At 45.3% G+C, this 288358-nt stretch overlaps 2 protein-coding genes across 7 annotated transcripts in view; one reads left to right on the forward strand and one right to left on the reverse strand.

The window, feature by feature from the left end:
* Positions 1–9292: 9292 nt before the first annotated feature.
* Positions 9293–198044, reverse strand: PAX5 (paired box 5). Of its 4 annotated transcripts, XM_070794766.1 has the most exons (12): positions 197262–198044; positions 189317–189540; positions 183417–183582; positions 178148–178345; positions 170124–170188; positions 166455–166583; positions 129985–130160; positions 97035–97091; positions 89647–89776; positions 53376–53477; positions 23403–23489; positions 9293–16440 (listed from the first exon to the last, which is right to left on the reverse strand). In XM_070794766.1, the coding sequence occupies exons 2-12, from the start codon at positions 189357–189359 to the stop codon at positions 16361–16363; spliced, it is 1233 nt and encodes a 410-aa protein (XP_070650867.1). In that variant the 5' UTR covers positions 189360–189540; positions 197262–198044; the 3' UTR covers positions 9293–16360. The 4 variants fall into 4 exon arrangements, with proteins under 4 accessions (XP_070650867.1, XP_070650866.1, XP_070650868.1 ...); XM_070794765.1 differs by lacking the exon at positions 189317–189540 and having other exon boundaries at positions 197262–197922; XM_070794767.1 differs by lacking the exon at positions 97035–97091 and having other exon boundaries at positions 197262–197922.
* A 30832-nt stretch (positions 198045–228876) lies between these two features.
* Positions 228877–288358, forward strand: part of ZCCHC7 (zinc finger CCHC-type containing 7) — a 257902-nt gene continuing 198420 nt past the window's right edge. Inside the window, exons 1-2 of one of the 3 annotated variants that reach the window (XM_070794773.1) lie at positions 228877–229011; positions 234787–235418. In XM_070794773.1, the coding sequence (XP_070650874.1) occupies positions 234809–235418 (610 nt within the window). In that variant the 5' untranslated portion in view covers positions 228877–229011; positions 234787–234808. Of the gene's footprint in view, positions 229016–234786; positions 235419–288358 lie in introns of all 3 variants that reach the window. The other 2 variants (XM_019966215.2, XM_070794774.1) reach the window with 2 other exon arrangements.

Here is a 288358-nt window from a genome sequence, read left to right on the forward strand (position 1 = left end):
GAATTTACATTGAGCTACAAGCTGATTCTAGGATACAGATGAATTTTCTATCGGGAAAAAAAAATATCCACACCAACACCCTGACTCCAAAATTGTAAATCTGCTTTAATAATGAAAAAGGAATTAAACTGTTGGGATTGATGTCATGTTTAACAGCATTTCCTGATGAAGACTCTGTAGCACAAAGTGAAATAGACCTTGATTAATAATCTGGAGTATTTTCTTCACCTGTTTAATTGAAGTACCACATTGGCAAACACACATGTGAAATTAATTGAAAACACTGGAATGTGGGCTCAGCAAACAATCCCTCTCTTCAGCTTCTGGCAGACTCAGTGCACATCAGTGTATGACGCTGTTAGTATAAATGTTTGGTCATTAATGACACTGACTTAGAATAATGTCTTGTTGGCTAATTGTTAGCATTGTAGATACAGACACCCACCATGACCACCACAATCTCAGAAACATATCCAAACACATATGACCACATTTAGCATATAAACCAGAGAAGGCAATGGCAACCCACTCCAGTGTTCTTGCCTGGAGAATCCCAGGGACGGGGGAGCCTGGTGGGCTGCTGTCTATGGGGTCGCACAGAGTCGGACACGACTGAAGCGACTTAGCAGCAGCAGCAGCAGCATATAAACATAAACACACACTGGAGCCTAGAACTCTACACACCCACACTTTGGGCACATACATGCAAGTATTCTCTCAACAAGAGACATATATGCATGGGTTCATAAATGGTACACACACACTCCCAAGCCAGGCTTAGCAGATAAAGGGGAAAAACCTGCCCTCTGCCTCTCCTCAACTTCCCAGAAAGAAAAAAAATATCACTGTCAGAAATGTGATAGGACTGTCGAAGACAAGTAGGAAAAACCTCAAACCAACCATGGAAGTTGTGAAACATAAATCCCAATTCTATTTGTTCTGCGACAGTGTACCCAACACACATTTTTCAAACCACACATTTTCAGATAGAAAATCAAAACCCTCACCAGGCTCGGAATGGCTGAGGAAGTTGGATGGAAATTCTAGTATCCTGGCAGAAGAACTGCTGGCTGGCCGGGACTGAAGGATGCTCCTGGACCACCATCAGCAGGCATTAACTGGCCTCTCATCCTCTCTGTTTTAGAGTTGCTGTGACCGTGTCCGCACACCCCAGGGCTGTGATTAGACAAACATTCCATAGGTATATGTGCGTGCATGTGAAGTCACTTCAGTCATGTCCGACTCTTTGCAACCGATGGACTGTAGCCCTCCAGGCTCCTCTGTCCATGGGATTCTCCAGGCAAGAATACTGGAGTAGGTTGCCATGCCCTCTGCCAAGGGATTTTCCTGACCTAGGGATGGAACCCATTTCTCTTATGTCTCCTGCGTTGGCAGGCAGCTTCTTTACCACTAGCACCACCTGGGAAACCCTCCATAGGTATACTCTCCACTAAAAATTTCTTTCTTCTGGGGAGTCTCCAATAGCTCTGATCACCATGCAGCTCCTGGGGCTGTCTTCTACTCCTCTGAATTGATAGCCAGGTCTGTTTCTCCACTGAAGCTCACATGATTGATTTCAGACCTCCAAGTAGTCTTGGAGCTCTTCCAATGCTTGACTTCTTTCTCTCAAAGACCTCTTCCCAATAAGGATCAAATATTGACTAAAGCAGTTAACTCCCAATCCCCAGAGAAGTAGATACTGTTACTATATATTATTCAGAGTAGTGTCTGTTTATGCCCACATCCGGTTTTTCTTTCCCCAAAGCTATTTTGTTAATCTTGATGAAATGTCCCAAGATTTCTTGAAAAGCTCCATGTTTTTGGTGGATTTGCTGTGCAATGTCCCTAAAACCATTTGAAGACTGAAAAAAAAAAAAATGACATCCTTGGGTGAACTCTCACCCAAGCATCATTCTTCCTCAGAAAAAAGTTTCCTGGATCAGACAGTCGGGCTTCTCTTTGCAGAAGCCTCGCTCTGCCCACCCCAGTTTGTCCCTCATGGACCCTGAAGCCACCATGTTTAATAGTTCCCGCTGGAAACCACCTGCTGACAGGCAGTCTGCTGCCATTGGCAGCCTGGTCCTTCTTTGGCTTGGGGGTAATTTCCAATGACAGATGCCTCATTGTGGCCAGAGTTCTGCAATTTCATCCTCCACTTTCTTCCTAGCCGTGGGGAGGGCACTAGTGCTGACTGAGATCCAGCTGGTTGGCTAAGCAGGATCCAGTGCAAGTGTTAGTCGCTCAGTCGTGTCCGACTCTTTGTGACCCCATGGACTATAGCCCACCAGGCTCCTCTGGACAGGATCCAGTGCCAACGGGCTTTTGAGGGATGAAGATCATCACAGGGAAGGAGCCTTCCATATCTTTGATCTCTTATTGACTCTGAGTCCCTCTGGTCAGTGCTTGGTCTCTTGCCCTTGATTCATTGGGAACTGCAGACTCAGCGAGGTTTTTTAGAGGGAAGGCCTGGAGAGCAGGTGGTTCAGCTATATGTCCCCTACCCCGCTGTGCAGTCGGAGACCCTGAACCCCAGGTGAGGACCTTCTGACACGGGCTCGTGTATGTACGTGTGTGCTAAGTCGCTTCATTTGTGTCTGACTCTGCAACTGTATGGACTGCAGTGGGTTCTTTACTACTAGTGCCATGTGGGAAGCCCTCTGACAAGGAATTAGGCAGGAAGATGACAGTTCTCTCTTGGGAGGAGGGTTCTTAGCTGATCCCTCCTGAATTTCTGAAGTAGGTCTGGGTCCTCTGCCATCTGCACCTAAGTCCACCCTATCTTCCGTCTCCCTGCAATTCAGTTAAACAAACATTTATTCAATAACAATGGGCTGAATAAATAGTAAACGGATGAGTCTCTTCTTTGCACTAAGCAGTGTGGGACGGGCAATGGAGACATGGTGGTGTGGCAGAAACTGCTGCTCATGCTCCAACAGCCACCCTCTTTTTTGCCCATAGTAACAGACTTTGTACCTGGACAAATTTATTTTTTTTTAAGTCGCTCAGTCATGTCTGACTCTTTGTGACCCCATGGACTGTAGCCCACCAGGCTCCTCCGTCCATGGGATTCTCCAGGCAAGAACACTGGAGTGGGTTGCCATTTCCAGGGCCACTCAAATAAAGATCACCCTCTCCAGGCTCCTTTGCAGCTAGATGTTGTCACGTGACTCAGTTCTGGCCAATGGGATTTAAGCAGAAGTGTCAGGTGCCTGCCTCTGAAGAGACAACTGGTTCTCGTTTCTTTGCCTCCTCTGTCCTGCTTCCTGGAATGCTGGTGCTGTCATCTTGGACCTTGGGACTGAGGGACGCAGCCCAGGGAGGGCCAGCAATGTCTGAGTCTTGTCCTTGTGGGCCTGCTGCCGCCAAGTTACCACCTCTACCCTGTACCAACTTTCAGACTCCATTGTGAGACAGAATAAATCTTATGTCTTGTATAAGCTACGGTTCCTCTGGATTTTTCAGTCATTCATAGCTAGTCAATTATAGGCAGTAAAATAAGTACTTAACAAAGTTTAAAAAAAGATCATATTCTTTCTAGCTTTGCCAAGAAAACATTTGACTTTTTCAAGGGGAAATTTTATTTTAAAAAACTAGATCCTCCTGTTGAAAATATTTCAAATGAAGAGATGTACACACGTACAACTCGCTTTCCTCCCGCCCCAAGCAAGCATGGATCAAGGAGCATTGATACTGGCTGAAGGGAGGAGAAAGCACTGGACATTTCACTTTAAAATGCAGATCCTGACAGCAGTTCCCAGTCACCCCAGCTGATTTATGCTTTTCCCTGGAATTTTAGTTTTTCTGGGATTTAACTTTTGGCTGCATCAAGGTGTGGCGAGTTGAGGCATGTACACACAAGGGCAGATGAGCAGATCTGCTGGCTAAGAAGCTACCCACACAGGAAGAGACATCCCAATCTCTCCTGGAAGAAACCTCCAAACTTCTAGGGGATGCTCTTAAAGCCATTTTCCCTCCACTATGGAGAGAGGAAGCAGCGGCTCTGTCCATAGGTCTCCTAAACTTGCATTTTCCCCAAGCTCCCCACTACTTCCTCTCTGTTTTCTTATAGTTATGGTGGTGAATGAGGGGTGGGGGTTACTGAACAGTCAGGTCCATTCTCTGAATTGTCACCTCTCAGCACTGTAGAAGGTGGCTGGACTCCACTCTTAGAAGCTCCATGAACTTTTAGTTTTGACTTTGGGCTTTGATTAGGTAATTTTTGGACAACAGGAAAAAGTCCACTAAGCATCAGTGCCTGGGAGACAGTTAGTGCTCAATAAATGCTAGTAGGTATGATGGTTCACAGCTCAATTCAAAGGGTCTTGTATTTAGAAGCAGGGCAGAAGATCAGAGTGGACCAGAAGCACAGTTACTGATGAGAAGCCATGGGACTCCTTTAGTTCTTCGGGCAGGGAATATGCTTGTTCTTCAAGCCTGGGGTCAGCTTGAGTTCAACTGAGGTTAGGGCAAAGGGTAGGAGCAGGGAGCTGGGTAGGACATTCTCAGCCATTCTTTTACTTCAGCCTCAGCCTCTTCATCCTTCATCTCTCTGGAGTTGGTAGAAAAGAATTGGGTGAAGCTGAGGTTAAAATACTCTGAAATTTATGCATTATATAGATACAGCCTGGCTATCTGTCCCCAGGCCCATTTCCTCTTCTTCAGTGGACAGCAAGACTGCATTTCTCAGCCTCCTTTGCAGCTGGGTGTGGCCACTGGGTTCTGGGAAATTGAATGTCAATGGAAAGGAAAACCTCCCAAGGTATAATCCTCATGATCCTTCCTTCTGTGCAGGCTGGATGCAGATAAATGAGATAACCTTGGAAATCACATGTGGCAGAGCCAAAAGATAAAAGGAGGCTGGATCCCTGAGTCGCCTTGTGGAAGGCTGCCTGCCTATCAGGTATACCCAACCACTGTGTAAGTGAAAAACAGACGGCTGTGTTGTTAAAACATTGAAATTTATGGGATGTTTGTTACATCAGCTAGTGTTGCCTCAACCAGTACACAAGTTTATACAGTAATTGAGGAAATGAGTTTGCATCCCACTGTCCATGCTTTAAGAACTTCTAGGAGTTTCAGAAGTTTATCTGCCATGCTCTATAAAGTATGCACAGTGTTTTAATTCCACTTCCCAGGAAGATTTTCTTTCCAAACCCTCTTCAGGGGCCTTCCCTATTAAAAAGACCCATTTATAGAAACTACTACTTAGCATTTTTGGAACTTGTTATCCTATTCAGCAGAGTCTAAGTCAGGAGGGTTTGAACTCAGACAATTACTGCTCTTGATTAACAACAAGAACTGATGAGTTGGCCTTTCCAGTGTGCTAAGCAAACTCAGCCAAGCAGAAAATATCACTGAAGGGGAAACAACGGGAAGTGATTTTCTTGGTTACATTACTAGCCGTCGCGATATTTACACATGTTTGTGGATAATGTGGGAACCTCTGCTGCCCATGCCCTTCCACATAACACTGTTGGGTTTGAAACACCATGAATCCCACTTGACCTAGGCTTTAAATGTCAGGAAGTGGGAGTGGGCAGGCCCAAGTGCAAGACCACCGCTGTGCTCTTTTAGAGTCCCTGCTCCTCTGGGTGTCCCCAAGGCCAGCACCCAGGCCTAGCCATCAACAGGCAGCTGTGGCCTGGTCCTGTTGGACAGCGCAGCGGCAGCCTGGAGGAATGTCCATTTCCTCATACCCTTGCCCAAATTGGGTATTTAAAAAAGATCTTTGTGAAGTTGAACCATGTTTCTAATCTTGAGTTGGACATTTACTAATATTTAGTATTTCTTCATTTATGAATGATCTCTGCATGTCCTTTTTGACTCAGGCGGTAAAGCATCTGTCTATAATGCAGGAGACCTGGGTTCAATCCCTGGGTTGGGAAGATCCCCTGGAGAAGGAGATGGCGGCTCACTCCTGTACTCTTGCCTGGAAAATCCCATGGATAGAGGAGCCTGGTAGGCTACAGTCCATGGGGTCGCAAAGAGTCAGACACGACTGAGCAACTTCACTTTCACTTACACTTTCATGCATGTCCTTTACCTATTTTTCTTTGTGATAGTAGTATTTTTCATGTGATTGCATACAGCATTTCCATATATTAAGGGTGTTGCACCTATTCACATTTTGTAGGTATTCCCCCACAGGTTATTTGCCTTTTCTGTGGAAAAAAACTGTACATATAAAGGTGAAAAAAGAGAAACAGTCAAACATTTTAAATTAATTTGTGAATTTTATTTTGGCTGCACTGGGTCTTCATTGCTTGGAGTGGACTTCCTCTCACTGCGGTGCTTGGGCTTCTCCCTGAAGTAGCTTCTCTTGTTGGGGAGCACGGGCTCTAGGGCGCTCAGGCTTCAGTATTTAGGGCGCTTGGGCTTAGTTGCTCTGCAGCACGTGGAATCTTCCTGCGGCAGCGAGAAAATCTGTGTCCAGGCAGATTCTTTATCACTGGACCACCAGGGAAGTCTGAGAAGCAGTCAAGTATTTCTATTTTTCCCTTTGAGACTTTACTGTCTTTATAAAGTCGTACTCCATATTCTTACCTCTGGAGCTTTGTTCACTCTTCCCACTGCCTGGGATGCCTTTCCTTCCTACCGTCTCTAAAATTTCTTATTGGGATCCTGACTACCCATCACAGCTCAGCTCAAAAAATCATCTCTTCCAGGAAGCCTTTCCTGATCACTCTTCCCCCAAATGAATGGAATCCCCCCTCTGAGCCTAGATAAATGTTCTGTCTGCCCCACCAGAGGTGACATTGGTTACGTTGCCTGGAATTAAAATGTGCACATCACCTGCCCCAGATGGCAGGCTCCTTGTTGATTCATTTTCACACTTCACCTCTTGGGCTGTTTGGGCTATTGTAACAACAACAACCACAAAGAGTCACAGACCGGGTGGCTTAAATTACAAACATTTATTTCCCAGTTCTGGAGGTTGAGAAGTTCAAAATCAAGGCCTTGGCAGATTCAGTGTTAAGTGAGTACATATTTCCTATGCCCTCATATAGTAGAAGGGAGTCTCCTTTATTAGGGTACTAATCCCATTCACGAGAGCTCCACTCCCATGACCTAAGCACCTCCCAAAAGTCCTACCTCCATACACCATCATATAGGGGAGTAAGTTTCAATATCTGAATTTGGGGGGTAGGGGGAACAAATATTCAATCTGTTAGGGGAGTAAATTTCAATATATGAGTTTGGGGAGTAGGGGGAACAAATATTCAGTCTGCAGCAACCATCCTCCTGCATCTAATACTAAGCCTGGCTCAGAGAAACTTCTAGCTAGAGTTTGACCTTTGCATGGTAAAATTTTGATTTCTTTATGGCAGAGGCAGTATCTTGACAAAACTCACATCCATCATTCAGAAAAAAATCTCACACAATGCATAACCCCTCATAACATCTTCCAAGTAAACATTATCATGTATAATACCCATTATACAGATGAAAAACCGTGGCTTCTAGAAGTTAAGAGACAGCTCACATCACCAAACTGACCCTTAAGAACTGCAGCTGAGACTCCAGGCTGGGCTCTTAGGTGCCTTTATCCTTCCGCCTTTTTCATGGCCCTAGTGTGACCCTATCCCTTGACAGATCACCTCTGTCCCCAGCATCCAGCATGGGGCTTGGCTCCAGTGGAGGTTTGAAGAACAAATGGGTACAAGGCTTGAGCCTCACATGGCAGGTCTCAGGCATCTGCTCTGCCCCTCTTTGTCATGGTTGCTGAGGGCAGAGGAGCTGCTGGACCAGAATGTGTTCAGGGTGGCGTTTCTACCCTCCTTACTGGAAGCTGGTAGGGCTTCCCTATAGCTCAGATGGTAAAGAGTCTGCCTGCAACACAGGAGATCTGGGTTGGGAAGATTCCCTGGAGAAGCAAATGGCTACCCACTCTAATATTCTCACCTGGAGAATTCCATGGACAGAAGAGCCTGGCAGGCTACAGTCCGTGGAATCACAAAAAACTGGACACGACTGAGCAACTAACACTTTCACTCTACAGGAGGTCTGGCCCAAGCCCGCCATCCTGCATTGTATGGGGGCTCCACATGCCCTGGTTACTGCAGATACTGGTGCCCCATGAGGAGGGCAGGCATGAGGACTCTGTCCCCAGAGAGCGGGACAAGGGCTGCAGCCTCAGGGACAGCAGCATGGCTCTGCCTCACTGGTTCCCTTAGGTTTGGAACCCAACCTTCAGTTCCCAAATACCGCTGCTTCCCTTTGAAGTTTGTGCCTCTAAGTCCTGAGTGTTGGGGAGAAAGGAGCTGGGCCAGTTCTCCATGTAGCATCTCTCTCTCCCTCAGGAATCACCTTTGTCACCATCCATTGCCGAAATGAATGGAGGCTGCTCAGCCAGCTTTATTAAATATGAATGAGTCGCAGCCCATGGCCCCCACGCGGTCACTCACCCACTCCATCTCTGGCAATTACCGTGTCGCACACACTGTGCCAAGGGGCGCAGCGGTCCCTGCCTGCCCTTGCAGACTGACACTGCCCAGCAGGGGCAGGGCTCAGGCTGCAGCTGCCCTTCCCCCTGATGGAAAGCCACCCCAGGCTCCCGTGCAGCCAAAGCACTCAACTCTGAAGGCCTAGAGACACGGCACCTTCCCCATGGAAGGACTGTGGATTCTTAGGCCCTGAGCTCTGGCCAGATATGGCCTGTGGCTTTTGAGCCCAAAGACAAAGCCTCCTGGTACGTGCAGCTTCTGAACTCTGTTGCACATTAGCGGGGTGTGGGATGTGCCCAGATTGCTTAGGTTCTAGGCAACTTAAAAATCCAGCCTGGTTCAAGGTTAAGAGTGTGTGTGCATGCACACACCATTACTGAGCATACATGCATGTTCACTTTCACAAGAACCCCTAGATAATAAGCTTCACATTAGCAGGGTCCTTGTTTGCCAAGTTTTCCAGTGCTAGGGACAGAAGAGATGCTCAACCACTCCGCTGAATGAATGAATGAGGCTGGTGTTACTGATCATTTTGGAGCTAAGGAAATTGAGATTACAGAACTCAGCCAATGATCCCCATCACAAGTCAAATCCAGGGGTTTAACCATTACTCCCCACTGGCCCAGGGGCTGGCAGTTTGCCTGGAACCTCTCAAGGGTGGGGACTCTGCCTCTCCCGCCCTTGCCCAGGACCCAGTCCAAAGCGCCAGCACATCATTCAAGTTGCACAGATTTGTTTTGACCCCGAATTTATCAGGAGAGCCAATAAAACTCCCCACAACTCCGATGAGCTTTGTTAAAGCTATCAAAGACCATTTAGGAAGTTGTAAAAATGAATGAGATCAAATGCTTTTTCTGAACTTAAAAAATTACTTTTATTTTAGGAACCAATAAAATTATGGCAAATATTTACAAATAATTATCTCACATAAAGGTTACATAAAATCAATTCTTCACAAGTAACACTCATGAGAAGACACACAGATATTGAAACTACGCCAATCTTATTGCAAGTTTCTCCAACTAATCTAAAATAAAGGTGTTGCGGTCAACCATTTAACTTAGAATAAAACCACAAATTCCAGGTTCAATGAGAAAAAAATGTAAAAAATTAACCAAAATCCCACCCCTCTTTTTTCCCCAGTCCCACCCCCAGCCCCTGCCCTCCTCCCAACAAAAGAAAAATATGTCTGACATCTTTGGCAAATCGGCACTGCTGTAATTACATTCAAATATTATTACACACAAAAGCAACACACATCACTAAGGAAAAAAAAAACACCAATATTTCAAGTCAATTATTTTCTACTAGAAAAAAAGAATACAAAACATACACATTTTTAAGAAGCATTTTTTTTTCAATCTGTTGGAGACATCATCTCCCATTTTCAAAGGCAATTCAATTGTGGTATTTTTTGTTTGTTTTTTGTGGGTTTTTTTTGTTCTTTTTTTGTACTTTTTTTTTTTTTACAAGTAAGCGTCTATGCAGGCATCACAAACTTTGGCAGTAACAGTAGATATGTATTTTTTTGATGCTGGAAGGTCAGTCCCTAAGACAGTCAACTGTCTCAAAGAATGAAAAGCAAAAATCCATGTGTCTGCCTGGCAATGAGTTCCATTTGCAATGTAATCTGCATTTCTACAAATACTCAATGTCCAAGGCCACTAGAGACTGAAAAACCAGGGCAGCGTCTTCCAGCAAGAGTCAGGGCAAAACCCGAGTCAGATTTCCACCCTCGGCCCAAACTTGGAGGCCCAAAGGCTGGGCCCAAGAAGTGGGGTCTCACTGCCCACAACCCCACACTGTGCTGGCAGCTTGGATCCAGGGCTCGGGCCTGCCTCTTCCTGAGCCCCAGGACAGGCTACTGCCAGGTCTGCTCGCCTCCTCTGACCAAAGGCAAGAAGAGCAGGCAAGAACTGGCATGAGAAGACTCAGTGCTTCCTCTGAGTTTCAAGTACGTCTGAGGTGTCTGGGTGCGAGTGCGTGTGTGCGCGTGTGTACACTCACATGGGCACGTATGAAGGGGAAGGCCAGATTTGGAGGCTCTGAGCTTTGCAGGGTGTTGAAAATAGACTCAGGACTTATTTATTTTCTTTTTTAGCTTTATAGCAATTAATTGGCTATTGATTGGTTGGAATGTTCAACTCTCCATTTCCTCAAATACAATAAAATAGTTTCATTAAAATGTATTCATGCTTGAAAATAAGGGAGCCATTAAATGGTTTCCTTTCTGTTCCACTCCAAGGGAAATGCACTGTTTGTAAATCAACAATCCGTCATCCAAAATCACTTGTTGTTTACGGTGCTTTTGGAGAAGTTGAGGGATGTGGCCACGAGCGTGGCGACTGTGGGGTTAAGAGCAGTCCTGTGGCTGCAGGAGTGGGTGGGCCCAGGTTGGGATGAGTGAGGCTGCAGGTGGGCCTCCTACAGCTGGTCCTCAGAGTCAGGGAGGAGGGCACCTAACTCCCAAGTAGTCCCTCCCCGCCATGCTCAGAGTTGTCAAAGCTGAGGGGCAGAATTCCTGCCCTTTCCATCTGGCCCAGAGGCCAAATATACCACCTGAGACCAACCCCCTTTTAGAATTCATCAAGATTCCCTCAATAAATAAACAGCTGCATTTTCTCCTCGTGTGGCTCAGGAGTCTTAAGATGTGGGAAGAACAGACTTACTGAATGGTAGTTCTGTTTACCCTTGGAGGTGAGCTAAACAGAACCCCTGGGAACATGTGGATTGAAACTCTAGAATGGTAGGGATGTCACCCCGAGGTCCCCTTTGATTGGGGGGGGTGGAGTCCAGGAACTGGACCCCGTGTTGAGAAATTACAGCGGGTGAAAGATCAGCTGGTGCCTGCCTGCTCCCGGCAAGAAGCGCCCTGTCAGAGAAGCTGCAGCCCCCTCGTCAGGAGAGCGGGCAGGTACGGGACTCGCTCCCCGTCGGCCCCCTGGGACCTGGCCGCCACTTTGGAGGCACAGCCTTGCTGACAGTGGGGAAGGTGGATCAACACCGCAGCTCCACCATGAATATGCAAGAGGGAATCCTGAGTTTCGGGGACAACAAGGGACAAGGGGCCGAAGGGGCTGCAGGGAGGTGGGGCAGAATGCAGGCTAGGAGTCATGGCCTGACTGTCCAACTTTTCAGTAATGTATTTTGTTATCTCTTACGAAATGCGCTTGCCTTGGACCTCTCCGAGGCCCAAAGAACTAAAGGAATACATTCTTTAGGAGCACCAGTGTGCGTGCCTGGAAACCATCAGTGGTGGGCTCCTGGGTTGGTGAGGCCAAGGCTGCAGGGCCGCCTCTTAGCAGGGACGCCAGGGAGCCGGCCTCGCCTGCAGGGCTGTGGATCCACCCACTCTAGCCTGGCCCGGCCAGTCCAGGGGCCTGGATTCTGCTTCACCCTTGTGGCGGTTGTGTCTCAGACATAGCTCATTTCTAGGGATTTGTCAGGAGTGCCTGGTTTGTTTTCAACATTTGCTCTCCATGACTTGGAGCTAAATTCTAACTGAAATGTCACCCAAAAGAGGGTGGCTGGAGCCAGAGGCCGCCACGGCAGGGCATTAGCTCAGGGATGTAACTTCTCATAAAGAGATTTCATCCTTAGTGCCCCTGTGGCCACATCTGGGGTGCTTCCCTGGACCTGTGAAAGACCCTGGCAGCACTGACCTCCCCTCAAAGCCAACAGTCCCCTATCCCGACCACATCCCATGGTCTACCCCGCCCACCTGCAAAGCCCACACAGCCTTCGAAAGCCGGGAGTGTGGGAAGGAGAGGGTAAGTCTTGGGAGTGCCTGTTCCTGACACTGACTTGCTGAACCTCCTCTCTTGCCTCTCTGAACTCCCATCTCCCTCGATGTCCTTCATCTGCAATGAAGGACAAGGAGGTGAAGAAGAAGGGAGGCATTGATCAAAGACTGGGGGGTCACAAGCTGGTGATCCATGGGTCAAATTTCACCCAGACTTTTTTTTGGCTGACAGAGCATTTTAAAGATCTCACACTTGAATGCCATTGGGTAGGGCAAGCACCCACCACCTAGGATACCTGTGCCCTGGAGAAGTGACATGGTCACCCCACCTGCCCAGCCCTAGCTGCTCTAGGGCCCTTGAGATGGTGATGGTTGCTTCCCAAGGCTGTGGGCACCCCTGATGGCCCAAATCTGGGACTACCGCATATTGTCACAGCCAGGTTTGAAGTCTGTTCCATAAGGAGGACAAAGAAGAGAGGAGTGTGGGGACATCTCTCCTGACACTGGAGCCCAGGACCCTGTGAGTCAGAGCCGGGCCCACGTGCAGGCCCTGTCAGGCCTTGGGTGAGCTCCCACACCTGCTGAGTCTCAGGCACAGCAGGGAAGGAGTAGGGGTAAAACCTCAGAAGTGTTGGTGTGGATCTGGCGAAGACCTTGCATTTTTTCAGTGTTAATGGGAATCAAGTTGGACCAGCAAAGTCACCAACACCCTGGCCCCTCCACCAAACCAGCCTCTGAGTCACTGTTTTTTCTTTCCTCACTGCAGGCCTTGGGGTTTCTAGGAGACTGAAGGGTGTTTCTAAGCCAAACATTCCCATGACAGGAGCACGAACCTGGAGAGAGAATGAAGCCAGGAAATCTGAGCATTCTCTTCACCTCTGTCTTGCCATGTGAGCCTCTCTGTTTTCCCATCTATAAAATGGGCATTGTGATCTTTGCCCCATGGGATGGATGGTCAAGGATTGCAAAGCACCATACAAACATCAGTAATAAAAGGGTGAACCCTAACTAAGGCGCCTTGGGAAAGGGATGTGGATTTGATATGTCATCAGATTTTTCTAGGTTGCAGATAGCTAATGATATGAAAATTTTTTTAAAATCTACAATGTCCTTTTCAAAAAGGGCTGGAACGCAGGGCTGAAGGCCCACGGAACAACACCCCAGGCCTCCTGCCACAATGCTGGTGAAAGCCCTGGCCTTGTGTTTTCCATTCAGAATTCTCTGGCATCTACTCAACGGCGTGTGTCCTTTGGAACCTTCCACTCCAGCTCCTAGGCAGCTCTGCAGGCAGCATAGGAGCTCAGTGGGTGAGATCAGGTACGTGTGCAGGAACATGCGTGTGCTTCCATGTGCGCTTGTGCTTCTGCCTGGCAGCCCAGGAACCAAGTAATGTCTAATCAATACAAATCCAATCTGAGGACTCCAGAGGAGAGAGGAAAGGCATGGAGGGAGCTCATCACAGGCCAGGAGGAGGAACAGGATGGGGAGAGGGGTACACTTGGGGCCAGGTGGGCTTTGATGAGGAAGGATAGTGTGTGCTTAGGTAGCCAGTTCAGGGAAAGGTGGCCTCCTCCCAACAGCCTGAGACCATAGGAGCATCAGAATCCAGGGATGTGGGTGCCAGAGGCCAAGAGGCCTGTGCTGCAGACCCCAGACTCCGCCACTTTCTCTGGAAGGGATGGAAGGCGGGAGAGTCCAGGTGACATACCTGCTTCTACCTTGCCTGGCAGATGGAGGTGCGAGCCGGTTCATCTGGGCTCCTGGAGGTGGGCTCTGGCCCAAGATGCCTCCTTTCTTTGCATAGCAGGTTTCAGGATGGTGGGTGTGCCTGCGGTGAGCCCACTGGGGCCAGCTCTGCCCTGGGGACTGGGCTTCCTTGGCAGTTCTAACCTTGGCGGTTCTTCCTTGGCCCCAGGATACATCGTCTGAGGAGGTGGCCCAGAACCATCTCCTGCTGCCCTCACCATCAACTTCTCGCCCCAGGGAAGGGAGGATCACTACAAGCCAAGAGTCAGGGGGCTGAGCCCAAGCCTCATCTTCAGTAGTCGACTAGACTCCACCTTGTCGAGCCTCAGTTTCCTCTTCTATTCTACCACTTTATAGGGGTATTGTGGTGGTGGGGGGATACTTGGTGGTGGTCAGAGGAGGTCTGCTCTGTCTCCCTGCCTGATCCTAGGTCTCCCCAAGCTAGGCCTCAGTTTCTCCTGAGGGGAGCTGACTTACGTCTTCCTCAAAGCTGATTTTCACCCCTCTAGGTGTTCTTTTTTTTTTTTTTTTTCAATTTGGTCCAAATGTTAGCAGGACTCAGGTGCCCCAGTCTTCTTGCTCAGAAGTGGAAGGCCTGCCCCAGATGCCCCTGTCACAGCCCCAGCAACCGGGGAGAGGAAGTAAGGGAGGGAGAGCTGTCGGGTAGTCCTGCAGGGGACTCCTGCTGTACCAAGGCAGCCAAGGCTCAGAGAGGGGAAGGGTCTTGCCTGAGGACCCATAGCAAGGCAGGCAAAGGTACAGCCAGGACAAGACCTCTTGAGCCTGATGATGTCAAGCATGGGCTCTCTCCACCCCAGCTCCTTGCCAGCTTGGTGACATGCAGACATCAGGCACATTGTCACAGGAGATGGCCAGGTCCACTGTCACGGCTGTCATTCAGTCCAGATTTGGATGACGCCTCTACCTGGCTGTTCTGAGTCGGCAAGAGATAGTATGCAAGGAATTGAGGCCCAAGGCAAAGAGATGGTGGCCCCTGGTACCTCCATTTCAAAAGCACTCCCAGTTCACACACCAGTTCCTCACTGCCTGTCCCATTTTAGGAAGCTTTCCTCTGCTCCCCAGATCTTCCCAGGTCGCTTTTTCTGACCACTTCAGCCCACAGTGAGTTCTCCCAACTCCCACTCCAGGCTCCCAAGGCCCTTGGCCATGGCCTGACCATCACACCCCCTTGTATCAGCAGGTAGGTACCCACTACGCAAAGCAGGCCTTGGCCCCTACCCGAGCACCTTGGTTCCCAGCTGCATAGTAGGCTCCATGAGACGGAGAGGGGCTGCTCAGGAAGTTCTGGCTGACTGCTGTAGGTGTTTGTGGTCCTTGGTCCAGACAAAGTCCTTTTTGTTAATCACTGTCTACGTGGCAGGGACAGGCTTGCCCTGAATCCACTCTCTGGTGTCTTGGAAGGTGGGAGAAGTGTCCATGGTGGGTGTCCAGTGTGATCTGAGCCTGGGCGCACCTTAGTAAACACATCCCAGTTCAGTTCAGCGGTCCAGGGTCAGGGCGCCTGGAGAGCCTTGTGCTCCGCCTTGGACCATCATCTTCTGGGTCTCGTCCGGCCCTAACGCTCCAAGTCCACAATGTAATTGGTATCTTGGATGCCATCTCATTTTAAAACAGTAGCTGAGGAATCTCCTAGACGGTTCTCTTTTGAGTCCTTTGATACAGAAAAGAGCTGCTTGCACTGCATTGGGCCCAGGGAAATGGGGGCAGGAAGCCAGGGAGGGGTCTTGAGGGGAGGGGAGTGCTTAGAGCAAAACCAACCCAATGAGACTCTTAGTCCAGATATTAAAGAAGTAGCATGAGCAGAGGCTGGGGTCAGGAGGTGGGCATCCTTAGTCTCAAGGGCAGCTCCAAACCCACCTTCGGGGGCACTCAGGACAGAAGGGTGGCTCTGTGCACAGGTCCAAGTCCTCCTGTGACACCTCCGGAATGCTGGATGCAAAACGGGTGGGCAGTCTGCTCAGCTGGATCCTCGGGCCCACAAAAAAAGCAAGAAGGTATTTACATGGGTGCTGTTGAAGCAACGAAAGCAAACTTTTCCTTCCAGGCTTGGGGCAGGCAGATGGGCGGATGGTCAGACAGCTCGGGGTGTGGGGGTGGGGTGGGGGTGCTGGCAGGCTGCGCTGGGGCTGTGGTTGTCTGCAGAACAGTCTGTTGGTTTGCACTCACCACCGGGAGAAGCTCATAAGCTGACTCTTAGAAATGGACAGGTGTCTAGAAGTCCAAAAGCTCTATCAGAGACCCCGGAGTCCCTGGCAGGAAATGGGGGAGGGAGTTTCTGGTGAGTAGGGGGTTGCTGGGGGGGGGGTGGTCTCATTGGGCCCCTCTGGCTGTGTTTGGAGGGGGCTGGGAGGCTATGGCCTTCAGTGATATGTGTCAGAAATGCTTGGCGCCTGCCTGGCTCTGGGGGTCAGTGGCGGTCGTAGGCAGTGGCAGCTGTGGGCGGAGCGGCTCCTCTGGCGGCAGCAGCGCTGTAATAGTACGGGGAGCCTGAAAGAGACAGGAGAGGCCACAGAGGTTGGAGGGAGACCTCGTGCCCCGAGCTCCGTACCTGGGGTCCCCTTTCCACCAGCGTCCCCTACCTCTGTCCCTTCCTCTTCCTCTCCCAGTCCAGACCACTGTCCCCTCTCACCAACATCTTGGTCCCTCCTCAAGGCACTGCCTGCTTATAGGTTTCAGGGCCTCCTCACCAGCTAGAGCTGGGGTGGGCAGACTGGGGCCGATCCCCCAGGCCTGATTCAGTAATTCGTGTTTTCCTGGGACCTGGCCTTGCCCTGTTGTGTCTGTGGTGCTCTCACGCTGCTGCTGCAGAGCTGAGTATTACAACAGAGACCACATGGCCTGCGAAGCCTAACATATTCACTAGCAGGTCCTTTACAGGAAAAGTGTGCCAATTTCTGACCAGGAAAATGAAAAGTCATCACTTCTTAGGCCTGTGGAAGCTTGGTGACCTAGCCCTGCCAACCTCTGAACTTTCTTCCACACCACCACCCTCCTGCTCACACTCAGGTACCCCACTCCTGCAGAATCCAATTCCACAACCCTCTCAAATATACCAGAGTGCTGATGGCAGCTACAGCGGGTGGAGCACTTGCATCCCACCCTGCCACGTCCTTTATACCTCTTGTCTCATTTAAACCCACGGGGCAGGTAGAGTTAGCCCATTTTATCATACTCCCACGCCTCTGTGCCTTTTCCATGCTCTGCCTCCTGCCTGGAACATCTTGGCTGCACTTCACACCCGCTTCCCTGTCTGCTGCATAGTGCTGCCTCCTTCAAGTCCCCGAGTCCCTGTCTCCTCCTCTGGGACACCCCCTTTCCTGAGCCTACGCCCTGTTGCAGACTGGACCACATCCTCTGATCACTTCCTTCTCTTCTTCTCCCCCCTTCACCTGGATGGAGAGTCCCACAGAGAGGCTGGGTTCTGCTGTGCTCAGTGTTCACTGTCAGCCCCCAGCCTGCAGCCCAGCGTGTGGTACGTGCTCATCTGGGTTGGCCGAGAAAATGAGCAATGGCACCGAGTGAACCAACAATAGTAAAGACCCTGCCCATTCATTCATTCATTTTTCCGACCCCACTGGCTGCAGTGCTGGGCAATAATGAACAAACGCAGGCCAATGCTCAGAATCAAGAGGGGATCAGAGCTCTGAGAACAGAGCTCTGGGAATGCAAGATTGTTCTGGCAGAGTCAGGCTTTTCCTAGAGGAAGCAGGTTGGGTTGAACTTGGAGGATGTGAAAGTTTGGGTATGTGAATACATGGGAGGAGGGAAGGGTATGGCCCTGCTTCCTGTGACCTCAGGCCAGAGCCAGTGTGGGGCCTCCTGTTTTGATGCTGGGTTCTTCCCACTGTCTCTGGGCTGCTCTCTTTGGATGAGGCCTCCAGGAGCCCTGCCTTGTGCTCAAACTTCTCCCCAGGGATGAAAGAGTCTGGGGATTCTCAGGGGGACAAGCAGATTCTCAGAGCCATGGAAGTTAGAGACACTGGGTCATCCCCTCCTTTTACGGGTGAGGGTGGTGGTGGTGGAGCTGAGGCTCAACAAACAGAAGTCATGTGCCCGAAGCCACAGAGCTTGGCCTGGAATTCTGGTTGTCAGTCCTGGATTAGGACTCTTTCGGCCATGATGCAATTCACTGCATATACAGTCATGTTGGAGAGCCATGTTTATCCAAGTGGCTAGCAGCTGGGGTCCTGCCAGCCACTGTAGACCATGTGTCTGCTGGGGTAGGAACAGTAAGCTTCTTAATTCCTTGGGGGAGGTGGCTCATTCTGAAATCTCACCCAAATCTAAACCAGTCCTGGCAATTCTCCCAGACTCCATGACTGGGCACCAAGGCCTGGAAATTGCCATTCAGGCTCTATCACTCTTGGCTGAGTGACCCTGGACCAGTGGCTTCACTCCTTGAGCCTCAGATTTCTCATTTGTAAAAGGAGGTCACAGGGGGGCTGTATGAGGGCACCCACGAGGTGAAGATGTGAAGGTGCTTTGGAAATTGACACTTTTCTAAGCCCTGTGTATCCTTTAACTCTTTTAATCTCCACAACAGTTCTATCAGGTAGGCAGTAGTATTGCCCCCATTTAGCAGATGAGGAAACTGAGGCACAGAGAGAATAAGAGGTTTGCCCATGGTCACCCTGCTAGTATGGAATCAAGAGGACAGGATTGACCTGTGCTACCAGCCCTAATTAGTGGATATAATTCTCCCTCCTGGCCCCCAGGAAGGCAGTGTGGCTCAGGCAGTAGTGCTAGTGGGGGAGCAGTCAGTGCTGGAAGGCACGGAGTATTCTGGAATATTCCGAAAGATGGGTTTTTCTGCTGCCCCCTGTCACCTCCTTGATTGGACTCTTGCCTCAGATGTCTGTCAGCCTTCTCTGCTCTCTCTTCTGTGCAATGGAGCCAGAAGCATCTGCAATACCAGCCTTGCATCCTCCCTTTAGGGCCCAGGTGAGAGGGGTGTGTGTGTGTGCGTATGTGTGTGTGTGTGTGTGTGTGTGTGTGAGGTAAGGGCCAGTCCCACAAGCCCAGGCATGGCACAGAATCAGGAAAATCACAGGGGCTGCCCACACAAATGAGGGACAGGAAATCCTGGCTCGGTCCTCTGAGTTTCCCTGGAGTCAGCTCTCACCCTGGGCTCTGACTGTCTCCCCTCTCAGAGTCTAATCTCTTGGCCAGGCCGTCCAGCAGCCCCAGTGTGAGGGCCCTCTGGCAAAATCAAAGAACGCCTACATTTACCATGAGAAATGAAAACATCACCTCACAAAGCGCTCTGTCTTCCTGGTGCCCATTAGACCTCCATCTAGAATAAACTTGTCCTTTCTTCTGTCATTTTTCCTCTCTAATTCACATTATCATCAATTTACTTCTTGACACAGTCATTCTGGGCTCCTACTCGTTCTCTAATCCCTTTACAGCAGCCACAGGCGCTCTGGTTCTAATCCTAATTGACCGCAGCGGCCTTTCTTCCTGCCGCCAGCCCGCCACCCCGCCTGCCTGGGGCCCCAACGGGATGCCAGATCCCGGCCTTCCTGGCTGGGCCTGGCGTGCGTAGCCTGCGGGCAGCTCCCAGGAAGGAGCGAGAAGAGAGCCTCAATAGATGGCATCACTTGTCCTCTCTTTGGCGGTGTGTCCCTGAACAAGGCTCCCTTCCACCAGACCGGCTGAGGTGTGGGCAGGGTGTGTGAGAGTCTTTCCTGTTTCCACAGCTCCCGCTGTGGCACAGAAAAGCCTTGGAGCAGATTCCCCCTGATTCCCTGCCTAAGTAGCAGAAATAGTAGCTCTACTTCTCTAGCCCGGTGGGTTTCCTCCAGCTGAAGCCCTGAAGACACTGGGGGCAGGGAAGGCTGGTAGAGGGGAACAGGCCTGGAACTTACTTACAACTTATGGCAGAGCAACATATGGCAGGGTTTCCCAGGTGGCGCTAGTGGTAAAGAACCTGCCAGCCAATGCAGGAGATGTAAGAGGCATGGGTTTGATCCCTGGGTTGGTAAGATCCCCTAGAGGAGGACATGGCAATCTCCTCCAGTATTCTTGCCTGGAGCATTCCATGGACAAAAGAGTCCATGGGGTTGCAAAGAGTCGGATAGCATGCATGCGTGGCAGAACAAACCTGGAGTCTCCCTCGTCTTCAGGAGAGTGCAATCACTGCATTTGGGGCCTCAGGAGAGCATCATGACCTGCTCGCGCTTGAATGATGCTGCTGGTGGCCATTATCTTCACTTTACACCTGAGGCAACTGAGGCCCTGCTTGGTTGATGACCTGACTAAGACTCTCCAGGCTACAGACTTGGGCAGTGCAGGGGCCATTTCTCATGTTTGTAACAGCCCGATATTGTTTAAACGTTTCTTGTGTTTCCAGAATTTTCTGTGGTATGAGCCCCTGCTGGGAGTGGGTGCAGAGGCACCCAGCTCTGGGTGGTGGCAACACAAAGCTCTCAAACACCCTGGTTGAAGCAGCAACACAAAGTGGGCTGCTCGTAGGTGCCAACAGCAGGGGTGTTTATGCTAGAGCAGCCCCGGTGGTGTTCCCAGCTGTCAGTACCATACCTATCTCTTTGATCCTCCTAGAGATTCTGGAAGCCCCCAGTATTCCATAATAAATTCACTTTCTGCTTAAAGTAGTGAGAGTGGAGTCTGTTGTTTGCAACTAAAAGCCTGATAGATTAAGTAACCCAGCTTTCAAAAATAGACCAGCACTGTTCTCATGGCATACAAGGACCGAGTTATTTGGGACTCAGACTTGTTCCTATGGAGAGATAAGCCTCTTTTTCTGGTTGTAGTTCTGTTCAGACTGAATTGGTCAGAAGAGTAAAAGTACCACATCACACACTGATTATTAATACAGGCTCTAGAATCAGGGTGACCTGAGTTTGAGTCCTCATTCTGCTACCTGCATGCTGTGTGACCTCAAGTAAGTTAATTAACCTTTCTGAGCCTCCCTCTCTTCATTGGTAAAGATAATCCTATGTGCTGTCTAGGGGATAGGATATTTGATAGGATAAAATGAGGGTAAGATAAAAACCCACATGAAGGGTTTTGCCCAGTAACAGTTAGCAAGTGCTCATTTGGATGAGCAGAATTTTGATTCCTTTTCTCTTCTCCACACTGGTTCTGGCACCCCTCAAGGCACTAGGCACATCCTAGCACAGGCTTTCTCATCGCGGCACTCCTGCCTAAGGCTCTCTCACCCCCAGCCTATGAGCTCCTTAGGACAGAGGCCAAACTTTTCCATACCAGACATACTGCCCACATGTATAATTGTGCATGTCAACTGGATTTCACTCTATCTTGAGAAGCAAAGGCCTCGGATGCGGTCTAGCCCCACCCTCCCTTTGGCTCAGAGGTGAAAGCGTCTGCCTGGAATGCAGGAGACCTGGGTTTGATCCCTGGGTCAGGAGATCCCCTGGAGAAGGAAATGGCAACCCACTCCAGTACTCTTGCCTGGAGAATCCCATGGAGGGAGGAGCCTGGTAGGCTACAGTCCATGGGGTCGCGAAGAGTTGGACACAACTGAGCGACTTCATCTGGGCTGCTAGCTGCCCACACAATCAGGTGCAGACTTCTCAGTCTGGCATTCAAGGTCCCTCTCCTCCTACTCTATCCCATGGCTTCGCTTGCCCAAGCAGCTCCTTTCTCACTTCTTTCATTCTGGAACTTGCAGGCAAATGAGCCTATTGGACACCTCAAAAAATTAGAAAAAGGCAGTCATATCCCTGTGCTGGGGCTCAGGGCTCTGTCCATGCATGAGCTTGATTTCAGCCTCGACTTGTCCCCTTGGGCAGTGCACGGCCATACATGGAGATCCTAGGTCAACATGGCCTCACTGGTGTCACGTCCCCATCACAAGGAATTCCTCCTACAGTCTGACCCAGGCCTCCTTTGTGCCACATCCCCTGTGGGTCTCTCAGTAGTGCTGGGACCAGAGCCCTGTACAAGGTCGATTTGCAGGGAGCAGCTCCCTAGCTCAGGCTCCAGACCCACCTCCCCGACCCCATCCTTGCTGAAAGACTCTGGTTCAGGGTCAGCGTTTGCCTCCTGAGACTGACAACTGGGCCAACTCAGAACCCAGACCTCTCAGGGGGGCTTGTTTAAGGAAAAGCATAAGGTAGGCAGAGACCTGGTTCAATACTTAGAAGTAATTTTTACCAAACCCAAAAAAGAAGTCTAAGCCATCAGTCCACAGATTCAGCTCCTGCAGGAAGTCATAAAAGGTAAGAGCCTGGTCTTCTATATAATGAAATCTGCAGGCACAGGTCTGGAGCACTAGCTGGCATTGTTCCTTATTTCACCAGAAGTTTTGCATGATAAACTTTCAAAATGCTTTGGGCAGTCCAAAGCTCAAACGCATGGAAGATCGGCAGCCAAGAATGTACAGCGTCTGCCTCATTGTCTGTCCTCATCACCAAAGCAGGTCAGGGAAGGGGCCAAGGCTGTGACTTCATGGCCTCCTTTGCAGACCCATGCCTAGCAACTTGAGTTTGAAGACATTAGGTTCTTGACTTTTTGATGAAGTCTATGGTTCTCAGTCCTTAAATAATTCAGAGGATCCCGGGAATTAACAGGTTCTAACTTAAGTAAGCCTTGCTAAGCTGTGCAGACAAACCTGGATGGTCTCAGAGGCCCTTCCACATCTGACCTTAGTGGAAATTACTCAGCTGATTGCTGGGGAGGGATCCATGTTGCTGCCTGGAGGCTGATGGGCTAGCTCCAACCCCAGGGTGACTGACATCTGTGAGGGGGACCCTTGCCTCATGCTCCAAAACCATCAGCTCCAACTCAGACTCACTCATGTAAGTTCACTGAAACAAAATAACGGGCTCTCCTTGGCCTTCCAAGATAGCCCTGTGGGGTGGCTCAAATATCTTTGATGATGCACACAGATCATGCTGGCCCCAGCCATTGACCATCTGCAGTCTGAGGCCTGGGCAGAGGCTGGGCACCAACTGAGCTCGGCATAGCACAACTTGGCAGACCTTCAGACACAGAGCAACCAGTTTCCAGTGGTATCCACAGCAGACATCACTAATCAATATCCTTGCCTCAGAGTCCTTATCAAGACAGCCACTTCCAAACAACCCAAATTGGTCCCTGGCTGCCCTTATTTAGAGATTTATCACCAACCTATTCAATGATCCTTAAGAAATATGTTACTCGTAGGCAGGCACTTTTCCTACTTTTCTCTTCCTTTCTCAATGGCCTTTTAAAATCTGTTCCCCTTCTGTGCCATCTCCCGTCACCCACTATAACACAGGGGGAGGGCTGATGGCACAAGCAAGGCTGGGGTGGTATTTGCTGTCCTGAAGCTCCAGCACAAACTCCCATGTTGCCAGTGTCTGGGGGGAGCTACCCACCCCCTCAGTGACCAGGCCTAATGATGTTAAGGGACCCTGGTCCAGTGAGGCCCTGATGGGCAGCCGATGGCCCAGGGGCCCCGCAAGGCCTCCGCCAGTACTCACCGAGCAGCCCCGGGTTGGGGAACCTCCAGGAGTCGTTGTACGAGGGATACTGAGGGTGGCTGTAGGGGCTCCCGGAAAAATCACTCCCTGCATGTGGTGGGTGGGAGAGAAATAGGAACCGAATGTCAAGTCAGGTTTGGAAAATGCCACCGGCACTTGTCTCCCTCACAAACTGTGGGTGCTTTGTGTAACCAATAAAGGCAAGTCCGGTCCGCCCCCTCACCAAGTGGACAGCTGTCACTGGCATTGTCCTTAGAACTTTATTCATAGGAGTGGATGCCAGGTGACACTAGTGGTGAAGGATCCACCTCCCAATGCAGGAGAGGCAAGAGACACAGGTTCGATCCCTGGGTCAGGAAGATCCTCTGGAGGAGGGCACGGCAACCCACTCCAGTATTCTTGCCTGGAGAATCCCATGAACAGAGGAGCCTGGTGGGCTACAGTCCATGGGTCGCAAAGAGTCAGACATGACTGAAGCGAATTAGGACCCATGCACACATTTCCCCTTAGAACCTTTTCTTATTCTGGGAGTGAATACCAGTCTCTCACACATGTACCATTGAATTACCATGTGCCAGGTGTTCCCTGGGGTAGCTGGCCCATTTTGCACATGAGAAAACTGAGGCCCAGGGTCTCTCACAATACAGCCTGGAATCACCCAACCCAAGCCCAAAGGCCCAGACTGCTTGTTTCTCAGACCTCAGCCCTGACCGAGGTCACCCCAGGACACAGTGTGGAGGCAGTGCCACTCCCCATGTGTTTTCTGGCTCTGGACTGGAAGGCCAAAGATGACCCAACTCTGGTCTAGCCCTCTGGGCTGTGAATCCGGAGGTGGCTGCTCCCCAGGCCTCTCTCCAACGAGGAAGATGAGACATAAACTCAGACCCTCTGCCAGGAGGAGGTGGATGGCACTTTGCTGACATGAAGGGACTAGCCAAAGGGCTGGAGGAACACAGAAGAGCACGGGGTTGGGGCCTCTGGGCCTGGGGGGAGGAGCAGGAGCTGCAAGCCGCGCCAGGTGGGACAGCACTGGGTGTGGGGGGCAGAATGGAGCTTGAGGACGGTTCACTCCTGCCCAGCGGCTTGTGGAGCCATGATGCTTGCCTTTGGCACTTCCCTCCCTTCCAGCTGCAGGGGGCCTCTTGACCACTGGGCAGTCACAGGAGAGGAGCCCAGAATCCCTGCCTTCAAACCTTGCCCCCTTGGCTCTGTAACAGGACAGGCCCCGCCTGTCGGCTCCCTGCCACTGGGGCTTCTGGGGGCACAGGGGCCCCTGTGCCTGTTAGCAGGTTGTATGGGCAGCTGGCTATTGAGTGGCTTTTTAGGCCACTAGTTACAGAGCATAGGGCCCCTCCCTAGCAGTGGAGACAGGAGTCTCCCAGCCCCATGAGACCACCCTCAGCACCATCCATGCTTCCATGGACTCTTTTTAGATGCCAAAGGGCCGAAAGGCAGGAGCCTCTAGAAGGGCCACCAGCCCCAAGTCAGGACTTGGAGCACTGCTCTTCCCTGGGAGGCCTCAGCCGACATCTTAGGGCCCCTGGGGCTCCACCAGGTGCAGTGGGAACAAAACAGCAGGGCTGAGAGCCAGCCGCTCCCAGCCCTCAGGCCCAGCTGGCCTCCTCCCGGCTTCCACCAGCAACCACAGGCAGAATGTGTGCGTGTGCGCGCACTCACACACACACACACGCACACGTGTGCTCCTCCTTGGGCCTCTCTGGGGGCCACTCCCAGCCTGACAGGCTGAGCTTTCCAATTCTCTGTTTTTTATGCCTCAGTGGTCAGGGTGTCAGGTTCCGGCGAACGAGGGAGAGCATGGTGACAGTGCGGGGCCGCGGCAGCTCAGCCCCCGGCGTATCCATCAGCGCCACGGCACCTCCTCCTCCTCCTGGGGGGTCAGGTGGGGGAGCAGAGAGACCGAGCTGCCTGGAGAAGGGGAACAGCCGCACTTCCCCCGGGGCTCTGGGCACCCTCAGGGCTGCCCCATCAGAGGCGCTTCCTGACAGCACCGCGCCTGGCCCAGGGCATTGGGCTATACCGGCTAAGGCTGTCTCGGCAACTCCATCTAGCAGCACCGGGCCCATCTGAGGCCCAGCTCCAAGGCCACCTCTTCCAGGAAGCCTCCTTGATCTCCAGCCCCTCAAAGTACAAGTCTTGGGCCTGTTCAACTGGAGCTACTTAGTTAGCTGTGTCCGTTATCCATTCTGCACCCTCCCCCCAACTTTGTCCCCAGATTGGCAACAGGCCATAAACAGTTCCAACTCCTCTAGAGGATGTGCCTAAGTCAGTGTTGCTCAGCATCCTGGACCACGTCCCCACCTGCCTGACCTTCTAGAATCTCACTCAGATACCTCTTCCTCTGGGAAGCCCCCCTCGACCCCGTCCTGGGGTGTACTCCATCTCCTGCTGTGCCCAACACCAGATTTGCCCTGTGACATGGGAGTGTCTGTCTTCAGGTCAGTGTGTGACTCCTCTCAGCACCCACATGCCACCCACTCCCCGTGTAACACCCTGTCCACAGCAGACAGTCAGTGCTCTGAGAACCACAAGTAGCTCGCCATCTCCTCTGTAACACCATGCTCTTGTCTGCACAGCTCTCTCCCTCACCTCCTTCCAGGCTCTACTCCAAAGTCACTTCTAAACATTGCAATTCCCATGGAAACACCTTCCACTTTCCCTGCTTAACGTTTCTCCATAGAACTGATCACAAGCTAACATATCTTACTAATTGTGCTCATCTTTCTTGTTAATTCTATGTCCTCCACTAGGAGGTAAGCTCCCTGGGGCCAGGGAGTGTATGCTCGCATCCCCATGTCTAGCAGGCCCTGAAAACCATTTGTTAAATGAACGAAAGTGTGGGAACTCCTCCGTCTACCAGAGATGACTCTCATGGCTTCCATTATTAACACCAATAGCCAGGGGTTTCTTGAGCACCTACTGTGTGCCAAGATTCAAGCCAGTTTATTTGATCCATTGCCCAGGTTCCATCCACCATGCTGTCCTGCTCCCTGGTGGAAGAAATGAACTTCCAGGGACCCACCCCACCTGATGTGTTTAGAGCAGTGGTGTGGTGGTACCCTCAGTGGGCCACTGTCCTGTGAGATGCCCTGTGAGAGTGCACCCTCTGGATAAAGGGAGCTTGACCATCTCCGGGGCAAGAGGTCGACCTCAGGGCTGGTCCAGCCATATGCTGGGGCCTCTGGATGAAGTGCTCCACAGGCAGCTGGCAGGGCGTGGGCAGTCCTCACCCATGAGATGTGGGGGTGGGGTGGGGGGTGGGGCAGGTCCTCAGTTGCCGAGGAAGATGCCTGTCGGTAGACCTGGCCTAGCTCAGCCAGAAAGATGGCTGGGGAGCAGAAGACCACCCAGACTCAAGCCCACATGATGCCACTGAACCCAGTGGGCCTCAGTCAGTCTGGCACAGAAGCTGAGAGCAAGGGTTCTGGAGCCAGACTGCTGCAGCCCAGATCCTGCATCTGCCTATTCCTAGCTCAACAGGTTGACGGTCAGCAGGATGCTCTCTGTGCCTGTTTTCTCCTCAGTAGTCGGGACAATGAATAGATCCCACTGCCCATGGTCATTGCAGAGACTGATGATACACAGTGTCTGGCATGCAGTGACTGCTCAGCAAATGTCAGCCACGAGGACCACGACCTGACATCAGCTACCAAGGCTTCCTCCACATCTAGAATCTCATTTAACTTTCCTGAGAGTCCTGTGACGTTCCCAAGATGGGTGCATCTGTCTGTATTTTATACGAGCAAATGGAGGCTCAGGAAGGTGGGGGGACTTGTCTAGGGTGGGGGGAAAGTCCAAGTCCAGCTTCCTGACTCCCAGCCCAGGGCCCTCTGCCCATGTGACACCATGACACTGCCTTCCCACCCCGGGGCCTCTGTCTTCCATTTGTACAAGGGCAGGTGAGACCCAGTGATGTCCAAAGACCCTTCCTGTCTTCTGAGCCTGAATTTCACTTCTCAGGTGTCATGGTGCTCCCAGCAGGGAGGGAGGCCCCCTCCTTGAGGCTCTGTGGGCTCCACCAGATGATGACTTCCTTTGGGACTAGAGGTTTCAATCTCCTGTTGTGTCTCCCTTGCTTACATTCACCACCATCACAGCACCCGAGGAGCATTCACCTTCTTTCCTTTAAATCTTAGGACTGTAGCTTAGAAAAGCGAGTCTGGTCCAGCCATGAGAAGTTCCAGGAAAACACTAGGGATGCTTTCTGTGGGGAGAGGAGCATATGAGCAGTAGGGGTAGGGGTTTGATGTGTGGAGGGAGACAGGGCATTCCGGGCACAAGCAGAAGTCTGGAGTTGAGGGGTCAGAATGTGCCCCCAGCACAGCCAGGTCTTCACAAGGCCCCAGCAGAGGCAGCCCACGGAGCAGAGCTGAAAAGCAGAAACATCGTGCTTTTCTCCCTTTAGGGTTGGGACTGGAGAGGCCTTCAGACTTGTCAGTACCAGGACCTGGAGGACAGGCTGGAAGAGGTGAGCCCGTGGTCAGGGAGAAGCTGTGGCCGCAACCCACAGGAACAGGAGAGGGGAACGTCCACAGGCACAGAATGATGTTCCTCAACGGCAGGAGTGAGATTGAGAAGGCAGAACGTGAGAGTCCCACTTCTGGCTCATGGTTGGGGTCAGGGAGGAGCGGCCAGATGGCCCAAGACAGAGCTCTCACCATGACACTTCTCTTATGACCAAGGACACCATGGGGCTCTCACCTCCTTTTGCTAACTGATCCATGCTTTGGGCATCTCTCAAAAATACCAGCCCATTTAAACTGGGCAACCTTTTCTTTATGCATTAACAGAAAAGCTCCTGTGATGCCCAATGGGGGTGCTGGCCCCTGCCCAGCAGCTGTCACTCAGCAGGCAGCCAGACCTCCATCTGAGGAATTCACAGCACACAGGCCCTCCTCGGAGATGGCTCCTGGGCCGTCTGCAGGTGCACCCCCAGAAACCCCCAAGAACTCTCAACAACGAAACATGCGTCATGATCTCCTCCATCTCCAGCATCCCCAGGAGTGAGCAGTCCTGAGGGGAAAGCAAGACTGGACCTTCTGAGACAAGGCCTGGGATCTGCCCTGGGAGCTGGGCCCCCACACTGTGCTAGGAAAGTGGGGACGGGCAGGGGAGGGGGCTGCCCAGAGGCTGGGTGTGGGCTTAGTGTGGCAGGGCTCAGAGGGAGCTTGCCTCCATGCTCTATAGTGGCCTTAGGGAAGCAACAGAACCTCTTTGGGTTCTTCTCATCGTGAATATGGGCCTAATAAAAACCTACATCATAGGACTGGTGAGAGGTAAATGAGGTAATATTGTTGGAAGCACAGAATTACCTTTTCCCCTGCCAAGGAGACTGGGGAAGCCGGGGAGAGAGGGGAGAGGAAAAGCCCTCCTCTAAAGACTGAATCAGTCCCTAAAAGGAATTTTATAGCTTTATTTATTTTTATTGCTGAGTTCTTGGATGTGCAAAAGGAGGCCCAGAGCAGGGTTCAGGAGTGAGGCTGGAGAGGGCTCAAGGTCGGTGCGTGAGAGAACGCCAGGACCTGAACTGGGGGAGGTTCTGTTATCAAAAGGGAGCGGGGAGACAAAAGGAGATGCCGTAGGGGTGGAGAACATTCAAGAAGTGAGCGTCTAGGGGACTTCCCTGGTGGTCCACTGGCTGACTCTGCACTCCAGTGAGGGGGCCCGGGTTTGATCCCTGGACAGGGAACTAGATCCCACATACCGCAACTAAGATTTCGCATGCCATAATAAAGCGATCATGCTGCAAGGAGGACTGAAGACTCCGAGTGCCACGACTAAGACCCAGCACAGACAAATAAATAAATAAAATATTGAAAAAAAGAAGTAGACATCTAACTCCCATTTTAAGCCATCCACATCGGGACATAAAGCCTACTACACGCTCAAATGCCTATATGACTGGGCTGGTGTTTTCTCCCCACGTGGAAATCAGAGGAAGCAGCTGAGTGCCACATTTGGGCAGCCGGTGGCGTTGAGGTGAAAGACTGTGGTCCAAGAACAGTATGGATCACAGAGCCCAAGAATTCCGCGACATCAGGAAGCCGGAACCGCAGGTGGGCATGTCTGGGTGAAGTTAGGAAGCGTCCAGAGGGCGTGGTACTCCATCTTAGGATAACCCACCCAAGATGTTAGAGCAGAGAATGCTGGGTGAGGGACTTGGCCTCTCACTGGGTATCCGAGGAACTAGCAATCACTCCCCTCGTTCCCACCCACCCCCCAGCAACCCACTTCTTCCCAGAAGTAATGCAAAGTAAACCTGGCCATCACCCTGTCTCTACACCACAAATTTATCTTACATTAAACCTGCCCAACCTCTGCTGGGACTCATCATTCCAGATCATATGGACCAGACGAACTTGAAAGATAATTTCCTTCAGCCTCCCCTTCCCCAGGGCCACATGGCCAGGCAGGGCCACAGCAGGATCAGGACACTTGCCTATCCCTAGGCCTTGGGCTTCCACCATCCCAGGGAGAGCTTCACTGGGACAGCCAGCCCTCTCCTCCCCATTCCCCCGCTCTGGTATGCCTGAGAATTTTCAAACACAGAGCAAAGTTGAAAGAATTTTATCGTGAACACTGTGTACCCACTACCTAATTCCATCATCAATATTTTCTTACACTTGCCTATCAACTCTGTCTCCCTCCAGCCTTTCATTCATCTTATCTTTTGTGTATTTCAAAGTAAATTGGAAACATCAATACACTTTCCCCTAAGTACTTCAGCATGCATATAATTAACCGAAATTCATTACTTGTTTAAAAGTTTTTTCTTTTGATATAAAGTATACACATAATGAAATGCACAAGTCTTAAATATACTATCACTGTGTTTTGACAAATACATACACGTGTGTCATCCAAACCTCTATCGAGATACAGAACCTTAAACTTCACCCCAGAGAAGGAAAGTTCTCTTCCACCAGAGAAGGGGGTCTTTTGACCGGCTGAGAACCCAGTTACTTGGTGATCTGACTGAGTCATTCCCCCATGAATACGGAGCTCTACGATTAGCATTGACAACCCAAACCCTGATCGCTGAAAGGCCCCTAACCGGCAAATCAAAAGCCCTTGCAAAGCTATTGTACTAAACAGAATCAAGCTGAGGAATGGATGTTCTCCCTTCAAAGACCCAGAAAGAAAGCAGAGGTTTAAGAAATTTAGGATAAATGGCGGATTTTCCCAAAACAGCACTGTCTTCCAAACATAGAAGAGTTGGCTGTTGGAAAAAAAAAAATGAGGTAACTAGAAAGGATTGATTGAAATTAAAAGTTTAGAGGAGGCCACAAGAAAAGGCACGGAATGCAACTGCCCTGAAGATGCCAGGGCCGGGAAAAACCATCAGAATCAGAAATGTTTTCAGTTTACCCTTCGTTAAAAGCTCAGAGATGGCAAGAAAGTCGAAGTTTCCTAAAATTCTCTGAAGTGACAGGTAAACGGGCTCAGTGTAGCTCTTAATTAACCCAGAACGACACCTGCCAGATGATGGGGATTTGCAGAGCGCGCCAGGGGCCGACCCCATCTGCAGATGGTGGGCTCCCACCTCTGCTCCAGACCTTGGCTGCCTGTAATTAACATATGGAAAGTCTTTCAAAGTGACTTCACTGCCAAGTTCTATTTCTGAAGGATTCAGACTGGGCTTTGAAAGAAAATCTTTGCAGAGGAAGAGGAAGGAAGGGTTTGAAAAGGGCCTGTGAGATTTCTCCAGTTGCTCTCTGCGGTTTTGTAGAACTGCGTGATACACTGTGGCTCGGGGTCAGTGGGTACCTGGACATATACAACCCTGTCTATGGCCAGAGTGATCCTGATCATAGCACCCAACATGGCATTGTCAGCCTTGCAAATATACTACATATTATTTATATAATTACATTATATAAAATACCACATATTATTATAACACACACACATATATATTATTACATATACATACGAGTATACATACAATATGTATAACACACACATATCCACATATACACGTATGCCCACACACACACAGGATTCTAGGGCTCTGTCAAGTCTCTGAGTGACCTTGATCAAGTTTTTCTTTTCACCCAGACTCAGTTTTCTCATCTGTATAGGTGGCGTGTATGGGAGAGATTTAAATAGCTGACCTCAAAGGGCTTTCATCACTCAGATCCTCCTCTTTCCCACTTTCACTACACCCGTTCCCACCCTAGTCCCCATGAAGGCCGAGGTTTCTCAACCATCCTCTCTCCAGAGCCAGACCTTCCTGGGCTTCCAACAGAGAAAGGAAAACCCAAGCAAGCTTGGTAAAGGTCAGCCCTGTCAACCCAGACAGCCCAGCACACAGAGCATCGATCCGTCCCTGGAAAAAACCTCTTCTCCCACCAGCAAGGCCAGCCACGAAGGCCTTCAGAAAAACCAAGAGAGGAGAAAAACTGAGGCAGAGGGCAAGAGTGAGGGGGAGAATGTAGAATGTCTCGTTTCCGCTTCTCTAGGGAGCTGTGGACATCATAGCTGGACAGTGGTGCTGGCCAGGGCGCAGTGAGACAGAGCTGCAGGCCAGGGCAGAGGCAGGGTCCTGCCCCCGGCCTTGGTCCCCTGACAGAGGAGGCTGCATGCCTTCAGCCCCCTTCCTGTTATCTACAACCACAGACCCTGAATACTGGAAGCCTTCAGGGAACTCAGGGGAAACAGCACAACAGTCACATTTCAGTGCCTCCAACATGGACCATGGGGCCTGCGCAGACCCCACTAGCTGGCTGCCCATCAGAGGCAAGAAGTGGGCTTCCTGAGCCACGTGGGGCCAGCAGAAACAGCTGCTGCTCTGACCAGTGCTGCTTGGTTTTCATTTGTTTGTTTATTTTCCACGCTGTATTATTTCTTCCCTGGCTGCCCAGTGTTTTGAAGGGGCAAGTGTGTCATCAGCTATAGAACAAGCGATTTACAACTGTCTTATTCCCAAGGCTGACTTCCTCTCTTTCTGTGATGTGCCTGGCCCCTGTAGGTATTTCCATGTGTGACCCATGGCTATGCTATGACTCATATTGAGCAGGTCTGGTTCCATTTTAATCTGTTCTCTTGCTGTGGTATTATTCCAAAATTCTGTCCCAATGTTCTCATTTAAGCCAACAATGCATATGAAAACAGTGTTTCACTAGGGCGTAAGACAACCCCTGATTTGTGAGTATGTGTAAAGAACAGTGGAGTCCTTAGTTTCCAGTGTGCCCTTACCTGGGAGTGCCCACAGCACATGTGTGAGGACCAAGCTGCAAGGTAATGCTCAGGATTCTCAGATGGGATTCAAGGCCCTGCAGGGTCTGTCCCAGAGAGTTTCCCAGCCATATCTCCCACTGCCCCACCGCTCTTCATCTGAAACGCCACCTTCCTCCTGCTTCTCATGTCCAGTCCCCCATCTTATCAAAAGCTGGCTCAAATACCACCTCTTCCAGGTAGCCTTTCTGGATTGATGATCCCCACTTCCCTGGTGGCTCAGAGGTTAAAGCGTCTGCCTGCAATGCAGGAGACGCAGGTTCGATCCCTGGGTTGGGAAGATCCCCTGGAGAAGGAAATGGAAACCCACTCCAGTATTCTTGCCTGGAGAATCCCATGGATGGAGGAGCCTGGTAGGCTACAGCCCACTGGGTTGCAAAGAGTCGGACACAACTGAACGACTTCGACTTCACTTTCACTTTCACTTTCCCCTAAGCCTCCAACCCTGGCTATGGCTGGGTGCACTTCCTGTCTAGACTCAGGATGGTTGTCCAGACTCTGGCTTCTGCTGTTGTTAAGTTTGTGGCTCCTCCTTGAGGACTGACCACGTGTGACTGACAGACCGCAGCCGCCCCTGCTGCCCTCCCCCTGCTCCGGCCCCACCCATAGTACTAATACTCGCTGGATGAGCATTGCGCATGCCCTACAACCGTTCCTTGAGCCAGGTGCTTTCAGTGTCAACAGAAACAGGTCATGAAACACTGGTCTTTGATCTTGGATAGAACCCTGATGCATGACACAGAGACAGAAACAGACAGCAAAACACACAGAAAAGAGCTGTGGGCTATGTCTGCTGCAGGGGCCTGGTGCAGGTCCCACAGGTGGAAAGGAACACTGGATGGGTGCCCTCCTGAAGGGCTAGGACCTCCACCAGGCCTCTCTGGGCCTCTGTGTCACATGATGATAGCACTAAGGTTGGATCACCCCCAAAGAGCAAAGAAAAATTTTTTTAAAAGGAAGGAGTCAAACCCATTGATAGTTACAGTTCAGAAAACAGGACCAGACTGCATTCCAAGCACCGCAGGGCTGGAAAATGGAGGTTTCTTTTCCTTAGTACTTATTTCGCCATCAGAAGATGCTGCATCTAGATTCTACCTGGAGACTTTCTTTGAGTGACCAGGATGTGACTAAAAGCCCCCATGCCAAGCCTAAACTGCCAGACTGCAGGTTCTACAGAATTCAGCTGGAGTAGTATTGAACTGTATTCCTGAGAAAATCCAGCTCACATATCTGTGATGGATGTCTAATAAGTTCATGAGAATTCTGTATATCCATTCCACTCAGCATTCAAACTGTCCCTACCCCATTCAGAGCTCTGTGCTGGACCGCCTCTCCACACTCAGTGCATGGTGCCCAGGCCCCAGTCCTCACGGCACTCCCAGCATCTGAGAGGATTCCTCAGACCCAGAACTAGACATGCAGGCATCAGTTAACAGTGAGGGGGACTTAGAAGCAGAGCAGAAGTTATCATTTATCCTGGCTGGGGCATCCAGGAAAGCTTCTTGTAAGAAGCGGCTGTGATCTGGACTTTAAAGGACATGGAAGCTGCATCATTTAACGGGTTACTGAAATCTGTTCCACTAGCCCTGGCTGCTTTCTGAAGAGTCATAGTATACTGCCCCTGTCCCCATGGAAGGGACCCTGAGGGGCAAGGCAGTCTCCAACTCCTCTCAGATAGAAGGCGGTTCTACAGGATACAATGCGTCCTGGCGTGGAATGGGCCACAGAGACCTGGCTCTTATCTGTTTCAACTCCCCATCAAGGCAACTGCCAAAGAGGCACACTGACTGATAAACCCCGAAACCCCTGAACAACTCCAAACCACATCGCTGCTTTGGTAAATTATTATAAACAGGCAGGCACTGATAATCTGCACAGGTAGTAAGAGCAGCTTTGGCTGCCATTCTGTGTTGGTAACTGAGACAATGGGGAAGACCTCAGGCTAGGAGCTGGTCAGTCCTTGTCAAAGCCCCTCAACTACTTAGGTGAGTGGCCTTGAGAAGTCACTTTACATCTCTGAACCTGAGTTCCTTATTTGCAATGTGGCATTACAACATTACACAGGACTAAATAACAATATGAACACATTTCAAAGTCTTCTGTGAACCAAAAAGTGTTCTACAGACACAGGGTCTATTCTTCGATGTTTAACTCAGGTCTTGGCACATAACACATGCTTGGTGTGACAGATGAAAAAAATGGATACACCGGGACTTGTTTTGAATGAAAATTATATTTCCAGATGATTTTCTCATATTTCAACAAGTGCTCCAAATTTTGGTTGTAGGGAAAGCCTTGAACTAGGAGTCAGGGCCTCAATTTCATTCTGTCCCTACCACTGTGCAACCTTGGACCTGTCCCTTTCAAGTTCACTTAGCCTCAGTTTCCCCAAATGAACCATGGTGGGTGAGAGGTAGACTACATTGGTTTCCATTCTCTCTGCACTAGGGAGCATTTTCTCTCCCCTGACTCCTGCTCAGTTGTCCTTCTGCTTGCTTAAACGATGGGTCCAACCCCATGCCCCTTGAGAGGGTTCTGTGAGGTCTTTTTTTCCCGAGAAAATAGACAATTTCCACCAGGCTGCCTATAAAGCTGAAACAAGCCTCAAGCCTCAATCACCAGCTCCCAGACTCAGAAACCAGCCCCAGCCCCTGGTAGCTCAGAGGCCCTCTCACCTCCCCACACATTCCCAGAGCCTCCTGGGATGCTTCTCTCAGCCCACGTCAGCCCAAAGCTCTGAGTTACTTTCCTGTGGCCGAGACCTTGGCCTGTCCCTCAGAGCAGCCAGGGGTCGTCCTTGGAAGAACCGCCTGCCCCCAGCTGGGCCTGGCTCAGCGCGGAGGCCCGAGCGTCCTGCTGCTGACTAATGAGAGGAGGTGACGGTGTCACACCTTGCCGGGAAGTCACAGTGCTGGTGCCGACCCGCGCTGCCTGCCATCAAATTTTAATGCTTCTGCTGACATATTTATGGAATGCCTCACCAAGTGTTTGCGAGGAGACCAGACAAGATTTACCTCCACAATTACTACCACGATGCGCCGGCTTTGCTGTGCGCGGGGAACTTGCAGCACAGTCACCCGGAGCCCTGGTGCGCCCCGAGGAGGATCGCACTCAATTCCACACACCTTTCGCGCCCCCAGAGCGCAAGACCTGGGGCTGGAGCGGAGATGAATCACACGCGGTCCCTGCCAACTGAGAGCTCGCAGTCCACGGGAAGGGGCAACACACACACATCGATTACTCGAGTCCTGCGTGGCTGGGGACCAGTGCACAGATACAGGGAGAGAGGCAGACTGGGCTAAAGAGGGGACAGGGTATTTTTTCTATCAGAGTCAGGGTCAAGAACAAAGCCAAAATCGGGGCTCCATGGGGCCACTCAGCTGCTTCAGCTCTCATAGGTGTTCCCCTGCCCGTAAGGGCCCTGTGGTCTCCATCTCTCTCCACTGCTGGGCTCAGCGCCTCTCCTTTAATAGCTGTGTCCCCATTCAATCCTCGGGGTGCCCTCTCCTAAGGCCTATGGAGTGGATGTAGCCTCCGGGTTCCTCTCCCTTCCTCACTGTGTCAACAAGTCCCTTCCTCTTTACGCTGTAGGGCTCTCCCTGAGTGGAGAGGTGCCAGAGGGCAGAAGTGATGTACATGATCTGGGTCCATGTTCTCAAACCTTGCTGCCTCTTAGAGTCATCTAGGGAGCTTTAGGGAGAAGGCAATGGCACCCCACTCCAGTATTCTTGCCTGGAAAATCCCATGGATGGAGGAAGGAGCCTGGTAGGCTGCAGTCCATGGGGTTACAAAGAGTTGGACACGACTGAGTGACTTCCCTTTCACTTTTCACTTTCATGCATTGGAGAAGGAAATGGCAACCCACTCCAGTGTTCTTGCCTGGAGAATCCCAGGGATGGGGGAGCCTGGTGGGCTGCCGTCTACGGGGTCGCACAGAGTCAGACACGACTGAAATGACTTAGCAGTAGCAGTAGCAGGGAGCTTTAGGAAAGCCACATGACCAAGACACACCCAAAGTAGTTCAATTAGAGTCTCTGGGTGGGACCAGGTTTCAGGATTGGTCCCAACTCCTGAGGTGAGTCCTCGTACAGTGAGTTTGAGAAGCAGAGGACAGGTACTAGCTCCTCAGCGAATAGTGGATTTTGTTAGAAATGCAGGATCTTGGGCTCCAGTCTAGTGTTACTGAACCAAATCTGCTCTGGAAGATGATGCCCACATGGTTGGTGTGCAGTCAAGTTTGAGAAGCACTCACTCACATTAAGGAGTTTCCCAGGGTCCTCAGAGGCACACTGTGTCTAGTCCCCAGGCCTCTTGAAACTTGGCCCCTAAGAAAGCCGACCTCTAAGAAGGCTAAGTGCCAACAGCTGACCGCTAAGAGGGGCCGGCTGGTGTGGGTGGACTGCAGGCAGGTGGTTGGGCAGCTGCCACCAGTACTTAGCAAGCTTGCTGAAGCACTTGTCCTGTGAAGGGAGCTGAATCAGGACAGCCCTCAGGCGTATTCTCACAACTGTCAAGGCTGGACCAGAGGCAGGAGTCCCAGTGAAGTCCCACCTCTATCACAAACTTAGTCTTCCCCAGTCCAGGCCTGTTTCCTCATGGGTAAGAAAGTCAGCCCTGCAGTTGGCTGTGCGAATGGAGACCTCTTCTTTCCTAAATTTGACTGACACTTTCACCCGTGTCCTCTGTGACCAGCCCACAGACCTAGCTGAGAGGCAGCTTAGTGGGGAGGGACCTACGAGGGGGAAGGAAGATGTCTTTGGGGGCCCAGGAAGGAAGAGTGAAGAAGCTTCCTAAGGGTACAAATGCAGGATGAGCTGCAGGGGGGAACCCCCAGGTGTGCTGGGGAGACCCAGTGTGTATCTATGTTGACGCTGGGCATACAGCAGACAATGTTTCATCTGCCTACTCATTCAACAGGTGTTAGCTGAGTGCTTGCTAAATACCAGGTACTGCTCTAGACACTGAGGATATAGCCATGAACAAAACAAACATTCCTGCCCTCAGGGTACTTATATTCTAGTGACATAGCTGCTACTGCTGCTGCTAAGTCGCTTCAGTCGTGTCTGACTCTGTGCGACCCCATAGACGGCAGCCCACTTGGCTCCCCCGTCCCTGGGATTCTCCAGGCAAGAATACTGGAGTGGGTTGCCATTTCCTTCTCCAATGCATGAAAGCGAAAAGTGAAAATGAAGTCACTCAGTCGTGTCCGACTCTTAGTGACCCCATAGACTGGAGCCTACCAGGCTCCTCCGTCCATGGGATTTTCCAGGCAAGAGTACTGGAGTGGGGTGCCATTGCCTTCTCCGTCTAGTGACATAAACAGACACTAAATAGGAAAAAAAATAAAGCATACATTATGCGTTAAGAAGAAAACATAAGGAGATGATATAGGGGCTGGGGATGGCTTCACCAAGAAGGTGACTTTCAAATAAAGAGGTGAAGGACGTGAGAGTCAGACCCGTGAATATCTATGGGAAGGGCAGTCTGTGCAGAAGGAATGGCAAGTGCGAAGGTCCTGAGGCTGGAGTGTGGGTGGCATGTTGGAGGAGCAGAGAGGAGGTCTGTGAGGCTGGAGAGGAAAAGCGAGGGAGGGGCAGGTAGAGATGAGTTCAAGGAGGGAAGTAGGAAGGGGAAGATCTTGTGAGAATGTCAGCCTCTACTCTGAGACAGCAAAAGAGGGACACGACCAGACTCAGACTGAAATGGCTCACCCTGGCTGTTCTGGTGAAAATGGACTCAAGGGGGTAAGGGTGGCACTGGGGAGACCAGTAAGGAGGATACTGCAACATCTGCTGAAAGACGGGCCCACCCACAGAGTGGGCACCTCTGGCCACATGGAGCTTCAAGCTACGAGGTTGGAAGGGCCAGGCATTGTGGTCATGAAAGCAGATGGTCAGCTGGCTGAGGCCAAGGACATTCATAGGGTGAGGCCAGTATGGACTGCCTGGACTCTAGTCTTGACTCAGCATGGCCCTGGGCCAGCCCATTCCTCTCACCGAACCTAAAACAAAATAGCCAGAAGCGCACCCACAGGGTTGTGGTGAGAATTCAATGAGTGTGTGGATGGGCCAACTGTGGGTAAACGGATGGTCCTGTCCCATCCTGCTCTGTCCTGCCCACACCAGCAATGCCACACACAAGAGGGCGATGTGTCCCAATTCTCCACTAGGGGGAGCCTGGGCAATTCTTCCTCCAGCAGAAATGAAGTTTGCAAGCATCCATCCTGGCTCATCCAGGGAACTGCAGAAGTGCCCAGCATGGCCCTCTGGCGTGGGAATGAAGGCCTGAGCTGCCCTTCTAGCATGGGATTCTGTGGTTGTGGGTGGGGGGAGCTAGTCTTCTCCAAGGTATGTTCTGAGTAGCCCAACAGTAGCTACTGAGAGGTCATTACCTAGAGACCTAAAGCTCCCTCAGGCTCACACCATAGCCCCCAAATAACAAACCAAAGAGTAGGTGGAAAGGAAAACCCACCCGCGACTGAAGGTGTTTGGTCTGAGGTGAGCGGGATAGATGGCTTTTAGTCCACCCCTGCACATGTTTGTGTGTTTACTTCCTCTCTTGGTCCACACATTATTCAGTGTGGCTTCTCAAACCTTCGCTGAGCATCTGCCCATGGCAGGCTCTGTGCTGGGTGGTGCTGTGATGCCACAGACGCTCAGGCTCATGAGCCTCCTTTGGCTGGCTCAGACAGCCAGCTGGGGTTTTGAATTTCTCAAGGTCTCTCTCATCTCTTCGTTTATCTGAAGTCTAAAGAGTTCCACTAAGATTCCCTTAAAATATACAAAGGGGGCAGGGCAGCCATGTAGGGATGAGTAGGTTGCTCACTGCACAAGAACAGCCAGCTGATTGGGCATGTGCAGACTGAGATTCAGCCTGCTCTCCACCTGCCAAAGCCTGAACCTTGGAGTGAGGCTGCCTCCACTCATGGGGAGGAAGGAGGAAGGTCCTGAGACACAAGCTGGGGAAAACCTCAAGGTCAGCTCCGTGGTGTCCCCTCTCTCTCCAGCTGTTGCTTCTTCACTCTGCTCTCACAGGTCAGAAGAGGACCATAAGGATGGATATAGCAAATCCCAAATGACTGTCAAAACTGGGGTTCTCTCCTTTCAGCCCACATTTATCTAGTATTGAGGATGTGCCAAGCACCATAAGAGGCACAGATTGCCTATAAGGGTATCATTATACCTTTCACCGTTGAGACAGAAGTATGGTCTGACTCTCAGGGTCCTGCTTTTTCTCTTGCTAAGAGGATCTGAGCAATCAAGACTGGACTCTATCCTGGCCCTGCCACTTGGGCAAGTTACTCTGTGTAAGCTGAGGTCTCAGCTTCCTCCTCTAGGAAATGCGGTACCATCAACACCAACCTGATGGGGCTGTTGTGAAGGGCCAGCAGGCTGGGAAATGACCTGCTCATAGACATTCTCACTAGATGCTAGTTACTTCTAGAAAGCGGGGCCTTCTCCTCTCATCCTCACCACAGCCCCTGGAGGAAGACTATAAAAGATGCAAAGGCGGGACGGTGACTGGAGGCAGAACCGACTGAGGCCAAGGGAGCCAGTGCCAGGCCAGGGCATCCGGCCTACGCCCCACACCTTCTCGGCCTCCCCCAGGTCTCCCTCGCAGCTGGAGGAGTCGCACACTCAGATGAGGACAGAGTTGTTCCAGGCACGGGGAGGCTGAGAGGGATGTTCAGTCAGGCTCGGGAGACAAAGAAGGGATAGCGAGGCGGGATTTGACTTGCTCCAGTGGGTGTGCAGGTGGAGAGAGTGCCCCAGGGTTCCCGTGGGGCCTGCTCTCAGAAACCACCCACCGTGAGGGTCCCTGGGCCCCAACCTGCCCCGGTCAGGGGGCCCCACTCCACCCTCATGCTGCCCCATCCAGCCAAGGCTGCCACTGGACCTGAGCACCGACCAGCCTCCGCCAGCAGCCCTTCTACCCGCTCCCTCGCTTCCTCCCGCTGGCCGGCATGGTGGCAGCCCTGCCTGCTCCCCGGGGAGCCTGCCGCCAGGCCTGATGGCGCTGACGGAGGGAGGGAGGCCGCCAAGCTGTCAGTCTGGAGGTGCCCCTCGGAGCCCCTCCTGGCTGGAGCGAGGAGGGTGGGCCGGCGCCGGAGCCGGGCTGTCAGGGCCTTCACAGAGACGAGGCCGGAGAGGCGCTGCCTGACAGCTCGCCCACCGAATTAGGACCATTTGCATGCTAATTTCCAGAGCTCTAACGGGCTGGCAGGCTGGCTGGGGGGTGGAGAGTGCACAGAGAGAGGCGCCGCGGCCTCCCTGCCCGCCTGGAACAATGCTTGACTGATCTAGCTGCGTTAACGAGCAAATTATGGTAATTTTGTTATTACAAATGCATAGAAATTTCCAAAGCGGGCAGCCATTCAGGGCAGCTCCCTGCTCCTCCCCACTCCTAAATACCGAACCCCTGTTTGTACACAAGAGCCTGGCACCCGCTTCAGGGACAGAGGTTCTGGGGGACCAGGCTTCCCTCGGAGCCTCTCGGGGGAGGCCCAGAGCGAGCTGGTCTTGGGCCAGGGATCCCTTCCCATCTCTGGTCCAGCCCAGCAGCCCCAAGACCTCACCCTCCTGTCTCCTGGGGGTCCCTGGGCCTGGCAGTCCCACGAACCCACCGCTTTCAAGCTGGTTTCTTTCCATTCTGAGCAGGTAATATGGGTGATTCTCCTCATGGTTGCTCCGAGGTCTTGAGAAATTCAATGATTTCTCTGTTCACTCTGTGAAGTGGGCTCAGCACCCAGGAGGAGATCAGGGACTGTCTGATGAATGAATGAGTGAAGGAAGGAGGAAGGCAAGAAGGAAAGAGAGGGGAGAACAAGGGAAGGGAGAAGGTTAGGGAGGAAGGGAGAGAAGGAAGGAAGGGAGGGAGGAAGACCAGAACTAATTCTAGAAATGAGGACAGTTAAGAAAGACCCCACCGCATCAGCTCACTGGTGGTATAATTAATCCAAGACCTCACCAGAGTTTATTTGCCAACTGGCAACCCCTCCTGGCATTTACAACTGTCCACTGCTAGAATCACAATTTGTCCTAGTTTTTCTGATGATCTTCTTTTTGATTAAAAGTACGTTTTTGGAAGCACGCTCCGGAATGCATCCAGACAGAAGCCTTTTCCAAGAAAGTGAGCTCCCCACTCTCAGCAGCGCAATTTGAGTAGCTCCAGCCACAGGGCAGGGCGGGCACGAAGCTGGATGGTGAGACCCCGTTAAAAACCAGTCCACTCGTGGGAGGGGCCAGCTGGTTCCCTCCCAGGCCTCTGTCTGTGACCTACTCTCAGTCCTCCGATTTTATACAGGGATTTCAGGTTCGGGCTGATGTTACTGAAAGATCAAGAAGCTGCCTCAAGTCCATTTTGGAAGTCAGTGAGGAATAAATTGTCAATTACAGAGGAGAGTGGCACGGAATCTGCTCCAGGTGGCCAAGGAAGCCTGGGCGGTCGGGCTCTCCGAGAGGGTGTTTGGGAGGCAGAGACCTAAATGTGAGCTGAGACTATAAACTCAGCTAGGGTAGTGGCCAGATTTTTCAATTTGTCTAATTTTCTAATTGGGTCACAACTTCCAGAGGGCAGCCAAATGCAGGAAAAAAAAAAAAAAAAAAAACACACAATCATTTCTTTTTGTCCAGGCACCTGACTCTGGGGGAAAGACTGAGGGCAGGAGGAGTGAGGCCTCACCAAGGTCTCAGGCTGAAGCTCTGACCAACTTGGGGACAGCTCGGCCTGCATCCAGGAGATGCTCCTGTAGCTGACCAGGTAGGGCCTGGGGAGGGTCCATGCTCAAGAGGGACAGGACAAGGCTGGGGTGGGTGGATGGGTGGGGGAGCTGTGCTTCAAGTTGTTCTAGAAGCCAGGTCAGCCAGGGACCACCCCAGGAAGGCTGGGCCTGCATGAAGTCGGGACAAAATGCTTCTTTTTTTGTCGCTTTGAAGACGTAGAGGGTGTGGGGGGTTATGTCCCCCTAGCCCAGTGGGGACAAAAGGACAGGCTGTGGCTACAGGAAAAAAAAAAAAAGGCCTCTGACTGGCTGTGTGACCTTGAGTAAGTCCTTTCTTTGACCTCATCTTCATACTCCTGGGCTGGTTTCTAAGGTCAGTCTGGCCAGTCCATCCCTGGCGAAGGGAGAAGTAGCTACAGAGTGTATAAAGGCCACCCCAGCCCTCTGCAAGGCACGTGTTAGAGGAGGCCTCCTCACATCACACAGACACAGCCCACCCTAGATCCCTGCTAGCTGCCTGCAGTGCTGCACGTGCTGGCGGGCCCTCGGCTGGGGCTTCTGCTGAACCAGCACCTCTGTTGCTGCCCCCAGGCACCTGCTCTGGACGCCCCCCAAGGGTCCTGGGTGGTGGGTGGTGGGACACGGCTGCTCTCCAGATTCCAATCCCCCTGCAGCCACTTCTGCAAGTGACTCTGGCTCCTTTCCGGGGAGTTCTCTTTCCAGGAATGCCCCCTCCTCCCGCCCCGAAAAGTACTCAGAAAATCTGCAGAGTCACAAAGTTCTGGGGCCATGGGGCTTTCCTTCAATCCAAGACTTCTCAGTGCAGACCCAGGACCTCCCCTTATCTCAGAGTGGCCCCCTTCTCTTGGGTCCCGCAGAGGGAGCGCTGTGCTTCTAACAGTCAAACTCCAAACTGGCAAAGCCCTTCGCTTGTCATCTGGACCCAACCACTGGCTAGCTGTGTGACCTTAGGCAAATCACCATTACTCAGCCTCAGTTTTCATCTCTGTGAAATGGGGCTAAAAACCGTGCCTTCCTGATGCTATGGAGGGGACCTGCTGAGATCACACACAAGAACTGCACTTTGTAAACATCTGTCCAGATGGTGGTTCATATTCTTTGCATTGTTGTGAACAAGACCTCGAAATGGTCACAACTGTCACGCATCCTGCTTTGGCAGGACAATGCCCAAGGCACGCATGACCCGGGACTGAGCTTCAGACAAAAGGACGTGATAACACAGTCGTCATCTGAACATTCCCTTCCCCTCCTCCTTTATGTCCCTTGCTCTCCTTCCCACTCCTTCCCTCTCTCTTTCTCTCAGCTCTGGATCTAAGTCTTCCTGATTCAGATCCTTTATTTGTGCCGTTGCACATAGACTCCTTATAAAGAAAATTCATTTGTTCAGGGTCACCGCGTGGTTTTTCATTAAAAACAAATTACCCGCATTCAGGGAGGACATCTGGGCTTCTCAGGTCCCATTAATGACTATATTTCCAGCCTCCCCAGCCCGGTTGGGCTCCCCTTGCCTGTCACCCTGCGTTCCTGGCCCCAGGAGGACAATGAGAGTGACAGTCAAGTGAAAGGGAAAACATGAGGGATGAGGGCGAGAGGCGAGTCCCCCGAGAGGGGAAGGAGGGAAAAGTGAAAAAAATAAATAACTCAAACAGAGGGTAACAAGGGCCATTGTCTCAGCGTCTTCCAGCAAGGAGCCAGAGCAAATATTGGAAGAGCAAGCTGGGGCGTGTAAGTTGAGCTGAAGCTCTGTTTAATTACACAGTCGGGCCCCAAGCCCAGGCTGGACAAGATCGGGAGGGGCATGTGCCCGATTCAGACAAATTCTCCACCCCCTCATATCTGTGGGGCACCTACTGTGTGCAGGGACTGGATAGCGGGAGGATTCCAGTGGAGCATCCAGGAGCTGGGTGAGCCCAGTCACTCCAGCCGTGGGCGAGGCAGAAGCTGGGCAGTGCCCTGGCAGTGCTCAGGGGAGAGATGTGCCCCTGGAGCAGGTGGGGTGTAGGCATCCTCTTAGAGAGCGCACCCGACTGGGGCCCAGGAGCATGGGCGGCATGTGGGCAGGTGAAGATAGGAGTAGAAGGAAATGTACCAGAGTCTGAAGTGTGGTTGCCTGGTGTCCCCGCTTGGGAAAGCCTTCTTCAGGCCCGTAAAAGACCTCTGGGTCAGGAAGGCCATCCACACCCCTAAGGGAACACCAAGGAAACCAAAGCCTTTCCCCGGGCCCACTTTCCACGGGCACTAGGGGCTGGGTGAAGTCGGGACCAGAATTCCAGGCGTCAGGCCCAGCTGCTCCCCGTGACTGGCTGTGCAGCCTGGCTGGCCACGGCACCTCTCTGAGCTCAGCTCGCTTACCTCTGAAATGGGGATAAACATTCCAACCTCAAAGGTGCCTTCAAATTGCCACTGGGGGTGACAGGTGTGGCTCTCTTATAGACTGAAGCACCATGCGGCTGGGGGCGAGGTTTGTTGCTGAAATTAACTTAGCGGCAGAGGCAGTTTGGCTTCACTCAAAAGCATTTTCCTTTGAGAGGGCAGAGCCCCACTGCTCTCCCTGCCCCCCAGAAGCTCTGGGCATTGCCAAAAGTTCTCTGGGGAGAAGAGTCCTGGATGGAGTGACCCACAGGCTTAGCGGTGGCGGCCCATCCAGCTGAGGGCCAATAGCTGATGAAGTTTTGGAGACAGGGGCTGTAGATGCCAGTGGATCAAAGGAAGAAATGAAGATGGCCCTGGTCGACTCAGTCTGGATTTTGGAAGGATTCTGATATGTACACAAGTAAAGCGTGTCTCAGAACCTTGATATTCACTCTTCCTGCCCCCAGCGAAGCACTCATTCCAGGTGTGGAGCCCCTGAGGGCCATCCTCGCCTGTCACAGCAGGGTTAGAGGACACAGTGACAGCCATAAGGGATTAGCACAGCTCGAGGCTCCCTTCTCCTTCAACTCCACCCCTTGGAAGTGATTTACCTGATTACACGTGAAAGCCTAAGGCCATTGCCTTAGCATGTCCCAGCCCCAGACCTGAAGGGAAATTGCTGCCCACGTGGAACAGTGGTGGCTGGCTCAGGAGCCCTCCAGTTCAGCAGAGGGGTGATATCAGCAGATTTAGAAGCCCTTGTGTGGCAGGACCAGAAAGCCCCCTATGGAGCATCTAATTCAATCTCCTTGCCCCCTACCTCCTGCTTTGAGAGAGTAGAAAATCCGGAGGCCGCATTCTAAGGTCACACCGTGAGGGTCTGACAGCTAGAATCAAAACCCAGGCCTCCTGGATTCCAGTTGGACCTTCGTGCACCAGCATGCTTTTCATCTCTGAGCCTTTGCTTCTGCAACTCTGTTCTTCCCCAATGTGGCAAAGCACTCACAAACCCACATGGAGTTTCTCCCCAGTCCCAGCATTACTTCTACGCAGGGTTCACATGGGGCTTTAGTCACAGGCACTGCTCAGATCAGGCCACTCCAGACCCCTCATTCTCCATGCCTTGAAGGCACAGGAGCCTCCCCTCCAACTCACATTCAGATCTGCCTGGGACAAGCCTGCCATCTGTCAAGGCTGCTGTTTGCAGCTCTTCACGTCCCAGAGATTTCTAGGAATTGAGGCTCTGGCTCTTCTTACACATAGTCCCTTATGCAGCAATGCCCCTCCAACTTCTCAGACTGGCAAACTACCCTTCAAGGTGAAGCTCAGATGACCTTCTCCAGGAAGCCTTCCCTGATTTCTCCCACCTGCCCCAGCGCCCCCAGCAGACCTAGCAGCCTCTCTCCTGCATTTCCTCAGCACATTCCTAGATTTTAGCTCTAAACATAGCTTGCGGGAATGATCAGTGAGCCTGTTGGGCTGCAGCCCATGGGGTTGCAAAGAGCTGGATACAACTTAGCAACTAAACAACAACAACATCTCACAACTTCATCAGGCTGCCAGAAGTAAAGTCGCTTCTTATATTTTGCTTCCCTGGTGGCTCAGTGGTAAAGAATCGCCTGCCAATGCAGGAGATGCAGGTTCTATCCCTGGGTCAGGAAGATCCCTTGGAGAAGGAATTGGTAACCCACTCTAGTATTCTTGCCTGGGAAATGCCATGGACAGAGAAGCCTGGCAGGCTATGGTCCACGGAGTCACAAAAGAGCTGGACACAATTTAGCAACTAAACAACAACTCACCAACTAGACTGTGAGCTCCCTGAGGGCAGGGGTTGTGTCTGTAACATCACACCTAGCCCAGAGCCAGCACCCGGTGTTTCCCAGGAAATATCTGAGAATGAATGAAAGGACAAATGAAGGGCTACCTGCCATTTCATCCTGGCTGTGTCTGCTGTTCCCCAGGGTCTATGTTCCTGGTGTGGCAGAGTGACTGGAGGCCACTAGAGGGCAGCAAAGAGTCAGGGACAAGCAACAGGTGTGCGTGGAGTTCCAGGACTGCCTTGGAAAGGTAAGGAGGGAGCTTAGAAAGTGCCCAGGCCACAGGACCCACAGGAGCTCTGGTGAAGAGGTCATAAGAGCTAAGAACAAAGGCTATTCATTCCCTAAGCAAACATGCTGATGCTTGGGCCAGGGAGGCGCTTGAGAAGGGAGCACTGATCCAATCTCACAAGATGCTCTAGCCTCTCCACCAAGTCCTCCCTGGCTTCTGCCGGCCCCTCCAAGCCTGCCCATTCTCATGCTTTCAGTTCTGGTTTGGGGGAAAGGTCTCTACACAAGGCCGACAAAGGTGTCCCTCTGACTCCCATCCACAGATCTCGGCCATGCCTATGTAGCTGTGCAGAGTTCCAAAAGCTGACAAGTTCAAATCCTAACCTTGTTGCCCACTGGCCTCTTCCTTAACCAGCTTCTCTTCCTGTCAACTCCACTTACCCAGCTGGGCTGGCTGGGCCATACTCCACCCGATATGAACCCACTCCAGTCGCTGAGCTGGACCCACTCTCAACCCCCTGCCCCACTCCTCTTCAGACGGCCAAGGATATTCTGCTTACAGCCCAGCTTCTGGCCCTCTTTACCAGGACATCTTTCTCATTTGGACCAACCCCAGGTGTCTCTCCATTTTTTCCAGGCATTCAGAGTCTACCCTGCTCCTGCTTAGCAGCACTTTTGCTTGTGACTGGATTCTTTTCTAACTTGGATCTCCCATTGATCCATGGGCTCCAAGGGACGTGGGCTCTGCTGGAGAGCTCTTGACTTGATGCCAGCTGGGCAAGGCCAGCTTTAGGCATGCCTGCTAGGCTTCTCTCCTCACCACCACACCCAGCTCATACCCCAGTATAAGCAACAGCAATTGTAAATAATAATTATAATAATAAATAACACTTACATTGCACTTAATATGTGCCAGGAAAAATTCTAAGAGTTTTTACATATATGACAGTCATCCCTAGGTATCTGCCAGGGTTAGGGACCAGGACTCCCGTGGACATCACAATCCACTGATGTTCAAGTTCCTTATATAATATGATATAATATTTGCATACAACCTACATGAACCTCCTGTATACTTTTAAATCATCTCTTGATAAATTGCAATACCTAATCCAATGCAAGTGCTATGTAAACAGTTGCTAACATTCAAGTTTTGCTTTTTGCAATTTTCTGGACTATTTTCTGACTATTTTCTATCCATGGTTGGTTGAATCCATGGATGCTGAAGCCATAGATCCAGAGGGCCAACTGTACATCATTTAATCCTCATTCTTATTATCATCATCCCCATTTTATAGATGAGGAGGAAACAAGGATCCAGAGAAGTTATATAACTTGCTCCAAGTCACACAGCTGGTGAGAAGCAGGAGGGTGATGCAAAACCAGGCAGCCTGGCTCCAGGCCCATGCTCTCAACCACCAGCATCCTTGCTTCACCACGTGGCTGCCACTGCAGGCCCTCAGGGCAGCTCAGCCTCCGTGGCTGCACTGTTGCAGTACTGAGCTGAGCTCTCCCAGGCAGCCTAGCCCCAACCACCCCCACCCCCACCCCCATCCCCACCGCCTTTTGTATGGCAGCTACTATTGCCTGGGGAGAAGACAATGGCACCCCACTCCAGTACTCTTGCCTGGAAAATCCCATGGGCGGAGGAGCCTGGTAGGCTGCAGTCCATGGGGTCTCGAAGAGTCGGACACGACTGAGCGACTTCACTTTCACGTTTCACTTTCATGCATTGGAGAAGGAAATGGCAACCCACTCCAGTGTTCTTGCCTGGAGAATCCCAGGGGCGGGGGAGCCTGGTAGGCTGCCGTCTATGGGGTCGCACAGAATTGGACACGACTGAAGCGACTTAGCAGCAGCATTGCCTGAGTGCTACTATGAGCCAGGCACTCTGCCAGGAAGCAGGGACACAGAGATGAACAAGATAGACCGAGACTTGTGTGCTGTATAACCCTCGAGTACTGTACAGACCTGGGGAGAACTGGACAAGGAAGGAATAAACTAATTAAATTAAATCCCTCCCAATGTGCTTAAATAATGAATGAAAAGAACAGAATGCCTTGAGAAGGGTGTGATGGGGGTCTTGATTTAGATGGTGTGGTGGGCAGAATAACACTTCCCCCCCCGAATAACACTTCCCTCCACAAAGATATCTGCACCCTAATCCCTGGAACTCATGACCACTCGGGTTGTATGGCAAAGGGGAATGAAGGTTGCTAATTAGCTGACCTGAAGATAAGGAGATTATCCTGGATTAAGCAGGTGAGTCCATTAAAACCACAAGGGTCTTTCTAAGAGGAAGAGGGAGCAGGAGAGAGCAAACCTGGAAGATGTTGCTGCTGCTGCTAAGTCGCTTCAGTCGTGTCTGACTCTGTGCGACCCCATAGACGGCAGCCCACCAGGCTCCCCCGCCCCTGGGATTCTCCAGGCAAGAACACTGGAGTGGGTTGCCATTTCCTCCTCCAATGCATGAAAGTGAAAAGTGAAAGTGAAAGTGAAGTCACTCAGTCGTGTCCGACTCTTAGCGACCGCATGGACTGCAGCCTACCAGGCTCCCCCGTCCATGGGATTTTCCAGGCAAGAGTACTGGAGTGGGGTGCCATCGCCTTCTCTGAACCTGGAAGATGGCGGCACGATAAAGACTCAGGCCAGGGATGTGGAGCATTTACAAGCTGAGGAAGGCAGGAGACGATTCTCCCTGGGTGACCTCCAGAAGGCACCCAGCTCCGCTGACACCTAGACTTCAGCCTAGGGAGACCCAGTTTGGATTCCCAACCTCCAGAACCATAAAATGAGAAATTACTGTTGCTTTAAGTCAGTCGCTAATTTGCAGTGACTTGTCATAGCAGCAAGAGGAAACTAACACATGTTTGGTGAAGCCTTAGGTGAAAACGCGGGAGTGAGAGGGAGCCAGGCAGTCTGGGCCAGTGGCAGTGGGAGTACTAGAGCGGGCTGAGTGCGCTAAGCAGAGGAATCGCCCCTGTGAGGGGAAGTAGGTGCCTCCATCCCTCCCACTGGAGTCCAGGACTCGGTGCCTGCCCACACCACCTCATCGGCCTCAGGGGTCCACTCCAACCTCATCATCACCTCCCACTTCTTCAAGAAAGCCATCAGTTGAGCGATTTCAATGAATGGCATCTAGAGGTGATGCACACTCATCTACAGTGAGCAGACCTTCCAGGACAGAGAGCCCACCAGGCTCCTTCTAGGGCCTTCGTCAAACAGCTGCTTGTCTGCTGCAGCCCAGGGGAGGTAAACACAACATGGTCAGGATTTCCTGGCACTCTGGCCTGAAACCCCCAAAGAGGAGTCCAGTAAGGGGTGTGGGGGCAAGGTGAGTTCATCTCAAAGACAGTTAGTTACCTTGCTTCTTAGATTCACTGAAGCCAAAGGGCAGTGAACGCCCCCATCTTTCCCTCAGCCTAGAATTTTTAAGAGTTTTTCAAATGCCATGTCAATATCCGTTAGGTTGTGCAAATACCTTCAGGCGGGAATCAACTAGTTACACTACTCAAGATACCATGGAATCTTTGGTGCAAAACTTTTGGCATTTGCTGGAACTTGATGAAAATAAAATCTGAAAACTGTTTCCATGCTGAGCTGATGTGATGTGCCGTGTTTGCTTTGTTCAACATAACTAATTAGACAAGGGCTGTGTGGGGTCGGCAGAGCCACAGGAACTGAATCTACAAATGCTCGAGCAGACCAAGTAGCCCTGATCTGCATATGTGAACACATCCTGAAATCAGAGAGGATGGACAACCCCAACAGCAGAACCAAATTCGAAATAAACAGGAGTCTAAGCCACCAAGACCATGGTTCGTATGGAAAAACATACTATTTTTCCAGACCCCAAAATTCAACTGCCCAAGTGTACCCCGGACATAATCCCTTTTCAATGTATTCTAAAAGAAAACTTCACCTATGGAAGTCTCTCTTATAATGGAAGAGATGGCAGTCAAATGTTTCCCAGAACTTGTGCTGTGCTGTGCTAAGTCACTTAGTCGTGTCTGACTCTGCAACCCCACGGACTGTAGCCCGCCAGGCTCCTCTATCCATGGGGATTCTCCAGGCAAGAATACTGGAGTGGGTTGCCATGCCCTCCTCTAGGGGATCGTCCCAACCCAGAGATCAAGCCCAGGTCTCCCACATTACAGGTGGATTCTTTACTATTTGAGCCACCAGGTAAGCCCTTCCCAGAATCTAGGTAGGAAAAACAGCTCAGAAGATTTCAGTTTCCCTTGGGATTCACTTCCAGGTTGGAAGGGAGGACTGTTTCATATAGTGATATTGACTTCAGCCTTCTGGGCTCCAGGACTGTGAGAGAAATTTTCCCACTGTCTTAAGTCACCAAGTTTGTGCTAACTTGTTATAGCAGCCATAAGAAACTCATACGCAGTATTAATTTTCCCTCCCTCCTGCCTTTAGCCAGACACTCACATAAAAGGACCTATTCTGTGTTATGGGCTATGAGGGGTGCGGAAGACGAGTAAGGCAGAGGACCCGCTGTGCTAAAAGGTGGGCTAGATCTGGGCAGTTCCAGCAAAGACCACGAGTGTGGGCCAGCACTGCCCCCATGAAACCATCCAAGAATGCATCTGGAAATCCTGTTGGAGACAGAGTCCCAGAGATGTGATGCTGCTGTGGACAATGGGGAACAGGAGCTAAGGACCTGCTTGTTAAGCGTGGAGTCGCAGCCGTAAAACCAGGTCTGGTGCTGAATGAGTGCTGGGGCTGCGTGAGAAGAGAAAGCAGGAAGAGAAGGAAAACAGAAGGGAGGGAGGGAGGCTGCAGAGAGAGACGTGGGGCTTCCCTGCCCAAAACGCATGTCTTCCTTCCCCCTCTCCATGTGCCCTCCCTCTCTGCAGAGTCCTGGCAGGCTCCGTGGCCGCCCCTGTCCAGTGGCTGCTGGTAGGCTTCGTTAGGCTGCGCTCTTGTGCAGCCCTGTGGCTCCTGCTGCCACCATTAATGGTACCTGCTGGGGGCTCTGCTAAAACCCCCGGCCGTTTGTATCCGAGCCTGGTAATTAGGATTGGAGGAATCCCAGGGGCTGGAAGGCACCTCTGTCTGGATAAACTTGGGCAAGTTCAGCCGCTGCTCTGAACTCGGCCTCTTTGGAGTTGGCAGCAGGGACTGGCAGGGCCACCGTAGTGGCCCTGCTTCGCCCACCCACATGCCCTCAGGACTGGACCTGGGGCTGCCACCTCCCCCTCTGCCATCACTGTGAAGCATGCATCGACAGACTGAGGGTGCACAGGGTGGCAGAGGGCAGGAGTGCTGAACTGGAGGCAGAAGACCTGGATTCAAGACCTCCCACCTCCAAGCTCTGCAGCTGTGGGCAGTTCCCTAACTTTTCTGAGTCTCACTAGCCTCCTTCTGACCCTGGGGACCCTGCCCACCTCACAGGCTGTAACACCAAAGGCTCCTAGGCAAGCACTTTGCACTTGACAAAGTGACCCACAGCCACGAAGTTACTGGACAATCCTAACTTGCTAAAGGCTGGGATACAGTGGGGGTGGAGACAGGCAGGAGGGTGTGTGTCCCGCCGCCTCCCTCTCTTGCCCTGAACAAGGTGGCTCTGCCATGACCCCTCCTGGAGGCAGAAAAGGCAAAGCCTTTGCAGGCATGGATCTGGCAGGCCTCCCCAGTGTTGGCAAGGCCCAAGGCAAGAGTACACACGGAGGCCATTTCCCATATGTCTCATATTTAAAAGTCATAAATCAAGCTAACAAACCGTTAAATGAAATATGCTCTGTCCTCCTACCTTGTTAAATAGTCTCCGTAATAACCTGGAAGGCCAGGAGCGAATTTAGAATTCTGGGTCTCCTCAGAGCCTGTGCCCGGCCCTGACTGCATGGGGAAGGCCCACCTGAGCCCTGATCTGCCCGGCTTCCTTCCCCACGCCCGGCCTGCTTGTCTTCACCAGCCTTGAATGCAGGTGTGGACACCCAGGCTTCACGTCCACACTTTGTTCACATTGCCCACAAAGAATCAACCCTGGACCCCAGGGTGTGCATGTCGGTGATGTGGGCTGGCAAGAAGCCGGAAGGGGTTTAGGGCTGTTTGGGCAGGGGCCCTCCTGCCTGGGCCTCAGGGTGGTTCATGCTGAGTCAGGGCTTCTATTGTGGCTTTGCCTCCTACTTTCTGGGCAGCTTACGACTCTCCAGCTCCTCTTGCATGGCAACCCACTCCAGTATTCTCGCCTGGAGAATGCCATGGACAGAGGAGCATAGCGGGCTACCATCCAGGCAGTCTCGAAGCGTCCGACACGACTGAAGCGACTTAGCACGCACACGGCCCCTCTCCGACCTTCAGCCAGGTCCCACGCCCCTCTGCATTCAGGCTCCCTGTGTAGCCAGAGAGGGGCGTCTGAGGGACAGTCAAGGACCCCCTGACTCTGACATCCTCCCAGGTGCTGCCGCTGGTTGACAAAGAGGCCAAGAAGGCAGAGCTCAGCCTAATTTTTTCAGGTTCACTCCTCAGAAGCAGAGAGGTCACTGGGACCATGTCGGGAGGGATGCCCCCCATGAACCCCAAATGCCTCCTGCTGCAAAGACGCAGACAGAGCAGACTCACCAGGTACCATCCCCGTCAGCGTCGGCGCCGAGTAGCTGCCCTGTCCGGTGGGGGGCACGTGCGGAGGGTACCCAGGGAGGGTCGTGCTCGCCAAGTCGCGGCCTGAGGAGTCAAAGCAACAAATCACAGGGTGAGCATCCCCACGGCCAGCTGCTCCTGTCCACAGTTCCCCCAACATCTGCACAGTTGTCATGTCTGGATGCTTGATGCCAGTGTGCATGTGTGTGCACACACACACACACACACGTACTCGCCCACCCCTCCAGCCAGGCTCCACCAGCAGGAAGCAAGGATGGCTCGGTTGGATCCCTAGGAAACCAGAGCTCTGACCACATCCCTTGCTCTCTGTTCCCCAAGAAGGGCTTGGAACTTCTCCGTTAACACACCGTTGCTTCTGCTGGGCCTTCTGCACATGGCCCAGCAACACCATCTTCCAAGACCAGCTCAGCCATCTCCCAGCCACCCACAGTGGGCAGGGCTCTGCCTGCCTCAGACCCAAGTCTGGTCCTTACTGACTTTTTTCTCTTTGGACCAAGATCTTATCATTCATTCAGTAATGGTGCAGGAAGCACCTCCTGACACCAGACACTGTTCTGGGACATAGAGGTTGAGGCCTCGGCCGTTGGGAGCAGACGTCCAGCATGCACGTGTTCCCCTCATCGCAGGCTGCCAGCTCCTAAGGGCAGGGGTGACACCTCATTCAACACCCAGAAAACCTACCTCCACCACAGGGCTCGGCACCTAGTAGGTCTCCGTGAATAAATGCGAATGGTCTGGGTTCCAGGCCAAGTGGAAGAAAACCCCAAAGCAGTAGAACTCTGAAAGGACCCTGAGGTTCGGCGCTCAGGTAAAGAGTGGGCCTATAGCTCTCCAAACATTGATAATCACACGTATGTACTAAGGTGCTCATGTGTAAGAGCAACAATCCAGACCACGGAAGATGGGACTGTTCAGTGGTTACCTGTTGAGCTCTGAGGATGAGACCCCACCCTTGGGGGAGGAATTGGTAGTTGCCCCTAAAAGAAAGGGATGGCCCTGCTGTCAGACTCTGAGATGTGTAGAGACAGCCCAGGCTGGGGCTGTTCTAACAGGTCAGCTTCCCTACCAGAAAGTGCTCCAGGTGGAGCACCCCCCCAGCCCTGGGCCCAGGCTCACACTCCTGGTGACAACACACCACAAAGGCTTATGTAGGAATTGTAAACACCAGGCTCTGTTTCCAGTCTTTTAAATCATTAACTCATTTAACCCTCAACAACACTATGAGGTAAGGTACTGATACATTCCCCACTTTATAGGATAATGAAACAGAAAGGTCAAGTAATTTGTCCAAGGTTGCACAGTAAGGATTTGAAGCCAAGCAATCCAGTGGCAAAGACCATGGGTTTAGTCACTCTATTCTACTGCCTTGCCCACGTGCCTGGCTGGGCTTCTGTGCCCCCGTTTCTCAGCTGGGACAGTAGGCTGAGCCCTGCCTTTAGGCCACACTGTCACCAGCCTTACTCCATCATGCAGAAAGAAATTCAACTACACAGTTTTCGTAATATATGTGTTGGAATGAAAGCAAGGACCACAGTGGGGGAGGGAGGCCAGATCTGCCTCCTGGAAGATGGAGGCATTACCCTGGTAGGAGGCTACCTGCTGTACTGGGGGTCCTGGAGCCAAGCCCCAGGAGATCCATGCCCCACCCATCTGCCTCAGATGGCTAAGAGGGTCCTGAGAAGGGAAGGGATTTGCCCACGACACTCTCCTCATTTCAGGCAAGGCTGGGACTGGAGTCCAGCTCTCCTAATTCCTGGGCTTTGGTCCTTTTTTCAACAGGGGTTGTCCTTTCGGTCACATCCGAACCTCAACAGTTTCTGCTGCTGTTACATACACTTTAAACCCTGATCCCTAAAACAGAAATGCAGTGCCTCGCCAAGGCACTCAACTCAAGAAGCTAGATAAAAAAGCAATAAAATGAACCTAGGGAAAGGAGGAGGAAGGAATCGATAAAGAAAAGCAGAAAATAATGAATTAGGAACCAGAAGAGTAGACACAATAATAAAAACACACAATAATAAATAATAAATACAACCAAGAGTTGTTATTTGAAAAGACCAATGAGACAGACAAACCAAGGATAAGACTCAAAAAAGAAGGCACAAACATCAAGATAAGGAATGAGAAGATACAGCCAGGGATATGGGAAAGATAACATTTAAAAAACATAGAAACATGCATGGATGCTCTATGCTGCCAAACGTGGAAATCTCGTCAACAGGCACAATTTTCTAGGAAAACATGAATTACCAAAATTAATTTAAGAAGAGGTAGAAAATGTTAACAGCCCAATCATATCAGAAAAGGTTGTTTAAAGTTATTTTTAAAAAATAAGGTACCTTGTCCATGTAGTTTTGGGGGCATTTGTTTTTGTCTTTGGAAAGTTCTTTTAAAATTTCAAGGAACACACACTTCTATTATTAAGCTGATCCAGGATACATAAAGCTAAGAAAATGTTCATTTTGCCAAGGTGGCAAAATCCTGATATAAAAATTTAACAAAGTCACTCAAAAATGAAAACTAATGGCTGGTCTCACAATTTATTAATATGTAGGCAAAAAAAGTCTACTATCTCATTGATGAAGCAATATAGATAAAGAATAGTACACCATGACCAAGTAAGCTTTATTCCAGGGATGCAAGGTTGCTTCAGTATTAAAACTGGTTGGGAATTCACATTAATATGTCAAAAATTCACATTAACATATTTAAATTAACATATTTGATATGATTATATCAAAAGCTATGGAAAAGGCATTGGCTAAAATTAAAGAACACTTATGGCTCAATAATAAAAAGACAAACAACCCAGTGTAAAAATGGGCAAAGGACTTGAAAACACATTTGTCTGAAAAAGATATACAAAAATGGCCAATTCCCTATCAGGGAAATGCAAATCAAAACCACAATGAAATACCACGTCACACCCACTAGGATGTCTCTAATAAAAAAGATAGGTTTTGACAATGTTAGAAAAGATGTGGAAAATTGGAACCCTTATACACTGTGGGTGGGAATATAAAATGGGGCAGCCACTTTAGGAAAGTCTAGAGGTTCCTCAAAAAGTTAAGCATAGCATTACAGCATTTCCCAAGAGAAATGAAAACGTGTCCACTCAAAATGTGTACATGTATGCTTCAATCAACATTATTCATAGGAGGAGCCGAGCGCGAGCGGCAGGCCGGACGAGGCGGGCGCGGAGCGGAGAACCGAGAGCTGGGGGCACCGCCACCACCGTCGCCCTCGGGCCGCACAAAGGGGTTTAAAAAAAAAAAAAGACATTATTCATAATAGCCAAAAGAGTAGAAACAATTCAGATATCCATCAGCTGATGAATGGATACCGAAAACGGTGTATATTCATACAACATAATACTTAGCAATAAAAAGGAATGAAGTACTGATACACGCTACAACATGGGTGAACTTGAAAGAAGCCCATCACAAATGACTACATACTGTATGATTCTATTAATATAAAATGTACAGAATAGGCAAATCTATAAAGAGAAAAAGTAGATTACTGGTTGCCTTAGGCTGGGAGTGGGGAATAGGGGGAAAGAGAGTAACTGCTAATGGATATGAGGTCTTTCTGGGGGGATGATACAATGTTCTAAAATTGGTCGTGGTGATGGTTGCATGACTTTGTGAGTGTGCTAAAAACCATTGAATTGTATACCTTATATGGGTGAATTTTATGGTATGTGAATTATATCTCAATAGTACTGTTATGTTTTATTATTGCCATCTATCATCACCATCATCTTGAAAAAGAAAAAGTCATTTGACACCAAAAATGTAGGAAGGACATAATATTAAACTGTTTCTTAAACCAAATAAATTGGTCTTTATGGAAAAAATATACAACAAAAGAAAAGATTAATAAATTGAATTACTTAATAAAATAGACCAAAAACCTCTTGCCTGGTAAAAAACAGTATGTGTGTGCCAAGTTGCTTCACTCATGTCCAACTCTTTGTGACCCTATGGGCGTGGCCCGCCAGGCTCCTCTGTCCATGGGATTTCCCAGGCAAGAATACTGGAGTGGGTTGCCACGCCCTCCTCCAGGGGATCTTCCCAACCCAGGGATTGAACCCATGTCTCCTGCCGCTACCTGCACTGCAGGCAGAATCTTTACCGCTGAGCCACCAGGGAAGCCCAGAACAATATAAGCAAAGTCAAATGATAAATGGTGGACTGGAGGAAATTATTTGCAGCACATACCATAGATAAATGGCTACTATCCCTATATATTAAAATCTCATAAGAATCAAAATCTCATAAGAATCAAAGGGAAAAGACCAAAAATCTCATAGAAAAATGGGCAAAACTCAGCAACATAAAACTGTTATTTGTTGGGTGACTGGTCAACGAATAGAATAACAGCTTCCTTCAAGGAAAAAGCAAGAGCGTTCCAGAAAAACATCTATTTCTGCTTTATTGACTATGCCAAAGACTTTGACTATGTGGATAACAATAAACTGTGGAAAATTCTGAATGAGATGAGAATTCCAGACCACCTGAGCTGCCTCTTGAGAAATCTGTGCGCAGGTCAGGAAGCAACAGTTATAACTGGACATGGAACAACAGACTGGTTCCAAACAGGAAAAGGAGTACGTCAAGGCTGAATATTGTCACCCTGCTTATTTAACTTATATGCAGAGTACATCATGAGAAACGCTGGACTGGAAGAAACACAAGCTGGAATCTAGATTGCCGGAAGAAATATCAATAACCTCAGACATGCAGATGACACCACCCTTATGGCAGAAAGTGAAGAGGAACTCAAAAGCCTCTTGATGAAAGTGAAAGTGGAGAGTGAAAAAGTTGGCTTAAAGCTCAACATTCAGAAAACGAAGATCATGGCATCCGGTCCCATCACTTCATGGGAAATAGATGGGGAAACAGTGGAAACAGTGTCAGACTTTATTTTTCTGGGCTCCAAAATCACTACAGATGGTGACTGCAGCCATGAAATTAAAAGACGCTTACTCCTTGAAAGGAAAGTTATGACCAACCTAGATAGCATATTCAAAAGCAGAGACATTACTTTTCCGACAAAGGTCCATCTAGTCAAGGCTATGGTTTTTCCTGTCATGTATGGATGTGAGAGTTGGACTGTGAAGAAGGCTGAGCGCCGAAGAATTGATGCTTTTGAACTGTGGTGTTGGAGAAGACACTTGAGAGTCCCTTGGACTGCAAGGAGATCCAACCAGTCCATTCTGAAGGAGATCAGCCCTGGGATTTCTTTGGAAGGAATGATGCTAAAGCTGAAACTCCAGTACTTTGGCCACCTCATGCGAAGAGTTGACTCATTGGAAAAGACTGTGATGCTGGGAGGGATTGGGGGCAAGAGGAGAAGGGGACGACAGAGGATGAGATGGCTGGATGGCATCACTGAACTCCGGGAGTTGGTGATGGACAGGGAGGCCTGGCGTGCTGCAATTCATGGGGTCGCAAAGAGTCGGACACGACTGAGCAACTGATCTGATCTGATCTGATCAAGGTTCCCATGAGCCAGGCTTTGGGCCAGTACTCCACATGGCTTATCTCAGTCAACAACCCCAGAAGGTGGGTGCTGTTATCATCCCCATTCTACAGATGAAGAGATGAAGACTCCAAGCAGCTGATGTATGTGCCCAAGGTCATACAGCTGATGATCATGATCGCTAACATTTTTGCAGCACTTACTGTATTTTAGGCCCTGTTCTAACACTAGGCAGAGTTCTGAACACTGTTCACTGTGTTTTATAGATATTAACTCATTTAATCCTCACTCCATAGGTCCAATAATATTATTCCCATTCTACAGATGTGGCACTAAAACACAAGAGGTTAGGCACCTGCCCGGGGTCTCACAGCTAGTGGGAGAGGCACGGCCACACCCAGGCATTCTGGCGCCAGATCCCCCACACTCCCCCAAGACACAGGGCACTTGTTCTTTCCCCATCCCTAAACTGGGGGTCCCCAGATTGCAAGAGCTGCTCCCACCCTCCCTCCCCTGCACTTGCAGGGCACACAGTAGGTGCTTAGAAAATACCTGGCAAGGTGAAAATTAATCAAAAGACATTGGTTCTACCATCTGAAAGGAACTTTGGTTCCCATCTCACCAACGTCTCAGAAAGCCCTTCACCGTGAAAGCCACAAGATAACCAGGCCTCATTTATCTGTTTTTTGCTTGGATGCAACTTTTTCTTTTTCATATATGGCCCATTTCTATGTAGGCTCTCTCTACGTACACTAATGGGGGGAAATGTGAATCCAATTAACTTCAAATTTAGCTCATAATGAACTTATCTCATTTTGCTACCAGCTCCATTCTCATCGTGTGGCAGTAATTAACCACTGGGGGTTGTCACTCCCAGACACATGACATGGAGATCCTCCCAGCCCCTCACTTCAAACCCTTACAGAATTCATTACCCTGACAGTACGCAAAGCCTTCACTTTGAATACCACAGGGCACCAACCAAACTCCCCCTCTATCTGCCCAAATGTGAGTGTGAGCAAGAAAAAGAAGAAAGTGAGCCACTGAGAAGCCATGAGTTATTGTGAATGAGATGGGAGCAAGAGGCTGGTGAGGGCTCCATGGCCAGAAAGGGTCTGGCTGCCTAGACAGCCCTGGGTTGGAGGTTCTCCCCAGAGGCAGGGAGTCTCCACCACGAAGTCCAAGCTATAAGGAACATAGCAGAGATGACCAGAGAAAGCTAAGTCCTTTGCAAACTGGCAATCATATCCACCAGGGACTGTTAATGCTCAGGAAGTCTGAACACCCCAGGCAGAGGCAATGGTGACTTGTGTGTGTGTGACCTTAGGTAAGTTCGACCACCTCTCTGGGCCTTCGTTTTCCTATCAGAACACTCAAGTAGTGGGAACAGATAGCCTCTGGGGATTTTTTTTCTGTTTTAACATTCTACAGCTCAGAGGCCTCATTTTAGCCCATGTTGATGGAAGTGGAGGCTGGTGCCAGCTGCTATCGAGATGCCCACCTCGCCGCAGCACTCCTGCCCACAGTATCAGGCACCCTGGAGCCCCTGGATTAAATCCTGGTGAAAGGAAGGTAAGCACCAGTCTTGTTTTCCTGTCTTCAGGAAAGGATCTTACGGCAGGAGATGAGGGCTGTCAACCTGCACTTTATTGCCAAGGCCACCTCGTCAAATGTTCCCACGGGCGACTAGGCACCTGGCTTGGAGAACAGCTTCTACTCAGTGGTGGCTAGTTTTCAGAAGTTGGAACTCTGGATTCATTTCATTTGGGAATCTCCTGTCTACGTGAATGTTGACTCAACTCCAGTTTGTAAAATATACACTGAGGGCCAAAGAAAATGTATCCAAAGACCACGTTTTGCCCCCATGGCCAATTTTCAACCTTTCTCATTCTCGAAGCTCTCGAGTTCTATCTGAACCATCCCATACCACCACTCCACCAGTTTCATCACCTGCCAGGCCTTTTAAGGACAAGAGCCCAGCCTGGGTGTCCAGGTAACTACCAAAGAGGTAGCCACCAGGCAGGGCAGAACGGGTCAGGGAATGGAGGGAAAGCCCTGCAGGAGGTGACTCCTGAGACCTGCGGCATGACCACAACCAGCTCCCTGGGGCCGTCGGAACCTCCTGCCATCTTTTTTCATGGGTGACAGCCCCAACCTCCCAGCCACGCTGGCTTCCCAGACACCCTTCCTCCCTTGAGCCCAGTCAGTCCCCAAGCCCCTCCTAACTCTCCATTACCTGGTGCCCTCTCCTCCCTGGCCCGAACTGCCCAGGTCAGACTGTTCTTCCCTTTGCTCTGTTTTCTAGCAATCTCATCTCAGTCCCCTGCCCTGTTCCTGGCACACCCTCTGTGGCCGTTTCTTCCAGAGAAACGGAAGAAACGGCATCCAGCCCCTGATCCTCTAGGCTCACACTGAAGGACAACTTGGAATCACACAGAAACTCAGTGAGGGCTGACCCCGGGGGAGGGCTCTGAAGCTAACACTTCCGATTCTGTCTTGGTTCAATAATTTAACCAGAACTGCAGACACTCTCACTTCTATGACATTTTCTCAGAAAGCTCTTCCTCAGAGTCATAGAACCATGAGAAACCCTTCTGCATGTTAAGAAACATTATTAAAACTTTAAAAGAAAAGGTCATAAAGGTGGGAATCATAGCCTTTTCACGTCATGGGGCACTGTTAACTGTCATACCCAGGGATCATACCTCTAAGAGAATGTACCTGTGTTTGATGATTCTTTACTGCTTGATTAGAGCCCAGAAATGGGGACGTTACACGTGAATGTGCAGATTTCTCTCAAGTAGAAAAGACAACGCCAAAGGTTTGGGCTTATTGCCCCATAGGACATTAACCAATTCTGTATCTAATCTAGCAATTTTATTCCAACATTTTTAAAAAATGCCTTTCTACATGGACGATATAAACCCTGTTCTCAAATGTTCTTGGAACCACTTTTATCTTTTTATAGGTTCACTCATTAATTTACGAGTTGAATAAAATCTTCACATGTGCTCATTCTATATTTGTACATGAGTTATGTTCTTAATTCTTTAAAAATTTACACTTTCTCGCTCGTTACAGGAAAAAGTCAACCAACCCTGAGTGAGATGAATTGAAGGTTTTCAACCAACAACAAAGCCGGTGACAGTAAACAATTGCTACCTTAGGGGAGGGAGAGAGGAGCAAACCGGCAGCCAGGACCTGGAAAGGGGATTAACCCTGCTACACAAACCCTGGTGTGTGCCTACATGTGTGCATACACCACCAGGTATCTTTGTTCCAGCCGGCGTTTGAAACGTGTGACAGTTTGAATGGGGGTTGCTCCCTGCTCTGGAGCCTCCCTTTGTTCGGACCTGCCACAGGCAAAGGATGTTGAGCCGGGAGTGCAGACAGGGAGCATTCAACCTAGAGGGGGAAAGGCTGCCGTGAGGCAGCACACAGCATGTGTCCTAAGTCACTTCAGTCGTGTCCCACACAGAGTGGACAGGCTAATTGCAGATGGGCCCATCCAGTCATTAAGGCAGACCTGGCCATCTCCTAACGACAGGTTTATTAGCCATTAGTTTAGGTGATGCTATTTACTGAGAAATAATAACCCTCAATTTCTTTTCCCCAAATTACTGAATCCCCACTTTTGACAATTTCTGACTGACCCTCCTCTCATTGCCGGGGCTAAAGATCTAATCTGGATTTGTGAGCAGGAAGACAACTCGGAGAATTCATTCATAAGGCTCTGTTTACTTCACAGCTTCAACCCTCCCCCTTCTTTCATTCCAACAGACTCTGTCTACCGCCCTGGAATCACTGGGAACTTTCAGACTCCAAGGACTGTGTTTTAATTGCAAGGGAATGTTTGAATTTCATCTGCCTGGCATTTTAGAGCAGACACTGGGGCTCAGTCAATATTTCCATGTACATTTATGACATGATCTTCCTCCACTAGCAACTGTTGATCCAATGTAATAAACTTACAAAGGCAGGGTTCTAATGAGCAAGGCTGCAGAGCGGCTCTGCCATGCTCATGGCTCTGAGCATCCCTGCCAGGACAGGTGCTGCTCCAGGGACAGATGGAAGCCATTATTTACAGCAAGAGCACGATGAGGGCCACTGTGGGCAAGCTTAGGTCTTCACTCACTCGTTTGTCCACTCATTCATTCATGTATTATCATTCATTCATGTATTGAGTTCTAGCACCAGAGGACCTGGGGGAGACAATAATGATAATAATACCCACAACAATAACAGTGATTGCTTATTCAGCTCTTACCAAGTGCCAGGCACCATTCAAAGTGTTTGTATGCATTATTTCATTTAAGTGTCAAACTTAATGTGTCACACTCCCACTCAGGGAGATACAAACTTTGATAACCCCCAGTTTGAAGATAAGATGGTGGTGTTTGGAGGCAAACCAAGGCCATCTAATGCGAGTCTATGCCTTTACCACCCCTGTCCCTGCACTTGCTTCAGTAGTTGAATTGCAAAATATAAAACACACCTTCTTTTTGACCTGAAATTCTACTTCTAGGACTTTACCTATGAAAATACACAGGAAAGTACACCAAGATTCACATTTAATGGGAAGGGAGGGATGGAGACAATCCAAGGGCTTCCCTTGTAGCTCAGTCACTAAAGAATCTGCCTGCAGTGCAGGAGACCCGGATTCAATCCCTGGGTTGGGAAGATCCCCTGGAGAAGGAAATGGCAACCCACTCCAGTAACCTTGCCTGGAAAATCTCATGGACAGAGGAGCCTGGTAGGCTGCAGTCCATGGGGTCGCAAAGAGTCAGACATGACTGAGTGACTAGCACTTACTTACACTCAGTAAAAAATAGATAAATCTATCTGCTGACGGACACATAAAAATGTTACCAAAAGTATACACAAGACATGGTTAACTTTGCGGTGAGGATTATGGATGGGAGGGCTGAGGTTGGGGAAAGGACAACTATTTTTCATTTTATATTTTTCTGTATGGTTTGAATATTTAACCACATGCATGTATTACTTTTTGTTCAAAATTAACTTTTTGATTTAAAATTAACGTTTTCTTAAGAACCAGACACTGTCTGTGCCCCAAGGGGCCCACTGACAGCCTTGAAGGGGAGGTAATAATGAATCTAAGATGCACGAAATGCATAACTTCCCCCCCCCAACCCCCACACCCCCACCCCACCCCTGCTCACACCTCAGCAGCTCCTGGGCCAGAACTGTCACGGTGGGCACTCCCCGCTTTCAAAGACAGCATTATGATGCCAGGAGCACCTTGTCCAAGCACATGTCCACAGCTTATGATCACACCAGCCCTCCCCCAAGCCAGCACTCAGCCTCGCAGTGATGTCCCACCTACCCGAAACGTGCCATCAGACAAGCTCAGCCCTGACAATCTGGCTGTAAGTTGCCAAAAGGTGGGCCCAAAGGCTGTCCCTAGAGCCCCTGGGGCACCAGGTCTGGCAGGCCAGGTCCTCACTGGCACACAGTTTCAATGAGCTCAGTGGTCTGGCTTCCCAGCTGCCAGCAGATTGAAAACAGCAAAATAAGAAGGGGGAGAGAGACTTCCGGAGCCAGGCAAACTGATGTTAGGAGACGTGACAGGTGACAGGTGAGCAGCAAGGATGGAGACAGGAAAACAATATAATCCGACATAAGAAGCCCAGACTTCAACAGTCTGGGGTGCCTGGTGGAGGGCAAGCCGCCTTCTTATAGACCTCCAGAGGCTTTGGTGCTGCAGCAGGAGAGGTTTAGCGATGCAAGTTCAGAGACGAACCTGGGTGCTGTCACTGGAGGAGGGTGAACTTCTGTCTCTCCAGCATGATTATCTGCATCTCTTATCTGAGAAGCCCATATTACAAACCAGTGCTTTGAAAGTCGGCTTGGGACCTATATAATCATAGGTAGCAGATGGAGAAAAGCCCAATTGTCCATCTCAGTTCAGGATGGGTCCTTGGAGAACACTGGTATGGTGTATGGTAATGGAGAAGACCACCAGGAGACTGGATTGTTGATGGAAACCCGCCACACTTCCACTCCTGGTTATGGTATCCGCCCACCCAAGCTGGCTGGAGAATATTGAAAATGTAATCTTGCCTCCCACTGTGTCAGAACCATGGTGTCCCAAGGCTGGACTGAAACTTGGAAGTTTACCAGTCTCCCCCCAACTCAAGGCTGACAGTATTCTCATCACGTTTGCCCACCTCCAGGCTGCTAAGGCAGAAGATACTTCCCCAACATAATGGTTGGGAATGTCTTCCTTCTCAAGAATTGGTTTACACATAAACTATATGATTCCTAAATAGAAAGTGGAATGGGTTAAGAAACACAGAAAGCATAGAGTTCCCTGGAGGCGACCTTCCAGACTAGGGGACATTGCTAATGCTAATGCTAAGTCGCTTCAGTCGTGTCCGACTCTGTGCGACCCCATAGACAGCAGCCCACCAGGCTCCTCTGTCCCTGGGATTCTCCAGGCAAGGACACTGGAGTGGTTGCCATTTCCTTTCCCAATGCATGAAAGTGAAAAGTGGGTTGCCATTTCCTTCTCCAGTGCATGAAAGTGAAAAGTGAAAGTGAAGTCACTCAGTCGTGTCCGACTCTTCGCGACCCCATGGACTGCAGCCCACCAGGCTCCTCTGTCCCTGGGATTCTCCAGGCAAGAATACTGGAGTGGGTTGCCATTTCCTTCTCCAATGCATGAGAGTGAAAAGTGAAAGTGAAGTCGCTCAGTCGTGTCTGACTCTTCGCGACCCCATGGACTGCAGCCCACCAGGCTCCTCTGTCCATGGGATTTTCCAGGCAAGAGTACTGGAGTGGGGTGCCAGGGGACATTACATCTTTGTAAAAGGGTGCAGCATGGCGTGGTAGTTAGGGGGCACCTCTGGGCATACTCGCCGAGTGGGTAAATTCACATACGATGGTTGGAGCTCTGCTGAGCTCTATTTGCCAGGCACTCTTCTATGTGTTTTATGCCTTGTCTCATTTAATCATCAAAATAATCCTACATTGTAGAAATTAGTATTATTGCTGTTGTTGACATTGAGAGGATGAACCTAGAGGTTAAGTGCACCGGCTCTGGGAGCAGACTACTGGATTCAAACCCCAGCTCTGCTCCTTATTAGTTCTTTTGTAACCTTGGGCAAGATTCCACTTGAGTTTGCTCATCTATAAAATGGGGCTAATGGTAACACCACCTTCTAAGACTGTTTAAAAGAACTAAAGAGTTAGTATAGGTGAGGCCCTTAGAAAGGTGCCCAGCCCATACATGTGTTCCCAGCTATGACTGTTGTTCCCTCCAATATTCAGAGGAGGCTACTGAAGCTGAGAGAGGTTAAGTAACTGGCCCAAGGTTGCACAGGCAGAAAATGGTCCAGGAAGAGGCTGTGGGGGCAGGATTAGAAACCAGGCAACCTGTGCTCTTAACTACCAAGTACCAAATCTAGGATGGGTTTGAAATATAGTCAAGGATGGTGAGAGGCACCTACTGGACCTCTCCAGCTAAAGGGTGAGGTCAGGGCTAAAGGACCGAGTAGGAGGGCCCTGGACTGGATGTCAGACTGCCCTTCCACTTCCTTACAGGGACTTCAGACAGGTCCTCCCCTGTCTGAACATTCTCATTTGTGAGCCCAGAGTTTCCCTCCCAGGTCACCCACCTGGAGGAGCTTAGACAATGGTAGAGAAGTGAGGAAGATGTATTACTGGGTTCTCGGGCTCCTTCCACATCTGGCTGACAGCCCATTTATTTTAAGAAATAGTCAATAGGTGCGTGTTACAGCCAGAAAAGCCTCCAATCAGCTTCTGATCTACTGTGAAGGGATCGAGGCCAGCCACAAACCCTAAAGCAGTGCCTTGGCCCATCGCCTGCTGGCCTAGAAGGTAACAGCCCTGGAGGATGTCATGAGATCCGGGCCCAGAAACAACAGAGCCCATCCAGATGACGCCCCCTCCCTCCAAAACACACAGCGAGGCTGAGATTAGAAATCGCTGCGGATGAAGCCGACACAAGAGGAGGCTGAGCAGGTGCGGTGCTTGCCGAGGAAAACCAAGCCCACCCCACAGAGGCACCTCCCAGGGTGCAAGGCAAATTAATGTGCTGCAGAGAACACGCATTAAATCGCGCTGCTGGGGCCGCGGGCTGCTGACATGCCAGCCCATCCCTGCCCAGCCCTCCCCTCCCACAGAAAGGCCAAGTCAGGTACCAGGGCCTCTGAGAAGCAAAGCATAGCTCCGACTCTTATTCGTAAGCCTCTGCCGGTTCTGGTATCACCCATGCCCTGCCCCTCTCCTGGGCCATCAGGATCACAGAAGGGAGACTGCAACACAGGAGGGGCCCTACAGAGCTGAAGCATCACGAGGGGACAAATGCCAAGAGCCAGCGGAGCCTGGGTTCAGTTTGACAGTTATTCACCATCTCAGTGCCCACAGCTGGCAAACAGGCTCAGAGAGGCTCAGAGTCCTGCCCAAGGTCCCACAGGTAGCAAACGGCAGACCCGAGATTCAGTTCCTGCAGTCACGGTGAAGGCTTCATGGAGGCAGCAGCAGTGGAACTGAGCCTCAGTAGGTAGGGTTCCTCCAGGGACACCGGGAGCAGGGCTCAGGCTGAGCCAGGGCAGGGTGGGCAGTACCGGTGGGTCCTATCACCATGAATGAGCCTCGAGGGGCAACGTGCTTGAGACTGGTATGAGTATCCTCAGGAACTGGCAGAAGTTGGGGTAAGGTGGGTGGGCAGCTGAGGTGTAAGGAGGGAGAGCCAGGGTCCCAGAGGTGGGATTAAGAGCCAGGCTGAGGAGAGAACACACGAGTTCTTGAGTAGCCTTCACACAGTCTTAAAGGCCACTCTGGAACTTTGGGGAGCATCAGCATTGGGGAGCACCAGCATCCAAAGGACATGAAAGGTCCACCAGGAGGGGTTCCAGCCATGTTCCCTGGGGCTCCCTGGGGCACTGGGGGCCTCTAGGATGGCCACCCCTCAACCACTGAACCTCGATTCTGACTATTTACATAAACGCTTCCCAGGAAGATCTTATCTGAACAAAAATTTTCTTGACACAAACTAAAACTTAACAATTGTTGGAAAATCACTATTGGCAGGTAAATGAAAAAGTCCCTTTGAGGGTGAGGCCCAGAGCTCCACGCACAGTCAGGCCTGGGCCCTACAACCCCTCAGCTCCGTGATCCAAACAGGGGTGGGCACTGGTGAACAAGTCCACCTGGATCTAAACTTGCCATGCAAGTGTGCACGTGCATGTATGTGTGTGTGTGTGTGTGTGTGTGTGTGTGATTTTTGTCACATCTTTGTATTTATTGAGCCTGCCAGACAGGACCAGGTAGGGGAACACACACAAGAATCAGAATTCCCAGAATTTGCCACCGGCTTCTCTCTGCACTCCCAACAAATGATTGCACCTCTGTGAGCCTCGCTTTCCAAATCTGGAGAATGGGGATGTTACCCTTTGCCCTGTCCGCCAGGATTCCTAGGCTTTGAGAATGGAGGAAGGAGAGATGGAGGAAACAGGAATGAGAAGGAGGAAAAGTCTAGCTTTCTGGTGAAAAATGGAAACATTCAAGCATGCAACCCGACGTGGCACCAGCTTGAGTTTTAAAATCCTGTGGGTCGGTGCACGCCACCCCTGCCAACCCAGCACTCTTCATGTAGTCTCAGCAGGTTCCCTAATTTCTGCCACTCAGGTTCCTTGTCTACAAAATGGATATAACACCCATTTCACAGAGCTGTTTGAGGTCTCAACCAGGTCATCGGGGAGTCTGGACTCAGAACCAGCATGTGGTCGAAGGCCTCCTCCCTCCCTCCTGCCCAGGCCCCAGGTCCCCAAACTCCCCCTCCCATCACAAGCTCCTTCTGCTCCAGCCATCCCCACCAAAATGAACCTCACTGGGCAGGAGGACTCAGAGAATTAAAACACGCAATCAAACAGCTTCTTGATGGGAAATGCTTTAGAAATTTTCGGCTCCATTTACTTCTCAATCTAATTTTGTCCTCGGATGCACATTATGCGCAAGATGGGATCTCATGTGGTTTGTCTGCGCTCTGCACACCAGCAGGAGGCAGCCCACGTCTCAACTGCTGCACACGTCTTTCCACCATCGTGAGTGGCATAATGAGGGCACCCCTGGGCAAGAAGGCCCATCCTGGGCATCCTGGCACCCACAGCCCAGCCTCTCCCACCAGTGCCCTTGTGTGGGCATTAGGGGAGACATCACCAAGTCACAGCCCCTCCACATTCACAGCCAGCTCAGGCCCCAGTGTGGACTCCAGTCATCACCCACCCCTCAATTGTCTCCCTGCCTGGCTCCACCTCCTTCAGCATCCCAGACCCTCTGCAGACAGACCCTGCACCCCCCATTCCCACCACCTCGGGATCAAGTCCAGACTCCTCACTGCCCTCCATTCCTGCTAAAGTAGTGGCGCCCCCAGCCCCCACTCCAACTCTAGCCCCAAATAGCTTGCTTCCCCCCAATTTGCCTCCAAACCTCAGCACATGTTGCTGCTATGCCTTGGCAGCTCTGGGAAAACTCCACCAACATCACCTCCTGTGGAAAACCTCCTCAGATCCTTGCCTTGCCCACCCGTTAGTCCTCTCAGAACCCCTGTGCCTGCTCCACGTTATAGCTCTCGTCAGGCTGCCCAGGATGGCTGTCTGCAGAAGACACAAGACTGAACCCTTCCAGGGCAGGAACATTGGCCCATTCATTCATGTCTTCCTAGAAAGGTGGCACAGTGCTTAGTGGGGGCCAAAGAAAAGCTTACTGGTCCGTTCATTCATTCATTTATCCAGAAAACCTTTCTGGGGAATTCCCTGGTAGCACAGTGGATAAGAATTCACCTGCTACTGGAGAGGATATGGGTTTGATCCCTGGTCCTGGAAGAAGCCACATGCTGCAGAGCAATGAAGCCCAAGCACCTAGAGCTTGTACTCTGCAACAAGACATGCCACTGCGTAAAGCAATGAAGACTCAAAGTAGCCAAAAATAAATAAATAATAAAATATTTTTTAAAAGAAAACCTTTCCAAGCCTTTCTTCTAGACCCAGCCCTGTGTCAGGTTCTGGGGATCTTGTGCCCTTAAGAAAAGGAGACTTTGAGACCAATGGGTGATAATTTTCCATCATCCTCACTGGAGAAAAGCCACCAGCAAAGCTCAGAGTTACCCAAGTTCTAAGAAAGAGAAGTGCCTCCTGCTACCTCCCAGGACTCCTTAGGGCTGGGACTGGACCACTGGGTCCTCACGTCTTCCCTCCCTGCTACTCTTCAGTCCAGTTACTCAGCAAAAGTCATCAAATCCTGAAGAGACAGCCCAGCCCCAGCCCCAGGCTCCAGGTCCCACTGCTGCCTCTCACTAGGGCGTTTCTGGACTCCATACACCCATTTCCCCCTTTCTTCAGGGGGTTTCTGGCCTGTGTGCGGACGTCCCTGGGTCTGAATTTAATGATGCCTCAAATCCTATGGAAGGGGTTGACTGCAGTCAATAAATGACCCAAAGAACGAGACCCTCCTATCTCCAAAGCCATGGTGCTCTCAGCCCTGCTAGCTTGGGTCTCTTCTCTCAGTTCCTAATTCTTCAAACATCTTTGTCCACCTGACACCATGAACACCCTTCTTTTGTTTTGACAATTTTCCACCTTAAGAGTTTAGTGTCCTCATGGCAGAAGTTAGAAGCTTGATCTCCCAGCCTCCCTTGCAGCTCAAGCGCAGATGCCATCTTGGCTCCATCAAGCAGACACGCATGTGAGTCGTTAATTCAGAGGCAAGTGACACAAAGAAATAGGTGCCTGTGGGGATAAAGGTCCTGTGGTGATGTCTGGTGTCCAGGGACAGCAGCATGAGCTGAGGGTTTTATGTCCACAGGCCAGGAGGTGGTGTTTCCACAGAACCATTTATGAGGCATTTCAAGTGTGGTTCAGCTGCTCAGACGTGGTTCAGATGTGATTCCCAGCTGTGAAGCCTCCAAGCCTGGTTCTGTGGCCTCCTGAGAATCCTAACATCTTCTCTACTTAAGCAGCCAGAGAGAATTCTGTTGTTCCCACCTCAGAGTTATGGTTGTTCCAGGCTCCGAGATGGAGAGCATTCATGCTGTGCTTTGTCCTCCACCAGTCACCTTTTACTAGACTTCTCTGTGACTTCTTCTCCCCAGCCATCCTTGTTCTCCAGTTTCTTCCTAGAGCTCTGCTTCTCTCAAGACTTTGTGTCTATGCATCTTCACCAGGTGGATCCATCTCCACCATGCCCGTTCCAAATTGGTATTCCCAGCCCTGATGCCTCCTCCATCACCTTCTGGATGTTCCCACTTGAGCATTCCTGGGGGACCACAAGGTATCTAAACCAGCTCTTCTTCCTGTCGTCTTCATCTGACTCCATTGCCCCAAACTGCTAATGCTGAGGCTCAGTTCCTTCATCCAGGGAGTTGCCCTCTGCATCTGCCTGCTGTGGCACAACCTTGGCCAAGTTGCTTCACCTTGCTGAGCCTCAGTTTCTTCTTCTGAAAAGTGGGGTTCAAGTCTGTCACAACCCCACCCCCAAAGGATGGAAGGAAAATTGGAAAATAACAGCTGCAAAATCAGTAAGCGAATTGTAAAATGTAGTCCATAAGCAAAAAGATATTAGCATACTTTTAGGATTTGGTTTCATCGAACAATTTCTTGCTCACCTTAGAGTGATGCTCGCCTGCCATTTCCCCTTCCTTTAGAGTGGGGAGGCCTCCCACTTTCTTCCCTGGACCAGATTACCCTTGGGATTTTTAAACTCACCATCCAGCTGTTCCCATCCCCCGACCCTCAAAACACAATTGTGACAGTCAAGCAAAGAAAGGAGAGAGAGGGAAAAAAATCCATAAAGGCTCGGCAAAGCAGCGGCCGGTGGAATTCTCCAGCTCCTGACCACCAGTTAGTGACGTCAGGATTTATAACTGTATTAAATGGTGTGACAGGGAGCCTTGATATATCAGTTCCCCCTTCTTCCCAAATCACAGACAATAAAAGCTTTGGCAGTGAAAGTCATTCATCATCATAAAGACCCGAGACATCCCAGTCATCAATTTCACTCACATCCTTAATACACTGGAGGGAACTCAGGAGTCGAGCACCTCCAAAAGGGGGAGGAAAAAACACGAAGGAAGATTGAACAGGAATAATTACAAAGGTCAAAGAAGGGATTCCTCTGGGGGCGGGGGGCATGGGTAGGGCTGGTCCCTGCCGGAGGCACGCTCAGCCCACAGAGGAGCTGGGCAGCCGCTGGGCAAGCTCCAGGCAGCCCAGAGGCCCAGCCCTTGGATCAGACCCTGGGAGCCCTGCAGTGAGAGACAGCTGACACAGGCTGCAGGACTACAGGAGGAAGGACAAGGAGCCCAACTTTGGGCTCCATGGCTCCAGGCTGAGATCTATGGGAGCATTTGACTCCATCACCCTCATTATACAAGTGAGGTTTAGAGATAATAAAACCACAGTTATCTTTTGTAATCTATACCTATATTGGCACAGATGGCTATTCATGGTAGCTGGGGTCTTGTTTTAGGCAACACCTTTGGAATAACTACCCAGGACTGATGCTACTGATTGTGAAAGATACTGTAACACTCCAGGGCCAGGTGGGAAAGAGACACTGCTCAGAGGCCCTCAGGGCACCCTCTGCCACCCTGCCCTTCCCCGGGACCCTCCAAACACCTCAAATCCAGCATAAGTTTCTGGAGAAGAAGGACTGATAATACCTGCTGTTGTTTCCCCATCCATTCGACAGCCCTTCCCTGAGCACCTACTATGTGCTGAGGCTGCTGAGGTCTGTCTGGGTACAGGCTGCCTTACAAGGTGCCAGTTGGTGGAGGTGAGTCAGCCCAATGCCTTTCATCCAGATAGCATCCAGGATGGAGACCAGCCATGTCAGTCCCAACCCCAGTGCTTGGTCCTGATCGATGCATCAGCCTTGCGGCCTGTTTTCTAAACTGGGTGCCGAATCTGACCTCCTTTGGTCAGGTGGCCTGCCTGCCCCTGACACAGCAGCTTGGTAAGGAGCAGCGTGGCCCAGTGGTCACTGTGACCTCTGGAATCTGACAGTTTGTGTTTGAAATCTGGCTCCATTACTTAGGATATATGTGACCTTGAGTAAACTCCTGTGCTTCTCTATGGCTCAGTTTTTGCATCAGTAAAATAGGGATAACAAAACTTCTCATGGAGTTGTTTTATAGACAAGTCAAGTTAAGGTATGTAAAGTGCTTAGAATAATGCCCATTGCCTAGTGAGTGGGAAGCAAGTACCAGTGGTCATTCCTGCTAGTGACTCTTGACTTAGTGGATCTTATCCAGGATTGAGATCAGCTCTGGAGGAGGAGCTCTTACCTTAGTCTGCACTCCAGATGCCAACCCCTCAAACAGGGCTACAGACCACCCTATCCTTGAAGTGGGCATGTGACAGAAGGAGCCAATGGGTCTGGAAAGGCAAACAGTTCTCCGGATGGGCAAGTTCAGATGGGCAGCAGGTGCCCCTAAGGATTTGTGCCAAAACCAGCCTTACCAAACATTTATAGAAGACATAAGGGTGGGAGTAGAAGTTCCATAGCCTCTCAGGTAATGAAAATAAAAGCTAATAGAGAGAAATTAAGAGATATTTTTTCTGGGCTGTGAACACTGGCAGATAAAAAGGGCTGCAAACCAGCTGAAGCTAATGTATTTGCAGGGAGATAATAATTGTAATAATATCTTGCATTCAGATGCCCCTTTTGCTCCTCAAAGATGTGTGTGTGTGTGTGTGTGTGTGTGTGAATTATGTCAATAACCTTGATAGTAATATAGATGGATAGGGTTTGGGGTGATTGTGTGAGTGCTCAGTTGCTTCAGTCCTGTCCGACTCTTTGCAACCCCATGGTGTAACACACCAGACTCCTCTGTCCATGGGATTTTCCCAGTTAGAATACTGGAGTGGGTTGCCATGCCCTGCTTCAGGGGATCTTCCCAACCCAGGGTTTGAATCAGAGTCTCCTGAGTCTCCTGCATTGCAGGCAGATTCTTTACCACTGAGCCACCGGAGAAGCCCTTGGGGTGATTAGTAACAACTAATCATATTAGACAGCTCATTTGTTCATCCATCCATTTATCCATCTATCCACTCATTCATTCAATAAACACTTCCAGAGTACCTATAATGTTCCATGCTCCACGCTAGACAGAAGACAATCCAGACCCTCACAGTGTAAGGATAAAGTTAGGCTGGATACAAAGAATCATAAGTCAAAGCACAATGGGATAACAGGTGTAATGATCCAGGGCCCACAGAGGGGATTATCACTCTGCCTGTGGGGCAACTGGGGAGGGCTTTCTGAAGGAGGTGGTGCTTGAGGATGGCTCCCTGGGGACATTCCCTGAAGTCACATAGACAGAGACTGGTAGGCCTGCTGGTTCCTCAGTCCCTCAACAGGTGTCATGAGAGCCATTCATAGGCAAAGCTCTGCACCAGCTCACACTCAACCCCTGCTGGGACACAGGGCCTGAGCACCCAGCACAGTCCGGTTAAAAGAAGAGGTATAGCTCCTTACAGCTCACATGTGCTTCATTGAAGTCCTGCAAGGGGAGGAGAAGCCAGGACTATAATTCCCATTGGGCAGATGTGAAAACTGAGGCTCAGAGAGAGAAAGCGTGTCCCAAAGTCACCAAGGAGTTATTTATGGAAGAGCTGGTATGAAGATTTGTGATCTTGATTCAAGGCAGCCCATTGTTCTTCCTTTCACAGAAGACTACTGCCACCTCTGGGCAAATGACAGAAGCATCCTAAGCAGAGGAACCAGCGAAGCAAAGGCTTAGAGTCAGGACTGGGAAGTTGAGTAGGAAGGTGATAAAAAGAAAGGTCTGGATGAAGGGTTCTATCAGGCATGGATGAGGCAGATAGATGGCAGAGGACCAGTCAGATAGAGAAATGAGGATAGGAGAGGCGATACATTCTGTTCTGGAAAGCCGAGCCTGGAACAGAGGGAGGAACCAAGGGATGTTGGTTCTGGAAATGTCTCATGTGGGGAGAACTTGAGTCCTCCGTGTCTCCATCTTCTCCATGAGGGAGTTGTGCTAACGATCTCTAATGACTCACCAGCATCAATATTGCAGTCTCTTGACCCCAGGGCTCTGGGGAAGGCATGCTTGTCACAATACTGGGGCAGATGGTGGAGATACAGTGAGGACCAGCCAGTGCTCACAGAGGTGGTGAGGAGAGGTCAGGCAGAAGCATCAAAAGAGGTGCTGACCCCCCTCCCAGGGGATGGTTCTCCCAGGGTACAAGGGGATGTGGAGTCCTCAAGGAGACCTTGATAGTGGGCACTGGGGAGGTGTGGCAGACAGAATCATGGCCCCCCAGTGCCTGTGCTATGTCACCTTACAGAGAAAATGGGACTTTGCAGGTGTGTAATTAAATCAAGGATTTTGAGATGTGGAGATGATCCTGGATTATTCAGATGAGCTCAGTATAATCACCAAGTCCCTATACGGGAAGGCAGGGGGGTCAGAGTCACAGAGAGATGTGACAACAGAAACAGAGGTAAAGAAGACAAGATGATACCCTGCTTGATTTGAAGACAGAGGAATGGGCCATGAGCCAGACAACATGGGCGGCCTGGAGAAGCTGGAAAGGGCAAGGAAATGGATTCTTCCCTAGAACCTCTGAGGGAATGAGCCCTGCTGACACCTTGATTTTAAGACTTCTGACCCCTAGAGTGTTAAGATAATAAATTTGTGTTGTTTTAAGCTATGATGTTTGTGGTGATTTGTTACAGCAGCAATTGGAAACTAATGCAGGAGGTCAGTGGAGTATCAGTAGAGGGAGCCATCAGGGCTGCTCCATGCTGGACACATCCCACCTCTGGCAAGCTCCTCATCCCCTGGCTGTGGAGGACCCCTAAACCAAGCTCTCTGAACTGAGCTGCTTTCATGAGCTCCAGATGTTTAAAAACAACACTTATTTAGCAGTTATGTTCCAGGCAGAGTTTTAAGTGCTTCTGAAGTATTAACTCATTTAATCCATGTGACAAGTTCCTATTCCAATTTCATAGATGAGCAAACTGAGGCATGCTCAGTTGCAACTGAGGTCACCAACTCATAAGTGAGAGAAGAGCTGATATCCGAAGATAGGTAGTCTAGCTCCAGAGTCTGTACGAGAGATTCTGAGTTTCATCAGCTTCCACAGACCCCAGGGCCGCCAGTCTAACTGTGCTATGGGGGAATGTGAGAGAGCTCTGGTTGGATATCTCTGATGACAAGGAGCTTATTACCAAACAGAGGCAGTACAGTACAGGGGTTAGAGAAAGCCGGCTCTGCTACTTGCTACTGCTAAGTCACTTCAGTCGTGTCCGACTCTGAGCAACCCCATAGACGGCAGCCCACCAGGCTCCCCTGTCCCTGGGATTCTCCAGGCAAGAACACTGGAGTGGGTTGCCATTTCCTTCTCTAATGCATGAAAGTGAAAAGTGAAAGTGAAGTCGCTCAGTCGTGTCTGACCCTCAGTGATCCCATGGACTGCAGCCTTCCAGGCTCCTCCGTCCATGGGATTTTCCAGGCAAGAGTACTGGAATGGGATGCCATTGCCTTCTTACTGCAGTGTGAACTCAGGCAATTTCTTTTAACTGTTAGTAGGGACAAAAATAGTACCTAGTTTCATAGATGAAATGAACCAAAGCACATAACAAATGCTCAATAAACATTAGCTATCACTGTGATTATCTCCGGAGGGAGCCTATTCCATTTTCAGAAAGCTCTGTTAAAAACTTCTTTGCACTCAACTAAAGCTTGCCTCCCCGTGGCTTCCCCTGATGAGCTTCGAGCAGCCACACCTTCTCTCGACCCAGCCCTGGGCATGTGGGAGGCAGCAGCCAGGCCCCCAGTCTGCTGTCTTTTTAAGCTGACAGCCCTGGGCCATCTGTGGATACCTAGGTTCCCTGCCCACTTCCCTTCCTGTACCCCGTCTTACTCTGTCTGCAGCCCAGGTATCAAATACCGAGAGGGATCCAGTCCTGAGCCCTGAGGGAGGAATTCTCGAGCCCATACTGCTAGAGAGAGTTCATGATGGTCCATCTAGAACATTAGAAAGGATGGAAGTTCTGGACCTACTGACGTGTTAGGTGTCCATAAAACAGGAAATCAAAATTTTTAAAAACTGACCAACAGTATGAAGAGTAAAAACCCATTTGGAGGAAATGATCTATATATGTATAACCCGATACAGTTTTTTATGCAAAGAAAAAGTTCTGGAAGGACATCTACCAAACCATCAACTCTGCTGACAGCAGAACAATCTAAGAACTTGGTGAGCTGATATAGTAACATGTCGCTACATACATTTATTTATTTTACAGTGAGCAAGTACTCCTTCCTGTTTTAAAAGGGATTAGGAAAACTGAGGGTGTTGCAAGAGATTAGACCAAGCTTCAGAGCAGAGAAACCAAGAGTTCATGGTTCCTCCAAAGCAGCTTCCACATGGACTCCTCCACAAAATATTCCCAAACCCCACAAAGGAAGCAATAGTTCCCTCCTCCACATCTTCAGACGTGCTGGTTCCTCCCTGGTATTTCTCTTTCCTGTTTGTTTTGTTTTGCCTTGTACATGTATCCACATTTACCTCCCTCATCAGATTATGAGTATGCCGAGAGCAGAGACACTAGAGCTGCAAGACCAAGCCTCGCTAAGGAACCTGAAGGAGCTGGGGTTTGACGGAGAGGTGAGTGAGTGAATGAGAGAATGAATGAATGATAAATGGTAACCGCTCCGCTAATTGTCAGGAGCTACAGTTTGGTGTGTTTTCTCCTGCAGATAATGGTCTGGCGGTGGAGATCTCTGACCAGGAGGACAAGCTAATGAAATCGCTATTTTAAGAAGATGGATCACAGCAGGGTTGGCGGAAAGGCTGGAGGCCCAGAGACTTTCTTGAAGGCTATTTGGAAAGGTCGGCTTCCAAGCTGCCTGCAAGTGCAAAAATCTATGAGTGTATTACCAGGACGGCCATCCAGCTTTGTTTATTTTTATCCTACAAAATACAAGGTCAGAAACAACTGGAGTACTTTCCACTGAAATTATTTTTTTAATTGACACTGCTCTTTACACAAATATTAATTCATTTATTCAACAAACAGTTCTTAGGAACATTGCGCTAACCTGAAAGCAAATCATATTTTCCTTTGATGTGCATTTTAATTACAGAGATTCTTGAATTTCATTTGGACTTTATTAATAAAATGATCAGACCTCTCTGGCTTCTCTGAACCTCTGACTATCCTTCCAAACACCGAGATTCCAAAATTCTAGGTTTCTCTAGAATCTATAACAGTGAATCTATTTAACAAACACTGTAATCTCCAGTTGGATTCATCTTGAATCTTTCTGGAGTGTAAATAGCCTTGTTTTCCTGGGGAAGTTCCAATTTGGGTGCCGAGTTTTCTCTCTGGATTGTCATTCCCTGAAGCAGGTTCACAACATTTAGTCTGGACAGAGTGTGACATCGCTGCACTGGGCTGAAATGCTGAGCTGTCTCACATTCTGGACAACCTTTCCCCCACTAATGGATGGCTTATACACTGAGCTGTTATTTGGGGAAAGCCACTTCAGGCAGGCAGAAGAGCAGCGTGAGCAAAGGCCTGGAGTTTTCAACAGGCAAGGCTGGCTGGACAGCCTGAGGTCAGCCCTTTCTGGCCTACCAAAGGGGTTTTCTGCTGAGCAGGGATAGGTGTCAGAGGAGACAGGAAAGAGGGGCTGGGGCAGGTCTAAAATTCACTGGAGCCAGCAGGCAAGGAGAGCGAGCGAAGTTGACCAGGTAGAGATTGGGACGAACAGGGAAGCGTGGTTCAGGCAGGGGAAAGCCCCTTCTAAACTCTACCCACCTGTGGCCATGGGAATGTGGATTCTGGTGGACAGGCTTCCAGATTTTCAAAAACAAAAAGGAAGTTAAACATTTTAGCCTTTATGCTAAATATCCTAGTTTAAAGGCACTTTTAAATTTAATTTTTTGACAAAGATAAATTAATATATGTGTGCTAAGTCACTTCAGTCGTGGCTGACTCTTTGTGACCCTATGGACTGTAGCCTGCCAGGTTCCTCTATCCAGGGTTCAAAAAATTAAAAACGTAGATAATATTTCAGCCAAAGGTCCACTTCCTACACCCACCTCACAGACTATGCCCAAACAGGGTTATTGAGTATTCTTCCAGAATTTCTGTATGCTATGTACACAAATACAAATACGAATTCCCATGGCCCCTCCCCTTCTTTGCACAAAAGGTAGCATTCCGTATGCACTATTCGTGCTTTTTTTCATAATGTATCTCCAAGGCCTTCTCAATCGGGACATAAAGTGCTTCCTCCTTCCCTGCAGCCGCACAGTACTCCGTACCCATGAGCTCTTCTTTATTGAACAGTCCCCTACTCATGGACACTGGGGCTGTTCTCCTCTGATTTGTAAAATGTGAGCTCTGATGTTTTTTAAGTTTAAAAAACACTATTTGGGCTGGACCACGAGAGCATAGAATGCCGGTCTGCATCTGAGTTCACATAGAATGTCTGCGTCTGAGTTCACAGAACAAACACCAGCCTGTACTTGGCCAGCACCTTGGCTCTGGCTTGCCAACGGGGAAGGGAATGACTTCAATGGACAACAGCCTCAGAGAAGTCCTGTTGAAGATTCTTTGCCTTTGAGGTAGTAAAATCCCTGTCACTAGAGGTAACCAAGTACTGATACACAATAGATCCCAGGGCTGGGTGATGTGTCAGGGTAACCCAACCTCAAAGTTTCCAGAGTCCCTGAAGCCTGATTATGAGTTGGGCCCAACTGGCAGCAGAGAAAGAACTGAGCTATGGCCCCACCCTCTCAGCACCTAATTCACTCAGTCATTTATTGAAAGGCATTTCCCAGGGCTGTATCTTCTATCCAGATGGCTTTTCCACAAACCTTCACAAGGCTTCTCCTGGCTGGGGTCTCAGATCAAAAGCCACCTTTTTAGAGGCTCTACTTCATCTCCCATCCCTCTTGTCACTGCCCCCAACCCCAGTTTCCCTCTCCTCCTGTCTTCTTTCTTCTGTGCTATGAACTCAGACCCAGACACCAGCACTTCTTTCACTGCCAGTATGAAATTACCTTGTATATCTTTTTTCTGTGTTTGCTGTGAATTGTCTGGCTCTCACCGGCAGGTAAGCTCAGCGAGAGGAGGGACTATCCACCAAGGCCTCGATGGTACTACCAGCCAAGCCCCGAGAGATAGCCTGATATACAGTAAGTATTAATATTATGCTGCCCTTCCAAGGCAAACAACTTGGAGGAAAGCTTAATGGCTGAACACCTGGTTACGGAGTATCATGCTGTATTATAGCTTTTATTGTCACTTTTCCAGCACCTTTTGGCAGCCTAGATACATGAGGCATTCTTTGTATTTTTGCTTTTGTTTTTTATTATGATTTCACTTTGAGTGAAGAAATATTTAGTTGGGTCTGATTGAACCACATAAAGGCTCATAAAACACAGGTCAAAGGAGGTGTTCCCCACAGAGAGGTCATTCAGAGCAACGTGGCATCTCGCCAGACTTTTTGGTACAAGAGCCCAGGAACGTATTAATAGCTGCCATTCATTAAGTGTTTACGTAGCCAAGAATCAGGCTAAGACTGCATGGACCATGCTCACAGGCTTCTTGCAGGGAGTACTATCTTGGGCCCCATTTTACAGATGGGACCTTGGACACGGAGGCTAGTAACGTGCCCCAGGTCAGAGAAGCTGGCTTTCAAGAGCAGACAGTCTGGCTTTGCTGCTGACATTCCCAATTAAATGCTAAAAGATATGCCTTCTGGAAATTTAAACTGGGATTTTTTTGGTTTTACTCCATCGAACCACATATTGGCAGCAGGCTGTGGAAGCCATGGCCTTGGATGAACCCCAGTTCCAGCTCTAACTCACTGGATGTGGCCTTGAGCAGGTCACCTCTGCCCTCTGGACCTGGGTCTCTCCAGCCATGAAGTGAGCAGTTGCCCTGCAGGACCCTCCCACCTGCACATCTGTGGTCAGGATGTTTGTTCTGAAGAAGACTAGAAAAAGCCAATATTGGGTCGCAGACCTCCAGATCCCTTGTCCTGCCCACACACACTCATATGGCCCCTTAGTGGCTCTCAAATCTTTTCCATTCACTCTCCTTATATCCTCACAATGGCCTTTGTGGCAGGTGGGCCAGGAATTGTCATCCCCGTTTCACAGATAGGAAAACTGAGGCTCAAAGAGGACAACCTATTTGCTGAAGGATAGGACAGTTAGGTTTGATCCCTGGGTGGCGAAGACCCCGGGAGGGGGAAATGATAACCACTCCAGTATTCTTTCCTGGGAAATCCCATGGACAGAGGAGCCTGGTGGGCTACAGTCTATGGAACTGCAAAAGAATCGGACACAGTTCAGTGACTAAACAATAACAGGACAGTCAGGTAGTAAAGTCCAGGCTTAAACCCAGGCTGACTCCTGGGTCTAAGTGCTCTTTCCTCAGCCCTCAGCTTCTGTTCACATGAGAAAGGCAGAAGATAGACTTACAATCCTTTCTTTCAAGTACCAAGTTTGGGATACTGGGGGTCTAAACATTGAGCCTGGGGGATACCAGCAAATCAGAGCTGGTGGTTTGGTGATTTGGAACATCTGTCTGTCTTTGTGGGTGCTCATCCACTGGTCCCTGTATGGTCTCTGCTACTTAGAGGGGATGCGTCAAGGGAAGCCCCAGACCCTAGGGCCTGGGTCATTCACCAGGCAGGTGTTTCTCAAAGTTGTTTAACCAGAAGACACCTCTCTCAGTCTCATCCTGCCATTCCAACCGCAGATGCAAAGCGATGGTCCTCAGGGGAAGGTGCCAATAAGGACGTAGGCTGGCCCCATTCCTTTGTTCTCTCAGGCAAAGTGAGGAAACACTGCCAGGTCCTTTGCTGGCATCCGCCCGCTGTCCTCCTTGGCAGGTAGGGACAGTGGCTGTTCCATCATCAAGCCTGTGACCCAAGGACACACCTGTAGATAACTAGCCCCAATCAGGACCCAAACTGCTGACGATGCAGGAATGGGCAGGTCATGTCACTGCTTTGCAAATGGTGAGCCGTTTCTGAAACGTGGCCCCAGCTGGTGGAGCAGTTTAACTTAATATTTTATACGGCATAAAATGATGGAGAGACATGGACTCCTTCTCTAATGAGATCTTCCCTGAGTGGCCTGGAGTGTGAGGACTTGAGTGGAGGAGAACAGAGTCCACCCACCTCCTAGGTCCCAGGCTGGCCGTCCAGCTGAGCACCCACTGCACTCTGGGCCTTGTGAGGAGGGGAGAAGGGGAGGGTGAGGCTGGAAGACTCAGCTCTTCCCCGAGGAGCTCAGAACTGTCAACACATCCACGAGGGCAGGTGGAATTAAATTAACACCACGTGGTGACATGGAGTCCCACCCTAACAGCTTTCAGGGGCATTCCTTCCAGGTGTTCTAACAGCTCTCGGTGGGGCGTCAACTTTCCCCTAGAGGATGTTTTGAAAATTTGTGGGGGCTTTTATCCGCTTGACAGGCATGATTGATTTGGTGTGGAACAGTCCCACACAATGAAGAATCTGCCTTTCATTCTGCATGATTGTCCTTCCTGCCCAACATACATGGAGGTGAGAAATCTGCTTATAATTATTTAAATCTAGAATGGAACTTCATTTACATATAAATGTGGACTTGCAGTTTCCATGGTCTTAATATACACTGAATTTTCTAGGAATGCAACTACCGTGTAAATCGAGTAAAGCTCCTACTTTGTTTTACTTGGAACTTTGCCAAGAGTTCCTCACCTATTCGTAAATTCCTGCTCACAGTATGTCAGACACAGTAAATCTGTGTTCAGGTTTGTTGCTGAGTTCACGGTGATTCTGTGCACCGGGCAAGCCCTGGGCTACTCCTTTATGTCTTGCAGTTTAGACATGCAAGAGTATTTACTTATCAAAGTACATAGCAATTAATTAAAAGCAATTTCAGTTGTTTCTCCTTTATCTAATTAGTTCAGTTCAGTCGCTCAGTTGTGTCCAGCTCTTTGCGATCCCATGGACTGCAGCACGCCAGGCTTTCCTGTCCATCACCAACTGCTGGCGCTTGCTCAAACTCATGTCCATTAAGTTGGTGATGCCATCCAATCATCTCATCCTCTATTGTCCCCTCCTCCTCCTGCCTTCAATCTTTCCCGGAATCAGGGTCTTTTCCAATGAGTCAGCTCTTCGCATCTGGTAGCCAAAGTATTGGAGCTTCACCTTCAGCATCTGCCCTTCCAATGAATATTCAGGACTGATTTCCTTTAGGATGGACTGGTTGGATCTCCTTGCAGTCCACAGGACTCTCAAGAGGCTTCTCCAACACCACAGTTCAAAAGCATCAATTCTTTGGCACTCAGACTTCTTATGGTCCAACTCTCATATCCTTTATCTAATAGTTGAGCATTATTTTTATTTTATTTGAAATAAAATAAAGATAGGCTATATTTTTTATGAACTTAATTTCAGGAGAGTAAAGGGGCACCATGAATATTTGCTACTGTCAGGGGACACCGGGTGGGACTGAGCAGAGAACCCCGGTCTCAGCACAGCACCACAGTGCCCACTGAGCAGGAGAAGGGGCCGAGCAGCGCCCCCTCCAATCATCATACATAGGCATCTGCTCTGCATACGTGTGTCCATGCCTTTGTGTGTGTGTCCTTTATATTTTTCCACTAATGGGATCATACTAAACACATTATTCTGCAAAATTGTTTATTTACTTAAACGTATATCTTGAACACATTCATGTCAGCACAGATAGCTCTACTTAATTCTTTTTAATGTTGCAGAGTAGTTTATTGTGTGAAGGAGCCATAATTTATTAAACCACCTCCTAGTGATAAACACTGAGTTTTTTCCATTTGTTTTTCATGATAAATAACTCTGTCATTATTATATAGATTTAGGCATCACTGTGTATCTGTGTGAAAATATCTGTGAAACAAAGTTCTTAAAGTGAATATAAAAGTTCTGGATTAGATGGCAGGTATGTCCACTTAAAATTTTGAAAGTTATTGACAAGTTTCTTTCCAAAAAACACTGCACTGATTTATATGCCTATAACAGTGTATGAAAATATCTATTTCCGAAACCTCTCCAGTTGGGCCTCAAGAAACATTTCAGTCTTTGATAAGCTGATAGGTTTTATTAGAGTCTCATGTTTATTTTAATTTGTAGCTTTAAAGTTATGAATACAGTGCATATCTTCTTATATGCCATGGGACATCTGCATTTTTCCTGTTCATTTGCTTTACCCATTTTTTTCTATTGATTTTTTTCTCTTTTGTTTCTAAAAACCTCTTAATATATATTAAGGAAATTAGCTTTTTGTCACCTGTGTTTCACTTAAAAATTTTTTATTCTTTGTCTTTTGAATGTTTTTACATACATATGAAACATTTATATTTTAAGCAGTAATTTATATGATTTTTCTTTGTCTTTTGTATTTGGAACAAATTTTAAAAGGCCTTTCCCACTCTAAGGTTATTAAAATATTTCCCTTGTGTTTTTTTCCTAGCTTCATTATGGCCTCATTCTTTAAATTTAAAGTTTTGATCAACTTGAAATTTATTTTGATATAGAGAGTGAGGTATGGATCCAACAGGCCAATCGTCCCAACACCGTTAACTGAATGATTTATATTTCCTCTACTGATATGAAATGCTGTATCTATAAACACCCAGAGTTAGACATGACTGAGCACATGGTGCAATGACAAATGATCTGAACTCTGTATGCTTTTCCATTTGTCCATTTGCTTCATTTTCAGTTAGTAGTTTTAATTGTTGTAAATTTATCATAAAATTTTAAAATATGCTGTTTCATTCACTTTATTTCAGAATTTTTCTAGCTACCCTTGAGTGTTTGTTTGTCTAATATTAGTGTCATTTTGGCAAGTCTTAAGTTCTGTTGGCATTTTGATTGAAAATGCTTTGAATTAATAGAATAGGGGAACTGACCTCTTCATGGTGTTGAGTCTTCCTATCTAAGAACAAGCTGTAGCTCTCCATTTATTTATTTTTTTAAATATTTATTTATTCAGGCTGCACTGGGTCTTAGCTGCAGCATGCAGGACCTTCTACCTTTGTTGTGGTAAGTGGGATCTAGTTCCCTGACCAGGGATTGAACCCAAGCTCCCTGTATTGGGAGCAAAGAGTCTTAGTCACTGAACCACCAGGGAAGTCCCTCCATTTACTCTTTTATACCCTTTCAGATCAGATCAGATCAGTCGCTCAGTCGTGTCCGACTCTTTGTGACCCCATGAATCGCAGCACGCCAGGCCTCCCTGTCCATTACCAACTCCCGGAGTTCACTCAGACTCACATCCATCGAGTCAGCGATGCCATCCAGCCATCTCATCCTCTGTCATCCCCCTCTCCTCTTGCCCCCAATCCCTCCCAGCATCAGAGTCTTTTCCAATGAGTCAGCTCTTCGCATGAGGTGGCCAAAGTACTGGAGTTTCAGCTTTAGCATCATTCCTTCCAAAGAAATCCCAGGGCTGATCTCCTTCAGAATGGACTGGTTGGATCTCCTTGCAGTCCAAGGGACTCTCAAGGTCCAACACCACAGTTCAAAAGCATCAATTCTTCGGCGCTCAGCCTTCTTCACAGTCCAACTCTCACATCCATACATGACCACAGGAAAAACCATAGCCTTGACTAGACGGACCTTTGTCGGAAAAGTAATGTCTCTGCTTTTCAATATGCTATCTAGGTTGGTCATAACTTTCCTTCCAAGGAGTAAGTGTCTTTTAATTTCATGGCTGCAGTCATCATCTGTAGTAATTTTGAGCCCAGAAAAATAAAGTCTGACACTGTTTCCACTGTTTCCCCATCTATTTCCCATGAAGTGGTGGGACCGGATGCCATGATCTTCGTTTTCTGAATGTTGAGCTTTAAGCCAACTTTTTCACTCTCCACTTTCACTTTCATCAACAAGCTTTTGAGTTCCTCTTCACTTTCTGCCATGAGGGTGGTGTCATCTGCATATCTGAGGTTATTGATATTTCTCCCGGCAATCTAGATTCCAGCTTGTGTTTCTTCCAGTCCAGCGTTTCTCATGATGTACTCTGTATATAAGTTAAATAAACATGGTGACAATATACAGCCTTGACGAACTCCTTTTCCTATTTGGAACAAGTCTGTTGTTCCATGTTCAATTCTAACTGTTGCTTCCTGACCTGCATACAAATTTCTCAAGAGGCAGATCAGGTGGTCTGGTATTCCCATCTCATTCAGAATTTTCCACAGTTTATTGTGATCCACACAGTCAAAGTCTTTGGCATAGTCAATAAAGCAGAAATAGATGTTTTTCTGGAACTCTCTTGCTTTTTCTATGATCCAGCGGATGTTGGCAATTTGATCTCTGGTTCCTCTGCTTTTTCTAAAACCAGCTTGAACATCAGGAAGTTCATGGTTCACATATTGCTGAAGCCTGGCTTGGAGAATTTTGATCATTACTTTACTAGTGTGTGAGATGAGTGCAATTGTGCGGTAGTTTGAGCATTCTTTGGCATTGCCTTTCTTTGGGATTGGAATGAAAACTGACCTTTTCCAGTCCTGTGGCCACTGCTGAGTTTTCCAAATTTGCTGGCATATTGAGTGCAGCACTTTCACAGCATCATCTTTCAGGATTTGGAATAGCTCAACTGGAATTCCATCACCTCCACTAGCTTTGTTTGTAGTGATGCTTTCTAAGGCCCACTTGACTTCACATTCCAGGATGTCTGGCTCTAGGTCAGTGATCACACCATCGTGATTATCTTGGTCGTGAAGATCTTTTTTGTACAGTTCTTCTGTGTATTCTTGCCATCTCTTCTTAATATCTTCTGCTTCTGTTAGGTCCATACCATTTCTTTTAGTGGAGTTTTAATGTTAAGTTTATTCCTCAGCATTCTCTGTTTTTCTTTTTTTTCTTTTAGTGCTGTTGTTAATGTTTTCCCCTATTTTATTTTTCTAGCTAGCTATTGTTTACTTACAAGAAAGCTAATGGTTATAAATTATAATGGTATAATATAATATATATTATATATAATATATAATATGTAATGGTATAAATATAATGGTATAATTTATAATATTATACTATTGTATATGTGTTATATTTATAATTAGAATAATTTTAATAGTTCAACATTAGGTGACTTAGGTATGGAGATATTTATATTTGTATTCATTTTCTGCTCTATGATGTGACTTTAAAATAGACAGATCAAAATACAAACAAATCTTTGGTCAAGGGTTTAACCTAAAGATTCAGCTCACATCCAGACTGGCCTTCTGCAGACCCTGAACAGCTAAAGCACCCAGCTAGCTTTTAGCTAGCACTGACTTTCTGCATCAAGGGTTTTCAACTCAAATTCCTTTCCAGATTAGGCTTGTAAGATAATGAGAAAGCAGGTGGGTGGAGGCCCTGTCTTGAGGGGCTGCTGCCACTTATCCTTCACCTTCCACGACCATGTAGGAATACCACACTGTGTGGCCAGATCTGATTTTTCAAAAGAGCCAGAGATACAGATTAAAAAATTTTTAATGTTGACTCAAATTTATAAAAAGTCCTACGTGGGCCCAACTAACCATAAATGTTTTCAGATATGGTTCTAATCTGTGGGTTAGGTTAGCCCTTTGGGCAACTGACCACCAGGTTGCCATATCAATAGATAAGAGTCTCAGAAATACAACCACAGTCTCAACGTTTACTAGATTACTTTCCATCTAAATAGGCTTGTGCAGATGGTAGAATATGTCTTCCTGTGATCTGCCTAAACCCATGAACCCCAAACCCAATAACAAACCCTCCATCTGCAGAGCAGGCCCTGCAGGGATCTCACGTGATCCTCACAAGGGCCCTGAGAGACCAGGACCAAAGTCACAGCAAGGAAGTGAGGGCGCTAGGATTAGCCCCAGGTTATCTGTGTGGTAGAGTGGCCGACCGTACCCGCCAGATCTTCAATTTTATCTCTGCTGCTCACTAGCTGTGATTTCTGGCAAGCTACTTAATTGCCCCAGGCCTTTTAAGAAATGGATCTGATATAATAGTACCCACCTCCCGGGCCTCCTCCAAGGGTAAAACGAGTTCACCTTACAGAGTGGCTGGAACTCCATAACTACTAGATAAAGTGACTTACTATTATTATTAACTAGTCCAGGCTTCTCTCTACTTTATTACCCCTACCTATCCAATTATTTGTACTCCTTTGAAAAGAATAAGCACCCAGGAGACTGTGATGGCTGGCTCTACCTCTCTCCCTTCCCCTTTATACTTCCTCTCCCTGAGACTTGGTTTCTGCTTCTGTAAAATGGGGATGCTGTCAGAGATCTTGTCACAGACCCTAATGACCCCAAGGGGGAGGATTCATGGGACACCTGTGGTGTTAGTAAAAGAATGAACCTCAGTTCATTCTGACTGAGGTACTCCATAGATCTTGCTCCGTTACTGACACTCCATCCCTTGCAGGTTCAGTTGCCCTCCAGGCTTTGGCCCCATTTCAGGCAGACAGGGGACCAAGTCACTCTTGCCTCTTAACTGATCTCCACATAGTACCCAGATCTGCACAAAGAGCCCTGGCTACTCTCACCTGAGCCCCACGAGCTCCAGTCTCAGAGCTGGGCCTGCCCTGCCTAGGAGCCTCCATGAAGCTGGTAGACAGCCTGCCTCATCCAGCTCTTTCCCTAAAGTTCTAACCCAGATCCAGTCCTGATGCAACCACAGCCCACTCACATTTCTAAGAACCCCTTGTCTCTGTCACTGCTTCCTGGGTCTCGTGTACCAGCCTACAGGGACATCCCACTATCTTAGGCTCTCATCCAAGTGCCCCCAGCACCCCACTGTCTGTTCAATACCCAAGACTGCCTCTTGCCTGTTCAGTCAGACATCTTCCCGGAGTTGTTGGCTGAGTCTGTCCATCCGTATTAGCCCAGTGCTGTTGGAGTAGGGCGGAGTGTCTGCCTGTTCCACCCTTCTGGTCCAGCCCCTTACCTAGCGGTGAGCCTGATATGACCAGCCACCTCACAAGGAGTAATAATCACGCCATATTGGGAGCTTGTGTGCGCTAGATCAGAGTCTAAGCAGCTCATGTGTTTGCAGCATTTAATTCTCACAGCAACACCGTGGGGTGGGTGCTAGCACAATTTTACAGATGAAAAAACCATCTGTTAGGCCAGAATTCTTATTTAACTTCCTCAAGAATACGCAGCTACCACAAGTTCAAATCCAGCAACATGCCTCTAGTGCCCACACGCTTCATCTTCACACTGACAGTTCAAGCAACTGGTCTTTAAGAAAAGTAGTCTAAACCTCCTGTCCTTCTTGACTCCACCTGGAAACCTGAAACTCCTGGCAGCGATCTACCAGGAATCCCACTCACCCTATGGGCTGAGGCCCACCAGGACTGCCTTTCTCCCAGACAGCTAAATCCCAGCCATTCTGAACACTTCAGTCCCAGTCCCAGGGGCCCCGAAATCACCCAGCCCCTTGATGCGAGGCTTCCCTGCTCCATCCAGCCCCAGCCCACTGCCCATTTGCTACCTGCTCTCCTCTGGCTCTACGAGAGCATCTACAGCCATGTCTCAGTCCCCCAACCTGTTCCAGAACCTCATAACCTCATTAAAAGAAAGATGGCCCCTGTCAAGCCCCAAAGCACCAAGAAGCCATTTTCGTCATCACATACGTTCTCTCTCTCCCTGCCACTCGCCCCTTGCCCCACCACACCCCAGGTGCCCTCACCTGTCACAATGGGATAGGACTGTGGCCCAGGTACGCTGCTCCCGATGTCAGCGGGGGTGGGACTGGTCAGGTTGGCCTTCATGTCATCCAGCCCTCCTGCCAGCGAGGCCATGGTGGAATAATCGGCAGTCTGAAAGAGGAAACAAGACAGATGTCTCAGCACGGAGGTTCCAAAGCACTCCAGCCAAATACCACTGCCACGTTTTGGGCTCAGCCAGCTAGCCCATACCAGCACCAAGGCTCCTGGGGGGCTCACAGATCCCCGGTATTGAGAGGACACATTCAGCTCGACAGACCAAGACAGGTGTCCAGAATCAGGACGTCTCCCCAAGTGAGGAGGTGGATAAGATTCAGTGCAGCTTCACGAGAATTCAAACCTTGCTTCTTTATGGCTGCAGGTTCCCTTCCCTCAGCCCCAGCCAGCCAGGGACAACCAACCTCCTCTATGCAAGGAGGAAAGCATCTATAACCAAGGCAGAAACATGCATCTTGTAGCCAAGAGGCTGGAAAGGAAAGTTTCTCATTTCTGTGCTCTTAAACCGCAAGCGTAGAATCACAAAAACGAGGGTTAAAGGGAATTTGGGTCATCAACTAGTTGAAACCCTCATTTCACAGAGGAGGAAACTGAGACCCAAGGAGAGGAGGGCTTTGCCCAGGGTCAACAGGGGATGGTTCACCATAAACTCTCACCCCAAAACCATTATATCAAAGCAAATGTTTTTGAATTCTGGAAGCATGTAAACACCACTATGCTGAAAACTGATTTACCAAGTCCACTCCAATCATGTACACAATCATGCTCTTTTCTTTAAGCCATTGCATGAAACCAGAGCTTGTGATGTATCATTTCCTTGGCACCACTGTCAGAATGGTCTCTGGAAAGGTTGTGAAGCTGCCGACATGGGTCTTCCCACTCCAGGAAAAACTACAGCAAGAGTGACAGGTCTTTCCCTCCCGTTCCCCACTTCAATCCCAGGCCTATCTTCAGGTAAAGACATTATTCGCAGATACCCAAGCCAGAGTATTTGGCTGTGCCAAGCTCTGGTGCAGGGAGTCTCCTCCATCACCCTGGCATTGCCAATGGATGATGCCTTTCTGTCTGTCCAGGGTTATGTCCTTAGACAAGGAAACAAGAAGTCTTCTGAAAGGAGTTTGCAGGCTTTCTGGGTAGGGTGATGAGGATTGAGTTACTGGGAGGGAAACCAGAGGAGTCACTGGGCAAGTGGCAGGCAGAGGGGATGAAGACTCAGGCACATCCCTGGTGCTTTTCTCTGCAAATGAATTAGAAAGTAGTTCCAGGGCAGCTCAAATGCTGAGCACGGTGGGTGGCAGCTGTGCATCCAGGAGTACTGCAGGCCCAGGCACCCTGAGATGAATTCTTGCCCAGAGCTCCCGGGACTTTGCACCTGTCTCCAGCAGAGGCTGATTCTGCAATGTGCAGAGAAGAGCATAGGCCCAGAGCCAGCCCAGGGGCTTCTACAGGAGAAGGACAAGATGGTGACAGGCATCCCTGACATCAGGAATCACTATAGAGCTGCAGTAATTAAGACAGTATGGGACTGGCACAGGCATGGATAAATCGACCAATGAAACAGAATCGAGTCCAGAAACTGATTTGTGCATGTATGGAACCTTGATATATGAGAGAGGTGATGTACAAATCAGCAGGGAAGGATGAGACTCTAATAAACAGTGCAGGGGAACCAGTTATCCATTCAGAAACAAGGAGAGAAAAAAGAAATTGGATCTTTACTTTACACCAGACACAAAAATCAATTCTGGGTGGATTAGAGACCTAAATGTGAAAGGCAAAAGCATCTAACATGGTCCAGACTTGGGAACAAGTCTGCCCTTCATAGAAAAGAAAATGTATGCCCCTGGGATGCTCACACAGAGCTCCTGGTCACTGTGAGGACAGTAGTGATTCCTGGCCAACCTGCTGCCTTGCTTCAGTGCCTCTTCCTCCAGGAAGTCCTTTCTGACTACCACTCCCCAGGAAGCAGGAGTCCAGAGTGGCACCAGGACAATAAGAACCATAATATTCACAACTGTGTCAAAGCTCACACTTATCAATCACTTGCTCTATGCCAGGAGCTTTTATCTGTGTTATCCCATTGAATCCTCACACTTACCCCATGTAGTAGGGTCTACATTATTCCTGTGGTACAGATGAAGAAACTGAGACTTCTAACGTAGGAGGAAAGTGTTTGCCTAATGTCATACAGCTTCTAGGTGCCAGAGCCAGGATGCAAACCTGGGTCCATCTGACTCCAAAATCTTGACAATTACCCTAATGATTTTCATACTGTGTCCTAACCCTTCAACAGGTAGGAAATCACTGTGCTAGTACTAACCTTTACAATGGAAAACAGAGTCGACTAGAACAGAAAAGTCTCTCACATAGAAAAAGTAAATCCTGCTTCATCATTCTTTGTTTCTTTGTAAGTGGATACGTGTGTACTAGGTAGAGAGGACAATATATTTCTGGCTGTAGGTCTCACCCAGCAGTCTTCATTCCAGGCAGTGGAAGCTATTGAGAAAAGGTCACTGTCCAGACTTTATCCAGCACAGAATGGGACTTGTTCATGCATTAGCCTCCTAATTTGCTTAAAAAATTAGGATGTAAAGCTCATTGGAGGCCCTCCTTCAGTGTATTGCCACGTGCAAAACCAGGAGGTCAAATTGTCTCTGTGAGGGTCTCTGCGGTTTATGAGACCCCGGGATGGGGACAGCGTCTATCACCTCCCTAGGTTCCTGTGTCCTAGTAGAGGTCTGAGCATAGTGCATGCTTAGTGTTTACTGAGCTTTTTTGTGTATGCAAGATGGCACATGAGGACCAAACATACTCTCTGCCCTTCATCCACAGATCTCAAGGGAAAAGACACGTGGTCCTGAAGCTCCATCCAACAAGGACAAAGGCACAGAGCCATTCATTGACACGGCACAGGAAGTGGTAAAGAAATGTTTCTTGGGCAAGCTGCTATTTATCCTGGACCTGAGCAATCCCTGACCCCCAAGCTGAGTAGAGCTGAAAGAAAGCTCAGAAGTGAGATGGGAGTGATCCAGAAACAAGGCACGTCGATAGTTGCAGGAGGAAGAGGTCCAGATGAAAAAGTAGACAAGCTGGGATTCGACTCTGAAGAGCCTGCACAGTGAACACTGGATGAACAAATGAATGAGTGACCCTTATCCTCAGGAGAGCCAGGCAGTATCTTGGCTAAGAGTAGCACCCCTGTGCCCCTCCCCACCCCACTACCAGGTCTGCCCCTTCCTAGACTCCGGGCTAGGCAGCTGCGTCCACAAGGGAAAGCCTCTAATTCCCAAGGAAGCATAGCCAACCCAGGTTTAAGAAAATGATCGGACAATGGCCAATCCTGCCTCTTAACATATTTAATATCCACATGGAAGAGGCTTTTTGTTATTTGATTCTGTTTTAGTCAGTAAATTCAGTATCAAGGTTTGTTCAGTCACTTCAGCAATTGGGTTTGAATCATCTCTTCCAGACACAGAATCTTCAACTTGTGTAAGACATGCAATGGGAGATCCAAAAATCCAGTTTCTCAAGCACCAGTGGTTGCCAGAAGGTGCAATGAATTTCCCTAAAGAGCTGGGGCTGAGAAGACAGCTGGATTCACAAACCAGCTGTCACTGCCCTTTGCCACGCATGCCTCCCACACCTCTTGCTTACAGGGCTTGAGCCCAATCCGTCTCCTTTGGTGGGGTTCTATAGCTCCTGCTCTGCTCCTGCATGAGCCAGGGGATGCCGTCATTTCATTTGCTTTGTAATTATGCCCCAATTTCTCACCATTCTCTGTCCCACTGAGCTGCCTGTGATTTTTTGAGGCAACTGCCTTCTCCCCCATCTCCTGGGGTCCCTGGACCCTCGCTTCACTGGCTACTCCTCAGTCACTCCAGGAACTGTCCTACCTCTGCCTGGAAAGTTCACCTCATTCAGCCACTTAAACTCACAAGACCCAGTTCAAATGTCATCTCCTTGGTGCAGCCGTTCCTGGACCCCACATTCCTACAAAGAAATCAAGATTCCCTTGTCTATGTTTCTATAATTGGTGTCATTTTGCACAGACCTCTATTATACTTCCCACCATGTATAATGGCTGTTTGTCTATCTCCCTCCAGGTTGCCTTGAGAGCACAGAGCAGGAAATAGCCTGAGAGCCCCCTAAGCGTTTGTTGAATGAATGAATGAATGCATGATCCAGGAGCATGATATTCACCACAAAATCCAAACATTAACTGTAGAGGGTTTGAACAAGAGCAGGAAATAATATGCTAACCTCCCACCTCTACCCCTCATCAAGTCAGGTGACCAGAAGACAACGTCCTTGTCTACCATGAGGTGTAGTCCCTGAGGAAGTGATTTCATTGTTCTGGGACAGAATATCAGGCATTCAACACTGATTAGAGGCAATAAAAGAAAACAACCAAACAAAAAACGTAAAAAAAAAAAATCTTCTAGAGACACTCCCATTAGAACATTCAAATTCCATGTCAATGTCTTCTACAATTCATTACCCACCCATCCCCCCCAAAAAAAATTACTACAGGGACATTGGAAACCCTACATATCCTTCTTTGCCTTGGTTGCCAGGAAGCTTAGTCAAATTCAGAGCTTAGTCACCACAAATGTATCATTGCTGGCACCTTGTAGAATGATCTTAGCCTTTCCTCTGCATAATTTCTGAACTTTTTCAGCCTTAGCTAACGTCGATATAAGTCATTGTTTATTTTGCAGGATACTTCAAGTCCTTTTTGAAAGTGGAAGCTGGGAGAGGTAGAAAGAATGACAGAAAAAGAAAGATGGGAGGGACGATCAGGAGAGAGAAAGACAAGAAAAGAGGGAACCCATGATTGGTGCCTCTTTTCCTGGTAACAGTGGCATCTATTTCCACATCTCATAGTTATTTGGAAAGCCAAGGGCTGAAGAGTGGGGCTGTATTGGTGCGCCTATGCCCTCGGGTGTACCAGCAGCCCCCACCCCCTCCCTCCACTGGCTGTCAAGCCACCAACATCTGCAGGTAACGGTTGTGTCCCACATTCCTACTTTTACAAGTTTTTGGAGTTCTTTTTGTGGATTTTGTGCTTCTGTTCCCTTCCCATTAGGGCTCCTTGGTTCTGTTCTTGACTATGACCCAGGAAAGAAAATAAACTGAGGTCAGCAAGTCACAGGTCCATATAGTTAAAGTTATGGTTTTTCCAATAGTCATGTGAGAGTTGGACCATAAAGGCTGAGTGCCAAAGAATTGATACTTTTGAACTGTGGTGCCAGGAGACTCTTGAGAGTCCCTTGGACTGCAAGAAGATCAAACAAGTCAATCCTAAAAGAAATCAACCCTGAATATTCATTGGAAGGACTGATGCTGATGCTCCAATACTTTGGCCACCTCATGCGAAGAGCTGACTCACTAGAAAAGATCCTGATGCTGGGAAAGATTGAGGGCAGGAGGAGAAGGGAGTGACAGAGGATGGGATGGTTGGATGGCATCACTGACTCAATGGACGTGAGTTTAAGCAAAACTCCAGGAGATAGTGAAGGACAGGGAAGCCTGGCGTGTTAAAGTCCACGGGGGTTGCAAAGAGTCAGACATGCCTTAGAGACTGAATAACAACGGCAAGTCCCAGAGGGTCCACTCCAATGGAGCCAACTGGGGTAAAAGCTTCTCTGCCTACTTACATGAAAAGATGTTCAACGTCGCTCATTATTAGAGAAATGCAAATCAAAACTACAATCAGACATCACCTCACACGAGTTAGAATGGCCATATCATCAAAAATCTACAAACAATAAATGCTGGAGAAGGTATAAAGAGAAGGGGAACCTCCTACACTGTTGGTGGGAATGTAAATTGGTATGGCCACTGTGAAGAACAGTATGGAGGTTCCTTAAAAAACTAAAAATAGAGTTACCCTATGACCCAGCAATCTCCCTCCTGGGCATGTATCTGGAGAAAAAGTTTGAAAGGGTACATGCCTCCTAGTGTTCGTTGCAGCACTGTTTACAACAGCCAAGACATAGAAGCAATCTAAGTGTCTATCGACAAACAAATGAATAAAGAGGATGTGGTACGTACATACAATGGAATATTTTTCAGCCATTAAAAAGAACAAAATAATGCCATTTGCAGCCACACGAGTGGACCTACCAATTGTCACACTGAGTGTAGTAAGTCAGACAGAGAAAGATAAATACTGTATATCACTTATGTGTGGAATCTGAAAAACTGATACAAATGAATTTATTCACAAAACAGAAACAGACTCACAGATTTAGAGAATGAATTTATGGTCACCAAGGTGGGAAGGGTGGGGTGGAAGGATAGATTGGGAGTTTGAGATTGACATGTACACATTGCTATATTTAAAATGCATAACCAACAAGGACCCACCCTATCCTTGAGCACAGGGAATTCCGCTCAGTATAATCTAACAACCTAAATGGGAAAAGAACTTGAAAAAGAATAAATACATGTATATGTATGACTGAATCACTCTGCTGTACACCTGAAATTAACACAATATTTTTTTTTATCGGAAAAGTCTCTCTTCGTGTGACTTTATTTTTTTAAACCTTTTCTTTTGATGGACAGGGAAGCCTGGTGTGCTGCAGTCCATGGGGTCACAAAGAGTCGGACATGACTGAGCGACTGAACTGCTGATTTTGCATTGGTATATAGTCAATAACACAACACTGTTAATCAACTATACATTAGTATAAAATAAAAAGTTAAAAAAGGATAGGCAATCATTTGTCAAGCATGGTTTAAATGAGTGGGTTCCACATTTTTAGTATTTGCATCTTGATTGATAAAATATCTATTGAGAAAAAAAACCAAACTTCTCCACCTACTGCCACAGACCCCTAGGAGGCCTCAAGTTCAAGTCCCACCAGGTATGCACCTCTTCTCAGATACCATGCTCCAAATGACAGTCTTGCACTCTCAAATGTCTGAGTCAGAAGGATGTTCAGGGTTATCTTTTCTAACCTGGAAAAACTGATGTGGGAGGGGAATGGACTTCCTTAGCTAATTTTTATCTGCATAAAATAAAGCCATTGATCCCATAGTAGAAAGAACAGTGAACTAGGAGCAATAACACAGGGTTCCTGCCCCAGCCCTGCCTCTGTCTCACCTGTGTGACCTCAGGCAAGCTGGGCCAGTTCTCTGAGCCTTATTTTCCTCATTAATGAGATTTAAGTCTAGCCCTCTGCCCCTTGCCTGCCGAGGAGACTGTGAAGATCCGAAGGATAAGGAAAGGGGCCGCACTTCGGACACTAGGCAGCAGGGAAGGCCATGGACTCGTAGCAGGGACTCGAGGCGGCGCGCGCCCCAGGGAGGTGTGTGCTTGGTGTCACTTGGGTCCCTAGGAAATTACCTGGAAAAGGACTGCCTGGGGCTGCACCAAGTATTGTCTCATCAGCACGGGGCACCACTGCCATAGCATGGAGGAGAAAAGAAACACAGACACGTGAGAAGGAGGGCAGCGCGAAGCAGGCCAGTGCAGGGGGGCAGGCTGGGGGGCTGCTGCCTCAGCTGGCCACCTGGGCCAGCACAAGGCTTCCCCATCACCTGCTGAGTCCTCCAGGTTCACCGCTGGGCGTGAGGCGGCCCTTGGGAGATGGGCCAGAGCCAGGCCAACCAGTCCCCCACCTGAGGGACCAGACACGGGCTCAACTACGCACCTACCCAGAGAAGGACAGAAGCTGGAGTAGGGGAGGCGAGTCCCCAGGGCCCGGCCTGATGACAGGCAGGAGTGCGGCTGAGAAACCCGCCAGTTCTGTGGACAGGAGGACCAGAGGACAGGGCTCACGTCTGCCACAGGCAAGGTTCGTGCATTGTGGAGCCAGGCCAGGCACCTCAATTCTCGGCTCCTTCTCTCATCTTCACCGTGGGGATACATGACCTACCGCACAGGGTTATGACCAGGCATACAGGAAGTGATAAGAATGTCAACGCCTGAGGGCAGGTCTTTTTGCTCTCGTTTTTTTTAGTTTTCATGGCCAGTATCCCAGTGAGTTTATCAACATTGATATCCCAGTGTGATTTTACCAGATGTTATCATTGGAGGAAACTGGATAAGGGTATATGGGATCCCTCTGCATTATTTCTTTAGCACTGCATGTAAACCTATAATTATTTCAAACTAACAAGTTTAATTTTAAAAAAGAAAAAAAGAAACACAAAAAAACAATAAACTTCGAGCATTCCATCTCCACTAAACCAAATGGAAGATGAATCAAACTTGCAAAAGACATTTTTGCTGAAAGGAGGGATGATGAATGATGCCTGCAAAAGTGCTCCATAATCTACAAAGTGCTACTGCCAGTATTATCAGAGGGGAAGAACTGCTAAGAATTCTGAATGGCCTCACTCTTCCAGGAAGCCCTCCTGGACTTCCCCTCTTGTGTTCCTAGAACCCTAAAGTGCATGCACATCCCTACAGCTGCACTTAACACTCTGTATTGTATACTTCATTATTTAAGGGCCCTCATTCCCCAACCACAGTGTGAATTTCATGAGAATAGGGCTGTGTCTCCTTTATCTTTGTGACAGCAGTTCCTGGCCCAATGCCCAGCTCTGAACAGATGTGACATAAATGCCTGTGGATCCAAATGAACTGGGACAGGTACCATGGCCTGGCTCTGCCAACAGCATCCAAGGTGCTTCCCAGGGTCACTGAGAAGTAAGTGACAGAAAAATGCTTTGATTCATCAGAAAGTACCCTAGGCATGAATGAGACATGCTCATTATTCACGTGGTTCTCCAGAATTGTGTCCATGACTTGGTCAACATGGTCTGCAGTAGAATCAAGGGGCTTCCAAGAAGAGATTTGCAAGGTTTAACTGACTCATCTCTCCCTATTCCATTTACAGCATGCCAGGCGTCACTCCAGCCCATTCCCAGACATACAGGTGGTGGGCACAGGAGGGAAAGCCCAGGGAGGAGAATGAAATCAGATATTCTGGTTTCTGTCCCAGAGAAATTTCTAGCACTGACTCATCTGGAGGCCCCCTTCTCCCACCATGGCCACTTAGAGAAACTTGTGTGTGTGTGTGTGTGTGTGTGCCCAGTTGCTCAATCATGTCCAGCTCTTTGTGATCCTATGGACTGGAGCCCACCAGGCTCCTCTGTCCATGGGATTTTTCAGGCAAGAATACTGGAGTGGGTTGCCATTTCCTCCGGCCCAGGGATAGAATCCGCAGCTCCTCCATCTTTGGCATTGTAGGAGGATTCCTTACCTGCTAAGCCATCAGAGAAGCCCTAGAGAATCTTAGTGAACCAAATCTCAGGACCCAAGGGAGCTCGGGGGTTATGGAGGTTGATCTTCAGCTGATGCTCAAAACTCACTGGTGACAGGAAACTCCCTACTTCCTGAGGCAGCCGCTTGGTGGCCACACAGCTCTGGCTACCACAAAGTGCTAAGGCCTCCCCACGCTGGTCTTCAGTGTGCTCTCTATTGGTCTTCAGTGTGCTTTCTGGGACCCCAGTTCCAACGAATGTCCTCTCACAGCATAAGCAGCTTGCTTCTGCTTTTCTTGTCACCCCATCGCCTGGTTAACTCATGCTGTTCTCACAGTCAATGCAGAACTCACCACAAGCTCATGTGAAATGGAAAGTGATTTTGCATAGGATTGTTTTGAAGTATTCATTTTCTCCTATCCCTAACCAGTATGCTATTTGTAAGGGAGCGCTCTGTGCTTGTAAACCCTCCCTGGCTCCTCACTGCCTCCAGGTAATGTTGACCCAAACCATACAGACCCCAATCCAAATCCCAACCTGCTTTTCCAATTTCAACTCAGATCTACCTACTTCTGAAACTACCCACAACTCCAGCCACACCGCACTTGTACTAATTCCTGAGCACCCCAGTCACTCCACTCAGTGCCTCTGTTCACTCTGTTTTCCATCCTCATCCCAGTCCAAATCATTGTTCTCTAAGGCCCAGTTTCAATGCCGTCTCTTCCCTAAGTCTTTTTGGTTGAAATAAATCATTTTCTTCTCTGAATTGCCCCAGGATTTTCACCACCCTGTGTTTGCAATATTTATCACCTCTTGATGAAAGTGAAAGGGGAGAGTGAAAAAGCTGGCTTAAAACTCAACATTCAAAAAGTAAGATCATGGCATCCGGTCCCATCACTTCCTGGCAAATAGATAGGGAAACAATGGAAACAGTGACACACTTTATTTTCTTAAGCTCCAAAATCACTGCAGGTGGTGACTGCAGCCGTGAAATTAAAAAACATCTATTTCTGCTTTATTGACTATGCCAAAGCCTTTGACTATATGGATCACAATAAACTGTGGAAAATTCTGAAAGAGATGGGAGTTCCAGACCACCTGAGCAGCCTCTTGAGAAACCTGTGTGCAGGTCAGGAAGCAACAGTTAGAACTGGACACGGAACAACAGACTGGTTCCAAATCGGGAAAGGAGTATGTCAAGGCTGAATATTGTCACCCTGCTTATTTAACTTATATTCAGAGTACATCATGAGAAACGCTGGGCTGGATGAAGCACAAGCTGGAATCAAGATTGCCGGGAGAAATATCAATAACCTCAGATATGCAGACAACACCACCCTTATGGCAGAAAGTGAAGAAGAACTAAAGAGCCTTTTGATGAAAGTGAAAGAGGAGAGTGAAAAAGTTGCTTTAAAGCTCAACATTCAGAAAACTAAGATCATGGCATCTGGTCCCATCACTTCCTGGCAAATAGATGGGAAACAGTGGCAACAGTGTCAGACTTTATTTTCTTGGGCTCCAGAATCACTGCAGATGGTGACTGCAGCCATGAAATTAAAAGATGCTTACTCCTTCGAAGGAAAGTTATGACCAACCTAGACAGCATATTAAAAAGCAGAGACATTACTTTGCCAACAGAGGTCCATCTAGTCAAGGCTATGGTTTTTCCAGCAGTCATGAATGGATGTGAGAGTTAGACTATAAAGAAAGCTGAGATGAAGAACTGATGCTTTTGAACTGTGGTGTCGGAGAAGAATCTTGGAAGTCTCTTGGACAGCAAGGAGATCAAACCAGTCCATCCTAAAGGAAATCAGTCCTGAATATTCACTGGAAGGACTGATGCTGAAACTGAAGCTCCAATACTTTGGCCACTTGATGCAAAGAACTGACTCATTGGAAAAGACGCTGATGCTGGGAAAGATTGAGGGCAGGAGGAGAAGGGGACGACAGAGGATGATTGGATGGCATCAACAACTCAATGGACATGAGTTTGAGCAAGCTCCTAGAGTTGGTGATGGACAAGGAAGCCTGATATGCTGCAGTCCATGGAGTTGCAAAGAGTTGGACACAACTGAGCGAGTGAACTTGATCCCAGTCATTTGACATTGTATCTGCTCTCCCTCTGAGATGAGGAGGCACCTCTGGGCAGTCTGATTTGGGCCAGTAGGCTGGGGAGACGTATCCTGAATGAAGCTGAGCAAGGGAGAGAGAGAAGGAACAAAAGATTCTGGGGTCCACCCTGAACTTCAGGAAACCTGTGAGATGAGCAAGGAGAGAAGGCCCTGGGCTTGGAGCATTCTGGCTCTTGTCCTCCCAAACGCAAAAGAAGAAATGACAAGAGCTCCACTTCTGGAGGACAAGAGCCAGAACCCAGAAGCCAAGGCTTCCTGAATGATAAGAAGACGCAGTGGGAGGGAACTGTGTGGAGGAGGGAGAGGAGGACTCCCTCCTTGGGAATTGCCAGGGTCTTCTCAGACTCTGCCATCCAGATCCTGATGTAGCAAAGAGGAGGAAGATTTCCAAAAACAGAGCTCTATCTCAGAGCAGCCAAATTCCACCAACTTCTTCCAGGCAGTTTCATGGTGGAGCCCGGCTGTCCCATCCTGCTACAGGGAAGGGAGAAGGGCAGGGAGGCTCACTACCACCAAAGGAATGCCTCTTGGCTACCAAGGGGCCTGAAAGGGGGCATGCAAAGGGATGTCCTCCATCCTTAAGTACCTGGCACAGGAGTGGGGGACATCCCAGGATGCTCATAGTTCACTTTCTTTTGGATTTATTTCCCAAATGCAGGAAGACAGAAAGGCTATCCCTGTGGCTGCAAAGAAACAAAAGACTTCCCTCTGTAGTGCAAGATTAATAGGGTGGAGGCCGGGAGGGGAGCTTGGATGCCCTTCCCTACCACCACTGCCCTGCCACTGCTGAGCGGTGACATGCGTGTGCGTGTGCGCGCACACACACACACACACACACACACACAAAGACACACTCCTCAGGTCAAAGGTCATCTCTCTGCCCCTTCTGTTCCCCATGAGGAAGAACCTTCCATCAGGCAACATTTTGAAAAGGCAAAAGGCAGTCTCGGGAGGGCATTCCCTCTGTCACCAAGGTCTGCTACAGCCAAACAGACACCGCCAAGAGAAACGCCGGAAAAAGAAGGCTGAGAGAACCAGGCCTCTCACAGCTAATTCAGACTCCACCTCAGACGATTCTAGCATCTCTGACCGAAACCCTCAGGCACAGGATAAGTCAGGAGTACTCGTATTTGTTGGATGCTTCCTACACATCAGATACTGTTCTAGGTGTTAGCGTGTGTAAGCGTGCGTGCATGCTCGGTTGTGTCTGACTCTTTGTGACCCTATGGGCTGTAGCCCACCAGGCTCCTCTGTCCATGAGACTCTCCAGGCAAGAATACTGAAGTGGGTTGCCATGCCCTCGTCCAGGGGATCTTCCCAATCCAGGGATCAAACCTGGGTCTCCTGCATTGCAGGAGGATTCTTTACCGCTGAGCCACTAGGATGCCCTCTAGGTGTTAAAACCCATTAATTTATTTAACCCTTATAATGACCCTATGGGTAAATATTATTACTCCCAGTTTACAGAGGATGAAATTGAGGCACAAGGGACCAAAATAATGTGCCTGAATCACCCCGCAGCAGGGCTACTCCAAGCCTGAGATGCTGAACTCCACTAGACACCACCTTCATCAACCCAATCCTGGTCTGGATGGGAAAGCTGAGAACAGAGAGCGGAGGGAGCTGCACGCGGGGTTAGACTCAGGTCCTGTTGGATCCCACAGTCTGTGTTCTTCCCCACGATGCCACAGGGCCCAGGACAGGGTGACCGACTGCCAATCCAGAAGCATCTTCACAGGCTTCATGAAACTCCACCTGTGACAAGCCCATTCCTCCTCCCCGAGCACCTTTTCCTTTCCTCTCCTCCAATCTTGTCTCTCCACCCATTCTCATCCTGGCTCAAGAATGACCTCCAGTATGAAATGTTTCCAGGTGGGTTCAGCCAGCAATGGTAGGAACTTCATCCTTTTCTCTCCCCACTTCGTCTCAGAGGGCAGCCTAAATGATAAACTCAGAGGACAGCCGTGTGCAGACTGATGTTGGCGTTGGCAAATAATCTTCATATGAGTGGGAAATAAAAAGAAACAAAAATGTAACATTGCACTATGAAGAGAAAAATCAGGCATCAGACTGCTTGGTTCAGGTGCTGTGTTCTTGACTGAAGGATACATTCTGGTTTTAGAAAAATGAGAAACAAAAGGAAGGAGACACTAGGCTTAGGCCGAAGCTTTTCTGTGTAAATTAATACTATTATGTAAATAATAGAGACAAAACTAGCACAATAACAATGGTGTTTCTGTTTATTCGCCTCTTTACGAAGATTAACTTAAGAGCCTTTGTTTTTAATTATTAGAAATATGTTTGCATTTTGCAGTCATGTGTTAATTTCATGAATCTTGCATTTCATACCTGGAAAGAAAGCATAATAACCATTCTTTGTGCTAATACCTACAATTTATTTAAGCAAGCAAGCCATTGGCCTTGAGACTGGACATGTAAACAAACATACTTCTGAAGGCTTGGTTTGAGCTTGGTTTTTAACAATTCCTTTCTCTCTCAGATACACACACACACACACACACACACGTACATACGTTAAATTTAGCCTCCTGGTTTTATTTTCTTCACCTCTCAACCACAAATCAAACTTCAAATAATATAAAATTGCTGGCTAGAAAGAGGCTTCCCACAAATAAACAAAAGCTTTCAAGCCAAAGGCAGAGATGTTCCCATCTCCCCATCTAACCCTCTCAACCTCCTCTGCCTGCTCCAACAGAACACCCTCTCTCTGCCCAACTGCCCAGGAAAACCCTGAAATCTCTCATTTTCATTTCCAGGAGAGGAAGAGGTTTGATCCCCCCCACATAAAAAGAAAAGTTCAGTAATAACAGGAAGCTGGGAAAACCCAGGCAGACTCTTCCCTGCCATCCATGTCAAGCTCACAAAGAGAAAAAAAAAATTATACCATCCGACATGGTTGGAAGAGTTTAATCCAAAGCACTGCTAATTAATATCCCCAGCTTTCCAGAAGCCAGTGCCACATACAGCTGCGAGGGCAACAAGGCTGTTCTCCCTTCAATTTTATGGGAAGAACATTTTCATTACAAAGCCTCCTCCCAGGCCCTCCTCTCTCGCCAGATTAGCTGAGAAGGAAGTGGATGATCCATATATCAGAACTCCTTCTCTCTCCATTAATTTTATTATTTATATCGCATTTTTAAAGTTTATTGGTACAACCCTCTGTGCACCTGGCCAGAGCCCTCTGACAGACAGTGGTATCCTCCTGCATCTTTTGCTCAGGGGGACTTTATGAATTGGTCACCAGAAGATGCCAACTTTTTGAAATTTGCCTCAGAGAGGGAGCTGACTCCAGTGGCATTTCCTGCCTACTCCCCCACCCCCCACTCCAACACATGCTCACCATTTTAAAAAACAAATGCTGAAGATTCTAAACCCACTCATTTGTGAAATGTATGAGTACTTGATGGCTTAGAATGAGCTCTGGGTGCTTCCTAGGGGACTCCCTAAAACCCTGGGGGAGGGGTGTCCCACGAGCCCCCACCCAAGTCAAGCGTCCCCAGCTGAGCCAGCAGACTTGAACCGTTTTTTAACCCAATCTGCCAGACCACGGACAGGCCTGGAGAGGCCCCGCGTCTTACCATTTTATTCTGAAACCCCACGTGCTCAAAGCTGTCTCTTTCCAAGCCTCCTAAAGGGACCCCAAATCCAATCTAAATGTCTCGAATTTACCTGTTTGTCTTTTATACATATAAATAGCTGCATTTCCATTCTCTTTTTGTTTCTCATTTTCATTTGGTTCTAATATCTGCATGTAAATGTCGGAAAATAGCATCTGTAATTGGAGATTATGAAGTATGGCCAGCTCCTGACAGGCTGCTAAGGAAGATGGATTATCCTCATTTTTCTGTAAATTTTGTCAATTTTGGAATTCATAAGCTATCAACACTGATCAAAATGGGACTTCACAGCTGTGTCAAAAAAAAAAGAGAGAGAGAAAGAGCAAGAGAGAGAGAACGCGCACGCACTCTGGAAGGCAGGCAGTTATGCGCAGGGGCCATGCAGCAGGCAGCGAGAGGTTGGCACGGCAGACTGAATGCCCCGTCATGGGGCAGTCACCCTCCTCCTGTGCCCTCCCCTCCACGCTGGCAGCTCCCTGCTCACGGGCTTCCCTGGAATTCGGGGTGGGGCTGCCTAGCCCCCTGGCTAAATCAAATAGCTAAATCACGCTACTGGAAGGCCACAAATCCTTCAAGGCACCCACTCAAACCCGAGGCTTAATTTATTGCCGGGCGCAGCCTTCCTTATTTATCCGAGGAGTCTGCGGGCTCCCTCAGCGCGGACCTCCGAGATGTTCTACTCCTTCCAGACCATCACGGCCCACTTGAGGCAATTGTGCTGGTCTCTCTCTCTCAATTTTCCCATTACTGGGAGTAAGTACTGTTGGGACTCTGTAATAGCCCGACTGCAGCCCATATCAATAACAGATGAGGTTTAATCGTCCAACACAAAAATTATTTAGGCGCCGTAAGGACATTCAATGTCATTTGCATAATGGCATTTCTATCGCACGCACCTAACCCGTCTTGCATAAACAAGGCCTTGGGACCATAAATAATAATAAATCATGACGTCTGCACGCCTCTTGCAGTAATAGGAGCCACTCTTTGTGGAAATTATTTCAGCAGGAAATGGGCACTGTAATTTTAAAGACATGTGGTGCGGGGAGGTGCGGTAAATCACGCCTGCGCACGATCCCTGGGAGCAGCCGGGGCCCTGCCCAGAGCCCACAGTGACATCCCAGAGTGACAGGAGGAGGGGGACACAGGATGCACCACTGTCCCAGTAAACTGTAGAGGGCAGGATGCACAGAGCCCAGTGTGGGGAGAATTGGCTTTGGACCTGGAGAAGCCCAGGCCTATCTTTGTTCTAGCAGAATGGAAGCTCCATGAGGGCAGTGATTGGCAATTTTTTCCTGAGCAAGTGCTCAGGAAATACCCAAAAGTCATGCAATGAGTGGAGACAGTCCTTGGCTCAGGTAGGGAGTGGATGAGAAGAGCCTGAAAATAGGTTAAGGTGAGATAAATGGAGACACAGACCCAGAGGAATTAAGAAAGGATGGGGCATAGAAGCATAGGTACCGCTGATCTGTGAGTGACAGAGTGAAAATGTCCAATAAACTCTAAGCTGTATTGCAAGGCAGCTGTGGGCTACTAGAAAGGCACAGATGAGGGATGGTGAACAGAGCAGAGTGTGCGCCTGCAGGTTCTGGAGGCAGACACAACTGGAGGATAATCCCAGCTCCATGCATCTCAGACTGGCTGCCTCTCCCCTCTAAGCCCCAACTTCCTCATCTGCTAGACAGCATAATACCTGTACAAGCAGCCCTCCTTATCTGTGAGTCCTGCATCCATCGATACAGAAGACCAGCTGCAAGGGACTTGAGTGTCCCTGGATCTTGGTATCTGAAGGCAATCTGGATCCAATGTCCTGGGGATAGGATACCAAGGGATGACTGTACTCAGCTCACAGTGTTCTGAGGGTTAAATGAGATAATGTGAGCAAAGTAACCCGTGCTTGATGAAGCTTTGCCATTGTTATTATTGGTACAACTACTACTATTATTCTTCAAGAAACAACAGGAGAGAATTTAGGTACAGCTCTGCTTCTTACCAGCTGTGGGCCTCAGCTACCTCTGATCTGTCCAAGAAGAGCATGATAAAATGACCCCTACCTACCACCCAGAGCTGCTATGACAGCTCTAAAACAAGGTAGCGCTGTGAAGCGCCTTGTTAGTATAACACACTGTCTGCACAAGAAGGATGAATATTAACATTCCTCACGAGTCCAAGCAAAGAACATGGGGGAGAGGTCTCTACACCTGCCCCTGTCATCTCCAGCCATCCCTGGCAGCACCCTCAAAAGTTTATGGTTTCCAGAAAAGTCCTGACAGGATACACCCTAAGGCACCTAAGGAAACCACAGCATTGCCTCTGGGAGGTAGAAGAAGGGACTGAGATTGGAACTGTTATTAACAGTTTAAGTCTTATCTGTAATGTGCTAATTTTACTGGAAGACAAGTACTACTTGTGTCATTGGGATTTTTAAAGCTGATGGAGTTCCATACCTCTAATGGCCTGGCTCACCCTATTCCCTCCACTGGAATACAGGAGGATGGAACAGCAACAAGGGGCCAACCAAGCGATTTAACAATAACCACACTCTTCACCCAAAGGAACTGAGAGAAACAATATGATGTAATTTCTCCATCCAGTCTGCCTTGGCAGACTGGGAGGCCTGGGCTGTGTGCTGTGCTATATGGGGAAAGATGTAAATTTCAGACCCCAACAGTCTCTTGGGGGGTAGGTGGCTCTGGCACCTAAAATGCCAACTTCAGCTTACACACTGACCTCACCCTTGCCAAAATAAGAAAACCACTCAGAGCCAAATAAAGTCTGGAGTTTAGTTATTAGTGTTGTACCAACGTAAGTTTCTTAGTTTTGACAAGTGGATCGTGGTTACATGACGTTAACAATAGGGGAAACTGGGTGAGAAGTATGTGGGAACTTTCTATACTATCTTTGCAACTTTTCTGTAAATTTAAAATTGCTCCAAAAAAAGATATATGTAAAAATAAAAAAAGGAGAAGCAGCCAGACTTCACTCATAATAAGAGAAGAGCCCATTAAAGAGCCATAATGTACCCTTTTTCATCTGTTAGATTAGCAATGATTCAAGGGGTTGATCCTCCACTTGGAGGGAGCTGTTGGGAAAAACAAGTCTTCTCATTTCAGAGAGAAATGTCTTTGAAGAGCAAGGTGTCTATCTTTCAAAATTCACAAGGCACACACACTGACCCAGCCATTCCACTTCTGGGAGTTTATCCTACAGATACAGTCTCATATGGACAATGATGCTCACTGCAACCTCTTAAAAAATTTAAAAAAATTTTTATTCATTTATTTTGGCCACACCCTTAGGCTTGCCAGATCTTAGTTCCCTAACTAGGCATGACCAGGGATCAAACCCATGTCCCCTGCAGTGGAAACATGAAGTCCTAACCACTGGACCTCCAGGGAATTCCCACTGCAGACTTTTTTTGAAAAATGAAAAGGTTGGAAGCCACCAACAGAAGCCTTGTTAAATAACGTATGATACCCCACATAATGGAATACTATGTAGCTGCTAAAAAGAATGAAGCAGCAGTCTATCCATACAGAACAATCATCGTAAATATTTGTTAATGGAAAAGAACAAAGATGGAACAATGAGAGGGGAGGACTATATATATATATATACACACACACACATCTACATAAATACACAAATATATCTTACCCTCATCAAAGTATTGTATGTAAATCTCTAAAGAACAGAGAAGAAACTGCTAACAGTAGCTGCCTCCCAAGAGGGGAACTAGGTGGCAGCGAGAAAAGGAGCCAGGAGGAGACTTTACTGTATCCATATACGTTACGTATTGTCTGAAATTTTTACCACTTGCATGTACTATCTACAAACTTTTTTTCGAATAAAATAAAAAGTGTTGGTCAGGTAAGTGGCAATGAGCACATGCTGCCTCATGGCTCTGCCCATGGGCCCCTCAGGCCCCCATCTGTCTTAAAGGGTGACCTGCATACCTCTGCATCACCCAGCCTGCCTGGCACGAGTCTCTGGGCAACAAACTTAGCAACTGGCGACTGGATGCATGAACTCCTGGGACTCCTGTGTCCGCCTGTGTGTCTAAAACCTTGGCCCCACTCCTCAGCTCAGGGAAGGACTGAGGCCCTCCTGCATCAGACCTGCAGCTGCAGAGAGCATCTGAGCTAGAAGGGATGTGGGGTATCCTCTTTCCTCAGTTTTCAGCGGGAAGTTGAGGCTTGATGTGGGAAGTTGAGGCTTGATGTGGGAAGAAACTTACTCAAGGGGACACTGCAGGGAAGTAGGTTGGCCCAAATCAGAGCTCAGGTTTCAGGAAAAGTAGCACTTGCAGCTCGAGCAGGAAAGAAACAAGTTCCATTTTCTGGCTCTCAACTGTTTCACTGACAAGATGGGAATAAGACTGTCTGCCCTTTGTATTCCAAAAGTGTGAAGAGGAATCAAACAAGGTCACAGGTAGGAAAGCAGTCAAGAAACTGCTCAGCACCTTCCACGGACAGAAACCTCTGCTGATGTGCTGGGTGGGCCCTGAAGAAGATCCACATGGGTACATTTACACACCCCTGCTAGGTTGCCAGGGTTGTGCTTAGATGCTTAGACAGCTTTTATGTTGCAGTTTGCGCCAACTTAGAGAGGTACTGTCATTTTTTACTCTTCCTTTGTGCAGATGCAGAGACTAAGGCACAAGGAGATGAAGTGAATTTCCCATGACCAGACAATTAATAGAACTGTAACTTAGACCATGCAGCTACAAATATTAATATTGGAGGCAGAACTCTTAGCAGAGATGCTGCTAGCAGTAGTGGAAGCTGGTTTTTTTCCCCAAAGTGCAATGGGGACACAGGAGTACCAGTTGGCCATGAAAGGCCATGGCCAACAGGCAAGGAGGCTCTCATGGCAGGTCAGCTACCTTCAGCACGGCCAATTCTACCCCAGGAAGGATGCAAAGACTCGGTCCTGGCCACTCAACAGAGATCCTTCTCTCCCAGCAGCCTCCTGTGTATCCAGCCCTCAGTTCCCCCATCCAGAACCTCTTCTGTCCTTGGACTTACTCTCCTCTAACGCTCACCCCAACTCAGCTAGACCCACATATTCTTCTTCAGCTCAGTTGCACCACCACCACCTCAACTGCTTCACACCCTTGTTTTCCCATTCCCTGTGACATGAATGGGCTCACCTTGTCTGGTGGCTCTCTGGTCTGTCTGCAGGATGACTGAATGAATATACCTCTCCAGTGACATTGCCTGAGGTGGGTGTGGTTCCAGGCGGGAAGCGCTGGCAGAGAAGCAGGGGTGTCTCGGGTGCCCAGATCCTCCCCAATGTCTGCTGGCTGGCTCCTAGCATCCCACAGGTGTCAGCTCCAATCCATTTCCCATCCTTTCCTATCTCTCATTTTAAATGTCTAAACTCAGCCTCCAGAACATGAGCCTGGAGTTTTAACATGAGTTTGGAGTTTTACACCGAACATTTCTTTTGAAATTCAGAACTTCTTGGTAAGATAAAGCTGATCTTACTCGCTTACTTCAACTCTACTGAAGACAATGCTGAGGATTTATGGATTAGTTTGACATTCACACATATACACAAAAGCCACATCTTTGCAAGCTATGTAATACCCAAAAAGAAGGCCTAGGGATCTCTGTATAAGGATGCAAAGTAAAATAATACTGCAAGAGAATTTTCATAATAAAATCAGAAAAGATACATGAAAGACTTTGGGAAGAATAAACAAGCGTTCAGACAAGTGTGCCTATTAGCGATTATTGTATTAACTTTATTTTTTCACTTGTTCTTTCATACCTCATCACTTTTCAGCAAAGGTTTAAGGCAGCTCACAATGGGGCAGAAAAAAAAAAAAAGAATACAAGGAGGCGGGGAAAGGCAGAAAGGAAAGCAAGAGGCAAGTATAGCACGGAACCAATGATAGTCAACTGGAGCCACCAGAGACCACGTTTGAGTGGGCTCTGCACTGCACAGGGAGCTGTGTGGAAACCTCACATAGTCCTATAAAGCAAGTACTCATCATTCTCATTTTGTAGATGAAAAAACTGAGGTTTAGCAAGGCCAAGGAACCTGCCCAAGGCCATGCAGCTGGTAGATGACAGAGCCGGGACTGGACCCAGGCAGTTTGGTTCCAGAGCCCACACTCTCAAATACAACACAATCCACACCCTCAAAGTCAAGACTGGGGCTAGAGACTCAGGAACCTGCTAGAGAAGGGACCACATCTGGCCCTCCCCTAAATACTTTTCCCTCTGAGCCGAATAACAGTGGGAAGCTTTTTGATTTTAACAAGTGGCAGGAGGGAAGCTCCTCTATGCCCACAGCTCAGTATAGCCCCGCTTGGGAGTTGACATCCTCTTGAGAAAACTGAAGGGCCTGGTAGGAACCTGGGGCTGAAGCTTCAGAGATGGGCAGAAGAGCGGCCTGCCACAGGGACAAGAACTTCCTTAGAAAATTGTTTTGGGTCCACCTCAACACACCGATATAGAGATGATGGAGACCCCAGAGTTCTCCATTTAGCGCTGTCACAAGGGTTATGTCCCAGAAGGTATTCGGGGCAGATATAGCCCCTCCCATCTCTGTCATTAAAACACAAAAGAAACAAAACTCCCTTTGGACAATTAGCTTTGATCAATGCCACTTCTAATACCTCCTGGGTTGAAATCTGTTTCAAGAAAACCAAAGTAGCTTGTGAAAAGGGATTGCTATTTACAAATCTGTTCGAATATGGGCAACAGGTCCTAAAAACAGTAACTTTTTTTTAGCATAATTGGCCCACAGCCTTTCTTACTGAAAAATTTAGATCAGCTGGTCCAACTGTTTAGGTCACTCTTGAGTGAAATAGAAGAGCCTGCCTATAATCTCAGCACCACCATGGGCTGCAAGGCCTTGGGAAACTTAATGAGTCATCTTCTTCCTCAGTTTCCTCATCTATAAAATTATAAGAACAGGGACTTCTCTGGCAATCCAGTGGTTAAGACTTCGCCTTCCAATGCATGGGGTGCAACCTCGATCCCTGGTTGGGGAACTAAGATCCCGTATGCCCCATGGCCAAAAGACCAAAACGTTAAAAAAAAAAGAAGAAGCAATATTGTAGTAAATTCAATAAACACTTGAAAAATGGTCCACATAAAAAATTTTTTTAATTAAGATAATAAAAGTCCCCACTTCACAGGCTTGCTAAAGGAATAAAATGAGTCAACTGGATAACAGAAGGGAAAACAAGGTATTGGTGATATTGGGCACAGGCTCACTGGGCTCTTTGGGGTTAAAGTCCATTTAGGATATTAAGAAATCACGTGAGCTGCGAGATGTCCCCAGGAGACACTTGAGAATCTAGTTACCAATAAGCAAGTCCCCAGAGAATCTGAAAGCCCCACAGCCTACTTTCTGCATGTCAGTTCCTAACCTCTCAAACCACAAAGAATAAATGATGTCAGCTATGCCGAGAGCCAAAATAGGAGGGAAATCGTTACCTATCCCTTCCAAAGAGGATCAGAAGCCCAGAAAAAGATTAGTAGCCAGAGAATCTACAGGGCTGTCCCCAGGGCAGAGAGAGCACAGGCTTTCTCCAGATTTACTCCATAGGCTATAATTTAACACCCAGGTGCTGTTCATTAGGGGATGAGTTGAAAATAATCTGTAAAAATTAATACACCATCTCCTAAAGGAGTATCCCACAGGGGAGCAATGCTCCCTTCCCCATAGCTCCAGGTGCAGCCCTGCCACCAATCCTCATCCCCAACACCCAAAAGTGAGAAGTGCTGAAGTTGAAAAGATGTAAAAAAATCTCACCATAACCAAACCTCCTGTACGTGTCTTCCCAGCCAAATGGAATGTAAACATTTTAAGCCTTGTTGTATATCAAGGAGCATCCCTTCAATTTCCTCATCTTTTAAATGAGGAAAATCAATACCAAGTTGGAAGGGTTTGTTATGAGAGTTAAATGAGATAATACAAAGTATTGAACCACATGCACTGTCCAGATATTATATTATTATTATACGTGTGTCTGCTCAGTTGTTCAGTCATGTCCAACTTTTTGCAACCCCATGGACTGTAGCCTGCCAGGCTCCTCTGACCATGGGTATTCTCCAGGCAAGAATACTGGAGTGGGTTGCCATTTCCTCCTCCAGGAGATCTTCTTGACCCAGGGATGGAACTTGTGTCTCCTGTGTTGGCAGGTGGATTCTTTACCACTGTGACACCTGGGAAGCTATATTATACTGCATTTGATTATGCTGCAGTGTGTGTGTATGTGTTTTAAGATGGGCTTTTCAGAATCATCAAATCCAGCCTGCATGTTCTGGCCACCTGAAACTTCTCCCCCTTCCCCAGACTATACATGCACAAGGCTCTTCCTCTTCTCCCAGCACTGTCTTACTCATCTTCCTCCCCACCTGCTTCCTGTGCAGCCCCCACGAGCCTTGTCTGCATCATTCAGGCATTCTCTGAGGATGTCAATAATAAGGATAAATACATCTATTGAGGGTTCCCATGTTCCAAGAATTGTCCAAGACCTTACACACACGAGCCTCCTGTTCTGTCCTCACGCTAACTCTGTTTGAGGCACACCAGCAACCTCATCTTCCTCTTGTGATGGGAAAACTGAGGCTCAGTGAGGTTGGGCAACTTGCTCAGGATCACACACCCAGATGGTACAGGTGCCAGGTTCCAGAACCAGGTGAATTGCAGAGCCCTGACTCTGAAGCACCTTACCTGTGGCCAGTACAGGTGACCAGTGCAGTGCTGCCTGAGCCTCCAGACAGGCTTAGCACAACGGGGCGTGGCAGGCGCCCCCAAGAGCATGGTCGCAGGCAGCAGCTGTCCCAGTCCTCCTGTCAGGAGGGACATTCGCAAGCTCAGAAGTATCCCAGTCTGGGTTGGAATATCCTGTTCACCCTTCAAATCTGATCTAGGATTCTGGAGAATTCCTGTCCTCTGTGGTACCAAAAGGGAAATATGAATTTGCTTGTTTCTAAGGGAAGGTTCTTCTAACACAACCCTAGAATTATTAATTTGTTATGGAGATTTCTCAGCTCCTCAGGCAGAAGTTCTAAAAGTGATACAAATTGTTATTTTGATTACATTAATAGGATTTTCCCCTCAAAGCCTAAGCTCATTTGCCTGTGTAATCTGTAGCTGGGCAAACGGCAAAAGCAGGGAATGCCTGGGGAGGAGAAAGTTCCCAGCAAGTCCTAAGCCAGACGTTCTGCCTCTGTGTCTGGTCTGTCTGTCACCCCTCCCGCCCGACATTTCCCGCTCTGTGCCTCCTCTCACAGCCCCCTCCTATCTATCCAGCCTGGCTTCTTTCCCACCATGGCCCTGCTTCTCTACTCTGTGGAATCTCAGCTGTGACGAACGCTCCAATAATAACAACAACAGTCATAGAAGTAACATTAATCTAGTATCTCTTATGAACTGGATGCTCTGCTGAACCCTTTTCTATGTTCATCTTGTTTAATCTGTACAGCCCAAATGACACAAGAACTATTATTATCCCATGATATGAGAAAACTGAGGTTAAAGCAGTGGTAAAGTCAAGTGAGTTTAACCAGTAACTTTGCACACAAAGGAAGAAAAGCTCATGTCTGTCTAAGTGATAGCACCCAGCAAGCTCAGGTCCAGGAATAAAGAAAGAATCACACAGGTCCTGGAGGTAAACCTGCCATCACACATGACCCCATCTCCCCAGGCTCAAAAGTAACATAATGGGCTGTGAGGTCCTTCTTGGGGCCTTCCCACTGTCATCTTCACCTGCCCTTGACCTCATTGAGCATCCTCTCTGACTCTATTGGTCTTGCTCTCCATCCCCCTGCCCAGCTCCATGGATGGCCACAGGAAGGACCTTATCCTGTCATTTAGAACCAGTCTGCCTCCAAGACCTCACCCCCTAAGCTGCTGCTGAGTACAGCCTCTCATCATCTTCCTTTCACATCCTCATGCTGATGAGCCAGCTCTTGTCAGAAACCTGTAGAAATTACAACAGGTGGATGCAGTTATCTGCCCTTTTGGTGGCCAAAAACAATTATCCCATCACCAATTCCCTTACCCCAACCCTGGAATTGTCCAAGCGTGCTTAGTCACTTCAGTCATGTCCGACTCTTTGTGACCCTACGAACCATAGCCCACCAGGCTCCTCTGTCCATGGGATTTTCCAGGCAAGAATACCAGAGTGGGTTGCCATGCCCTCCTCCAGGGCAGTTTCCTGATCCAGGGATCGAACCTGCATCTCATATATCTCCTACATCAGCAGGCAGGTTCTTTACCACTAGTGCCCCTGGGAAGTGAAAGTGTTAGTTGCTCAGTCACGTTGGAGTCTTTGCGACCCAATGGACTGTATCCTCTGTCCATGGGATTTCCCAAGCATGAATACTGGAGTGGGTTGCCATGCCTCCTGCAGGGGATCTTGCCAACCCAGAGATCGAACCTGGGGCCGTCTGCATTGCAGGCAGATTCTTTACTGTCTGAGTCACAGGGAAGCCCCTGGAATTGTCCATATCCTTTTAAAGGCAATGACACTCAGTTGGTCTATGTGATAGTCTTCAATAAATTCATTGTTTCACAGCCAAGACACCAGGAAAGGGTCAATAAATCCATCTTCTTTTTCCAAAAGAGAAGAGAGAAAAGACAACCCCATCTATCACAGGGTGCCAAAGCTCAGAACTGGCAGAGACCCTAGTGGTCATTTCTTTCAAACCCCTCTCCTCGAAAGCTTGAAGACTTCCCTCAGCCTTCTTCCCAAGAGGCCACACTGCCTAGGCCAGACACTCCCAGTGACAGGAAACCCAGAGCCAATCCACATGTGTGCAGTTCTGCCTGTTTGGAAAGTATCTTTTGACTGGGTTGAAAGCTGCCTCTCTCTAATTCCCACTAGGTCCCAGGTCTGCCGACTGGAGCCACAAATGTGTCTGCTTCTCCTCCATGGGAGCCCCTCTGAGATCTGATTCTACTCTTGTGTATCCAGAGCATGCTCAGTCATTTCAGTCGTGTCCAACTCTCTGCGACCCCATGGACCATGGCCCGCCAGGCCACTCCATCCATGGGATTCCCCAGGCAAGAATACTGGAGTGGGTTGCCATTTCCTTCTCCAGTGATAATGTATGAAATGAATGAAGTGAGTGAAATGAAGTCACTCAGTCGTGTCCGACTCTTTGCGACCCCATGGACTGCAGCCCACCAGGCTCCCCCGTCCATGAGATTTTCCAGGCAAGAGTACTGGAGTGGGTTGCCATTGCCTTCTCCAGTGTATCCAGTGAGTTTTCCCTTTTCCAGGCAAGTTCCAGTTCTTCCACAAGTGCCTCACAAGACAGGTTTGGTGGTGGTGTAAGTTGGATAAATGGTGGTTCGAGGCACAGGCCCTGAACTCTGATTGGCTGGCTTCAAGATCTGGCTCTAAATGTTTCTACTTATGGATCTTCAGACAAGTTGTCCTCTCTCCACTCAGTTTCCTCATCTGTAAAATGGGAATAATTTCACACCACTTACTCCATAGAGCATCAAGTAAAGAGCTTCACAAAGAGTTCAGCACAGATTCCTGGCACACACTAAGTGCTTAGCAATGTTAGAGGTGTAATCCCTTCTGCAACCTGTTCACCTCCTCTGGTCATCTTCCAGTTAGTCAACATCGTTCTTAAGGGGAGGCACTTACCTGCAACCCCATGTTACAGATGTGGCCTGACCAACACAGAATAGTTTACATTCACTGGCAGCCACATGACTAGGTTCACAGACAACTAAAACCCTTAGATCTTTCTCACAAGTGCTTTGTTAATCTTCATGACCCCTTGCTTGGTTTTCTGAAATCTTACTTTTATAACTATGAAGTTATTATTTATGAAACCACTGAACCATCCCTACACTGAGGTATGCCCACTCCTGCTATCGCTATAGTCAAAGACTTCACTTTGACTTTTCACTTTCATGCGTTGGAGAAGGAAATGGCAACCCACTCCAGTGTTCTTGCCTGGAGAATCCCAGGGACGGGGAAGCCTGGTGGGCTGCTGTCTATGGGGTCCCACAGAGTCGGACATGACTGAAGTGATTTAGTAGCAGTAGCAGCAGCAGCAGCTATCGCTATAACTGTTACACGCATACATACAGGCCCAGAAACTCTTCTTTCATTAGCTAACACTGGCACTCTGAGACATATTAGGCAACAAATAGGAAGAGGATCTTTCATTTCTATTTGGCATGATTCTGTGTTGCTTGAATCTTTTTGCAACATACATGTGTTACTTCTGTTTTACCAAATTGAATCTGATCTCTGGCACCTTTTCTAACTTCTTGAATTGAATGTTTACATTTAACCCATTACTCTTTTACCGTCTATATTAAATTAATGCATTTAAAGTTATCCATTTCCCTCTAAATACCCCTTCAGCTTTATTGTGCAAGTTTTTATACGCAGTGCTGTGTTTTTGTTTTTGGTTGTTCAAGTCTAATATTTTGTAATTTCCATTAGGATTTCTTTTCTGACCCAGGGATTTTTTTTTTTCCAGAAAATTGCTTTTGATTTTTACCTTTAAAACTACAGAAGACTGGAAACCATAATTTGCTTTGGACTATTAATTTGTAATTTCAGTGCACTGCAATCAAAGCACATGGTCTATGATGTGGATTTGGGGTATTGCTGACATTCGTTTTCACAAGCAGCACACAGTCCATTTCTGTGTGCTCTTTGTGGGTGTTTGAAAAGCATGTATACTCTCAAATTGTTGGTTTCCATTCATCTATTTGATCTAACTTGTTAATTATGTTGTGCAAAACTTACAAATGTCTCTACTAGTTTTTTGTCAATTTGATCTATCCATTAATAAGAGGGGTATGGTAAAGTCTCCAGAAAATATTATAGGATTTTTCCGTTTGTTCATCGATACTTTTTGCTTTATATGTTTTGAGATTCTATTGCTTAGAATATACAGGTTCAGGATTTTTATATTTTCCTGTGAATTTTCTTATCATTGAGTAATGGTCCTCTTTGTCTTTAAGGATACATTGGGCTTTAATTTCATCTGAGAGGGATAGTACTCTATCATATTTTACTTAGTTTTCCTAGCTCCTTACTTGCAGCCTTCCAGTACCATTTTGTTTTAGGTTATTCCTATAAGCAGCATATTTCTGAGTTTTAGTTATTTTTCAGATCCTCTGTATTATCTAGCAAATTCAATCTATTTATATTTATTGGGACTGCTCAAATATTTTTATTTATTTCTACCATCTACTATCTAATTTTGTATTTGTAATGGTCCAACCTTCTTTGCTTTTTCCTTCCTCTCCTCTGTTTTCTCTTGGACTCACTGATACTTTATATATCTCCTTGCCTCCTCTGGTTTGGAAGTTATACATTCCATTGTTAGGCCTTTAATGATGACCTTTAATTTGCTTACCTGCATCCCTGACATAACCAGATTCACAGTTTAATATATTTGTCCTCCAGCTGAGTAATACAAGGGTCTTAGAATTTTCAACTCAGAGTAGCCTACTCCCAACCTTATATATTATTATTTTCTTTTTTCACTTTGTTTTTAAATCCCCCAAACCAGCCATTATTTTTATTGTTGTTGTTTAGTCACTAAGTTGTGACCGACTCTTTTGCAACCCCAAGGACCATAGCCTGCCAGGCTCTTCTGTCTATGGGATTTTGCAGGTAAGAATATTGGAGTGGGTAGCCATTTCCTTCTCCAGGGGGTTTTCCCGACCCAGGGATTGAACCTGTGTTCTCTGCATTGGCATGCATTTTCTTTACCACTGAGCCACCAGGGAAGCTGACGCTTACAGTCAATAGTTATTTAAATAATCCTTTGTATATCCATTATTTATCATTACTTCTTAATTGGGACTTAAATCTTATTCCTTCTTTCTGTATTTCAGATCCTTCTCATAGGCAATATATATTAATAGTTGGGTCTTGTGAACTATTTTTAATGTACTCTGACAGTTCCTTTCTTTTAATGGGTTTCTTAGACCATTAATATTGAAAGCAATTATTGATATAATTGGATTAATATCTACCACGTTTGTAATTGTTTTCTAATTATTGAACTTGCTTTTTATTTCTTTTTTTCCCTGATTTTCTTCTTCCTTTTCTGGGTTTAATTAAATATGTCATATGAGTCCATTTTGTCTGCTTAGCACTACTGAACTATATACTTAAATATGGTTAAGAGGGTAATTTTTGTATTATGTGTTTTCATCACAATTTTTAAAACATTTTTAAGTCAAAAAGATAGTTTTGGTCATTGCCCTAGAATTTTCAATATACAACTAATCTAAATTAACCTTCAAATAACATTGTGCTTCTTAAATTGTAGTAAAGTCCCTTCTAACAGAGCATTCCCAACTCCCAATTCTTTCTGTCCCTCGTGACCTGACTGCCATTCATTTCACTCATCCATATGTTATAATCATACAGATACATTGTGATATTTTTGCTTTAAGCAATTTCCTTTTAGAGCAATTAAAACTAAGAAAAATCAAAGAATTTTTATCTTCATTTATTCCTTCTCTGACACCCCTCTTTTTTTTCTTTTTTTTTTTGCAGATCTGAGTTTCTGACCTATATTATTTTCTTTCTCTCTAAAGAATTATTTTTTTTTAACATTTCTGGCAAGACAGGTCTGCTGGTCATGAATTCACTCCATTTTTGTTTGACAGAAAATCTTCATTTTTCCTTTACTTTGGGCGGACAATTTCCCAAGGTATAGAGTTCTAGGTTGGTAGGTTTTCGTTTCAGTACTTAAAATATTTCATTCCACTCTCTTACTGTTTGCATGGTTTCTGACATGAAATCCACTCTGATTCTTTTCCTTGTTCCTCTTTAAGTAAGGTGGTTTTTGTCCCTCTGGCTTCTTTCAAGGTTTTTCTTCATCTTATGTTTTCTGATGTTTGAATATGATATGTGCAGGTCTAGATATTGCGGTATTTTCACCTACTGCTTGACATTTTCTGAATTTCCCACATCTGTGGTTTGATTATCTGACATTAATATTTGAAAATTCTTGGCCATTACTACTTTTCCTCATTTTTCCTTCATTTGGGGGGTACAATTCTAGGTTGGTGAGTTCAGATGGTAAAAAATTCACCTGCAATGCAGGAGACCCAGCTTCAATCCCTCAGTTAGGAAGATCCCCTAGAGAAGGGAATAGCTACCCACTCCAGTATTCTTGCCTGGAGAATTCCATGGACAGAGGAACCTGGTAGGCTACAGTCCATGGGGTCACAAAAAGAGTCGGACATGACTGAGCAACTAACACTTCAAATACTTCTTCATTTTCTCTTCTCCCTCTGGTATTCCAATTATGCATATGTTATTCCTCTCGAAAATTGTCCCCAAATTCTTGTATCATGTTCTATTCTAGTTTTTGGTTTGTGCCTTTGCTCTTTCATTCTTTTTTATTTTACATTTCAGTTTGAGAAGTTTCTATTGACACATCTTCAAGTTTACTGATGCCTTACTTGACTATGTCCAATCTATGGATGCACCCATCAAAGGTCTTCTTTATTTTTGTCACTGTATTTTTTAAAATTTTTCTAGCATTTCTTTTCAATTGTTTCTTAGAGTTTCCATCTTTCTGTTTACATTGCCAACATATTCTTTCATGCTGTATCATTTTTCCAGTAAATCCCTTAACATATCAATCATAGTTATTTTAAATTCCCTTTCTAGGGACTTTCCTGGTGGCCCAGGGGTTAAGAATCCAGCTTGCAATGCAGGGTATGTGGGTTTAACCCCTGGTTGGGGAACTAAGATCTCACATGCCACAAAACAATTAAGCCCACACACTGCAACAACTGAGCCTGTGCACCTCAACAAAAGATCCTGCGTGATGCAATTAAGACCTGACGCAACCAAAGAAATATTTTTTTTAAATCCCTATCTAATGATTCTAAAACCTGTGCCATCTGTCAAATTCTAAACTCTAATGGCTGAGTCTGGTTCTGATGCTTTCTTTATCTCTTCAGTCCGTTTTTTTTTTTTTTTTTTTTTTCTTGCCTAACTTTTTGTTGAAAGCTGGACGCAACAGTACTGAGTACAGAAACTGAGGTAAATAGGCCTTTAGCATGAGGTTTTATGTTAATCTGGTAGATCTCAGCTGTAACTCTCTGTATTGTCTTTCCAAATTTTGCAGTAGCTGCTTGCCCTACAACCTTAATTCTCTGATGGGGAGAGAATAGTCGTTGTCATTCAGTTTGCTCAGCTTTATTTCTTGTTGCAAATATGGGAGTGGTGACTCCCAGGCTCTTTATACATCAGAGCCCAAACCAGAAGTCTCTCATATCCTTGTTACTGAAGTACATTGTTTAGCAGCTCACCAAGAGTGTATTAGCGGTAAACTCTCTTTTTGTCTGAAAATGTGTTCCTTCACTATTAAATGATCATTTATCTGAAAACAGGTCAATTGTTATTATCTCTTAACATTTGAAGATATTTTCTATTGCCATCTGACTTCTGCTGATGCTTTAAAAAGTGTCATCACGCCCATATTTGCAACAAGAAATAAAGCTGAGCAAACTGAATGACAACTATTCTCAACCCATCAGAGAACTGAGGTTGCATCTACTGCCGTTACTCTATGCCACACAGCACAGTGCAGGCGGTCAATGTCACTAACGTGGCACATCTGTAAAAATTTCTTGGATGAAAGAATGAATAAATGAATGAAAGAGCAACCCAGCGAGGCACTGGCAGCTCTTTGACAATTCACTTATAATCTTTAAACCCCACACACACAGAATTTGCCTGTCATTTAAAAGAGCAGAACAGACAGGAAGAAAAAAAATGTAAACAAGTCAAAATAAAAATAAGAGATGAATTCCCAATTTGTTTGATCTCTTACAGAATGTTAGAGCTAGAATAGATCTCAGGATGAGTCAGTCTAACCTCCCACCCCAAAGGCAGAAACCATGACCCAGAGAGAAGTGACTGGTCTAAGAGCAGGCCACCATGAAAGCCCAAAGTCTTCCCAGCCTCAGACCTTCATGGGGCTGTTCCCTCTGCCTGAGACACTATTCCCACCACCCTTCCCTACCTTGAGCTCAAAGGTGCAATTCTCAGACAGACATTCCTGACCTCCCATCTCAATGAGGTCCCACTCTTTCCTCTCAGCACACCCTAATCTGTCTGTTCTCCATGCTCGTCACCCTCTGTAATTATTGGTAATAGTACACTGCTTTTGCTGGCATAATTATTTTGTTAAAATCTGTTTCTCCATTGCTATTGGTAAATTCTGGGGACCATAACTGTCTTTGTGGCTGCTGGGACCCCAGAACTTAGCACAGTACTTGGCACAGAACAGGTGCTGCATAAATATTTGCTGAATGAAATCAGTCGAGCATTCAGGAGCTATCTACACTTGCAGAGGTCAGGGGGTTGACTTCAGAAGACAGTCTACACCCACAAAAAGCAGAGATTGGACAATGTGGCTTCTTGCCAGCTACATCACTTGGGGCATGTTACTTAATTGTTCATCTGCCAAATGAAGACTATACTGTATATACTCTGTCTCATAGTTGATGTGAGCAAGTGCTGTGTGAGAGGTGGTTGGGATTTTTTAGCGAGCAATTCCTTTATCTTCAATTATGCCTCACACTCTGCCAGACCCCCTGCAGGTGGTGGCCCCTGTGGGCAGGATACAGGTCTGTTTAATCATCCTCTCCACTGCCTACCTCCTCGGGGTCTGGCCCTGAACCTCTGGGCAGAGGACGCTGGGCGCTGCTTGCGGGCGGTGAGGACAGCAGCAGCCCCTGGTGTCTAGATGCCTGGTCCTGGTGTCTCACCAGGAACCCCAGCCCTGTTCTATGCACTGGAGGAGCTGGGCTCATCAATGGTCTCCCAAGACCTTGCAGTCTCCAGTCCTTTGCGGCTCTGAGTCACAGCCCCTGTGACTCAGGCCTCTCTGCCTACCCTAGTGAGGACCCTGAGGGAACTGCCCTCAGTGTCCCTGCCACGCTGCAGCATGAAAGGTCTCCTTCTGTTGCCTCTCCTGTCCCTTCCCCTCTTCCCATCAGACCATCTCACTCTTCTTACGCTAGAATCATTCTCTCAAGTTGGAAGGACCCTGACTTTTAACTGATCAAGTCCTCGGTGGATTCTTAAACTTCTAATACAGAATATATGATTCTCCTTTTATGCCTCCAGTGATGGGATGCTCACTACTTCACAAGGAGGCCCACTCCACTATGAGAAAGCTTGGGCTATTAGAAAGTTCTCTTAAGCCTGTCTCCTTCCCCACTCACACCCCTAAATCTTCCCTTCTTTAGACCAAACAGTCCCAATTTCTCCAGTCATCCCTTCAAGGAAAGGCTTTCTTTTTTTTAAATTAATTTATTTATTTTAATTGGAGGTCAATTACTTTACAATATTGTGGTGGTTTTTGCCATATACTGACATGAATCAGCCACGGGTGTACACGTGTCCCCCTGTCCCAAACCCACCTCCCACCTCCCTCCCCATCCCATCCCTCTGGGTTGTCCCAGTGCATTGGCTTTGAGTGCCCTGTTTCATGCACCAAACTTGGACTGGCCATCTATTTTACATACAGTAATATACATGTTTCAATGCAGTTCTCTCAAATCATCCCACCCTCCCTTCTCCCACAGAGTTCAAAAGTCTGTTCTTTACATCTGTGTCTCTTTTGCTGTCTTGCATATAGGGTTGTCACTATCATCTTTCTAAATTCCATATATATGTGTTAATATACTATATTGGTGTTTTTCTTTCTTTCTGACTTACTTCACTCTGTAAAACAGGCTCCAGTTTCATCCACCTCATTAGAACTGACTCAAATGCGTTCTTTTTTATATCTGGGTAATATTCCATTGTGTATATGTACCACAACTTCCTCATCCATCCGTCTGTCTGCAGATGGACATCTAGGTTGCTTCCATGTCCTAGCTATTGTAAACAGTGCTTCAATGAACACTGGGGTACACGTGTCTCTTTCAATCCTGGTTCGAGGAATGACTTTCAGCCTTGTCTTCTGAATAAATTCTATTCTGTCTGCAGTGGAGGAGCCTGGCCCTGAGCACAGCCCTGCAGTGCAAAGTGAGAGGAGCACAGCTAGTTCAGAGCAGAGGGGGACAGTCACTGCCCCAACTTCGGCTCAGGCCTCCAGAGACCATGTTGGTTCGCCGGCAGCCCCAGCACTTCCTGATTCCTGCAGAGCTCCAGGGTGAGTAGATTGGACCCCCCGGCTGTGTCTCTAGGACACTGCCTGCCTGGAAGAGTCCATGGGCAGCCTGATTGTGTTTAACTGTGGGGAATCCAGTGGCTACCAGTGTGAACTCTGGACCTGGCTTCCAACTTGGCTCCACACTTACTGTGTCCCTGTGGCTAAGTCACTGAACTGATCTCACCAAGCCTCAGCCATCCTGTCTGCACAATGGGGATAATAGGAGTTTTGTGACTTTGTAATGAGATGGGGCTGGGAGAATTCTCCTCAGACTAGAGCCAGGTCCCTGGTAAGCAATGAATACAACAATTATTAACAGTAATGATTAGAACCCGGTACATTTATGAGCTCAAACAAGAGGCAAGACAGCCTGGACTAAGTGGGTCAGTGAAGGGCTCCCAGGGCAGGCAGGACTCCTGCTGGGCCTGAACAGCATAGATTTAGAAACAGACTGAAAGAATGTTCCATCCAGGGAAACTGTGAGCAGGAGTTTAGAGAATAACAGCACCAAGAAAGAATAATAACTGAAGTCCCTGCCTCACTCCAAGCTCAGAGCCATCCCTGGGGTTCCCACACTTGGGCATACATTCACACACACACACACACACACACACCAGCCATCGTCCATGGCCCCCTCGCATATGGGGAGCCCAACCCATGTGGAGCAGTGAGGGGTCAGGCCTGGCTCCAGCAGAGCATTGTGCAGGCAAGCAGAGGGCCATGGGGATGGTGAAGGGCCGGGATGAAGATAAAAAGCTGGGATTTAGATTTTGAGCAGTGGGAAACCACAAGGGCTATTATATAAGGATGAGCTTCAGGAAGAGAAAGCCACCAGTGCAGCAGGACCAGGGCAAGATTCAGGAGCTCCACGGAAGTTTGCTTCCAGGAGAGCAGACTAGCCCAAGCCTCAGACTCCGGGCTCTTTGGGACCCACTGTCTCCAAAGCAAAGCCAGGCCTCCTCACTGCCACCTGCCAGCCCTTTGGGGTGTACATCCTGCTTCTCCAGCCCTGGTGTCTCTGACTTTCTTTCACTCAGCCCATATTCCAACCACTTAGCCTGGCCTGCAGTTCCCTGCTGTACTTCCACCCTCTACGCCTTCATCCGTACTGCTCCTTCTGCCTAGAATGCCCTCTTCAACCTACTCTACCTTCTCCACAGAGCTGCATTCTGCCCATCCCTCAAGGCACAGCATGAAAGACACCTCCTCCAGGAAGCCTTTCCCCATTCTAAGCCTGGCACACCTGTCTCCTGTCCCGCTTCTCTCCCTACCTGCTCTCCTCCCGGAATTCCCTGAAGAAAGAAAACATGTCTGCCACCTCATCATTTCCTCACAGTCCCCAGCTCTTTTCCTGACTTAGGGAGATGACCCAGCTGATGACCCAGCCCACTCCTGCTCAGAAACACAAAACCAACCCCTTCCCAGGAAGAGGATGCCCATAAAAGCAGGCAACACTCAGCCCCAGGCCCACCAGCCTGGAGAAATGCCACTGAGCAGAGGCCAAAGCAGCTGATGGGAGCAGGAGGCATTCCTGGTGGCTTCTCTGTTAGCAAGGGACAGGACTTCTCCCAGTTTAACCCCCTGCAACCTTTGAACTTCCTGGGAGGTCAGCAGCACATCCCCCTTCCCCAGCTGTCTTCCTGTCTCTGGCCCAATGGGAGGGAGGGCCCTGGGCCCGTTCCATTTTGCGCCCGTATTGATCTGTTGGCAGCAATGGGCTGGATAATTAGCCAGGAATTAGGGTTTCTATTACAGCCAGGAGGCTGCTCCAGCTGATTTATCACCTGAATAATTTACTGTGATTGAAAGGAAATTAAAATGAACTCCATTTGACAACTGTGAGCTTTTATGGGCTTTAGTGAAGGCTCAAAAGCCAGATTAATAGCCTAGTGTTGGTTAATAGTCTGCCGAGAGTAAATACGGCAGGCTGTGCTCGGGGGGTGGCCTTCCTGCCGTGGCCGGAGGAGGGACCAGCTCCCGCCAGCAGCGTGGCACCCATGACAGCGTCAACGTGAGTTTTACTGAAACACATTCCACTGTTCAAAACACACACACACACGCACATACCACCCGACCGCGCTTCTTTTTTTTTTTTTTCTCTTCTCCTCCAAGGTGATTTTTACTCACTCCACATGAAGGAAAAACAGAATTGCTTTTTCAATAACCATTTTGAAAAGGAAGTGTTTCATTGTCCTAGGAGTGTGTATACATTAACCCATTCTACCCAGGGACAAGGTTTTGCTAAGTTCCTATATAAAAGGAAGAAGCATGGATGCTTCCACCCAGGACAGATCTTGGCAGGAAGAGCAGCCAGGTGAGGGTGGACTCTGAGCTTGTGGAAGTGACAGGCAGGACCCCATCCTGGCCCTGAAGAAGTATGCTCTTCCCATAGCAGTTGGAGGCAGGGAGATTAAGGAGGATTTGACCACCCAAGCCTCTGGCAAGAGTCTGAGGGTTCTAAGAATGACCAGCGGACTCTGGCTGCAAAAGGCCAGTTCTGAAAACCAGAAAATCAGAAAACTGGCTCCTAGAACTGTTTGGGGACACGGAGGCCCATATATCTGTCTTGTCCAAGGTAGACAAAAGATCTTGAGGTCAGAGTCCAGCTCTGCAGCCTCGACAAATCCCAGAAGCCTGAAAAGGGGGTGAATGGTCTGAAAACAAATGTTCCAGCCTGTAAAATGGGCTCACAAATCTTGCCCAGCCTGTGTAGCAGGCATTTACATGGAGAGTCGGATGAGAGGATGGATGTGAAAGATCTCTGGAAACTGTAGAGGATCATGCATAGACAGGAAGATCACTGCCACTACTGCTGGGCTGTGCTAGGTTGATGTCAAAATCACACTCTCTACTGTCCCAGGTACAGAAACTGAGGTCTGCAGTAAAAGTGACTTGCCCAGCTGGACAGAGGCTGGACTGGAGTCAGACACTCCCAACTCCAAGGCCAGTAAATGTTCATCTTCCCCCGCGAGCTGCCACTAGACCCTGGAGACCAGATCAGCTCACATTTGGAAGAGGGGCTGGTCTTGGTGGCCAGAGCTCTGGACCCCCTCCTGACCACTGCGGCTCACGAGGCCAGGCTGCCCGCAGGTATGAGAAACCTGTACCCTTGACACGCGTCCCTTCCCAGCCTGTGGCCCCTTGCTCAGCCAACATTTATCCAGAGTGACTGGGAGTGCAGAGCGAGGGTACGTCATTCATAGTCCAGTGCCTGTGTGCATACCCGCAGCCCCGTGGTCTCACCTCCTATCTCTCCTCATTACGGCCCATTACGGGAAGGTGAAGCAGATTAACCAGAAAGCACTGAGTTAGTCATTATCCCGCAGGCAGGCCCTGCCTCAGAGCCCACACAATCAGAGTCAGGCCCGCAGTGTGTCCGTGCCATTATGAAGGACACTGAGAGGCCAGACTGCTAGGAACAGGGTTTCTCCTTCAAGGCGCATCTCCACACAGCCCTGTTGACCTGTCCCCTGGTGTCACTTCCTCCCTAACATCCTTCCTCCCTGTGCCCCCTGCGGAGGCAACGTCTCTGTTCATCAGGGTCCACAGAACTTTCTCCCTCGCCTTGCAGGTTCTGAATCCACATCACATTGCCCCTGTGAGGCTGGGGGCTGAGCTGACGTCTGATTCATCCCGCCCTCCTGCCTCTGGGTGCCCAGCACTGTGCCAGGGTCACAGCTACCATGTAAGATATATGCTGGATAAATGAGCAAATGAGCGTCTGAGCAAGTGAGTAAATGGATACATGGATGGACTCCTCCAAAGCATGAAGCCCTATAGTCTGCCTGGGCTTCTAGGGCATTCCAAGCTGAATGAACTAGGATTAGATTCTGTGTTTCCATGAGAATCACATGAAACACAGAGGGAAACATGATCCCTGACACCTAATGTCTGAATTAAGTAAGTAAGAGCTTAGTAGAAATGCCAGAGATTTTGTGCAGAGGTCAGACAAACCCTATCCTTTCTGTGGGCCTCTAAGAAATGAGGAGATTGATAGCTTGCTTCTTTTTAGAGCCCTACTGGCTCTAAAATTTCGTAATATTGTCAAAGGTTACAAGATAACTTTTCTCCCAGATTCTGGAGAGAAATGTGGGCTTCCTCCAAGGAAGGTTCCAAGCTGAGTCCCTTTGCTTTCTCCTTATGGAGTCAGATGGAATGCAGCTTCAGCCATCTCTCTGAAGGGCTCTGAGCAGTGGGACAGGCTGCCTGTGATGGAAACAGACACTTCTCCCTAGAGCCCAGGGCCTAGAGTGTGTGAGACTAGCTCTGACCTGCACCTATGACCGTGTGATTCCTGGAGGAGGTGTCACTCAACTGCAGGAGAAAGACGGAAACGCTGAGCACCGTCTATGAGACCAGGCCCGGCTACCCAGCCTCTCCTACCTTCCCCTAGCCCCTCCCTGAAGCCCAGCCACACTTTCTTTCCTTCCTCACTCCTGCCACACTTCCTCTGGCCTCAGGGTCTTTATACTCTTACTCCCTCTGCCAGTCAGTTCTCCCAACCAGGTCCCTTCAGGGCTCAGCGGAAGCCACTGTGGCCTCCAGGTTGGATCAGCACCTGCTTTCTGCCTTTAGAGAACCTCAGACGTCTCCTCATCAGTGCCTAGCACATCTGTCATCCGTGACCCTCTGAGTAATCCTTCTTTATTGTGATTCTTCCACACATCTGCAGTCTCCCTGAGGGCAGGTCCAAGCCTGTCTTGTTCACTTATGTACCTAGTGACTGGCTCTGTGCCTTGCATATAATAAACACTCATCAGTGTTTGTTAAGTGAATACATAACTTGTTGGGTGAGTGAGTGCATGAATGAAAGTCGCTCAGTCATGTCTGACTCTTTGCGACCCCATGGGCAGGCTCCTCTGTCCACGGAATTCTCCTGGCAAGAATACTGGAGTGGGTATTCATTCTCTCCTCCAGGGAAACTTCTCCACCCTCGGATTGAACTCAGGTCTTCTGCAACTGCAGGCAGATTCTTTACCATCTGAACCACCAGGGAAGCCCAGACTTGTTGGGTGACCTTAGGCCAAGCCTCTTCGCCTCACTAGGCCCCAGTTTCCCCATCTGAAAACAAAGTAGCTAGATGGTCTGTGAGTGCCCTCCTAGGAACCACACAAAGACAGCCAGACTGTCACAGTATGGTGGTCCCTGGAGCCTTGCTCACCCCTCCCCGTCCAAGGTCCCCTCCGGCACCTCCTCTCTCCACGGCAGCCTGTCCTGCAGCCTACACTGTTTGGGGCAACTCTTTGGGAAAACTTCAGCAGCCATCCTCTCATTAGCCTGCAGAGGAAGCTCAGCAGGTTAGTCTTCACCACCAGGACCAGCCAGCAAGTGCCGGGGAAGTCACTACTCTCAGGCCCCTGCATCTCACCCAGCGGATGGGAGCTCTCAGCACGCAGGAGTCAAGTCTGAGCCACCTGTGCCTGTGAGGTCTCCAGCCCAGGGCTTGTCACATACGGGGCACCAGGAAACAGTCGCCTGAATCGAATCTGGTACTCAGGGGAAACCTTATCCAGGCCCTGAGAGCCTCTCCCTGGGCAGAGCCTTTCTGGTCCCTCCGTTCTCTGCAGCCACAGGCAGTGACTGCTTCTCAGCCCAGGTTAGAGCAGCGGGATGCTAGCAAGGGATCATCCTGCTTTCTTCCCTCTCTTGCAAATGACGCAGCTGTGAGTCTGTCCAGTGAAACACTTCTTCATCTCCAGACTCTTGGATTCAATTCTAAAAGCATGACAGGGCAATGTGACAAGAGGGCTGACAGTGGGGGACACGCCAGTGCCATCATCACCGGGTTTATGGCCATACGATGCTTACGTATTTCCACCTGCATCCTGACTCACAGGATAATGACCCAAGACCACCTCAAGTGGCTCAGGAGATCATCACACCACCCTGTGTGAAGAGCCCCAGGTAAGCACAGCACCACTCAGCAATGGCAGAGCAACCAGACACAGAACACCCCCGCTGGGCCCAAGAGACCAGGCATCAGGGCCAGCAATCGCAAGAGCCCCAGATGCGTCCTCCAGACATCCTGGGAGGCCGCCACTGGCCAGGTATGGCTCTGAGTAAAACCTGGCACTCTCACCCACACCCCGCCAGATGCCTTTGAGTGCGTCACCTAGGCCTGCATACGGGTGGCGGATGTTGGAGGCAGCAAGTCGGGGTCATACCTGCTCGGGCTTGATGGGCTCTGCGGTGGTGAAGATGTCCGAGTAGTGCTGCCTCTCAAACACGCGGTCCAGCACCTCCAGCTGCTGTTGCGTGAACAGGTCTCCCCGCATCTGCTTCCGGAGGAAATCTCTGCCTGGCAGTGAGTGGCCGTTCGGCACAGGAGACTCCTGAATACCTTTGATGAGTATGAGAGAGGAGGGGTGAGTGTGGGTCCCACAAGCTGCTGGGCAAGACAGGCCAGACCCTGGATTGGGAAGAGGGTCTGGGAGACACACAAGCCCACCTCCTTCCCTGATGAGAGAGGACACAGGAGCTCAGATGGGGAGGGGTTCTTTGCCAAGGTCACCCAACTGGTTAGGCCAGAGCCAGCTTCCCACAGCCACACGCCAGGCCCTGTGTGAAGCATGCATCATTGCAGTTAATCCTCACAATAAAACCAATGCAGATGGTATTATTTCCCCCATTTTGCAGATGAGAAAATTGAGACCTAAAAAAGTAAACTGATTTGCCTGAGGATTGGAACTCAGGTTGACTCAGAGGCTTAATCACCAGGCACCACTGCCTCTCCTGCACTGAAGGTTCCCTTGGATCAGTTTTGTCCCAGAGCTGGGGCCCTTACCTGGGACATTTGGCATCATATCATGTGACCAGCCAATAAAACACAGTGTTAGGAAGGCCGTAGGGAAACACATGCTCTCACACAGTTCTGATGGGAGTCTACTCGTCACACACCCATGGTGGACAATTTGATAAAATCTATCAAGATCACGTGGGGCTCTCGAGACAGGAATACTGGAGTGCTTTGCCATTCCCTCCTCCAGTGGTCCACATTTTGTCAGAACACTCCACTATGACCCATCCTGACCCATCCTGAGCCTAGCACAGCATGGCTCATAGCTTATGGTTAGATAGCATCACCAACTCAATGGACAGGAATTTGAGCAAACTCCAGGAGACGGTGAAGGACAGGGAAGCCTGGCATGCTGCAGTCCATGAAGTCGCAAACAGTCAGACACAACTCAGTGACCGAACAACAAAATCAAGATCACAAATGCAAGTTCTCTTTAATAGAGCAATTGCACCTCTGGGAATTTATTTTACAGTTAGACTTACACATATAGGAAGAGATACATATACAAAGTCCTAGTAGCAAAAGACGGGAAACAACCCAAGAATTTGTTTTAGGAACTGGTTAAATAAGTCATAGCATGCTCACACAGTAGAATTCTGTGCAGCAGCAAAAAGGAAAGAGGACTTCCTCTGTGAAGTGATACAGAAAGATTTTCAAGATACATCATTAAATGAAAAATAAATAAATAAGATTCAGCACAGAATCTTTTGTGTAAAAAAGGAAGAAAATAAGACTTTACATGCATTGTGTGTGTATGTATGTGTGTGTATATATATATGACTGTCTGTGTTTGTGCGTGTATATATATATTTATATATTTAACTTTAACTTATATGCAGAATACATCATGTGAAATGCCGAGCTGCATGAAGCACAAACTGGAATCAAGATTGCCGGGAGAAATATCAATAACCTCAAATATGCAGATGTCACCACCCTTATGGCAGGAAGTGAAGTGCTAAAAAGCCTCTTGAGGAAAGTGAAAGAGGAGAGTGAAAAAGCTGGCTTAAAATCCAACATTCAGAAAACTAAGATCATGGTGGTGGAACCATGGTTCCATCACTTCATGGCAAATAGATGGAGAAACAATGGAAACAGTGACAGACTTTATTTTCTTGGGCTCCGAAATCACTGCAGATGGTGACTGCAGCCATGAAATTAAAAGATGCTTGTTCCTTGGAAGAAAAGTTATGACCAACCTAGACAGCATATTTAAAAGCAGAGACATTACTTTCCCAACAAAGGTCTGTCTAGTCAAAGCTACGGTTTTTCCAGTAGTCACATATGGATGTGAGAGTTGGACTATAAAGGAAGCTGAGCGCCGAAGAATTGATGCTTTTGAACTGTGGTGTTGGAGAAGACTCTTGAGAGTCCCTTGGACTGCAAGGAGTTCAAACCAGTCTGTCCTAAAGGAAATCAGTCCTGAATATTCATTGGAAGGACTGATGCTGAAGCTGAAGCTCCAATACTTTGGCCACTTAATGTGAAGAACTGACTCATTGGAAAAGACCCTGATGCTGAGAAAGATAGAAGGCAGGAGAAGAAGGGGACAACAGAGGATGAGATGGTTGGATGGTATCACTGACTTGATGGACATGAGTTTGAGCAAGCTCTGAGAGTTGGTGATGGTCAGGGAGGCCTAACGTGCTGCAGTCAATGGGGTTGCAAAGAGTAGGACACAACTGAGCGACTGGACTGAACTGAACTGGTGTGTGTGTGTGTGTGTGTGTGTGTGTGTGTGTGTGTTTCTCATACGGAGCCATATGGAAGGCAACATGAGAAATATTTAGAGTGGTACCCGTTTAGGGAGGTAGAAACTAAACAAATGGAGGCAAAGGGGAAGGAGACTTTTCATAGCATGATGTTTTGTTTGCTTTGTTATAGAACTTTAAATGTATTGCCTATTCAGAAATGTAAATTACAAAGAAAGTACGGGATTAAATCTCTATGGGTTCTGTATTGTTAGCTCTTCACACTATCACAGTCCCTGGGATCTGTGATGATGCCTACATTTCAAAGAAAATGTTACAAACTATCAATTAAAAATTAAATGGGTTGAAATATATTTTGTGAGCTTTGGGTCTGAACCATTCAAAACAAGAGAAAATAAGGTGGGTGAAAAATTTCAGTGAGGAATGGCCTCCAGGGCCATCATTCCCCAAGGCCCTCTGGAACCAAGTTGCTCATTCAGGGCCACCCAGAAACACTGCTGGTAGCCAAGCCCAGAGGAGAGGCCTCTGCTTACGCCACTGGGAAGCCCTAGGGGGAACCAGCGTGTGTCAGATTTCTCCCTGGCAGGTGCCCTTACAGGAGGCTCCCCAATCCCCCTTCCACCCCTGCCCCACCAGCCCGCTGCTGCCCTAAACTTCATTCATCAGGTCAAAGCCCCACCCATGTGCAGAAGGAAGCCAAACCAAGGAGCTTGAAGCAGTGGGATACTGTGTCCCTGAGATACTGCCCGACGTTAGTGTTCCCCCAGATGTCTTATCTGGGGGCAACTACAATACAGGCTCTGACATTTTAACAAAGACACTAGCTTTGGGTGTTGACATGAGTGCTGGCCTTTTAGAATTCCCTGTGTAGGCAGAGAGCTCAGAGCGCCCCAGCAACCTCTACTGGAAGGCTCTGCAGAGGTGGCTCAGTACACCCCTGAGAAAATGGATCCCAGATCAATTCTGGCCCAAGAGGATACCTAAGCTGGGCTATAGACTGAAAGACCAGACACACCAGCATGAGGGCTCCTTAGCGGGATCTCTGACTCAGGTCTTCCAGTCTGGAGCCTGAGGCCCTCCTCCAGAAGCCTGTGACACTGGCCTTCCATGAGACAGGTCCTTACTCCTGCCCACGGGACATCATCCTCAGAGTCCCCTCTTCCATCATGGCCTAACCCTGGGGGATTATCCCACAAGGGCACCAAGACTAGCAGTATGTGGGAGCTCCTGGCTCAGACGTGTCTGCCCAGCAGTGTTTTCCACTGGCTGGCATTCATCAAGTGGCCCTTGTGTGCACAGGTGTACACACACATACATACACGGGGGAAGAAGGCTCAGCTGGCTTCTCCTCAGCTGTTGCTCTGGCGAGTCATCCTGACCCCAGGCACTCTTGCCAAAGCATGACCTTGGCCTGAGTTCCCCAGTGCTCCCACTGAGGAGTCTCTTCCCATCAGAGTAACCACGTCCACCTTTAGGAGACGTCTCCCTGCCCACCAATTCCACATAAACTCACTAGCCCCTGTCCTCCCTGCCAGGCTCCAAACTCCTAATAAAGGCTCCTTCCTGTCTGCCAGCTCCTGACCACTCCTGCCAAGGCCTCGCCCTGCTGAGCCCACCTCTTCCCTCCCAACTGGGCTGCCCCACCAGACATGCCCCCACCTCGGCCTCTGGAGGAGGTCACTCCCTGGCAGCCAGGCTGCCCTCCTGTCCTCTCCCAAGGGCTTCACAGGCTGGGGCTCTGTGCACAGCTCAGAGCTCTGGAAAGCCAGAGCTTCGCCTCCACTGAGGAAGCTGAGAGAGGGTGGCTCAGCTGAGGGCTCCTGTGGGCAAGGTCACTGTGTGGTCACCAAGGAGGGCCTGGCACAGAGTTAAGGCTCAGGACACATGCCAAATCAAGTGCACACACTCAGGGTCCTCGGAGGCCCAGAGCCCAGGACACCACTAATTCTGCAGCACAGGCAGCCTCACCAAGTCTTCCAGAAAGAAGGCTCACCACGTCCTGCTCTGGCCTTCTGAAAGTCGGCCACAGCACCGTGGGCTGAGCCTGGGAGAGTGTGCAGACTGTCCTGTGACCCAGACACAGACTGAGCGGGGAAGAGCCACCTGTCCAGTCATTCACCCCAGCACTGCCTCTGCTTCCTCTCTCCCGGCCACTCCTGCCACGAGGTGGGGCATGTCAGGTGGGAGGGAGGCGAAGTCTACCTGCCACTTTGCACAGATGCCAAAAGTCTATTGTTTCCTTAAGAAGGCCTGGGGCCCTCCTAAACATTCAATCATTTATTCATTCATTTAACAGATACTGACATAGAGTTTACTCTGCACCAGGTAAGCGCCTCCCAAAGGGAGTCATGCTTGAAGTGGAAGCAGAGGACAAAATGTCAGCAAGAGCAAAGGGGCAAGGGAGGATATAATAGGCAGAGGTGGAGATGAAGGGGACAGAGGAAGTTGGGGTGAAGAGACCCCAGGAGACTCTGGACAGGCAGGCGGGGGTTGGGTCACAGAGGCCACAGAAGCCACAGAGGTAATCAGAGCCTCACTAGAGGAGGAGTGGGGTGGGGAGCCACAGAAAGGAGCTGGGGAAATAATCGCCCTTCACATTTCTCAGTTCCAGAGCCTGAATAGCTAGTTCCTTTAGTTCAGGCTGTGCTTTCTAACCCCTGCTCCCAAAGTTTGGAAAGACTCAGTTCAGTTCAGTCGCTCAGTCGTGTCCAACTCTTTGCAACCCCATGGACTGCAGCACACCAGGCTTCCCTGTCCATCACCAACTTCAGGAGCTCACTCAAACTCATGTCCAACGAGTCGGCGATGCCACCATCTCATCCTCTGTCGATCCCTTCTCCTCTTGCCTTCAATCTTTCCCAGCATCAAGGTCTTTTCCACTCAGAACTGAATGAGTCATTCTTCAAATCAGATGGCCAAAGTATTGGAGCTTCAGCTTCAGCATCAGTCCTTCCAATGAATATTCAGGACTGATTTCCTTTAGGATGGACTGGTTTGATCTCCTTGCAGTCCAAGGCACTCTCAAGAATCTTCTCCAACACCACAGTTCAAAAGCATCAATTCTTCAGCGCTCAGCTTTCTTTATAGTCCAACTCTCACATCCATACATGACTACTGGAAAAACTATAGCTTTGACTAGGTGGACCTTTGTAAGCAAAGTAATGTCTCTGCTTTTTAATACATTGTCTAGGTTGGTCATAGCTTTTCTTCCAAGGAGCAAGTGTCTTTTAATTTCATAGCTGCAGTCACCATCTGCAGTGATTTTGGAGCCCAAGAAAATAAAATCTGTCACTGTTTCCACTGTTTCTCCATCTATTTGCCATGAAATGATGGGACTGGATGCCATGATCTTAGTTTTCTGAATGTTGAGCTATAAGCCAACTTTTTCACTCTCCTCTTTGACTTTCATCAAGAGGCTCTTTAGTTCTTCTTCACTTCCTTCCATAAGGGTGGTGTCATCTGCATATCTGAGGTTATTGATATTTCTTCCAGCAATCTGGATTCCAGCTTGTGCTTCATCCAGCCCAGCATTTTGTATGATGTATTCTGCATATTAGTTAAATAAACAGGGTGACAATATACAGCTATGACCTACTCCTTTCCCAATTTGGAACCAGTCTGTTTTTCCATGTCCAGTTCTAACTGTTGCTTCTTGACCTGCATACAGATTTCTCAGGAGGCAGGTCAGGTGGTCTGGTATTCCCATCTCTTGAAGAATATTCCACAGTTTGTGGGTGATTCACACAGTCAAAGGCTTTGGTGTAATCAATAAAGCAGATAGATGTTTTTCTGGAACTCTCTTGCTTTTTCGATGATCCAGAGGATGTTGGCAATGTCCCCCTGCCTTTTCTAAATCCAGCTTGAACATCTGGAAGTTCACAGTTGACATACTGTTGAAGCCTGGCTTGGAGAATTTTGAGTGTTACTTTGCTAGCGTGTGAGATGAGTTCAGTTGTGCGGTAGTTTCAACATTCTTTGGCATTGCCTTTCTTTGGGATTGGAATGAAAAGTGACCTTTCCCAGTCCTGTGCCACTGCTGAGTGTTCCAGATTGCTGACATATTGAGTGCAGCACTTTCACAGCATCATCTTTCAGGATTTGAAATAGCTCAACTGGAATTCCATCACCGCCACTAGCTTTGTAGGTAGTGATGCTTCCTAAAGTCCAGTTGACTTCATATTCCAGGATGTCTGGCTCTAGGTGAGTGATCACACCATCGTGGTTATCTAGGTCATGAAGATCATTTTTGTATAGTTCTTCTGTGTATTCTTGCCACCTCTTCTTAATATCTTCTGCTTCTGCTGGGTCCATACCATTTCTGTCCTTTATTGAGCCCATCTTTGCATGAAATGTTCCCTTGGTATCTCTAATTTTCTTGAAGAGATCTCTATAGATTTTCCCATTCTATTGTTTTCCTCATTTCTTTGCACTGACCACTGAGGAAGGCCTCCTTATCTCTCCTTGCTATTCTTTGGATTAGAATCATCTGCATTCAAATGAGTATATTTTTCCTTTTCGCATCTCTTCTTTTCTCAGCTATTTGCAAGGGCTCCTCAGACAACCATTTCACCTTTTTGCATTTCTTTTTCTTGGGGATGGTCTTGATCACTGTCTCCTATACAATGTCACGAACCTCCATCTATCCTCCTTGGAAAGACTAGGAGCTGGCAAGATGAATTTTGCATTTGGACTCATTTGGAGGTGATATGTAGAGTCAGCCTGTCAGCCACAGGTGATCCACTGAGCCCATGCTGAAGGTAGATCACTCCTCATGGCATGTGCCCAGTTGCCAGGATAAACACTAACCATGCGTACTCATGCCACCTCCTCCAGCATGTCTTCCTTCATGCCCTAGTCACTTTTCCATCTCACCACTTTCTCCCTTGTCTTAGAAGTCAAGCCCCTAGGCTCTTCACTCTGACAGCACTATTAGCTACCTTGGGGAGAAACACCACAGTTAATTTATCTCTGTCTTCTCCAAAAAGAACATTTGCAGAATAAATGAACAAATTAGTAATACTACCTTCACTCCGCAGATATGGTCTGCAAATGTCACATTCCATCTGACCTCATTCACTCATTCATTTGTTCATTCTTGCCTCAGTCAACCTAAGGGAGCAGGCGCTGGGCTAATGCAGGGCAAACAGTGATAAGCAAAAGCTGGCCCAGCCCTGTCCTTGTGGAGTTATGCCCAGTGGAAGAGGCAACGTTAACTGAAAAATAATCAGACTAGGAAAGGTGAAAGTGTCAACCATGACAAATACTCTGACAAAAAGACTCACGGTTCTCAGAGGCCAGGGACATGGCTGACTTATCTCTGGGTACCACAGACAGTGGGTGAGCATGAGCCAAACAGACTATATGCACAGAGACAGCTACAATAGTGAACACCAGAAAAATCACCCCCTCCACAAGGACTGGTCTGAATCTCCAGGCCTCCAATGGACACTTTCGTAGTGTTTCCCATCCAGAGATGCTATCTGACTTCACTGGAGAATGCGGTCTTGAAGACAGGCTCCAAAAGCACTCAGACCCATTTTATTCTGGGGAGGAAAAGCTGAATTTTCAATGTGAATGGTATGCTTAAATATATGGATAGACATGGACAAAAGTACAAAGGTATACAGGGGGCATGGTATCTTTAAATCTTTTTTTCTACTCCAAATCAAATAATATGTAATAGACCCAGTGCTGGGCTTAGTCAACCATGGCTCGTCGAATTAACATTCTGGAAGCTAGCTTCAGGGGAGCAAGGGGCAGGAAGCTGTGTCTCGGGGAGCAAAGAAATGCTGGCTTTAAATTTCAGGTTAAACCAATGTTATTCACAACCTGGCTTTGAAGCTAAAAGCTTTACACAATCGGGTCTGGTCACGCAAAGAGGGAGGAAGCAAAAGAGCCTCAGATTCCCATCTGTCAAGAGAAAGCTGTCTCTTGTGTGTCTTAAAAGATCATAAACCCATTGCGTTTTCTTTAGAGCACAGCAGATTCAAGGGTTTTGCATTTTTTCTTGGAGGGTCCTGGTTTGTTTCTTTAAAAATCATCATATACTTTATGCCCACAGATGCTCCCTGGGAGAAAAGAAATAAAATAAAAAACAAACAGGAATCTTCCTAATTCCTCTGGCATCATGGCCTTTGGGATACAGCCCCAGCCAGAAGCCCAGGAGCCCAGGAAAGGAGGCTGGAGCTATTAAGTCAGTCTCTGGCCTTTCTCTGAGCCCCATTTCCTGCAGAGCCCAGCCCAAGTCAGAGCTCTGAAACAGCCTCCTTTATCCTCAGCATGGCAGGGCAGTGGAAGGGCCCAGTGAGAAAAGGGCTGGGAGCCAGCACACGTGGGTTCTAGCCCTGACTCTGCCCTTACTTGCTGGGTGGGCCTAGACAAGTTCTTCTCCCTCTCTTGGCCTTAGGTGCCCCACCAATAAACTAAGGAGGCTGTTAGTCATTTCTAACCACTTTCTTCTTTAAAATCCATGTAGATTTTGTCTACTGCTGCTAAGTCACTTTAGTCGTGTCCGACTCTGTGCGACCCCATAGACAGCAGCCCACCAGGCTCCCCTGTCCCTGGGATTCTCCAGGCAAGAACACCGGAGTGGGTTGCCATTTCCTTCTCCAATGCATGAAAGTGAAAAGTGAAAGGGAAGTCGCTCAGTCGTGTCCGACTCTTCGGGACCCCATGGACTGCAGCCTACCAGGCTCCTCCATCCATGGGATTTGCCAGGCAAGAGTACTGGAGTGGGGTACTAAATAGTATTAAATGAGCATTCATCTATTTTTACATTTTGGTTGTGTTTTCCATTTTGGTTGTTTGTGCAGTCTTTGTAAGGGAGTAATCTACAACCCAATATTCATTCTACCCCTAAATGATGGCCAAAGGTACCCAAGGGATTTTCTCTTTGCTAATATTTGGTTTAGAGATGGACATGGGGGTTGGGGAGGGCTTCTAGGAGGAAGTCAGAGACAGGAGAAATCTTTGTTTTCCCACTGAGCTACATTTTTTTGAAATTGTGAAAATAACTCCCAGATCCCACTGTTAATGCTTCTGGGCACTACAATGGGCCCTTCCCTCACCCCAGGCTCTTAGGTCCTCTCTCAGTCCGGCTGGCAGTGCTCCGAGGAGGGTGACATCTAGCCAGTCTGCAGCTTCTGGACTCTGGCACCCACCATGCTCACAGCCCTGCCTCCCTCAGTGAAGATGGAGACAGATCCAGGGCTTCGTGTGTCATGTGCCACAGAAGTCTGGAGCCAGCACAGTCGGGAACACCGAACTGGTATGACCTGGGGCATTTCCAGCTTGAGTCAAGTGAGTCCAGGGAGTTTGGGGTGGTTTTCACCAGATGGGGAGATAGCAATCAGAGCTGTCATAGCTAATTGTTAATTCTTCTTTTTTTTTTTGACCACACCACATGGCTTGCAGGATCCTAACTCCCTGACCAGCGATCAAACCAGGCCCCAGCAGTGAAAGCACTGAGTCCTAATCCCTGCACCAACAGGGAATTCCCTGTTGTAGCTAATTCTTAAAGCAATCCATAAAGCAGAAACAAACCAAATTCAGACCATGCTAATCTGCAGCTTTAAGAAATTGTTTCAGATGCAAGAGAAGCTTGCTGAGGGGAGTAGTGGCTCCAGAATTTATTTTCAGGAGATGCTAGACAAGACCATGGGTTACAAAGGGGAGGTGAGGGTGGACAGCGTATTTGTTCTGGGGCTACATCAGCAAAAGACCCTGCATACACTGAGAGAACACTATGTATCCCTAGCAAAGATGAAGGGAAGAGAAGACGTCTGAAGATAGAGGTGATGGGGGCGTAGGCTCTTTAATCCCTGGTCTCACACTAGATGGAACACTGCTCCATGCCAGCCTCCTAGACAAGTTATCTTAACATCTTTAAATTTCATTGACCCTCAGAGCATCTGGGGGGGCGAGGGTGCATATTCTTACCCCATTTTACAGATGAAAAAACTGAGGCTCAGAGAGGTTGAGTAGCTGAGGTCACTAAGCTGGGATTTGTACTTCAGTCGCTTGTCTGCAGATCCAGTGCTCTCTCCACTTCCCTCCTTGAGTCAACTAAGACTAAAACCCTCTGTTTCTTCATGTGTAAACCCATAAGCAGGACACGGTAAACAGAACAGTGGTAAGCAGGACCATCTCTGGGGTTTTATAAGAAATAAATGAAATAATCTCAGTGACACACTAACATGAAGTTAGTGTCCAAACAGCATTAGCTGCTATCTGCATCATTTTCACCAGGAAAACCTTTCCAAGGCTGCCACAGGACAATGCCCAGCCCTCCTAGCCTCCACGATCTGCCTCTCCAGTCAGGATCTTCCCCAACACCATCCAAGCAGGCTACTCCTCATTCCCCAAGAGTCCATGTCCCCCCGTTCACTGTTCCTTCTGCCAACTCACCCTTCACCCCAGCCCACCAAAGGCTCGTCTAAAAGCCACCTCCTCTCGGAAGCACAAAGACTAAACTAATCACACTATCTTCTAACTCTCCTCAGCAAGTTGCACGGGCTACCACTGTTATGCTGGATTTCACCCCTTTACAATCCACTTTGTGAGATCCATCTTCTTGGAATCTCCACTTGACTGCTGAGGAAACTGGCAGAGATAACAAGTAACTTTCACAAGGTCACAACAAGGTCACATGGCAGGGCACTTGTACACCTTTTAAAGATCTTAAAATGAAGCTGGCCACTGTGATGGATGTGGCACAGCCCACAGGGTAGGTTCAAATCCTCACTCCATCTCTTAAAAGCCTGTGATACTTGAGCAACTTTAATCTCTAATCCTCATTTTCTCATACATAAAATGGGATAATACATAATGGTACATGGAATTGATGAAAGAATTGAATAAGGATATATGTTAAATGCTTAGCATAGCTCCTGGTACATAAAAAGTGCTCAATAAACACAAGCTATTTCTAGGATTACTTCAGCATACCTTGTTTTATTAAGCATTGCTTTATTGTGCTTTGCAGATAATTGCCTTTTTTTTTTTTTTAACAAATTGAAGGTTTGTGGCAACCCTGCAGCAAACCAGTCTATCAGTGCCTTTTTTTCCCAGCAGCATTTGCTCACTTCGTGTCCCGTGTCACATTTTGGTAATTCTCGCAATAGTTCAAACCCTCTACCAGCAAAAAGATTACGAGGCACTGAAAACTTAGATGGTAGTTAGCATTTTTAGCAATAAAGTATTTTTTAATTAAGGTATGTACATCTGTTTTTAGACACAGTGCTACTGCAGACTTAATAGACCACAGTATAGTATAAACATAACTTTTATATGCACAGGAAAACCAAAAAAGTGTGTTGACTCCATTTATTTCAAGTTGATTTACTGCAGTGGTTATGGAACCAAACCCGAAATGTCTCCAAGGTATGCCTGTATTTCTTTCCTTCCCTGCTCAGAGTATAAGCTCTCTGAGGACTGAGCCCATGTCTGATTCACCACAAACAAGGGAGATGCTGATTAATGTTTATTGACTGAATGAGTGACCTGGGAAGACTTGAGGGGATGAAGGCCGAATGGTTCAGGGGAACTCAGTAATGGGATAGTCTCTAGCATCATTGGAGAACTCAGGAGAAAACCTCTGGGAGTGACCTCCATTATATCAGTGATCCCGAAGAAGGAAAGAGTGAACCAACTAAGAGTTTATGTTCTACGTTCTAAGAAAGAGCCGAGGCAGTTCACAAAATTTTAAACAAGAGGATAATAAACTACCAAAACTCAGTTGAGCACTAAGCTTCCTGGCAACACACACCAAAAGGAAAACACAGCAAGTCGTATAGGGTATGTGCTCACAACAACAAAATGCCATTAATTCTTCCACTCAAAATAATTCATGAAAGAAAGTGAAAGTGAGTCGCTCAGTCGTGTCCGACTCTTTGCGACCCCATGGACTGTAGCCTATCAGGCTCCTCCGTCCATGGGATTTTCCAGGCAAGAGTGCTGGAGTGGATTGCCATTTCCTTCCCAGGGGATCTTCCTCACCCAGGAAATGAACCTGGGTCTCCCGCATTGCAGGCAGATGCTTCATAGCGCTTCTATTTTCTGCATGGTGTTTTGAATGCTTAGGGTGACTCTAAGATGACTAATAACCCAGATGTGGGTCCTAGAAGAGGGACTATCAGAGCCAGACCTCAATTAAGGGAAAGGAACAAGGTGCTGGGATAAGGGGATAGGATTCCAGCCCCAGACGACTAGCATCAGTCAGCCATATCTTGAGAGCATCTATACTATGAGCCAGGCCCTGTGCTGGGAATCAGGGCAGCAGGACCGGAAAGGTCTCCCGGCAGCCCAGAACCAACATCGATGTTCCGGGTGATTTTATAAATGCCATCCTAAACCAGGGCCACACGCTGAGAAAAATCAGAGCGGCATGGAGGAAAATTCCATTGGAACGACCATTATTCAGCCATTAGTTTCACTCAATCTTTCTTCTCCGAGAAGGAAAACGCAAAATTGTAAAATTGCTAAATACGTTCAGGTTCGACCACAGTGAATTTGATTGTGGTGTGTGTTAACCAGTAAGTCACAGGCTGTCAGGGAGGGAAAGACTCCAAAGGGCCAATGATTCCACACTCGGTTTGGGGCCAGAAGGCAGGTCTAAGGGGAGCTGAGCCTAGGAAGACATGAGGCCCCTGACTCCCGTTCCAAGCCTCACGATCCATTCGTTCCTAAGCTACCTGCACCAAATTCCTGCAGAGTGTCTGGTCCTGCACTTGGTACCTGAGCTAGAGAGGGACGTTTTAACCCTTGCCTTCAAGTGGGGGATACAGACAAGTGAAAAATTCCAATGTACTAAGGTAAGTCCAGAGCCCTGAAACAGCCAAAGACAGAAGTAAGCCTGAGAAGCAGAGGCAGCCCTGGGAGCTAGACGGAAGTAGTCAGTCCTCATACAGAGCTTACTCTGTGCCAGGAACTATTCTAAACACCTTATCTATTTAATCCACACAACAACCCAGTGATGTCAAGTTTGTTACTGCCCCTCCTACTTTACAGATGAGGAAACTGAGGCACAGGGAGGTTAATCACCTTGCCCAAGGTCACACAGCTGGGAGATGGAGGAGATGGAATCAAAACCCAAGCAGTCTGGCTCCAGAGTCTGCACCTAACTCTACGCTAAACTGCTCCACTTAATGCAGACTGGGGAGCAGGTGTGATCCAGAAAGTACCCCTGGAAAAGACAAAGCCTGAGTCTTAGGGATAAGTGGGAAGGAGTTGGCTAAAGAAAGGGGCAGGGAAGAAGTACATTCCAACCAGAAGGCACAGCACATGCAAAGGCCCAGAGGCACAAAAAAGCCTGGTGCATGGGGATGGCTATAACTCAGTAGGTGTAGTGGGCAGAAAGAGGGCAGGGGGGTTCTCCCTGTTTAGACACTCCATACCATTATCCAGAGCCTAATACATACTCTGAGGTACAAACAGTACAAACACATTATTGAAGCTCTCCTGGTGTTGGGATGAAGCGATGGATTTCTTTGTGCTTAAATGAATCAAGATGACCTCCAAGCACAGACAAGAAGGAAGTAATACCTTATTCACTGCCCCAGGACAAGTCTGTTCTCTCTAATCCGTACTGTCCAAGTCCATTACCTCATATAGTAGTACCTAATTACTCCACCTTACAGAGAGATAGGCACACTAATTAGGAACGATGTTAACCACCACAGTGAAACTATTCCAAAGCAAATGAAATATTACTAGGAGCACAAGGGTGATTTGTTTCTGTGAATTGTGCTTTCAAATGAGATCAAAGAATGCTAAAGGCTTCGTTTTAATTATACCTGGAAGGACTTCTCATGTATGCATACCTTTTTCAGCATTCATGAACACAGCAGTCTGTCCCCCACATCCCACTGTGCAGAAATAAATAAATAAAAGGGTTTAAAAATCATATTTACTCTGATATCTTTGCATTACCCCCATTTGAGTTTTTAAATTATTGTCTTTATTTTTTTCCAAGGACAATATAACTAAAAAGAAGGTTCATATTGTGGAGTGTATCTAGTTGATCATTGCACAAATGTTTTCAGGAGAAATCACTATATTTCTCCAAGATGGGTATGGGTTTTGTCATAGATCAAAGTGATAGGGAGGAAAAAAAGATAAATCATCAGAGATCCAAAAATACTTTTCATTTGGAGAAGATATCAGGCCATTTCGATGGGGCTGATGGAGTCCCTGTTCTGTCTCCATTACCTGAGGCAGGCAGCCCCAGCCAGGAGCCAACTACTGAGATTATATTCCCCATAAGATGGTCCCCAATATATATATATATATATGATCTTCAACCTCTATTGATTGACCAATTTCACAAGCAAAGACTGGTGAAATGAAGCTGAAATGAACATCATGCTTTAACTCATTGAACCTATCAGGCCTGAGTTAATCTCACTGTCCACTGTCTCTGATAGAATTCAATTGATCAATCATGTTTCGGTGATAGTACCATTTCACTGGCTTATTGCTTCTTCATTTCAGAGCTTGACCTGTTAGATATACTCGGACTGGCTCGACTACTCTTGGATACACAGAGATCAGCCTCTGTCTGCCAACGTGTGTCATCTCCTGTCCCAGCTGAAAAGAACTCGAGAGGCTTTTGTGTAAATCTGTGGTATGTTTTTCCACCCGAAATGCACACATCAGGGGTGGATTTATGATGGTGTGGAACTGAACAAGCACAAATTATAAGAGGAGCTCTTCATTCTGCACGGAAACACCATCATTGCCTTTTACATAGCTAAACTGATGTGCTCAGGCTCTGTACTCACCGGAGGCATGTTCTTGTATTATCTTGGCAAGTGTGTGCACCCAGAGTAAGGCACATGCGGAAATGGTAACAACAATTAAATTAATAATAACAATCGCCACTCCTCAAGTACACATTCATGCCGACCTTTCACATCCATCCATCAGCTTCTCTGATTCTCACCGTAGCCTCAAGGAGGTGAGCAAGAGATTATCATTCTCATTTACAGACAAGAAAATGGGTTCAGAGAGGGGACATGGCTTGCCCAAAGTCACACAGCAGAGCTATCGGGCCAGTTGAGCCTGCGAGTCCTGATGTCTCAGCACCTGAGTGCCTCTTACCCCACTGAGTCTAACTTCCAGGGAATTTCAGAACTGCTGAGTCATTTGGGGTACACCGCTCTGTCCCTGGCTACCTAGATGAAGGAAACATCTTCAAAATTAGGCTCAGAGCATTTTAGAGTTGCGGATGGACTCTAAGATCTGTTGGGGAATCCTCTTAGCTTAGAAACTGAGACCAAGTGGGCAATAAACTGTTTTCCAAAGTCAACAAGACAGCAGCCCAATCAGGACTCAAACCTGGATCCCGAGCCCTGAACTCTTCATGCTTTCTCTTAACACTTCCCCTGATCCATGCCAAGCCAGTGAGCTCCTGTCAACAGAGAGAATTTCACTCTCCACTGTCAACATAGCCCAATGCGCTGCTTTGGTTCCTCTGTGGCATTTGATTTAATTTTCCCAACTGCAAACCAAGATGTTGTGCTTTGGGAAAGAGGGGACGGGGGCTCCACCCAGCTGTCTGCCTGAGGGAGGTGGCTCTTGAAGCCACAAGGCTAAACCCAGCGTGCGGGTCTCTGGAGGAGGCCAGGGCCATGACAGTTTGCAAATAAGCCTTGCATCTGCTTAGAGCCGGCAGTCTGCAAACACACTAATGGACTTTCCTCTGCCCACGGGGAGCTTTGGAGAAGCAATAAATAAAGCAGGCGCCTCTGGGGGGAGCCATTGCTGAGGCCAGAGATGGCACTGAGATGAGGGGCTTGCTGAGGGTCGGGGGAAGGGCTTCTGGGCCTCCCACTGCAGCATGCTGCACCCCCTCCTCCCACAGTGCATCTTCCAGTAACCCCAATCCCTGCAACCCCAATCCCTCAGTCTGTGTTCCAAATAGTCAGGCCCTTGTCTAATTACATCAGTACACTTACAATTCAGTTCAGACATACAACCCTTGTAGGGTGGAGTGGCTCATGTGGTCTGATGTGGCCACAGAGTAGACACCTCTTTGGAGGGGGATGAGAAGAGGCCCAGAGGCCAGATGGAGGCCCTCACCCAGGAGAGAGCCCATGGTGGAAATGGCAGGAATGGCTACACAGGTTCAAGAGCAGGTTCAGGAGACAATGAAAAGGGAAAGTGGACTGGAGTTAGGGACTCACTGGTGGTGGAGGACAGAATGCACCTATGAACTGCCCTGTGAGATGCTCTGGATTGCCCTCCACTTCTATCCCATCTCACTGGAGTAAAGTCCACGACTTACAAGTCCCTGTTGCACCAGGATCCCCTGCCCTGCAGCTCACCTTCCTGATGTCCCCTCTTTCCACTCTGCTCCCCCTTCCTCTGCTCTGGCCACACCGGCCTCCTTGCTGTCCCTCAATCACCAAGCTCACCCCTGCCTCACTCAGACCTTGGCATGTGCTGTTTTCTCTCTCTGGAACATTCCTCTCCCAATATCTGTTTGGCTCCCTTCTCCTGCCTCTAAAGTCTTGGCTCAAATGACATCTCATCATTATGACCACCCTCCACAAACCAGCATGTACCCTACCCAGCCCTGCTTCATTCTCTATTTCCTTACTCAGCTTTGTGGTCCTCCAGAGCACTTAACAACATGCTGTTTATTTTCCTTTTTTTTTTTTTCCACATTGAGAGGCTTGCATGATCTTAGTTCCCTGACCAGGGATTGAACCTGTGCCCTCAGCAGTGAAAATGCACAGTCCTAACCACTGGACCTCCAGGGAATTCCTTGTTTTCCTTATTTCTTTACTCTTTCCCCCCTCATTAGAATGTTACTCATGAGGGCAGAGGTTTTTGTCTATTTCATTCATTGCTGTGTCCCCCACACCTAGAATAGTGTCTAGCACATGGCAGCACGCAATAAACACTTGTGGAGTGAATAGATACAAGTGGACATTTCATTGAAAGTGAAAAAAAAAAACAAAACACAGGTACAAAGGAGACAGCTACTCCTTGGTGACCTCCTGCTAGGAAAGAGTACTCACCCCCTCCCTGTGGGCATCTGATGGTGCCCCTTTCCCTGCCTGGTCTGGGGCTTGGGAGACAGAACTCCCTCAGGGAAAACAAAGGGGGCCACCAGGCCTTGCCCATCACTGAGGCCACAGTGCCTGGCTCTGAGTCAGGAGCCAAAAAATAGATGAACAACTCCCCAGCGGGAAGGCCCAGCCTTGAAAGAGTTTAAATGACAAAGATGGTGGTGTACTGAGTGCCAGCTCTGGCTCTGCCACTTGCCAGCTATATGTGCGATGAGAGTCAATAAATTCTGCCAAGCCTGCAGCGCTGGGTCAGAGAAAGCAAGCCGGGGGGACCCCAAATGAGACAGTGTCATCTGCATAGCAAGCACCCCCTGTCAGGCAATGAGGACAGGGAGTGAGGATAGGAAAAAAGAAGCCATTTGCCTAATTAAAAAGGACAAGGTGTGTACAGAGAGGAGCACCTGGCTAAGCTGCATCCCTTGGTTCAAGTATTCCTTCCTCTTTTGCTGGTGCTTTGATCCCAAGCATAGCCCTGTCAGGGGAGCCCATTCCCTGGCAGAGGGGGGTAGCCTAGAGAGGGGGAATTATGATTCAAGCAGGGGAAAGTACACTACAGGAGCCCCGAAGAGCAGGTAGTGGGGCCCAGAGATGAGAATCTCTCTGGTGTTGGGGTTCAGGGAGAGGGATCAGGAAAGACTTCCTGGAGGAAAGTGACAGTCGCTCAATTGTGTCTGACTCTTTGTGACCCCATGGACTATACAGTCCATGGAATTCTCCAGGCCAGAATACTGGAATGGGTAGCCTATCCCTCCTCCAGTGTATCTTTCCGACCCAGGAATCGGACCAGGGTCTCCTGCATTGCAGGCAGATTCTTTACCAGCTGAGCTATCAGGGAAACCCTCTTGGAGGAAACAGTTGGCATTTGAACCAGGATTTGGACTTGGGGGCATGAGAGAGGAGGCAGAGGGTATCCCAGACAGTGATAAGCTGTGGGTGGGACTCTCACCAACTGGGAGCTTGGCACCCATGAAGGAGCCCGGCACCCATGAAGAAGCCCCAGATACACAGCAGGCCATGCTCTCTGACCCCCCAGCACAAGGTCTTGTACACAAAATGCAGGATATATGCAGATTTTGCTTTTTCAAGTAGTCACAGAACTTCCCAAAGGAAGAGACCCCAGAAAAGAACTCATTTGTTGCGGTGGATCTCAACAAGGGTGATCAAATCAGAGGAGATTCTGAAAATCGGTGAATTACTGTTATTTGGGGAAGAGTTAAGGCATTTAGTGGGTGGAGCCTGGGGTGCTCCCTAGCCCAGTCCAGTCCAGTGAGGGACTGCCCTACATCCCACACACCTTTGGAATAATACTTACAGGTTGGTGAGAACTCTCTTTATAAATACTTGAGCCATGAACCTAGCTCTATTTTACTTATATATACACAAACTTGGTGTTTCAATTTACACTGAATTTTCCAGGAATGCAACCCTCACATAAATTGAGGGAAGATTATGCTTTGGTTTGGTTGGAATTTTATCAAGATGTTCACAATGTCAGAAAATCAGTTTGCTGATGGCAACACCACCAGAGGCATTTGTATTGCCAGAAAACACAGCTGTCCACATTTGTAGCTGCCGTATTCATGGTGATTCTACGCATAAGTGCAAGCAACTGACTACTTTATTATGTCTTCTGAGCATTTACATAATGAAATACATCATTTTACTCTGATTTTATTTTTCTTTCCCCTTTTTGTTACAATTGGAGCATTGTATTGATTTTTAAATTATGTGTCTAGGCAGGTTATATTTTCTCTAAATGTCATCTTAGTATAGCAAAGGAGGCACTACGAAATATTTGTTTTAGAGAGGCTAGATAGAATTGACAGGATTCAAACTCACTGGGTTCAAGGCCCCTTCAGTTCTGTCCACTAAAACTATCTCAAGACTGTCACCCTGTCTTTCTGAAAAGGGAGAGCTATAGGGAGAGAAAGAGCTCTCCAGACCCTTTTTCAGGAACAGGAAGACAGATGCCAAAACTGACTATAAATAAAGGTACTTTAGGCATGAATAGTAAGAGTTTGTTCCTAAAAGACATCACTGGATTCCCCCTTTCCTTTTTAAAAACTAAATTCCAGATAGAATAATCTAGCTAGGACGGTCAAGACGGGACCCAGCTTCTGCAGCAGCTTCTCTCTCCTGCCCGGTCTTTTCTCGGTCATCGGCATCAAGGCAAAGAGCAGAAAGTCATGGGAGAAAAGACACCTTGACAAATCAGTGCTCCTGCTGCCCTGCAAACATGCAGAATGAGCTTTGGAGCTCGGAAAACAGGAGGTAGAACTAGGTAAGGAGTGAGAGCAGGAGAGGAGTTGCTGGGGGCTGGGGTTATATGCTACCTCTGCCACTAACAGAGCGGGTAAACTCACAGGCTCTAAAATCAGACTGCTTGGGTTTGAACCCCAGCCCTGCAACTTACTAGCTGCATGACCCTAGACTGATTATTTAACCTCTCATCTTTTCCATCTACCAAAGGGCAACAGTAATAGTACCTACACTTTCTTAAAGCTGGTGTTACACTCGGTGTCTGTCACACAGTGAGTGCTTCAGTCTCAATGTCAGCAGCACCAATTACACTGCAAGAGGGGGCTGGGAGCAGAGACCTGGGTCCTGGCTCCATCTCCCCTGTGGACCACTCACACTCAACTGGTCCTCAGAGACCATCAATTCCAGCTCCCCCATTTCACAGAGGAGGACACTGAGGCCCAGAGAGGGGAAGAAATGGACAGAGTTCACACAGCAAACTAGTGTTAGATTTCCAATCTAGACTCCTTCCGCAACATTGTGCCGCTTCTTAAACATGCTAAGCATCAGTCTGTACATTGTGGATGAGGTTGGTTGTCACAGGGTGGCACCAGGGATCACTAAATGCAATGACAGGGGAAAGTCCTCAGCAAGCCTTCTGAAGCCTGTGCCACCTCAAGGAATTCAGGCCCCTACTCAGCACACAGTAGGCACCTGACACGTATTTATCATGTGCATTGCACTGTCTTTTCTCACTGCCAGGTAAATTTCCTGAGGTCAAGGGCGTTTCATATCAGAATATCGGACACGTGGGTGGTTCTCAGTAAATATTTGTTGAGTGAACGAATGAGTGATAGTGTGTCTGAAAAGAGAACTGTTCCGGGGGGAGAGGGGTGTCAGGAGGAGGGAGGAAAAGGAATCCTTTGGTTCTCTAACTAGAGGGAAAGCAAGAGATTGAAGAGAAAAAAGAAATACCTCCCCATATCCACTCTTTCACATCTGTACCCTGCCAGTCCCCAAGCTGGGGAGAGAGCCAAACTGAGAGAGCCACTGGAATGAACTGGAAGTGGCCCTGCCCATGGAACTCACCAACCAATGGAGGAGGCAGGAGAAAGCTGCTGGGGCTCAGAGGCAGCCATGTGGCTAGCATCCTTCTTTGTGGGGATAGGAGGGCTTCCTGTGGGAGGTGCCATGCCACAAAGAATGGGGACGCAGGCAGGACAGAGATGGAATGAAGGCACTCTCCAGAGCAGAGGGCACAGAGACAGCATCACGGCATGTGGTGTGCTGAAATGCAGTCCCGAATTTGTCAAGCCATGCTCCCTAGCAGCAGCGATGTCTTTGTATCTTTTTCTACTTTTCCAATGGAGCAAAAGACAAAAAATTTATGCCAGGTTATGACTCCACAAGATCAGAAGTCCCCTCACACCCAGAAGCAGAGGGAAGAAGAGACCACCGGGACACCAGGAGGTCGGGCCAGTCCAACAAGAGAGGAAGGGATTTATGAACCTCCAGCCCAGCCCAAATCTGCACTGTGGTCCAAGGCGACAGCGGTGGGCATCGTCCACCCCAGCACCTCGATCCAAGGCGCCCCGGCAGCCCTGCCTCTCCTCCGCCGGCTCGGGGTGCACAGCGTCCCCTGGGCTCCTGGCACTCGGCGGGCCGGTTCCCCGCCACCGGTGTCCCTTGCCTCCGCGCGCATCCTCTGCTCCGCTGCCCGGCTCCCGGCTGCCGCCGCGCCCGCACTCCCCGGGGCCCGAAAAGCTGGCATCCGTTGTTACCATAACAAACTCAATTGTTCTCAGCAGGGCCCCGACAAATAAAGTCATTCATTACGGGCCTCTCCCGGCCGCCGTGGGCTGCGCGGCAATCAGCGGGCCGCCCGCCGCCCCCTCGCGGGCCGAGACACGCGCCAGCGCCGGTACCTGCCGGGGCCCGGCCCGCGGCGCCGCGGCCGCCACGCTGTGCCCGCTGCCCCGCCGAGGCCGCGCCGGCTGGGGGAGCGCCGGCCGCCTATTAGTTTTATCTCCGCACGTCAATTGACTTATACTGATTGGCTTCCTGCCGCCAAATGTCAATTAAATTGCAAATGCTCGGCGGAGGCCAGGCGGGCCTCCTGGCCGAGGGCGCCGCGCGCTCCCTTCTTTTTTGCGCCGAGTTCTGACCGCGGCTGCGTTTCTTTCTCCGGCCGCCCGGCGCAGGCAGACACCATGCACTCCTGCAAGGTGTCCCCTCTCCGTTCTGGGCCGACTTGGCGCCCCGACACCCGGCGGCGGAGGAGCGTCTGGCTTCTCTCCTCCCCCAAGCCCTCGGCCTCTTGTAGGGGCTTGATTTCGCGGAGTGGCACGGAATATTCATCAAAGATCCTGGCACATGACTCCGGTGCGACCTTGAGCAAATCCCGTCCGCTCCGCTCGGGCCTGGCTTTCGTCGCCGGCCAAGGAGGCCTGAAGGAGAAGGCGGCCGGGGGCCCTGAGTCCGGGTGTGCGGAGGTCAGCAGAATCACGAGCATTCACTCGCGCGAGCCAGGCAAGGCACAGGCCGGTCTTCTCAACAGCCCTCTTAACTAGGTATAATTATCCCTCTTTTACAGGCAAGAGGATTGAGGCTTAGGGAAGAGGTTACAGGCTAGGGAAGAGGCCGACTGGGTTTCAGAACGGGCAGCCAGACTTCAGAAATTTGTGGCTTCGTTATTGTGCGCTGTCCTCACGGGGAAGGCGCCGTGAAGAAATAAGAAAGGGAAAGAGATAGGGCTCTCGCCTAGACCTGGGAACCCGCCACTGCCAAGAACATTTCTTCTTGCCAGTTGTTCTACATCCATATGAAATTCTTACAATAATTGTATGACCTAAGGGTTAGAGTCCCCATTTTACAGATGGGTAAACTGATCCTTGGAGAAGTTAAGGAATTTGTCCAAGGTCACCTGGGATGAACTACTTAACAACTATACTCATACCTACATGGAGCTTGACGGTTTATAAGCACCTTCTCACACGACACTCCTGAGCTGACACAAGACTTTGAGGAAGGAATTCAGCTCTCTCTTTGACAGGCTGGGCATGGCTTGCCCAGGATCACCAACACTCAAAGCCAAGGCCTTGCAATTCCCAATCCTGTGCTCCTGGCCCTTCCTCCAGGAGACCTGGAGCAAAAGTGACTCAGGCACAAGGCCCCGCTCCTCCACCTCTCCCCACTCTGTGGGAAGCTATAGAGGGGAGTCAGGCTGGAAAATGCTTAGGCTCGTGGGAAGAGCCAGAAAGGGGGGCTCCCAGGAAAAAAGGCATTTTCTGGAAGGACCAAATGTTAGGCCCTCAGAGCGATTTGGTGGGTTTTCCTCCACTGTCTCCCATAACCCCGCTCCCCACCTTCCTCCTTGGCTGTTTCTGTCTGCCTCCTACAAGCTCTGCCTTGGGAGCGAGTATGCAGGTTCTTAACTGATAAAATGTGCCAGCGTTTAAAAGATACAAACCTGACCAATCGTTCTTTTCAGAAAAGAGATGTTAGCAGAACAAAAGTACCATTCAAAAGTGCTGGATGGCATTTGTGTCTCAGACAGAAAGGAAACGAAGAGAGAGAAGATGGAGGAGGAGGGAGGGGGAGCAGCAGGCAGGAGGGAGGAGGCAAGATCTGGAGATGGAAGGGTTATCTGCGGCGGCTCTTTGCATCCAAGTGGAAGATCCAGAGGGCAGGGATCTGACTGAGATCACACAGCAAGATAGTGGCAAACTGCAGCCAGGAACCCAGGCCTCTCCACCCTGTGACCTGTTCATCCTGCCACTGCAAGCTGCCCTCAGCTACAACTCGAATTGTTCACTTCCGAGACAAAGCAGAGCTAAAATTCTGCCGTTGCAAATTCTGGTGCATATATCTTTTTCTTCTCATTCTGGCCTGATGAGATGATTAGACTTAGCAATATAAATGAAATAATCATCTGAAAAAGAGAGAAAGATGGGAATTCCCTGGCAGTCCAGTGCTTAGGACTCAGTGCTTTCACTGCGGTGGCCTGGGTTCCATTCCTGCTTGGGGAACTAAGATCCCACAAGCTGCAAGGTGTGGCAAAAAAAAAAAATAGAGATTGAGAGAAAAACAAGAGCTAGGAATTGAGAAAGTTCTCAACACAGTCTTTTTTGAGGAATCTGGATTCAGGGTTAAAACTCTTCTCTGATGATAAAAATAATGGGAACTGCTATTTTTAAAATTTGCCATGTGCCAGAGCTGATCAAAATACTATAGGTAACATTTTTTTATTACCAGGAAATGCAGGAATCATTATCCCCTTTTAACAGATGAGGAAACTGAAGCTCAGAGACATTCAGGCCCTTGTCAAAGCTTGCACAGCTACTGAGAGGCAAGGCTGGGCTCAAACTTCAGTCTACCCACGGTGCTACTCTGCTGTGGTGTAAAGTCCACATGTGATCAGCCAACTGCACTGGAAGGTGACCAACTTGAAGATGTCACAAGAACTGTGCACAGCAGTGTCAGGAGAAGCGTGAGAAAAGACTGAGTATCTGAGTGAGGAAGCAGGCTCTGTGCAGAGGTTCCCCTGAGCTCAGCCTGGTAGGGCGATGGGACAGAATAACTGAAACAAAAGGTGGGCTCGAAATCCCCTGTTGGAGAGAGCTAAGGACATTCCCCCTGAGGCCATCCTGAGTGACACTCTGTGAGAGGCAGACCGGGGTGGCAGGTAAGGCTACTCTGGAGCCAGCTACCCAGGGGCCAGTCCCAGTAGTGCCTTTGGGGAGCTGTGTGACTGTGGGTAAGTTCCTGAATCTCTCTGAAACTCTATAAAATGGGGGTGATAACAGTTTCACCTGGTACAGTGGCAGTGAGTATCAAACGCATCAATAGTTTAAAATACAAATGGCAGGGACTTCCCTGGTGTTCCAGTGGTTAAGACTCTGCTTCAAATGCAGGGGGCGGAGGTTCAGTTCCTGGTGGGGGGACTAAGATCCCACATGCCACGTGGCCAAAAAAGTAAATAAATAAAAGGAATATATATGGCAAACCCTAAATAAGAACTAGCCATTAGAGTTACAGTTCCCATTTGAGGCTGTGATCTATATATACCTGGGGCATATGCTCAGGTAAGGCAGGCAGAACAAGGGCCCTAAACACCAGCATGGAGAGCTGTGCATATTTGTACGTGTGCGCACACACACCTGTGTGTTTAAATCACAGGGGAGCTCCCTCCCCATTTTGAATGGTTGTCATGAAGTCCTTTCTATGGAACCAGGCAGCACCTGAGGATCGAGGCATTGGAGTCAGGCAGGGGTAAAAGGAAGACGTCTGGTGTGCAGGGCTCTGGGTTCTCCCCAACAGCCTGCAACCCCTGACCAGATGGGCTCCAGGCTTCTATGACATGCAGAGTCCCTATTCGATACATATTTGTTACCAAGAACCAGCCCTGTGCTGGGCACTAGGGCCACAATGGTGACCACTACAGACACTATTCCCATCCCCACAGGGCTCACAGTCTCACAGGGAAAACAGATGAGTGACAAATGTGGTATTTTTGTCAACAGGCAGGTTCTGTGTGCTGCAGATGGGGCCAGGGGAGCTGACAGTTAGGAGTAAGCCCCGGGGAAGCCTTCACTTTTAGGAAGTGACATGAGCTGGATCCTGAAGTTGTGGGCCCTCAGCTGGGTAAATGGCAGGGTGCGGGAGGGGGCAGTTTCCAGGTGGTGGGAACAGCATTGTCACAAAAGGTGTCCTTTACTGAGCACATATCATGCATACGGGTCCTCCCAGGCACATGGCGTGCATTAGCTCATTCAGTCCACATAACCACCCAATCATGGCACAATGGGTGCCCTTGTTTTTCAAAGAGGGAAACTGAAGTTCAAGAACCTGCCCAAAGTCACACAAGTAGATACTGGTGGAGTCAGCACCAGGACCCTGGTTGCCTGGCTCTACCACCCATGCATGTGACCCTTAGGCTGCAAGCAGGAAAGAACAGGTGGTATTCAAGGGATGGAAAGAGGTTTGGTATGACTGGGGTGAGCAGGAAAAAAGGAGGGTGGAGAGGAACAGGGCTCATGAGATGGGCGTGGATCTGACCACAGAAGGTCTAGCAGCCTTGTTAAGAAGTTTGGATGATTTCTGAGAACAGTGGGCAGATTTGAAGAGTGAAAACTCTTCAGGCGAGTCACTGATCAGAACTATATTTCAGAAGTGCCCCTGGGGCTGCTATTCAGGAGGTGGGTTGTTTGGAGAAGTCAGTGACATTGGAGGTGGGGACCCGCTAGGAGGCTACAGCAATAATCCAAAGGAAAGGAGATGGTGCTTTGACCAAGACAGTGGCAGTGAGAACTGAGAGAAATCAGCAGTTTCATGAGATAGTTAGGCCAGAGATGCAGTGACATTGAGAAAACACCTACTGTAAGGACTGGTTTGTGGTCACAGGCAGAGGTGCAAACTTTCTAAGTAGTGAGGATGGAGGCCTGCTTCTGGCTAACTTAAGTTGCCAAGAAAAATAATAAATAGCAACCCCTCCCTCTCCTACAGCACCAAAAAAATGTCAAAGCATTTTGCAATTGGCTAATGGGCTGTGAGGCAGATGTTACTATTATCCCCACAGACAGGAGGTGAGCTGCCCAAGATCACACAGCCAATGGAGAACTATCCTGAATGCAACTCCAGCTCCAATGCTTTCTCTGGCACACCACCGAATGTTAGAGCCCAAAAGATCCCTCAGCTCATCTGTCCAAATCTCATTTTAACACAAGGAAAACAAGACTAGAGAGAAGTGACTTGCCCAAGGTCACACGGCCAGCAAGTAAAAGCTGAGAACCGAGGACTGGACTCCCCAAAAAGGTTTGCATCAAGACATCTCCACCATGGAGGTGAGGAAGGACAAGATTGACCCCCAACAGCAATGTCCCAGCCTCCCCCTTCCCTGATTAAATGCTGGCAGATAAGTGAAACTCAGACAAATGGTCCACATGCCTAGGCACTGCTGCCCTCCACCGAATTACAAGCATACCAAGCTCACAAATGGTCAGTACACACTGCCCTGTCACCCCTCTTGTCCCTAACCCTAGACAGCAACTAAGCTGTCTTGGGTCGATGGTGCCACCTGGTGGCTGGTACTGGGAAGTGTCTGACCCCCTTGTTGCTTTTCATCTTGCTCTTTTCTAGTCTCTGAAGGAGCTGTGCCTTTCTGTTTCCTCTCACAGATCAACTCATCTCACTACAAGCATATCTCTTCTGGCATTTTTCAATTCTTCCTGACTTTGGGAAATTCTCTTTTTCTCCCTCACGTCCATTTTAGTCCATTAGCCCAAGGAAGGCGTAATACAAATGATAAACTTGTGCCAATGAAAATTGGAAATTTCAAAGTGAAATTACACACACACACACCACTGGCATTCTGCAGAAACTCAGAAGCCCCGGTGGAATGAAAAAAAAGTCTCCCTTTTTTTCAATTGTCTTTCATACCTGCTTTTCCTCAAAGGCTAGGAGACAAGATAAATACCAAATTTATTTCTTTATTTCATGTTATTTTGTTTCATTCCTAATCAACATTATTTGCTGTGGTTTTTCCCACCAAAACTATGTCTAGGGTCTGCCCTGAATGGGGTACAGAGCTCAGCTGGGATGGGGAGATGCGGTTAGCTCCCCAAACATCCACTTCCCGGGCCCTTGGAGAGCACTAGGTAGCTGCTGTTGGCCCTGAAGGAAGCCTGATGGACAGAGATTAGACCTCAAACCCTATAGATAATCCGCTGGAAGTGAAAGCCTCCACAGCTGTGCCTTTCTGTGGAAGTTCAAGGTTGGGAGAGGACCCAGATGCCCTGCACATCCCCATCTGCTAGAGGACAATTTCCAAAGCCCAGCAAATCTTGTCACTCCATTCCCCCAGCTCAGAGGCTGCCACCATGGTTCCCACTGCATTCAGGAAAAAAGAACAGGAGAAACTGATGGCACCTTTCTTTTAATAAAAATCACTTAACTGTCCTCCCTCTCTGTACAAATGATAAATAAGCTCAGAGTCTGCAGCAGCCTGAAGCAGAGATTCTCAAAGTCTAGGCCAGGGACACTTTCAGTGATCCCCAAGACCCTTTCAAAGGGTTTGTGAGTTCAAAGCTATTTCTATAAAAATACAAAGTTGTTATCGACCTTCTTCACTCTGATACTTTTCCAGAGGCTCTAAGATGTGTGATACCACAACAGATTGGATACAGAAGCAGCTATGAGAATCCAGCTGTCCTCTATTAAGACAGATACTAAAGAGATTTGCAAAAATCATAAAGCAGTGTCGTTTTAAATGTTTTGGTTTGGGAAATATAATTCTTTCTTATTTCAAACAACATGTTTTTATGTTACTTGTTTATTACTGCCATTTTTAATGAATTAATAAATATTTTAAAACTTTGTCCATTTTAATTAAGCCACATAAATTCAAAAGCTCTTTGGGGTCCTTGAACGTCTTTAAGAGTTGAAAGAGGTTCCAAGACTGAAAGTTTGAGAACCACTTGTCTGAAATAAGGCCAAGAGGACTCAAGATGGGACCAGAAGCTCAGAATCTTGGTACCGAAGAGAACCTTGATCCCATGTTTTAGATGAGGAAACTGAGGCCCAAAGAGAGACAGGGATTTCCCCAAAGTCACCAGCAAGTTAGCCACAGAATGAGGACTGGAACGCAGAGCCCCAGGCTCCCTCCTCCAGGGTCCCTCCCCTGTCTCATGAGCCTCTGGTAGTTGGAGCTCTTTGAAATCCAGAACTGCAGATTGTGCGGCCAAGGATTAACCATATTCCAAAGGCAGAGAGCACGAACCATAGATCCTCTGCTTCGTAGGGGACCAGGGCATGTGGGGTGGGGAAGAAAGCCAAACTCACACTACCCTGGACTCCAGACGGCCCCAGCAGGGAGCCTGCCCGCCATGAATGAGACCATCTCCTCTACTGTCCCCTCAACTGCTGACCCACACATCTCCTTCTGGTTGACCCCAGAGCTGACTCACACTGTGCCCCCCTGCCCTTTACATCCCCCAGGGCTCCCTGGGACACCAGTGCACAGCCCCGTGGGAAAAGCTGGTGGGGGGAGGGGGAGCTTGGGTAAAGCAGGTGTGCAAACAGGGTTTGGGGGAGGGTGTTCAGTGGTGTCGGCTCTCACGAGGGCTCTCACTCACTGAATCAAAGTGAAACTCGGGGATCCAGGGGCCAGGAGGAACTGAAACCTGACCCCTACACCCAAGGGACAGACCCCACGCACCAGGGAAAGGCCCAAGGAGCCCCTCTAATTGACCACCTGGCCTCAAATCCCCTGCTTTACCAAGGAAACTTCAGACACTTGTCCGCCTGGGGCTCAGCTGAGGTGCCAATGACTGCAAGGCCGCAAGGACAGGAAAGTGGCCAGCCAGGCTGGGAGATGGGTCCTTAGCATCACTGCCACTAAGCACCTCCCTGTGCCTGGACTACCCTACCTGGCAGATGTGGGCTGATGACCCCAATCTCACTGTTCTGAGCTGCCAAGGGGGTGGAACTTCTTGGCCCTGCCCTACTGCCTCTCCTACCTCACCCACCTCTGGCCTGAGAGGTGGCCAGTTTCCTGACCACATGCACACGCGCATACACACACATGCACAGCCCCACCCAGCTTCGTCAGTGCCCTGCCTCCCACAGACTTTAGCTGCCATAGGCTGGACTCAACCAGACTTGTTCTGCAGAATCCAAAATAGGACTCCAGAAGCTCAAAGGCATTCAGGTAGAGAAAAATAGAGCACAAATATCATGAGCAAGGTGAATAGGGAGCAGTCTGAGGACCCCAGGCCCAGGAGCCCCTGACCATTGCTGCCGTGTGGAAAAGCCTGCCCAGTGTTGCCAGACCTGATTTTTTTTTTTCCCAAGAAAAGCCAGACACCCTATGGGAAATATCCTTGTTTTTAAATGTCAGTAACTAATTCAAAATCATTTTAAATACAGGACAAGCCAAGTAAAGCATAACTAGCAGGCTGGCAGTTGTGTTCAAAGTGATGCTCTCTGAGCAAACATGTTGGTCCAGGCCCCTGCCCAGACAAAAAGAGCACTCGGGGAAGGGCCCCCTGCATGGCCAGCTTGAGGGTACATGAGGGGGATACCTTGTGAAGGGCAAGGAGGGAACCTGCCCTGCTGAAGCCCCAGGAGAGGCCAAGACAAAGGGGTCGTCATTTCCTTCTCTTTCTGCAGTCTGTCTGGTCTCCAAAGTGGCATGCTGGTCTGGATGAATCCAAGGGCCTCAGCCAGTGGTGAAGCACCAGTGACCCATTGAAAAATCCCCCAGGGACTGGATTGACTCTGGAAACCAGGCCAGGTCAACAGGACAGCCTTAAGGACAGCATATCAGGTGGAGGGCCTTGCCTGGATAATGGCCCAGAGACAGAAGAGCTCAGAGAAGCACCAGAGGGATGAGGAGGAGGAACGGGAGACCAGGGAGGGAAGGTCAGAGCTCGTTGTCAAGAGTTGAGGCCCAGGAGTGATAGGCTAATGGGGTCAGGTCAGGGCTGCTGATGGCTTTCAACGGTGGGGGCAGCTAATGGGCTGAGCTTTCCTCCAACTAATGGAGGAAAGGGGAGATAAACTAAGATTTGGCCCATCAAACGGCAGTAGGGTACCAAGGATGTTCTCAGGAGTCCATTCTGTCCCTCTAGGTTTCCTGAGTTTTTACTGTGTGACCTGGTCAGACCCCTTCTCCTCTTCAAGCCTGTTTTCCCATCTGAATGATGACTAGGGTGACATGTCCCAGGTGCTCTCCAAGGGCCTTCCAGCTCTGACAAGGGCTGGTGACCCCAAACCCATGGAAGCCCAGCCATCCCAGGCCCAGGTGTTCTGCCTTCTTCCCTCCATCCTGGAGGTCTCCACTGTCTTGTATATCCAAGTCCTCACTTCATGGAAGACTGAGGCTTAACCCTTTTATTCTTCCATCAAGGGGGCTAAAGGTCTGGAAAGAAAAGGAAGCAAAGGAAAATGAGTGGCCCTTTCCTTTGCAGCTGACACCTGGGGGCGCTGTTGTTCAGTCTTGGTGCCCAGAGGGAAAGACAGTTACAAACAGGAAGTCGGTGGGGGCAGGTCAGCCAGTTTCAGCTGCCAAATAGAACTGCGGATGGAACCTGCTTGCCCTCAGCCTGTGACCGGCCTCACACGCCCTCAAAGACCCAGTCTCCCTCAGTGGCCATTTATTGAAATCTTAACTTCCACCAGGCCCTGGAGCTATAAACCCTTTGCTGGAATGATTTCATTTTATCCTCACAATAACACACAAAACGTGTGCCCCCTCTACTTTACAGATAACAAAATGCAGGCTCAGAGAATTAAGTACTTGCCAAAGATTTCACCACAGGGAGTCCTCAAACCAGCTGGTCCCTGGCCTGTGAGCCTGGGGCCTGGCCTTAACACCTCGTCTTTTTTATTGAGGCAGGGGCGGGGCTCTCCAGAGATCACCAATCTCTGGAATGGTGGTGTCACAAGGGTGCCTACAACTCAGAAATCCCAAGGTTTTCCACACATCTCATTCCCTGCTGGGAATCTGAGCAGAGTCTCTGAACCTTCTGCTCCAGCCTTCAGTCCCAAGCCCAGGAGCAACAGTGTCTGAGCGTCAGTAAAGGAGAGGAAGGCCGGGGCCTGCGCTGAAGTCAGAGGGTCCCCGGGGCCCTTCGTGGTCTGTGAACTTCTGAAACCCCTTCCCTCCCCAGTATGGCTCCCACGGAGGTCTGAGCTGAGGCTGTTGGCCCTGGAGAAGGAGAGAGAAGAGCTGGTGAGAGAGCTCATACAAGAAAAGAAGGTGAGTGAGTGTGAGGGTGAAAGAGAGAAGAGAGTGAATATGAGAAAAAGAAGAGAGTGAGAGCTGAAACGAGACAGAAGGGGACACAGAGGAAGTCCCTTAAACAGGACATAAACAGAGGCAGCGAGGCCCAAACAAAAGACACAGGGAGAGACACAAAGACAGAGATGAGTCAGAAGGGATGGACACAGTCATGACAGGAGCCTCCGCTCCCTGCTACATGCCCCTAGAACTCCCCGTGAGGGTCCTGCTAGACTTGGCATCTTTTCAAAAGGACAGGCCTCTCCCTGTGCCCTCTGTCCCCAGAAGGCAGCCCAGGGCCCAGCAACTCCACCTGCAGTGTACCCCCTACCGCCCCACAAGAAGCTTCCAGCCCCCACGTCCACACCAGTGCTGGACTGGCCAGCTTCCTGAGCTAGTGAAAGGGATTCGCACTCGGCTGACCTCGGTGTGTTCAGGGCCTTTCAAACTGGGGGGATGAGGGGAGGGGGAGGTCGAGGGGACCTGAATGGGGGCCCTGGAGACAGCGGAAGGAGGCCCCACCAGAGATCAAAGGCCCAGGAAGGAACAGAGGGTCTGGGGCTGCCCTTTCACCCATGGCCGCTATTCACAGCTCTGCCCGCTCTGCCAAGTCCAGCCCACCACCACCTCATTGGGGCCTTCCGGGAAGGGAGGCACTGCCCCGGGCTCTGTCCCCCTCACCCAGCAGGATTCCTCAGGTCCAGGCCACAGCTTTCTCCACGGACGCCCTCAGGACAGCCCAATCCAGAGATGAAGCTGCCCCTCCGCCTGGGCAGCACCCTAGCCTGACTCTCAGCCATTCACAAGCCTCCTGAGCCCTCTGTGCATGGGTCCCTGTGCCAGGAGGCCAGGCTGGGGATAGAAACAGGTGATGCGGCCCCAGCCAGTCAAGCCCACATGATGACGGACACAGAGTCAGACAGCAGGAGGGAAAACAAGTAGGCAGAACCAATTTGGAATGCCAGGCAGTCAGAGAAGCACTTGCTACCCAGATTGTAACAGGCCTCAAAAGTCACAGAGTCCAAACCAGAATGCTTTCTTTGGCTCTTCTGCCCCACCCCTGTTCATGCCTCCAGTGATGGGGAGCTTGCTACCTATCCAAGCTGAAGCTTCTAACCTTGGCTCTTCTAACCAGACTGGCTCTTGTCTGAAAGCCATTCCTTGCACTGAGCCATGATCTGCCTCCCTGTAGCTTCCTTTAGCCAATCCCAGCTCTGCCCTCAGAGGCCCCATGGACCTTCTCTGCTGCCTCAGCCGCAGAACCGTTCATCTGAGATTTGGACACAGTGGCCACGTCCCCAAGGCTGGTCTTGGAGGTAAATGCCCCAGGAAGAGTCCTAGAATTTCTAGGCTAAAAGGGCCCTTGGCAATCCCCTGGTCTAATAGTATTCTAACTTATTTGTTTTTGCTAAAGAATTTTTTGCTCAAATTGAGCTTTCCATGGAAGACAAAAATAACCAACAGAAACATTCCTGGTTGAGGAGACTAGAGACTCCCCCCCCTCAACCACAACCATCTTCACTAACTGTGAACCCTCTACAGGCACATGACCAATCCATTCTACCAAGGACTGTTTACTGAGCACCTACTATGTGCCAAGCAGGGTGTCCGTGGTGGCTCAGTGGTAAAGAATCTGCCTGCCAATGCAGGAGACATGGGTTCAGTCCCTGGGTCGGGAAGATCCCCTGGAGAAGGAAATGGCAACCTACTCCAGTACTCTTGCCTGGGAAATCCCATGGACAGAGGAGCCTGGCAGGCCACAGTCTGTGGGATCGCAAAGTTGGACATGACTTTGCAACTAAACAACGACAATGTGCCAAGCACTTGTATTCAAGCCATGTCATTCAGTACAGAAGCCACTGGGGACATGTGGCTATTGAGCCACTGAAATGTGGCTAAGTGCAACTGAGGAAATACATTTTCATTTTATTTGATTTTAATTCATTTAAGTTTGAAAACAGGCATGCAAAATATTTTTCCCTTCATAAAGTACCACTTCTATGAGAACCCTTCCCAGATCCTTTGGGTCAATGTCAGCCCTCCCCTGCCCTGCCATTCTGCTCTGGTGGCATCCTCCCATCACAGCATCACCCCACACACTGCCTGTCACAGGGACTTTACGTTACCACTATTGCCCACCAGCCTGCCAGGTCTAGAGGCCAGGTCCTCTGTAATGGAACTCTCCCATCACCCACCCCTGCCTTGAACCCTGGGCAGGAGCGCAGAGCCAGGAAATGCCCACAGGGTAAAATCCAAGTCCAAGTGGGAGGACACTGTGAACCAGAGTTGAGCAAGCCACTGCTCTGTGTACAGCCTCAGTCACCCATCTGAAAAATGGGATGAGGACCCTCAGCTGTCTTCCTTTTGGCCCTTTATTGTCTGTCTCGCCCCATGGTCCTTCACTCAGTCTGCTGAGTGCTCCTGAGGAAAATGGTGTTACGGCCCACAGCCTCAATGGGCCAGAACCCAGTTCACTAGCATTTCCCCTGTGTTTCCCCAGTGACTGATTGTTACTTTCTCACCACACTCTTGGCAGCATCCAACCTGCTGACCATGCCCTTTTGCTTGAAACCCTCCTCATACCATCCCCAGGCTTGGTCCAGCCCAGGAAGCTGAAGCCTCAGGGGCTCTCTCCACTCCTCAGCCCACCCAACCCCCTGGCCATACCAGCTCTGTGGCTTTGCCAACATCATGGAACTCCATGGGGCCTTGGTTTCCTCCCCTATAAAAAAGGGGTGGCAATCTCCACCTCTCAATTCCTCCTAAATCCAATGCAAGGATTCAGAGAGCTATAGGGGGAGGATGGAAAGGACAGTGGGGAGCACCTCACTATACTCCTCCCAGGCAGTTTGCTGATATAAGCAAGGGCACTTCCAGCCACCTCTCTGCCCAACCACAACCACCCTCAGTGATGCAGGGCAGGGAGTGGGTGGGGGCTCTACTTGTTGTTTGGTCTCTCAATCTTTATAATCGTGTAAGCTTTCAGGACCATCAACTCATTCTCCCTTAGCCCCAGACCACAGACGGGATCACCTCCCAAGTTTTTCTGGGGATCAGGGCTCAATCATAAATTCCAAAACTGAGGATCTGAAAGATCATCAAACCCTGCATCTGATTCTTGATACTCTTACACAGCAGCCCAGCAAACGGCCACCGAGGCTCTACTAACATACTTCTGGTAATGGGGCACTCACTACTTCCTGAGGCAGCCCCTTTTTGCTTTAGACCACTCTCATATTTGCAGACTTGTACTCTGAGCTGAAATCTCTTCTGCATCTGCCTCACACTGGCCTTTGAGGCTAAACAGCAGAGTCTCATTCCTTTTGCCTTCCATGTCAGCCCTCCAAATATTTGAAAGCAACAATCCAGCCCTGCTCATTCTCCTCTTCTTGGTACCAACACATCCTTAGAGCCCTAAGGTATTCCTCCAAATACTTCTTCATGAGGTTATCCCCATCTGGACACATCACAACTTGTCACTGTCCCTCTTCAAGGTCAATACTTTGGGTCACAGCCTTCAGGAAGGATCTGCCCAGCACAGGGCAGTGTAGACAAACAGTATCCACATCTTGACCATTCTATACTTTCTCAAGCAGCTTGGGAGGCTAGAGCAACCACTCCCCAGAGACCGAAAGCCATTAGCGCACTCAGCAAACACAGTGACACAATCTCCCCAATTCAGGACCTGTGTGTTTGATGGTAACATCAAACTCAATTTTTCTTTTTTTCCTCTTCAAAACTCTGCCTCTATCCCTCGGCCTCTGAGGGAGCCTCAAATACCCACCCCTTCACATGATCAAACACAGCAGGCTCCAGCTTCAGCACAACTGCAGTGAGTCCAGGTGACAATGAAAAGATAACACCATCAGCCCCATAAACCAACAGAGATGGTAGGCCCACTGTCCCCTGCAGGAACATGGCACAGCAAACCACCAAGTAAAAGACTTCTGACATCTGTTGACATCAGGAGCAGGGAGAAAGAGATGAAGCAGTTTCCAAAAGCCATGGATCATCTTCCATAGCTCGACACAGAGGCCGTGGGCCCAGCTCCTGCATGGCCTGGAACACACGGACCACGCGCTGATCCACCACTGGGCCGACTCAGTTTTCTAGTTACGAGTCTTAAGTACTTAGGCACGTGCTCACACAGAACATACACCCCTTACAGGGAGTTGAGAAGGGGAATGGTGCCAAAGAACTGAGTAATTGAATCAAGATTTCTGTCACGCTGCTCTCAGGCCCTAGACCCTGGCCTTTTTTTTTTCTTTCCTTTCCTGATGGAGGTTTTACAGACTCCCAGGGGATCATTCCTCCTCTCAGACCCAGTAATGTCAGCCCAAACTGGCAGCCCATCCAGGGAAAGGAGATCAGGGTTAAGGTGGGCCAGTGTTTGGGACAGAGGCAGCCAGTTCTGGAGGCCTGGGCAGCATACTGAGGGTTGAGAAAAACCAACACAGAAGACTGACATCTATTTAATCCCTGGGAGGCCCCTGCACTCCTTCCTTCCAGGCCCTAAGGGCAGAGATGAGATTATTCACTTCCTCAACCACCCCTCTCCCAGCACCACGCTGAAGGCCTGGGAGAGACCCCACTCGATAAGCCTACTACAGGAGGTGTGCCCCTCTCACTATGCCCAGATCCTTCCTCTCCTGAGGGGTCCCCCCAAAAGGGGCCATTGCTGCTGTGCTCATACCTCCACACCCTGCCTTTGGGCATCACATCTGCCAAGGGACCGGCTTCTTAGAGGTGGCAAAGCACAGGCCATGGAGTTCGGCCAGGACTGCCTTTCCCTCCAAAGGGTGAAGATGGGAGGAGGCCAGGGAGAAGTCCAGTCCCAGCCGGGCCCCTCGTCCTCTCACAGAAGGCTTAGCCCCTTCCCCCAGGGTCAGGTTGGGGCTGGGCCCGGCGCCTCCAGAGCTCTGCAGATAAGGGGAGCGCATAGCAGTCATCTGTGCTCCCGCCCCTGACCAAGGGCCTGGAAACAGATCCCTCAGAGCCAGTGGGTCCATCCCCGACTGTGCGCGGCGTCTCTTACCTTCGTCTCTCTTGCGCTTGTTGGTGTCGGCGCTGGGGGATGTGATGCCCAGGATGCCGCTGATGGAGTAGGAGGAGCCAGCCGAGTCCGTGCTCACCGAGGACACCTGCGTCACGGAGCCCGTGGACACTGCGCAGAAGAAGAGGACGGTCAGGGCCCCGCAGGAGGCTAGGGGGCGGCTCCCGGGAGGAGGAAGGTTGGGCCCCAACAATCCGGCAAAAACAAAGGCACTCCCCCAACACCAGCTTGGTGGACCGAGCGGAGAGGGTGGGGGCGTGCTAAGGATGCCTCCCCCAGAACAGCAGCCACACCTGGAAGATAAGAGCGCCCCCCTCCCAAGAGAACTGACAGCGGTGAAAGGAACTCAAACGCAGCCTATCCAAGGATGCAGGAAGCAGGGGGATGGAGCAGAGAAACTGGGGAGCTGGAGCCCACAGCCAGCCAGTGCTAAAAAAAACAACCTACTACTTAGGCAGGCTCACTGCCTATTTACACATCCACCCATCCACGCAGACATAAATATCTGCACACTCACACACATAGCCAGCAAAGCACCTAATGAAGACTGTCTCTTTTTTTAATAGTTCCTCACTGTCTTATTCTCCTTCCAGTTTACCTGGATTTTAATATTTAATATTAGTTATATAATATTAAAAGTGAAAGTGAAATTGTTCAGTTGTGTCCAACTCTTTAAGACCCCATGGACTGTAGCCTACCAGGATCCTCTGTCCATGGGATTTTCCAGGCAAGAGTACTGGAGTGGGTTGCCATTTCCTTCTCCAGGGGATCTTCCCGTCCCAGGGATCAAACCTGGGTCTCCTGCATTGTAGACAGACGCTTTACCCTCTGAGCTACCAAGGAAGTCTATATATATATATTATATATATATATATATAAATATACTCTATGTTATATACATTGATGTATAATAATGTTAATCTTTTCTGAGAACTTACTCTGTCCCAGGCATTCTTGCATTATCATATTTGATTCTGAGAACAAACTTATAAGTTAGGTCACTGGAAAGGTAAAGGAACCAAGGCTCAGAGAAGGTAAGTGACTTGCCCAAGGTCACACAGCTAATGAGACAGTGCAGTGACTGGAACCCAAGAACTAAAGTCTTAAGCCCTGTAGTAATCTGCTCCTCACTAATGAATAATGAAAAAACAATAATATGCTTCACATGAATAATGTACTTTTCGTTTGATGCTTGCAATAACTGAATGCTATTATTCATTCTCATTTATCAAGTGAGGAAACTGAGCCTCCATACGGCAAAGTGATTGGCTCAAGGTCATCTCACTAATAAGCAGTAGCACCAGGGCTCAGCCTTGGGTCATCTGGTTTAAAGTCTAGATTTCTTCCGCCCCAAAACGTGGGTCGATGATTTACTGTGACTGAGGTATTAATATTTAAGTTCCTAAGAATAAGAATGGGGGAGGGGAGGTTTCAGCAAGTTTCACATTAACTCCTGGCCCCAGAATCTAAGAGGGAGACCCTTCGGTCATCAAGGGCCTCTCAAGCCGTACAGCTGAATTTCCATTTCTGGGCTGTGGGAATTCTTTCTCGGTTCATTAAAACCTGTAGACCGATCTCAGGCACATTTCCTTTGGCTGTAACTAGCTGGAGGCAGGTGGAGCTGCTTTTGACTCTAAAGCGTAAGAAAGGACTGGAGATGGAGGTGATCCGTTGAGAAGCTGTTTGTTGCTTTCCTTGGAGCACATCCAGCTTTTGCCCCTCCAGACCTAAGGGGAACAGAGCTTTCTTCTCATAGTTGAGTTTGATTTTAGATCTTCCTTAGGAGACACAGAAGTAGAAATCGTTAACTTCTCTTTTCCTTCACCAGAAGAAGCGCCTCAAAATAGATTTATGCAAATCTCACAACCTTTTTTGTGTTAAGGTGCAAAGAACAGAGGAAGAAAGAAGATCACAAGTCATTTGATACTTTAAACAACAACAACCGCTTGTAACCAAGGTTCACCATGTTGCTAACAGAGCTGATGACATTTGTTCCAATATTTTGTGATCACACTTAGCTCAAAAGACCCAGGTTCCAATTCTGGCTTCTCCACTTACTGGCCATGTGACCGAGGGCTAGTTATTTCATCTCTCTAAAGCTTCCATTTCCTCACTCTTTGATAAGTTTATAAACTATTAGGGGCGGCACACACATAAGATATGGTTTTTATACAAATTTCTGAGATTAGGCATTCCACTGACTGTCAAGTGGAATTATTCCTCTAACCCAATTGAAAGAATATTATCAGTTACCCTTAGTAGTCATTGCTATAGGACCTGAAATAGTTAAAGCTGCAAATGAAATCTCAGACACAGATATTTCCCCAGAAACTTCCCTCAATCCTCTTCACTCCAGCTCAGCACAGCTGGTCCATCCCTCTCTTCTGTTCCCACAGCACCCTGTACTTTCTTCTTGAGCCTGATCTCAGTATTTGCAAACTTCTCTTTGTAATTGTTGTTGTTGTTTAGTCGCTAAGTCATGTCTGACCCTTAGTGATCCCATGGACTGTAGCCCATCAGGCTCCTCTGTCCATGGGATTTCCCAGGCAAGAATACTGGAGCCAGAAGCCTTTTCCTTTGGGGAGGGGGGAGCGGCGGTGCAGAGAGAGCTCTTCTCAACTCAGGGATCAAACTCGCGTCTCCTGCATTGGCAGGCGGATTCTACCACAGAGCCACCAGGGAAGTCTGAAAACATCTGTCAAAACCTGGGCTCTTTGTGATAGTCCCCACTAGACCAAGAAGCCCTTGAGAACGGGGGATTTTGTCCTACCCCCTTTATAATGTTAGTCTCCACAACAGGTTGCATAGCAGGGACTTAGCCAATGCTTTTTGGATGGATTACTAAATGAAGAATTATTTTATGTAAAGGAGGAATTCTGTCTTACTTTGATGCAAAGAGGCAACCATAAGCAATCAGAGATCTTCACGCTTTCTCCCAGCTAACCAGAGGTGTTTCCCTTATCCCAGGTGGAGAAATAATCCACCTTGAGTAGAAACACGTCACATTCATCTCAGGATCTTTGCAGGGAAGGGAAAGCAAGGGAAACTTCTGAATTCCTGAGTAATAGGAAATATAACTCCCCTCCTTGGTCACTGTCAGACTTCACCCATGAGTGTCAGAAACCCCAGTGGCAGCCCTTGACAGTTCATGGAGCAACGAGATCGAAGCAAAAGAGAGAGAGAAAGAAAGTTTAGGAAGTTTTGCCACATCTTCACTCAAGACTGCAAGTGCACAAAGAATTGTTGAAGGGCTGGTTGGTAGAAGAAAAAAACACATTCAAAACTACTTACTGACTAATGATGCAGAAAATGTTATGAATAAGTATCCCTTTCTTGATTTATTACTTTAATTATCTGACATTCTATAGACCCCCATTAGTGGATTTTTTTTTTTTTTTGGCTTAGATTTCAATTTTCTGTCTCATGGTGAAAGCTATTTATCATAATAATCAGTAAAATTCAAAACCTTTTAGCAGTATTTATAAAATTCATTTACCAGGTTCAGCCCTTGGAGAATGACAAAGAAGGCGCATTAGTACGTGTGCCGAAGTGTTTTATGCAGAATTATCTGTCCATAAGAATGATTAAAAGTTCTTTTGAGTACTTGGAGCCCATTAGATTTTTAAATTTTTTTTTAAAAGTTCTTCTTACCTATGCTGTGACTGGAAGCTGGGACCGGCTGGTTGGGTGGCTGCTGTACTTTTGTCCGGATGATCCTGTGAACAATTGAGAAAAACAAAAAAATGCTATTTACCATCACAGTGGAGAAGAGATCTCAAGTAGCAATGCCAGAAACCCATATCAAGTTGGGTCGTGGAAGTGGGGACAGATTATAAATCCAGGTCTGGAACTGGGGGTTTGGAAAAATTATAGGTTAGTTCTAGCTCGACCCCTACCTCCCTGGGTGTCTTTGGGTAACTGGCACCCTTCTTTGGGCCTCAACTGCCTCTTCTGTAGGAAGAGATTGGTGTGTTAATATTACAATAGTCATCCTATTCTTGGAGCAGCTTCAGCTCCATCAGGAACTCACTGAGCAAGTTAGAAAATTTCTTCCCTTCCCTGGACCTCAACCTTCCATTTGTGGAATAAAGCCACTGAACCTGGTGACCTCCCTGTCCCCTGGCAGCTCTCACATTTTGGTTTCTCTCCCTTAGAAAGCCACAGGAAGAATAACATCCCTGCCAGGTGGCACAGTGGTTAAGAATCTGTCTGCCAATGCAGGAGACACAGGAGACGCAGGTTCAATCCCTGTGTTGGGAAGATGCTCTAGAGGAGGAAATGGCAACCTGCTCCACTATTCTTGCCTGGAAAATTCCATGGACAGAGGAGGCTGGCAGGCTACAGTCCATGGGATCACAAAAGAGTCAGATATGACTGAGCTACTGAGCACACACACACACACATCAGAAATTATCAAGGGGGTGAGGGGAGCAGTGTGAATGTTGCTACAAAACTGGAAAGGGTTAAAGTGCTGCCACTTTGACTCTGGCTTGGCTTGGCTAAGAGGAAGACTGAATTACACAAAACAGTGGAAAGGCTCTACAGAGCTGGAGCCAGGGTTGTCCTGCATGGTCTTCCCAGAGACCTCGCTCTAGTTCTAAGATAAACTTGATTATAATCCTGGGCAAGTCCATTCCACTGTGGGGGCCTCAATACAATGAGGGAATTGGAACAGACCACTCTTTGCTTACTTTAATCCATCCTTTTTAGAAAAAAAATCTTATCATAAAGCCCAGTGTATAAAATGATCAATAGCAGCGGCACCTTCCCTTTGCTACCGGGCAGCTCTGATGCCCTTCAGCAGAACCTTGGGCTTTTAGTAAATTTCCAGCTGGGACAACACGTGAGGCCTTCATGAGACCCCTGAACCCAATGCATTGTAAAGCAGCTGAACAAAGTGAAGTGAAAGTGAGTTAGTTGCACAGTCATGTCTGACCCTTGGCAATCCCATGGACTGTAGCCCACCAGGCTCCTCTGTTCAGTGCAGGAGACACAGGAGAAGCAGGTTCGATCCCTGGGTTGGAAAGATACCCTGGAGGAGGAAATGGCAACCTGCTCCACTATTCTTGCCTGGAAAATTTCATGGACAGAGGAAGCTGGCAGGCTACAGCCCATGGGGTTGCAAAGGAGTCAGGGATTGACTTGCCTGGGATTCTCCAGACAAGAATACTAGAGTGGGTTCTCCAGGGGATCTTCCTGAGCCAGGGATCGAACCCTCGTCTCCTGGATTGCAGGCAGATTCTTTACCAACTGAGCCACTAGGGAGCGGCTGACCAGGGCCAGGCCAGAAGTTACTTGGGGTCTGCAAGAAGATTCCTCCCCTGGCATTTAGGAGAAGGGTGGATGGTAATAAAATGTGCAGCTTCTTTAGAAAAGTTCTATCCCAGCCTCCAACTGTGACCTTTTAAAGAACATTTACTAGAGTGCTTCCTAATTATAAAAGTCCTTTGTGCTCATGGTAGACTATTTGGACAAGTATAAGGAAGACATCTAAGACCACATTTTGGTGTATTTCCTTTATGCTCGCCTTCCTATGTGCATTTGGAAATATCCATTTTTTTCTTAATTAAATCAGGATTAAACCATGTGTACAATTCTATGTCCTGCTCTGTTCACTCAGCTTTATATAAGAAACTTTTTCACATTTCAGAACATTCTTTATGGAAGTTTGTTTCAGGCTGCACTGGTCTCCAGCTTGTGCACCAGGAAAGGGAGAAGAAAAATGGCAGATGCCTCTTCTAAAATTCATCAGGCCTTGGCCCCTGCTCTCTGTGATCGCACAGCTCAATGCTGGGCATGCAAGGCACTCAGCATCCTCAGCTGACAGCCTGGAATGGATGTTTCTGTTCACACCACAGCCCAGCCACGGGATCTCTGAAGCCCAGGCCACTTGAGCTCTGCAGAGGGCCTTTTGCTGTTTTCTGTTGAGTCAGCAATGTTTTGCCTCAAATATCCTCACAGTGTTTGCTTATTTGTTTTCTCCAATATTCAAACCACTTATTTTGACTAAGCAAACAGGGAATGTGTTAACAAAGACCTAGGAGTGAGGCAGTTTTTTAGACTCTACAGGAATTAAGCTAGCACCTGACCTAATTTGGGGATGTCTGTGTATGTCACCTTCTCTGTGTATACATGTGTCTGTGTCTATATATATATCACTAGATGTGTGAATATATATGGAGATGCAAGATTTAACTATATTTATCTATATTTTGATTTATATATATACAAACATATAGTAAAATATATTGCAACTATTTCCCATTGAAGTCCAGCATAAGGTCCTAATTTTGAAAGCATTGTTTTCCATTAAATTTGTACATAAGCAAAGAAAATTATATTTTCCTTATTTTTCTTTAAAAATAGTTATAAATTGTTGGTAAAACATAATCAGTTGTTATAAATCATTGAGCAGCAGCTGCAGTGGGGTAAGCAGGTCCCAGACCCAGACTTCTAGAGTTTGAACACCAGTTTTACAATCTGCCAGCTGCACGACCTTGGGCAAGTTTCTTAACCTCTCTACCTCAATTTTTTCATCTGCAAAAAAGAGACTAAGAATCATTCTTGCCTCATAGGGTTATTATGAGAATTAATTAAGTACTTAGACCAGTGGTTGCTGCATAGTAAATTCTCGATAAATGTTAGCTGTTGTTATTTTCATTGGTATCTTCATAAAGATTAATGACTAGCTTCAACCTTAAAAGGTTCATATTTTCCACAAATGCCTTAAAAACACATGGGATCCCCTTGGGAGCTGGGGAGGGGAGGTAGCCATCCCCACACCCTATTTTAAGGCTGTGGCAGGGCTGTCTTTTACAGGGGGACTTGAACTGTAGGGAACCCTTCAAAGGTATCTCCAGAGACAGAGATTCTGCCCATCTGCCTGCAGCAGCTGCCAGAAAGAGAACAAAGAGCATCATCTTCCACGGAGAAGAAATGGGAGTTGGAAGAACAACACTGTAATTGAATTAGAGTGATTCTTAAAAAACAAAAAATTAACATCAGGACTCATCACCATAAGAGTCACACTCTGGACTTTTCTAAACCAGAGACAATTGGGGCTAATTGACAGTCAGTACTAAGAGGTATAGCCTTTACTTTACTTTGCCTGACCTTGAATGCCATAGGATCATTCGAGATGGTCCAATGGGGGAGGAAGCTCAACAATCAAAGAATTCCTACAAATAAGGAAACTAAAGCCCAGAGTGTTCAAATGACCTGCCCAAGGTCACATGGCAAATCAGCTCCCATGCCTGGGCACTTTTCTTTGAGCCACATTCAAAGGAGGTGGGACTTTAGCAGAGGGACTAAATACTTCCTACATAACACATAAAGCCTAGCTGGATTCAAAATCCATCTAGAATCCAAAGATTCCAAGTCTGAGCAGCTTTAGATATTACAGACATTGGCAAGGGTCCCATTTCAACATCACCCTCACTGCTTGGAAAGGCTAAGTCTTGTCACTATCACCCCCAGCCACCACCCCGCCCCCACCACCACATACAAAATTCCACTGAAAGAAAATCGTGTTGCCTTAAAAGAAGAAATGAAGTTATAGGGCTGAAGAAATACCCATGTTTACTGCACTGATCAAACTGCCATTGGTGCACAGGTGCAGAAAGAATCTTGGGCCATCATCTATACTAAGAATGCAAAAACTAAGGGTCCAAGCTTCAAGACAGCAGCCAAGCTGCAGAGAGCCCACAGGTGACAGGCAGGCCTGCAACTGACATGGAGAAGAAAGAGGAAAGGGATGAACTTGCTGCCCAAGTTAGGCTGAAGAATAGGGTTTATAAAGGGTCATCCCCAGGCCACACCCATCGCTGGACTAGGTGCGTTTGGCCTGCAGAGTACATTTATTTTCATTTGAATTAGTTGTCAATATTGGTAAGTTGGGAGCTTTACATGAATACATGAATTTCTAGCTTCTCCTGAAAAATCAGAACACCCAGAATACTGGCCCCACATTCTCACAGGACAACCACGGCTGGAGCTAAATAGGGCTGCCCCTCTAGGCTGGGAGTGCTGCTCAGTTTAGAGCCATGGGACTGGAACAAACAAAGAAGGAAGACTCCATCCATCCCCTCACCCCCGGCATTGGGCTCAGCTCTAGGAGAGTCTCCTCCAACTGTCTCAGGTTGGGTTCCAAGCGTCCTTCCTGCAGGTTGTGAGCATCCCAGCATGTATTTGTCCTTAAGAAGTCACACAAACATGATGGTTTGTGTCCCAGGAAATCTCCCACAATCCCAGCACAACTGGTTCAGTGTTGCTTCACCCCAGTCAGTCATAGCTTCCCAGGCAGAATCCCCAGAAGGCAGCAGGAGTTCACACACTTCTGGTGGGCGGGGAGAAGGCACTGTGGCCCCCAGAATAGCTACCGATCCAGCCACCCCCTCCCTCCCTAGTTGTTTGAAGTAGTGGAGCAGTGAGAGACATTACCTCCCAGGGAAGCAGGGGCTGGGAGAGGGAGCTACGGACCTCTTACACAACATTTGCAAGACAGTTACTTAGAAGCTGCATCTGTTAGAATGCAGTGGGATCTTTATATGGAAAATAAAACTGTGTACTGGGATGGCTCAGGCTTTGTGAGGGTGTGGGTAGGGGAAAGCAGTCACACAAGACACAAGACTGCCACCCCCCTCCCCACCTGCCGCCCTTAGTTTATTTGCATTGCACGGTCTGTTGCTAAAGACACCAAAGAGCTCTCATTGAAGAATGTGGTGAGGAGCCAGAGAGTGCTCCCAGGAGGAGCCCCAGAAAGAAGCACAGGAAAAGGCTATAGATCACAGAGGAAGCCTACAGACAGGCAGCAAAGCATCCAGGCTGCAAAGCTGGGGAAGGGAGTGGGAAGGCAGTGGGGATGACTGCTTCTCCTTGTCTCTCTCCTCACAGTTCCTCAGTTCTCAGTTCTGCACTGGCAGAGTCCTACCCAGGAGTGGAGGAAAGAAACAGCCCTTTTCTTCCCATCAGGGGACCTGGGCTCCACCCCACATCGAGCTCAAAGTCATAGTTCCTGTGCGCTCCTGTGCACTGTGAATAGATCCTGGGCCTTAGTTTCTATACTTGTCACAAGAGAGTTAAGCCTTGAGGTTGTCGGAGATTACAGATGTGGAAGCCCCTTAGAGGCACAGCCAGTGGGGCCACTGGGCCACCATGTGGGCTGGGACACCACGGGGAGCCCTGAGGCTAGCCATGGCCCAGCAACTAGCAGCCTGATGCCCCCCACAGCACCACTCGGGATACAAAGCACCAGCTGAGCTGTGATTTCCCTGGACACTCCTTCAAGTACCCCCTTCACAACCTTCAGCACATCTGTAATCACTGTGCTCGGTTTGCTTTATATGCTTCTTTCAAATAACATACTTTTTTATTTAAATAAACTTATTTTATAAGGGAATATTAGTTCTTTACCATAACTGGGGAGAGGTAGTTTGTAAAGTTCACTATCACTGGTTTGATGTGCTAGTTTTATTTTTCTCAAGGACATTCAAAAAACAGTTTTCCTTCCAGGATGACAGAAGATAGAAGCTAGGGCCAGCAAATGATTTGTGCTTGTCCTGCAAAGGCATTTTCTCATTGACATTAGTTGCCACTGTTTAAAGGTATAGAGATTTCATACACACACACACACACACACACACACACGCAAACAAGGGCTAGTTTCTGGATTCTCTTCTTTTTTTTTTTGGATTCTCTTTAAGAACGGAAAAAATCGGGCTACCACCGGGCCCACATGCCCAGCGGCTTTCAGTTGGAACCGAGAGACAACTACCCCTTCAATACAGCTTGAGTTCCTAGTTTGTACAGACCCAACCTTTCTGGCTGCCTTATACCTGAGCCACTGCCCCCATGGCACCACCCACCTGGCTCCACGTCGGCACTGGAGTTTATGACCTCCACGGGCCACCTGAGTTATCTTTGAAACCACCTGTGTAACCTAGATTGAAAAGTCTCTGGGTCCCCAGAGCCTGACCACCAGTTTTATGGAAACTGCTCTGCTCCTTCACCACTCTGAGCAGCTCACGCCTCACTCCATGTTAAGGTTTTTGAAGGCACAGGTAAGGGGGAAAAGTCACGTTGCCTTGTGTCATGGAAAACTTTCCAAGAGCTGGAAGTAGGGGACTCTAAAAGCATACAGACCCCCTCCAGAAAGAACTGGAGTTATTCCCCCACAAGCCCCCTAAAAACCTACTCCAGTATTCTTGTCTGAAGAATCCCAAGGACAGAGGATCCTGGCAGGCCACAGTCCATCCACAGGGTCCCAAAAAGTCAGACAGTGACTGAAGCGACTTAGCACCATATGGCACGGCAAACCCACCACAATAATTGCTCCCTCTCCAGCAATTTTGTGCCTATTGTCAGGCTGTCCAGACCCCTCAGTGAAAGCTAGAACCCCTTCCTGGACAAGGAGCCCCTCTAGAACAGAAACTAAGAGATAGATCGTATGTCTGATTCCTCTCGCTCTTCGTGGTACCTTGGGGGATGTCAGAGCCAAAGTAAAGTTTGCTGAGAGAAAAAAATCAGGCTAATGGTTTATGAGATAGCAGGACTCTAAATACCAACATGAACATTCACACGGTGATTCTGTGCATTTGAGTCATCATGGAATCAACAACTGTCAGGACCAGAGGGGATCTTAGAAATAGTCTGGTTTGACCACTTCATTTTGCTGCAGGGGTCCCCTGTGCCCAGGCAGGCTCTGCACTGACAAGAGCAGGGCATGACCTTGGAGAAATGGGAACTATTCAGGTTTTCAGTCTGCTGGCTTCGTTTTTCTTTGTGGGGTTTAGAGAACCATCATTTCTGTCATCTCACAACTACATCCTTGACTCTACGGGTTTCAATGGAGTTGAGACCACACCTCCTACAATAGAAAACATTCTTTCAGGAATTCAGTTCTGAAAGCTCCGTTGGATGTATTCTGGACCAGACTGGATAAAAGAAAGCCCTCCCAAGAAGATCCTCTGCCTGGTACTTAAGGCATCTCTCTGGTTCTTTCTGTCCAAGGGTGAGATTCAGGGCAACCGAGGAGAAGGCAACCCCCTAACTGCACAACATCTTAGCATCCTGGATGTCACTCTTGGAAATCACAGACCCATATCAGTACCACCAGATCCTGGGCTCTCAGAGAGATGAAGAACCTTGTCAAGGTCACACTCTGAGTTTGTGGCAGGCCTGACAAATCTGAAGGGAGCTGAAATCTCCCAACTGCAAGTCCAGGCTCTGTTCCCCACACTCAGTGTCTCAACCTCTGCCCAAACTGGAGGCAAAGATTTTCCACCTGGGAAGCTCTGAGGTGGGCCAGTGCTAACCTTGGGGACTGGCTTGCAAGGAAGCAACGTTTGTGAAGACCTAACAGGACATTTCATTGTTGAGTGCTCCACATGCAGAGACAGGTAGTGGAGGGAGTAATGGAAATGACACCGGAGTCAGAAAAATTTGCAGCAGCCGGGTGCTGGCATAGCCTCCTCTCCCTGGGCTTAGGACTTCTGCCTACTTTGGAGAGAAGAGTGATAGCGAGACCCATCCAGCCCTGTGCACATCCCTCCTGACTGATAATGCCTGTGGGGACTTGGTGAAAGGAGAGACCAGATCTTCAGGAAAGGCACGTGCATAGCCACTGGCATTTCCACCCCACCCAGACCCTCAGCTTCCCAAAGGCACTAGCCACTCACCTGTTGATGGAACTGACGCTGGGCACTGTGTCATTGTCACACACCCGTTCCGCCAGCAGCCGGTCCCTGATCTCCCAGGCAAACATGGTGGGATTTTGGCGTTTATACTCAGCGATTTTTTCCACCACTTTGGGTGTGGCGACCTTTGGTTTGGATCCTCCAATTACCCCAGGCTTGATGCTCCCTGTCTCATAATACCTACGACCCAAGGAGAAAGGAGTTTAGCCGTGAGAAACCAGAAAAATGGACATTGGTAACAAAATAATGGACTACTCTGTCCAGGAAATGCCCAGATCTGTGCTATCTCATATGTAGCCACTGGCCGTGTATGTGGCCTTTGAACGTTTGGAAAGTGATCTGTTTGAATTGACATGTCCTCTAAGCATCAAATACATATCAGGTTTTCAAAAACTAGTACAAAAATAAAGTCAAAATCTCAGTAATGTGTTTTCCATTGGTTATATGTTGAAATGATCATCTTTTTAATATATGGATTAAATAAAGTATACAATTAAAAGTAATTGTACCTGTTACTTTTTCCTTTTCTAATGTATGACTAGAAAACTTTAAACCTCCTACATGGCTTACATTACATTTCCATTGGATAGTTCTAGTCAGAATGCTCAGCCTTAATTAATTAATTGTCACATTTATCTACCACTTGATAATTCACAGAAAACTTTCCAATTGGTTTTCCCATTTGATCCCCACAACACCTCTAAAACACATAATTTTTAATTTCTAAAGTACAACATTCAGTTTTGAATGGCTGAATGCGTGAATGATTATACAAACGGGCCTCCATCTACAGACATAAAACAGACCCATAGAGGTTACCTGGCTTGCCCAGGGTCACCCAAGACCCAGGGCCAAACCAGGACTGTGGCCCAGCCTTCTGAGCTAAAATTTCCCCAGAAAGTTGCCTTGTGTCTTTCTTTCGTTGGCTCTCCCATTCCCTAGCAGACTCACCTGCTTAACTTCTTTTTCCATAAGAGAAAAACAATAACCCTGGCATAAAATTTAAAAGAATGTCAGATTCCAGAATTAACTGGCAATATGAGTTACACATAAGTCAAAACGCAAGCAATCAAAAAAAAAACCAACCAACCACAAGTCACTGCAGCTCTTCCAGGGACCTCCTCTGAGGTAAATCGCTGTTTCTAAGGACATTTCCATGCTATCAGCTCTTCCTCGTTAACGCAAATAGGATGTCAGGGTTTTACAGTAAAACCGAAACCAGGGAGAAGAGAGCCATGAAAGATCATTTCAGGGGAAAAAAATTACTTGATTTCTTTTCTGAATCTAAGCCTTCACTGGATGTCTCTCTCAACATTTACAGAGGAATTTTTGACTTCCTCTTGAAAAGGAGATTATCTTGTATTTGGGAAAAAAAATTTTTTAATAAAAAAGACATTTTAGAGATGACTGAAAAAATTTAAACCTAACGAGTTTACAATAAGCAAAGGTGGGTCTATGATGGGTAGGAAAGATAACACAGGACAATGAGTGGTTCCATTGAAAGAGATGCTGAAATTCTCAGCTTGGGTAAGTCTGGTTAGGGCCAAGTTAGCGAATATCCTAGAAACAGAAGAAACCATTTGGGAACAGTGATATGGATGCACAAATTTTATTTTCCATTGAGAAGACTGTCATGTACAAATTTGTGGACCATAAAGCAAAACTCAGTCTATGCTCCCTCTTTCTATAATTGATAAAAGTCTATTAGTCACAAACAGGTTTTTAGAAATATCCAAGAAAAAATTTTTTTTTGCCAGAAGTCTAAAAAGTATCTAAATCACAGCATACAGCAATCTTGGCAGATTCAGCAGATCCTTTCAATTTTACAACAGAAAATTATCTGTTACTACAACACAGCATCTCATTATTCAGGCGCAGTGCCTTAAAGTTTACAGAGTCTTCCTCGAATTATCTTGATTCTCACAGTCCTGAGAGGCCAGCAAGATTTTATGTAATCAAAGGGAAAACCGATGATCAGAAGATTAAATCCTTGCCTAACCCCCTTTTGGAACTTAGAAACAGTCCCAGGCTTTCAAACCTGACTCTGAATCCAGTGCTCTTCTCACTAGAACAAGCTGCTGCTTTAGTTATAAAAATTAATTGACATTAGTACTAATAATAAAGATCCCTTGAAATTACAGACAGCTCTACTGTTTACCAGCCATTTTCGTGTGCATGTCTCTTATTCACTCCATCTATACTCACAGAGGGTCTGTTAGGACACGCACTGTCTTGGGATGGGGGTTCTGACACATAGAACACCCCGTGCTCAAAATATGTTAGCCCAATGGGACTGCAAAATCCATGCAGAAACTCTGAGAGGGTGGCAGGATGTAGCCCTCACCACCCCCAGTACTCGCCCCACTTGCATGGCTGGGGGTGGCAGTGCCCAGGACTCTCTCTCCATCCCATTTGAGCACTGCCAACCGTACAAGTCTATGATCCTGACACAGGAGGTCTTCCTTTTGTCTGACGCATAGTCCAGGCACTTAGAAGCCAGCCCTGACACTCCAGAAAACCCCAACTGGCAACTGTGTCAAGTGAGGATCTGACTACCCTTTCATCTCAATAACCACCCTTTCACCTCAGCAAAACAGCCACGCAGGACTTATACACGACAAGACGAACAATAGCCACTAACCCACAGTGTGGTTTGGTGCAAGGAGCATTAGTTTGAGAGTCAAGAGGTACAGATGCCAGTCAGTGGCTCTGATACTAATTCACAGTGTGACCCCGATCAACTCACTTAGCCTCTCTGGACCTCAGTTATCCCATTTGTATAATAAGGGGAGGATGTTTGCCTGGCCTGCCTTGCAGTGCCATCATGAAGACAGAAATGCAGAGTGGTTAAGAAAAAGCTTTGCAAAACAGAAAGAGCATGTGTTGTGGATTAAAATCCTCTGAGTGTTTATTACTATGTAACATACCACCCAATTCCAAATGGCATGAACCTCCCAGCCAGGCTTCAGTGAAAGAAGACAACAGCCCAGCTTTCTGGATGGATGTAAATGGGTCTCACATGCCACTGGGCTCTCCCTCTGAGCCCCTCCAGAGCCTTGAGCTCTGTGGACTGAATGCCACACTCCTGGCAGACCGCCACCTTCCTGAGATGACTTGGACTGCCCCAGGGACCCTGCCTGCCTCGCCACGCAGCCTCTGAAAACCACGGCCACCACACACCACACGCTCTCCACAATCTGTCACCCCGTGTGTGCCCATCAAATTCTTCAGTGACCGAAAAATTAAAAAAAAAAAAAAAAAATCAGTGGATGGAACAAGCCCAGTTCAGAAATTCCCAGTCACCCTGTTTTAGGGCTGAACTTGTTTCTTAAAAGGCAGTTCTAATTAGAGTGACATTTTGTCCACTGTGGTTCTTAGTTATGAAAATAATGAGCTATGAAATTCCAATTTATTGTTGACAACTTAAACGGCCAGGCACCGGAGCGGCGCATAACTTCCGAGTGCCACTCTACCTAGTGACAAATCTATTCCGGGCCGCGGGAGGCTGCTGGCTGGGCCTGGGAGGGTCCCTGTGTCCTTTAGTCCCCCAAGGAAGATGTGGAGGGCTCCTGGGCACCAGAACATGAGGACCCGGCATCTGGATGTTCCCTCTGAGAAGGGCTCAGCATCTTGCTCTGAGAAGATTCCAAATAGCAAGCAAAATGTCGGCTCAGCAAAGACATCTCAGCAAAAACAAAGAAAGGGCCTCCTTTTTCTCTCTCTCCACCTCCATACAATGAGAAGGCTTCCCAGGAAGACAACGAAGATCCCTCGGCCCTCCAAGTCTGATGCTGAAATGCTCTGAGATATCGTTCTCCTTTCTCTTTCTATCTTCTTTATTTCTCTTTCTATTTCTCTCTTTTTGAATCAATCCCTTTCTTTTCTGTTTCTTTTCTTTCTCTTTTCTCTATCTCCCTCTCCTCTAGTTGTTTTTTTTTTTTTCCTTTCCTTTTTCGTTCTCATCCTGTTGCCTAAAATCACTTTCTAACAAGAATACCATGCGCACAGCCTCCATGGCTGGGATGAACTGGTATGGTTGGGAGCATGAGGAATAAACAGGGGGATATGGTCTCTAAAGGTGCTGCCAGACCCCCTGGCCCTGAAACTTCTCTTGGCCTCCAGCAAGTCTTCTCAAGTTTAAAAACTGTTATTCCCTCCATCTGAGAGAATGTCTTAAATTCCAGCAGGTGGGAAAGAGTAAGCAGAAAGTCACAATGGCACTGACATACTTCAAAATATTTATTTTCCACTCAGCCATCTGTTCTCAAACTATAACACAAGCTACAGGCCAAAGCCTGTTTTCTGACCTGCAAGAGAAATCCTGAGAGAGTACTGACAGCTAAACCCAAGAATGTTCCTGACTGCCAGGGCAGACCTATAACAACTTCACTTGCCTGGAAACATACTTGCCGCTTTGGTTTTGGGGTGCAGCGAGATGCAGACGGTCTCAGAATTCTTAAGGCCTCTTCCCAGCCTGAGTGCTGATTGGCTGGAAGCATCTGAGTCACTCATTTTGCCCTCTACAATTTGTCTCCTCATCTCAAAACAAGCTTTCTTGGACCATCTCACCCAAGAAAATAAACAGGTGTGTTAAGAGGCTACAGAGCCCTTTGGGAGAATTGGCATTGTTGGTATTCTTCTTGCAGCAAATTGCAGGGTCAAGTGGCAACTTTCAACTGTCTAATTTGAGAGTTGGTGTTTGTTTGTTTGTTTGTTTCCTCTCTAAATTTCATATATATTTAGGATGCCTGCCACTATGAAGGAAACAAAACATATAGAAGGAAAACACTGCAGCCCAAAATAATAAGCTAGATGATAACCCAGAACTGAAAATGACAGCTGACTTTTAAAAATGGAATGTGCTTTTTGAAAACATTAAAATGAAACATTGAAGTCTGGTTATGTGATTTTATAACTTGTGGATTTTCCACCCAGCCCTGCTCAGGCACCAAATATAGATAGGGGAATTCCCAAGAACCTCTTATTCCTGGGTTCTTAGGAATAATTCACCAGGCTTTCAGAAAACATGTTACCCCTTCTAACTGAGACAATCCATTCTGCAACAAAGGTTTCCTGGGGTTACTTTGAATTGAATGGCCTCAAAAGGGCTCTGCAAAGTCCAAAGTACTGTGCATGTGGAAGAAGTGCCACCATGATTCTCACTATGACACTACCACATTGGACAGCTGCTGGGTCATGTTTTAGGTTATTATTTGAAAAATCAAGGGAAGCCTGAAGCTCCTGCCTTTACCTGCCAAGAATTTTGCTGACACAACCATGGCTGACTCGAAGCTGCCTGGAGATGTCACAGGGCCTGACGCCTTGATGAGCAAGTTCCACTATCCTTTGGCGGACTACATCCGGGAGTGGCCGTCCATTCACAAAAACCCCCCCAAGCTGATTCACTCCTCCATGTCCTGAAACAGATCAGAAATAAAAGGCAAGGGAAAGGGTGGTTAGAACCAGTCATGAAGGAAAAGAAGTGCCGCTTTGAGGACCCACAGTCCCTCTGATCAGAAATGGCAGCGGGCTGGCTATCTTGAGCCTGGGGTCTGATCACACAGGCTACATGAACACCTCAGATTGCTTTTTGAAATTAACCTTAGCCTTTGTCCTTCTTCAGCCAGTCAACTGGGCTATGATGGTAAGCATCCTCATACTGTGTTTCGTTTAGTTGCTAGCATTTTCTTTGTAATTTTTTTAAACAATGGAATATATGAAGACCTCAATCTGTACTTGGGACAGAACTTATTATTATACACGATGCAGAGGTCTAAGATAGATCCTAGGGAGAAAATACATTTAAAAATACATAAAATGTAAAGAGATTTTTTTTTAATAAAACTCTTTCCCTTTTAACAGATATCTCTAAAAGTGAAAAGGATTGCTTTAATAAACCTAGATCTCGGGGACAGGGGAATGTTTTTTAAATCAGCAATCTGATTCAAGAGCTAAGGATTAAAAAAAAAAATTTTTTTAATAGTATCTGCAGATTGCCCAGACAAACCCAAACCACTGCCTTGATAAAAATCCTTTCTTTAAGAAGGTGAGGCTCATACCTCAATCAAGATGGCAAAAAAATAAAGTGAGGCTGACATGCAGACTTGACCACTGTACCCTCTCAGAGCACACAAAAGAAATAGGTCAAAGGATCACATTTCACTCCACTGTATCAGAATTTGTTATAAAGGAGTTTCCCTGGAATTTTTGGAGTGTTTTGCAATTGACAAGCAGCTTTATGGTGGTTCAGGGAAAATAAAGAAGCCGGAGGAGGCTTCTGAGTCCCAGATTGTACAAGGGTTCTGGGATGGACTTTAAGTAAAAAGAGTCTGGGAAAGTATCTCCTCCACCCAATAAGCTCCATTCTTGTAAAAACATCAAGGTTCATCTGGATGGAAACAGAGATCCAAGTAAATGAAGAGCCAAACCAGTAAACACAGAGTGATCCAGTGTAGCAACATCATCGACCTTGTAGCTGTTAATCAGCCACTAACTGACATCATTGAGGACTGTCAAAAGACAGAAGCCAAGTCCAAGAATTTCCAATGCTGCTGACAGCTCGGAGACCAAGAAGAGGAAATCTCCTAACCTGGGACTTTGCAGGGACTGGGTTGTACCAGGGAAGCCAGGGCATCTCAGAGGTCACACACACACACACACACACACACACACACACACACACACACAAATATACTCCAATACATAAAATAGCCACCTCATCTCAGCTATTCCCCACTGAACTACTATCCAGGTTCATGAACAATATCTGAAATAGAGGACAAAACTACCCATAACATAACCTATTTCCTAAAAACTGCCAAAGCAATTCACTGAATTTTCCCATGAGAGTCCAAATTGAACATTTCCCCAAATTTTCAAACTCAGGCTGATTTCATGGGGGGGAAAATTTTTTTATAGATAACAGTACTTAATTCGAGTTCTAAGCTGAATTTCTCTCTGATTTTCAAAATGAGCTTTAATCAGTTTAGATTGTTCTAAAACACTCCAGACATCAGAAAAAGGAAAACCATCCTGAACAGAATTTTACAGTTAGGAACACAACTGCATAGTTCACCTAAAACAGAAAGACTACAGCCACCCTTGGTCAAGGGTCTTAAGAAAGCTTTGTTCTGGGGTTGGGAGCACCTAATAAAAAAGGGTTGTATGGATCTTTCAATAACAGGCTGGATTTAAGAAGCAAGTAAATTAAAAACTGAGAGGACAAAAAGAAAGCTAAAAGCACCTAGCACACTTTTGAGACAATCTATTAGTCCAGGCACCGGGGGCATCTGCAATGGCTTGTTCCCTATACTACTGGCAATTTAAATTTTCTGCCCAAAACATGGTAGCAATCTTTGGAGGATTTAAATTCCGAAAACAGTCCTGCAGGACATTTGTGATCTTTGGAGACCATTTGTATTATGGGGAAAAACCCAAGGATGAGACAGTCTAGGTGATAGCAAGTCCCCACACCCTCTAGTTTTAACCACAAAGGTCAGGCTACAAATGCTCTTGTAGATTCTGATCCTTGTATCCACAGCCGACACCAGACCCAGGATAACCTGGAGACCCCCTGCATCCCTCAACTTCCTGGAAAGGCTCCCAAAAACTCTAGGCCCTCTCTGCCTCTGAGAGAACATGTCAAGGGGGGTGGGTTGGTAAATTAAAAGTGTCATCTGAGTAGGCAATGTCTCTCATTTACTCCAAGATTGGAAAGAAGCAAAATCAGAAACCCGAGAGAAGGGAGGCAAGAGGATGGAGAAAGAAACCAGAAAAAGTGGTGTGAGGGCAAGTGTACAAAGATCAGAGACTCGATGAGATGAGACAGGAAGGAGAGTGCCTGGAAGGGAAGCTCAGGTTAGGAGAAGGAGAAAAAGGGATGGATTGGCTGGAATGGGGCAAAGAGGGGGTGGGGGGAAGGTGAATGTAGTGTATACAGTGGGAGGCAAGATGAGAGAAGAGAAAAATGGAGGAAGCCCAACAAGGGGGTATTTGGAAGAAAAAGACATCTGTGGAGGGGGGACCTTTGTTTTCTGGGACCCCAGCTCCCACCCTGCACTTCCTCAGAGAAGCCAAGTCCCAGTCTCTACTTCCAACACACTGGAGTACAGTGAGGGTTCATCACATGGGAGGTGCTGGGGGGAGACACAGACTCAGCTACACTTTTCAGGACCAAGTAGAATTTTCAGAGAGACACTGACACAGAGACAGATGCAATAAATCAAGGCAAAGACCAAGAAACTGACACGCAGATACAAGAGAATCACAGCCCTGCCCCCACAGGGCACATAGAGCAGGGTTTGGAGGAGGGGAGGGCAGGGGGGAAGGGATGAATACCAGATGCCCTTGGGACTTTTGTGGCTCTGGTCTGGAAGGGGCTGGCCTCCACAGATGCTCCTCAGGCCTTGATAAGAACATGCTACCCACCAGGGTCCCCCCTGTCCACACCCACAATGACCATGTCTGGGCATAGGGTCTTGGGGAAAGGGTCTGTGCTGACTCAATGGTAGATTGAACTCCAGGATCCACAGGGTCATTGAAATTCCTCCTATTAATATCAGAGAAGATAATTAAGGGGACACACAAACATGCAAACAGGAACACAGGAAAGGGCAGGAATGAAATCTTACTGGACTCTCGAACTGATAGGTGCTGGCACACATGGACAGTAGGGCCATGGATACAGACATAGTTAAATTAGACAGACAGTGCCTTGCAATTATGTGTAGCCATCCAGGTGGCCACTGCCTACTCTCTGGAATCTGAGTCCCTCTCTTCCCCTTTCGTGAATCCTCAAAAGACTGCCTCCAGCACTGTCCCTGGGAATTTCCTGTCAGTCCTTTTGTCTCTCTGACCTCAGTATCGTTCTCTGTAAAATGGATGTAGCTGAAAGTTTAGAAGACAGTTGGTTAGGAGACTGGCTATAAAAGTGCTTTGTAACTGGTAACCATAGCTGGGGGTGGGGACAAAAAAACTCAGAAGCCCACACCCTGGCAGTGCCTGCCCCTCCCCCTATACCAGCTATCCACGGAAGCCAGCCAGCTTCAGTGGGCGAGAGGGGAAAGGAGTTGGGGTGGTAAGAAACTGACCAGAGTCAGGAAGAAAGACAAGTAGGTCTGAGCCCCTACTTACCAGGCAACCTCTCAGGATCTACTACGCACCCCTCCACTCAAACTAAAAAAAAAACTGGGGCTCGAAAGTGGAGCCTATGTTATGGAAACAAATAGCTTTGGAAATCAGGATCAAGGGCACTTTCAGAGAAGACAGCTCTGGAAGCTATGCGGGCTGGGGCCCAGCCCCCACCGTGCTGCAGGGAAAATTGAAAATGGGAGGAGGGAGCACTTCCGAAGGAATGGGCAGATGAGAGCCCGGAGGAGGAGGGATAGAGAGGGGCATTAGTGGTTGGCTAACCCACACCTAGAAGAAGCTACCTTCTTCACCCCCATGCACGGCCTTGAGACCACCAGGTCTTGATGCCATCTGTCCGAACGCCTGGGCACAACCTCTGGGCAGCCAGGCTCTGTGCAGAAGGGAAGAGTAGATTCCCACAGGCAACGACAGAAGCGCAAGAGCAGCCCTCCCCATTTTGTCCTCAAATCGCTCCTTGACCGAGCTAAAGGCTTGGTCACATCTCAGAGTATTGACAGAAACTCCTTTGCTTTCCTGGCTCAGTCTGCGAGATCAGAGCTTCCCCAGAGCCCGGCTAAGTCTGTACAGGAGACGGCTGCTGGGGGCGCTGGGGTCACCACGGACTGGAAACCGTTTTGGCAAAGGCCCCAAGCGGTGAGGAGTTATTTAGGCTGGGATCCTAGCTAGCGGCTTCTCTTCGAAAATCTCCCCACGGCTTTGGTGGATGACCTCGGACTCGGGAAATTGGACACAAAGAGAAACTGACTTGCCCGTAGCCAGTCCCCACAGCCTAGATCAGCATTTCCCTGCCTATCAGGCCATTCGGCCTCCGGGGCAGGAACGGACATCTTCACCGGGAAGCTCGCCTTCTCTCCAGCCGGGTCTCGGCTGCCTTTGTTAAATAGGGGACCTAAGGCTAGGTAAGCAGGATCCGGCGCTGTCTGAAGGCTCCCGGCGCGGAAGCAACTCCCTGACCGGCGGCCCGTTGGGGCCGGAGCTGGGCACCCGGCTGAATGCTGCCGAAGCCTGGCGTCTTGCTCCCAGCTCCACAGCAGCTCTGAAGGAAAATACGATTCGTTCCACTTGGAACTTCCTCGAAATTTCCGAATCTAATCCGGCGTTAACTCACCGTGAGAGGAGCACTCATCTCACAGGAGGCTGTGCTAATGGGTGAACTGCAGATCCCGACGGGTCAGGCAGCGGCTGGCCTCGCCTGCGCCCAAAATGACCCTTCCCGGTCTCCTACACACGCGGTGTCTTTCAGAAGACGAGGGCGCCTGAATGGTGACTAATTGGCTTCTTCTTCTATTTTGTTTTGTTTTGTTTTTTTGTTTTTAAGGGGAGAAGCCATCATGAGGCAAGCGTCCTGCACAGAAGGACTTGATAGTGTCTTTAAGGGTCTCTGCATGAACTGGCGGCTTCTAAGCAGAAGCTCAGCTCAGGGTCCGCTACTTCGTTGATTTTTCAAATCCCACTCCTCACCTCCAGAATGCCTTTGGAGCTCTGGACCTGGTGTTCTCGCTTAGCTCGCAACCTCTTCCTCCAGACATACAAGCCCAGAGGCACTGCTGGGGCCCCACTTTCCCTCCAAGCCCCAGTCTTGCTCAGCCCTATGGGTGAAAAAGGCGCCATCGGGTGTAGGGTGCGGGGCGCTGAGACTCAGAGTGACCTCTCCCTACAACTTCATGCCCTCCAACTGGCCCGGCCCAAAGCTCTCTCCAGGTCCGAGTCCCGATTCTCCCGGCACACTGCGATGTTGCTGCCTGAGCCCCGGAAAAGATGCAACTGGCTGCGTACACTACCGGTTGCTGGAGGCGGGATTCCCGGTGCCAGGTGCTCCTGGCCGGGTCGACCACGCGGTTTGCTCCACATCCCCTGCCTGGGAGCCTCGCACTTTACAAACTTGACAGGGCGGCCACAGAAGTCCTGGGTCCTCCCATCCTTAGTACCTGCCCCGCGGTCTGGAACCACCAACCCCATCCCGGCGGGAGAGTGAGAGAAGCGAGCTCGCCGCCTACTTACTATGCATGGATGCAAACGGGTCGTGCTTACAGTGTATTTCCATCGGGGCGCTCCAGACTGCAGGCCGGCCCACGCTGCCGCCTCCCGGCGCCAAGGGGCTGCCCAGCGAGGCTACGGAGCCGCGCCGCCAGGCCGGGAACTGTGCGAGCTGGGTTCAGAAAACACTGCTGGAGCTTCGGAGCCTCTCTCAGAACCGCTCTGCCGGAGATCGCCGAGAGCTGCGCCTAGAGGCGGGAAACGGCGCTAGTGCAGTCCGGCCCGGAGCTGTTCACCCAACTCCCGGTGGCTTCCCTCCCGGGCTGGCTCAGGCGGCGGCTCCGCACCCGGCCCGGGATAGCTACGGCTAAAGCACCCGCAGCTTCGGGGGCATAGTTCAGGGGCCCGCCTCCGGGACCGCCTGGAGCCCCCCCGCCCGGCCGCCGGTAGGAGCGGCTCTAAGGAGGCCTGTGGGACACACAGCCCTTGACTTCACTCGGGGCGCAGCGAGGCCCGCGGGCGGCCAGGCTGGTTCCGCGGCTTCGCTGCCTCTGGAGTCTCTTCTCGATCCCTCTGTCTTCACCGGATCCTTTCTCTCTCTGCTGCGTTGAGTCTCTGGGCTCGGACGTGCCGCTTCAGCTTCTCTCCTCTCGGCTCTCCGACGTCTCGGACGAAGTTGCAAAGAACTTCCTCTCTGGCGGCGCTGGGGTCCGGGCGGGTTCTGAAACGCTTACGCCACTGACGCTGGGGCCAAGACTCCGGAGTCCCCGGGAGCCTGCAGCCCTCACACCCTGGGACCCAACGCTTTCAAAGTTCCCGCGGGCCCGGCTGCTCCCTCATCGCCGGGACCACGAATGGGGACAACAGCAACAGTCTCGTCCTCGTCGGAGTATTTGTCTCGCACCCACCAACTCTTCGAGCTTCCGCCGCTTTCTCTCGGGGGTGGGGTGGGGGGGTGGTCTGGTTCGAACGTCTTTCAGTTGCCTCTTCCGGGACGGCCGCCGCGCCTACCCCAGGCGTAGAGCGAGGGACAGAGAAGAGACCGAGAGGTTCCCTAGACCAAAGCCGCCGGGACTGCCGGTGCTGAGACGCAGCCTCTGTCGGCTTTGACTGCCAGCGCTGCTGCCACCACCTCCGCCTTCGGCGCTAGCCCTCCGCCTGCTCCGCGCGCAGAGTGCGCCACCGCGCCGCCCCGGAGCCGCTTTCAGGACCCGCTGCGTGTGGACAGCGCCGCCCGGGGCTCAGCCTCCCTCCGGGCGGGGGCGGGGCGGGGGCTAATCTGCCAATCACGCTTCATCAAACCAATCAGAGCAGTGGCAGCCGGCTCTGACCCGAGACACCACCCCATTGGCTGAGCAACCGGCGGGCTCCGCCTGATTAGCGGATACCTGGGCAATGGGAGAGAATGGAGGGCGGGGCCCAGGCGGCGGCGCCACGTTCATTGACAAACGCGCGGGGCGAAGGCCTAGCGGAGTGCACATTGGGGGAAGGGGACGGGGATCCACACAGCGCCAGGAGAGTCCCGCAGCAGATCCGGCGGGAGCCTGACCTCCCAGCCGCAGCACTGGGACCCTAAAATGCTCTGAGGGATTGAGGGCAGCCTAGGCGAGGATGGCGGGTGGGGAGCGTGGTTGGGGAAACAGTCTCCAGAAAACACGCGCGCGTGCACAAACACACACACACAACGGATGTTGGAGGAAAACAAGGAGCTCAGTAGAGATCTAACTTTCAATCTAAGCACCATCAGACTTGCAGTGGAAACGTAGCTTGTGCACATCTGCTCCGCTCTGACCTCGGTTTCCTCGTCTGTAAAATAAGAGAGTTGTCCTGCTGCTGCTGCTGCTGCTGCTGCTGCTGCTGCTGCTAAGTCGCTTCAGTCGTGTCCGACTCTGTGCGACCCCATAGACGGCAGCCCACCAGGCTCCCCCGTCCCTGGGATTCTCCAGGCAAGAACACTGGAGTGGGTTGCCATTTCCCTCTCCTACCTAGTTTTTAATGAAGGCTCTCCTTCCAGTGGAAATATTTCATAATTTTATCAAGCGCCAACTAAGCTGACGCTGCTGCCTCATCGTCCACCCTCCTCCCCTGCTCTAACTGAAGAACTCTCAATTCTGAGCTAACCATACAGAGAGACATGAGGTTGCGGGAACATCTCACAATCCTTTAAAGTTAGTAACCAGGATGCTCTTTTGCGGGGGGTGGGGGGGTGTCCATCTGGGGCTTTGGACAACGTAGTCCAAGCACTGAGCCCCGAGTCTCTCTTTCCAGCCTCAGACAGGAGTTGCCAGATGCTTTGGGGGCTAATGATGCGCCCAGCTGAAGACTTCTGTCTGCACGGGCAAATCTGCCTCCGCAGCAAGACCTGAATAAACCCTATCCCGTCCAGTGCTAATGAGAGTCTCTGAAGCGGGTGGGTGGGCGAATAGGCGTATTCAGTCTGCGAGGGCCATGCAGAGGCGCGCTAAGCGTGTTATTACACTGTAGCTTTCAGTTGTCGAGAAAACCCGACTTTTCCTCTCCTGGGGAAGTGCTTGTCGTTTTTAAGACAAAAATGGGTGGATTTCTAGCAGACCTTTTTTGGTCCAGAAAGGCAAGGTTTTTGACCAGCAAGAATCAGTTTCCCAGGAGTGTGAGGCCCTGGGACCACAGGCAAAGGAACTGGACTTTGAAATGGAAGCATGTGATAGCCATTCTTCACCCAGGAGGCAACAGTTCTGTGTGTGCCTACGTTTGCTGGCACCCAGGACAGGAAGAGTAACTGAAGACTCCCCTTGCCCAGCAGCTCGTGGGAGTTGATCCAAGACCCACTATTTCAAATTCACAAGCAATGATCTTCTAATATTACACATAAATCCACCGAAACAAGGGCTCTGAGATGTCTGCTCTGGATCTGGACTTGTAAGGAAGACAGAGCACCAGTTGACCCTGGGAGGACTTCCAGGACATTCTTTATTTCAGTTACCCTTCTCTCTGCTGTTGCTGCTAAGTTGCTTCAGTTGTGTCCAACTCTGTGTGACCCCATAGACAGCAGCCCACCAGGCTCCCCCGTCCCTGGGATTCTCCAGGCAAGAACACTGGAGTGGGTTGCCATTTCCTTCTCCAATGCAGGAAAGTGAAAAGTGAAAGTGAAGTCACTCAGTCGTGTCTGACTCTTCACAACCCCATGGACTGCAGCCTACCAGGCTCCTCCGTTCATGGGATTTTCTAGGCAAGAGTACTGGAGTGGGGTGCCATCACCCTTCTCTCTACCTCTGTCCAATTTCTCACACTCAGAACCAGATCAGCCCTCAGAACCATCTTCTCTTCCTGTCCCAGATCCAGCTGCTCCTGAAGGGTAGATAAGTTTCCAGTAGTGACACCGTCCCCAACCCCTCCAGGGCACAGCTGCAGAAAACAGACCCAGGAAATCCTCTGGGAGCCCAGGAGGCTGCTGTAGGCACTGGGGTGGGGCAACATTATCTCTTCTTTGTCTGGAACCCAGCCTGTCCTGATCTTCCACCACACCCTCCTCGCCTAGGAGCTGGAAGATCAAAACTACACAGAGAAACCAGGATTGAGTTAGGGTTCCCGAGTTCACTCCACCCGGTGGCGCTTGATGGATCAAAAGTGGACTAAGAATTCGACACGGCAGTTCTGCCCGCCGCACCCCCCCACCACCCCCCAACCCCCCCCCCCCACCAGAGAGGCGGGAGTATGGGAAAGCTCTGAGGGAAGCAGTCAGAGACACCTCCACTTCCAGCTCTGCTCTATTTCAGGCCTAGAAACTCAGATTCTAAAGTCTTACAGCTCAAAGGGCCGTGAGGCTATGTCTTCCCCATTTTATAGATATGAAACCTGAGGCCAAGACAAGAGGCTACTTGTCCAAGGTCACATAGCATGTCCAGGATAGAGGAAAGGCTGTGAACCAGAAACCTCTTTCTCAGAAGGGTTTCTCCAGAGCCACTCTTGGCATGTGGAGAGTTGTTTTTTGGGGGGGGGCAGGGGGTGGTGGAGGAGGAGGGAACCCAGATAGGATATGTCAATACAAACCGGTTTTCCTTCTGATACCAGGCAGCTTGGACTGAACCTCCCCCCAAAGCACTGCCAGGGTTGAATAGAACCACATATTAATATATTACTCAAACAGGAATGGGTCAGATTTCCATTTTGCACAGAAGGCTTTTGGGCTTCTGGACGGTGTTGGGCAACCTAACCTGGGCCGCAAAAGCAGCCCACTTTCCACCTTGTGGTGCACAGCGGGGAGGGCGTGTACCTCCGGATAGGAGATTATTCACAGCCGCCTGAGTGGGCCAGCATCCCCTATCTTCTAACACCAAGAGGCACCATCAGATATCCTGGCCCCCTAACCCAGCCTTATAGTCCACCAAATGGTGGCCCAGAAAAGTTACTTGACTATCCTGGGATAACACAGCAATTCCAGCACCGCTCCTTAGTCCTGCCTCCAAAAGCTTTCCCAGCTCACAAGTCTGGGTCTAGGAGAGACAAGTTATCAGGGAGCTGGTCTCTAAGCTGCTGTGCTGAATGCGGTAGGGCGTTGCTGTATGCAACGGCCTTGTAGTTTCATTCCCCAGGCACGACTTAGGGCCAGGCCCTATACTAAGCGAAGGAGGCAGGAGATGGGGAAAGGAAAACTTCCAGAAAGAAATTTAATTTGTGTAAATCGAATTGCCTTTGAAAGTTTTGCTATTGAAAGAAAGCCCATTCAGAAAAATGTTTGAGAAACCACCTTCAGAGGAACATCCACCTCAGTCTCCATACACAAACCTGACTGTACCCGGAACACTCTTCCTCCCCGCCTCTCTTCTGCTTTCTCCTGGGCCACCCAGTTGTGCCTGTGGGTTGGGGCTGCTATAGCACTCACTGGGCCTAAGATCGACTCCTGCAGCCCAAGTCCAGCCCATCTCCCTGTTCCTATTTTGGGTAAAGCGAGGCCTACAGGGCTCATATTGGTTGCTCAATTCCAGAAAGCCAGAGATGCCTGAGCAATGCTATCCTAACTTGGTGGGTCCCTTCTAATCCTCATTTTAAAAGCATCAAAGAGAGAAAGCAACTGACCCTAAGTTACACAGCAAGTTGGTTCAGAGCCATTTCCTGCATGATTCCTTTCTCCTGGATCAGAGGTCTACTCTGCCTGGCCCAAGTCTGTTTGTAAGAATGGTTGAAGTGGGAGAAAAAGGGGAGAATTAAATCATATTTTTCAAAAACCGTGTAAAGTGCCTTTGTCAGGTTTTATCATTACCACCATACCTCAAAGGCCAAGAATTCTGGGACTACCTTTATTTATCCCAAAGGTGCTTCCTGCTCAGCTTCCTCATGTGTCTGAAAAGAATCCCTGAGATGAGATCTTTCAAGGTTCTGAAAGATGAAGATCCATGGGTAGAGGGTATTATCCCACCAGGCTCATTCCAGAGCTAGGGGAATTGATGCCAAGGTCCACGAATGCAGTGTTCAGCCTACCCTGCTCTCCCTGGTCTTGGGATTCTTTAACCCCCGCCTCAGCTAACTTGCCTAATTGTCATTTTTCTCCATGGGCAGGGGGTGGGGGGCACATGGGGCTCTATTGCCTTTTCAAGCAAGAATAAGAGGTTTAAGGGCGGAAGAATTATCTTCTAGTCCTACTCCTTCCATACTTCCTTCTGTGTGATCTCAAATAAGTCCCTGCCCCTTTCTGGACCTCAGTTTTCCCTTTTTTGGTACCACAAGGAAGAGGCTAGACAAGAATATGCCTAAGTGGCTCCTTGTTCAGGTAGGATCTCACCAGATCTTGGACTTAAGCTAGAAGACCAGATATGCCTTCCCCATCGTTCAGATGGGGAAAGTGAGGTTGAGTGAAGGCATGGAATACAGTTCTGAAGGACGTAAAGGGCCATCAAGCGACCCATAAAAAGCCTTGAAGTTGGGAGGAGGAGACACCCAAGCAAAAATCCCCAAACTAGACCTGGACGCCCCCAACCTGGGCAGTTTCTCAGCTATCTTTTATTCTCCACCCGTGCTGTGGGCCAGAGCAGACAGGTGCAAGTGTAGTGTTACCTGAGATATCATCCTTTCCCAGGCAGGGCCCTCATCCAACCGAAAGGTGAAGAGGGACGTGGCTCCCCAGATTTTTAAACTGGCCAGGCCTGTGGTCCCCAGCCCCACCCAGGCCTGTCTTGAAGAGGAAGGAAATGCTTTATTGATTAAACGATTATTCAGGCGATTGAACTAATCAAAGAGCCCATCGACCGCCATGAATTACAGTCTTTGTAGACAGCTTGTCTAGAGAGGCAGCCAGGCCAGCCACACAGACCCTCTCGAGCATCCTCTCAGGCTTTTGACCCACTCCCAACACATGCACACCCCCCAGTCCCCAGTGCAGATGCTTCTGGAGTCTCACCTCCTAAGGGAGTAGTGGGGAGAGTTGGGGTGGAGCAAAGGGGGTTTCCAGGTTCCCTTTCCTGTGCCGTCACCCTGGGGAACCGTCTTCATTTCCCTGCCTCTTAGATTTCTGCCCTCACTTCTCTTCAGTCATGATTTTGGAAACACATATGAGCCTAGGGAATTGTTCTGGGTTTCCAGATACAAGTTCACCCCCCACCTCCCTCCTTTTTGACCCGTACTTAGGGAAGGTGGAGGTAGGGAATCGCAGAAGCACAGGGATATGGGGAATGGAGTTCTGTCAGGGCCAGAAGTGTGTTTGGATGGGGGTTTAGCACTTTTGGCCTAATGAGTGAAAGAGGCACCCGTACCTGGCTTTTACCTCAGGGCAGACAGGAGCTTCCTGCAGCCTGCCACCTCCTCTCCGACATAAACACCCACTGCTACCCACTGCCTGGAACTGTGGGAGGCACACCAGGCTCTGTGCTAGAAAGGCCTGCCTGTGCATATATAGGTTCAGAGCTGGGTGCCCCAGTTAGACACACAGGTCATACCTACTTTCACTCTTTTCCTGGCACCCACAAGATAAAACCTGAGCATGTGTGTGTGCATGCGGACATGCACACACACACCCCAGTGTCAGAGGCTCATCTAGGTAAGAGTTAAGGCAGGCTGGGGATCCCTAGAAAAGTCACAACTAGCTTATAGGTAGGCTGCCTCCTCTCATCTGCCAGGGTTGTACCTGCAACAGAAGACCCTTTTGTATAAATGGTAGGCTCAATAGTACCTAAAGAGTGAAGCAGTGTACCCACACACTGAAGGGCTGCACACCTCTACTCCTGTTCTCGCAACAGAACGGAACCTGAGCCTGACTGATGGCAGGCTTAGTACAACAGACCCCCACAGGTCCCAGATCTGTCTTTGTGTCTAGAGGCAGGCACTTTTGTATACATTGGTATATGCCCAGTGAACAGCGGCTGACATCCAAAAATGGAGGGGTTAGTGTAACCATCTTATTCTCACTTCCAGAATCACTTGAATTGTGACAGGTGAACACAGACCCTCAAAGGAGTAGATGTACAGACACTCAGCAAAATTTTACACATATATAGCCACACATAGACATACATTTTGGATACTCAAAAGAACAGTACCCAGGAACAGCAACTCATAAACAAATACTAACAGATTCATGAATATAAATACACACACACACACGCACATAGATTCTTCAACACACACACTTCCTCTACATACACATATATGTACATATGTACATATATATATATATATAAAGGGACACACAAATTGTCATTGTCACTCAGGCACATTCTGAGCCCCTATGTAAACACACAGACCCAAATTTTCAGACCCCCTGATATCCATCCACATGAAACTTCAGAAAGAGAAAAACACACGCAAACTCACAAGCACTTGAACTGAATCAGAAGTGTGTGAACAGACTGTTGAAGAGAAACGTGCCGCAGACAGACGCGCAGTCAAAATCCTTGCGAAAATGAGGCGCACCCCCTCCCCCAGGGCCGAAGTGTTTGAGGACCAGCGCCCCGCTGGGTCTCTTGAGTTAGCAAGCCTATAGCGCGTATCGCGGTCCTACCTGTCCTGCCGGTCCGAGGAGTCGGGTAATTTTTCTCTAAATCCATTTTGATTTTTCAGAACTTGATGTAATGGACAGGGAAAAAAAGTTTCCACTTTTTTGTGATTTTTTTTTTTTTTTTTTTTTTTTGGTGTCAGGGGCCGCTCACAGGTCGGAATAATTCAAGCCTTCCGCTCCCCCGCCGAGCTGGGGTAGCTGATCACTGAGCTGAAACTAAACGTTTTAGGTGGAAAAAAAGCGTCCGAAGGCACCGTGAAATGATTAAGGAACTAAAGAGCTTCTCGCCATGTGAGATCATGTCCTGTTCTCGCCAACATCACAAGATGTCCCCAGACACGCCGCGCCCCCAGCGTGCAGCCCCGCACTGCAGGCCCCGAACTGGGAAAGGGTGTCCGTGTTCTTCGGCCCTGCCTGCTCAGCGGGCCAGACGGGGCGGGCCGGGTCGGGCCGGAGCAATGCAGGAGGCCGGGAGAGCAGCAGTACCGCCGCCGTGCCGCCCTGGACTTTTATAGGGGGTTGGTGGGGGAGGGAAGGAAGGCTTCAACAGAGCCGGGCGCTAGCCTGCACTCTAACGGCAAGAGGCCGACCATAGGCGAGTCGGGAGCCCTGGCCTCGCGGCCGCAACTTCTACAAATCTCTGAGTCTGGGTGTCGTGGCCCTCTGTTCGGTGCGCGAGGCCGGTGACCCCTTTAGGTGCAAACCCCGCCATGTAAGAGGGTTCAGGCCACGTTTTTGTTTTTTTAAGAAATTAGCCACCCTCCCAAGTAGGTGCAATTTGGAAAGGCTTTAGAGGCAAGCAGTGTTGCCAGGCAGAGAGACGCGTCCCAGTTTCCTCAGAGTCACCCCTAGGGCGGCGCCCGCACCCCAGAGTTCTCAGCCACTTCATTCCCACCCAATCTGCAGCTGTAATACTATTGCTGAGTCTAGGGCAGAGCCAGAACCCCCAAAACACCCCAGTACACACCCTGTCCCATCCTGGACGGGAGCACAGACGGTAAGCTGTGAAATGTTGGAGATAAAATCCGGGCCTCCTCTTGGGAGAACCGGCGCTGAGCAGAACTAACTCAGGAGGTCCTGAGGGTTGTCGGGAGTTCCGGACATCTTACCCCGGCCCATAAGTGGAATCCCCTTGCCCTCCAGCCCCGAGCCGTTGCGGTGTCCTGGAGCCCCAAGACTTGATTTCATAGGGGACATCAGCCCGAGAGACCGGGCAGAGGTTTGGCATGTTCAGCCCGCTCTCTTCGGCCCGGGCTCAAGACTTCCCTCCCCTTTCTAGTCCCAGTCCCGAGTCCAGCTGCTTGGCTTGGCCACTGGAAGCCCGTGGGGCCCCGCTGCGGGGTGGTCGCAGGGGCAAGGTTCTCTGCGGGCGGGGGAGAGATCCGCAGGAGGACTCTTGGCCCGCCGGACAATGCAGTTTCCAAAAGTGAGTCGTCCTCAGAGAGAGTGTTGTTTGTTTTTTGGAGCGGGTGGTCACGAGGATGGGCCGCAACCTAGGGGGAAGAGCCCGGAGCTCGAGAAAAGGGGGGCGGGGGGCGCGGGAACCGGACATTACTTATCCACTGAGCCGATTTCGCCACAATCGGAAACGTGGCTGTGGATTCCCCGGCGGCCCCCTCCCCCACCCCCATCCCCCAAGTAGTCTGCGCAGTCCCCCTGCGCCGCCTCTTCCTGCAGCCTACGGGTACGGGTCGCTGCCCCAGAGACTAGATTTTTGGGCACCTCCGAGCGCTGGACTCTCCCTCGGCAATCGGGCCCAGGCCCTGCTTCCCGCCCTCCCGCCTAGCCCGCGCCGGGAGGCTGAGCCGGGGAGGAGCGGCCTTCTGCGCCTAGAGATCTAAAGCCCTCCCGGAATTGACATCTCACCCTGGGCTGGGCACGGGAGTTGTTTGGGTTGTTGTTGTTGTTTTTCTATTTATAAGGTTTGTTTTGGTTTTGTTTGTTTTCTTTTCATTATCTGAGAGTCTTTTGTTGCTGGTGTTTTGTGTGTTGGTTTTTCGTGGATTTCATTTTAGCGGGTTTTGCGCTGTGAATCTTGGTCTTTGGGGTGGATTTTGTTTTCTGTCTTGTGTTTTGATTTTTGTGTGCGTATTGTACTTTGTCCTTGTAGGCTGTCATTGTGTATCGTTTGAAAGGCTGTTCATTCTGCGCGGTGTTTTGATTTTTTTTTTTTTTATTTTGTACTAGTGGGGGTCGTTTGTGTGTTCTGCGTTAGGTGAATTTGGTGTTTGTATGTGTTTCGTTTTCTTCGATTTTGATTTTGTTTTTATGTGCAGTGCGTTTAATGAAGGTTTTGGCTTATGTTTTCGTATGTTGGCTTCAGTTTTTGTGTTTGTGGGATGCTTTGGTGAGTATTGCGTGTGTGTTTAGCTTTGTGGGGGGTTTTGGATTAGGGAGGGGACACTGGTCACTACTTGATTCCTGTCCTCATCCAGGAAGGGCAGAGGATTAAGCCAAGCACCAAGAGCCTTGGTTTCGTGGTGCTCGGAAATACCTGACCCCGGCACCACCGCGCTGTACTCTGAGCGCTCCAGACCAACGCGGAACAAATGTGCGTTCCCGAGGGGGCGCCCGCCCTCACTGGTAACCTCGCCGGTCGTGTGGCACCAGTGCCCAGAATAATTCACAGGCCCCCCCGACTTGGGGTACCCAGGCCCAATCGCCATCCCCTTGCCCACCCTATCCGTTGTTGATCGACCTCCCCTTGTGCCTGGCCAGCCTGCTTCGGACCTCCGGGACACTCGCGGCGTTGGACCGAAGGCCGCTCCCTGCCGCGGAGAAGGTGGCGAATCTCTTCGGGGGACCCGGAATTGACGCTGCGGCCCTAGATATACTGGACAAGGGGCTACGGATGCTCCGACTCTAGGCGCATATCGGCATCTGGGCCCCCGAAAAATCCCCGATCTCACTTGCCCGTAGCCCTAGAATCCTAGAAACCCCACTCCGCTCAGCTTTCGGTTTGGAGAACTTGCCCCAGTTCACCATCGACACACAAATCCACACTCAAATATACACATACTCAGCTAGAGAGCGAGCGAGCCCGCGCCTCGGTAGCAGCGGCCTGCGTGGCAGAATCAGTGCTGGCACCATCTCAAGGGGAAGCCAAACTGTAGTGACCGGAAATGTCCCAAGGACAGAATAAGGATTTTTGTTTGTTTGTTTTTTGTTTTTATTTCCACGTCGCCGGAACTTCTTCAACCTCGATACACCTGGATTTGTTTAATGCTACACCGGGGAGAAAAGGAGAGGCACATTTAGAGAGGCAGATCGGCGAGGAAGTGCGGGGAGAATCTATAGAGAAAGAAATCTGGAGAGGGAGAGACAAGACTGTGCGGAAAGGTAGATTGGAGACCCAGGAAAGGGGTTGGTGCGGAGAGTCCTCCAAGGCCCCCCGCGCGCACTGGCATTCCGTGAGAGGGAGAAAGCAGAAACCGAGAACAGAGAGTGACAGGAAAAGAGTCGCAGAAGAGGTTGGCCTAGGCACACAGCGAACTTCCCTCCAGCTAAAACGCTGCATCCCAGGGACTGGGAGGCCGACGTCGGGAGGCGAGGAGTCTAGGCTCTGCTCTGCGGCCAGAAACACCCAAGACTCCAGGGTTTGTGGAGCCAAGACTGAGGCTCGATTTCCGGCCCTGCGCCACCCCGAGACCCGCAGCCCGGACTCCAGCAAAGGTTGGCCCACCGCGGTCAGCCGATGGGCCTCTCTCTGCGCGAGCCCTGGGAGCAGCCGCGGGGAACGACTCCGGCCCTGTGGCTCTGGGCTGGAGCTTACCCTGAGGGCGGGTGGGAATCGACAATCAGCCTAGAAGCTAGGAAGAGGCCCCGCCCTAAAGCTGGGGGCCCAGTTCTGGGAGCGGCTGAGGCCACTGCGGAACTCGCGGGATTCGGGGTCCGTGCAGCGCGCACGTGGCACCGCACCTTCCGCAGGAGGCGCCGCTGATACCCAGCCCCGCCCCGCTACGTTTGCTGGGTCTGGATGGTGTCAGGATTGAGAGTGGACGCTAAATCCCGACGAGTAGGTTCCGTACGGCCTAAACTTGGGGCTTGCCCAGGGGCGGCGCCCGGGTGAATACGGGCGCCTCTTCACTAGCAACTAACTCCCCGGCCGCAGAGCGCAAAAAACGCGCAGCGCAGGCCAGCCGCCGACGCTGGTTTTCCAGCGGTGCCCGCGGTGCAAAAGGGCTGAAGAATAGTTTGGGTTGAAGCACCCATTCCTACTGGCTTTGGGGTACTCTGCACAAAAAGGGCTTCGAACTCTGGCTGCTGGTTCGCTGGGACACCATGTGCTAGCGGCTTGCCACCCAGAAACACAGGCGTAGTGCTAGAAAACCCGATTGGGGCTGTCTTTAGGGAATCTGAGGCTCATAGTGGGTTATTGCTATTCTTGCTTTACCTTACTGTCTTTCTTTCTTTAATTAGAAGTGTTATTGAGAGAAGCCTCAAACAGCGCAGACTCGGGTTATTTGAATGGGTTCATTTCAACTGAAATCGACTCAGTTCAGTTCCACGACTGGTTTCCAGCGCACAGGTACACATGGCAGACGTCAAGTGAATGCTGTGTACAGGGACGCGATTTGAGGGAAACTCTTGGAGAATTCTGAGATAAAATTCACTATCCTGTGATTACATTCACAATTATATGAATATGGAAAACAGGGAGTCAGTTGCATTTATATTTTGCCAACAAGTCCCAGCAACCCTCTAGTATTACCTAAGAACCCAAAACGGGGCACTGAAAAGATTTACTGGCACTATGATTATTTCAGATTGAAAACAGTGTAAATCAGTTTATTTCTTCTTATATATCCTTTTAAATTTAACAATACCATTTGTAAGTAATAAAATCATATTTTGCCAAAGAAAAATTATATGTAGGATGTTTTACTTCTACCAATATTTATACGATGAACTGTTAGCTTTCCCCACCCCCTTTTTCTTCTGCTATTTCTCCGTGTAATGTAATGTGAGCTTTAAATATTCATGCCCCAACCCGGACTTGCATTTATTTAATATGTTTTAAACTAATAACATTTTAATGTGATATAATTTGATTCCATGAAGTACAGGAACATAAAGGAGCCTACTTCACAAGCGATTTTGAGTGCGTGCACGGGTTAAACGATTCTTACAGTTTTTGGACACAGATCAGAATGTTAAATGGAGGTGAAGAGCCCCTGTAAGTAGGCGCTTTAATGTTCTTGCTTGCTTCATTCTCCATTTTTCTGTAATAACTTAAGAGCTGTGACAGAGGATCACAGCAAGAGTGGGGTGTTTTCCCTGGAGCCTGTAGGGTGACCTTGCAAATTGCCAAGTGAGTACTTGTGGTAGGTTTTGGACTGATTTTTATATTTCTTTTGAGGGGATGTTGTATGGAGAAGAAAGCGGACGGCAGGATAAAAAGTCTGGATTTAAGAGCATGCCTGAAATAAAACTGTGTGCTCTAGAATTCTTTCAGATTTGCTGCTGATTACCTGTTTTTAACAAATTGACTAGTTATTTGTTGGCAGCTTCCTCCAGGACTCAACCCAGAATAAGATGGGGGAAAGGAGCTAGGCTTAGGTCCAAAGGGGCTTTGAAGTGAGCAGGATAGCCAGTCCAGTGTCTAGCAACCTCCAGAGACACTTCCCAAAAGTGCTTATATTCTCTTTTACTTTGTATTTGAGGTGGGAGCCAAACCTTCAACACTGAATGCCAGTCGACTAAAAAATTGTCAGCAATAAGAAAAATTAAAGATGTCCCCTAATTTATTTTCAGGCAGATGAAAGTCATTTGGCATATCAAGTTGGTATGAGGAGCTTATGAACATAGAATAGAATGAGAAAGTTGTTTTCCCCCTTAATCATGAAAATATTTCTAGTGGCAAATCATGATGCTGTATTCTTGGTATTCACAAAAGTGTCTACACATCACACAAGAAAACTAACAATCCACTATTAGTAGTGAAGAATCCAAAATGGAGCATTGAAAAGATTGGGGGTCTAGGACAAACTATTCATATGAAAAGAATCATACGAAATTATTTATACTAAAATGCTGCTAAAATTTCAATGAAAGCAATTTTTAGGACAAGTGTTGGTAATTTTCTGGCGACATCTGTATAAATTCTCCCAGAAAAAAATTAAGTAACATATATCCAGATTTTGTATTATCAGCATATGTTTATATATATAATAGTTATAATATATATATATACTATGGGGGGCTTCTTTTGTGCATAGGCAGATAGAGAATTCAAAGATGGGCTTCCTGTTAGGTACAAATTCTGAAAAATAAGGTATGAGATAGAACCAGCTTGGTGAACTGAAAGGGGGGCAATTTTTTTCCTAATTTGGTATTGCAGTTGGTGTCTCATGTCTCATGCAATTTGCACGTAGACTCCTGTACCCCATGAAGTGACAAAAGAGAATTAGGCAGGGATGGAAACCTGCCGGTGTCGCCAGGCGGTGCCTCAAAGCACTCCTTTGGACACACGTTCCTGGTGGTGGGGAGTTTGCTGCCTCTAAACCAAGCCTGACCTTTTGTCTTTTGACCTCTGATGCATGAAATTAGGTGGCAAAAGAAAATGTGAAGAAAAGGATACAAAAACATGGAAAAACAGCCCTCTTTGACAATAGTCATTGTATTAGATCATAGAGGAGCTGCCCTACTCAGCCCGAAGTGCTTGTTTGTAAGGCTTCGGGTCTTCCTGGCCACTGGTGTTCCTGTTCTCCTTTGTGGGAGATCTGCATTTGTTGGGGGAGGGATTAAGCACTCTTTTTAATTAAGCTTGGAGCTGGGTTTTGTCCCAGGTCCAAAGCCTGTCTAGCAAATGCTTGGTTCCTCTATTTCCCCCTGAGGCCCTCAGTGCAGGCCCAGTGCCCAGGCTGTACCAGCCAGGACAGCTTTTGGAGACCCAGAGGAAAGCTCTGTCCCTCAAGCCCTTTTGGCCACCCAAGAGGGAGCTGTTTCCAGCCAGCACAGTGGTTGCTGGGGGCAGGGGTTGGGGGTGGGTGTTGGGGGTAGCAGCATGCTTCCAGGTTCAGAAGGGCCACACACTCCAAGTGGATAGCCCTCCACTCTCTCTCCTAATGCATATGGGAGAATTTGATGCCTAAGGTCCTGGGGTGCCCTGTCCCCTCAATCTTAGGGGCCAATACAGTGCCCTCTACTGTCAGGAGTGCCAGAAAGGAGGGTTAGAATGCGTACAGAGGTGCCCTCTGGGAGTCTCCAGGCAGTGATGCCAGGAAGCAGTGCCCAATCCTGTCAAGAGCCCCAACATGATGTCACTTGAGCCCCAGATCCTGTCCAGAGAGGAGACAGACCTCTACGTAAACTGTAAGAGTGTGTGGATGGATGTCACCAAAGGGGACTGTGGGAAATCCCATCAGGGTGGTCAAACCAGACTCTGGAAAGGGGGAGGCCAGAGGAGACCCTGCTGGGGACGTGACCTCTGTGAGTGTTGAAGGGTGAGTAGGACTTTGCTAGATACATATATGCTAGATACATATATTAAGTCCCCTACATACAGACAGACCTTCAAGTTGCACGAATGTGCCCAGCTGTGCTACTGTACTACTGTACTTTTCAAGGTACTGTACTGTAAGATTAAAAATGTTTTCTTTATTATTTGTTTGTTTACTATGCATTATTTGTGTGAAAATTATTATCAACCTGTTCCAGTACAGTCCTTCATAGCTGATTGTATAGCGGATAGTTGGGGACTTAGGCTAACTTTGTTGGCCTTACAAACAAACTGGACTTAGGAAAGCGTTCTCAGAATGGAACTCATTCAAATGTAGGAGACATACTGTAATGACACAGGAAGCATTATTAATGTCCCCATTTTGCAGGTGAGACTGCTGGAGAGCAACATATTGTGCTGGCCAGTAAGTTTGGGTTTTTCCAAACTCTGTAACAGAAAAACCTGAACAAGCTTTTTTGCCAACCCAATATATGTCAAATACTATGAGAAGAGCTGGTTTTCCTGGTGGTTCAGTGGTAAAGAATCCACCTGCCAATTCAGGAAATCCAGGTTCGGTTTGGAAAAGGAAATGACAACCCACTCCAGTATTCTTGCCTGGAAATCCAATGGATAGAGGAGCCTGGCAGGCTACAGTCCACACGGTTGTAAAGAGTCGGGCACGACTTAGGGATGAAACAACGATGGAAACCACATGAGAAGAGTTGACTAAGGGCTCAGGGGTGATAGGAATGGTAAATGATTCTGAGGGGAGGAATTCACAGTGAAGTGTGGGGAGTGGGGCAAAGAGGCTGAGTAAGGTGGGCAAGCCTCTGCCACACCTTCCCTGAGACTGTCAGATTCTCTCCTTCCCATATGGAGTGGACCTATCAAAGGAAGAGATAGGAGAAAGGCTCTAGGACCAAGAAGAGAAACACAGGAAAGCCTAATTTCTATCAGTTTTCCATGTTTTGCCCTGGGAAAATCTACAGCATTCATTAAAAAACAAAAAACAGCCTGGAAAAAGAAAATAAAACAAACAAAATCCCACATCAGCCTGGTATGTTCCTCATGCATCTTAGGAAATGAAGCTCCAGCTGGTGGTTACCCCTCACTGCTCAGGCCACACAGCCCTGATCTCTCTCCTGTCTGTGGCCCTGTGTGTCTGAGATGGAATGCTGTGTCCAGTTCTCACAGTCAGGGCTCTACCTCTGGGACCCCAGCTCTTCTGGCAGTAAGTCACTCAGTTCCCTGATGACAGTAGCTTCTAAACTTCAGTGTGAAAGGAGTCATGTGCAGATCTTTGGGCCCCAACTCCAGAGAGCCTGATTTAGTGGTATGGGACTGAGCTTCAGACTGACTCAGGAAACACAGTCCCCAAGGAGAGCAATCTTAAGATTTGCAGTTGGCACCCACAGGAACATCTGAATTTCCTTCTGATCTCTGCAAGACTCTCTTTCCTGTTGAGCCCTTCTGGTTAAGCACAGGTCACTGCTGCCTGCTTCTGTGGGCTGCTCCATCTGCCTTATACACTCCATGAGTGAACATAGCAAGCTCTCAGTGGGCCCCACACTATGCCTTTGTCACACTATTGTAGCAGTTTGCCCTTTTACTTTCTGTCCTGATAACAGGAACAGTGTCAAATGCTCATTTGTGAGTCAGGAGTGAATGAATGTGGTGAAGGGGAAATCCTCTGTGGACTGGGCCTCTGTGTTCCATAAGTCTAGGTCCTGCTATACCATATCCTAACAGTATGGCTTTACCTCTGTCCCTCAGTTTGTTACCCTATTAATCTCCCCATTGGGAGATTAATTGCCATTCACTCAGTCTACTTCTCAGGTCTGCTGTGAAGAAACTGGGCACTTGTTTCATGAAGTATTATTACAATGGGTTTAGATTCCCCAAGGCTGTTCAAAGAAAATGTTTTTTGGTTGGCTAAATATATTTCTCCTTTGGTAGAGGAGTGGATGGCCCAGTATTTGACAGGAGTGATGAGTGAAGGTTTGTATAGGAAGAAGCCGACAGTACTCATGTGTTGAAAAATTGTGCAGTTCTTTTCGAAGTATCCTTTACTGGCACTTCAAGAGAGAAAGCAAAGAACAAAAAATTCAACTCAAGCACATCTGAGAGCCATAGGTTAACAGCTGTCATGAAATTGCTGCTAAATTTCTGAAAAGACAGTGTTGGATGTAGAATTTCTGGGGGGATAAAAAACACAGCTGGGTGGAGCTGAAAAGGGAAGAAAACCTTAGATTCTAGATGGAAAATGAAAAGACATAATCCAGTCAATAATACATTAGTGAGGTGAACTCTACTGTACACACACACACACACACACATATTCACATGCGTATCTTATGCTTTATAGAAAAAATTTCATTCTGTGGGAAAGAAAATTCAGAAAAGATGAGACATAAGTCATGCATTCTATCTGATTCTCCACTAACCCCTAACCCCAGGAGTCCTCCAGTGGGCATTCTTTTCACAGAGAAGCCAAAAAAGGCCAGAACCTGTAAGATGGTACAACTAGGAGTTTATCAATTAATATATTATTAATTAAGTAATAAATTAGTAAATAATTCATTAATTGCACAGGGAATTGGGGTAGTGAGCCACATTACATTGTATGAGTTGTATTTAGTCTGGCTTCTCTCAGTTCAGTTGCTCAGTCGTGTCCGACTCTTTGTGACCCCATGAATTGTAGCACCCCAGGCCTCTCTGTCCATCACCAACTCCCGGAGTTCACTCAACCTCACGTCCATCGAGTCAGTGATGCCATCTAGCCATCTCATCCTCTGTCGTCCCCTTCTCCTCCTGTCCCCAATCCCTCCCAGCATCAGGGTCTTTTCCAATGAGTCAACTCTTCACATGAGGTGGTCAAAGTATTGGAGTTTCAGCTTTAGCATCATTTCTTCCAAAGAACACCCAGGACTGATCTCCTTTAGAATGGACTGGTTGGATCTCCTTGCAGTCCAAGGGACTCTCAAGAGTCTTCTCCAACACCACAGTTCAAAAGCATCAATTCTTTGGCGCTCAGCCTTCTTCACAGTCCAACTCTCACATCCGTACATGACCACTGGAAAAACCATAGCCTTGACTAGACGGACCTTTGTTGACAAAGTAATGTCTCTGCTTTTCAATATGCTATCTAGGTTGGTCATAACCCTCCTTCCAAGGAGTAAGCGTCTTTTAATTTCATGGCTGCAGTCACCATCTGCCGTGATTTTGGAGCCCCAAAAAATAAAGTCTGACACTGTTTCCACTGTTTCCCTATCTATTTCCCATGAAGTGATGGGACCAGATGCCATGATCTTCGTTTTCTGAATGTTGAGTTTTAAGCTAACTTTTTCACTCTCCTCTTTCACTTTCATCAAGAGGTGTTTTAGTTCCTCTTCACTTTCTGCCATAAAGGTGGTGTCATCTGCATATCTGAGGTTATTGATATTTCTCCCGGCAATCTTGATTCCAGCTTGTGCTTCTTCCAGCCCAGCATTTCTCATGATGTACTCTGCATAGAAGTTAAATAAGCAGGGTGACAATATACAGCCTTGACATACTCCTTTCTCAATTTGGAACCAGTCTGTTGTTCCACGTCCAGTTCTAACTGTTGCTTCCTGACCTGCATATAGGTTTCTCAAGAGGCAGGTCAGGTGGTCTGATATTCCCATTTCTTTCAGAATTTTCCACAGTTTATTGTGATCCACACAGTCAAAGGCTTTGGCATAGTCAATAAAGCAGAAATAGATGTTTTTCTGGAACTCTCTTGCTTTTTCGATGATCCAGTGGATGTTGGCAATTTGATTTCTGGTTCCTCTGCCTTTTCTAAAACCAGCTTGAACATCTGGAAGTTCACAGTTCACATATTGCTGAAGCTTGGCTTGGAGAATTTTGAGCATTACTTTCCTAGCGTGTGAGATCAGTGCAATTGTGCAGTAATTTGAGCGTTCTTCCTCTCTATAGCACCCCAGTAAATAATCATTGAGCCTGAGCTTGAATAGCTCCAGGGACAGTGAGATTACTAGCCCCTTTTGAAATTGGTATTAGTGGAATGGCTGCCAGGAAGTCCTTTCCTTCATTGAACATGCAGTGGCCTCCATGCAGCATCTGTCCACTGGTCCTAGTTCTGCCCTTTTGTCCTCTGGTCCTAGTCGTGGCCCTCAGGAAAGAACAAACAAGGTGGTATAAACTTTTCTTGGAAAATATCTGCTTAGACAGTGCAGGGTGTTAGGGAGAGGGTTTCAATGTCTCTTCTATGTGACTGGACAAGTAATCCCAGCTAGAAGTGGTGGTCTTGGGATGTCATCTGGGGTAAGTATATTCAGGAGTTAAGCAAGAGTGGGATTATGGACCTGAGAGTCTAATCTGCAGAACATTCTGGAATCCCATTCCCATAGCTGTGTTCCCATTGACTACAGATTCCACCCAAGTCTGTCTTTAAAAGGACAGTGTTACAACCACCACTATGAAAGCACTGTTCCTGTGATAGCCCTGGAAGACCATTGAATCCAGCAGCTTGCCCCTGTTTGACAGGTGGAAGCATTAAGGCCCAAAGAAAACAGAACTGACAAAGGTGCCATACTGAGTTAGAGGGAGAGGCAGGACTAATAAGCATAACTGACATTTCTTTAATGCTCACTGTTTACAGGTCACTGTGTTTCACATACATTGTCACTATGAGTTGGGTCCAGTCTGAACTCTGACGCTCAGAGACACAGAAACTTGCCCAGGATCACAGAGTTAGGAGATGGCAGAGCTGGAATTTGAAAGCCAGTTCTGAATTCACAGCCAAATTTCTTTTTTAAAAATTTTAATTAATTAATTTTTTGTTGTGCTGGGTATTTGTTGCTACATGCAAGCCTTCTCTAGTTGCAGTGAGCAGGGCTACTCTCTAGTTGCAGTGCTTGGTCTTCTTCTTGCAGTGACTTCTCTTCCTGTGGAGCACAGGTTCTAGGCGCATGGGCTTCAGGTAGTTTCTGCTCGAGGGCTCTAGAGCATGGACTGAGTTGCTCCACAGCATGTGGAATCATCCTGGATGAAGGATTGAACCTGTGTCCCCTGCATTGGCAAGTGGATTCTTACCTACTGTACCACCAGGGAAGTTCCCAAAGCCAGATTTCTTAACTGCTAACACTACACCGCTTCCCTAGAACCCAGTCCTCCTCCCTCCCCCACTCACCCTCACCCAGATTCTACCCCTCTGCCACACTGACTCTTAAAAAGATGTACCTGGACACAGTTTTTGAGGGTTTGTAAAGTACTTTGGTGACTTTCTAACACTTTATCTCAGGGGATCCTAACAACACACCTGGGGGAAAGCCTGGGTAAAAATTTACACTACCATTTCACAAGGCAGGATCAGTTGGGGTCCCTTTGATCTGACTGGACCTTCTTCACCACTCTCTATCCATCTGAGTGGAAGCCTGGCAGGTTGAGAAATATATAAGGTAACAATGGGGAACCCAGGCCCCGTTGACAAGACAGAGAGGAACAGACATCTGAAACTGGCTGGGGAAACTTTTAATCCAAAAGAAAAAAAGAGTGCATTTTCTTTCTCTATATGTTTTAAGTAGAATAATGAGATAATCTTGGATTAAAAAAAAATCAACCCTACTGTTTATATTTTAATTTATTCTTAGAAGGGTAGGAAGGTCTAGAGGAAATGCAATATGCGGGTCTTATTTTATAATTTGTGATGGTAAGCCACATTTAATCCCTTTCTTCAGTGAAAGGATTTATGAAGGATACAACAAAATGTAACTATCTGTTGCTTTCATTGTATTTTTTCAAGATTTTTATTTAGTTCACAATGTTACAACAATAAAGGAAATTAAAAGGACAGAAAATTATCCATAATCCTACCATCCTAACAAATGAACTGCTCAGTGTTTCTCTTCTGTCCTGACTTACATGCTAGTTAAATTGACACAGGTAATTTATTAGTGTAGTTACCGCTTTGTATTCAGGTTTCTCACTTAACAGTTTATCATTATAATTCCACATTGTCTTCATAATTATCATTTAAAATAGCATTTTCATAATATTTCATAAAATAATTATTTTAATGGCTGCTTAATACCATTTTAAATGGATATGTCATTCCTTAGTATTGTGTATTTAGGAAGACTCAAATTTTCACTATCACAGATAATCCCAAAGTGCATGTCTTCATATCTCTCACTTTCTCTTTTTTTTTTTTTCAATCTCCTAAAATCCCCAGATCTAGATTTGCTAGGTCAGAGGGCCTTTGCATGGTTCTTGATACCTATGGGACAATCACTTTGCAAAAGGCTTTTATAAATTTATTTTGCCTCCAATAATGGATGAGTGCTATAATTTCATACCATTCCCTTGCCTCAACTAAAGGAAATCTACTAACAAATGAAAGATGATGTGATAAGGAGCAATTTTATTTTACCCCTTAAATAAATGGTTTGACAAACCTGTCATCAGTTCTCTACTCTCTTATCTGTATTGCTGTCATAAATTAAATGTCTTTACCAAGAATGTGAGGAAAGCAGCAGAGCTATTTCTATACCCACTTTATAGCTGAGGAAACTGAGTCTCAATTCCTGGTTTTGCCCACGGATGCCCAGTGAGCCCCAGAAAATAAAGGATGCTCTTTATTTTCTTGGGCTCCAAAATCACTGCAGATGGTAACTGCAGCCATGAAATTAAAAGATGCTTGCTCCTTGGAAGAAAAGCTATGACCAACCTAGACAGCATATTAAAAAGCAGAGACATTACTTTACCGACAAAGGTCCATCTAGTCAAAGCTATGGTTTTTCCAGTATGCATGTATGGATGTGAGAGTTGGACTATAAAGAAAGCTGAGCTCTGAAGAATTGATGCTTTTGAACTGTGGTGTTGGAGAAGATTCTTGCGAGTGCCTTGGACTGCAAGGAGATCAAACCAGTCCATCCTAAAGGAAATCAGTCCTGAATATTCATTGGAAGGACTGATACTGAAGCTGAAGCTCCAATACTTTGGCCACTTGATGTGAAGAACGGACTCATTGGAAAAGACCCTGATGCTGAGAAAGATTGAAGGCAGGAGGAGAAGGGGTGACAAAGGATAAGACGGTTGGATGGTATCACCAACTCAATGGACATGAGTTTTAGCAAGCTCCAGGAGTTGGTGATGGACAGGGAAGCCTGGCGTGCTGCTGTCCATGGGGTCAAAAAGAGTTGGACACAACTGAGAGACTGAACTGAACTGCCCAGTGAGTTAGTGGAAGTGCCGAGATTTTTGTGATATCATTATTTGTAGTGAATCAAAGTTTTGTGATTGGTTTCTTATAACTGCATGGCACATCCTGGGGTGTTTATTACTCCCTCGGGTTTTTGGAGAAGCTGGGAAAATATATCCACATCAAGTAAATTTGCAACTTTTTTTTCTCCTTTGGCTGTTTTGCGTGGCTTTCAGGAATCTTGGTAGCAGGAATCTCAGTTTCTGGACCAGACTGAGTCTTAACCACTGCACTTCCAGGGAAATCCCATATTTGTAATTTCTTTTTAAGCAAGCATCATAGACCTTCTTGCTTCCAACTGCTACTCAAAGCATGGGCTCACTTTGGGGGAGATCTTTGGTATATTCTTGCCAGAGAAACTCTGAACTTCAGAGCTTGAAGGAACATCAGAGATAATCTCATCCATTTGTCTTATTTTAGAGATGACAAAGCTGAGTCCCTGAGAGGAGAAAGGACTTGCTCAGGTTTATTCAGAGTTGGCAGCAGAGTCAGTATCCACCTCATTTTCTACCTTCTGGTTTAAAATGTTGCCTCAGCACATTAGTGGGTCCATTGTGTTTTCTGAGCTAGTAATACTGTGACTATTTCAGAGTCAAAACTATTTGGGAAACACTGGATACCTTATGTTTCTTTTGAAGCTCCATGGTGAAATAAGTCTGGTAATATCGAGTTAAAAAACAAGTTTATTAATTAAAAGTCTTTAGTACTCCAAATGACATTTGCTTTTATTTATTTATTTTGGTGGGATTTTTTAGGTGGTTTTTGAGCAAATATTTTTTTTTACTAGATCTTATGTATAAATTTAATATTTGTTATGTATTTTTCGACTCAGTACATACACATGGCTCAAATTTCAAAGGTACAAAAGGAATCTGAGGAAGAGCCTCTTCTTATCTGTTCCCTCAACCACTCAGGTCCCATCCCAATCTGGCAATCAGTGTTCCCAGAATACATCCAGAGGTAGTTCATCAGTGTACACTTAACAATATAGCTTGGTGTCACATGCTGGTACATAAAGAACTTTCCCATTGTTTGTTTCTGTAGCATGGTGTTCTGATCAATATTTGAATCTCCAACTGGAATATAGTCTCCACCCTCAAGGGCACACAGATTCCTGGAAAAAATGAGGTATCTTCATTATGATCCCTAAAAGAGGTAGGAATTGCTCACGAGAAACACACAAAGTGTGGTGGGCATGTGGAAGAAAGAAAAGATCCCTCTCAGGTAGGTGTGGTTTGGGGTAGGAGCTGTAACCTGGGAAGGTAACTGAGGCAGGAGAGTCTCAGCTGAGGGATAGCGCCAAGCTGTTACTCATCACACTGACCTTTGTTTTAAAGCAAAGAAGCCCTGGATATCTGTATCTGGCCAATATCAACATTTAGATGCTAGGCACAAAAGCTTCATTTTTATTAGCTATATTGGTTGCCCATATATCAGAACCAGTCTTAAAGTGGAATCAGACATGTATATCAGATATCATTTGGAGTAATGAGTGTATTTTCCTAATCTTTCCAACACCAACCTTACAACTCATCTCCAATAGCATGCATACTAATTAATTTGTTTTCCATATAGTAATAAGATTAACAACCTCGCATTTACACGGGGTACTGAGTCATGTTCAAATAAAACAAGTTCTAATGAGAAAAATTGGATGAGGCAGTAAATCATGTCCCACTTGGCATACAGGTTTATGTGTGTTTGTCTGTCTTTGTTACACGTATTTGTGTCAGGATTTCACTGTAAACAAGATGATTTCTTTCATGTTGGGTTAGTCTGGGTAAATTTGTTTAATGAACAACAAAGTCATTGTAAACACTGCACAAATCTGAGTGCCTTGCAGCTTGGCTAGGAATCTTTTAAGCTGCTGCTGCAAAAAAAAAGGTGTCAACCAGGAAAACAATAGTGGAGGGGATATGCTATTAATATATACGCTCATATGCAGCCTGGACCAGCTATCTCTGGAAAGTTGAAGAGTTCGTGGTGAAATGAGATGTGACCTTGGACAGTCACTCTGCCTCCCCTAATCTGAGCCTCAGTTTCTCCCTCTGTCAATTGGACAGAGTTTTCTAGGCATGTGAATGTCCCATCAGAATCAACTGGGGGGGGGGGGGTCTTTAAAAGAACACAGGTGGCCAAGCTGTTTCACTAAATCCCAGTCCTTTAAAACTCCAGTTTCTAAGGGTCACTGTCCCAGGGTCTGTATTTTAAAAAATAAGTTCCTCAGGGACTTCCCTGGTGGTCCAGTGGTTAAGACTTTGCTTTTCAGTGCAGGGGACACAGGTTCTATTCCTGGTCAGGGAGCTAAGATTCCCGCATACTTTACTGTTAAAAAAAACTAAAACATTAAACAGAAGCAATATTGTAACAAATTTAAATAAGACTTAAAAAAATAAGTTTCTCAGGTGATTTGATGACTAGTCTGGTTTGATCCTCACTGGACTAGACAGATTACCAAGATCTTTTCCAGGTCTTAGGTTGTTTCTTCCTGATTTCATGGCCATAAAACCCCATGATTCTAAAAACCCATCTTGGAAAATACTGTTGCTTTCATCTGAGCCAAGAAAAAGAACCATTTATGGTGCCAGGAACCTGGATTCTAGTTCTTTGACAGATGAAGGCCCAAACGTCACTACACTCTGAATCTGTCTCTTCATTCACAAAACAAGGTCTCTGAACCAGGCAATGTCAGAAGGTCCTTCCTTTCTGATGTTCCAGAGCCCAATTTCTGACCCCATTGGGAATCTCCATCTGCATATAAACTGCCATCTAGTTCACTTTCAAAAACAGAGATTGGCATGAAGGCTGGTTGCGGCCATCTGCAGTAACCTACTCATTCTTTCTGAGGCCAAGAGTACCTCTTCTGGCCCCTCCCTCATGGTAGGTTCTGCTCTATCTGGCACTTTCCTGAATAAGAGCCAAGAGGGCTGACAGCCTGGCACTTCCAAGTCCCTCATTGTTTTCCCCCCATTTGAAACCCAATTCATTTCAGCTTTTCTTTCTCCTTTGTGGAAGGATCTATATCTCCAGGCAGCAACCCACTCCAGTACTCTTGCCTGGAAACTCCCATAGACGGAGGAGCCTGGTAGGCTGCAGTCCATGGGGTCGTGAAGAGTCAGACACGACTGAGTGACTTCAGTTTCACTTTTCACTTTCATGCATTGGAGAAGGAAATGGCAACCCACTCCAGTGTTCTTGCCTGGAGAATCCCAAGGACAGAGGAGCCTGGTGGGCTGCCGTCTATGGGGTCACACAGAGTTGGACATGACTGAAGTGACTTAGCAGCAGCAGCAGCAGACTCTCCGCCATTCTCAGCCCAGATGCCCCTGTGTATTGATAGTGAGACCCACAAAGCATCTGAGGAATAAATGAACAGGTGAGTGAGTGAAAGTCACCTGAGGCACTGAATGTTAGGCTCCAGCCCTAACACTCAGTGCCTCTTGGTCCTCAGTGGGGTCCGTGCTCAGTGAGGTGGAGGGAGAAGGCTTGTCACATCACAGACTGCATAGGAGTGAGCTAACAGCTTGGTCCCTTTGCCCAAACAGAGCTCTTTGTCAGTTTTCTAACTTCATATGAATGGGATCATATTGGGTGTATACTCTGTGTGTTTCCTCTTTTACCCAATGTCATACTTTATTTCCTGACTGGAGTAGGGGTTACCAGCATTTGCTTCATTCATTAAACTACACACATGTTCTTTATGTATTTTTCAGTGTGTTAGTCAGTCAGTCATGTCAACTCTGCGACCCCATGGACTGTAGCCCACCGGGCTCCTCTGTCCATGGAACTCTCCAGGCAAGAATACTGGAGTGGGTTGCCATTCCCTTCTCCAGGAGATCTTCCCAACCCAGGGATTGGACCCAGTCTCCCATATTGTGGGTAGATTCTTTACCATCTGAGCCACCAGGGAAGCACATTTTTCAGTATCTGTCACAATTAAAGAAGGAAAACTGAGGGAGTCCAACATGGTTACTGTTCAATTTTGTCCTCAAGAGACAATCTAGAATGTCTTAGAAAAAGACTCTGCTGGGGCTTCCCTGCTGGTCCAGTGGTTAAGACTTCACCTTCCAATGCAGGAGTTCGGGTTCCATCCCTGGTTAAAGAGCTAAGATCCCATATGCCTTGTGGCCAAAAAACTAAAACATAAAACGTAAGCAATATTGTAACAAATTCAGTAAATACTTTTCTCAAAAAAGAAAAAGACTCTGTTCTTCTTAGGGAAAAGTGACTTGGGAATCTTTTACAAAGTATAAAGATCCTAGGGGAAGTTTTTCCACTTGGGGACATAACCTCAGAGCTTCCCAATTACCTTCCTTTTTTTTTTCCCACTATTTAGTGAGCATTCACTCTACAAACAGCAGCACTGCCCTCCCTTCCTACCTCAGACATCAGCCCTTGTGCCTTCACCAGCAAGTCCCATAGCTTGTCTGAGCTCTGGTTTCTTCACATGAAAAATGATGGCATTGCCTGCAGCTGGTGGCGGCAGGGTGAGGTGGGCACACACAAATGTGGTTTCAAGACCCAATCTGCCATACTTATGATCAGGTCTGAATCCACACATGTGGCAAAGTAACAGTGTGGAAAATGGGGGCTACAGGCTTTGTGTTGATAAACCTGAGAAAGAGTGGGGAAATCACTTTCCATGAAGAGCCCCAGTTCAGTAACACTTCAGTGTTACCTGCCTGAGCTGCCTTGTGCATTGCTCTGTGGGGAGGCCGGGTTTAATGAAGTAGGATAAACCACACAGGCACATTAGTTAGCCTCAGCACAGGCAGGATTAACTTTACACTCCATTTGCAAGAGCAAATCTCCTCTCCTAGAGTTTGTTATAAAGGGATTTAGAATCACAGAATGATGGAGCTGGAAGAGAGCTCCTAAGACATCATCATAATCCTCCCCCGTCATTTTACAGAGGGTCAAAAACTGAAGTCCAGAGAGCGGAAGGGACGTGCCCAAGGTCACCTACTGAATTAGCGGCGGAGCTCAGGTTGGAACCTGGGTCTCCTGATCCCCAGGCCTGTGTCCTCAACATTTTCCAATGAATTACTACCTGGTTGTCTTGAAACAAGAGTGGGTAATGCAGTTTTCTTGATGGCTTTACTCCATACTACTTCACGGGTATGTGAACAAGCCAGGTGATGCTGAGGAGGCAGAATCTGTTGCACGGGTTGCATTAGGAACATTCTGAGATCTTGGGTTATTCTAGGAACTGTACCCTAGGCACTAAATGCAGGTAGCCCTCATAATGTCAGCAGCAGCAGCAGCAGCTAACACTTAATATTTAACACTCACCCATGTATTGCTAGGCTCTGTTCTATATTCTATATAGTGTTAGTTGCTCTGTCGTGTCCAACTCTTTGAGACCCCATGGAGTATAGCCCGCCAGCCTCTTCTGTCCATGGAATTCTCCAGGCAAGAATTCTGGAGTGGGTTGCTATTCCCTTCTGGATCTTTCTGACCTAGGGTTTGAACCTGCATCTCCTGTGTCTCCTGCATTGCAGGCAGATTCTTTACTGCTGAGCCACCAGGGAAGCTCGTATTCTATATAAGTGCTTCCTATATTTTCATTCATTCAGTCTTCACAACAATCTTGCAAAGCATTTATTATCATGTACATACTAGCATCATCCTCATTTTACAGAGAAGGAAACTGAAGCAGAGAGGTTAAGTAACATGCTCAGGGTCACAGATTGCAAATTGCTGAGCTGGGATTTGAAGCAAGGAATCCAGCTCCAGAGTCTGGGCTCTTGTAGTCTAGCCCCATCTACCTTTGTGCCTATCCCACCTTTCTTCTGGATGCCACCCTCCAGTAAACATACACTCCTCCTCTCTCTTGTCTATTGTCCTCCTCTCTGGCCATGCTATACTGAGAGCTTTTGGTTCCTGAACTTCTGCTTCCTTTTCCTGGAGGATCCTTTTCTTATCTGCACCTGTCAAAGATCTTCAAGGCCCAGTTCAAATGCTCTAGACAGAATTTCATATCTAGAATCTCTCTCTTTTCTATATTTGTGATTCTTACCCTTTTTCAGAGGGTGCTTCATGTTTTCAAGAGAGATGGATGTTCTTCCAGACCCACTCTCTAACCTCGCCTCTGCTGGGTGCCCTTACAGGCCAACCTCTGTAGATGCCATCAACCAGACCTTCTTGTCCTTGTACTTTTTTTTTTTTTTGGTTCAGCCAATGAGAGGCATCAGATAGAAAGCAGAGGACAGGAGAAGACAGAAGTGAGAATGTTTATTCCTTTGATGCTCTGAAAAGGATATAGCTGGGGATGTGGGCTTACAATGAAGAAAAGTAAGATGCTGTTTAAGACTTTTCTATGCTTCTCTGGTTCATCAGAGTAATCCTTAGCATGATATTCAAGGCCGTTTGTGGCCTGGTCCCTGCTCAGCTGGCAGTTTCATCTCTCCCCAGGGACCTCTCTGTGACATAACGGAGGGGTCTGAGGTCCTGCGAAGAGGAAGGTGAGGGAAACACAAAGGCTGCCTTTAGAGTCATCAAATGCCCCTTTGACAGGGAGGGTCAGGAGACCTTCTGACTAGTTCCTGGAGTCAGAATCTTCTGCCAACTGCACATCTCAGAGAAGAGCAGCAAGGATGAGTCAGCAGCAGGTCTGAAGAGTGACTGTGAGAAGCAGCGGGAACCAGGAGAGACATCAGATACTGGGAAGGAAGAGGGATCTGGGGCAGGGGAAAATAGGGTGGCCTGGATCCATGCTGGAGGTCAGAAGAGCTGCATAGATGGGAAGGAGCCAAGAATATTGGACTCCCCAGAACTGAGAATCAGGCTGATGATGGGGGAGGCTATGGAGAAGTAGAGTTGAGCTTCCTCAAATATTTTTTCTACCAACTAAGTAGAATATTCCTCAAATATTTTTCTACCAACTAAGTCTGTCACTGTGAGGTTTACTTGGGGGCTGTGAGCCCCAAATCAAGGAAAATAAGACACAGAAGCCCAAATCAAGGAAACCTAAGGAAAAAAAGAGACTATTTGAGTTGATGTAAATGGGTAGTTCAGGGTAGAGTTTGAGGGTGTTGTTGGATGTCTCACCACTCCTTGCTGGTTCTGGCTTTGTACTAGCTTAGTTCTCTCACTGTGCAGCTGGGCATCGCAGACATAGCTTCAATTCCTACTCTACCCAATCTCAGTGAACCTCATTGAAAAGCATATACACAGCCTCAGAGAAGGACTTTTATAGGTCAATGCCCAGAACCAAGCCAACCACTTGGCTGGAAATAGGAGCTGATTGTCAGGCCTGGTCACATGTAAACCATATCAGATAGTATCCAACTAGGAAACAGAAAGTATTCTGAATAGAGGGAATTTATTGGTTATACACAATGGATGGAAAGGCTTCAGGAGCCTTCATGAGAATAGTGAAGCAACCCAGATATTAGCAGGCTATTGCTAATTCTAAATTGAAGGGATGAGAGGTGATGGTGCTGGAGGGGTCACCCAGTGGACCACGGTGGGTCTGTGCAGTGGGAGTTGGATCTAAGCCATGGAAGAAATGCAGCTACAGTACAGGACTCTGAATCCATCTCTCCCTATACAGAGGGGGACACAAATATCTTGGCTTCTCCCTTTCTTCCCCCTCCAATCTCCTGCCAATGCCTCCCATTGATCAGACCCACCAAAACTCAGCTAACATGGGAGTCTGGGACTAAGGACTTCTGGGGTTAGTCCCCTCCTCTCTGCCATACAAAGAAGGGCAGAGGAGAGGCCAGGAGGGATGTGAGGGCAAACCCACATCCTGGTAGAACCACTTGGCATAAAGAAGTAGCTGTTCCCCCAAGCAACTTGGTGCTGTTATCAGAAGGGGAAAAGAATGCTAGACAGCATTTACCAGCTGTCCAAGTATGCAGCAGATTGCTTTGTGAGGTAGTGAGATGTCCATCACTGAAGGTGTTAACAGACACTGGATGCCTGTAGTCAGGGATCTGAAGGGGCATTACTGAGTATAATGGAAGATGATCAGGACTGTCCCTAAATCCCTTCCATTCTTACCTTGTATATTTCCTGTTTTTAGACATGCTATTTTTTCCATAAGCCTAGGTCATTCATTTCTGTGATTAAAAGACTAACAAGCTTGTAAACTGCAAGTAGATTTGATTTGTAACACACTGAGGAACCAAGTGGGCCACTGATTGGAAATATTTCCTGCTTGCATCTGGTCTTTCTTGCTACATCTTTGCTAGCGTGTCAGCAGTATTGTTGCCAAAAATGAGACCTAAAAGTTTACTTTTACCTTTTTGGCAGAATCAATAAGCTGGATTATTAAAGTTTTGTCTTCCCTCTTTGAAACTCCCAGAAGAAAAGAAATCACAAGAACAGATCTTGGCATAGAAAGAAAATGAGACAAAGAATGTAATCATAATACTAGTGAATGGTTTTCAGACTGACATCTGTACATTAAGAATATGTAAAAATACCAATTTCATGCTCTGACAACTTATTCTGCATCAGGGGTGGGGTAATGCCTTGGGAATGCCACATGTCAAAGCATTACATAATGTCAGCTATTCATGTGCTCCTTTGATGAGATATCACTGGGAATGGGAATTCCTTAAGGGAGAGATGTCTTAAGAAGAGGGAGGGAGAGGGGAAGCAAAAGGAAAGGAACGAAAAGGAAGGAAAGAAGAGACAAAGGAAGAAAGCTTTCAAGTCAGAATAAAAGAATGACTGTACAAAGAAAAGTTAATATATACATATATATTTAAACATATATACAAACCCAATCAAAACAACAGTGGGAGGAGTTACTCATCTATTTTTATTTTCTACAGTTAGAATATCCACGTTGGATTTCTTTCATATGTAAAAGTTATTTTTCACCTGAATTTTTATAACATCAACAAATACCTTGCCCAAATGCATAATTTCATACAGTGGCTATCATATAAGTAAAAATTCACATTTTCTAAGTTTTTTATCATAAAAATTTCCCCATATTATCATATAGGCTTCACAAAGACCAATTAAATTACTTAAGGATATTCCAAAGTATACTTGTGCTAAAATTTACTTATCTATTCTTGTGTCATTGGACTTTTAGGGTTCCTCCTCATTTTTCCGTAATTACAGATAATGGCAGATGCACATCTTCATACATTCAATGCTTTCAACAAACTTTTCTATGACAGGTACTGTGTTAGGCAATAGGGATTATCTGGAAGGATTCCACTTCTGGGTCAGGAGGGAAATACAAATGAACGCGCAATTACAATTCAGAACTCTAACCGTCTGCTACCTGATGTGTGGTTCACAGGCCAGCAGCATCAGCTTCACCGGGGATCTTGTTAGAAATGGAAAATCTTCTGCCCCACCCAGACCTACTAAATCAGAATCTGAATTTTAACAAGATCCCCAAGTGATTTGTGTGCACATTACAAGTTTGAGAAACTGTCAATCCCAATCCTCTCCTGTCTGCCTTGGCAGGTCACCGGATTGATCATTTTCAAGTCTTCCCTGCCTTTCCAGTTTCTTTTCTATTTTTCCACAGCTACAAACATGCTCAGGTCTCTCTTAAAAACACACTGCTGCTGCTGCTGCTGCTAAGTCGCTTCAGTTGTGTCCGACTCTGTGCGACCCCATAGACGGCAGCCCACCAGGCTCCCCCGTCCCTGGGATTCTCCAGGAAAGAACACTGGAGTGGGTTGCCATTTCCTTCTCCAATGCATGAAAGTACTAAAATCCCTCAAACCTTAATGTTACTTTTGTTCTTCTAAGACCCTCAAAAGACTCTCCATGTATATTCTCCATAACAGAACTTCTCTCACCAGGGATTGAACTCATGCCCCCTGCAGTAGGGGCTCAGAGTCTTAACCACTGGACCACCAGGGAAGTCCCTAACCTCATATTATTGATGACATGCTTTGAGATTTCTTTTATGGAATCTGATGATTCTTAAATAGCTTAGGATCTCAAAAGTCTTGCTAGTCAATGTTCATTATACAGTCACTTAGATATAAGCCTTGAGGCACAAATCCAACTAGGAATAATAATGAATGAGAGTAGATCCTTGAAATACTAGCTCCCTATCCCTAGAATATTAACATAGTGAGACTATTATTACTTACATAGTTTGATTTATGGTATATATTTTTAAAATTTCATGATTTTATAAGGAAAAGCAGTCTCCAGGAAAAATTAAAAGCCATTGATATGAATGTCTAAATTTTCAGGAATGATTTCATAGCCTGGATGAAAATTGTGTGCTCTTTCCGTCACCTTGCAATTTGAAGAACTGAAAAATCATGAATAATAAAAAAGGATGTTAAACTTTTCAACAAATCCAGATGGGTACCAATGTCATTGAGAATTCCTGAGAATCACCTTGATTGCTGCTTCAGACTAGGAGCCTGAATTAATATCGCTTCCCATTTGGGCTTTAAGTTACAGTTTCTATAATTACATTTTAAAACTGTACTGACGTTGTCTATTATTTTTGGCAAATGAAAAACATCCCAACTTTAAAGGGTAACATTCAGTCATTTCACTTACCAGTCTCTATTTCTGCTTTAACCTTTCAGAATTGGGTGCAGCTGAAAGAATGACGGACTATGAACTGGAAGCCAGCGCTAACATTTTCACTGGGTACTTGCAAACTCGGACTTCATTTTGGGTCCTAGATTTCCCTTCTGTAAAACGATGGACCTGTTGTCCTAGATGTCCCTTTGAGCCACTGTTCTAGAGTTTCTTATTCTACAGTCACTGGATGAAGAGAAATTGTCAATGAAATGACAGGGTAGCCATAAGAACTCAAGTTTCTTTTTTCAGGGCTTGAATAAGGCTTTTTTTTTTTTAAGTACTTTTTTTTAAAATGTGGACCATTTTTAAAGTCTTTGTATAATTTGTTACAATATTGCTTCTGTTTTATGTTTTGGTTTTTCGGCTGAGAGGCATGCAGGATCTTAGCTCCCTGACCAGGGATCAAACCTGCATCCCCTGCATTGGAAGTCTTAACCACTGGACCACCAGGCAAGCCCCCCATAAAGAAGGCTTAATCTTCTTTTCTAATCTTAGGGAGCAGGGAACTGGGTCCATTTGGGGATTATGTTGCTCATCATTCCTACCCTCCCTCATCTCCCAATCTCCCCATGTCATGCCACGTTCTAGACAGTGGGAGTCACTGATTGTTTCTCAGTGTGAGAGTCACACTTACCAGTTTTCTTTGCTTATTTTATTCCTTTGCCAGAAGATCCTCCTGCCTTCTCTATCTAGTAAACTCTTTTTCTTTTCAGTTTTACTTTTATATTTTGACATAATTTTAGACTTAAATATAAATTGCAAAATGAGTACAAAGAATTCTCAAATACCTTTTACCCAGAATCCCCAAATGTTAACTTTTTATCACATTTGTGTTATCATTCTCCCTTCTCTCTTCCTTTCCTTTGCCTCCAACACAATTTTTTTCTGAATCACTTGAGAATCAGTTTCAGACATGATGTCCTTTTACTGCAAGTACTTCAGATTATACAGTCTAAAAAGACAAGGACATTCTCTTACACAGGGATTGCCAGATGGCTCACTGGTAAAGAAGCTGCCTACCAATGCAGGAAACATAAGAGACGAGCGTTTCATCTCTGGGTCAGGAAGATCTCCCAGAGGAGGAAATGGCAACCCACACCTGGATTCTTGCCAGGATAATCCCACAGACAGAGGAGCCTGGTGGGCTATTGTCCATGTGGTCACAACGAATCGGATGTGACTGAGCACACACATTCTCTTACATAACTATAATACAAATATAATGGACTGTGGGGTATGGGGCCCAAATCCAGGAAAAAAAAAAAAAAAATCAGAAGAAACAGCTACACAGCAGTGTCATCAAATCTAGCTTTATTTGGATTTTGCCAATTGTCCCAATAATATCCTTTATGGCAAAAGAAAGTCCCAGATCACACATTGAATTTATTATGTATCATGTCTCTTTTATTTTCCTTTAATGCAGGATAGTTCTCTGTCATTGTTTTTATGACACTGACATTTATGAAATGTTTGAAGGGTCAAGTATTTTGTAGAATATCTCTCCATTTGTTTTTGTCTCACAGTTTCCTCATGATTATATTCAGCTTATGCGCTTTGGTAGGAGTACCACAGAAGTGATGTGTTCTTCCCAGTGAATTACATCTCTCTCTCACTTTAAGTGAAAGCCCCTCTTTCTTCCCTTCCACTCCCACTCCCTTCTTCAGAAGTCAGTAATCACTGTTATAGATTGGCATCCATCTAGTATTTTCTCTAGGCATTTATATAAAGACATATCTATATATAGCCACACAGAATCTTTATAAACTATAACAAAAATGAGTTCATAATATACCTGCTGCTGCTGCTGCTAAGTCACTTCAGTCGTGTCCGACTCTGTGTCACCCCATAGACAGCAGCCCACCAGGCTCCCATCCCTGGGATTCTCCAGGCAAGAATACTGGAGTGGGTTGCTATTTCCTTCTTCGGTGCATGAAAGTGAAAAGTGAAAGTGAAGTCGCTCAGTCGTGTCCGACTCTTTGCGACCCCATGGACTGTAACCTACCAGGCTCCTCTGTCCATGGAATTTCCCAGGCAAGAGTACTGGAGTGGGTTGCCATTGCCTTCTCCTCATAATATACCTACTGCTCTGCAATTTGTCTATTTCACTTAACTGTATGTCTTGGAGATCTTTCTACGTAAGTATATTCAGATTTATCACGTTCTTTTAAAAGCAGCATAATATAAAAAAAAAAAATAGTATAGCTATATCCTTGTTTATTTCATGCCCTAAGACTCAGTTGGTAAAGAGTCTGCCTGCAACACAAGAGACCCGGGTTCAATCCCTGGGTTGGGAAGATCCCCTGGAGAAGGAAATGACAAATCACTCCAGTATTCTTGCCTTGGAGAATCCCATGGACAGTGGAGCCTGTAGACCATGGGGTCATAAGAGTTGGACACGACCGAACAACTAAACCTTTGATGAGTATTTATGTTGTTTTCCTTTCTTTCTATCACAATCTTTCTACATATATTTAAGAACATAGTTCACAATTTTGATGGATCCTGTCAACTAGCTCCCTTAAAAGGCTTTTCCAATTGGTATTTCTGTCCACAGTGTATGAGGTCATTTGCATTTTTCTGATTATTAGTGATGCTGAATACCTCTGATTATAGTTCACAGCCTTTTGGATTTCTTCTGTGAATGGCCTGTTGGTGTTCTTTGCAGTTAGGATGTTGGACTTGTTTTACTAACCACTTACTTGGCCCCCTCCGCTGCAGAAGGAGGCTTCTTTACTTACCCTAGGCAGTCAGCTGCTCCCTCCTTTGCTGTTTCATAACACTGTTCAAACTGCACCCAGGTCTTCATTTGGCAAACATTCCACACTGAATCCACTCATCCACAAGCGATCTCTGGGAACTTGCTATCTCTGGGTACTCTGCCTTGGGTTAAGTGCTGGGAAGACAGGAGCAGTTCATCACAATCTTCACCCTTGAGGAGTTTAGTTTTGAATGGCAGCTTTGGGTATAGAAAAAGACCATAGGTTTTGGATTGACACAAGACTTGAGTTTGAATCCCAGCTGTGCAATTTAGAGGAAGTAACATGACCTCACCAACTCACAGTTTCCACACTAATGAAATGGGCTAATACTCCCTTACAATATATCTGAGAAACAATACACCTAAGTGGCTCACAAGGGCCTGTTACATGGTAGACTTTCCATGAAAGGATAGGAATGGAAAGGCAACTGGTAAAAGGTCAAAATGATTAGTGATTTTTCAGAGGTTCTAGGTACTAGAAGAAAATAAAGGAGGTAGCACCTCTGTCTGCAATGGAAGGGTAAGGACAAGTCACTTACCCAGATCCTGCTCCCCTATATCCCCGATCTTGCCTGCCCTCTGCAGCAGCTGTCTGCCATGTCCTGGTCCCTCACCTATTTCCCCCTATATCCCCCCAACTTGCCTGCCCTCTGCAGCAGCTTTCTGCCATGTCCTGGTCCCTCACCCATTTCCCCCTATATCCCCCCACCTTGCCTGCCCTTTGTAGCAGCTTTCTGCCATGTCCTGGTTACCCCAGTTTAGCTGCTCACTGTTGATGGAGTACTGCCATTGCCCTGGGGAAAGCAGGTGCTTCCTTTCTCAAATAAATGGATTCTTTAGAACATTCTCTGTAAGAGAGGCTCCAGGATATTCATGCATGCTGCCACCTGTGATCTCAAGAGGTGTGGACCAGAGACAGTGTGAGGTAGAAAGAGAAATACTATGTGTGGGGAGAGCCTCAGAGACCTGGATGACACATACAGTTCTGCCTCTGCCAGGTGACTCTCAGCAGATCTCTTCCCTTGTTGGTTTCAGTTTCCCCATCACAATAGGAGACTAATTCTCATGATTTCTAATGAGCCATCTAAATGAGATCTCACCATGTAAAGGCAGGCTGTGTGTATATATACACTACTCTCATTGGTTAGAAATCTCCACATCCCTGGGCTCCCTGTAGCTCTTTATATCATCTTAGTATCATGGAGCACTACACTGCATTCCAGTTATTTGGAGTCATGACAAGGTTTCCCATTGAACCAACAGCTGGATCCATATCCATATTCCTTTAACACCATTGCTGAGTGTTTTCTGTCAAGCACTATGTTAGCTGGTGAAGATACAAAGACAAAACATCTATTTCTGTTTTCTGGGAGCCCATCCTCCAGTTAGGAGACAATTTTAAGAGAAACACAACTGCCTTGATGGAGCTTTCTCCAAAGTGTAGGGAAGCCCAGGGAAGGCATGTTTGTTCTGTCTGAGTTGGAAAGTTTCCCTGAAGACCCAGTGTTCAGCAGAGTAGGGTGGACTTTATAGGCTGTAGGGGTGCTCTCTGTAAAGGCAAAGGTAGGATAGAACATAGTGTTGTTGCAGCAACTGCCCAGTCTTCAGCTTGGCAGTGAAGAAGTAGGCAGATGTCAGCTCATGAAGTGTTCTTCATGCTATCCAAAGAACTCTAGGTTTTATGACATAACCTGCCAGGAGTAATTGAAGCATTTTTAAGCGTATGAACATACCAAATCTTTGTTGAGTGCAGGAGTAATAGTGGGAGAACTGGGCACAGTAAATAGGAACATTTCTTAACTTTGTGGCCTTGGGCAAGTTACTTAGCCTCTGAATCTGTTTCCTTTTTTAAAACTCTCAACCTCAAATAGTTGTTAAAATTTCAAAGTTTATATGTAGTAAATTTATAGACATAAGACTAACACTTGATAAAAGCTCAGTATATTGTTTTTTAAAAGAGAACATTTTTTTTCCCACACAAATACACATTACCTAACAATCTAGTAATTTCTGTGGCCCATTTCTTGGCCTGTTTCCTCCTCTGCAAAATCTGTGTGTGTGTGTGTATGCACGTGTGCTCAGGCAAGTCCAGCCAGGTCACTCTGTCCATGGAATTTTCCAGGCAAGAATACTAGAGCAGGATGCCATTTCCTATTCCAGGGGATCTTCCCCACCCAGGGATTGAACCCCTGTCTCCTGCATCTCCTGCACTGGCAGGTGGAATCTTTACCACCGCACTACCTGGGCTTCCTGCAAAATGAGTGGGTCCTCCAATTTTATCTTTTCACTGTATCCTGTCTTCCTTCCTAGCACTTACCATAATGTTAACTAACATTTCTAATTATTTTCCAGATCAAACTCTGACTATAATTAACTATTTGTATTCTGCTTCTTTGGTAGACTCTAGCTCTATTAGACCAGAGATTTTTAAAAAATTTTACTATTATATCTGCAATTGCTAACACTGTCTGGCTCTTAACATATGTTCAACAGCATATGGGGTTGCAAAGAGTCATGTCCGACTCTTTGCAACCCCATGGACTGCAGCACACCAGACTTCCCTGTCCATCACCAACTCCGGAAGCTTACTCAAACTCATGTCCATTGAGTTGGTGATGCCATCCAACCATCTCATCCTCTGTCGTCCCCTTCTCCTCTCGCCTTCGATCTTTCCCAGCATCAGGGTCTTTTCAAATGAGTCAGTTCTTCGCATCAGGTGGCCAAAGTATTGGAGTTTCATCAGCTTCAGCATCAGTCCTTCCAATGAATATTCAGGACTGATTTCCTTTAGGATTCCTTTATATGTTCAAATAAATGTTGGCAAAACTAATCAATGTTAAAGATTATCTTTCAAGTCTGTTGTCAAGGGCCAACGAATTGATAAAGATGGACAGTGAGTTTATAATGAAAATAATTTGCGAGAAGAGGAACCTGAAGTCAGGGACTCCCAACACAATCTGTAGCTGCCTGAGGCTTCCAAAGGACCAGTACTGACTTCAATCTTTAGCAAGCATGCAGTTCTTAAGGGTTCACAAAGAATTAAATGTTGTCTTCTATTATAGTATAAAAAAGAGCCGAAAGCGCTCCATTGTAAACTAAGTTCAACTTCAACTTAGACATGGAAGGGGCTTGCCTAAGATCACCTGGCAAGAGAGAAGGATCTAGAAGCCAGGCGCTCTCAAAGAGGCTTTTCCCTGTCTGCGGTTCCCCGGATCCGTCAGCCAAGCCTCCTGCTGTACCTGGCTCGTCCAGCACCTGGCTCTCCGTCCGCTCCCGCGCCACGTGGCACAAGGAGGGTGTCCCCCGAGATCTGGGAGAAGGCGGAACCTGGCCTAAACCTCGCCCTGGAGCATCATGGGAGATGTAGTGTTTATCTCCAGCACGGAAAGTGCTAACTCTCCCCCTTTTGGCTCGGTAAGTAGCATATCACCTGTGCAGGTCATTCAAACATGCTATTCTCTAACACAGATTCAGCCTAGATACTTGTGAAAGAAGCCGTTTCTTTCACGTGCTCAGGCAAGTCCTGAGCAAACAAAGGCAAACTAATAAAAGACTATATGCGGGGAAGGCAAAGGGTTAATAGTTGTTACGCACGTCTACTGGTGGCGAGGAGTGGGCGGGGACAGAAGACGACTTCCAGGAGCTCTGTTTTCACCGGAAGTGCCTTCCCTCCTCGTGGGTCCGCGCGGACGCCGTTTCCTTACCTCATTTGTCTTCGCCCCTCCCCGTCCCTCTACGCGTTTTGGTTCCTGGTTGGTGCTTCCTGGTCGCAGCCGCGGCAGTGAGTATGTGTGACGGACCCCAAGGTGTCCATGGCCGGGGTGCCCCCTGCCCGCCCTCCGCCTCCCCACTAGGCTGTGGAACTAGCGCGTGTCTCTTCGCCGGCCTCCGTGTCCCTGTTCTTCCCTCACTCGTGGCGGGGCTCGTCTCGTGGCCTCTCAGTCGATCTCTGCCCCACGCGACTCCGCGGACCCGCTGTGGTGTCCGCTTCTCTCTGCCGCTCCGAGGCCTGAGGCTGTGGTTCAGAAATGGCTGAGCGCCCGTGGCCTTGGTGGGGAGTGGCGTTTCTGCCTACTTTACCTCCACAACCCCGAGATTCCTCTTTTAGGAAAGCGGGTCTGTCAGTTAAACGTGAAGAGAGGTCGGCGTTTGAGAACCGAACAGTCTTGGACCAAATCCAACCTCAGCTGTCAGAAGCAACAGCTGCAGCTGTTGGGACAGAAAAATTTCGAGGATTGGGCCCCTTCCCGCATGTGAAACAAGGAGACCTGCGCTATGCTCGCTGATGCCTTCCTTTTATCCTTCACATCCTGGGAGCCGGCAGTTAACTTAAACTTTAGGAGCTGCAGGTGTTGTGGGAAAACTGGCTGAGTGAGAGGCAGTAGGCCTGAGTTCCGGGGGCGGCTCCACCACCAACTCGGCGCTGGCGAGTCGAAAATTCTTAGAAATCTTTTTAGCGTGTATTTACCTTAATTTCAGATTACAGGATTGAATTAGGAGATCTTTTAGGCTCAATGAATAAATAAGCTTCTCAGAGCCTGTTTCTCTATGTATAAAATGAGAGCGTTCAATTTAATGACTTTCAGGTCTCTTCCAAAACTCTTTGGGTTTTAAATATTTAGGCTGTGTATATTTCAGACAGTATTGTGCTTTGAGGACAGCTCACTATGGCTGCTTTCAAGAGAATCTGAGAGTGGGGAATTAACCAAGGAAGACATGAAAGTGAGGCTTGTAAAATAGCTTCAAAGATTAAGATAACTGTGTAGCAAAAGGAAAAAGGCTGAGGGTGAAGGAAGTGTTGTGATAAAATTAGTTATCCTGTAAAGACTTTATCTCAGGAACAGCTGGACTTGTCTGAATAAATTAAGCATTATTTTCTCCTACCAACATCTTGTATTCTGACTTTTTTTGTGACCATTGTTTCCCACATTTGGATTCTCTATCTCAGTTTGATTTACTTCCTAGTGAAAATCTTATTTGAAGAGTGGACAGAAAATATAACACTAGAGTCAGTAGTGTTTCAAATCTGTCACTGTCAGGATAGCTCACTAAGAGTAAGTCAGAAATTTTAAGTTAAAATTAAACTGTTAATCATGTTCTAATGAAAGCTAGGCTTAAAATCAAGATGTGAATTTCATTTAAATTTCCTTGAGATGGATAACTGTCTCATCAGAAAGAAACATAGGCTAAAAGTTCTTTGAAAAGAAATAACAAGACTGAAGTGACCAGTTCAGTTCAGTTGCTCAGTCACGTCCGACTCTTTTGAGACCCCATGAATCGCACACGCCAGGCCTCCCTGTCCATCACCAACTCCCGGAGTTCACTCGGACTCACATCCATCAAGTCAGTGGTGCCATCCAGCCATCTCATCCTCTGTCGTCCCCTTCTCCTCCTGCCCCCAATCCCTCCCAGCATCAGAGTCTTTTCCAATGAGTCAACTCTTTACATGAGGTGGCCAAAGTACTGGAGTTTCAGCTTTAGCATCATTCCTTCCAAAGAAGTGACCAGTTAGTAGACTGTAAGAGTAGAAATGTTGGTTTTAAAGATTGTATAGTAAAATCTGAAAGCTTAAATAAGCTTTAAGTTACCTAGTTCAAAAAATTTCAGTGAATGAATACTGCTCCTACTTTTGAAAGGCGAGAGGCTTTGCAGTTTCTCTCTTATGTAAGAGCCATCTTTTTTGGTTGTGGCATTGCTATTTATTGTCTGAATACAAACGTGGGATGTTCTTGGATAGTAAACTGATAATGTATGCTTTTCTTTCCAGTTAAAATGCCTCTTTCATAGTTTTTAAACTCTACTGGGAAATAAAGTGGATATTTGTGAGATAAATTTAGGTGTTAAAACCAATGCATATATAGCTTTGAAGGAATTTTTTTTTTAATCTTTATTTGAAGTTGTTAATTTTTTAATGTTAGTGAACGTTTGGTTGAGAATCAGGGAAATGTGTTTCTTAACCAGGTAAATAACTTTGGATAGGCCTCTTTATTTCTTTGGACCTAAGTTTCCTTATACATAAATTGAGAAGATTGTATGAGATTCTCTGAAAAGTCTCTTCCAGATTTAAAATTTTGTGACTCTCATAGGGCCTTTGTTATCTAGTTAAATATGCTTGAGAATTGTGTACAATAATAAAAAAGCTGAGAAGTCCTTCTAAATTAAAAGTTAGAGACATGTATATTTTTTCATATTTGTCCTCTGAGTATACATAAAAAAAGAAAATTAATGCATTTGAGTGTAATTAAGGTAGTAACATAAACCAACATAGCCTCAGGCAAACCTTTACTCTGGCAAATATAAGCTACATAAATAGAAGAGCAGGTTATGCTGAGCACAGTTTTCAGTACAGAAGGTACAAAATCCTCTTAAATGCCATAGGGGCTAAATTGTTAAATTCATTTTCTACATTTCAGGGAAAGAGATAAACCCTTAGACCCAAGGAAGTCTGTTTTTATTTTATTTTTGTAGTTTATTTTTGGCATACATTCACAGGTGTGCCTATGGCTCTATTTATTCTTAATCCCTTTCCTTTGGGATGGCTCCAGAGTAGTACAAATTTGTAACTCTGTAATTTAGCTCTTTAATTTTTTCTGTGCTGCACTGGAATTATGTTTTATCTTAAGTCCACACTGGATCCTCAGGATGGATCCAGTGAGGATTTTGAAGGAAGCATAATTCCTTTGACTTCTTTTAGAATTAATTTACCTATTAAATAAAAAGGAAAGGATTCATCTTTTATTTGAATTCCTCTGAGGCTAACATTTCAATATAAACTGATAAATGCTATGAGTATTATCATTCAGACAGCCACATTCAACTTGTATGACAACAACAGCATAGCAACCTGAAGGACAGTGCAAGAAGGGAACAGATATATTTTACCTTTTAGAAGGAAAAAAAAAAGGCATAGAGAGATGGGTACCCCCAACTTTACTGAGATGAATTGACAAATAACATTGTGTATGTTTAAAGTGTACAACATAGTGATTTGATGTATGTATATATTGTGAAATGATTACTGCATTAAGGTTAATTAACAAACACATCCATCACCTCACATATTTGCCTTTTTTGTGTGTGATTAGAATGTGTAAGATTTACACTCTGATTAGCCTTCAAATATGTCATATAGTATTGTTGACTCAGAACTTTTGATCATCCTCCCCCCACCCCAGCTTTATTGAGATATAATTGGCACACAACATTGTAAAGGTTTAAAGTGTACAGCAAAAGTTTGTTTGTTTCTGTAAAACAAGAAACTCCAGCATGGGTGTAGTACATTTTTGCCTCTTGTTCATTTGATTGTTGGAATCAGCAGGTTGTATCACCAGAAGTACCCTGACATTTTGGGCAGAGAGCTAAGAAAACAACTAGTCTTTATAAATACTTTGTAGCTAAAAGCAGAGTAGAAAGGATAAATTATCATTATTAATTGTTCTCTAGACTGTCCATGATTTTTTTAACAAAAAGGGTTTTTTTTTCCAGCACTTTCTTTTTGATCAGTGTTCCATTAGTACCTAATCAAAACATCTGTGTAGATTTTTGGTTGATAATATGAGAATCTTTGGAATAGTTGGAGACAACTACAAAATTCATCTCATCATAATGTTCATATTTTAGACACATATTAAGGGCTTCCCAGGTGGCTCAGTGGCAAACAATCTGCCTGTCAGTGCAGCAGACGCAGGTTTGATCCCTGGGTTGGGAAGATCCCCTGCAGGAGGGCATGGCAACCCACTCCAATATACTTGCCTGGAAAATCCTGTGGACAGAGGAACCTGGCAGGCTACAGTCCATGGGGCTGCAAAGAGGCAGACACGACCGATCGACTGAGCACTAGCACAAGGCACATATTAGATTTATTAGCGCTTTTAAACAAATTCCTGATGATATTATTCATATATTCATTCATTAGTCAACAGCCATTGATAGAAACCTTGATAAATGCCAGTTACTCCGTGTGGCCTTGGGGATCTGTTGTTGAATAAAGTGCATATAGTGGAGAAGGCAATGGCACCCCACTCCAGTACTCTTGCCTGGAAAATCCCATGGACAGAGGAGCCTGGTAGGCTGCAGTCCATGGGGTCACTAAGAGTCGGACACGACTGAGCAACTTCACTTTCACTTTTTACTTTCATGCATTGGAGAAGGAAATGGCAGCCCACTCCAGTGTTCTTGCCTGGAGAATCCCAGGGACGGGGGAGCCATGGGCTGCCGTCTATGGGGTTGCACAGAGTCGGACACGACTAAAACGACTTAGCAATATAGTTCCTGCCCTCCTGGGGTGTGTGCTCTGTGCTTATGGGAAATTTACATTGTATTAGTAATTAGAAATGTGAATGTTTTGAAATGATGTGGAAACCTTTAAAGGCGAGACAATTTAGCCTGGTGGGTCAAGGAAAGCTTCTATGAAGAAGTATTAATAATATTTAAACTGAAATGAGAGATGAGCAGGTTTTAACATACTTACAGTAGGAAAGTAAAGTGAAATCGCTCAGTTGTGTCCGACTCTTTGCAACCCCATGGACTGTAGCCTACCAGGCTCCTCTGTCCATGGGATTTTCCAGGCAAGACTACTGGAGTGGGTTGCTATTTCCTTCTCCAGGGGGTCTTCCTGACCCAGGGATTGAACCCAGGTCTCCCCCATTGTAGGCAGATGCTTTACCATATGAGCCACCAGGGAAGTCTACCATCTGAGCCACCATCTGAGCCACAGTAGGAAAGTAAAGTGCTCCTAAAGCTGAGTTTTACGTCAATTTTAGGTCTTTGATTAGTTTGTATTTCATACATATCTTTATAGGTAGCACAGAAACAAACTAAGGTTTATCATATTTTTAAAATTTTTAGCTGCACCGTGTGGCTTGTGGGGTCTTAGTTCCCCCACCAGGGATTGAACCTGAGCCTACGGTAGTGAAAGAGCCAAATCCTAACCACTGGATTGCCAGGGAACTCCCTATTAGGTATTTTTATGTATTCTTTTGGTCAAAGATCAGGAAGCCATAGGATTAATTTTTTAATTGAGAATAAAAATATATACCAAGGCAGTAAATAAGATAATTATGTCTTTTGTAGATTTCAGTTATAATTGAAGTAATATTCCTGTGAGAATGTACACCCGAAAAGATGGATACAGAACCAGGGAAAAGTTGATAAATGGATGGAATAGTAGTGAGAATGATCTAAAATATTTTTGTGATTTTTAGTATTTTGGAAAAAAAAAAAATGATGGATGCCTGAAACAGTGGATCTCAGCCTGTTTTTTCTTTCTAACATACTTGTGAAATATGACATTTCCATTAATATTATATAATTGTAACTCTGTTGTTAGTAGTAATTTTCATTTGGGAGGGATGGGCATCATTAGAGTGGGTCATAACAGAATTTAGAAAGCTTTGAAAAATGGTACTATCCTAAGAGAAGGATCTTTTTTAATATGTCATTGAGAAAACTGATGACCTTCACAAAAGTTAGATCTAAGAGGTGGTATCGTTATGGACTAAACAGGCATGATCCGAGCTGTTAAAATATATTCTTTGTGTGACTTTCTTTTTTACAGCATCAAGGTTTACTGACTTTCCATGATGTTTGGTGGTTATGAGACCATAGAAGCATATGAAGATGAGCTTTATCGTGAAGAGTCATCTAGTGAACTGAGTGTTGATAGTGAGGTGGAATTTCAGCTCTACAGCCAAGTTCATTATGCCCAAGATCTTGATAATGTCATCAGGGAGGAAGAACATGAAGACAGGAACTCTGGGAATTCTGAATCATTCAGTAGTAAACCAAATCAAAAGAATTTAATTGTCCTTTCAGATAGTGAGGTCATACAACTGTCAGATGGGTCAGAGGTCATCACACTCTCTGATGAAGATAGTATTTATAGATGTGAAAGAAAGAATTTTAGAGTCCATGCAAAAGAAAAGACCCAAGGTTCTCCTGCTTCTCTTCATTCTAATGATTTAGCAGATAAGAAGTGCAAGAGGGATATTGAGAAGTCTAAACCTGGAGAGAGATCGGGTACAATCCAGGAGGTCATGATTATAGAAGTCAGTTCAAGTGAAGAGGAAGAGAGCACCATTTCAGAAAGTGATAATGTGGAAAGCTGGATGCTGCTGGGATGTGAAGTTGATGATAAAGATGACGATATCCTTCTCAATCTTGTGGGATGTGAAAAGTCTGTTAATGAAGGTTAGTATCATATTGGCCATTTGAAAAGTAGTATCATCTTTAATGAGGAAGACTGCTTTTCCTAGACAAAAGACCATTAGGGTCTGTTCCATTTAATTCCTCACCTTTTTGTCTTGTTTTTGGCTTGTTTCTCATGAGACTTTCCTACCAATCTAATGGTGGTCTGTCTGAATATCAGAAAGAGTATGTCAGGATATCAAAGACACTCTGCTTCTGCTGTAAGCAAATTCATAACTGTTTCTTCCTGTTTGGCTAGAGCCAGTTCTGGACGTGCAATCTTAGTTCCCCTCTCTCTCTGCTTGGTACCACAGGTGAGTACTCCATCCACCTCTGACATTGGCTCTATGCTCTCATTGGCCAACTCTGTTGGTTCTGCCTTTTGCTAAATGATTTGCTTTCTCAGGAGATAGACATATAGCAAGCATGTGGAATGCCTGGTACATAGAAGATATGGAATTAGTATTAAGATTTTTAGGAACTCTGCAATCAGTAATGTAGAAACTATGAAGAGCTGTAAGTCTACAGTAGACTGTAGAAGAAAATGTAGATTCTGAGAGCCACATCATGGAGAAATGAAATTTTGGCGTTAGTTTTGTTTCCTCTGTCACATGTAGTAAGCTAGTATTGATGCTTATCCTGTTAAAAAGTCCCTTTCATTTTTCTCCCTTTATGTGTAATGCGTAGTCTCTTGCAATATTTTCTTAAATGATCTTTTACATCCTCCCTGTACACTGTTAAATCAGTAGTCTTCAAATGCCCTTTGCTCAGTATTAAAGTCTTAAGTGTATTGCTGCTTCAGAACTTTTAATGGCACCCACTTGTTCTCAGAGGAAAATGATGATATTGAATATAAATGATGCTTTGAAGCCCCAGAGGTTAACAGACTTTTTTTTTTTTTTAAAGGAGCCAGATGGGAAATATTTTAGGTTTCCAATCCATAGGAAACCTACTTCCTAACTACTTAATTTTGACCTTGTTTAAGAGAGCAGCCATGATACCTGAAGAAATGAGATGGCTATTTCAACATAATCTTAAAAAACAGGTGTCTAGCTCAGGCTTTAGGAGGCCAGCTCTGAGAATTTGATAGCAAAAGGAAGAAGAGATAGACTAGTAGGTAGAACATAGAGCAGAATCAGGTAAAGTTTTATCAAAAAAAGAGAGGTTTGATAATGGTTTTTAGGTAGAAGGGGAAATTTCTTGAAGGAGGAGAGATTAAACCTATTTGGTGGATTGGAATAGGGAAGGTAAGTCAGAGAAGGGATCAGATATGTATGTCTGAATTAGTCATAGAAAGATATTTAATTGCTAAATTATCAAATATTCATAGAAATGGAGAAGAAAGAATAAATTCAGAAGGATTGAGATAAATGAGGGAATATATGAAGATGTATTTGATTTTCTTGGGAAAATGAAAGTGGAAGTGGGTCAGGGTACTTAGAGGCTTAGAGTGTGGGAAGGATGTTTAGGTGCTATGGGGAGTACTATCAGGCAGTGGACCCCAATATTTTGAAGATGACAACTTCTTTAAACATCAGAACAAATTTGTGGACCCCTTCCCCCACACATGACTATAGTTATATTTTTAATACTTGTTAATTGAGAAAATGCTTATTAGCAAAAAGCTATTCAGTACACTCATACATGACTTTGTATTTTATTAACCACAACATTGTGTACACATTTGAAAAATAGTATGTAAGGCCCGTTTCCCACATATATGGCCTTATATAATGCATACTTCTGCTACGTGTTGTGATAACTAATTCTACAGCTCCTCAGGAGTCTAAAGCCCATAGATTGGAGGTCACTGCACTAACAATTCAACAGTAAGAGAATAAAAGGATTGCTTAGAAGTAGTGTTCAATCAAAATTAAAACAATATGAGCTTGTAATGAACTCATTTTGAAGGATTTCATAACTTTTCCCAGTAATATCTAGGGAATGATCCAGGGTTAGGCAAAACTTTGCAGAATATCAGAACAAGCATTTAGCCTATCCTTTCTCTAAATTGCTTTCCCCTAAGGTGACACCTAGTTTCATCAAATACTAATGTGTTCATCATGATCTGCCACTTTTCTTGAATTCAAGTTCTCTGTGTCCACCATGCTGAATATTTCCATTTGGATATCTTATTGTTATTTCACATTTACATACTGAAAAGCTTGATAAATTGAAAAGAACGTTGATCTTTCCACAGAAAGAGGAGCAGGTTAACTGGGTGGTGGTTCATACTGGAACTAGAGTTTCTCAGGGCAAAATGACAGGGATTGATATGGGTGGTGAGGATGGGGTTAGGAGTAGCTGAACCATAGGGAGATGAGGATTCTAGAGGAAAGGGAATGATGGAATTGTCAGGTTTGGCTTTTAGAAAAGAAGTTGGTAATTAGGTATGTAGAGACATCTCTGGAAAACAATTTTAGTATTTTATGTTATAAGTAGACAATAAGAAGCATGTCTGTCTTTAACTGTATTTTGGAGAGGGACTATTTGTATTGCATTTGTTTATTTTTATTGAGGTGAAATTAACATAAAATTAACCATTTTAAAGGTTCAATTTGGAGGCATTTAGCACATTCACAGTGTTGTAGAACCATTACCTGTATCTAGTTCCAAAACATTTTCATCACATCCAAGGGAAACCCCCAGATATTGTCACCATATCCAAAGGAAACTCTGCACCCATTGAACAGTCACACCTTATAGCCTCCTGCCTCAGACCCTGACAAGCACAAATCTGCTTTCTCTCTATGGATTTACCTGTTCTGGATATTTCATGTAAATAGAATCATCCAGTATGTGACCTTTTGTGTCTGGCATCTTTCACTTAGCATAATGTTTTGGAGGCTTATGCATATTGTAGTATGTATCAATACTTCATTCCTCTTTTAAGGCCAAATAATATTCTATTGTATGTATATACCTACATTTTGTTTATCCATTTATCTGTTGATGGACATTTGTGTTTCTACCTGTTGGCTGTTGTGGATAGTGCCACTGTGAACATTCACGTACAAGTATTTATTTGAATACTTGTTTTGGGTATTTTTTGGGTATAAACTAGGAATAGGATTACTGATGTTTCTATGTTTCAGTTTTTGAGGAACTGCCAGACTTGAACACAGTGGCTGCGCCATTGTGTGTCCTCACCAGTAATATATGAGGGTTCCAATTAACTGCAGTGGTTTTTACCATGACTTGTCATGTTGCACATTTCTGTTTGATTTACTGGCAGACTCTTTGTTATTTCTTAGCTTTTATCTCCTAGTCTTTGTTTCTTATAGTTATTACTTACATTGGTTTATGTTTTTTTAGAATTTTTTTTCAAATAAGATTTTCCTTATTGTTTCATCCATTTACAGTTTTTAAAGAAATTGATTCATCTTAGAGGTATCCATTCTTTTAAAGTTTAATGTATGTGTAGTATATAAATTTATGTCACTTTTTTCTGCAACTTTGGTAAAAATATTTGATTCAAGACCTAAGTAATTTCAAGTAATTCTTGATTTCGGACATTCAGTGTATGTTCCTACCATCCATATTGAAATAATTTACCCCTACTCTTTGTTCCTGGGATTTTTTTTTTTTTTTTTGTTCTAATCAAATGGAAACAAATTTTGCAAGTCTGTAAATTAATTTGTTTCACTCTTATAGATTCTTCAAAAAAATTTATATATCCCCTATTTTATTTCCTTGATCTACAAATGCTATAATCCAGTTTTTCCAGTTAATAGGCAATATATTCGGTACTGATGCCTTTTTGAGTGTGCTTTCCTTTCTGATCATTATTAGCCCATTCAAAAATAGAGAAAATATTTTTTTATATCATTGAAAGTTTTTGGAAATTCTGGTGTGCTTTTGAAATGATGATGATTGTTAACAACAATAATGTTGTGTACTATTCCCCCTCTTCCCCAAACTCCCCAAACTATGGCATATTTGAAATATCAATATGATAGAAGAGATTAACGACTCCTTGAGGATAAGTCTTTGCCTCAGGAGCCTTCTTGTAATATTTAGAATAATTTTTTGCCATATATATGACTTTGTTTTCCATTAATTGCTCAAATATTGATGGAGTGGTATTGGTGTTTCAATGAAGAGACAAAATATGATAAGCTTAAGTTATTCACAGAAGTCTCTTCTTAAGCATGGGAGTTAAGTCTTTCCAAATCCTGGGGATAGATGTGGTTGAAAACTTGAAAAACTTTTTAAAAAGCAAGATTGGTGAATTTGTGGTAGTACATGAAGGTCTGATGATCCATATTTTTCATTAACTATTGCTAAATTTATAGTAACCAGTGCAGCACTGCTCTTGTTCTGTGGAAACTTGAGGCTCTTTCCCATTACTTCAGTTTCAGTGAGGTCTGTAAATGTTTGTTTTGCTTTAATACGCAATTAGAATACATAATAAGGCAAGTAATATACAACCAAGAGACATTTTCTTCCCTTTTTATTCTTCCTCTAAATGTTTAATACTTTACTGATTTGAAGTTGTTGATTAGCTTCCTTGGGTTCCAGGAGGCCTTGAGAATGTAGCACTTAGGTAGTGTGCTCAGGCTAGCCTTCCTCTGTATATGCAGCTTTATGATGAAGGTCTCTGCTTATAATAAATCCATGCCAAAACATAGGCCTTCAGTACGTGTTACATATGGCTGTCAGCTGTTTCTACTGAGGGATATAGGAGTTTATTTCTAAGGTCTAGAAGTAAACTTCATTTCCTTTACTTTTTTAACTCTTTTCTAAGTTTTCTTTATGTAACTGTTACCTGCTCTGTCATTTGTCTTCCTTTTAAAATTCTAACCCTTTACTTTCATTTATTATTCCCAATAGGAGTAGCCTGTGATTTACACATTCACTAGAAAGACAGGTTTCTTGGTTTAAGAAAAGATGCACCAAAGGAAATAAGCATGTGTTTTAATTTGTGAGGGGAATCTCTCTTTAGGGAAGGATTATTGTATAAGACAGCTGAATGATGGTAAGTGCTATAGGAGTTATACATGAATAATCACCAACTTATTTTCCTTCATAGGAAAGGGACTTTACTAGCTCTGGGAGTGGTTGTTAAATTATTGTTGATTTTTTTTTTTCTATAGAAATTTTAAGGTATACAGAAATAGAATGTTGTAATAGCTTCAGTGTTCCATAAACCAGCTTCAACAATTATCAACTTATGACCAATTTTTTCTCATGTATAATTCCATGCCCCTATGTTACTTTGAAGCAAATCACAGTCATTATATCATATCATTCATGTACGTATCCATCCATACATACATTTTAATTTGTATTTCTGAAACAAAATTATTCTTTTTAAGAAACAATCATTATCACACATAAACAAATTACCAATAATTCTTTTATCATTAAATAACCATTCAGTCTTCAAATTTCCCTGATGGACTCTTAATTTTTTTCCCTATAGTTTATTTGAATCAGATCTATTTATTATAATTGGGTGATAACTTGTGTCCTTTAATCTATAGGTTCATCCTTTGTCTCCTTCTATGTGTTTTTTTTTCCTTCCTTATAATTTAGTTGTTGTACTGACCTGGTTGTTTATCTTCTAGAATTTCCTGAGTCTGAATTTTGTGGTAGTGTTTAACATGCTCCACTGTCCCCTGTATTTCCTGTGAATTAGTAGTTATCTAGAAGTTTAAATTCAGGTGTTTCCCTGTGATTGTGCTATCAACTAGACATATAGATAGGTTTGTTTGTTTCATTTTGCTTTTCATATGTTATTTTTCAGTCTTACCTTTAAATAATTCAATTTGTTGCATAATTATGTAAAATAATTATAAGGTTCTAAATTGAAATCAACAAGACTAGGTAAAAAATATTCAGAGAAGTCTGCTTTCTGTCCATTCTTCATCCTGTTCCCACTCTTCCTCTTAGGGGTAACTGTTAAGAGGAAATTGATGATTTGTCCTTACATTAAAAAAAAATAAGCAAATATTTAAATATCTTCATATCCTCCTTCCCCCTTATATAAATAAATGGTAGCATATGATCTACACTTTGAGCTACCTTGCTTTTATTCTCTTAACAGTATATCCTGGCGATCAGTCCATAATAATATCTAAAGATATTTTTCATTTCTAGGCTAGGACTGTGGACTGTTTTTATATCTTCTACACTGATCTGAGCTGGACACATTAGGCATATAATGAATACTTTTTGGAAGTGAATGAGTAGTAACTTTAAATAATTGATGAATAATATACTTGTTACAGTTTTTAAATGTATTTTAAATGTATAATAGTCTAAGTCCACTTTCAGAAGCATGCTTTACATTTTACTGTTTCTTTCTCTTTTAATAATTTTGAAAAATTTAGATTTAGTGAAAATTTTAAATAGGTTTGGATTTTAAAAAGAAAATATCCTTTAAAGAATGAAGAGTATAGTGTTTTTAAAAGTTGAATAAACCTATTTAGTTCCTAGTGTATGTTATTGTTATGGTATAGAATTTTACATTAATGTAGAACTCCTTCAGTATGTACAATTTGGCACGTCACTCTTTTAGTTCATCAGCATATGGCGCATAATGTGTACCTAGCAAATCATGGGTGAATTTAGTTGTATAGAGTAATGTATACATAGTGTTCTTTATATAGTACTACGTGAAGTTGAAGTGAAATTACGGCTTTAGTAAAAGTCATGACTTTTGAAATTGAAGTAAAATTATGGCTTTTAATGACTTAGTGCAGCAAGTCTTTTAACTTTTTGTGTTAAGTTCCTTTTACCCTTAAAAAATACACACATAAAAGTTGTGGATATAATTTCAGAAGTTGAAGAACTTATCTAGAGGCAGTTGCTGAATTCCTGGCATTTATTAGGCACTCAACTAAGACTTGATAGTATTTAAAATATGAGTCTAGGGGTTTACCTACTTGAATTTCAGTTTTTCAAATATGTCACATTTTATTTGATCTGGGTTTTTATATATGCCTGGATCAGTTTCTACCTTGCCTGGCTGATACCTACTCATCCCTCAAGTCTTAGTTTAAGGTTTACTTCTGAAATGAGGTAATGGACATAGGCTCTCAGTTGGTGGGGGTTACTAGGTCTATTACCGCTCCACAGTTGACTAACTGTGACTTTGGGTAATGGAATTCCTTTATTGGTAAAATAATACATTTTATTTCATTAAGGTTGTAAGCTAAAATGCAACAATGGATAGACTAACTTAATGTAGTAGGAAAATATTTTGACAAAACTCATGTAACAACAAGATAAGTTCACTATTACCATAGCAAGCATGGGCATTTAGCTTCCACTTGGTTTTTTTAAATTAAAAGTTCTCAGATTTTTTTGTGAACCCAAATTGCTTTTGAACAACATGTCTCTAGTATGGCACTTTATTTTAATAAATTTTTTTGATTTGGTGACATTTTATTATCTGTTAGTTAAAACCTAAATCTGAAGTCTTAAAATTAATCCAGTTATTACTTACTGAATGTTTACAGTGTACAGACACTATACTGTTAAGTTGTTGGGATTCAAGAATTGTGTAGTCCCTGCCTTTAGAAACCTTAAACTGCATGACTATGGGAAGTTCACTGTATTTCCAAAGTTAAATACATTTCTACAATACAAGAGATGCCCCAATACATAACCATTTCCAGATGAACATTGGAGACTTTTTAAAAAAGATAGGCTAAGTACAAGACTGAATTGAAAAGTAACCCTTTGAATTCAGTCTTGAAGAATGGATAGGATTTAATGTTCAGGTTAAATGCAAGGAGGAAGAACAAAGCTAAGAACCCTAAAACTGTATTTGACACCATTCATATTTAATTAATGGTTTAATATGTGGCAGATATGATTAAATATTTTAATAACATGGCCTTTTAGAGGCTACCTCTATTCTGCGTATGCTGTTGGAAGATTTCTTGGTTGTTATTTTGTTCTGGTATTCTTTTTGTTTCTTGCTTGTGTGTCTCCTTTTTCTTTTCCTTTTAAAAATTGGGTATTTTATGCAATTTAATGGCAGATAGAAAAATTTTCTCAGATGGACCAGATGTTATAGGTTAGTCTAAGGACATGACCAGCTGCTTAAAATGTGTGTTTTGTGCAGGGCTGTTCAAAGTAGAGCACGTATTGAAATATAACTTTGGCTTCTCATAGCTTGTGTTCTTTGTTACCATCTTTTAATGTGTAAAAGGAACGCATTCTGTTAGTTGGAAATGAAAATAAACTTCCTTTCAGTACTCCTCAGTTCTTTGGTGGTATTTCCCCCATTTCTGCGTTCATCAGCTAACCAGTCAGTCATAGTTTCTAGAGAGATCTTATGGTTTAATAGTTCATAAGAGTGGGTTGCTATTTGACATACTTCTTATTGATGTGTAGTTTAATTTCTGCCTTATAATTGAAAAATGGCCACATGTTAGAGTTCTGGTGACTGAGAGCGCCAGAGAACTCCCTCCCTGGTGTTTTCAGCTTGTGAGCCTGCCCTGCGCAGTCCCTAACACTGCTGTGGGACTGCGTTTCTCGTTGTAGCATGTCACCTTACACTTCACTTTTGTGAGGGCATCTTTTTATTTAATTTCCAATTAGCATAATGACTTGAACTATGTTATTCACTGTTCCATGGTGAAGTTGTCCTAAGGAGAGAAGAAATAAAAATGTTCAGTTTCAACTTTACTTGTGAATGGAGTGAAGTTTGAAAGCCTTTTATGGCCATTGTTCAGCAGACTGAAAATCTCGTTTGAAATCCCAGAAATGTTAAGGCAGCTTAACATTAGGTTGGATTTTAGTAACATTTTGGAATGTATATCGCTAATTTCTGTGATTTCATTGTTGATCAGCAACTTAGGTATGCATTTTTCCAAAGTCAACCTATGACTTTTAGTCTAAATTCACTTGCAGTAGCTTTTCAACAGTGATAAGTACCTAGGGAGATAATGAAATTTTACTTTTTTTTTTTGACATTTATAATAGAAACTGATTTGATTTTCATGGAAGACATACTGAATTTGTTGAGAACTACTTAAAAAAATAACATGTTTACTTGCCATAAAATATTAATCGTTTACAGGTCTGTGTTTTTTTGTTGTTTGTTTTGGAATGTGGAAGCATAAAATTAGATGGCAAGATTTTCATTCTTAACTAATTGTCATATAAAGTTGAATCCTGATGTCTGGGTAGAGAGTGCTTAAGTATAAAATTCTTATAGCTGTTTGGTCTAAAAATAATCTATTGCTTAATAGAGATCACTTATCTAAGAAGATTAGTTTATAGATAGTATGGTATGAAGGTAAAATTTGATATGAACCACATATGAGTACTGTCAGACATTTTTCAAAAGAAGTATAGAAATGGAGAATGTTTACTTTTTTCCCCCCTCGTAAGAGTGAAGGCTACTCAGATAATTTATCTCTCTTAAGTAGATCTTGTTTATAAGACTTTACTAAATTTGTATTTAATTTCAGGTTAATTTACTAATCTCTTGTTAGCTTCCTTTTGGTTGTTAACACTTAATAAAGTGAAAATGTTGACTTATTGGAAGTTTTTTAACCAAAAGTTTTTAAATCTCTTAGTCATTGTTTGTTATAAATTAAAGGTATTTTCATGGTTAAGTTTTTAGCATTTTGAGTTGCTTGCCAGATTGTTGTTGATTCTGCTGATAAAAAGGAATATTTTAATTGAGCATCAAGCATGTGCAAGGTCACATTTTCTTTTTAAATTATATAGATGTACTTAACATATACAAGAATAGATTTGATTTGTTTTTTAGTTTTTCAATCCTGATCTGATATCATTAGCTCTGGATAGAGATATAAAATCTGGGGATAAAATTATTTTTGTGATACATGTTCGGATTCAAATATAAGGGCAGTCTAATAATGGATTATTTAAAATTGGATCTTGTCCGCTAAATGTGTGTACCTTTTATTTCCATGACAGTTTTACCTTAGAATTTCAACTTTTGTTGTACTTTCGAAAATTAGTGCACGGTGGACTTGAGACCATCTACTCTTATCCCCATCTCTTGCAAATATATTTTAAGTGAAGACAGCATAACTCTATAATGAGAAAATAATTTGTGCTCTTTCCTTCTGCTTTTGCCTAAATATTATTGTCAATTTATAATTATCTCAAGATCAAAGAATAGCTGTTTAGAGCTGCTGATTGAGAGCAAATGTTTTATTGGCAGTACCTTGAAGTGCGTAGGTCACTTTTGATTTTGCTTTGTAACTAGCACCTGAATTACCTACTGTAGGGAAAGAAAGCCCTAATTTCTAGAAAGCTTTTCAATACTCTTTCTGTATAAAGTCTAAAGATGTAGGAAACAGGCTGGTTATGATTGATCCATCAGGTTATAAAGTAATTAAAAAAATTAAGCTTTGAAAAAAGTCAGGTGAGAGGAATTCAGGACATAAATTCACAAATTTAACTGAAGAAAGGTTTTATATAAAGAAAAGGTGTGCAACCATGTTAATCTTGAAACTCCTTATATTGTACTAACCATTTTTTATTGTTAGTCTGATTTTTTAAAAAAATGAACTTTATCTATGGCTTTATTTAGAAATAGCATTACTTTCCACTTTTAAGCAGGATTTTAATCTTCAATAAAATTTCACTTTTGAAAAATCACCTCACTCCCATGTTATTAGTATTTTGGTCTACACTCAGTACCCTGTATCTACTCTACCTTTTGGTTGACTTTAAAAATTATATAAATTTGTGGGAGAATAAATATAACTTAAGTATTTCTATAAATATATTCTTATTTGAATCTAGTATGACTGGGTTTTATGTGTAGGAAATACTTCCCCTAAAACATTCATAATATTGAACCTAAATGTTCTAGATTGGTGAGTTACTGGTTAAAAAAAAAAATCCATCAATTCTTAAGTTGTGGAATATTTGTATTGGTTCTTAATACCGTGACTGCTTTGGTTGTTGTATAAGTCCCTTTATTCTTCTGTTTGAAATGCTTTAGTTTAGGAAATTTCCTTTATTATCTGATTTAGCAGATGAAATGTAATGGATGTACCACAGATCATCTTAATTTTCAAGTTTTTGTTAAACTATCTTTGGTGTATAATTCTTTATGGGTAGTCCAAGAGGAGTTGTGTTCAGCTATGATTGTGCCACCACTTAACATCAGCGGCAAAGGGTCTCCTCTCTGACTTTTCTTCCTTTCATTAGATTTTTAAACTGATTTAACATTATTTAAGTATAGAGGGAGATAGAGTTGTAAAACAAATTTCTGATTTGATGATTCTCAGTATTAAGCAGTGGGGATCCTTTTTCTTCCTTTAGCTGTATCCCATACATATGTATATTTTGATTTAGGGGGAAACACTTTATTTTCTTTACGTATAATGTGGATATGGTTATTTATAATTTTTTTAAATTAATAAAACTAATAAAGTTTGTTTGGAAACCTCAAAAGCTGTTTAGTAGTATACCTGCAACCTTAGCAGTCCCTTTTTATCTATACAGATTTCCCTGCCTATTGTGGCCGTTTGCTCTAATTTAAATTTCCCATGGCTTGGGTTGCAGACTTGGTTTTCTGCAAGAGTGCCCATGCTTACATGGTCATATATTCTCGGTGACTTTTCCACTTTTTCTTTTTTGTTGTTTTGTTGATTGCTAAAGGGAAAGAGGATTTTTTTTTAACTTGTTTCTTCGTTTTGATCTTTCTTCCTTAGCCCATCTATTTGTGCGTTGTTTTGTTTTGCAGATTGGAAAGAATTATTGTGTGGACTTAGATCCATGGGGACTAGAAGTGAAAAACTAATTTTGTTCTTGGTTTTGTTTTCTTAATGGCAGTAGCAATTTAAATTTTGCTCAAAAAAATTGAGAAGCTCAAAAGATATGTTAGCTCTGTGCATGAAATTGATAGAAAATTATTAATCCCGAAATTTTCTTTTCATAGTTGCTCTACTGTTGAAATAAAAATGTTATGTTATAGTTGAACTAAATAAATCCTAGAAATACTAATTAGCAGTGTACAGTATTGTTATAAATTTTTAATTTAAATATTATTGTATATTCAGAAGTTATTCACAGGGAATCAGTTGTAATTTGATATTCAATTTTTGTTTTTTTAGCATTTGTTGTCCATGGTGTGTATATATTCAGATAGACATATGAATATACATTTGACTAGGGACATACATTTTTAACTTGACCACATTTAACCAGATTTAAAAGTTTGCTTATTCCTGCGAAACATGCTTATTTTTCAAATATGAAGAATTTTGTTTTATGAAACAACTTTATGCTGCTGAATGTTAAATCCTGGGAGAAGTGCTGTGGCAATTTAAGTATTGGATAGTTCATTACTATTGTAAGGGAAAAGTAGAGCCCTCTAGCCCTAACATCTCCCCCAAATACTTTTTCATTAATATTTGAAGACTTTAAAATATCAAATTAATGTGATCAAAGCTACTTCTATTTTACATTTGTTTCGTGAGGTGCCATCACACAGCATTATTTAACTGGATTTTGTATTTATTATGTTAATATACAATAATAAAAAGATCCTTTTTAGCATTTAAAATTGTAATAATTTCCTAACATGCCATAAAATGATATTATGATGTACAATTAACTAATTGGCTAAGAAAACTTTCTAATGTTGATAAAAAGGATTAATTTTGATATGCATAATTTTAGGTGTATTTGTTTAATTGATTATATACCATGACAGTGAAGTATCTGAAATTCTCTTTCTTGCTGTCTGTTAAGTACTTTGGGAATTGGGGTAAGGGCAGGGTTTCTTTGTGTCTGATAATTGTAGTTTCTTGTGAATTTTAGAGCTCCTAGAGTATGAAACTGATTTACGGAATTTATTATTAGCAGGAAAAAAGAGCATTATTAAAATTTTATTTTCTTTATTATTTTATAGTTACTGTATCTTGCATTTTGATTTCTACCAAATGATTCCTCAAGAAGCAATTTCTTTTAAAGAACAATGAGTTTCAAATTAAGAAGAAAATGTATACTGAAAGTCTAATTAGTCTTTACTTACTGTACCTATATAACTACTGAGAAACACAAATCACCTCTAAAATGTATTTGTTTCTAGTATTTCCATCAAATCAGGGTATAATCTGTGAGATGAAAAGTGATCCAGTTGTGAAAGTATGCAGTTTTTAAAATAACACAGAATTCTTCTGTTAGCACATTTTACTAGCAAATGTTTATTAGTTCTTAAAGCTCATGCGTAGATTTATTGTGTGTGGCTTTCATAGGAGAGCACTATAAAGCCGAACTTGAAATTTATTAAGGAAAGAACAAACTGGTGAAGTGCTTTCATGCTATTAAAAAACTTCACAGACAATCGTCAGATGACTTTTTTTTTTTTTTTAAAGGTCATGATTGCCTGGTGCCTTTTCCAGTCTTTATTTGAAACTCTCATTTTGTAGGATTTCTTTTTTGTTCTCCCTCTTTCTTTTTTCTTTTGGCAGTGGGTGGAAGATTCTTTTAAAACTGAATGGCTGAACATGTATAGTAACTACTAAAGTATAATGGAAATACTTTTATTCTTGATATTTTTTTTAGGCCAGAAAATGCTGAGAAGGTAAGCCAATGAGGGTAAAATTACATTGTGCAGTGTGGAAACTGTTCAGTTTTTTGTTTAGAAAAGTGGATTCTGACTTAGGGCTTTAAATAAAGGTGGTCTGTGAAATATTTTGCAGTTCTGTTATAGCTTGGTGAGTTTGAGGTTTTAATGTTTTGGTGTTCTAGCTGATTGTTGGTGTTTTCGGAAAAAACAATATTCTATATATGGGAGAAGATAGGGAGTGAGACCAGAACAAGAACTGGGGTGGCGGGGGGGAAGAAAACCTCCTTCCCAAAATATTGCATCCTGACAGGTTGAGATTTATATGCCATTATAGATTTTCAAAACAGTGCTTAAACTCTCTTTTTCTAATAGTTCACTTAAACTTTGACATATTTCACAAAATTTGATTGTGATAAGTATTACAGTTTTAACTCTGGTCTTTATCCTAAATTGATTTAAGGCTTACTGAATTAATAAAAAATGCCTTAATGTTCAGTTAAATTATTGTGTTCAATTAAGTAACAGTTCTTTGACTATAGTATTTTATTTTATTAATGTGATAAGCTAAGATTATAAAAGGTCTTTAATAAAAGTCCAGAAGCTGAATTAATGAAATTAACCTTTATATTTTGCCATAGAGACAAAATACGTCTTGGTGTGTAATAATTTTTTTCTTAGTATTATATGGACATCTATTGGCTTTCAGCAAATAGAAACCCGTATAATACTAAGAAAAAAATTATTACACACCAAGACATATTTTGTTTTAATTTTAAATATTGACAGGATAATACTTTTTTTAAATTGCAAAAACTTATGGTAAATGTGTAAAATACGCTAGTGGTTGGTTTATTTAGATATTAAGTGATTAGACATTGTGAAATAGGAATAAAGCCTTGGATCTTATTCAAGAAAATTAATTTAAAAGTATTAATATTAGCACTAGATAAATCTTTTCAAATATGGTAAATCCATATACAGTTATTTTTAATCAGTAATTAGAGATGCTAATATCTTTTTTGGAAGTCATAAACTATTTTGAAAAGTATGAAAGGAGAAAAGTAAACTTCTTTCAGACAGATTTGTATCCTTTTGACACTGGATGTTACTCGTGAATTCATGTTACAAAAATGTACGTAACAGGTATCTTTTAATTCAGTAGGCTGCTGAAAACTGTTGTGATAAAGTTAGAAAATTTATAAATTTTTTTTTCTTTTTTAAAATTTAGTGGTTCATCTTGGTACTTTGTCTCAATTTCAGTCTGCTTAATTTAGACATTATGATTGTTTAAAAAATTTATTTCAAGTTAAATGTTATTGCTTGGATACATTTCACTGTTTCTATTAAATTTTATCCATCTATGACACTATCAGCCAACTATTACTATTTCATTGTTCTTTTTGTGGTGGTTTTGTAAGGTACAGACTTCAGATCTGAGTAAGAGCTAGTGTATATTACAGTGTATATGACCATTTCTAATTTGACCTGTTACTGTAAAGAAGGCTAACAAGTGTGTATGACTGGCCCACCCCTTTTGGAGCAGTTGAAAACAGGCCTCAGAAGACTCAAAGGAATTCTTTTAACTCCTAGCAGGGCCACGGGGTCAATGTCAGATTTAGTCATGCTGTTATTTTAGCCCAGTGGTCCAGAGAGATGACTGAAAAGTGAGTCTTTTATTTCTTTTTTTGTGTGGTTATTAACAGGATTAAATGTAAGCCATTGTGTACTTAGTACCAATTAGTTTCTCATCTGAGAGGTTCATTATGATTTTTTGTCAGCCTTCGTCTTGTAATATTTGTTTCATTGTTTGACTAGTTAAGGGGCTGAATGGACTAAAGAAAAGTTTTATAGCAGTGCTTTTAAATTCATTGAGAATTTTAATAGGTAGTCACCTTTTCAGATATGTAGACCTTGATTAAAAAATGGACCACTTTGAAAATTGACATGGAAGATGGTGAAGTTAAATAACTTGTTAAAAATTTTTATTTTCCTGTTGTGTTTTTCTTTAGTGTTAAAATTAGGCTCTCTTTATTATATCAAATAATACTTCTATATTTTTAGAAATTTGCTTTGGTTTTTACACATATGTCTAAAAATATGATCAATTTGTTGTGAATATGTAATTATTGTTTGGGAGGCGCACACACCAAAAAAAAAAAAAGAAAAACATACCTTCAAAATTAAAAAACCCTAAAATTTCTAAATGGGGAACATAAACTGACCTATTAAAAACAACATAAGAATTCTGAACATAATAAAGATAATTGTTAGATGTAAACAAGCCTTGATTTAAAAGGAAGCAGCCTTTATGCTATTACAAATAAGTAAAAATGCAAAGTTATATGAGTTCAGAAAAGAGGAGCATACTTAACTTTTTAAATTGCTTATCAATTGGTGGTTTTTAAAAAATCCTTGACTTTAAAAATTCTATTAAGATAAGTTTTTCACTGAATAACATCCCTCATTTAAAATGTATTTCAGTAAAATTTTGGACAAAAATTGTTCTTATAAGTTGGATTGGAGATGCAGATTTCATTTAGAAGCAAGAAATATAACCCAGAATTAAAATAGAAGCATTGTTTTGTTAGTAGGTAATTACCTGGTACAGTAGGTTTTGTACCCCATTGTTTAAGTGTGTAACACACTTTTTCACATGAATTCACCTTTGAATGGAAATGCTTGGAGTCTGGTTCAGGTTTGACATTGAGTTCGTTTTTCACACATTAAAAATGATCAATATTTAAATAAGAGCAATTGCTATTTTAACTTACTCTTTAGATGAGTTGATTGATTTTTCTCACGTTGTTAGATATACTGTATTTAGATATTATCCCCTTGTACTGACTTCTTTGCTTATTGCCAAAGTTTTTTGGTACCTAAATTACTTTATTATGATTTTGATTATTTAAGATTTGATGATCCAGATAATTGTGAAGTATATACATCCTGACATTCGGGGTTTTTTCCTCAAAATGATTTTAGGCATAGTGAATTTACAGCCCTTGCTTTTTAGTATTTGTGTATCCAGTTTTCTTAGATACAAGCACATTTCTATTAAGTCTATATATGGATGTTATTTTTCTTTTCTCTTTAGTTGTAATTTGGGAAGGATTTAGATTCTCCCAATGAAAAACCTTACTTCTGACCATATGACTATATGCCTCTATTACCAAATTACACCTGTTTTATCATTGTCTGGTAGTCTCTCTTTATTCTCCCTACCCCATTTTTAACACTAAAAATGTGTGGTAATTGTATTAAATTGCCAGATTTTTAATTAATAGGAAGTAAATCAGTAGTAACTTCCTCTGGTGATTTGTTGTTTATTATATAGGAAAGTAGTTTCTTTGAAGAGGGAAATGCGATTTGAGAGGCAAAACAAATGCAAAAAAAAAAAAATTATGCATTTTTGCTATTCAGCATTCCCACAAGATATTTGGAAAATAAGAGAGAAATCTTTAGTTTAATGGGCTTGTAATATGAAAAGGGCAGATTTTAGAATAAAAGTTAATTTCTTCTTTTTATTACTTTGTATTTGACTTCAGAGGAGGCTATTAAGTTGAAAATCTGACTCAATAGCAAGTGCTCTAATAGTCATAAAATTTAGATAATTTTAAATTAGTGAAAATCTTTCTGATTGACCTAATATTTGAAAAACATAGCTAATAACATCAACTAACTTAACAACTCTCTTAACTTAAAGTTGAACTAACCTTAGGTATATGATAGAGTAGGTCAGGAAATTAGCATTCAGATAACTGTAGACAATACAAGGTAGACAGTCTGTCTTAAAGATGATTTGTTAGGACTTCTGTTTCTTTTAGCATCTTTAGTAAAGCCACTACAGAATATTATTTTGTTATAAAAAATGTTTTAGAGATAACGGACTTTGTAATTGAAAAATGTTGTGTCCCATGAAAACTACATTTAATCATACTTTGTGTTTCTCTCTACTAGAGGAAGCCTAGCAAATATAGAAAACAAAACGAAAAACTTTTTTGACTTTTGCATGTAGAGATATAGTTGTGTGATCTTATTTATTCCATGAAATTAAAATGCAAAGTTAGAAAGAATAAAAATACAACCTTCCAAGTGTCTAAATGTTGCGTAATGTAGAGATATAGTTGTGTGATCTTATTTATTCCATGAAATTAAAATGCAAAGTTAGAAAGAATAAAAATACAGCCTTCCAAGTGTCTAAATCCCAAGATCATAAATGGAAGTTGAGTAAATAGTGAAGACAATAGAGATCTAATTTTTAAGTCACCTAGCTAAATTTTATATACAAAGCATTAATCTTTCAGGCTGTTACGTTTTCTACAATGCAAAAGACCTTTTTTTTTTTTTTTTTCTGTAAAAGGCATGACAATCATGGTAAAATTAAAAGTAATAGCTTATGCAATGCTTTTCATTAGCAACCAAGGAACCATCCATATTTGACTATTTTGTAACTTAGAATTACTTTTCAATGGATTTTTAATGTAAAACAAACTTTTGTGGTTTTGAAAGAAAAGAGGCATTATTTTGTTTTAACTTATTGTATCTGATGAGTTTTATTTCATTTTGCACAAAAGGTATTATAGATCCTTATCCACAAAAGTAGTCATGTATATACTGTGATATTATTGGTTCAGACAGGCTCATTGACCACTTAAAAACATTTAGGTTTTAAAGTTGCTACTATTTGTCAGCTAATTTTTGACGCATTTTAGCATATGAGAGTTTGATTATAAAGGGATTTCATAAAGGTGCTCTGTGAGAACATTGATGGTAATGATGTTTGTATCTGTATCTTTTACTGATTTTTACCTGGTATGGTAAACTATCAGGAATTGTTTCTTCATATGGGCTTACCTGGTGGCTCAGACAATAAAAAATCTGCCTGCAATGCAGGAGGCCTGGGTTCGATCCCTGGGTTAGGAAAATCCCCTGGAGAAGGGAATGGCTGCCCACTCCAGTATTCTTGCCTGGAGAATCCCATGAACAGAGGCGTCTGGAGGGCTACAGTCCATGGAGTTGCAAAGTCAGACACGACTGAGCGACTAACACTTGATGACTTGATTGAGGAAATAAGGCTGCACTTGGCATCTGTTGTGACTTGTTTTTTTAATCTTACGAGCATGTTGTAGGAGTTGAAAGTCTGTAAACTTTTGGTTATCTCTGATACTTATTGGTAATAAAGAGGTAAGTAATCTGAGATAGCAAATAATAGCCAAAGAAATAGATTTCATATCCGTTCATTCAGCCAACAAATAGGGCATTTGTGAATGACTGTGTAAGGTGTGCTGATCCATACAGAGATGAATCAGGCACAGACCCTGACCTCAAAGATCCTACAGTTTAAGAGAAGAAACTAAGAGATGAGTTGTTTAAGAGAGCGTTTGGGTTGTAGAAGACGAAAGGTATTGTTTTGGTGAGGGTGGAGGTATGTGGGGGGAGACAGAATATGTCATGATTAGGGGGGCAGCAGATTCTTACTTCTGTTTTGAGTAGGGCACTGTTGCTCAGAATGGGTTCCTTATACTCCTAGAGTTCATTTTGAGGGAATGGGCTTTGATATCTTTAAGAATTGTTGAGATTTGTATTTTTATTTTGATGCTTAAGAAAGGAATTACACAAGTCATAAAGATAACCCTTTTTACTGATAATTCACAATTGAAAGACGTTTTTTATAGAATCAGACTTTAGTCTCTTGAATGAGTGTTTCTCAATTTGGAATTTGTGGGCCAATTTGATGTTCAAGAGAACCTTTCTTTTTTAAAGGAGTTCATATTTCTTAAGTTTGAGAAACAAAGGCTTAGGCTATTATTTTGTACTCCTTGGACCCCATTCAAATTGATAGTAGGAAGTGACTGGCTTAATGTGAGTAGCCAGGGGAGCCATTTTTGTTTTTGTTTTTGTTTTCTGGAGACAAGGCAATTCAGAAAGGTTGCTGAGAGTTCACTCTAAGTCCCCAAATTCTCTTGAGTTTTTCTGAGTCACCATCATTTAGGATTTGAATCACAGCTTGTGTGATTTCAAACAATAATGAACTGTAAGTTTATTAAACAGGCTAAAATATTCTGAATATGAACTAGTCCTGTTAAAATAGTGTCTCTTGTAAGGATTTTACTCTAATTCTAAATAGCATCCTATACAATAAAGTTTTTGTGTAATTGATTACATTTGGAGTCAAATTTTACTTTCTGCTTGTAATTTTATAATAAATTAGCAGTTTAATTTCATTAAAGTGAATTAAACCTAGATTATTTAGTACAGTATGGTATATGATTTTGTTTCATAAATTGGGGTGAGCTCATAAGAAATAAACAAGTACTATATAATTTGTTGCCACTAGATATATTTGGGTTTCAAATTGGGCAAATAGAACATAGTAAGTTTAAGAGCATCTGTACCAGATATTTCTAACATTGTAGAATTTGGGAGGAAAACACTGAAGACATTCTTAACTATTTTTCTCCTTCTTCCCCTCTTATATATTTTAGGGGTTAAAAACTACTTCCCCTCCCCACAACAAATAAGCAAAACTGATCAGAGCAAGAATTTTAGATGATAGTTTTCATTCCCTACGTTTTTCTGAAATCAGTCTAGGCTTTTATAATAGGATGGGGAATTTCGTAGGAACTACAGTTTTTACCTGGGAAAAAGACTTATTTTAATAAGGGAGAGGAAGCTAGGGTGACATTATTTGTTCACATTATTCATAGAATAATTTTGGTTCATCTGTAGCTTCTTATTTTCCTATAGTGTTTTGCATGTAATATATGCTACTTTGAGGATATTTTATTACTGTTGGAGGTTCTTAATAGTTCATGTGTCAGCTTGCCTTTGTGTGAAAGTATATTTAAATTGCTTTGACAGATACTTTAAATAGCAAATGGGAAACATATAAATTCAGCTCTTTTGTTTTGCCATTCTTATTTTTTTTTTTAATCCCCAAGCATTTGTAAGCATTTCTCATAATTTCCTGTGCATAGAAATTCTCTGAAACATTAAGAAGCTGCTAAAAGACTCAAGCTCTAAAAGAAGTCCCAAAGATACATCACTTCTTGACTGCAAACATTTTTAAGAAGTCACTGATTATAATGAACACAGCCTTTAATGGCAGTTTTTCCTCTCCTTTTCATGAGAATGTGACAGAGTGTCATTAAGGTTTTAGAAATGAATGCTCCTGAGGAAAGGAGGATCACTAGGAGTACAATGATGCCCAGTAGGTGGCCGTGGGATTCTTAGTTGGGCTCTTTTTAGGTTTTTAATCAGGTTGGAGAAGGGGGATGGAGAGGAAGAGAATGGGAATAGACAGAAGCTTGGGGACACCTGTACACCAGAGCCTTTTACTTTCTCATTGATCCCTTTAAATGTTGACTTTGTAGAGTCTAATGTGGAAAGGTAAGCCAAATTCTAAATGTTTTGACGGCCAATAAACAAAATCAGCCCTGTTACAGTTTGAAGCAGATAATTCTTTTTTTTTTTGCATGTAACTTAAACTCTTTGGATATATTAAATCTGAAATTTCATTTAAATTGTAATTCCACTTCTGCTCTGAGGATATTGTTTTAACCCATTGTTCTCTTGTATGGTGACAGTAATTGTCCTGGATGTATTCTGCAGGGCAATCAGATTGTATCATGGAAGAGGGCAAATAATAAATGTGTGCATGGAACAGCTATGTCTCAGGACTGAAGTTGAAAAGCATATTTTTACATCAGACATTGGCATGACATCCAGAAGGCATCACGTCATATGTATGTACAGAGCTTTTAGTGGAGTTTAGGGTGGAAAGAGAAGTTATTTTTAAGTATACAATCATAATTTCACCCTTTGCATTTCTTAACACTTAAAACCGTATATTTAATGCATCCTAACATTTAACATCTGTGAGTTTGTGTAATGGTTCTTTAACATTACAGTGTGTGTCCTGGGCTTGAGAAGTTATTTTTCTGTTCAGTAAGTCTTAACATAGTGTTTCAAACAGCTTTTTTTCCTTTCTTGTGAATCAGTGTAGCGTTGGAATTTATAAAGACCTGATTATTTATCTGTTTCTTTTCAGCTGGAATCAGAAAGAAATTTCTAGAATACCGCAAGTCTATTTCTCAGTGAGAATAAGCCTTTTTTTTTTTTTAGCTAAAATGATCCTTCTGTACTTCATTTTACCTGGGATTTTTTGGACATTAAAGCTGACATTGGGAAGGTAGCTTTCATTTTACTGTTTGACATAGGTACTTAGGTTTTATGAAAAATTATAAAATGACCTTCATATGTTAAAACGTTAAAAAAAATTCCTTTTCCTTTGACTGTAGGGTAATGTTGGGACTTTTTTGAGTTCTGAATATAAACTTAGCTACTGTAGGTTGTTTCTTGATAAGTTTTCTGGTAGCTCGTTGCTACATGAGCAGTTCTTTATTTTGGCAGTGTATAGCCCGAAATAAAATACAAACCCTCATGAACTCCCTCATCCCCTTCTTTAAGTGAAGAATAGAGACCAGCAGTTCTAATCTCTCCTTGGAAACCTAGATTTAAATTAGAGTAAATGAACGGTGATGGTAGCATACTCTGGGAAAGGTTTGAAGATTTCCTTCCCTTGAGTTTTAAAGATTTCCAGTTATCTACAGAAGGTTTAATACCCTTCATTATTGAATTATGTAGAAAATACATAGGAAAAGAGAGAGACCTGACCTTCCCCTTTTCTCTCTTTTTGTCCTGTTTGCCTTTACTTAAAAAAAATAAACTTGATTTTAGAATGGTTTTAGGTTTATGGAAAAATTGGAAGGATAGTGCAGAAACTTCTCATGTGTTCTACACTCAGTCTCTTCTATCAGTAACGCCTTACACGAGTGTGATACATTTGTCAAAATTAATGAACAAATATTGGTACCTTGTTATTAACAAAAGTCTATACTTAATTCATATTTCTTTAATTTTTGCCTAATTTTTTGTTGTTATTGTTGTTGTTCTGTGATTCTATTTAGAATACCACGTTACATTTAGTTATCACGTCTCCTTGGCTCCTCTTTCCTGTGACAGTTTCTCAAATTTGTGTTTGATGACTTTGTCAACTTTGAGAAATACTTGTTGGGTATTTTGTAGAATGTCCCCAAATGGGGATTTGTCTGATATTTTTCTTTCAGTTAGTCTAGGTTTATGGTTTTTTTTGGAGAAAGATCACAAAGGTGAAGCACTGTTCTCATCACTTCAAGTGTAAATGCTGTCCACATGACTTATGATGATGTTAGCCTTGTTTACCTGGCTGAGGGTGGTGTTTATCTCATTTCTCCACTGTAAAGTTATTCTTTCTCCCTCCCTTTTTTTTCATACTTCACTTTTTGGGAGGGAGTCACTATGCACGGCTCATACTTAAGGAGTAGTGAGTTAATGCTCTACCTCCTTGAGGGTGGAGTACATACATAAACTTTTGGAAATTCTTCTCTGTGGGAGGTTTGTCTGTTCTTCCTCATTCATTCATTCATTCATGCATATCAGTATGGACTCATAGATATTTATTTTGTACTTTGATCCAATATTGTTTTGTTGTTTAAATTATTCCAGCTTTGGCCTCTGGGAGCTCTTTCAGTTGGCTCCTGTGTCTCTTTGACATCATCTTATCATCATTATTAGTATTAAGTGCTTTCTTATTTTCTGGCACTATAAGATGCTACAGGCTCATCTTACATATTTCTTTCCCTAGACCTAGAATCAGCTATTTCTCAAAGAAGTGCTTGTTCCTTTTATTAGAGAATGTATTAGGAATCAGGATTTGAGTACTCAAGTGTTTGTCTTTACATTTAATGTAGTTTTAACATAATGGATTGACTGAAATCAGACATATTTGAATATCTGATCCTTGATAATATTACATAAATTCAGTAACTGATTCAGACTGTAGCCATATCCCCAGTGGTTCATAAGAAAGACTGGGTTTACTTAGAGGTTGATCTAGATATTTGTATTGCCCGTTTAAGACTCAGTGTAAGACTTTGTTTATTTTGTTGTCTTGTCTTGGTTCTTCTTAAAAGTCTTTCAAACTTTTTACATTTGCTTCTAAGGAAACATATTGTCTAAGTTTATTAAGCATTTCATACTTCATAAAACTCATACTAATGTTTGACCATAAGCCCTTTTTAAATTTATCACTTCTCAGAACTTGAGATGTATGTTTTTCCCCCTTTGAGAATGTTTGGACTCAGGGTGGTTTTTAAATTGGGCAAGTTACCCAAACCTTTGGTAAATTCCTCCCTTGAGTATGGCAAGGTGTTTAAGCAGTCATAGTTCAGGCTATATGCATTGCATGCTAAGATTATGTGTGACATATTAACAGATTTTATTTAAGTTAGCTTTATAGAGAAACTCCATAAAAAGGAAAGTTACTAGTTAAGCCCTTTTAGGGTATGGTGATAATTTGTCATAAGAGTCTTTGGAGATCTTGATTATTCTTGAGAGTGGTAGGAGCAGAATTGGGAGCAACCTTCTTTCCTTTAATACTAGTCTCTTTCGGTTTTTCCCTTTCCTCTCAGGACTTTTTTCGTATTTTGTGATTAAATAGAATTTCTCTTTCTCTTCCCTTCCCCAGCCAATCACAATGGCAGAGCAGTTTGGTAGGCAGTGAATGGGTAGGTGATTAAGAGCATAAACTTTGAAATTGAGACCTAGGTTTGGTTTTTGCCGCTTATTACTATCTATCTCATTTTGAGCAAATTCCTTAAATTTTCAAGTCTCCTTTTTCCTCATCTGTAGTGAAGATAATGGTGTCTACCTTTGGGGTTTGTTGTGAAGATTAAATGCAATAATGCATGTGGAACATTTACCACAGTCCTTGGAACATTGTAAGAGCTAAATAATCTTAATAACTATAGTGACTAGCTCTAATCCACTTTTAGAAATGAACTGTTTGAAATGTTGGGGTGTTACATAGGCAAGAATATAGTATAAATAAAAGATTGTTTAGAATTGTATATCTTTAATTGCATGGTATGTAACAGTTAACGAGATTATTAATCTTAGTTGGATGTTTTTAAAATGGATGATTATAGCATTTTGTATAATAATCTTAGTAAGTTTTGCATTTTATTTAACTTATTCAGATTTATTAAAGTATAGAGAATTTATAATCTAAAAGTTAGTATAGTATATTATTTGACTTTTGGGAAAAAATGAAATTTATTTAATTTTAAGATGTAATCAGAGGGTATTTAATATTCTATGGATGCACATTTGTGAGTGTTCTAACTACCCTGAGTATTGGAAGATTATAAAAGATGGCTGTTAAGATGACATTTATATAGTTCACTTAGCAGTAACTAAGTCAACCATATTAATTTTATTAGTATGTAATAGCAATGCTTTTATAGTTTTATTGGCTTTTGTAGTCATGATTTATTATTAAATGTATTCTAGTAAATTCTCCCTTTAAAATATTTTTTGTGTGAATACTATTATAAACTAAGTTCAGTGATTGAATATCTCATGCTTTCAGTTAAGAGCATTCAGTTCTTTGAATGCTCTTTAGTATACTAAGAAGTTGGATATTAAAGAGTGCCTTAATTTTTTAAAGTCCTCATTCTCAGAGAGCAGCTCAATAAATTTAACCAGATTTCAGAGTCTTATCTATTGATATTTATCTACTTAAAATATACTGTCCTTGTTCTCTTAAGTTCTTCCAAATAGCTTATCAACTGGTAATTGTTAACAATGTGAGGACAAAGAAAATTTCATTTTGGGACTGCCTATCATGCAATGTAGATACCCCATCAGTTCACAGATAGTTATTAATTGCTTTCTTTGTTAAGCACTAGAGGTACCTATAAGGTTGAGTAAGACTAGAGTTCTTGATCTGTCAAAAATATCACCATTTGGTCTAGCATCCATCCAGAGTGACCCCAACTTTGCTATAGACTATTGGCAGTTTGAACATGTTAGTTCATGGTATTAGCTATTATTTTGTTTTTGTTTTATTTTGATGGGAGATATGTTAAAATTCTTCTGTAGCTAAACATTGGAATCAGGTAGGCTTCATCCTCATGTCTCTTGATGGATTTCTTTGCTTTAAGCTATGATTTGCTTTTCTTGTTTCTTTTCCAGTTCCATTCTTCCCTCCTTAGTAAAGCTGTTTTTTTCTGAATATTTACTTGAATTAAATTTTCTTTTGATTTAAGCCATTTTTCATGAATTTCCTCCAGATACATTAATATTAGATATCTAATTTCTTTTTTTAATGGTCATTGTGGTTCAGTATATTTTGGCTATAAAAAGGCAATTTTAGTGTTTCTTGAACTTCTCTCCTGACCTATGTGTTGGTTCCAAAGGGAGAGATCACATTTTATCCCTTCCTACATACCCTAAAGCATACAACAGAGTACCTTGTATTTGGCAGATCTTTAGTAAATGTTTGTTGAATAGATTCTCTGAATGGAGTAAAATTTTTTTGAAGTTCTTTTATTATGGAATAAACAATCCAAATGACCATGAACAGGTTAAAAATACCTTGCATAAATATTTTTTACTTTTGCTTAAGCTATTAAATTCCTTATAAAGTGGGTGGGTCATTGTTAAAAAGATGGCCATAGTTAGGCTATAAGCTGAGTTCTGTCACTCTGGTAAGTGAAAGTTTATGAGCTTTTTATAGTAAATGGATTTCCTGACCTAAGGAGTTTTAATGGGAATGTTTAAATAACTATGCTTTCATTGCCATTTTTTTTTCCCTCTGCATTTGTTAAAATGGTGATACTGTCACTTTGTTCAGCCTCCAAATAAGCTGGTATTTATTTACCTATGTTACTAATGTTCTTTCATTAATACCTTTACTCCTCTCCCTCCCTCCCCTCCTCTTTCCCTCCTATTCTTTCCCCTCTTTCCTCCTTCCTTACACATCAACAGCCTTGTGACAAAGGCATTGTGAAAGTTAATGAATTTCCTGGTCCAGGGAGTTTGTAACCTAGCACAGTGTTTCTCAAAATGTGGACTGTTGGACCCTTGTGGTTCTTGCAAGATTAAAACTATTATTTCTGTCATAATAAGATACTGTTTCCTTTTTCATTGTGGTGATGACTTGCTCTGATAGTACAGAAGTGACAGTGGGTAGGCCTGCTGCTGCCTCAGTGCGAATCAGAGCTATGGCACCAAACTATACTATAATTATATTCTTCATCACCACAAACTCAGTTAAAAAAAAAACAACAAAACAGGTTTTGCTCCATGTCTTTGATGAAGCACAAAAAATTGTTTTCTTACATTTCTACCCTTATTGCTTTCCTCCATTATTCTGTGTTATGAAATGAGTACTATAAAGCCACTTGTGTTGTATCCTGAAATGTGGTTGTTGACTGAAGGAGGAGCACTTGTTCAGTTTTGTGAGCTGAACTAGCCTCTTTTTGCATGAAACATTTTTACTTCAAGAACAACTGACAAGCTGCCACTATACAGAATTGGGTATTTTATAGACATTTTCTTGAAAATGAAACAAGTAAGCATGCTACATCAAGGAAAGTAAATGGCAACATTTGTTGCCAATTATAAAAATTTGAGCATTCAAGCAAAAATTAGGATTTTGGAAGACATATCTAGCACTGTGAGTTGGACAAAACTTTCCTGTTTTTAAAACTTTTCTGATGAGATCAGTTGTGATGTTAACAAATGTGATTTTTGTGTGTGTGTGTGTAATGAAATGTGTCAACATTTGGGTAATCTTCATAACTCAATGAAGCATATTTTCCACATGACCCATAGATGATATTACAAAACTGTTTGTGTGTTAAAAGATCCTTTCAAGGTACAAGATAGACTAAAACATTTTAATGTTAACAGAGTACATAAAAGTTCATTGATACAGTTTTATCTTCTACTGCAACTAAGTTTTGTTAGTGTGTCAAAGAAGGAAGGTCACAGTTATTTGAATAGGCTATCCTTTTTTCAACTACATCTATCAAACTTGCTTTTCTTTGTAATATTTCAGCCAGAGTAACAAACCACAACAGAATGAAGGCAGAGGCAGCTATGAGAATCTAGCTGCATTTTATTAGGCCAGTCATTAAAGAATTTTTTAAAACACAGCCACTCTTCCTACTAAACTATTTTTTGAAAATGAAGTTACAAGAATGTTATGTATATTAACATGATGAATTTATTATGTTAAATGAATTAATGCTTGTTTTCAAAGTTGCTCAGCTTTAGTTTCTAACATGGTAAATATTGATAAATGACCCATATTTAAAAAAGGCTTTTGGAGTGCTTAGTAATTTTTAAGAGTATGAAAGACTCTTGAGACCAAAAAGTTTGAAATCCAGTCATCTAGTATAAACATATAGGACAAATACTTGAAGGATGTTTGAATATAATGATAATTTGAATATGATAACTGAGAATGATATAAAATTCTCTGTGTTCAGGGAAGAGAGGGAATTTATCTCTTTCTGACAGGAAACCAAGAACACTTCATGAAGGAGGTAAGTATTAAACTATGTCTTGAAAGAGAATGTGTAGTTTTTCTGCAGATAGAGGAAAATGTAAAATGTAGGGAGAATCAAATGAATCCTGTTCTTTAAAAAGATTTTTTTAAATGTATCTATATAGATGACAGATACAGTATTACTTCTTCCTCATCCAGAATTGGTGAATTGATTTGTAGAGATTGACCATTTTTAGAGAGTCAGCTTCTTTGTAATTATTTCCTCTTCATTGCCTGTCATTTCTCCATGCAAATCAGGCTTGGTAAACCTTTGGCTAAATGCAGAGTTAGTGTTTCTGTTACATCTGTAATTGCAAATATATAATGTGAACAATTGTGTTTATTGGCTCGATCCTAAACAGAATCTCACAATGGAGTTTTATTTTAGGAAAATGCCTGTATGTTTGTCTACTGTGTATATTTATGTTCTTCTGTCTCCTTCCCCGCCACCCCCTGCACCCTTCTTTTTCATTCTGGTTATATATTTCTTTCTAGTTTGCTTTTGACCTGGCTGACTTGTGCCTATACTTGATTCTCTGATTCCCCCCACGTTTTCTCATTTTTCTTGTTTTCTGTTCTTTCATTATTGAACTAGAATAGATCAGTATACTTACTCTTTGTATAGTAAATGGGTTTTCTTTTGCTTTTTCTTGACATAAAAACCAGAGTAGTAATGTATTTTACATTTATATTCCCAGAAAAAAAAATATTCTCATCAGCTGCAGACCTTGAAATGTATATATGTGTGTGTATACATGCACACTTTTTTCTTTAGAACTAGAAGCTTGAGATTTTTCTCATAACCTACAGTGCTTTTTGAGGGAGTCCATTCAGGTTCCTTAATATTTTCTATATTAAGATCTCTTTTGAGGATTGAGGTACTGAAAATTAAATGTGACACTTGTATTCACTAAGAAAATATGTATACTTTGTTGATTATAGAGTAGAAAGCTCTTTTTGTCTAGTAGTATCAGAATCTGTAGTCATTTATCTGATGAAAATGAAGAATCATGAAAAATGATACATATGAACCTTATACATACTATTTAAACTTAAAAATGTTTTAAGTTAATGAACACTCATTTACCAGTCTTTTGGTAGGTCAGAACCTTTCTTCCTGAGTATCACTGTCGCTCTGCTAATTAAAGTTTTCCTCTTATTTCTTTCATAAACCAATGTTTTGGAACAGCATACATACCCAATCCACCCCCTACCCTGTATTAGTCTTTTTTTGTTGGCTTGCCTGCTCCTAAGTTGACATTAACTTTGAACAACTCATTTAAACCACAACCTTTTCTTTTTAATCATTTCATTTGATTTACATAGCACTTAACTACATTATATATCAGTGTGAAGTGCAACTGGCAAAATTAGCTTTGGAATAAATAGAGAATATACTTCAACTGGCTAAAGCAGAAGTGAGGAGGTGAAATTAAGTGAATTACTTATTCATGAGCTAGTATTCTGTAGCATCATTATATTTTACAAAATAAATTGAGAGCATTTTATTGGGTTAAGTAAAGGTTTGTTGAGAGCATTTATTGTAACATTTTGAGTCTAAGCATGTTCCTGGACAGAAACTAAATTAAAATGCTCCAAGGAGTAAAAGAAAAAATCTGTATTCTATTTCTCCCTTTCTATTTCCCAAATGTTTAGTTGTGCTAGATTCCCAAAGAAGTTGTTTGGTTTTAAGCACTTAGGCTCACATCAAACAAGAACATGTAAGCAGGACAAATTTGATGAGTGATGCAAAAGGGAAGAAACAAATACCAAAAAAATTTTGATGAGTGGTGGTGGTCAAGGAGAAGAGGATGTATAAATGTGAGTGTCTAGTGGGAATACAGAACAGAGTAAGTTTGTCTAACAGGTTTGAGAGGTATTTATATGACATTTTCCCCTTGAGACTTGGACATTTTATCATGAATTTTATAGTAATGGACATAATAAATGTATGTATTTTTAGCTAATATGGAAACAAATGTTTCTCTGGAGTGACTTGACTATTGTGCTGTTTATTACAAAGATAGTTAAATTATGAAATTACTCTGGTAGCTTTCTCTCCTTAGGTTCTATCATTTGAAGAATGATTTTGTACAGAATGTATGAAAGATCAAGTAATATGGGGCAGCTTACAGTTTTTTATAACTTGGTTTGCAAGTGGCAACAAAATATATTAGTTTGTCTGCTGAATAAAATTAAGCTTATTTTTCTTTCTGCACCGTATTAATTGTATTATAGTATGCCACAGCCACTTTGAATGCAATCCTCCTAGTCTTGGAACAGCAGCCAATTCCAGGAATTAAGAGAATTAGGTTACTTTGCCTAGTGGCACAAAACATACCCAAGGTATTAAATCATTGGCTTGTCTGGGGCACAAACAGAAATAAAGTTTAGAGATAAAAGTTGATTTGCATGCTGTTCACATTTATACAGCTTTAACAGGTATATTTTTCTGTTTCTGTATGATTCATATAATCCTTTTTGAAACAGATTTTCAGTTGTAGTTATGTCTAGAGGTGTAGAACTTTAATAAAATTTTAGGATAAATACTAAATTTAGAATTCATCTACAATAACTTGATGCTGTTGTTGACTATGAAAATAGTTTAGTCTACCTTTAGAATATTTAAAATATTAAAATATGTGGTTACCGAACACGACTGAAGTGACTTAGCAGCAGCAGCAACATGGCTGTTATTTAAAATTTTTGAATCACCTACTAACCTGTTATATCACTTAATATAAGAAACCAGTTTGGTAAAAGGAGAAATGATAGCTTCATTTGAACTTCAGTATTTCCAAAAAATGATGTTATTTTTGTACTCGAAGCAGTTAGAATCGGGGATGAGGTGATAATATGAGAACCTTTTGATTTTGTTAATTTTGTTAGGGTAGAATTTAGCCAACTTTTATAACTGGTATTGTATCTCTATATATTTTATAAGATTTGAGGGAAATTGTTTTTAACTTTTCACTCTTCAGCTCTGAAGATCTTACAGAAATCTTTGCCTTTCTCTACCTGTAACTGTTGCTATTCCATCTTGAAGCTACAAGCATGTGGGACAATGTCTTTTTGGGTCTCTGAATCAAATTTCTGATCTCCACTCTGCTCTAAAGTATCTTGAGAATAAGAAAGAATTGCTTTGGAATAACTATTCAGTCCTTAGGGGTCTTTGGCAAGTCTGCAAAGGAGTAAAGATAAAGAATGCAGTGATTAATTAGAAATAGCCTATTTATAATGTGGATTAGGCTTGACACAAATCCTCAGAAAATTTAAACATATTTCTTGCAAATCAGAATTTCAGGGAGTTCCCTTAAACATTAAACATGAAGGCCTTCTGTATTCAGAGTGCCATTGTTACGCTTTGCTTTGACCCTTAATGGCTACCAGACCTTCACTCTTATTGCAGTGTTTGAAATTACTGCTTAAAGAATGTTGCAGCTGGAAGGACCTAAAAGGTAAGAATTTCCCAAATCCTATTTTACGCCAGAATTTAAGAATATGTCCCCAGGTTCTACCCCATACCTATTGAATTAGAAGCTATGTGGGTGAGACCCAGGATTCTATATTTTAACAAGTCCCCGAGTGTTGGGCTGGCACAGATTGATTGGTAAACACTGCTTCAAGGCCAGTACTCTCATTTTCTAGATGAAAAATCTCAGGCTTAGAGGAGATAAGTGACATGTCAATCTATATTCAGTTTGGTCCTCTTCTCTGCATTGCAGCCATAAAATACACAGTCATTTGAGGTCAAATCATGATAGCTACAGAAATCCTTTAGTTGGTAGACCATACTCAAATGCCTCTTAAGAGCTAGTACTTCTTCATGTGACGCTTCAAGATCCTGTCATGGCAGACATTTCTTTTGCTATGGAAAGTGGACATCAAATCTTTGGCAGGAGAATGATCCAAGGATCTCATCCTTCATATTAGTATACTAGAATGAGCAGTTAGATACTTTGAAAAGTTGTGGAGATGTTTCAAGAAAAAAATATCTCTTAATAAAAACCCACGAATGAAGTGTCCTTAAGATGACTTAGCAAAGTGATACTTTTGTTTAGAAAAAACCAAAATTTTGTTAGGGTATAATTGACATACTTCAAACACTTAAAATACACAATATAATACATTTTGTTACATGTGTACGCACAAGAAGCTGACATCATTCAAGATAGCAAACATTTCCAAAACCTTCAGAAGTTTCCTCATGTTCCTTTGTAATTCCTTGTCTCTTGCCTCTCTATGCTTTTCTTCACCCCCAAGGAACTACTGCTTTCTGTAATGGTAGATTAGTTTTGTATTTTCTAAAATTTTATGTGTGTGGAATTACAGAGTAGGAACTCATTTTTTTGGAGTGGAAGGGTTGGCTTGTTTTTATCAGTATAATTATTTTGATATTCATCCATAATGTTGCAGATCTTGATACTTATTTGTTATTGCTTTGTGTCTATTGTATGGATATACCATAGTTTATCCATTCCTCTGTTGATGGACATTTGAGTTGCTTCTGGTTTTGCTTATTACCAAAAAAAAAGCCTGCTAAGAACATTTGTGTGAAAACCTTTATATAGACATATGTTGTTATCTTGAGTAAGTACCTAGGAGTGGAATGGCTGAATCATGTGGGTAGGTATATTGATCTTGACTCATAACTTTACTAAAAACTACTTAATAGTTTGAGAAGTTTGGGGCTATTTTCTGTTTGATTTTCTATGTTGTTGAATATGTCATTTGTGAATACAGTTAGACTTTCGTTTCCAGTTTAGATGACTTTTATTTTTCTTGCTTTATTGCCCTGAATTAGGATGTCCAGTGCAATGCTGAGTGGAAGTGAGTCAGAGTGAACATCATTGTCTTGTTCCTGATTTTGAGGAGAAGGTGTAGTCTTTAACAACTATAATGTTAATTGTAGGTTTTTTTGTAGATACCTTTTATTGATTTGAAGAAGCTTCCTTCTATAGTTTACGGAGCATTTATATAAGGGATGGATATTGAATTTTATGAAATGCTTTTTATATGTTTTATTGAGATCATATAATTTTTGTTAGTATGAATTACATTAATTGATTTTTTTTGAGTACTAAAGCAGCCTATATTCCTGGATTAAGCCATACTTAGTCCTGATATATTAAATCAATCTGCTAATGTTTAGAATTTTTGCATATATATTAATGAGGGATATTTGTAGTTTTCTTTGGTTTTGGTTTGAGAAATACCTCATAGAACGAGCTAGGAAATATTCTGTTTTCTGAAAGAGTTTGTGTAGGATTTGTATAATTTCTTTCTTAAATATTTGGTAGAATTAACTAGTGAAACCATCTGGGTCTTGAGTTTTTTGGGGGGAAGTTTTTTAAACTACAAATTCTTTAGGAGACCTAGAGCTACTTGTGCTTAGTCACTCAGTTGTGTCGGTAGCCCACAAGGCTCCTCTGTCCGTGGGGATTCTCCAGGCAAGAATACTGGAGTGGGTTGTCATGTCCTCCTCCAGGGGGTCTTCCCAACCCAGGGATCGAACCCAGCTCTCTTGCATTGCAGGCAGATTCTTTACTGTCTGAACCACCAGGGAAGAGCTACTTACTTAGGTTATTTCTTCAGTAAGTTTTAGTGGTTCATGTTTTTCAAGGATTTAAAAAATTTCATCTGAGTTGTTGAATTTATTGGCCTTGTGTTGATCATAGTATTTCCTGATTATAATATGTTTAGAAGAATGATGCACTCTAGTGATATCTATCAACTTTCTCTGTTTTTTTTTTTTTCCCTTGATTTGTCTAGATTGTGATTAGTCAATATAGTTGATTTTCTCAAGTTACTTTTGATTTCTAGTTTTTTGTTTTTAGCTTTGATCTTTTTTCTCTTTGGATGTTATTTGCTCTTATTTTTGTAGTTTCTTAAGGTGAACACTAAGGTTATTGACGTAAGACCATTTCTTTCGTGCTGTGCATTTCCTCCTAAATACTATTTTAGCAGCATTCTACAAATTTTGATATGTTGTGTCTTCATTTTCTCTCTGTTCAAAATATGTTCTGATATCTTTTGTGATTTCTTCTTTGATCCACGGGTTATTCTGAAGTCTGTTATTTAGTTTCCTTATATATTTTTGGATTCTTCAGAGAGCTGGTATTAATTTTTTATTTAGCTTGTATACTAAATAACAATATACATACTTTGTACGACTTGAATCCTTTTAAGTTTATAAAACTTATATTACAGCCTGGAATATGATCTCTTTTGGTAAATGATCTAAAAAAGAATGCCATTTAGGTCAAATTTGGGACGATTTCAGCAATTAATCAGGGTTTTTTTCCTGTCTCCCCAGTTATAAGTGTGTTAGCTTACTTGAAATTATCTCATAGCTCACTGCTGCTATTTTCATTATTTTTAAATCTTATTAATTCTTTTTTCTCTGTGTGTTTTATTTTAGATAGTTCTTACTGCTGTGTCTTCAGGTTCACTAATTTTTTTCTTCTGCAGTGTCTAATCTGCCAGTAAATCCACCCAATCTAGTATTTTTAATTTGAGACACTATAGCTTTCATCTGTAGAAGTCTGATTTGTATCCTTTTAAAATACCATCCATATCTATACTTAATTTTTGTACATGAGGAATGCAGTTATTACAGGTGTTTTAATGTTTTGTCTCCTAATTTTAACATCTGGATTAAACCTAGGTTGGTACATTGATTTTTCTCTTCACTATGAATCACATTTTCCTGCTTTTTTGCATGCCTTCCAATCTTTGATTAGATGCCAGACACTATTTGGTGCTGATTACTTTTATATTTCTATAAATATTCTTGACCTTTCTTCTGAGATGCAATTAAATTACTTTGTAATTATTTGATCCTTTTAGGTCTTGCTTTTAAGTCTGTTAGGTGGGAACAGGACAGTATTTAGTCTAGGGCTAATTATGCTCCACTACTGGGGCAAGACCCTTTTAGGTGCTCTATAGAGCATCCAATGAATTATGAGATTTTGCAGTCTCACTGGTGAAAACAGGTACTATTCTCACCCCCCTGTGGGTGCATGGTACTAATCTGTCTGATCTTTTTATATGATTCTTTCCCTAGACTCAGAATAGACACATGCTGAATACTAAATACTTAGTGGGGGTTCTGTGGAGATCTGTGTGATTGTTTCTCTCCCCTTTATTACTATATCTTTTGAACCTAACCTGCCTTGGTCTTCTAGGTTCTTGGCTTTTCTTTTAAACTCTTAGTATTTGTCAGGGTTTTCCTGGGTTCCCACTCCCTGTCCTGTGGCTTGGAAAGTCTCTCAAGGCAATAAGCTTCAGTAATGGTAGGGTTTACCTACCTGTCTCTCAGTGATTTTATTGTCCTTTATTGCTTGATATCCAGTGTCTCATTAAACACATTGTTTCATATGTTTTGTCTGCTTTTACAATTTGTTTTGGTGGCTTCAGGTGAGCTGGCAAATCAGATCCTTACTACTTTGTCTTAGTTGGAGGCAAAGGTTTGGTACTTACTCTTGATTTGTATATGATTTCTTGAGGTTTGACTTTGTGCTATAGAGCACAATAGAGCATTTCATCTGTTTCCCTAATGGTTTATATATTTGGATGCCAGAAAGCTTAGTTCTAAATCTGCTTATTGGGAGAATGGCAATTCACTTTATGTTTGCTATCTCCTTGCATTTTTGGCATATTCTAGCATATTCATTATTCCTAATGCCTGGTAATATGAATTACATAAAGTACTGAATATGGATTTATGGACTTAATTAACTTTTAAAAGGCCAGGACCCTCCCTGTATCCTGAGACATCATTCTAATTCTATGTAGTTTATGTAGCAGTTCTTTGAACTGTTGAAAGATTTTCTAACAAGTTCCTGTTATTGTTGCTGTGTTAAGCAATAATTTTGGTCTTGATGGTCAATGAACTGGAAAGCCTAACTGTAAGTTCCGCTCTTTATCAGGAAACAAAATACAAAGGTTATATAGTCAGGACCCTGCCTATAGTAGACTTTAAAATATCTTGTTCTACTAGTATTATATCATCTTGCTTATCTTTTTCCTTTTTTTTTTTTTTCTTTTGAGATTTGATATCAGCTCAGGGGAACCATTCCATTGATGTCAAGAATGCAGTTATTTGTTGACTAAAATTCTGTTACTCTGGAATAAGTTCTTTCTGAAATGACAAAAATATTTTGTTACGAGAATGGAGCCTATTATTTCACTAGAGACCTACCTGCTAGGCATGAGTTGTCATCCTGAGAAATGCTTGGAAGACTTAAGAGACTCTTACCTGTTTTGCAAGCCAGATGTCTGCCAGTTCCTCTGACCCTAGATTGAGTTCCAGTGGGAATTTCACTTATGGTTGCTTGATCTTGACTCTTAATTCCCCTGGTAATCCAGCATTGTTGGTTTTGTAATTAAAAGTATTCAGAAAGTCTTTAAGATATATTTGCTTTCTTAAAATCATTGCGTAATGGTTTCTGTAATGGGGTTATTGTTTCCAAAGAATATGTTTTTTATTGTATATATGTACTGCCATTTCTCTAGATACAAGGTAGACTATAAAGAAAATTTCTAAATTCTGGATCTCATTTCTCATTAAATTATTGCTATATTCTTTTTGAAAAAATTTTGAGGCAGTGGAGTTTGGAGCAAAAGTCACTGGGGCCCTGATCCCGTCAGTTGGTCTTATTCTGCCTTCTTGGTGCCCTGTTACTTTACCTTTCTTGCCAACTTTAGTGAATTTATTAATGGTAGCAGTTTCTCCTGTGGTGTTCCTGTGTCAGCCTAGTATGTAAATTTGTAACATTGAGCAATTGGTAAATTAAGAAATTTAATGTATCTACTAACCATATGAAAAAGGCCACAAATGAAAAACTCTAGTTCAAATTACATTAACTGTGCCAGTGTCTTTGCCAGTTCTGTTCGGTTAGGATTTCTTTTTGCCCAAAGTGAGAAGTTTAATCTGGCCAATCACTTTTGCAAAGAGCCAGGTATGTGTTTCCCACCAGTTGTCTTATAAACGTGTCTTTGATAGAGGTCTTGTTGCTAAGCCTTTAAAAAAAAAATTAATGCTGAGGTATCTACCACATTTTTTTCTCAAGCAAAAATAAAAATATATTTGAGAGGAGGAAGGGATACTTAATTCTAAAATTAGGAATGTAAGTGTTATCCAGTGTGTCTTACAAGTTTGATTTTTTTTTATGGAGATGTTTATTAAAAATGAATTTTTGAAATTGCAGAATCTCAAGGATGAAAAAAATTTAGAAATTATCTAATGCTACTTAATGATATTAAAAGTAGATTTGATAATACTGCTATGGTTATTTAGGAAACAGTCCTTATTTTTAATGCACTTTTTTGATGGCTCAGCATTAAAGAATCTTCCTACAATGTAGAGACACAGGAGACATGGGTTTGATCCCTGGGCTGGGAAGATCCCCTGGAGCAGGCAAATGGCGACCCACTCCAATATTCTTGCCTGAAAAATCCCATGGACAGAAGAGCCTAGCAGGCTACAATCTGTGGGGTCACAAAAAAGATACAGCTGAGCGGCTAAGCACATGTATGCTAAAATAGTTTGAAATGGAGTGGAGGTACATTTTTGGTACTAGTGAGAATTAGGTGGTAGAATGCCAACTCAGACATTTTTATTGCCGCTGAACTGTTAGCATATTTGTAAATAGTGCATTTAAGTGTTGTGAATTTCTATAATAGACAAAATTAGTACAGGTTAATTAAAGTCTTTATTTGGCATCTTCTTGAGAGACCTCTTCTTTGGGGACTCTCTTTTCCTGCTGATGTTGCCTCAACCAGAGGATCTTACGTTCTATTGACTAGTCACTAATAAGTCCTAAATGTATTAACTTATAATGGTTTAAGAGGTTACCTTTTTCAATGTAATTTTATTTGATTCACAGCAATGAGTTTTTTCAGGTGGAAAAAATTATTTTTGGGTAGATATATTACTAGTATCTCTTAGATCATACTGATAAATTATCATTTACTCTGTGGATGATGCTGACCTGGTCAATTACCAACTTCATTAAATAAAAGATACTTGTATATTCAGTTGTTTAATGATATATGATAGCTGTGTTTTATAAGCCTCATGCCTTTTAAAGTTAAAAATGCCTTTCTATATGTATCAGATTATCAGTTTAAGAACAAAATGAAGATTAGAGGCAATGTATGGGCTTCCCTGGTGGCTCAGTTGGTAAAGAGTCTGCCTGTAATGTGGGAGACCCAGTTTCAATCCCTGGGCCAGGAAAGATCCCCTGGAGAAGGGAATGGCAACCCACTTCAGTATTCTTGCCTGGAGAATTCCATAGACAGGAGGAGTCTGGTGGGCTACAGTCCATGGGGTTGCAAAGACTCAGACCTGACTGAGCGACTAACACCTTCCCTTTCACTTCATATAGTAGACGAGATTGTGTATTTGTTACTTTTACTCATTTGTTTTTTCCTTCTTTTAAAAAAAATTTTTAACTGAAGGATAATTGCTTTATAGAATTGTTTTTTTCCTTCTTATCCCCACTCTTTTAAGTATCATCGGCCAATGACTCCAAAGTCTGAGTTACAGTCATACCCTCCAATCATTCCTTTACGATTTCCCCATTTGAGTGTCTTAGAGTCATCACAAACTCAGCTCAACTCCTCTCTGTTTTTAAACTGGTCTTACAGTGTCTTAAATGTGTCAGTGGTATCATCATTCCTTAGTCACCCAGGAAAACCATTATCTGTTGTAATACACATTCATGACAATGTTTTAATAGTATTTCTTTACATTTATTCAGTAAACATTTATTAAACTCCCACTTGGGAAATACATGGGGAAACAGTGGAAACAGTGTCAGACTTTATTTTGGGGGGCTCCAAAATCACTGCAGATGGTGACTGCAGCCACGAAATTAAAAGACACTTACTCCTTGGAAGAAAAGTTATGACCAACCTAGATAGCATATTGAAAAGCAGAGACATTACTTTGCCAACAAAGGTCCGTCTAGTCAAGGCTATAGTTTTTCCTGTGGTCATGTATGGATATGAGAGTTGGACTGTGAAGAAAGCTGAGCACCAAAGAATTGATGCTTTTCAACTGTGGTGTCGGAGAAGACTCTTGAGAGTCCCTTGGACTGCAAGGAGATCCAACCAGTCCATTCTGAAGGAGATCAGCTCTGGGTGTTCTTTGGAAGGACTGATGTTAAAGCTGAAACTCCAGTAATTTGGCCACCTCATGCGAAGAGTTGACTCATTGGAAAAGACTGATGCGGGGAGGGACTGGGGGCAGGAGGAGAAGGGGACGACAGAGGATGAGATGGCTGGATGGCATCACCGCCTCGATGAACCTGAGTGTGAGTGAACTCTGGGAGTTGGTGATGGACAGGGAGGCCTGGCGTGCTGCGATTCATGGGGTCGCAAAGAGTCGGACACGACTGAGCAACTGAACTGAACTGAAACTCCCACTTATATGCAAGGAACTGGAGCTACACAGATAAAGATTTCATCTGTTCTCTCTAGGAATTTGTAGTCACATTGGGTAGAGCAAGTGAAAAATTGTACAGCAGATTACTAAGCACTCTGGTTAAGCACAGCATGCATAGGATGCTGTGGGGACAAAGAGGGGGGCACCTTCCTAAGGATGCAACTCAGGGAGGAAAGGAGGGGAGGTTGAGTGACATTTTGGAAGCCCACATAACAATAAAACAATACATTTGAGAGAAATGTTGAAAGGCATGACTTTTTTAGGAAATAATTTGGCATTATCTGAGGCTTTAAAGAGTGATTGATTCTTTTGATGCATCATCCTAAGGAAATTATCTGAGAAAAATTCTTTATATAGAAATGATTTGTTTTTATAAATATTTTTATTTATGAATAATCAATGGGCAGGTAACCATTGTTTTGTAATCACTGTGAATGGAGTATGACTCTTGAAAGTTGTGAATTGGTGTGTTGTACCACCTGTAACTTATATGGTATACATCAGCTATACTTCAGTTAAAAATAAAGAACACCTGATTCTGTGATTTACTGGCTCTAGTTAGGATACCTTATCCAGTCTGTTTTTCTTGTCATCTCACCATGAGAATATATGTTTCCTTACTGTTTAAAGTTCTTTTCTTTTCTCCTTAAGTATATATGTGTAAACCTTGTGTAAACCTTATCTGACTTGCAACTGCATCTCTGAACTAAGGACTCTTGTTCATTTTTCTGTTCTACAGCTTTGGCTTTCATTTTATGTGATTCCAAACTACGCCTCTGTCTCTGCTAGTTTGGTCTCACTCCTGAGAGTTCATCTCTCCATTTTATAGCCTGTGTCCCCATCTCCCAGAAAACTGTTTTGTTCCTTTCATTATGAATAAGCAGAATTGTCTGTCTTACAGACCATGCGACCTGGCCATCCTTTTCACCAAGTGTTAATATTTAATATTAAATTAAGAAGTAATTTCTTAGTTGTGTTGTAATCACTGTTTATAGTTGTTTACAATTTCTACTGTTGTAATCACTGTTTTTCAGTCTTTTATTGAAAATGTAAAGTATTAGGTTGAATTATGTGAAATTGATATAATGGCTGTTTAGCCTTAAGGGTTAAATACACTTTTATTAAGTTAGCCTGAGAACTCTGTCACCCCATACATTGTTGCTTCAGTGCAAAAAGGAGCATCAAGTTTTAAATAATAGTCTATCACTGTGTTTTGGGAAACACAGAAAGTTTTTATGCCGGTGGCTTAGTATATCCATCCGTTTGTAGTCTTCACCTTGGAATATGCATCTTTTTCATCAACAGTGCTTCTCAAGTCAGTCACTGCCTTCTGCCTCTGACTGTTTAATATATCGCTGTTTAAACATTACAATGTTCCTGAGTTATAGAGGTCTTTTAAAGCCAAAGCTATTTACAGGAAGAACTGAAAAGACATAAGAAATGTAAACCTCAAACAGCGGTAGTGTAACTGTGAATGCTATACCTGGGAAGACACATCAGTGTGGGCTGCCACAGTTTATGCAGAGCTGAGGCCTTGGACCAGTGGTTCTCCACCCTATTAGGATAGTCTGAAGAGTTTAAGAAAAAAGCCTGCTGTTGCCCAGGAATTCTGATTAACTAGGACCTGGACAGCAGCACAGAAGAAGCTCTGACATGTTTGAGTCTAATGGTTAGTTCAAATTGAGAACCTCTGTTTTTGACCAACTTTAAAATCACAGTCAAGTAAGAAATATGTACAGACTTGAAAAAAATCACTATAATGATTCAAAGACTAATCTTTGTGCCGTATGAGAAGCACTAAGTCTTAGTTGAGACACACAAATCTTCCATCTTTTGTTGTGGCATGACAGGGTATGGACGTGTCAGTCCAAATCCATTACTCCTAATGGAAAGATAAAACGAAAAGAAGGAAAGAGAGAAAAAAAAATAGAAAAGGAAGAAGGGAAAGTGAATGATGGTGGCATGTGGGCCTCTATACAGTCAGCTGTCCGATCCACTGTTGGTTGGAAATGTGGAAGCTGAATGCATGGATACAGAGGGCTGACTGTACTATGTTATTTTATATAAGGAACTTGAGTATCCATGGATTTTGATATCCTTCAAGGATCCTGGAACCAAACTTCTGTGGATAGGAGGGCCAACTGTATTTCAAAGGTTATGAGGATGAAACTAAATTATAAGTAAGATGTAACTTGGTATGTGATATTGGAATAATTCACAGTAAATGTTATAAGTTCAGCTGTTGTAGCAACAGTATTTGAATTTACAAATATAAGCATAGAAGTAAATTTTAGGTTTCAGTGGATAGAAACAACTGAGATAGACATTAGATTTTTTTTTGGGTGTTAGCATTTCAGTTGTATAGGCAACTACAACTGCCTAAACTGGACTGGAGGTGGATGAAACTGGAGCCTATTATACAGAGTGAAGTAAACCAGAAAGAAAATACCAATACAGTATACTAACGCATATATATGGAGTTTCGAAAGATGTAACAATAACCCTATATGCAAGACAGGAAAAGAGACACAGATGTTTAGAAGTCTTTTGGACTCTGTGGGAGAGGGCGAGGGTGGGATGATTTGGGAGAATGGCATTGAAACATGTATATTATCATATGTGAAATGAATCGCCAGTCCAGGTTCGATGCATGAGACAGGGTGTTTGGGGCTGGTGCACTGGGACGACCCAGAGGGATGGTATGGGGAGGGAGGAGGGGGAGGGGTTCAGGATGGGGAACACATGTACACCCGTGGTGGATTCATGTCAATGTATGGCAAAACCACTACAATATTGTAAAGTGATTAGCCTCCAATTAAATAAATTTATATTAGAAAAACTGGACTGGGCTTAAGTAGGGTGAATTGACAGTATTTTAAAATGTAGTGTTTTTGTTGTATATAAATTCAATGATCTTTACTAAGTGATGTCATAGTCATTTTACAAAGCAATGTAGTATTGCTTGTTTTATATACTTCTTGATAAAGTGTTTTATTTCCCCTTCTTGTGTTTGACCACATAATATCACGGGTATGCCTGTTGTTGATTTTTGCCTTTTACTGTAATGTAATGTTTGATTTTTCCCCTTAGCCTGGGATGTATCTTGATTTTCAAAATAACCAGCCATGGCTATTTACATGAAACATATGCATACCCATGTAAATCTTCATTGATTCCCTGAGAGGAGCTGTGCTTTTTCCTTTTCCTTTTAAAAAACATTTATTTATTTATTTATTTTGTTGACAGCCTTAATAATGTTTTCATAAAATTTGATGGATTTATAAGTCTGTTTAACATGCCTTTCCCTTTTTGTCTTAGCGCTTTGCTTCTAAGTTGCAGATGCAGTGGCTGAACAATACGCTGTGTGGTGTGACAGGTAAATTTCCCAATTTACCTGCCGTAATAGTGTGCTGTGTAATGCCATTCAATCATCTCTGAATTTTACTTGCCTGATTAGTTGAGTGAAGCAGATTTTCAATTTAAATGTAACTTCATCTGCTTGATTAAAAATGTAACAGAACATTATCTGCTGCAAATAAATTTCAGTGGAAGAGATGATTTTCCCTGTTTAAAAATAACATCTGTTTATATTGGCTGGAAGCAGACGATTAATACTTCTCTAATTTCGAGGTTTACCAGTCCAGCTCACCTGTCTCTTTGCATGGATAGTTGAAATTGATGGCTGTCGAGTATAAACATTTACCTGTTGATGTTTAGTTGATGGATTTCTTTTTTAAGGATAATACAGAATCCCATCATTGGGCATTCATTTATTTGCTGCTCATCAAGATGATTGACAGCTTTGCCAACAACATGGAAAAAGGATCTTCCTTCATGATGCATACGAGAAAAATTTTACCCCTCAGTGATGAGTGCCCTACAGAAAAACAGATTCTTGTGAATTCTTCTTCATAGTTAGTATTTATTTGAATTCTGAGTTTAGAGTCCCTGAGTATAATTTAAGTCAAGTGTGTAGTAAATGAGGGTGGGTAGTACTCTCCTGCTGGCATCTTTCATCTAGTGATTATATGTGTAGGCCAAACAGATAAGGAGGGAGAAAGATAGGAAAAACCAGAATGGTTATTTTTTCTCAGTGCTTAGCATAATGTTTGACATGTAAGTAGACCACTCAGTAAATATTTATTGGCTTTGAATTATTAGGCCCATGGCATATTTGATATTCTACACATGAAACAAACTGGATTTAATTGGTTTAAATATGTAGTTAAAAGTTAAAGCAAAAAGAAATTGTAAAATGTTAGTTTGTCTCTCGCTCATTTTTTAAATGAAACTTCCCTGTGGGCACTTATTAGAAGTAGATTTTCAAATGCACACTTCATAAATATACTCTAAAATTTTACTAAGTAAAATTCATTAAAAAATTTTATTTGGCTCTGTTGGGTCTTAATTTGGGCACATGGGGTCTTAGTTCCCGGACCAGGGATCAAACTGACATCCTCTGCATTGAAAGATGAACTCCTAACCACTGGACAACCAGAGAAGTCCCAAGTAAAATTCATTTTAAAAAATAGATATATAAAAAAATTCTAACACCTAGTAAAATAACAGTACAATTCAATGATTTTTAGTATATTTAGCATAGAGTAAAAACAGTATTTTTAAGAAACTGATATAGTTCCATAATCTCAAAAAAGATTTTTTTTTTAATGCTTTGAATTTATTTTGATAGAGTATTCTGAACCTGGCACTTATTGTAGAGAAATAATTTTGTGTTGTTTTGAAACCATTTTTGTTGTCTCTTGTCATAAAGCAAATAAAAATAGTATTGGCATAAGAGTTACTGAATTGATACATTGGAAACTGGTTTCAGTTGTAATATTAGGGGTTTCTTGGCCACATTATATATAATTTAAACATTCTATAATTTATACTTTCAAGTAGATATTTGAGAATTATATCAAAATATTTTAAATCAGATAATCAAGATAGTTAATCAGTCTTTGCTTCCAAACAAATGGGGTAAATTTTAACCTTCAGTCAGCTTTTCGACATCTTAGATGATTTGGTTGTTTTATTTGCAAAAAGTAAATATTTGGAGGTTGAATCTTTTTAAACTCGTCAGAATAATTCTGGATATTAGTAGAAGTTTTTGCCATAGTACTTTAGGAAAACAGCTCAAAGTGTAAAAATGTAGATAGTTAAGAAGCATATATATTTGGTATATTCTTAAATTTGTAATTTTATCTTTGTAACACATTACTTTAATCTTATTTAAATATTTAAGTGAAATGTGAGACATGTAGGTTTCTTTAAAAAATAGCTAAAGTCAACATAAGAAACTTAGAACATTTTATGCTGTAGCTTTCTTTGTACTTCCTATCTATTTGCAAAAGGTAGATGAGGTTTTCTGTATTTCACTTGACTGGATGATATTTAATGAAAAAGAATAAACTCAGAAGAGCAGAATCTATCTAAAGAAGAATATACTGTTTCTTGAAATTGTATCAAGGTCTTTAGAGTCTTCAAAGACTTGTGCTAGTACCTCTGTGATTTGTTTTAAACTTTAAAACTTTGTCATGCAGCTGTATTTTAAAATGGGGTGAAATGACAGCATTCATAGCAGCTTTTTTTCATAATAACCAAAACATGGAAATAATGCAAATGTCCATCAGTTGATGAATGGATAAATTGCAGTGTATTCTTAGACTGGAATGTTATTCAGCCATAAAAAGGCATGAAGTACTGAGGAATACTACAGCATGCATAAACCTCTAAAATATGCTGAGTACAAGAAGCTAGACATAGAAGGCTGTCTATGGTTTTGTTTATGAAATGTCCAAAATAGGCAAATTAATAGAGAAAGAAATCAGGTTAATAGTTGTCAGGGGTTGGGAGGAGATGGGGGCGGGGAGTGACTTTAATGGATATCGTATTTATGGAAGATGTTCTGGAATTAAGTGAAGGTTGAACACCTTTGTGATTATATTAAAACACAAAATTTTATACTCTGAAAGGGTGATTTTTGCAGTGTGTGACTTATATCTCAGTTTTTAAAAAGGTGTATAGAAATATATAAATTTCTGATGTATAGAGAAATTATTACCAGAAGAGCTTTGTCGTTATTCATTTTTCTTTCATAGTTAAGTTTTTAATATGATGCTGAGAAGAATTAGAAGTAGAAGTTTGAGGCTGGCCTTTTTTTGAGATTTAAAAAATATTGTAATTTATGAATCTTTTATAAAACCTTAAGCATAATTTTAATTTTTATTAATCATGGAAGTATACTTTAACTATAAGCTGTACTTTATATTAGTATTATTTTTACCTATGTGCTTTTACATATCATTTAAAGATCCATAGTTACATTATACAAATTTAAAAGATGAACATAAGACAGGCATGTGGAAAACTAGCTCTCTTGAAATACTGCTATCATTTTTTGAAGTTTTAGTGTATTTGTTTCAATTTGAGATTGACAGCCTTTAAGGTATATTGTAGACAGTATGTTAAATTGTAGAAACATCCTGTTGGAAATATTTAGGAAAATAAGAGCAACTTTATATTCAGATCACTGTAGATATTTGTTAAATACAAATATATTTTCATAATACGTTAGGTTGATTTAAAATGTTTCTTAGCAATTTTTGCATTAAGAATCTTATAAACCAGCATTAGCTTTGTAAAATGTTCATGGTGCCAAAATTAGGGATTTTAAAAATTTATTAAATAATAGTACCATTGTGTACCTTTGAAATTGTGAGAACATTCCTTTTGTGACTCAGAGGAGAGAGACTAGATACTTGAATATAAAATATTAGTTCAGTTTTTGAAATCAATCCACTGTAAAATATAGGTTGTCTTAGAGGTCAGTCATACTAAATTGTCTCCTTTATTATTTGAAACATGGTTTGTTTTCAACATGCTGCAGAAGTCCTTTACCTTCAGTTGTATTTTAGACCTGCTAAGTACATTGCTGGGTTGACTCTAGCTGTTTAGCCCTTGGGTCCCATTGGCTTTTTTTTTTTTTTTAAATTGAAGTATAGTTGATTTGTGATGATGTGCCAATCTCTGCTGTACAGCAGGCTGACTCAGTTATATACATATATACATTCCTTCTTTAAAATATTCTTTTCTATTATGGTTTATCCCAGGAGATTGTATATAGTTCCCCTGTACTTTACAGTAGGGCCTTGTTGTTTATCTATTCTAAATATAATAGCTTGCATCTACCAATCCCAAATTCCCAGTATATCCTTCTTCCTACCCCTGTCCCCTTGGTAACCACCAGTCTGATCTCTGTGCCTGTAAATCTGTTTCTGTTTTGTTCACTGGCATTCTTAGCGACTTAATTTAGTAGCTCGCTCTTTTATATTCAGTTGAATCATTAAAAAATGGTATACATTCAAAGTGTTTTGATCTACAAAAATAGCTTTATATGGTTCAACTCAACATCCATTTTTGCTTCAGGTTACTAGGCAAGTATGAGTACAAGCTTTGTTCGTAGCTTTGTTCGTAGTGATGCTTTCTAAGGCCCACTTGACTTCACATTCCAGGATGTCTGGTTCTAGGTGAGTGATCACACCATCGTGATTATCTTGGTCTTGAAGATCTTTTTTGTACAGTTCTTCTGTGTATTCTTTTCCACCTTTTCTTAATATCTTCTGCTTCTGTTAGGTCCATACCATTTCTGTCCTTTATCAAGCCCATCTTTGCATGAAATGTTTCTTTGGTATCTCTAATTTTCTTGAAGAGATCTCTAGTCGTTCCCATTCTGTTGTTTTCCTCTATTTCTTTGCACTGATTGCTGAGGAAGGTTTTCTTATCTCTCCTTGCTGTTCTTTGGAACTCTGCATTCAGATGATTATATCTTTCCTTTTCTCCTTTGCTTTTCGCTTCTCTTCTTTTCTCAGCTATTTGTAAGGCCTTCCCAGACAGCCATTTTGCTTTTTTTGCATTTCTTTTCCATGGGGATGGTCTTGATCCCTGTCTCCTGTACAATGTCACGAACCTCAGTCCATAGTTCATCAGGCACTCTATCTATCAGATCTAGTCCCTTAAATCTATTTCTCACTTCCACTGTATAATCATAAGGAATTTGATTTAGGTCATACCTGAATGGTCTAGTGGTCTTCCCTACTTTCTTCAATTTCAGTCTGAATTTGGCAATAAGGAGTTCATGATCTGAGCCACAGTCAGCTCCTGGTCTTGATTTTGCTGACTGTATAGAGCCTCTCCATCTTTGGCTGCAAAGAATATAATCAATCTGATTTCGGTGTTGACCATCTGGTGATGTCCATGTGTAGAGTCTTCTCTTGTGTTGTTGGAAGAGGGTGTTTTCTATGACCAGTCTGTTGTCTTGGCAGAACTCTATTAGCCTTTGCCCTGCTTCATTCCATATTTCAAGGCCAAATTTGCCTGTTACCCAAGGTGTTCCTTGACTTCCTACTTTTGCATTCCAGTCCCCTATAATGAAAAGGACATCTTTTTTGGGTGTTAGTTCTCATTTGGCCTTGGAATACAGAATGAATCAGGGCAAAGGCTAATAGATTATCAGTAGTTACTAATATCCATTGCAGTAGTAGTGGATAGAAAGGGGAGTTCTCATGCTAATTTTGGTGTTCTAGAACTTAAGGAAGCAGCCATCTTATATTTAAGTTATTGCTGATTTTACTATTGCTTGCTGTTGCTGGGCATGTGTGCTAAGTCACCTCAGTTGTGTCCAACTCTTTGCAACCACATGGAGCCTGCAGCTCCTCTGTCCATTGGATTTTAATAAGTTAATCTTTGACTTAAAAATTGAAGCAATGATTAATTATGCATAAATTTATCTAGGTGAAAATTTCCATCATGAGGGACTTAAGTAATACAAGGACATAAACTTGTTGAAAATTGAGATAAATCTATACATTGGATGTCTTAAACTGGTTAGTTAAATTGGGTAAATTATTTAGGTTAGGCCTAGCAGCCCACTCCAGTACTCTTGCCTGTAATCCCATGGACAGTGGAACCTGGTGGAATACAGTCCATAGGATCACACAGAGTTGGACACGACTGAAGCAACTTAACACACACACAGGCAATTTTTTATAAGTACTTTATAAAATTTAAAATAGTATAAAAGAGTATCAGTTTATGGCGGTGGTAATACTGTGTTCCCAGTAACTTCTACTTTGTCAGATCCTGTGGTCCATTTTCATTCCTGTTTTTGGATTAATCATCAGAGGTTGACATTTTTCCCTTGGCTTTAAGGTTACCTTCTGTCTTGGTTCCTCTACCTGCTCTGGCCAAACCAAGGATTCAATATTCGGTTTATCCTTTCTGTAGGACATATAGTGTGGGTAATGCTTAAGAGTACTGTGCTGTGTCACTCAGTCGAGTTCAACTCTGCGACCGTATGGACTACAGCCCACCAGGCTCCTCTGTCCTTGGGGAATCTCCAGGCAAGAATACTGGAGTGGGTTGCCATGCCCTCCTCTAGGGGATATTCCCAACCCAGGGATGGAACCCAGGTTTCCCACGTTGCAGGCAGATTCTTTACTGACTGAGCCACCAGGGAAGCCCAATGCATAAGAGTAGGGGTGTAAAATTAATTTGTCTTTATAAATCTTGGTTCTGCTGATTATGTAGGCCTTAGGCAAATCACCCCACCCTGTTGTGCTTCAGTTTCCTGACTTACACAGTGGAGGCTTGTTGTGAGGATTAATTGACTTTATATATGTACCAAAGCTTTGAGAACAGTACTTGGTGTGTAGTGTCATATGTTAGTTAGTGTTACATGTTTCTGATCTTTAAACTTTGTTGGCCAGAGGGCTTGGCCTTCAGGCTTCTTCTCTTCTGTAGTCATTTTCTGCAAGATTTCATTTAATTTCTTTGACTCTCTGGAGAACTTAAACTATTTGCTCTGGCTTCCCCATGCCACCCCGTCTTTACTGAGATGTAATTGACAGTCTTCCATATTTAATAGAAATCCTAAGAAATCAGACCTGAAGTCTGGATTTGGCTTTCCTAGTCTCTCCTCAGTCCCTGTACTTTTTCACCTCAGCAAATAGAAGCTCCATTTTTCCAGTTGCAAAAACCCGCTAAAATAGTCTCTGTCTTCTTTCTCTCACACACAGTTCATCAGTAAAAACAGTTAGCTTTGAGGTATATCTAGAATCTGACCTCTCATCACTTCTGTAAGTTGGATGTGATTTTTTGATGGATTATTGCATAGCCTTCCAACGGTTCTTTCCACTGATATTCTTGCCCTCTTACATTCTACTCTTCATGAAGCATATTTTCAACTAAGTTCTCATTCACAGGTACTCAGTTAGGTTGCTCAGTCGTGTCCGACTCTTGATGACCCATGGACTGCTGCACTCCAGACCTCCCTGTCCATCACCAACTCCAGGAGTCTACTCAAACTCATGTCTTGAGTTGGTGATGCCATCCAACCATCTCATCTTCTGTCATCCCCTTCTCCTCCCACCTTCAATCTTTCCCAGCATCAAGGTCTTTTCCAATGAGTCAGCTCTTCGCATCAGGTGGCCAAAGTATTGGAGCTTCAGCTTCAGCATCAGTCCTTCCAATGAATATTCAGGACTGATTTCCTTTAGGATTAACTGGTTGGATCTCCTTGCAGTCCAAGGGACTCTCAAGAGTCCTCTCCAACACCATAGTTCAAAGGCATCAATTCTTCAGCACTCAGCTTTCTTTATAGTCCAGCTCTCACATCCATACATGACTGCTGGAAAAGCCATAGCTTTGACGAGACGGATCTTTGTTGGCAAAGAAATATCTCAGCTTTTAAATGTGCTATCTAGGTTGGTCATAACTCTTCTTCTAAGGAACAAGCATCTTTTAATTTCATGGCTGCAGTCACCATCCACAGTGATTTTGGAGCCCCCAAAATAAAGTCTGTCACTCTTTCCACTGTTTCCCTATCTATTTGCCATGAAGTGATGTGACCAGATGCCATGATTTTAGTTTTCTGAATGTTGAGTTTTAAGCCAACTTTTTTACTCTCCTCTTTCACTTTCATCAAGAGGCTCTTTAATTCTTCACTTTCTGCCATAAGTGTGGTGCCATCTGTATATCTAAGGATATTGATATTTCTCCCGGCAATCTTGATTCCAGCTTATGCTTCATCCAGCCCAGCGTTTCTCATGATGTACTCTGCATATAAGTTAAATAAGCAGGGTGACAATATACAGCCTTGATGTACTCCTTTCCTGATTTGGAACCAGTCTGTTGTTCCATGTCCAGTGCTAACTACTTCCTGACCTGCACACAAATTACTCAGGAGGCAGGTCAGGTGGTCTGGTATTCCCATCTCTTGAAGAGTTTTCCACAGTTTGTGGTGATCCACACAGTCAAAGGCCTTGGCATAGTCAATAAAGCAGAACTAGATGTTTTTCTGGAACTCTCTTGCTTTTTCGATGATCCAGCGGATGTTGGCAATTTGATCTCTGGTTCCTGTGCCTTTTCTAAATCCAGCTTGAACATCTGGAAGTTCATGGTTCACGTACTGTTGAAGCCTGGCTTGGAGAATTTTGGACCTGACTTTGCTAGCGTGTGAGATGAGTACAATTGTGTGGTGGTTAGAGCCTTCTTTGGCATTGCCTTTCTTTGGGATTGGAATGAAAACTTAACCTTTTCCAGTCCTGTGGCCACTGCTGAGTCTTCCAGTTTTGCTGGCATATTGAGTGCAACACTTTCATCGCATCATCTTTTAGGATTTGAAATAGCTCAACCGAAATTCCATCACCTCCTCTAGTTTGTTTGTAGTGATGCTTCCTAAGGCTCACTTGACTTTGCATTCCAGGATGTCTGGCTCTAGGTGAGTGATCACACCATCGTGATTATCTGGGTCATGAAGATCTTTTTAGTATAGAGTGTATTCTGCTTCCCTAGTGGCTCAGAGGCTAAAGCGTCTGCCTGCAATGTGGGAGACCTGGGTTTGATCCCTGGGTCGGGAAGATCCTCTGGAGAAGGAAATGGCAACCCACTCCAGTACCCTTGCCCAGAAAATCCCATGGACGGGGGAGCCTGGTAAGCTCCAGTCTGTGGGGTCGCAAAGAGTCGGACATGACTGAGCGACTTCACTTTCACTTTTCACTTTTGTGTGTTTTCTTGCCACCTCTTTTTAATATCTTCTGCTTCTGTTAAGTCCATACCATTTCTGTCCTTTATTGAGCCCATCTTCCCATGAAACGTTCCTTGGTATCCCTAATTTTCTTGAAGAGATCTCTAGTCTTTCCCATTCTGTTGTTTTCCTCTATTTCTTTGCACTGATTGCAGAGGAAGGCTTTCCTATCTCTCCTTGCTGTTCTCTGGGACTCTGCATTCAAATGGGTGTAGCTTTGCTTTTCTTCTTTGCCTTTAGCTTCTCTTCTTTCCACAGCTATTTGTAAGGCCTCCTCAGACAACCATTTTGCCTTTTCGCATTTCTTTGGGGATGATCTTGATCCCTGCCTCCTGTACAATGTCACGAACCTCCATCCATAGTTCTTCAGGCACTCTCGTCTATCAGATCTAATCCCTTGAATCTATCTGTCCCTTCCACTGTATAATCATAAGGGATTTGATTTAGGTCTTTCCTGAATGGCCTAGTGTTTCTGTACTTTCTTCAATTTAAGTCTGAATTTGGCAATAAGGAGTTCATGATCTTAGCCACAGTCAGCTCCCTGTCTTGTTTTTGCTGACTGTATAGAGAGCTTCTCCATCTTCAGCTGCAAAGAATATAATCAATATGATTTTGGTATTGACCGTCTGGTGATGTCCATGTGTAGAGTCTTCTCTTGTGTTGTTGGAACAGGGTGTTTGCTATGACCAGTGTGTTCTCTTGGCTAGACTCTGTTAGCCTTTGCCCTGCTTCGTTTTGTACTCCAAGGCCAAATTTGCCTGTTACTCCAGGTATCTCTTGACTTCCTACTTTTGCATTCCAGTCCCCTATAATGAAAAGGACATCTTTTTTGGGTGTTAGTTCTAGTAGGTCTTGTAGATCTACATAGAACCGTTCAACTTCAGCTTCTTCAGCATTATTGGTCGGGACGTAGACTTGGATTACTGTGTATTGAATGGTTTGCCTTGGAAACAAAGATCGTTCTGTCGTTTTTGAGATTGCATCCAAGTACTGCATTTCTCTCCACCATGACCCGCCCTTCTTGGGTGGCCCCACAGGGCATGGCTTAGACAAGGCTGTGGGGTTAGACAAGTTAGACAAGGCTAACTTGTTTAACTTGAGTTGTCTTGTCTAACTTGACAAGATTCATGGGATCGCAAATAGTCGGACACAACTGAGTGACTGAACTGAACTGCATTTCTGACTCTCTTGTTGACTATGATGGTCACTCCATTTTCTAAGGGATTCTTGCCCACAGTAGTAGATATAATGGTCATCTGAGTTAAATTCACCCATTCCAGTCCATTTTAGTCCCTGATTCCTAAAATGTTGATGTTCACTCTTGCCATCTCCTGTTTGAGCATTTCCAATTTGCCTTGATTCATGGACCTAAAATTCCAGGTTTCTATGCAATATTGCTCTTTACAGCATCGGACTTTACTTCCATTATCTGTCACAGGTACTGGGG

The sequence above is a fragment of the Bos indicus genome, chromosome 8, assembly GCF_029378745.1.
Source record: "Bos indicus isolate NIAB-ARS_2022 breed Sahiwal x Tharparkar chromosome 8, NIAB-ARS_B.indTharparkar_mat_pri_1.0, whole genome shotgun sequence".
Lineage (NCBI taxonomy): Eukaryota > Metazoa > Chordata > Mammalia > Artiodactyla > Bovidae > Bos > Bos indicus.

Coding starts and splice junctions, on each gene's coding strand:
- PAX5 (XM_070794765.1), bottom strand. CDS start 197,307: ATGGATTTAGAGAAAAATTACCCGACTCCTCGGACCGGCAGGACAG. Junction 166,584..170,123: donor AGCTTCCAGTCACAGCATAG/GTAAGAAGAACT, acceptor TCTTCTGCGCAG/TGTCCACGGGCTCCGTGACG. Junction 53,478..89,646: donor GTCCTATCCCATTGTGACAG/GTGAGGGCACCT, acceptor TTGACTCCTCAG/GCCGCGACTTGGCGAGCACG.